This window comes from Phacochoerus africanus, chromosome 6 (assembly GCF_016906955.1).
Source record: "Phacochoerus africanus isolate WHEZ1 chromosome 6, ROS_Pafr_v1, whole genome shotgun sequence".
In the NCBI taxonomy this organism is placed as follows: domain Eukaryota; kingdom Metazoa; phylum Chordata; class Mammalia; order Artiodactyla; family Suidae; genus Phacochoerus; species Phacochoerus africanus.
The window spans coordinates 105,265,758-105,554,115 of NC_062549.1; the positions used below are offsets into that span (position 1 = coordinate 105,265,758).

General features: G+C 47.1%; 2 protein-coding genes and 1 pseudogene across 3 annotated transcripts; 1 reads left to right on the forward strand and 2 right to left on the reverse strand.

The window, feature by feature from the left end:
* The first annotated feature begins 54,144 nt into the window (after window positions 1-54,144).
* CASQ2 (calsequestrin 2) lies at window positions 54,145-119,885 on the forward strand. The gene is made up of 11 exons (XM_047784927.1): window positions 54,145-54,625; window positions 77,343-77,427; window positions 80,501-80,601; window positions 82,074-82,185; window positions 88,506-88,579; window positions 95,406-95,536; window positions 96,939-96,984; window positions 104,048-104,102; window positions 114,447-114,547; window positions 116,759-116,833; window positions 118,501-119,885. The coding sequence occupies exons 1-11, from the start codon at window positions 54,392-54,394 to the stop codon at window positions 118,714-118,716; spliced, it is 1,230 nt and encodes a 409-aa protein (XP_047640883.1). The 5' UTR covers window positions 54,145-54,391; the 3' UTR covers window positions 118,717-119,885.
* Window positions 119,886-127,426: 7,541 nt separating this feature from the next.
* Window positions 127,427-185,123, reverse strand: VANGL1 (VANGL planar cell polarity protein 1). Of its 2 annotated transcripts, none has more exons than XM_047784928.1 (8): window positions 185,003-185,123; window positions 174,906-175,109; window positions 165,727-165,859; window positions 160,276-160,883; window positions 141,338-141,471; window positions 139,768-139,900; window positions 138,627-138,861; window positions 127,427-134,680 (listed from the first exon to the last, which is right to left on the reverse strand). In XM_047784928.1, the coding sequence occupies exons 2-8, from the start codon at window positions 174,974-174,976 to the stop codon at window positions 134,420-134,422; spliced, it is 1,575 nt and encodes a 524-aa protein (XP_047640884.1). In that variant the 5' UTR covers window positions 174,977-175,109; window positions 185,003-185,123; the 3' UTR covers window positions 127,427-134,419. The 2 variants fall into 2 exon arrangements, with proteins under 2 accessions (XP_047640884.1, XP_047640885.1); XM_047784929.1 differs by lacking the exon at window positions 185,003-185,123 and adding an exon at window positions 177,163-177,699.
* Window positions 185,124-193,361: 8,238 nt separating this feature from the next.
* On the reverse strand, window positions 193,362-194,191 carry LOC125128931 (40S ribosomal protein SA-like; annotated as a pseudogene).
* Between the last annotated feature and the right edge of the window lie 94,167 nt (window positions 194,192-288,358).

Below are 288,358 nucleotides of genomic sequence, written 5' to 3' on the forward strand. Positions count from 1 at the left end.
AACTTTGTATTTATAGTGTGCATAGGAAATTGTATGAGAGAAGCTTAAAATAATCCATTAGTAATTCATTTATGTCTTCATGATCTGTGGTCTCTACCAACTGTACTCATCTGCATATGACTCATATTAACTACAAAAAGTCAGGGAGTTCCCATCATGGCTCAGTGGCTAACGAATCTGACTCGGAACCAAGAGGTGGCAGGTTCGATCCCTGGCCTTGCTCAGTGGGTTAAGGATCCGGCGTTGCCGTGAGCTTGTGGTGCAGGTTGAAGACGCGGCTCGGATCCCGAGTTGCTGTGGCTCTGGTGTAGGCAGGCGGCTACAGCTCCGATTCGACCCCTAGCCTGGGAACCTCCATATGCTGCGGGAGCGGCCCTAGAAAAGGCAAAAAGACAAAAAGTAATAATAACTACAAAAAGTCAGACAGGAATAGCCCTTGCCCTTTAAGACAGAAAACATCATAAGTGAGTAAATAGTAATCCACAGAATAAACCATAAACACACACATCTAAAGTCATGTACAGGTCTGAAAACCCCACTCCACTCTTTGTGGGAGGCCTGGCCTATGCCTTTTCTTTTTTCATCTTGTTTTTTTCACACTGTGCTGAGTGCTCCGAAGCCTGGCTCTCCTACTAACTCGCTGTGGCCCTGAACAGATTAATTTTGTGCCTCAGTTTTCTCACCTGTCAAATGGGGGTATGTGTGGTCGTAGTACCTACCCTGTAGCATCATTAAGAGGATGAACTGAGTTAATTCAAGTAAAACACCTAGAATATACCCAGGGCACTTTAGATCTCTTAATGTATTGGCCCTCATGGAAGGTAATTTTTTCAAAACTTAAATAGTCACATTATTTTTGAAGTAATTAAGAGAGAAGTTGTTGAAATTTCCTGTTCAATTCTGCTAAATATTTCTGAGTAAGAGGGGACATTTCTCATCTCCTTGGTGATCCTTCCAGAAAGACAGCAAGAAAAGGAAGAGCTCACAACGGCATTTGTAGCAACAGGAATGGACCTAGAGCTTATCATACTGAGTCAGATAGCGAAAGACAAATGCCATATGATATCACTTATATGTGGAGTCTAAAAAAGTGAGACAAATGAACTTATTTCCCCCACAGAAACAGACTTGCAGACATAGAAAACCAACTTATGGTTACTGAAGGTGAAAGGGTGGAAGGGAAGGATAAATTAGGAGTTGGGGATTAACATATACACACTACTATAGATAAAACAGATAAAACGTCACGGCTTTGTAGAGCACAGGGGTACATAGTCAATATCTTATAATAACCTAGAATGGAAAAGAATCTGAAAAAGATAGACATATATAGGCTGTAGACCTGAAACTCACACAACATTGTAAATCAACCATAACTTCAATTTAAAAAAAAAGAAGAGGGAAGCCTTGGCGAGCTTCTTGAATCAGAGAGAGAGAGTGATAGGATCTGATGGATGCAGAAGATGGGCGGCCTCCCCAGGATCACCTGAGGGCAGGATGGGAGAAGTGGGAGGAAAAGGACACTGGGATCTGAAGCCTGAAAGGGGCAGACTGACCAAGTCAGGAGAGGAAGGAAAATCCTCCAGAGCCGACTCTGCAGAGCAGTGGGAGAGCTGGGGGCTCGTCCCTGCGTGAGGGAGGGGAGCTGCTCCGGAGGGGAGGTCGGAGGAAGGCAGGAGGTTGCTTCAGTTCAGATGTGAGCCAATTAGGGCTTGGTGAGTAATAATCAATCAGCATGAACTTCTGAGCAACACATTTAAAAAAAAAAAAAAAAAAACCCTCTCATGAACAAGTTAAGAACATCTACCAAAGCTAAGGGACTGTATGCGCGATTCTAATGGAATCGACATTTCATTAACAGTCTTACCCAAGCTCCCCATTACCCTTTGGGCGACCTGAAACAAGTCCCAAACATCACACCATTTCACCCACAAGTACAGCAGTAAGTATCTCTAAACTAAAAGTTAAAGGACTCTTTTCCTTTTTTTTTTTTTTTTTTGGTCATTTTAGGACCACACCAGAGGCAATATGGAGGTTCCAGGCTGGGGGTCAAATCAGAGCTGCAGCTTCCAGCCTACACCACAGCTCACAGCAACGCCAGCTCCTTCACCCACTGAGCAAGGCCAGGGATCGAACATGCATCCTCCTGGAGGCTAGTCAGATTCATTTCGCCAAGCCACTACGGGAACTCCCAGGACTCTTTTCTTCTTCATGTAAATACCATTATTACAGTGAAACAAATTCACAGTATTTCCTGAACATATATCATCAGGGAGCATCTACATGTTGAGGAGAATTTCGCAGCTGGCCTAAGCCACGTTTCCTGATTATCTTTTTCCTCCAGCCAGTGGGCTTGTCTTCCTCGTAGACTTCCTCCTCTTTTAAAAATTCACTCTGGTCCTCCTTAACACTGGCACTTTCTCTTGCTGGACGTGAGGGCCCCTCTCGCTCCCCTCCCCCTGCCCCACCCTGGATGGCTGTGCCTGAGGACTGGCTGTTTAGCACAGAAGATGTTACATGCTCAAGGCCGCCACGCAGGCTGTGCTGGGGTGGCTGGCCGTTGGCAGCTGCCTAACTCCAGCCCAGGGTGACAGAGAACGGGTCACCAGAACACAACAGAGTGGACAGACGGCCAGAACCAACTTGGGCAGACTTTAAAAAAGTAAAAGCATCCGAGGTTGCAGTGACTGTGGTGTAGGCGGCAGCTGTACCTCCTATTGGACCCCGAGCGTGGGAACCTACATATGCTGCAGGTGCAGCCCTAAAAAAAGCGGAAAAAAAAAAGTAAAATCAAGTGTTCAGATGGATTCTCTTCGCTGTTGGTCAGGAACTGGGGTGAGGGGCTGACATGGAGCAGAAAGCATTCTGGATACTCAGATTTGAGGATCTGCCAGACCCCTATCTTTATCTCCCACCCCCCGGGCAGCAGCACCTATGAAGGCCTGAGGACCATTAACGACAGTAGCAAGCGCCCCTAGCACGGACCTTTCTTTTCAGGTCACAAATCTGTCACATATGCTACCTCTGTGAGTCCCTCAGGCGGGGCACCAGGATACAACCAACACTCTGAGGGGTTCAGTGACTCACCCAGTTTCACACGCTCTCAGCGGCAGAACCACCTAGAAGCCTTTGACACCAAGCCCGTGCTCCTTCTACACACACAAAGTTCACAGGGCCTGCGCTAGCGTGCAATTAGTAGCCTGAAGACTAAGAACAATATCAGGAAAAACAACTGCAAACACTTAGCACTTAGCCTGCACCAGGCACTTCCCATTAACTCACTTAATCCTCCAACAATTCAGTGATTTAGGAGCTCTTATTATTCCTAAATCACAGACGAAGACACCAAGACACAGAGAAGTCAGGTGACGTGGCCAAGGTCACGCTGCCAGTAAGGATTTGAATGGGAAATAAAGCTTTAGGGCAGGAACACTCAAAAGCTTATATTCTGAAAAAAGGAAAAGAGGAGAAAAAAATTACAAAGGTTTCTTTTCTGTGGAAAAGCATTACAGCAATTGAAATGATCATTACTCTCTTTTAAGCAGCGTGGGACCTGGAATAGACCTTGGCCTGGCCTCTGAGACTTGTCTCCTGTTGAGAGACCTCACCAGGAAGAGGTGACAGAGACATCCATGCAGGACGTGGTCTGAGTTTGGCTGAAGAGGGCTGGGGGCTGAAGGGGCCTGTCTCCTTGCTCTGTGTCAACCTTAGGACGAGCCAGAATGAGTCACTCTGGCAGGGGGACCTGACAACATTTAGGCTTCTGAAAATGTTCAGTAAGATCTAGCGGTTAGTGCCCTTGCATAATTCTAAATACATGCAAAGAGAAACCAGCGTTCTTACTTGGGAGGCTATGTGTGGGTACGAAAAAGGCGCACAAAGAAAAGCCCATGGAGGAATGGACCCTCCGGCCAGGGGCCTAGGGCTGTCACACACACTCCTGCACACCTCACTGCTTTGTCGCCCTGTTTCTGGACCTTGCCGTCAGTAGGCAAAAGCCAGCCGCTGTCTTTTACCGTCGCAGGGTGTGCGTGGGAGGGGCTATTCTTTGCTACAACAGCTCAGGATTAATTTTTGTAATCTCTGAAACCCTAGTGGAAGTTTGGGGTGATTTTTAGTAGTTGGAGCTTCAAGACGGTTTTGATGTTCCTGGTTTGTGGGCAGAACGCAGCCAGTGGCCGCCGAGCCGCCGGCCGCTCCCCGGTGCCGTCCTATTTGCATGTGGACCCGGATGTGTCTTTGGCTGCTTGTACGGTTTGGGATGAGACCCTCGCGTCCCAGGGGAGGGGGGCAGGTGTTGCTCCAGTCGAGCGAATGGAACCAAATTACAGGCCCGTCTGTCACCTCCTCTGGGAGAAGGTGGAGGGAGGGAGGGGACGGGGGGCGGGGAGGGGGAGGCGGGGGAGGGGAGAGGCCACTCGCCCGCCTCCTGAGGAGCCCGGCCTGCGCGAACCCGAAAGGCTGTGGAGCGGGGTGGCATGGCCACCCTGGGGACGAGGCGCGCGCCCGTGCCCCCGAGCTCTTCACTGACCCACCGCGCCCCGTGGCCACTTAGGCCGCGTCTACGCGGCGCCCGCCAGGAGTCACAGTGGAATTGGTTTTCACTAAATTGACGGATATGTTTTCAGACTGCGCTGACTTGGGGCTGGGTTTCTATTCCACCAAATCTCCTGAAAACAGAAACAGCCAACAGATCTATTCCCTTGCTTTTTGGTCTAGCGTGCGCACATACACACACACATACACAATTTAAGCCACACCAATTTGCACGTGTAGACACAGATGTACCACGTGATTGTCGCCTAGGGTGGGCACAGCTACAGCACCTCTGCAGGGGTTTGTCCTTCAGAGAGGTGGGGGTGGGGTGGGGTGGGGTGGGGTGAGGGAGGGAGAATGCGGCTCCACGAACGTTTCTGGAAGTTCCTCTGAGGCCACCAGATATAAGCAGAGACAACACGACCGCTTTGCTGTCTAGGGCAGCCTCTAGAGATGAGATGAGCCTTCTCCTGAGGGCTGCGGTGGGGCAGAGTGAGGCTCTTCTGTGCTACCTGAGAAAAACACAAACCTAATGTGGGATAAGGTGGGTCTTTGGTGAAACCCCGCGGACGGGAATCATAAATTGCGTCAATTGCTCTCTCTTGTAAATAGAGCCGTCCTACCAAGTGTGTAAGAGAGACTGCGGGCGCGAGGGCGGGGTTGCGGGGGATCTCAAACCGGAGAGAGCGGTTCTAAGAAGAAGCACGTCCTTGTCACATTCTCCAGACTGTGTGGCGAACACAGCGTTTCACACATCTGACTCTTTCTTCTCCCTGCCTCTGGGGCAGGAAGGTTAAAGCAATTGTCATATCCCACTAACGCTTTCAGGAAGAAAAGAACTGCAGCAGAGAGTGCGGGTGTGCTGCAGGCCCAGGAAGAGACACAGTCCTTCCTCTTTTCATCAACAATAAAGTGATTGACAGAGACACTTCCCCGTGTGAGCAGAGCAAAGAATTGCTCGCAGATAATGGGGCGGCGCTCAGATTGTGGCTGGTAAGGCTCTGTCCATCCGATGTCAAGGGCTGACTGCAAAGTGAAAAATTAATTCCACTCTCCAGCTGTTGTGGCTGCGGGGTGCCAAAATATCCAGATGTTTGGAAACATCTGGCTATGTGACAGCATGTCTCTACCATATATCCAGATGCTTGGTATTGTGTAGACAAAGCCCGCACCTTGACGTGGAAAAGAAAAACAGTCAATTGGGAAAATGGAAGCCAAGAGTTTGTGAAGAGGTCAGTAAAAAGGGGGACTGAATGAGGATGGGGTAAGAAAAGGAGAATTTTTTTTTTTTGGTCCCACCTACGGCACGTGGAAGTTCCCAGACTAGGGACTGAACTTGCACCACAGCAGTGACAATGCTGGGTCCTTAACCCGCTAAGCCACCAGGGAACTCCAAAAAGGAGAAATTAAAGGGAAAAACGTGAAAAGAGGTAAAAAAGAAAAGCCTCTAAGTGTTCAAAAAGAGAACAACTTTTTGTTTTCTGATTAGCCCACACCCTGGCCTCACTCTTCCCTGGCTTCCTGAGGAGCATTTCTGCTTGTCCATGGCTTTCTGAGGGAAAAGGGACCAAAGAGTGGCCTAGAAGGCACCCACGAGGAGACTAAAGAAGGAGCCTGCCCCGCGACATTAGGCTTACCAAGGCAGGTGGCTGTGTGTCTGCAAAAGGGTGAGACTACCAAGTGAAAAAGTGCGGACTGTATTGGGAGGAGTGGTTACCACACACAGGAATGAAAAGGCAAAATTCCAGTCAAGGATGCCCCCGTCAAGCAAAGCATTGAAAGGTCCGGATTAGTCAACTCTGTTTCCAGTTATCAGTCAGGATGATGAGCTTGCTATGGACAGAACCAGTGATGGTGTAACAGAAGGAAAGGGTAATTGGCTGGGGGGAAGGCTGTGCGGTTGGGTGACAGATTTAGAGGAGGGGACTTGATGTGATTGAGGTGATGGTGGGAGTAAGTGTTAGGCTTTCAGAATAGCTCACAAAGCTTCTGTAATTCCCAAGCTGTCTGTTATCTATGAAATGCAAATCAGGAGGGGAGTGACATCATGTCGGATTATGGCCACAGGGAGTAATTATTTAGACATTAAAGGCTACGGAAGGGAGTGGTTGACAATATTAATGATGTCCAGATGGACAGAGTGTGATGCTAAAATTATTTTCTAGTACAAAGAACAGGGGAATTTTTATCAGGTTTTCTCTTCTGTTGGCCAGTCGGTATCTCTTGGAGGTTTGCCCCTCAAAGAGATGGTGACAGTAAGAGATGGCCTCTGGAATTAAAGCACAATGGGCTTTGCAGAAGGGGCCACAGTCTCCAGCTCCTTGGAGGAAAGGCACAATCAATATGCAGAACGTTCACATAATAATTATGATGATAAAAAGAGGACATGATCTCAAGATGGTATATGTAACAAACTGCTGATGGGAAACTCTTCTCTCCCAACACGGAACCCACCCCATCCTGCCTTTCTTACCCAAATACTGGGTGCTGAAGCAACTTGTGGTCTTCACAGCCCTGCTCCTCCCCCTGCAATGCAAACCCTAATCCAGACTCCTTGGCCTTTAGTATGGCATAAGCACAGGCAATGGTATTCTCATCCTCTGACAAACATGAGGGGCAAGCAGCCTGGCCAAGGCCCCAATGTGAACCCAAAAAAAAGGAGGAAGCCACATCCTGGGGTCCAAATCGGGAAAGATTCACAGGCTTCAAATTGGGAAATTCAAACTGGGAAAGATTCACAGCTCAAGGAAAAACCAGTTTCGAGAAGAACATTAAGAGACAAAGGGAGTTCCTGTCGTGGTGCAGTGGTTAACGAATCTGACTAGGAACCATGAGGTTGCGGGCTCGATCCCTGCCCTTGCTCAGTGGGTTAACGATCTGGCGTTGCTGTGAGCTGTGGTGTAGGTTACAGACGTGGCTCAGATCCCGCGTTGCTGTGGCTCTGGCATAGGCCGTGGCTACAGCTCCGATTCAACCCCTAGCCTGGGAACCTCCATATGCTGCGGGAGTGGCCCAAGAAATAGAAAAAAAGACAAAAAAAAAAGAGGCAAAGTAGGCTGATCTGAATGGTGGATCAGACAGTGCTGCCTGGAATTCTCTCTTCCCAGAGCAGGAAGTGAGATTAAGTGGGAATCCACTAGGGTTCCAAAGCTGCTGCTCACCTTTCGGACCCTTGTCAGAATGCGTGGTGCAGCCAGAAGAAGCCAAAATATGTCTCCAGTATCTGTGGAGTTCCTGTGTAAAATTAGAGGGATCCAGGGCACAGGTGATGCTTCAGCTTCTTGCATATGAAAGTCATTAAATGGGTTAAGAGGAGGATTCAGAAAGTGACCAGGTAACTGTGCAAAGATGGTTTCAAAGATCCCCCTCACCTTTGCCCTCCTGAGGGTGGGGCTTATAAGACCAAAATGCAAGGCTCTTGGCAAGAGTCCACTGATATTGAGTGATTTCCCCAAGTGAGGAGCCTCCGAAATGCTCCCATAACCCCTTCTACCAGTCTCTATCAGAGCACCAGTTGCTGCACTGCACTGGCCGAGTTATTTCTCTGACCCCTCCCCTAGGTTATGACTTCCTTGAAGGCAGGACCCTACCTCGTTGGCCACTGCATCATCAGCACCTGGGATGTGCCAGGTATATGACAAGCCCTCAATTAATATTTACGTAATCAACTAGAGGGATTGGAAGAACATCATGGCAAACTGTTCAAGAGGGTCTAACATGGAAACCTGACAGAGAAGAAGATGAATGTTTATGAAATCATTAAATCCACTATTTTGGAGGACATCACAAATTTGTTATTATGGAGGACATGCAAAGAACAACAGCGGTGGAGAAGGTACCTAGTTAATTGTTAAGAGAAAAAAGCTGGGAAGAGGATTAGGCACGAAATGTGTCATCCACAGGCCAGTTCAATACAGTTATTTGAATTCAATTCAACCAATATTTGCTGAGTACTTATATGCCATCATGGCTCATGTAGTATGAGTAACTGTAAAAGGAACATATGGTTTTAAGATAAGAAGATAAGTATTTTGCAGAAAGTGCTTAAGACTTTGGTGTTTGGGAATCCATGGCTGGAAAGTGCCAGGAGTTCAGATGGAAAGCTGTAAGGCATTATGGATTAGATCAAGGTTTGGCAATACTCATGATGTGAAAATTATATGAAATTCAAATCTCAGTGTACAGTACATGAATACAGTTTTTTAGAACACAACCACAGTCATTTGTTTACTTGGTTATGGCTGCCCTTGAGCTACTGTGGCAGGATCAGGTAGTTTCAACGGAGACTTCATGGCTCATAACATCTAAAATAATTACTATCTGGCTTCTTACTGAAAGTCTGCAGATTGTTGGTTCAGAGTAAGAGCTCTAAAAACAAAAATGCTTGGTTTTGAATCCCAGTGCCACCACTACTTACTAGCCATGAGACTTTGGGTAAGTTAATTTCTCTGTACCTTGGTTTCACCATCTATAAAATGGGTATAATAATACCTTCTTCGAGGACCTTTTGAAGAAGTAAAGTGTTTTAGAATGTAGTTAGAATACATAAAGAGTTCTCAAAACTCAGCAAGGTAACAAACAATGCAATTAGAAACCAGGCAAAATAGGAGTTCCCGTCATGGCGCAGTGGTTAACGAATCCGACTGGGAGCCATGAGGTTGCGGGTTCGATCCTTGCCCTTGCTCAGTGGGTTAACGATCCGGCATTGCCGTGAGCTGTGGTGTAGGTTGCAGACGCGGCTCGGATCCTGCGTTGCTGTGGCTCTGGCGTAGGCTGGCAGCTACAGCTCCGATTCGACCCGTAGTCTGGGAACCTCCATATGCCGTGGGAGCGGCCCAAGAAATGGCAAAAAGAGAAAAACAAAAACAAAACAAAAAAAGAAGAAACCAGGCAAAATATTTTAAACAGCTGCTTCACTGAAAAAGAGATGTGAATGGTGCATAGCACATGTGGAAATGCTCCATATCATTAGTTATTAGGGATATCAGCATTAAATCCATGATGAGATGTCAATGAAACTATCAGAACAACTTAAAAAACCAAAAAACTTAGAATACCAAGTGCTGGCAAGTATGCTGAACAACTGGAACACTTATACATTGCTAGTGGGAATGTAAAATGGTACAGTCACTTAGGAAAGCAATTTGGCGGTCTCTTGTAGAGTTAAACATATACTTACCAAACAACAAGCAATTCCACTCCTAGGTATTCACCTAAATGAAATAAAAGCATATATTCACACAAAGACATATACATGAATGTTTACAGCTGTTATATTCATAATATCCCTAAAGTGAAAATGTCCCCAATGTCCATCAACCGATGAGTGAATAAACAAATTACAGTGCATCCATGCAATGGAACACTATGCAGCAGTTAAAAGGAATGAACCATTGATACACAGGTTAACATGACTGATTCTCAAGAGCTTTATGCTAAGAAGTCAGATACAATTGGCTACATACTGTATTAGTCCATACATATGACATTTTAGAAAAGGCAAAAGTCATAGGAATAGAAATCAGGCCTCTGGTATAGGATGAGTATGAGAAATGACAACAAAGTATGAGGATAATTTGGGGGATGGTGGAAATATTCTATATCCTGCTTGTGGTAATTATATGACTATATGTTTGCAAAAACTCAATAAACCATAAATCTACAAAGTTTAAATATGGCTAGCATTAATAAGTCTACAAATAACAAATGCTGGAGAGGTTGTGGAGAAAAGGGAACCCTCCTTCACTGTTGGTGGGAATGTAAACTGGTATAACCACTATGGAAAACAGTATGGAGGTACCTCAGAAGACCAAATATAGAACTACCATATGATCCAGCAATCCCACTCCTGGGCATATATCCAGACAAAACTTTCATTGAAAAAGATACATACACCCCTATGTCCATTGCAGCACAAGTCACAATAGCCAAGACATGGAAACAACCTAAATGTCCGTCAAAAAATAAATGGATTAAGAAGATGTGGTATACGGAGTTCTTGTTGTGGCTCAGCAGGTTGGGAGTCCGACTAGTGTCCATGACAGGTTCAATCCCTGGCCTTGCTCAGTGGGTTGAGGATCTGGTGCTGCTCTGAGCTGTGGTATGGGTCACAGACATGGCTCGGATTCCATGTTGCTGTGGCTGTGGTAGGCTGGCAGCTGCAGCTCTGATTCGACTACTGGTCCAGGAACATCCATATGCCACAGGTGCTGCCATAAAGAAAAAAAGATGTGGTACATATACACAATGGAATACTACTCAGCCATAAAAAAGAACAAAATAATGCCATTGCAGCAACATGGATGGAACTTGATCTTCTCATACTAAGTGAACTTAGAAAGGCAAATACCACAAGATATCACCTATATCTGGAATCTAACACATGGCACAAATGAACCTATCTACAGAAAATAAACTCATGGACATGGAGAACAGACTTGCGGTTGCCAAGCGGGGGCGGGGGTGGGGGGGTGGGATGGACTTGGAGTTTGGGGTTAAGTAGATACAAACTATTGCATTTGAAGTGGATAGGCAATGAGATCCTGCTGTATAGCACAGGGAACTATATCTCATCACTAGTGATGGAACATGATAGAGGATAATGTGAGAAAAAATATGTATATGTATATATATATACACACATATGTATAACTGGTCACTTTGCTGTACAGCAGAAATTGACAGAACATTGTAGATCAACTATAATACTTTTTAAAATTTAAAAATAATAAAAAATAGAAGTTTAAACACATTTTGATGAATATATTTCCATGCAATAAATAAATAAATAAAGTTACTTGAGGAGTTCCTACTCTGGCACAATGGGTCAAGCATGTGACTGCGGCAGCTCAGGTCACTGCGGAAGTGCAGGTTTGATCCATAGCCCAGTGTGATGGGTTAAAAGATCCAGTGTTGCCACACTTGCAGTATAGGTCGCAGCTGTGGCTCAGATTTAATCCCTGGCCCAGGAACTTCCATATGCCTTTGGTGCGGCCATAAAAAAGAATAATAAAATAAAATAAAATGTATATAGATAGATATCCTATCTTTCAATTTCTTAAATGGTGGTATATTGTATGTACTTCTTTTTATATTGTGTTTTCATCTAATATCCTGGAAATCACTCCATAAGAACACGTAGAAATAGTCATATTTCTTTAAAAATATTTTTAAAGCTATAACTAAAAGATAGTAATAAACTGCCAACGTCTAAAGTGTAAGCTTTGATCGATTCTGACATATGTATACGCCTCAGCGAAGACAACAAACACATCTACTACTCCCAGAAGTTTCCTTGTGCCTTTCCGTAATTCATTCCTCCATCCACCCTCGTTCCCAGCCAATTTCCGATCTGCAGTCACTATAGATTTGATTTCATTTTCTAGAGTTTTATGCAAATGAAATCATATCACCTGTATTCCCATTTCACTGGCTCCTTTCACTGTACACAGTAATTTTAAGATTCATCCATGTTGTTGCATGTATCAGTAGTTTGTTCCTTTTTATTGCTGAGTAGTGTTCCATTAACTGGATATACCACGTTGTTTACTCATTTGCCTACTTGTGGATGTTCAGATTCTCTTCAGTTTGGGGCTATTACACATAAGGCTGCTATGAACATTCACTCACCAGTGTTTGTGTAAACATATTTTGTGGGTTTCTCCAAAAGTTAAACACACATACATACATTACAACCCAGACATTTCACTCCTAGGTATTCCCTCTTGTGTAGCTACACAATACTGTTGTGTAAAGATACCATTTCCCTACTGATGGACATTAAGGTTGTTTTCAGTCTTTTACTATTACAAATAGCACTGCAATATACAATCTTGAGCATATATCTTTGGTTTTTTGTTTTTTTTAGGGTCACACCGGTGGCACATGGAAGCTCCCAGGCTGGGGGTCGAATTGGGGCTGCAGGTGCCTGTCTACACCGCAGCCACAGCAATGCGGGATCCCAGCCACACCTTCAACCTACACCACAGCTTGCAGCAAGGCCAGATCCTTACCCCACTGACCGAGGCCAGGGATCGAACCCGAAACCTCGTGGATACTAGTTGGGTTCTTAACCACTGAGCCACAAGGCGAACTCCCTGTCTTTGGTGTTTTTGCCAGTGTATAGGACAAGGTATACGATGCGAATAGTAACCATAGGAAATCTGATGTGGCTTTATTAATACCAGACAAAGTAGAATTTAAGATAAGAAGTATTACTAGAGATAAAGAAGGATACTTCATGTGATAAGGTCAACTTGCCAAGAAGACAATCCTAAATGTACATGTACCCAATAAGAGAATTTCTCCTTCATCATACACTAAATTTACATATGCAGATGGATTTTATAAGATCTTTTTCTCTTGCTCTGTCTCTTCATGGACAAATACCATCCTGTTTTCATTATGGTTTATGAAGCTTTGCGATGTGCTTTTAATACCTGGTAGATCTATGCCCTCAGCCCCGGGCCCACTGTTCCTTTTCTCAGTTTTTCTAGCTACTCTTGCCTGTTTGTTTTTTTTTTTTTTCCCCGAATGGATTTTATAATCAACACCCATAGCCCAGAAAAAAAGATCTGATAGTATTCTTTATTGTATTACATTAAATGTATAAATTAATATAGGAAGAGAGGACCTTTGTTATGTTAAATCTTCTATTCAAAAGCGTTATTTTTTCACTGATTTGGGTCTATTTGGGTTATTGATTTTTTAACTTATAGAATAAGGTTATAGACAAATTATAGCAGCCTTAATAATAGTTATGAAACAAATGTTACCAATCTTGGAAATGCAAAAGGAAAAGCACAGCTGATTGTCGTTGTGGGAGAGAGGGAGGGTGAAAAGAGACGTAGGGCTTTTACTGTCCTTAACTTACAAAGTAAGAAATCAGTGTAGACAAAACAAGAAAGAGGAGTTCACATATTTTTGTTGAAGTTGGAGAAATTTAAAAAATAGTTATGTTACTATGCTGAGGGAATGAAGAAGGGTGGAGAAGGGTGGAGAAGGTGTGTAAAGTACCGCCCCCCCTTAACAGGAGTTAACAAGGAGGGTCTAACTGTGATAATCTGATGATTCAGAGGTGTGGCAGGAACCAGCACCACAATTCAAAACAATTACCATTAAAAGTGGTTGCCTCTGTTAAATGTCCACAGACAGATGACTGGATTAAGATGTGGTATTTACACACAATGAAATACTACTCAGCCATAAAAAAGAATGACATAATGCCATTTGCAGCAACATGGATGGAACTAGAGACTCTCATACTGAGTGAAGTAAGTCAGAAAGAGAAAGACAAATACCACATGATATCATTTATATCTGGAAGCTAATATATGGCACAAAGGAATCTTTCCACAGAAAAGAAAATCATGAACATGGAGAAGAGACTTGTGGTTGCCAAGGGGGAAGGGGAGGGAGTGAGATGGACTGGGAACTTGGGGTTAATAGATACAGACTATTGCCTTTGGAATGGACAAGCGATGAGATCCTGCTGTATAGAACTGGGAACTATATCTAGTCACTTATGATGGAGCATGATAATGTGAGAAAAAGGAATGCATATGTGTATGTGTGACTGGGTCACCTTGCTGTATAGTAGAAAATTGACAGAACACTGTAAACCAGCTATAATGGAAAAAATAAAAATCATTATTAAAAAAAAAATGGGTGGTTGCCTCTGGAGAGCAGACTTGGGCGGAGGGGGAAAGAAAGGCTTGTGGCATTCCATTATAAACCCTTTTTCTGGACTACTTAATTTCTCATCTCTTTGCTTAGGCAAATTTTTAAAACTCATTTTAATGTATTACAAATTAAAAGATAGCTTTATATTGCTCAAGTGTAAGAAAAATATTTTCATTTATGAACATTTTCCAAAGTAGAAAAAAGTAGTTGTGTCAATAGTAATTAGATTTCTTCCTGGACATTAGGAGACAACAGCCAATTAAAGGTCAGCCTCCCATTTCTGGTATAATAGCTGTGGGGGAGTCAGACCCTGGGAAGACAGGTATTTAATGGACAGTTATGGAAAGTGGGACACCCTTAAAGATTGGAGCCCTGTTCTCCAGCTTGGGTCACTACCACTTACATCGCTTGCCTTTCATCAGATGGACAGCTATGGACCCAACCTCAATTTTTGAGGTTTTCCTCTCGAACAGCAGAGATGGGAAGTCACTCACCAATTCCTGGGCGATAATCCCCAACTCTAGGGGGCGTCCTTGAGGACCAGGGAAGGAGAAACAAGGACCAGATGATGGCTATCTTTCCTACCTGATCCCTGTGCCCGGAGAGGGACTCCTTTTCTTTTTACTAAGTTCCAGGAGTTAATTGATTTGATTCCTCATGCATACCAGGGGAAAGTAAGTAGGCTATAAATTACCAAAGTGAGTTTGCTGAGTTCAGTCTACAATCACAGGCAGTAATTTGGGACAGTAAATGATAGAGTAAAAGATGAGGCTCCCTCAGCTTTGAAAAGCCCTGGGTTCAATCACACGACCAGCCCCTCTATCCTTCCATACCCCGGTGGCCAGGCTTCTCTCCTCTCCCAGCTGCTCCCCTCTGGCTAAGAGGTGCTCTTGTATGCCTTTTATTTTTACCCTTTAGGCTGTCCCTTTATTCATTTAGATAAAAATACGTGGACTGGTGGGGAGAGTGGGAGCCAGGGAACACAAGACAGAATATGCGGCGCTCTCTGTCTCCCATCTTATATCATTGCCCCCGTTTCCTTCCTTAGTCACATCCCAAGTTTTGTTTATACATATATATATACACACATATATATATACATATATACATACATATACATACATATATACATATATATACACACATATATATATATATTTTTTTTAATAGCTGCTTCTGAAGCACATGAAGTTTTCCCAGGTTGAATCCTAGTTGGCCTATACAACAGCCACAGCAACACTGGATCCGACCTGCCACAGCTCATGGCAATGCTGGATCCTTAACCCCCTGAGCAGGGGCAGGGATCGGACCTGCCTCATGGATAGTAGGTTCATTACTGCTGAGCCACAACTGGAACGCCTCCAAGTTTTAAATATACCACGAGAAGTAGAATTATTAGTAGACTGAATTCTCAAGTCTGCTGTCCACCATATCATTTTCCTGTGCTGAGCCTACCGGGCAAAGGGAATTATAATCTGAAGAGTCTTTGGTGATCATGGAATAAAAGCTGGAGAGCACGGCAGGACAGCCCTCTTTCATGAACAGAGAAAACTCGGCAGTGACAAGCACCCTCGAAGTCCCCAACCTCTTACCTCTGGGCCTCATGGAGCATCTCAGGTGTTAGCCTTCCAGGTAAGCTGTCCACCACGGGCTAATTAAATAAAACGGAATGATAATTCGCTATGGAGGTTGTTCAAAGCCAAAGTTACATAGTGGTGCATTTTGCATCTCTACCCCAGCCGTGATGGGAAGTGTAGCGGGATGAGCCCAAGAACAGTGACGTCCCACATCCTTTGTTCCTGAATCCTGTGTGATGGGAAACACCCCGTCTTATGCGACTTTCCTGATATTCAGCACTGGGGGGTACCACATCTGGTGCCAGGAAAATAACTTGTGTTTGTAAATATTAGCCTGGAATAAGGAAGCTGACTATCTGGGCACAGAGACACTTATCAAGGACAAAGTGACCTAAGGTGACTCAGACATGGGCAGGAATGAATAAGAAGAGGAGAAAAAGAATCAACAAGAGAAAGGGAGGGAAAGGGCCTGCAGGGATGCAGGAAAAGCAGGGAAATTGCATGTCTGAGAAGGAATTGTGACGGAACGTGAGTGGCCCCAAGGCCCACCCCCTCTTGTCTGAGTTCCCTCTCATCTCGGGGGCACGGCTACGAGGGTCTCCTCTCACTAACCCTCTCCTTGGCCTGACTTGGAACAATGCAGAGTCCGAGCCTGTGCTCAGTTCATTATTGGGGGGTGGGGGAGCGCAGTTATAAACTACCTCCATTTTCTCCTGTCTCTGGGGCAGCTTGGCCCCTGAGGCTGTGGAGACAGTTCGTCTTCAATCGGTCTCCACTCAGATCAAGTCCACCTCCTCTCGGAAGAGCAGGCATCTTCCCTGGACCACTGACTCCCAGACCTGGAGCCTGGAAGCCCGGCTTGGTTGCCCCGACTCTGATAAGCTTTCCTGCCTGTTGCCCTCACATACCTTCTCCAATTCAACCCCAACCATCTTTCTTTCTTGCAGCCCTGCTTTGCAGCCTGGGTCTGCCCCATCCACACATTTTCTCTTGCTGGTTGCCTGCATCCCTGGTATTCAACAATCCAAACATTCGTTGGCACTTTGGGTTTATTCTCTAGTTGAAAGAAGTCTGATAACAGAATTACCTAATACAAACACCGGGCAAAAGGGTGTAGAGTAGAAATATAAATTAAACCCTATGGGAGCCCAAGAGAGAAGGCGATTAATTACAATTAAGTGACTCAGGAAATGCTTCATGGAAATTGTATTTGCACCTGGCCCTCAGTGGGCAGGTTTCAACAGGCCTAATGGAAAACGCATTCCAAGGGGGAGCAATGGTGCAAGACAAGGCCCAAGCTGAAAAAGTTCAGAGTCAGTAGATTTCTGATCATTGAGGGTTTGAATGCTGTGCTCAGGAATTTGAACTTCATTCTGGAAACTGGGGGGGGACCAAGTGAAGGCTTCTAAGCAGAGGAACGGCCACATCAGATGTGACAATAGGGGCCACTTAGGGAATGAGTCCTTACTGTGATCCAGGCACCACAGGCAACCATTCAGCCTTCATCACGACCCCTGAGGATGGTGAAGTTGCACAGTAGTTTGAGGATGGACCAGAGGCAGAACGGTGTGGGGAGAGAGCACAGGAGAGGACATGATTTCAGTGGTGTGGGATTCAGGGATAAGGGCCTGGAGTCTGTTAGCAACAACATGAGAACTGGGGTTTGAATCCTGAGAGGTAGCATCAGAGGACCTGGTGGCCAGCTGGTTCCTGGAATCAAGGTAGGTAAGTGACTAGGAGATGTAGAAAAAAAGCCTCCAACTGAATGATGCCAGCAGACTCCACGCTTGGGGCTTAGCTCCCCCCGTCCCACACTCAGATCCCAATCTCAGGAGGATGGGGCAATTTGCCATCCACTGACTGTAAGACAGGAGATCAGGAGAGTTACAGCCATAAGGGTTTTTGCAGCTGTCCAGTTGGAAGACCAGATAGGATGCAAGAGACAAATCGATTAGGAGTAAGGCAAGCCCTTCTCTCCATGAAGCACTGACTATGTGGCAGGCCCTGTGCCAGGCACTTCATAGATCTAAGGACCTTTAATGTTAACGATAACCCTGCGGTGGCCCCTGATTTACTATAAGAGATTCAGAGAGGTCAGGTAACTGGCCTGAGCTCACATAGCTACTAAGGTGCCAAATTGAGACACACACCCAGTGCCTCTGCTTCCAACTGGTGCATGAAACTGCCCAGGGGAAGAGAGATTTCTTACAAAGCAGGCAAGACAAGTCTGGCTCAAGGGGGGCTCATTCTCGCATCTATTCATACATGTATTAACTTATTCATGTATTCAAACACCAAGCAATTACTGAACACCTACCACCTATGTGGTAGGCACTGGGCTAGGTATTGAAGATAGATTAATAAGACATCTTTTCTGCCTTCAGCAGGAACAGTCCAGGCGCAGAGGCAGACAGGTGTATGGGTATGAATCGCGCAGAGGAGGGCAGCTAACCCGGCTTGTGGGGGAAGGGGAAATTGGAAGAGACTTTCCAAGGGGGTAACTGGGCTCCATCCAGAAGCAGTAGAGGGTGGCTAGGCTGAAGTAGGGAGGTGAGAGGAAATCCAGGAAGATTAGATGGGATCCGTGGTCCAGGCAGCAGGGCCGGTGCCAATGCTCAGGTCAGACGAGAAACAACCAGCTTTGTAAGGAGAACCAAAGGCAAGCCCGAGAGGCAGAGGAGGCAGGAGCCAGGAGGAGGGGCAAGAGGACGTTCTGGTCAGAGTCACAGAGCTTGAATGTCACCCTGCAGGCCAGGGGGACCCCCAGAAGGGCAGACGGACATTCAATAAAGCTCACTTAGGCTACAGTGGGGAAAAGTCAGGGGGCCAGGAGACTGGGGAGAAGGCTGCTGCCATGGTGCAGGGGAGGGAGGGCAGACATGCAGAGAAGGGAGATCTGAGAAATGTTTAAGGGTAAAGGGGGCGACACCCGATGAATGATGCTGGGTGAGAACAAAGGGCCGAGCCCCCAAGGATGATGCATGGCCTCAGCTTCATCCTCCAGCAAGTTCCCACGCTTAGCAGCTCTCCACAGGTAGTCTGGATGCGGATCCATCTTTATGCCCTAGGCATTGAAGATAGATTAGATGGCCTGAGGAGATGCTTGTGGCTTCCAAGCATCTGGGGGTGCCGAGTCTCTATGAGCAAGGCTTCCATCCCACAGCCCCTGACCTTGAAGGGCGTGTCCCTCTCCACGCAGGAAACGGGCAACTCAGAAAGCCTGCGTTTCTCAGGCCCTGAGCATTTCCAAGAAAAGCCTAACTTCGGGAATGGCCTTTGGCCAGCCCCTGGGAGATGAGCGCTGGGCCCCTGGAATGGTCTGCCTAATAAATGTGTTTTTCATAGGCCTGAGGCTTTGGGCCATGGGTTATCAGTTTGACCAGAGAGTTTATGCCAACGGTGTGATTTGGGGTAACACGTGTTTTGCTCTGGGGGCTGGAGTCTGGGCAGCTGAGGTCAGCCACACAGCACAGCATGACTGCATGACAGATCCCCCCATAAAAACCCTGGACACCAAGGCTTGGGGGAGCCTCCTGGTTGGCAATACTTGGTATGTGTTCTTACACTCTGCCACAGGGAGAATTAAGCATATCGCCATCACTCTGCAGGGAGGGGACACCTGGAAGTTGGCACCTGCTTCTCCTGGACTTTGCCCCACCTGCTTTTTCCCTTTGCTGATTTTCATCTGTATCCTTTTGCGGTAATAAACTCTAACCATGAATATAAAAGCTTTCCTGAGTCCTGTGAATTCCTCAAATGAATCATTGAGCCTGAGGGGGGATCTTGGGGGACCTCTGACCCTCCATCCTGAGGTGACAGCAGATGGGACAGCTGGGAAAGCCCCAACATGGACTTTCATCCCCGAGGAGGCATCGTGAGAGCCGGACCCTGTGCAAATGTCCAAAGTGGAACACGGCGTGTGCTGCACTGAACAGGTGGGCAGAGGCTGTTTTCCAGTTTATCCCAAGTTCAAGGTCATCAGCTGTTCTTCCAGTGGCCTCCATGGTCCTGCTTTGATTCTGACCTCTGTCTTCCAACAGATCACATTACCTTTCCTTTGCAGCTTTTTCAAAAAGCCTCATGTCCTCCTGCTACCCTTCCAGTTCGTTGCTTTTGGCAGATAGTTGTGTCAAAATTGAACCCACAACTGTAGGCAATTTCCAGATACTGTAAAACATTATTTACCCTGAACAACAGATGCGAGCGTCTACCATATGCCCTAGAAACACAATACATTGCTGGGCTGTAAATGTATAGGTTATTCAGATAACATGCTGAAACACAACAGGGAAATGAAACTTCTCAGCAATGGGTAGGAGCTACAGCCAGGAAATCTGAGGTTTGATTTTGTATGAATACAAGCTTTTATTCATAGAACGTGTAAGTGATGCCTACCGCCTCATCACATTTATATGGAAAAGGAATTAGATTAACAAGTATTTCTGCTCAATTTGCGCTCCAAGCCGATTCCTACTGTCAACTCTAAGCCTCAGCACTAGAAACGTTTTACATTTCAGTTAAACTAATAAATTGTAAGAACATATCCTTGCACATCTTTGTAAAGCAGCTCCGAGGTCCTGCCAGGCCCTGTCTCACCCACGTTAGTTCTATGTTCATTATCTCCCACTTTGCTACATTGGGGCCCTCAGTTCTGCACTTGGATTAGTGGAAAGCAAGACAGAGGTTTTTTTTTTTAATCTTTTTGCCTTTTCTAGGGCAACTCCCATGGCACATGGAGGTTCCCAGGCTAGGGGTCCAATCGGAGCTGTAGCCACTGGCCTATGCCAGAGCAACAGCAACACGAGATCTGAGCAGCAGCTGAGACCTCCACCACAGCTCACGGCAACGCCAGACCCACTGAGCTAGGGCAGGGGTCAAACCTGCAACCTCATGGTTCCTAGTCAGATTCATTAACCACTGAGCCATAAGGGGAACTCCAAGATAGAGGTTCTTTATCTGTTTACAACTTTGTATGAGGCATGGTTCAAAGCAAGAAACAAGAATCTGTTTTAGGGTTGTTTTGTTTGTTTGTTTGTTTGTTTTTGTCTTTTTAGGGCCACACCCACGGCATACGGAGGTTCCCAGGCTAGGGGGTCAAATCACAGCTGTAGCCGCAGGCCTGTACCACAACCACAGCGAAGTCAGATCCAAGCTGCATCAGAGACCTACACCACAGCTCATGGCAAGGCTGGATCCTTAACCCACTGAGCAAAGCCAAGGATCAAACCTGCATCCTCATGGATGCCAGTCAGAAGAGTCTAGTATTTTAGGCAGAAAGGAACTTAATACAGGAAATGAGGTGGGACAAAGGAAGAGTGGATTCTGCGCTAGGCTGCAGAAAACCAGCACTGGGACCAGTGAGCTCAAGTCCAAGCTGCTGCGCTGCTAATTAAGGGTCCATGCCCTCTGCCATCTCCATCACAACTACCTTGGGCCCCAGGAAACTAGAGACTGACATTGCTGCAGGCATGCCTCTGTCCTTGACCTCATTAGCCAATGGAGCAAGACTTAAATTCTGCTCACGCATATTAAGTCACAGAACCTAAGGTCGCATGCAAGACCCTAGTTGCAAGGAAAGCTTGGGAAATGAAATACTGAACTGTCCAGCACCTGCAGGACAGAAAGCATATTAGGAGGGGAGGCTGGAGGTTAAGTCAGGCAATTAGCCACATCTATTGCAGGCCATTGAGGTCTGTTCAAGTCTAACATCCCACATGTGACCAGGATCCCGGAGCAGGAAAAGACAACCATCTCCAGAGAAGAACGGAGAAGAGGGAAGCGCGTCTTCTGCTACCACCTCCTCTCCCACTGCCACCTCCTTGGGAAGAAGTGATTTCCAGATCATGACCTGGAGTACAAAGTTGCCCAAAGACATTTGAACCCGAGTTCTGACCGAAGTTATGCCCTAGTCATTTGGAGGCTTTAGCAGGAAGGGTATATATCTTTTAAAAGATATATTCAAAAGTTGCAAGCGATTTATGTCTTGTAAGAGGTAGAGGTACTGTTCTTTTACTCTGGGAAAACTCTTGGACTAGAAATTTAGATATGTAAATAAAAAGTAGAGCCCATAATTGTGAAGTGGGGTGCTTTGAGATACCACAGCTGAAAGAGGGAAATATAAGCTATTGGACAAATTTTTCTCAGTTTTAGGCAAAGTTGCATCTCTGCAGACCCTGATTATTTAGGGAAAAATAAATATTTTCTAAACAGAGATTTCAACCCTGCTGTTACTCATTCATGTGAGCCTGTGGTTGCACACATGTGTGCACACGCATGTGTTCTCGGCCAATGAGTTGCATCAGAAACAGAGGCTGTTTTCCCGAGAGTCTGTTGTTCAACTCTGGGCAAAACTTTGAGGCGCGGCTGCACAGATCCAGACAGAGATGAGGAAAGCTTCCGCCCCCCGCCATCGCCGCCACTTTTCCATAAAATTCAGCCCAGCTTTAGCACTTTAAGGACTGGTGGTGAGGAGGAGCATCTTGGATGGATCTTGTCTTCCAGGGGAGGGTGGCAGGACATCACCCAAGTATCAATATTGCCACTCCTTGAAGCTTCATGATTAGCAGACATCAGTCAGATGGGGAGTAATAGAGGGGAAAAAATGACGGGTCCGAATAGTGGTTTGTGAACCCGAGATGGGCACCTCTTCCAGGACCATCCGAAACAGGGGGGTGGGGAAAGGAAGGACTTGAAGAGGTGCAGCAAGTGGGTCCCGGGAGCAAGTGGGTGTGGGGGGCAGGGGGGCAAAAATAAAAACTCCCACTGGTTGTTAGCGATATAATTTTATTTATGTCCATGGACTGAGAAAGCTGGTGATCTAGACTGTTTCTAGTTCTAAGAGGTGACAGGCACGAAACATGAAGGATGGGCACTCACACGTGGCTTTTACCAACATGGACCTCTTCAGAGAGTGAGGCTGAGCTTGTCAGCCTCCAGGTCGTCGTGGCTGGTCTGTCTCGCTGGGCGCTCAAGAACTTGAGGCCAAGTTTTGCTCTTTCGGATGTTCTCTTTCCATTTTACTCTCATCCCAAACTCCCTTCCTCAAACATAAATATATATACATCCTTCCCAACCTTGCTTCTATTCTATGGTCTTTAGAAAATTATTTTGAAGATTGAGGATGAGTCGGTAAAGCATTAGCACTGGGCTTATGGTGGTGGTGATGATGATGATGAGAAGAAGGAAGATGATTTAAAGAGATCGCAGCACCCCCAAGAAAAGCCATAAGGGCATGGGACAACTTTACTGAAACATCTTCCTATTTGCAGCCCTGCCCACATAACTTGCAGCTCTGTGGACGAGCTCCAAAAAGACTTTCAATCCAGCCCCTACCTCTAAAGAGTGGACACTGCCTCTAAAACTGAAACTGGAAGGGATCCTGGAAATGACCCTTTATTTTACAGGACTTGAGAGTTTCAGTAACTGTCCAACTCCATCATTTGGTTTTTCTACCACCTTCACCACACTGTTTAAGGAAACACACTGATGGCAGGGATGCCATTTTCTGTCTTCAAATTCAGCAAAGGTTACAACCTCCTTACCTTTTCTATCAAGCATTAATCTCTCAATTTGGAATGCAGTGGCCCCCAAAAGTGCCCTGGTTAATTGGACCTTGGTGGGGGGAACCTTCTTTAACTCTGAAATAGGGAGTGTGGGGAGTATTCAGAAAAAACAAATATTTTAACCAGAGAGATTTTCACTTTCATTGGTTTTTCTATATAGTTCTGTCCTATCTTACCTAAAACAATATAAGGTGTGAAAAGCAAAGCTTAAAACACACACACACACACAAACTTGGAATATGGTACTTGGGGTGGGGATATGGTACTTGGGACCTCTGATTTTTATTTTATTCACTTATTTATTTATTTATTTATCTGTCTTTTTAGGGATGCATCCGTGGCACATGGAAGTTCCTAGACTAGGGGTTGAATCAGAGCTGTAGCTGATTCACTGCTCATGGCAACACCGGATCTTTTAACCCACTGAGTGAGTCCAGGGATCGAACCTGCATTCTCATGGATACTAGTCAGGTTCATTACCACTGAGCCACAACAGGAACTCCTGGAACCTCTGACTTTGAAGAATATTATAGAACTGTTCCTTGGGTAACTCTGAAGGGAGAGTCCCAGGAATGTGGAGTGAGTTTTAGGAATTAAGGTCGACGACATTAAACTGAAGCTTCTCAGAGTTTGTGAAACTGAATGTGACCATAATTGGTGAAGGGTAACAGATTGTTTAAAGGTAGAGTTTTTTGACCCCAGCACTATTGTCATTTTGAACCAGCTAATTCTTTGTGGCGGGGGCTGTCCTGTGCACTGCAGAATGGTTAGTGGTATCCCTGGCCAGCAGTCGTAAGACACAAGCAGCAACTCCACAGTCTTGATCACCAAAAATGTCTCCAGACATTGATAAATGTCTCCCGGGGGACAAAATCATCCCCAGTCGGAAGCCAGTGTTTTAAGAATAGGCTTGTGTATGTATCCACGTGTAAAAGCACATTAGCGGAGGAATAGGGGACAGAATGAGGTTGTCAGCCTTTGGAACCTGGAAATTAGAAATTCCCTTTTAATCTGACCCATTTCTTTTAAGGAGTGGCTTCAGGACCTCAGCAAACACCTCCTTTGAGCATTTCTTCTCCATTCCAAAATACCACATAGCACCACTTAAGGATTATTACTGGGGGGGCGGGGAAGTACTGCATATAGTCAAAGTCTCTGGATTTAGTAACCTATGTAGAGGAAATATAGGGGTTAAAGGAACATGGTAAATGACACCAAGAGGATGCAATCAGACAAATTCAGAATAAGGGAAATTCTATAGAGAAAATAACCTAGTTTCTTCCACAAATAATTGGAATAAATAGCAAAAAAAAAAAAAAATGTTGGAGGAGCTGTTAGAGATTAAAAGAGATTTAAGACATTAAGATGCAAACAAACCAAATCTAATTTGTAAATATGACTTAGATCTTGATTCAAACAAACCAACTATAAAAAGACATGCTGGGGGCAATTACCTGAAATTAAACATGAACAAGATACTATATGATATTAATAAATTATTATTAACTTTGTTGAGAATAATAATGGCCTCGTGGTTATGTTAGTCTTAGAAGAGTCCTTATGTTAGAGATAGACAGGAAAAGCTCACGGATTAAACGATATGATATTTGAGACAGCTAAAAGAATTACTTGTACAATTAAAAAATAAATGGAAAGAAAAAGAAAATGTCTAGGGATCAGATCTTTCTAATTCACCAAGAACATTCAAGAGAGATCTCATTTAATCTAAAGTGCTGAGTAGAAGTTTTGACTAAAGAAACCAGATTCCAACGATATGGAAAATTGCAGAGGAAACCTTCTGGAAGGGAAGCAGAGAACCAGGCAGGATATGTTCTAAGACCTTGCTACTCAAAGAATATTCCGTTATCCAGCAACACTGGCATCTTGTGGGTTATTATAAATGCAGAATCTCTGGCCTACCTCAGACCCACTGAATCAGAAACTGCTTTTTAACAAGATCCTGAGGTGATTCACATGCATGTTAAAGCTTGAGACTCACTGCTCTAAACACATGCTCATCTTTTAATAAAGTTGCTTCATTATCCACCTCCTAGTGGAAGGCTCCTAGTGACCAAATCTAAGATTTCACGTGGGATCCCCCGAGAGCAAAGATTTGTGTATTAATCTGTTGCAACACCTACACTGGTTCCCTTACTAATAGCTGATCCACCATCTATTCCTGGCCCCCAGCCACACAACATCCTCCCTGCCATGCTTCCTAATTGGTAATCTGCCACCCATGACCTTGACCAGATGGTGTACTGCCTTGGGACCCCTGGCCTCATCAGCTGATTCCACACTCAGGCAGAGCCACATTAAAAAGGGAGGCTAGTGCCCGGAGCATCCATAGAGATGGATAGGCCCCCAAAGATTGTGGCATGCAATTAAAGGGAAAGAACTCTATTAAGTATTTTTATGAGAGGCCAAGGCCCTGTACAGATAAGGGTCACCAGCCCTGCTATTAATCTAGTCTTGCTCTGTCCTCCAAATAGAAAATACTTTACATATGAAGAGATATGAGGAGGGCACAGGGGCAGCTGTGGAGTGCTTCAAATCCATTCAGATAAGTGGACTCTCTTCTACTCTGTCTGTTCCCAAGATGGGAAGAAAGGTTTGTCTCCATTAGCGTTAGCTCTCCTTTTGGAGGGAACCAACTTGGGAGCAGCAGCATCTATGTCTTCTTTGTGATTAACTTTTGTTCATGCACATGGCTGTTTAATGAATACTGATTCTGGCGATTGCTTTGATTAACAGCGCCTGAGGAATGTCACACTTAATATCTGAGTTGAGATGAGGTATGTGGCATCCTTTCCGTTCTCCAGGAACCGGCAGCCACCTCACAGCCTCTTTTATGAAGGGTCTCTAAAGAAATCCTTTCCATGTTTCTGAAGGTTTGCCATCGGGGTCACCCCACATCTTCAAGTCCGACTCTTTTAGTTTTGCTTCAGTGGCTCCAACTGAGGTCAAGAAGACAAGGCTGAATGGTGGGACTGTGTGGGGTAGTGGTTTAGGATGTGGGCTCTGGAGCCACACTGCTTGGGTTTTGCTATTTACCAGCTGTGTAACATTGTGATGACGTACCCCCTCTGTGCCTCAGTTACCTACATGTAAAGTGGGGATGATGAGGACTTCTACCTTCCAGGATTAGATGTAATATATGTAAAGTACTCAGAACAGTGCCTAGAACAGAATAAGTATTCACCTGTGTTATGGATTTTTACCTACACAAATACTATTTTCCAAAACCAATTCTCTGACACCAACTGGGTATCCTAAAATTCAATTCAATTCTAATACTAACCACTCAGTGTAAGCACTGACCCCACAAATTAAGGACAAGGAACTTGCGTCAGATCCCACAAGATAAGGAGCAAGGCCCTCAAGACTGCCCTTACTTCCGATGACAGTTGCAAGGGGCCCGTTGCCAGGATACCTGTACGTCTTTCTGACTTGGATACAAATTAGGGGGTTTCCTTGACCCTCCTTCGAATTTGATCATTCACTAGAATGACTAAAGGCTACAAAACTCAGGAACTACCTAATGCAAGAGACGCATAGGGCAAGAAGCTCTTGGGGGCAAGCCACAGAGATTGCTTGCCTTCTCTGGTGTCACACTCCCAGCACATCAATCTCTTCACCAACCAGGAAGCTCTCCTGATTGTTGGGTTTCGTTACAGGGGTATGCTTGAAGAAATTATGGGCCACCTGTTTGAACTCAATCTCTTCCCCTTCTTTCCCAAAGATCAGGGGTGGGGTTGGAAGTTCCAACCCTCTCATTATAATCACAGGACCAGTCTCTGCCTTTAAACTATTTAAGGTCCCATCAACAGTCACCTCAGCAGCGTAAACCCAGGTATGGTCAAAAGGGGCTCTTATGCTAAGAAAAGATATTATTATCACTCAGGAAATTCCAAGAAGTTTTGGATCTCTGTGCCAGGAACCAGGGATAAAGACTAGCTATATTCTTTATTATATCACGCTCAGCAAATATTCTGAGCACTTTTGTTGCACCAGATACTACGTTAGGCATTGGAGAATAATTCAGATATACACAATAATTCATTGAATCACAAGCCAGAAAGACAATGCCATATCCAGACCACGAATCAGGACCACTGCCTTTGCTTCTCCATCATGACCATCCACATAGAACCATATCTCAGGGGTTTTGAGAATCACCCTTTTGAGCTTCAGGGCACCTGAGAACTTACTGGACCAACTCTACCCCCTTTTGGATGAAGAAACCAAGAGTTAGTTGGCCAGAGGTTATATTCAGTCAGTGACACATCATGACTGAAATCTAGCTATTTCCATTAACCATAAGCCTCAGGATCAGAGACATGGGCGCCTGCTTCAAATGCAAGAGGTAGCTATTTACTGTCCTTTGAATTAAGGGCTTAGTCATCTCCCTCACTTGTGATGATGGCCCTCGGAGTTGGCATGGAAGATGAACAGACCTTCAGGGCTAGGGAGAGCTGCTGGTCTAAGGAACGGACTATCAGAGCATGCACCCTTCTCCCTTCCTCTCCTCCTAAGTCAATCAGCTTCCTACCACCACCTTCCACCCCTGCAGGGAAGGTCCTAATACTCTGGGAAGTCCATTCTATTCAATACTTGGGGAAGGGGACACCCACTATGTACAAAGCATCTACTAGCTGCTGCGTACACAGGGCTGAGTAAGACTTGGTCTTATATGACATCTATATTCATAACTTGAATGCAGGAAAAAGTGTGGGAAATGTGGTACCAAAGGCATAATAAACTATCAAAATACAAAAGAACAAGGTTAATTAAGGTGAGGAGTCCCAATGTAACACTGCTTTCACAAGGTACTGGCACCTCTGCTTGCCTAAAGGCCAATAAGGAAAGATTAAGAAGCTAAAATACATTGAGTGCCTGCCATGATTGACAAATACCTTATTTTATTTACCTTCATTCTCCTAAATTAGAGGTTTTCGAACAATTTAGATTATATAGATTCTATATCCAACAAAGAAACCACAGTGAGACAGCAGAAGGGATGCAGTCACAATATAATCAAATCCCATGCAGCTGGGTGGGTGACCCACAAACTGGAGACTAATCATACAGCAGAAGTTCTCCCACAGGAGTGAGAGTTCTGAGCCCCACTGTCAGGGCCTCCAGCCTGGAGATCTGGCATCAGGAGGAGGATCTTCCAGAGTGTTTGGCTTTGAAAGCCAACGGGGCTTGACTGCAGGAGCCCCATGGGACTGGGGGAAAGAGAGACTCCACTCTTGGAGGGCGCACACAAGGTTTCAGGTGTACTGGGACTCAGGGCAAAGCAGTGATTCCACTGGAGTCTGGAACAGACCTAACTGCTCATCTTGGAGGGTCTCCTGGGAACATGGGAGAGCAGCTATGCCTCTCTCAAGGTCAGAAAAGCCAGAGGCAGAAATACTGGGGAGTGTTCATCCACCTCGACTCTGGCTGGAGCAGACGTCCTGCGTGGGTCCTTGGCACAGCAGCCTGGCCCCACTCAGCGGCCTGTGGGTTGTTTAGCCTCAGAACAAACAACCCCTACGGCAAGAACATAGCCCTGCCTATCAGAAGACATGCTGCCTGAAGACTTCCTGAGCCTACAGCCAGCTCTTGACATGCCGTTTGACATGGCCCTGCCCACCAGAGGGCCAAGACTCCGCTCCACCCACCGGTGGGCAGGCACCAGCCTCTCCTACCAAGCAGGGTATGCAAGCCTCTAGACCAGCCTCACCCACCCAGGGGACAGACACCAGTAAAAAGAAAAATACAGTTTTATAGCCTGAGTAGCTGAGTCTGCAAACACTGGTCAGAACCTACCCTGGGGCCAGCTGGTCCCTGGTCCTTGGGTGACAAGAGGGGAGGGTACTGCTGGGATACATATGACATCTTCTCCAAGGTCAAGAGACTAACTAACCTCCCACATACATAAAAATACAAAAACTAGACAAAATGAGATGGCAGGGGAATATGTTCCAGGAAGGAACACAGAAAAGGAACAGGAAGGAAGGAACAAGATAAAATCCCAGAAGAACTAAGTGACATGGACACCCAAGAAAGAGTTCAGAGCAATAATCATAAAGATGATCCAAGAACTTAGGAAAGGTTACAAAACGTTTTTAGGAGTTCCCGTTGTGGCTCAGTGGAAACGAACCCGACTAGTATCCATGAGGGTGTGGGTTCGGTCCCTGGCCTAGCTCAGTGGGTTAAGGATCTGGCGTTGTCATGTTGTTACAAGCTGCAGTGTCACTCACAGATGTGGTTAGGATCCCATGTTGCTGTGGCTGTGGTGGAGGGCGGCAGCTACAGCTCCGACTCGAACCCTAACCTGGGAACTTCCATACACCGCATATTTCCTAAAAAGCCCCCCAAAAAGAAAGTTTCTAATTTGGATAACATACCTTAATTTATGAAACATTGTGAATAAACACATCTAGTTATGGACAAAAGTATGAACATGTACTGATATATCGCACAAAAGACATAAAACATGGTAAGATAATGAAGATGATAAATTTGGAAGGTTGTATTTCCATGGATGGCCATGATCTCTTTTCACAACATGACATGGACACTCCTGGACTGGAACCTGGGCAGAACTTTGCAACGGCCCAGATACACTGGGTCTTAAGAGGAGATACTGCTGCTCTCCCTGGCTCTTTTTCTCATGGGATGTGTGCCTCAGAGGCCCTGAGCCAGCACAGGAAAATCTACTGAATGGTTTGTAATAACTCATATGGGAAAAAAGAATGGATATATTTATATGTATAACTGATTCACTTTCCTCTACACCTGAAACTAATACAACATTGTAAGTCAATTATAGTCCAATAAAAATTTTAAAATATCAGTAATAAAATATTTTATAAAAAGAAAAAGAAGAGTAGTTGGCCCACATGGAGAGGAGCTGACAGTCAGCTCTCCTTGGTCAGTTGGGTCCATTAACTTCCTGACTCAGAAGATTCTGGTCCCAGCATTCAAGTGGACCCAGGGGACACCAGTGGAGCAGGAAAAAGCTATGCCTGCTGAGCTGTGCCCAAATTGCGAAAGAGTGAGCAAAATCAGTATTGCCGTCCTTCTAAGCCGCAAAGTTTAGGGATGATTTGTTCTGCTGTCATCATAACTGGGAAAATGAGAAGGATGAAGTAAAAAAATATTTCTAAAATTATTTTACTTTATCGATGGTATGAACCCATATTCTTTTAATATTATAATTTATATTAACTTTTTAGCGAGAGCAATGTATATGGAAAAAGCAAACAAACTTGGTTTAACATTTGGCAATGCAGTAATTCAAAATTGTGGTTCTATGCCCAGTTTATTTCCCCACTAGATTTTTTCTAATTGAAATATAATTAACATATAACATCATATTAGTTTCCAGCGTACAACGTAATGATTTGATATTTGTATGTATTGCAAAATGATCGCCACAATAAGTCTAGTCAACATCCATCACCATACACAGTTACCGTATTTTTTCTCCTGTGATGAGACATTTTAGGATCTATTCTCTTACTGGTTTTCAAGTATATAATACCAAATTACTAACCATAGGCACCACGCTACACATCATATCCCCAGGACTGACTTGTTTTATAACTGGAAGTGTGTACCTTTTGCCTCCCTTCTAGATTTTCATGGCAGACCTGGCCAAAAAGATACCTCATCTCATGAAAACACAATATACACCATAATCGTACCCTGTGGTTAATGATGATCATTTCTAACACGGGGGCTGACTTTGGGGCAGAGCTCATTACATTGTTTTTGATTCTATCCCATAATGAGGCTGACAGAGAATTCAAGAGTAGAGGAGTGATCCTGCCCTCCCCCTGTCTGCTTCTGGCTGCTGTTTTTATGCAAGAATCTCTTGATGCCACTCATTCATCTAGAGAGGAAGAGTTTGGTCACATCAGAAACAGACTCTAAGCACTACTGCTGCAGTCATCTGCTCACGTCTCCTCTGTTTACCACCTCCAGCATCTCCTCATTGCCCTTGGGTTAAATATCCAAGCCCCAAACGTGGCAGACCAGACGCTCCAATCCCTCACAGGCACCTGGGTGCCAGCCTTTCCAAATCACATGCAACCTCTGCTCAGTCTCTGCAAGGAATGATTATGGAATACACTGCCACGTAGGCATTTAAGCCAAACGCTCAGTTGACAGCAACTCTTTCAAAAGTATATGCACCTGTCAATGATGGCAGAGAGAAGGGGTTCAACTTACCTGTACAAGACAATGGCAAAAACTAACAAAACACTGGCAGAACAATGGCACGCATTTACACAAAACTATGGCAAAAATTAACAAAACATTCCTTAAAGGTCCCCAGAACTGTAGCATTGGAGGCTGGAGCAGGGGAGCTCCTGCCAGAAGTACCGCCGTATGCTAGTCTCTTGTGACTTAGTGTGGACAGTATAATGACAGTCACCCAACAATTAGCCTTGATCACCTTTCCTGTATATGCATGATCTTTAACAGCCTTATTATCTTTTAAGTATGATTCCTATCATCCCCCAGAGCAAGGCTTTTCATCTGGGGTACAACTTTTGTTCTCTGATCAGCATCCATGGCAAAATAGAATTCTGCTCCCCAAAAACTGCTTTCATAGCCAAGCCTTTCAGATCTCATCTATTCTGTAGAGTAGGTATATTTATATTCCTCTTTTCCTTTAGGGATAGAGGAGGGAGGTGGAGTAGGCAAATGCATTCAGCTCACTGGTTATTAATGTCGTGGATTACATTCTCTCTGGATTAAAAGGGGTGTGTTTTTTTATTCTGGGCCAACACTGACTGAGGTACCTGGGGAATAAAAACTCATTTTAAAATTAGCTCAAGTAAAAATAAATAATGAGGAAAGAAAATGCATTGTTTAAAAAAAAACCAAAAAAAAAACAACCCACGATGATGCGGGTGAAAGCCAGATAATACGGTTTTGATCAGTCACCGATCTGGAGTGTCTTTCCCCTGATGTGCCTTTTATTTACATGCATAATGGGATGCTGACTCCATGACAAAAAGGAACACCTGGGAGAAAATGTTGCTCTCAAGACGATCAAGATTTGTTAAACGTGTGCCCTACTAAACTTCAAGGCTCTCTTCCTAGGAAATCTCTCCTGCTTTCCGAGTCTGGGCCTCCTTAGAGTTTGGGGGCTGATTTGTCTTTCCTGCTGGTGGACCTTCCAGGGGGCGAGTCAGCCCTCCATGCCTTAGCATGTCGCAAGGATCTCTAATGGTGTTTCCTTATGAAGTGTCCTTGGACCTTTGCAATCTAGGAGAGTCTAAAGTGACATTTCTTAACACACGCTTTCTTTTTGTTTTCCACTTCCTTTCTCTTTTCCCTCCTTTGGAAAATATTTTGAAGACACGGTCTCCTGCCTTTCCCGAACATATAGTGACCTAAACATTTAGCTCCCGGGTGAGCTCTGGGAATCTCCTCCTCCCTTTCTTACTTGTCACAGGAATGTCATCTGAGTTCGCTCCAGAGGAGAAGATGGACTTCATTTTACATGCTTTCAAAAGAATAAGGCTGTCTGTAGGTGATGGCTATATGGCTATTGTGATGACTCATTTACTAAAACATAAGATTTGTGATACAGATAAAAGAAAATTAATTGTTTGATGGCAAATTCACTTTCCCCACTGTGGGAAGGGCATCTGATAGCTCAAGCCTGGAAGGAGGGGAGTAAGAGCCAGGGAGTCTTTCTGATGTATCAGAGCATCAGCTAACCTTAGAGAATAATCCCTTGTGGGTGTCCTGTTGGTGTCCTCGGAGCCCGTCAACCTCGATGCACTGTTCCAGGGCAAGTTCTTAGACCTTCGGAGAGATGCTTGCCAGGCTTCTGTTGACAAGCCATTGACTTGAGGGCCAGAGGACAATCTGTTTTCTGGTCCACCACTGGACATTTCAGTATTTTCATACACTCTCTTTCGGAAGAGTGGGAAGTGCCTTCTTTTACTCCTTTTATGATAATGTTAATTACTAGGACCTCAAATTGATGCAAAGTAAGTGAAAATTGTTCTTCTCCAGCTCCCTACACAGGTGGGTTACCAGCAGATTTCACTACAACCAGACTGCTTTTATCCCCCCTTACATATTTTCCATTTTTTAATCTAGACCTACAAATGCAGTCATTGAAAAAAAAAACTAACCTTTGGGCCTAATGTATTTTTTTAATAATGATTTTTTTAATGGAACTTACATTGGCCTGACTTCCTTTTGTCTGAATAAAAGCTCTAGCACAGTATAAAAGGGTTGCATGTGCTGAAATGTTGCCCAAGGATATGTGTTATTATTCCTCCCCCCTTGACCAGCAGGGTCTCAGTTCTCTTTCCCTTTCAGCCCTTTGTTTGAACAGATGGGATTGGGGAAGCGAGGGAAAGAAAGTCATTCTGTTCTCATTAACTCTCCCCATACACAAACACAACCTGGGCTTCTGGGACTCAGAAACGGGACAGCTCCCACTCCATCCCCATTGAGACCTGATGTACCGAGATACAAAGAAAGCCAGGCTCAGGGCCCACATCACCATTTCAATGAGACAGCTCACCAGTGAAATTAAATTTCTATATGTTATTATAAATACATTTGCCAAAAAAGTGTCCTATAATATACAACACCAGCCAATATTATGCATACAAAATACACCAATCTATATATGTATATATGCTCTACAGAATATATTGCTTTCAGAAATTCCCTTATCATGTATAAAGATATCTTGAGAATACAAATAATATATTTGTGATGAACGATAAAGATATTCTGTGAACCATAAAATTCTTTTTTGTCATATCTTCTTTCTATATAGTGAGTTGAAATATATCAAGATAGTTCTTACTGTTGAGGTTCTTATGATTTCTGCTCAGTTGTAATGCAAAAAATATTAAGGTTTCCAGTTTGGATGGTCTTGTTTGTTAAGGCACTCCTGGCCAAGAAAAATGTCACAAAAAATTTTAAAATATAGTCCAAATATTGAAGGCTCTTTCTTTGAGATCCTAATAAAAGTATAAGACTTAAAAAATACATATATCAATGTGTGTGTGTATATATATACACACACTATATATACATATGTATCCACGTATATACATTACTATATATATACACACATATGTGCATCTCTCTCTCTTTCTCTCTAAGAGAGAGAAATAAAGTGAAAGGTATTACAATGTGTGTGTGTATATATATACACACACTATATATACATATGTATCCACGTATATACATACTATATATATACACACATATGTGCATCTCTCTCTCTTTTTCTCTAAGAGAGAGAAATAAAGTGAAAGGTATTACAGATGAGGGTTTTGATGAGGGTTTTGCCCCCTGGTGAGCAAATTCTGAGAAGTGCCCTATCTTTTGTTCTGGATGTTGGACTAGGATGTAGTCTGGCCTATTTGTTAGATCATATTTGCTTTTAAATCTCCGTCCATCCTCATTACTATGATGAGGGTATTGAGGCAAAGATAAACAGAGCCTGAAAAGACGTCTTCTCATGGCCAGATGCTACCACCTGAGCTTTCGACTCCATGAGCTCCACGTCTCAGGAGGGCAAGGAAAGAAGAAAACTCTGTCCAGGAACAGATGTATTTCTATTTCATAGCACATTCATACACTCGGAACGCAGCCCCAGAGGAGTGAGAGGCTACTTTTATTCTTTTAGGACTTTTAAAAGTATGGAAAATGCAGAATAAAAATGAAATGGATGAAAGTATGAAAACCATAAAAATATAAGTGGGTGCAGGGGGTAGGCGGAAGGAGAGATGACTAGGCTGAGCCCAGGGTTTTTAGAGCAGTGAAACTATTCTGTATGATATCATAATGGTGGAGACATGTCATTATAGATTTAGCAAAACCCATAGAAAGTATATCACAAGAGTGAACCCTAATGTAAACTATGAACAGTGGGTGATAATAGGATTATAAGTTCATGGATTATAATAAATGTACATTTTTGGTGGGGGATGCTGATGGTAGGGGATACTGATGGTGGGGGCCATAGATGGTAGGGGAGGCTACACCTATGGGGGCAGAGGGTATGCGATAAATCTCAGACCTGCCACTCCCTTTTGCTACAACTTCAAACTGCTCTAAAAAAAAAAATCTATTTTTTAAAAAAGGAAAAAGTTTGTTTAAAAAAAAAAATGAACTGGGGAGTTCCCATTGTGGGTCAGCAGGTTAAGAACCTGACTAGTATCCATGAGGATGTAGGTTCAATCCCTGGCCTTGCTCCATGGGTTAAGGGTCCGGTGTGGCCACAAGTGGCAGCCTAGGTCACAGATGTAGCTCGGATCCCTCCTTGCTGTGGTCGGGCAGCTGCAGCTCTGATTTGACCCCTAGCCTGGGAACTTCCATATGCTGTGGGTGTAGCCCTAAAAAGCCAAAAACAAACAAACAAACAAACAGAGAGAGAAAGAAAAGAAGGAAAAGAAGTGGTTCTCTGTGTGGCATCTTTCTAGGACCCCCAAACAGGGGGTAATATTCGTGTCAAAAGGCAGAAGCATTTCTAGGTGGTGAGCAATCCTTTGTAGATCTATCAAATATTTCTCTGGGGTTTGTTATAAACACAAGTTAGTTTCTTTCTTTCTTTTTTTTTTTTTAATACCTGAAGAAATGGAAACACAAAATACCCTAAACTTCAGTTTGTGATCAAAAAGAGAAGCTGAGGGAAACTTTTACTCTTAATCGGCAACTGTTAACTCATGAACACAGGATGAAGAACCTGTTGAAACGTAAACATTTCATCAATTCTCCAGATCGCATCAAAATGTGCTGATTTTTAATATCTTGTTAGGAAAAAGAGGGACTCTGTTGTATCCCATCATTGTTTCCTGCTGTACAGAAAAAAAAAAAACAACAACAGATTTGGGCTTTAACTAGAAAATCTTGGGATATCTTTCACCATTTTTATTTTCAAAATCGGTTCAGGGTGAGTAGGCTGAGGACAGAGGGAGATGACTATAAATTAGCCAAACAACTGCAGGAAAAAAAGGCCAGTGATAAAAGGAGCCAATCCCAAGGGGGGGTGTCTAGCAGGGCACTGCAGGGGTCAGCACTGGCTTTAGTCCTATTTAATATTTTTATTACCAACCTGAAGGGGGAGGGGAGACTGCATGAAAATGAAACCTGCAGATGGCGACTCATTACGGAGGATTTGCAGACCCCAGGAAGAGCAGGGATGAAATTCAGAGGTTCATTTGGAAAGGTGGTTAGAAAAGGACAAAGAAGACTGGAAAGCAGTAAAATGATGAATCCGAGGGCAGGAACCCCAGTGCAGGAGGTGAAAGGCAGCTCCGGCTGCAGGAATTCTGAGAGTCCTGGCCAGAGTCGTTAACCCAGACGACCCCTGCTTGTTGGGGAACATGTCCATCATTTTAGGAGTTTGGGATCTATGAGATTGTCTTCAGACTGCTGAATTTAGTCAGAAGACGACAAGGGGAATTTAAGTTAGGATGGCTGCCTAATTGCAGGTGCTCCTGCTGAGGGGTGATTTAAGGCATATGGATGATTGAGAAGACATGCACGCAGTCAAGTTCACGGGCCCAGGCAGCCCATCATCATCCACTGATCAGATCTCCCCTTTGCTCTGAATCCTCTGTGGCTCCCCGTTGCCTGGAGGAAACTGACATTCGTTGGCCTGGCCTTCTGGCTATCACCCAGATAGTGTATAGGTTACCACACAATCCCGGAAGTCAGATCGATCAGCTTCAAACCGCATGACTCACCAAATGCCCATTGTTCTAGGCACTTTCAACTGCCAAATGGGGGTGGTAATAATACCTGCCCGGCAGTGTTGTTCTGAGGATTAAATGTGGTAAACATACATTAAGTGCATACACCATGCTGGCATGCCATACGTGCTCGGTGATGCCAGCCCCAACGTCCTATTTGACAGTTATTCTCAATCCAGCCCCAATCCCACTTTATAAAAGGAAGATTGATACATATACACAATGGAATAGTAGTCTGCCATAAAAAAGAATGAAATAATGCCATTTGCAGAAACACGGATGGATCTAAAATTATCCTACTAAGTGAAGTAATTCAGAAAGAGAAGGACAAATACCATATGTTATCACTTACATGCGGAATCTAAAATATGATACAAACGAACTTATCTCCAAAACCAAAACAGGCTCACAGACACAGAGAACAGACTTGTGGTTGCCAAAGGGGAAGAATGAGAGTAGGGGAGGAAAGGATTGGGAGTTTGGGATTAGCAGAGGCAAATTATTACATATAGGACAGAAAAACAACAAGGGGCTACTGTAGAGCGCAGGGAACTACATTCACCGTCTGTGACAAATCATGATGGAAAAGAATACAGGAAAGAATATATATTATATATCGTATGTATATAACTGAATCACTGCTGTACAGCAGAATTAACACATTATAAATCAGCTGTAGGTCAATAAAACTATTTTCGAAAAAACAATCTCCCTTGGTTTATCTATGACACATGTTTTAGCTACAAGAAATCGACATATCCAGGAGAAACATTTGATCTGTCGATAAAGGCGATGTTTTCTTATAGAAGCGCGATGACTGGCTCCATGTTTGAAAAGGTGCTGATATGGTGACTGCCTGCCTCACAGTGAACTAGCTTATTACATAACCTCCTTCCCCTCTGATCTCGGCCCAACTTCCAGCCTTATTTTCACCCTCTCCTTCCCCAGGCTCCTCCCAGCATGTCTTCCAGGCACATGTGCTTGCTTGCCTTTCTCCACTCACCAAGGACAGGTTACTACCCACGCTGTTTCCCCACCTCACACACCTCCGGTTTCCAGGCCTCTCTGGGTGAGAGTGTCCCCTCTGTTCTGCCATCACTTCGTCATCTGGGAAAAAAAAAAAGAAAAAAAAAAGAAAAAACAAACTCAGTCTCTTTAAAGCCCAATCAAGATGGCACGTCTTCAGTGACGCCTTCCCAGGTCACTCTCTGAGAGAGTTCCGTTCTCTGAGAATAGGACTCTCTCCTCCTGGGTTCCCACGATCATAACTCCCCACACAGCGTATCTGTCCGCATCTCCGTTGGGAGAAATCCGGAGATGAGAACCATGTTTTTTAACACCTTCACCTCCTCACACAGAGGTTCTCAATAATTGTTTGTGAGAATTGCAGTCACGCTTGTTACGCGAGTGGAAGTTGTTCTTGTGAGAGAAAGTAGGACACACACACAGGCACACACACGCCGTGAAATCCCAGGATTGCCTGGGAAAGGGGCAGCGCCTAGGTCTGCAGAAAGGGGAGCTCGGTTTACCCACTAGCACCCCCTGCTGGAGAGAGACAGTGAGCGCAAGTAGCTTTGGAAGGAACAGTGGAACCTGGAGCCCTTTGCCCCAGCTCCCACCCCGCAGAAGTGTTGGAAGTGAGACTCCAAAACACAATTTCACAGTTGGAGCCGCCTCGGCCCTCCAGCGCGGCCGCGGCACGTCTGTCCTGGGACAGGCACACAGACTGTGTAATCAGGCTCAGCTGGTAATCAGGGAGCTGCCAAACAGACGCGATACGAAATTACCTCTCTGTCCCAGACAAAGTGGCCTTCTGGATGAGGGTTAAAACCAGCGAGGGTGGAAAAAACAAAGGAAGGAAAAACAGCAGCTGCTCCCAAACACCTGGCCAGTGGATGGCTCCCAATCCGTCCCTATTCGCCCGCAGACCCTCTAAAGCCAGGGCTGCTTAACGAGGATCAGGCATTTCAGACCCAGGGTATTTGGTGCCAAAGTCATCATTAGAGGAGGAAAACAATGAATGCCCATGGTGACAACAAAAGGGGCAGAACCAATTTCCTATCAACAGCTCCAACACTAGCCAGGGTTGGCCAAGTAAACTCAGGTGGGACCATGTGCCTCAGTTTCCCTCTTTATTAATGGAGAGACACCTGCCCTCACCTCCAAAATACAGATGATGAGACCTTTTTGTGAGAGAAGATCCCATTTCTGTTCTTGCACGTGTGACCTTGAGGGGCCAGAAGGGACCTTGCAAGTACAGTCAGAACCAAATGAGCTCATGAGCTATGGGATTTAGAGAGAGGAAAGAAAGTCCAGGAAATCAAATAATTACCCAAGAAAGGGGCACTTCTGACAGCTGGTAGCACCAAGACCCTCTTCTAGTCAACTGATATTTACTAAGGCTCCGTGTGCCAGGTACATGCTGGGCACAAGGTATGCAAAGCCAACCAACCAGAAACATACCCATGGCTTCATGAAGCTTACAGTCAGGGGGTAGGGCTGGGGTGGCAAATAGACATTGAACAGATCAAGAGTGAAACTGCACTGCGCAGTGCTGTGAAGAAGCAAAGAGTTAGGGGAGTGGCCAGTGGGGGACGTGACCTGTCGGCGAAGGCCACTGAGAAAGTGGCCACTGAGCTGAGAGCTGAGGGACATATGGCCTTAACTCCCTGGGGAGGGGGAAGGATGAGCATTCCTGCGGGGGGCCGGGGGGCAACGCAGGCAAGAAAGTCTTCTGCAGGTGCAGGTACTCGGGTCTCACTATTCACTGCAGCAGTTATTGTCTGGGTCAGTCGTTACATGAGACAGGTCCACAGAATCCCAAGGCTGTGAGGCAAGGCTGCCTTCCACCAAGGAATGGGGTGATGAAGCAGGGGTTCTTCCCAAGTAGGATGATAAACTTCTCCCTCTGAAGGCAGGTCCTGTGTCTGCCTCAGTGTCTGGCTAACAGGAACAAGGTCCGGATGTCCGGCTGCAACCGCTCTTAGGTAGCAGACGGTAAGATGGGCAGGTCTTCCTCCAAGGGAGGGATGTCAGCAGAGCCTGTGACATTTCATCTTCTGTATCAGTCTTGTCATGATGATGCTGAAAAACAAGTCAGCCCACCACACCCCCATTTATGCTCATGCTCATGGCCTGCAGTTTCTTTGCAGTTTGGCCAATCTAGAATGGGCTGCCTGGGAATTTCTGCTGTGGGTCGGCTAGGCAGGACTCCTGGCTTCAGGTGGGGTTCAGGGCTGTTCCATGTGTCATCCTGGGGTGCAGGCTGAAGATGCAGTGCTACCCAAGGCATGTCCTTCTCGTGGCTGATCACTGGACGCCAAAGTCAGCCATGCAAGCGCATTTAAGGCCCCTGTTCATATGGCATCTGTTAACATTCCAGTGGCGAGAGAAAGTCACAGGGCCAAGGTCAGTATCAGTGGGACAGGATGTATGTTCCATCCACAGCGAGAGGGGCTAGGGAATGAATATTGGCTGAACAATAATCCAAATTATTACCCCATCCTTAAGACCAGTGTTTGGTTATTTTAGGATTAGAAAGCGGTGCTCTGGAAACTCAATATTTGTATTATCTGCTATTATTTCTTTTTTGTTCTCCCTTAGTATTTAGTTAAATTCTTTTTGAAAATGTCAGATTGTCTCAGCTGTGCTGTGAGGAACCAAGGGAAACAATTTTGTCCACCCTTGAGCCTGAGTTTAAACGGAAGCGGATGTGCTCTGGGATGACAATCCCAAGTGGGAGGTGAAACTCGGGGAGCGGTTTCCAGGAATCCTTCTTCGTAGCCCCCTCCTCAGCCTTCCCCTCTGGGCACTCCTCGGAGGGTTCTGTGGTTTGATTTTATAAGAAAACAGATCCTTGCTGCGTGCATGATGCGTCCAATTCCAGGATGCTGCGTACCGAGTGCATCCATCCTGGACCAAGATGCTTCCGGCAGACTTGCCATCAGCAAAGCGAGCCTCCTTTATCGCTGGGCATTCTGATCCCTAAGGCTGAGCTCCACACACCAGGACGCAGGCATATCTTCATGCTCAGCCAGGCAGGCAAAGTTTACCAGTGCTTCCCGGGACCTATTTCTGTGGTTGGAAGAGTGGAGGAGACTCTGTGGTAGACAGAAACCACTGGAGCCATGCGTCTGGGTCCAATGGAAGGCTGTTCTGAAAAGGAGGGGGAAAGAAGAAGGGAAAGAAAGAGCAGGTGTCCATTGTACCTGACATTCACAGCTCTGCTCGGGCTGGGTCCAATGTATGCTCATGGCATTACTGCTCACGAAGACTGCACACAACCTTCACTCTGGCCAGACTGTCCCTTGGAACAACCTAGCGAAGAGGAGGGAGTTTGAAATAAGCAGGTATGGACGGCCTGGCCTAATAGTTGTGTCATCTCAGGAAAGTCACTGAGCTTCTCTGAGTTTAAGGATGCTCATCTGTAATACTGTAGTAAGCGATCATAGTAACTGAATGTGTAGGAATTTGTTGGAGCAACAGAGGTGGAGGAGATATTTGTGGCCATGGGGCCCTCCCTCAAGCTGTACAACCTCACCAGTTTGGAAGCTGGTTTTAGTTATGAGTCAGAGGGAGGATTAGCCGTCCCTTCGCTTTTGAAAGGAGTGGCTGAGGAATGTTTCTGGATGTCACAAACCCAGACCACCCATTGGCATATTCACGCTATTCCTGGAACACTGCAGAGCTGATGTCGGCGAGGGCGTCACCCCTGCGGTGAGAGCATCACCCCTGCGGTGAGAGCCCCCACATCTTGGGGTGTCAGTGCACACAGCTCCAGAAGGATCTGCCCCTGCCCCGCATGTGTCTGTGTCTCCTTAGGGCTGGGAACTCTCCCACAGGACAAAATCCCAAGGCAGCTCAAGCACCTCCGCTCCATCAGGCTGGTCACATGCTGAGGATGGACGATCAGGTGTTGCTGACAGTGGGTGGCAACCATCATAGGATTCAGCAAACAGCATAGGCAGAAAGACTAATCGGAGGGCCATTTTTAAAGCATAACCCCAGGAAAAGTAAAAGAACCATGTAGGCTGTGAGGACGCATCTTGGAACAGCTAAGGACAGAGTGTCCTTCCCAATCTAAACCTGTCCTATAGCCCGTGAGGCAAAGAGACAGAGCTGTAAAGAGCCACAAGCTCTACAGCTAGGACCAGAGACGCAGGCGAAGCCAGCGCTCCTGCACCAACAGGAGTGAGTGTGTCACATCCTCTTCAGGTCCTGTGCTCAGGGTTAAGATCACTGCCACTCAAGTCACAAAGACCAAAACGCTGGGTAAACAAACTCCACAGAGGAGACTCTCAACCAGCCCATCACAAGCTGTGTCAGTTTCCACCTCAACGCTAGTGGCATTTGAGGGTCAGGCAATTCCTTGCTGTGGCGAGCTCTCTTGTATATTGAACGTTTCTTGCGTCACTGGCTTCTATTCACTGGGTACCAGTAACATCCCCAAACCCCTCCCCCGGAGGAGTGACAACTGTGAATATTTTCTGGCATTGTCCATGTCTAGTGGGTTTTCAGATCATCTTCGGCGGAGAATCCCTAGTCTGGCTTAAGCCTCAGAAGAACTGCTAGCACTTGCCATAATACATCCTGAGACAAGAGCTTGGTATGAAGCACAGGGAGCTCTTATGTTGGTTTACTTACAGCTGTGAAGCCAAAAGCCATTATTTATATAAAAATTTGCCCCAAGCCCTTCACAGAGGCATGCAGTGTAATGGTTAATTACACATACTCTGGAGCAAGAATCTGAGCTGCTCAGATCCCAGCTTCACTGCTTATTGTTGGGTGACATTGGGCAAGGGACTTTCATTTCTTTGTGCCTCTTACGGTTTTTTTTATCTGTAAACTGTAAATGGGGACAACCACACAGGGTATCTGAGAAGATACATATTTGCCATTTCACGGAAAGTGCTCACACAATGCCTGGTGTATCGTGAGCCCTGGAGACGATCTTCTCAGCTGGGAGGCTGTGACACTGTCCCAAGAATTCCGACATAATGGCAGTAAGACTTCTTCTTCAACTTTTTTTTTAATAAGTACCTAAAATACTAATTTAAAATCTTACCACTTAACATAAAGCTATTTGGGAGCTTCCAACTAAATATTGGTACACACGCCCCTTCGTGGAGCCAGAGAGGCCAGCTCCTGACACACTCAGAGCATCCCTCAGCTGCCACTGGCTATTGCAGAGCTTTCAGTTACCTTTATTCTTAGGCATCATGTTTTCCAATTTGTGCTTAAAGCACACTTTGTTCCAAGACCAGAAATACAAGGGAATCGGTGTTGAAACACATTAAGAGGAAGCATATACCAGAGAAAACAGTAATTCAAAAAGATACATGTTCGGGCGCGTTGGTATAGTGGTTAGCATAGCTGCCTTCCAAAAGATAAATGTTCATAGCAGCAGTTAGTCACAATAGTCAAGACGTGGAAGCAACCTAAATGTCCATCCATAGAGGAATGGATAAAGAAAATGTGATACACAAACACACACACACACACACACACACACACAAATGGAACACTATTCGGCCATAAAAAAGAATGAAATAATGTCATTTGCAGCAATGTGGATGGACCTAGAGGTTATCATATGGAGTGAAGTAATCAGAGAGAAAGACAGATATCATCTGGTATAACTTATACATGGAATCTAAAAAAGTGATACAAATGAACTTTACCAAACCGAAACAGACTCGCAGATTTCAAAAACAAACTTTGGGGTGCCAAAGGGGGTCGGGGTGGGGAGGGATGGCGGGGGAGTTTGGGACTGGTCCATGCACACTACTGTACATGGAATGGATGCTCAAGAGGAACCTGCTGTACAGCTCAGAAAAACCTACTCCATGTTCTGTGATAACCTACATGGGAAAAGAATCTGAAAAGAAGGGATAGGAGTTCCCTATGGCGCAGCAGAAATGAATCCAACTAGGAACCACGAAGTTGCGGGTAGGATTAATGGGTTAAGGGCCTTGCTCACTGGGTTAAGGATCCGGTGTTGCCATGAGCTGTGGTGTAGGTTGCAGATGAGGCTCAGATCCCGAGTTGCTGTGGCTCTAGTGTAGGCTGGCAGCTACAGCTCCGATTCGACCCCTAGCCTGGGAACCTCCATATGCCACCGGTGTGGCACTAAAAGGACAAAAGACAAAAAAAAAGAATGGATAAATGTATATGTATAACAAAATCACTTTGCTGTGCAGCAGAAATTAATACAACATTGTAAATCAACTACACTTCAATAAAATTTTAAAAATGAAAGAAGAGGAAATATAAATATTAATTTTATGAATGTATCTGGAGGTGATATTCATAACCCCCCAAGTATAATTTCTCTGATCCTGATCCTAATTTACATAAAAAGATAAAGCCAAAATTTCTATAAAGTTGGAGTCCAAAAAATACTAACGTCATTTTTATTTATTAGGAATAAAAAGACCGTTCATGCTATGCTATATTATTGTCCCAAATACTTTTTTTATTAACGATTCTTATTTTTTTCCATTATAGCAGGCTTACAGTGTTCTGTCAATTTTCTACTATACAGCAAGGGGACCCGGTCACACATACACATATACATTCTTTTTTCTCACATTATCATGCTCGTAAATGGCCTGCTGCCCATCCAGGTGGACACTGTGATTGCTTCCCCACATTCCTCTGCCTTTTGACAATGATCTGGGTGCCATCTGGGTATCTCACCCCTTCCTGGCAGCCGAAGGCTTTGGGAACACTGACCCCACTAGAATCTCAGTGACTCACTGTAAGTGAATCCCCTGGACTCTAGTTTTTGGAGGTGGACACATGACCTAACTTTAGCTGAGGAGTCTAGAGAAGACAGGTGCTGGTGGTTTCCAGGGAAAAAATACCCATGATTTTTCTGGAAGTAGTAGAAAAAGCCTGGAGTCCAAGAGTTGTCTGCAGTCATCCATCAACAACCAGGCACATCCAATAATATGACGAGGATTTAAGGCAAGAGAAGGCAAAGCAGAGAGATGGAAATGGAAACAGAAAAGATGCTGATAACACTGTCCGGCAGATGAATCATACTAACCCTACAGCCTTCCCTGCCTCCAATAATACAAACTATGTAATACAATGCATTGGATTTTTGCTACTTGCATTCTATTATAATCTCACTGCTATACCTTTAGCTTTTATAATTATTTAGAAATAAACGAAAAACTTATAAAAACTAAATTCGTTGAGATAAGTGCAATCTTCATGACCCACATCATATCATAAAGGGAGTTCTTGTCTATTTTTGCTTGTACATCCAGAGCTAAATTTCAATTTTCTAGGACTTCCAGAAAAAAATGGGGTAACAGGGACCAAATTACTCCCCCATCTGAAACAACCAAAAAATCCAGGAAAACATTTGAACGAACAGTTTTTAAGAGACTGTCCATTTGGCAGTGAAGGAGCATGATCCCGGAGAGAGAGGGAACAAGTAAGTTAAGCCCCACGATTGCGCCAGCACACTGCCTGGACGGGGCCTCTGGGTAGTAGCACAGAAAGGGATAATCGAGACAGAATCCCTGTGTTGAGGAAGAGCAGAGGGTCTGAGGAGACCAAAGAGCTAAAGTTCACAGGCTACAGAAGCAGAGATGAGAGCTGCACAGAGAGATAGAGGCCCCTGATGAGTGCATGTGTGTGGGAAAACTACATGAGACTGGGCAAAAGAAGGGTCCAAAAGGATGAAACTAGCTAGAACAGTATCCTCTGCTTATACGGAGCCATTAAGAGGTCTTGTTTCTATCAGCTGGACTGAAAAAAACCTCAAATTCATGGGATATTGGGTAGACTGCTCAGAAGAGGCTTGTCTCAGCAATGGGGAATAACTAGTCTTAGGCTATCACTGCTCTGGTCCTACCTAAGAAAAAATCTGAAAATTAAGACCAGAACAGATTAAACTGTCTCCAAAAATTAACTTCATCATAGAACAAAGTTCAAGAACATTCATAAAAAATTTAAAAATAAAGCATCCAGTGAGGTATTAATTCAGAAGATCTGGCATCCAATCAAATATTATCAGGCATTCAAAGAAGCAAGGCAATAGGACCCATAATGATGAGAATTATGATAACAATCAAAGCTGGCCCAGAACCAACAGAGATGTTAGAATTAGCAAAAAGGACAGTGAGATAGTTATTGTAATTATAGTCCACATCTTCAAAAAATTTAATTCAAGGAAGATATAAAAAGATCAGTGAGACTTAAAGAGGTGAGAACTATGATGGTTGAGATGAAAAATACACTGGCTGGGATTAACAAAGGATTGTATGTTGAAGAAGAAAAGACTAGTGAACCTGAAGATGTAGCAATAAACACTATCCAAAATGAAACACAAAGAGGAAAAAAGAATTTTAGAAAATGAAAAAGAGATCCGTGAGCCAAGAGGCAACCCTAAGCGACTGATTATATGTAGCTGGAGTTCTTAAGAGGGAGAGGAGACAGAAAAAAAACATTTAAAGAAATAATGACCAAGCATTGAACACATTTAGTGAAAACTATAAATCCATAGTTCCAAGGAACACAACAACCCCCAAGCACAAGAAACATGAAGAAAACCAATCCACTAAACCAAGGCACATCAGAATCAAACTGCTAACATCTATGGATAGAAAGAAAATCCTAAAAACAGCCCCAGGGAAAAAGAAAACTTACGTCCAATGGAACAAAGATAAGGATGACCGCAATTGCTTGTAAGGAACAACAGCAGAACGACTTTAAGATAATGAAAGAAAAAACTGTGAGCCTAGAACTCTTATCTAGTGAAAATATCTTTCCAAAATGAAAACATTTTTAGACGAACAAAAGCTAAAGGAATCATCATCAACATACCTGTACCATCAGATTTGTTAAAGCAAGTCCTTTGGGTGGAAGGAAAATACAAGATAATAGTTGGGGGCATCACAAGGCATTACAGACCCAGACAATTCACGAACAAAGGTGCAAAAACTTTAAACAAAATTCTAATTAATTTAATCCAAAGTGTATGAAAAGGATAATATATTATGATCAAATGGGGCTAATCCTAGAGATCCAAAGTTGAATTACTTTCAAAAATCAGTTCATCAATCAATTGGTAATTCACCAAATCAACAGAATGAAAGAAGAAAAAAAAAGAAAATTGACTTTCTCAATTGAGTGGGAAAGTAATCTCAATAGAAGCAGAAAAAGTATTTGCAACACCCCTCCTCAAAAGTAAATTCAATACCCATTTCTGATAAACATTCTCAGCCAACTTGGAAAAGAAAGAGAAATTTCCTTGACCTATTAAAGGGCATCCATAAAAATTCTACAGCAATCATACGTGGTAGCAAGAGCCTGAGTCCTTCTCTCTTAAGATCAGACAAGGCCAGGGTGCCCATTCTCCCCACACCCATCAGCATCATGCTGGAGGCCCTAGTCCGTGCAGGAAGGCAAGTGAAAGAAACAAAAAGCATCCACATTTCGAAGGAAGAAATAGAACACTCCTTGTTTGCAGATGACATGGCTATTTATGTAGAAAATCCAATGGAATCTCCAAAAATCTTTCAGAACTACTGAGTTTAGCAAGTTTACAGGATGCAAGATCAATACATAAAAATCAGTTGTTTCTCTATATGCTATCAACAAATGAAAACCAAAACTTTAAAAATCTGTCAATTTAATACCACAGAGAATATCAAACGGTTCCAGATAAATCTGACAAAAGATATTATGAAATCCACAGAAAACTTCTGAAAGAAATCAAAGAAGACCTAAATCACACAGAGATAGACCTTGTTCATGGTTCAGAAAGCTCGATGGTGTAAAGATGCCGGGTCTTCCCAAACTGGTTTATGCATTCAACACGATCAAAATCTCAACACTTTTTTTTTTTTTTTAATTTGATGACCTGATCCTGGAATCCACATGTGAATGATTAGGACCTGGACGTCTCTGGGGAGTGGAGGGGCCATTATTCTGTCACACTCTCCGTTTGGACGCTCTGACATAACCTCTATATCCAGGTAGGTTTGGTTTTTGCCTTCGTTTTTCTGTTCTTTTGTGGCTTCCCCTGAGAAGTCTATATTTTCCTTCCAGTTCCAGGGCACATAAGCCTTAAGTTTCCCTTTATCTGCTCTCCTGTATGTTTTCTTCCGAACGAAATTTCTCATTTTCTTTCTTATTTTTTTCTAATTGTTTCTCTTTGTCTCTCTTGTCCAAAGAGCTGCCTTTCTTTTTATTTTCTTGTCATCTAGATTTTCTGTAGTCTCAGTTTTTCTCTTTTTGTTTTTCCCTAAAGGAGACAGAGGAGGGTCCCCCTCCTTATGCAGAGTAGCCTGGGGTCCTGACAAACCAGACAGACCAGGGTCCAAATCCAGCCCCCGCTACTTACCAAGTGTGTTAATTTGGTAAAGCACTTGATCTCAAATCTCGGTTTCCTCATCTGTGAAATGGAAGGAATAATACTCCGCTTGATAGAACTTTAAATGAGATGATGTGTAAAATGTAATGAGCCCAGTGACTGGCTCATAGCAGACACCGAAACATTAGTTCCCTTCTTGCTTCTCCCCCTTTACACACAGAAAGCACACTGAGCACACTCAGTGCAGGACCAAAACCCCTCAGAATCTACTCCCAAATAAGCAGTTCCACATTGTGGACAGCCATCTATTGTTCAGAAGCAATTCCTGGCTTGTCCAAGTGACTTCATGAGCCCCCTGGGACAGACATCTAGCTGTAGTTGCAAGTGGTAAAGAAATCAGAAAGAAAGCCCACCTTCTGGATTCAAACTCCAGCCCTGCCAGTACTAGCCCCATGGACCTGAGCAAGTTACCCTCTCTATGCCTTGGCTTACCCATCTGGAAATACTAAAACTATCAACCTCATAGGGTTGCCAAGAAGAATAATTTAAATGTGTAAAGTATGTAAAGCCTGATACAAAATAAGGGCTGCAAATTTATTTAACAAATATTCAATGAGAACGACCATAGGCGAGGCTGGCTTTAAGGAACACTTTGAACAGATGTTGTCCCAGCTCCTACAAGGCTCAGTCTAGCTGGGGATAAAAGAATCCCAGTGGGAGTGATATTTCCAAGGAGAAGTATGGTATGTAAGGAGATCGAATGTCAGCCCCTGGTCTACACCTCAAGAGTCTCCTCGAGGAAATGACAATTCATTAAAACTTGGACGTTTGTACAGCTTAGCTCTTTTTTTTTAACCCAGCATTGATCTTTTTCTGCTTGGTTCTATCTAGGAGCTTTCTGGTGCTGAGAAGCCAGAAGGCCGTCTGAAATTCAGAGTCAAGAGGAAAAGGAGGGCGTTGGGGTTGCTAGACTGTTCTGATTTGACCACAGCAAGCCTGAGGCCATGGAGCACAGGGCTGGAAGTGGACACAGGCATTTCTGGGATTTTCTCTACTGGGACCAGCAGGTTGACTCCCCAGGCCAATGGCCTGTTGGAATACAAGGGAGAAAGAGACTCCAAGAAAGAAAGATGCCATACTCGGCTTTGTCCACTGGGTGGAGTATTTTAGCCAAAGAAGGGGACTTTGGAGGCAGTGAAGTCCTAGATCTCTGCCCGGGAGGTGAGGCAAGTTTGGACTTGTCCAGAGTTACGCCCATCAAACTAACTGTCAACAAGTTTCCTTCACAGGTAACTAACTGCCAACAAATTTCCTCAAACCTGTGGGTGTGCCAAGGTCTGTCCTGGGAAAAGAAAATATATTCTATGAGCAGAACAAATTCTAGAATTTTAGAGCCAGAAAGAGGCCACAGGAGACCAGAGAGTCTGACCCTCTTCTCCACAAATTAGAACTGTCAGGGTGGAAAGGTGGTTAGACTTGACCATGGTATCAGCCCAGCCCAGGACCCAGGTCTCCTGACTTCCGGGTCACAGCTCTCTCTGAGCCGCCTCTGAGTCCTTCAGATAGGTTCCCTGCCCGTGGACCTTCCCATGTAGGTGTGAGTCCATCTGTCTTATGAACAGACAGAAAAAGTCTGAGAGAGAAAACATGCTTTCAGGGAGGACCGAAGAGTGGGTGCAACGCCCCCTAGTGGTGGGATCTCGGTAGGTCTCAGCTCTGAGGCGCCCCCCTCTTCTCCCTGCCACTGACTTTCCTCCTTATCTTGCTCTTGGCCGTACTCCCACCCTCCCTGCTGCCCCCAGGCTCCCTCCTGGAAGATGTTTTCCACCACCCTGGCCCAAGAGGGCCACCTCCTACCCACTGTCCTTCCCTTGTCCTTCTCAATCGCTTTTCAGAGCACACATAAAATACCCTCCTATTTTACATGGCTACACAAACGCACACACACACACACAGAGTACATAAATTTTGTTTGACTGATTATTGTTTGGCTCCCCTCTTGGATGTGAATCCGGTGAATTCAGGTGCACATGTATCCTTCCCCTAGTACCCAGAAAAGTGTCTGGTACATAGAAGAAGCCTCAGAAAAATTTATTTAATTAACAACTAAATGAAAGATCATGGCTTCAAACCCCGATTCATGCATAAAATGAGTTATTATGAAGATCCAATTAAATAATATCTGCAAAATCATCCTGCCACCTGTCAAGGGTAAATAAATGAAAGGGGTGAGATTAGAGAAAGGGATTCTCGGGAGTGGCCAAAGAGTGAGGGACTGAACGTTGTTAGCAAAAATAAGGGGCCTATGTCACATATTGTGACAATAATTAGCATTCCTTTGTATTGATTTGTTTACTTTGTTTTATTCTTTCTTGTTTAAAAACAGAGACAAAATTCACAGACATAGAAAACAAATTTATGGTTACCGAAGAGACCAGGGGAAGAGGGATAAATCAGGAATGTGGAAGCAAACTACACGCACTACTACATAGAAAATAGATCACCAACAAGAACCTACTGTACAGCACAGGGAACCATACTCAATATCTTGTAATAACCTATAATGGAAGAGAATGTAAAAAAAGAATATATATATATTTTTATATATGTATCTATAACTGGATCACTTTACTGTACACCCGAAACTAACACATTATAAAGCAACTACATTTCAATAAAAACAAAAAAATTTAGGAGTTCCCGTTGTGGGTCAGTGGTTAACGAACCTGACTAGGAACCATGAGGTTGTGGGTTCAATCCCTGCCCTTGCCCAGTGGGTTGAGGATTCGGCATTGCCGTGAGCTGTGGTGTAGGTCACAGATGCGGCTTGGATGCCACATTGCTGTGGCTGTGGCGTAGACCGGCGGCTACAGCTCTGATTAGACCCCTAGCCTGGGAACCTCCATATGCTGCGGAGGCGGCCCTAGAAAAGGCAAAAAGACAAAAAATAAATAAATAAATAAATAAAAATTTTAAAAAATTTAAAAATAAAAATGAAGACCAAAAAAAATACCTGCTAAGGACACAAAGATACACACACACTTCAGCACAATTCCATAATCTAGGTGTGTGTAGGTGACACCCTGACTTGGGAAGCTGCTAAAACCGGCATGAGAAGCTGACTGACTGGATGCCAAGTTGACTTAGAAATAGCAGAAGAGGAGTTCCAGTGTGGCTCAGCAGTTAACAAACCCAAATAGCACCCATGAAGACTCGGTTTTGATCCCTGGCCTCGCTCAGTGGGTTAAGGACCCAGCATTGCCATGAGCTATGGTGTAGGTCGAAGATGCGGCTACCGAATTACTGTGGCTGTGGTACAGGCCAGCTGCAGCTGCAGCTCCGATTTGATCCCTAGCTCGGGAATTTCCATATGCCATGGGTGTGGCACTAAAAAGAAAAGAAAAGAAAAAAAAAAGGCAAGCAAGAAAGAAAAATCAGAAGAATCCCTTGTTTACAAAACAAATACATTACAGTTGGTGAGCAAGACGTAAGCAAAGGAAAAACAAAAACAATAAATTGCAGCCAGAAAAAAAATGGCTGGGACATAAAAAGTAGATGAGGCAAACCTAACCAAGAGCGGGGCACACATTTAGGCCCCCACCTCTGGGTGTGGGTGGACAGTGGGAAATCTGATCACCCCAACATGTGTCAGTGGCCGTGCTGTCCTCAGGGCTGGGCTTTGAGGCCCCCAATAGAGCCGGGACTTAGGGACAGGAACTTTCTACACTGGGGCTTTTTTTCCCATTCATACACAGCTGGTCATAAGCCAAATCTGATGGCTAGACTGATTTTTTTTTTTTAATTATCCCTTTGCCCTGGTATTTTTCATCCGTTGCAAGTCACTGGGAAATTCAAAGACGCAGATTTTAAACATCTCCAAATTTTTTTTTTTTTGGTAACATTAAAAAAAAGCATATATTATGCAAAGTGGAGCAAATTCTAAATAAAGATAATCCAATGAGATTGGGACAACTGGGAACAGTTTTAAGAAGCTGACCTGGAAAAGCCAAGACATCCATTGTTACACTTGGAGATCTTTTTCCCCCTAAATGTTCTAAAGAAAGCAGAGACCTCATCTCCAGTGTCGGCCAATGACTCAAAAAGCCAACCACATCTTAGAAGGGCTATTCTTGGCTCCATCTTTAAAAGCCTGGAGAATTTACCATCAGAAAGAAGTGAATGCTGCCATAGGTTTCAATGAGAGGGTCCCCCAGGTCCTGGCTTCCTGGACACGAATGTACCCTGAAGATAGTGCCCATCAGCTTGACTCTCAGCATCAGGCCCTCTGGCTGTAGAGGGGATTGGTCTCACTCACGTGGGCCACCGAACGTCTTTTTTTCCTTCTGTCCCCTGCCAAGTTTGTGCAGGACAGTATCCTTGCTATTTCCAAAGCTAATTTTCTAACCAAAGAAAGACAAAATCTTGGCCCGAATCATGACAGCCATCGACTGCTCTAAAGAGTGGAAAGACTGTTTAACCAGAACAGGTGGGACCACTTAAGAACAAAACAGGGCATCTGTGGGGGTACTGCCCCATCCGAGTGAAAGCAGCCAGGAGCACAGGGCAGTTAGTAACATGATCTCTGATGAGGTGCTGAACCCCCCATGCAATGAACCCTAGTCACATGTGCCCTGATTGTCTGCTGGATTCAAGAAGAAAATGCATAGAAAAGAGTTTGCAAACCCTCACTATTAGAAACTGACAAGTAAGTATAATAACCCCTGTTCCACCATCTCCAAGAAGAATGAAGTAACCATAATAGTGGCCGCGTTTGGTAACTGCTTTGCACCACACTTTTCCATCTCTATGTTCCAAACCTCACAATATAGTTGTAATTATCCCCATTTTACACGGATGGGGGGACCTGAGAATCAAAGAGAGGGGGTGACGCTCCAATGTCCATTCAGCTGCTACGAGGCAGAGCTTAGATTTGAACTCAGATCTGTCCAACTTCTGGACGCTCTACAGCAGTCTGTCTCTAATGAAGAGGAAAAGGGGTAAAAATGGTACATTGGGTGCTAATGTTAAGACAAGACAGATGCAGGGGTAAGAGCGCAAAACCGAAGGGGGTTTCTGAGCAAGACTGCTGACTTTTCATTTAATTTTAAGCTGGGCACAGGATCTGGTGTCAGCGGTGTTCAGTTGTGGGCAGGGGTGGAAGGAGAGGAATGGTGACCCCAGGTGGGCTGGGGCCTCTGGAGCTCTTCCCATGGAGAAAGAGTGTCCCTGTAGCCCTCGCCCAGTGACGGCACAGCAGCCAGCCAGGGAAAGGCAGGGGCAGAATGTCAAGTCCACCTGGGGGTCTGTCTGGTCCCCATGTCAGCAGTGAGGGGTAGGGGATGAGCAGCCTGCCAGGCCTGGACAGGCTGAGATAGCTCCCTGTGGTAATGCACTGATTCAGTAGCATCTGAGTGGCCCCTGTACACCCAAGCCTCTGCACAGCTTCCTGGTCCCTCAGTCCCATCTCTCCCTCCCCTCCCTTTCCCCTCCTCCCTCTGAGTTCATTTCTCTCCTCTGACCTTCCCGGCCTCCTCGTTTTATGGGCACCCTGCCTGCCTCCTGCCTCCTCCCTCTCCATCAGCCTGACAAACTCTATCAGCGAATCCCTCAGCGGTGCCATATCTAACTTTTTTATTCATTGCCTGATTTATTTTTAGCCTGAAACAACTGCATCCTAAAAATGGAGTTCCTGATGAGCCCTGGGGCTGGGCAGAGCTATGCGAGGTATCTGGGGCTTGGCGGTCCAGCCTGGCTCTTGCTCCGCACGCATGTGTGAGAGCCTGCGCTCGCTCCTCCCGAGCCCGCGATTACACTTCTCCACCGGAGGAGGTGACCGGGGCGGGGTTCTCCGACCCAGGCAGGGCCGAGGAGAGAGACCGCAGTGGCTTCTCTGCTCCCAAGGGCTCTCAGGTCCTCTCTCCTGCACGCAGTGTTTCGGGGGAAGAAGAACAACACTTTGCCCAGATGAAGAGAACGCACCTGCTTGTGCTGGGGGTCTACCTGCTGTCCTCCTGCGGGGCGGAGGAGGGGCTGAAATTCCCCACCTATGACGGCAAGGACCGCGTGGTCAGTCTGACCGAGAAGAACTTCAAGCAGGTTTTGAAGAAATACGACTTGCTCTGCCTCTACTACCACGAGCCCGTGACTTCGGATAAAGTCTCGCAGAAGCAGTTCCAGCTGAAAGAAATTGTGCTGGAGGTGAGTTGCGGGGGCGGGGGGGGGGGGGCGCGGAGCACGGGGTCCACGTGGGCAGGAGGCGGCAAGTGGTTGGGACGCGGGGCGCCGAGGATCTCTCCTGAAGTCTTGCCCCCCTTTCGGTCGCATGCACATCTGAAGATCTTGTTGCAAAGCGGCGATGTGTGAAAACCAGGGGTGGGTTCAGACTCTTGGCTGAATGGGCCGCGCGATGCACAATCTGCAAAGATGTGACGTCTGTCCTCAGAGGGTCCTCTGGATTTCTCAAGGGCAAGAGTGCCAGCTACTCCTTTTCTCAGAGAATGGTAAAGCTTTAGTTTAAAAGCCCGCCTGAGATGACATTCGGGGTCATGCTTGGGGTTTGTTCTGCCGTGCTAAGTCCTTACTCTTTGCGCCTGTAAGACTTCCCACGCTCCTGGGGAAGCAGGAGGCATTTGACCTTGCCTCTCTCACGGGTCAGATGAGGAATATCAGGAAGCCATGCTCCTCTCCTGTGACTCAGTTTCGGTCAATGTCACACAGGGTAGATGTGGGAAGATTTGAGCTATACCTTCACTAACAGGGATTTTTTTTTTTTTTTTTTTCTAAGAAAGTTCTTGGTGTGAGCTCAGGGAAGATGCTGCAGCCAGTTCTTATTCTGTCTGCATGGCATGGCCTGGCTATAAACCTGGCACTGTGGCTTGTTCTCTAATCCTGTGTGAGTGCCCCAGGGACTCCTCCTGTGGCTCCTCCTGGACAGTTTCAGATCGCTTACACTCAGGAGCACCTGTCAGTGCCAAGAATTCTAGTAGGCACCAAGATCCCTTATCGTTCCCATGCCCAGCTCAGCCCAGGCACAAATCTATGAGAAGGACTGTTGGAGAATTACAGCAATTTATTAACCAGCACAGCCAGAAAGCTCAGCTTAATCAAATGCCCCTTTTCTTTCTTTCTTTTTTTCCAGTTTTATGGAGAAATAAGCAACATAATGTTACAATCAAATATTTTGATGAACAGAATTACCATATAAAACCCATGGGGATTTTAATTCTCAAAAAATTGACTGTAACAAAATCCAGGAATGCCATCGCAAACCCGTCAAAATGTTCTTGATAATGTGAGAAGCATCGAAGGTGCTCCCTGGTGGGCTAGAGGTTAAGGATTTGGCATTGTCACTGCTGTGGCTTGGGTTCGGGAACTTCTGCATGCCAAAAAATAAAAAATAAAAAGCACTGCAGAATCCTGTGTCTCCTGATCGTCATACACACACCTCTTTTCAGAGGATTTATATACAGCAGGGTGGGCATTACAGAGAGCTCTGCTCTGATGGACAAAAAACTTAGTATTTTTTAAAATCTCTCCACTGCCATCATCTTTTTCCTCAGGCTCCATCCTGGGGCCTGGATGTGGAAGCTCAGTTCCCTCTGGGGGTTATAAGCGAAGAGGAAGCAGAGACAGTTACTAGGCCTTTGTACTATATATACGGGAAAATTGCAGGCTGGAAAAACCAGGACATGCAGCACAGCTGCTGTTCTGCCCATGAAACCCTCAATCACGTTATCAACTCCATTGCAAACTGCCCTGCCCAATTATAGACCTTTTTATGAAAAGTTAATCAAAGGCATAAGGTTCTACCATGTATGCTCATCAGTGTCCACTTAGCCTAGAACTCAAAGAGAATGCCAGTGCAAGCACTGACCCCCATTTCTGGTTCGCTGTCAAATACACACACACACACACACACACACACACACACAACTCCCCAAGAATCTATCTCCCTCAAAGAGAATTCTTATTCCCAATCAAAATCCTGAGAAGGGGCTCTGCCCTGGGCTCACCATCGCTCCAGGCACCTTTGATCCCAGAGCGCCCAGCAGAGACTGACGAGGTGGAAGTTCAGCACAGGTGACAGTCTGATGCCCGCTAGGCTGCTCAGTCACTGGAGGAAAGAGATCACAGAACTTGGAGTCAGGAGATCGGGCTTTATGTTCTGGCTTTGCCTCTTCCAGATACACGACAGAGGGCAAGTTCCTTAATTTCGCTGAAGCTCCTTTTAAGTCTGGAAAAAATAATAACTATCATACAGGCTTATGAGATGATTAAATAATAATAGTTACCATTTATTGAATGCTTGCTGTGTGCAGAGATTGTTCTAAGTGCTTTGCATGTGGTAGCTGGTTTGATCCTTACAGTATCTCTCTGAATTAGGTACAGTTACTCTATCCATTTTATAGAAGGGGACACTGAGGCACAGGGAGGCCAAGGTCACTTGACTAGTGCAGGTGAAAGCAGCCTTGGCCCCTACACGGCGTTACTGCTCGCATCGAATGAGACAAGGTACAAGGAGCTGCTGATACCCTGTTCAAGAGGGTTTCCAGAATCTTCCTTAAATAGAGCACTCAGCCTGTGGGCCTGGCCTGGTGATGCAGCTGTACCACCCACAAGGCTGAGAAGCACAGACCCTGGGCCACTGCTCCTGCAAACATCCCAACCCTGGCCATTGGGTTCCCTCCATGAGGGTGGGGGTGGGGGGCTTTGCGGAGATACCGGTCAGCAGCAGGCTGTTCCACAGAATCCAGAACAAAAATGGTTCCGGGAATCCCGTGAATGATGGGAGGGTGGATGAGAGCCTCTACATTTTGTTCCTGGTCAAAAAAACCGCTATTGTCTTAATTCTCTGGTCTCAAACCTACACTAAGAAAAATATTCTGCCAGTTACAGGGTTGTGTCTGTTTGGTATAGAAGGAGGGGAGGAGGCAGTGCCCAGTGGATGTCTAGGAGGCAGTGAAAACTCAGCCCTGGGCAGACAGCACAGTAGAGCTGGGCTCCTGTCGTCTGAATAGTTTAGGAAGGTGATTTGGGTTCGATCTTTGGCCACGCTCAGCAGGTTAAGGATCTGGTGTTGCCGTGAGCTGTGGTGTAGGTCACAGATGAGGCTTGGATCCTATGTTGCTGTGGCTGTGGCATAGGCCAGCAGCTGTAGCTCCCATTCGACCCCTAACCTGGGAACCCCCATATGCCTCAGGTGCAGCCCTAAAAAGCAAAAAAAAAAAAAAAAAAGTTTAGGAAGGTGGCTTCCCCTGCTTTTAGCCACACCTCACCATGACCGAGTATACACAGATCAGCACAGAAGTGAAACAAAAGTTTCACAGGACAACATATATTATTTGGGGAATGCTTGGGGGAAAAAATTCTTTCGTCTTCCATTTTGTTGTTCTTTTCTATTGTATTCTGTTGTAGTTCATTTTACACATGCTGATTAAATTAATCTCCCTCTCCAATGATGAACTGCCACGCCCAGGTTGAAAAACCTTGAGCATTTTTAGGGGCTAGATGATTAGGAATTAGAAATTCATAACTCGTCACATAAAGGCCATCCCAGTCTGATAAAAATCCATCCATCAGTCACACAGCTGTCACTCCACAGTGGGCCTTGGGGTGCCTGCTGTAGATACGGGGAACATGAGGCGCTCGGGTGGCTCACGGTCTAAGGTGGAAATTACAATGAAATCCAAATGAAAAGCCACCACGCGATGGGGTCACTGTGACAGTAGGGCAACGAGAGGTCCTCTGGGAGTGCAGAGGACAGAGGGAGCTCCCGCTCTCTGGGAAGGATGCAGAAGGGGCGATGAGGAAGAACTGGTTTGTGAAAGTGAGTAGAATTTACTAGGCACACAAGCCCCGGCAGGGGCTGGAACCCCAAGAGCTAAGATTCTGACAGCTCTGAGAACTCTTTTCCCACCCCGCTAGCTTCTTCTAAACTTTGGCCACAAGGGCCTTATTCCTTTGGGTAAAGATTTTATCCCTCCCTAGTCCAACCCCTCTGGCGGAGGTCATCTGTTAAGATGCGGCCAATCATTTATACCTCCATCAGGTCGAGCTTGTGTTCTATGTGAGAGTAGGTTTGATAAGGGGAAGAGGAGAAAGAGGAGAATGTGAAGCCACTAGAAGCTTAGGCAGAAATATCCCCAAATATGTCACCGGGATGCATCAGACTCAAACTTTGCTTTCTGTTTTGGCTGAGGGGGCCCCGGGGTTGGCGCATTGTACAGAGTTCTATACAGATGCTTTGTAAATGCTTGTTGAATGAATGCATAAAATGTTAGAGCTCAAAAGAGCCTTGAGAACCCACTAGATTGTTCTGATCCCCTCATGTCACTGATGTGGCCTTATAGGGATGTGATTCACACAACTGGTAATCCTGATTCTTGGTTGAGCCCTTCATCCGCAAAACAGCACACACTCATTTAGAAACATTAGACTATGTGGAAAAAAGGAAAAGTAGTCAATAAGAACTACCACCCATACATATACACAATGGAATACTACTCAGCCAGAAAAAAGAAGGAAATAATGCCATTTGCAGCAACATAGATGCAAGCTGATTAGCCATACAGCTGTTACTTCCTCTCATACTAAGTGAAGTAACTCAGAAAGAGAAAGACAAATACCACATGGTATCACTTATATGTGGAATCTAAAATATGGCACAAATGAGCCTACCTACAAAACAGAAACAGACTCACAGACACAGAGAACAGACTTGTGGTTGCTAAGGGGTAGGGGGGACTGGGAATTTGGGGTTAGTAGATATAAGCTATTACATTTAGAATGGATGGGCATTGCGGTCCTACTGCACAGCACAGGGAACTACATCCAATCTCTTGGGATAGACCATGATGGGAAATACTATGAGAAAAAGAATGTATATAGAGGTATGACTGGGTCACTTTGCTGTACAGCAGAACTTGGCTCATTGTAAATCAACTATAATTTTAAAAAATTTAAAAAAAGAACTGCCACTCCAAAATAAATACATTTTTTTCCAGTATTTTTTTCTATTCGTAAATACACATTTTCCAGTTAGGTTTGTACCATTTTTACAGTTTTGTTTCCCGCTTTTTCCATTTAAGAATATTGTGAGGCTTCCTATGTCACTAAAAAGTTTTATATTCTTGACTCACATAATGTTAATGCTGGTATAGTATTCCACTGTATGATCACACATATTTTAAAAATAATTTCTCTATTTTTGGATACTGACACAATTCCAGGGTTTAACATTTTTTGTCTATTTATAGTTGTATTGTTGTTTAAGTGAACATTCTTTGATTTCCAGCTAGATTGAATTTTTTTCATAAAATTATTTAGGATTTCCCCACGGCACAGTGGGTTAAGAACCTGACAGCAGCCGCTTGGTTTGCTGTGGAGATGTGGGTTCGATCCCTGACCTGTGCTGTAGGTCACAGCTGCAGCTTGGATTCAATCCCTGGCCCGGGAACTTCTGTGTGCCTTGGTTAAGGCCATACAATTATTTTCCATTTACATTTTTCTCATTTTCCTATGACTTTTCCTCATTTTTTTCTATTGAAGTGTCAACTGAGATTATAAGGGGAGTTGCAACTTTATGTGCTGTTTCCTCCAGCTTCAGCCAAATCACCAAAGTGAGTCATACCCCAGGGGTCAAGTCCTATTAGCCCCACAGGACTCAGACACAAGAGGAGGATCTGAGCAATGAATCAGATTCCTCCTGGCTCCTTTGTGCCTGCCTCCACCTTCCTCCTGAAATGGCAGTGCAAGCACTGCACCCACCGTGTTCTATAAATATTGCCAGAGAAAGCCCTCCAACATCACCAATCCCTCTGGGGTTGAAATGGTGTGCTCTAACACGGGCTTCCGAATCAGAGAGACTTGGGTTCCATTCCCAAAGAGGTCTCTGCATTCAGGTGACGTGGAGATGACAGTGCTGGTAGGAGAATTCCGTGAGGCGGCACAGCCAGACCTCAGCTTCCAGCACACAGAAGGTATTGGACAAATGCTGGATCCTTTTAGCCCGCACCCCCTTTCAGTGGAGATTTTGGGTACGGCCCAGTCGAACCCCGCCCTTTTAGAGACTGAGGACCCCAGGGCCACTTTCAGAGACCTTAGGACCGGTGATGGGATACCCTGTTGCTTATTCACAGCCAGCTGCGCCCAGAGAGGTGGAGTGGCTTTTCCTGACCGCAGACCCGCTCCCTCTGATGGCCAGGGCTTCGCGGAGCCTGAGTCTGATACATTCAACCACCTCATCCACACCGGTGTTTTTTGTTTTGTTTTGTTTTGTTTTGTGGTCTTTTTAGGGCTGCACCCGCAGCATATGGAGGTTCCCAGGCTAGGGGTCAAATCAGAGCTGTAGCTGCCGGCCTACACCAGAGCCACAGCAACGCTGGATCCGAGCCACGTCTATGACCTGCACCACAGCTTGTGGCAACGCCAGATCCTTAACCCACTGAACGAGGCCAGGGATCGAACCTGCAACCTCATGGTTCCTAGTCGGATTTGTTAACCACTGAGCCACAATGGGAACTCCCACACCAGTTCTTAAATGAGGCCCCTTCCATGTTTTCACTCATGCTGCAGCCTCCCGCCCGTTGAGAAATTCCTCCGTTTCCTTCAGCCTCCTTCGAACTCACTCTTTCTCTCCTTGGAGACATACGTTGGCGTTCTCCTCCCTAAACTGGAAGCCTCCTGAGGGCAACTAAATTCAAAGCAAATTTGGTAAGAGGGGGAGTGAAAAAAAAAGATGGAATCAAGTTAATACGGACAAAGACAAAAAACCAAATGGTTTAGAAGTCAAAAACACAAATGATGATGTGGCAGAGGATGCCCTGGTGTCAGAAGGAACCTGCGCTGGCTGTGCAGATGGCATCCACACCGTGAGTTTCTGCGCTCGCTGGACTTGGTGTCATCGTCCCCCCGAACACCTAGGCCAGGGGTGGGGAACCATCTACTTCCTCGTCTTCCCCTCCCACCTCTGCACAGGTCTTATCCCCGAGTCCAAAGCCCATCTCCTTTCCTTGGCACCACTGCCCCTCCAGGAAAGCAACATTCCAACTGAGGAAGGAGGAAGGAAAAGATCAAGTTTTCCCTGGCAAGCTTCGTGCTTGAATTTCATGACCCCGTAAGCAGCTCTGGAAGGAAAGGAGAAAGGGGGCGTGTGGGCCCCTCAGAGTTGGAACCTCCCAGCTCTCGGGATCACATTCACCTCCAGCTGAGGCCGCGCACTGTGTGTGCGTCCTGTGGGAGCGATAAACACACAACCTGTGAACAATGGACACGGACTAGATGAGGAGACCCTATGGGGGAGTGTCTCAGGCAAGTTAGTGAATGTTTTAGAACAGGAAAATACTTATTGTGAATCCCTAAAAAGAAATAGTCATTCATCAAATATCCATTGCTCTTAGCAGACACTCTGTAAACCTAGCATGAATGAATGAATGAATGGATGAGTCACTGAATGGATGCTGGATACGCAGTGCTTTCCATGCTATGAACAGTAAAAATCGGCTCATTTGTTTAGGATGGACTAGTCCCTGGGACTGGCGGGCAACCTTGGGTCCTGGCACAGAACTAGCCACGTCATCCTGGGAGTGGCCCTCCAGGTTGACCAGCTGTTCCTATAGTTTCTCGGGACGCCCAGGGTGCTTCACAGTGTCCCCTCTGTGGGACCTTTTGCTTTTCCTGCTTGAAGAGGTCCCATTTAGCTCACCACAAGAAAGCTGCTGCCGCCCCACACACGACCTGCCCAGAGGTTCTCTCCCAAGCCTGCTTGGATATTAAATGGCAAGATTACTACCTAAAAACTATTGGAAATGGTCTGTCTGCTGGCAGGAAGAGTCATTATTATAGCCCAGTTTTCCAGTGCTGGGGAGCTGGTTATTTCTCAATAACTTTTAGATGATACCAAAAAAAAAAAGTTCTGGAGTTCCCGTCATGGCTCAGTGATGAACGAATCCAACTAGGAGCCATGAGGTTGCGGGTTCAATCCCTGGCCTCGCTCAGTGGGTTAAGGATCCAGCGTTGCTGTGAGCTGTGGTGTACATTGCAGACACGGCTCGGATCTGGTGTTCCTGTGGCTGTGATGTAGGCTGGCAGCTACAGCTCTGATTAGACGCCTAGCCTGGGGACCTCCATATGCCATGGGTGAGGCCCTAAAAGGGGGAAAAAAATTTTTTTTAGATGGTGATTGCAGCACATGTTGCCCATTAGACCCGAGAGGGGAGGAAGGGGCTGCGTCCATCATCTGTGGCAGAACCAGAATCCCAGTCCTCCATTGAGGCCTCTGGGTTCTGCTGCCACTGCTCTGTCTGCCAAGGCCTCCGACAGATGGAGTGCCCTTCCCTACTCAGGTCTCAGTCTCCTAATCGATCTGTGTGTGTCAGTGAGACTATCTTTGGTGGGGTGACTGCAGCCTCTTCAGACCCTGCCATGTGCCCAGTGTCACTGACATGACTCTTGTGCTCGGCCAGCCTCGTGTATCCTGCGTCAGATGAGGTCGCAGAGCTTGGGGAAAGCAGACCGCTGCAGGTCAGGGGAACGGAACTTCCCTCCTTCTACTCACTATCTGATCCCGGGCGAGTCACAAATATGCATGCCTTTCACTCACCTCAAAAAATCAACTGTGTGCTTTCTACCTCCGTGAAGTAAGTGAATTAAAGGAAAGCAGGTGAATACAAGTTTGTAAGAATAGCAGCTCTCCAAGTGTCAGGTGTTATGACTTTATGATGTTGGTGACTATTTAGGAAATTAATCTGTGTAGAAAGCAGAGTGCCTGCAATACAGCTGGTGCTTATCGAATGCTCATTCCCTTCACCTGTTCACTGGATAGGCGGCCCACATTCTTGGCCAGTTGCGGTAGTTCTCAACCTTGGCTGCACGTGGGAGTCACCTGAGGCATTTTAAGAAAATACCTATCCTGAGTCTTATCCCCCTAGACACTGATGTAATTGGTCATGGGAGGGGGGAGCAGGATACGGGACGATATGCGAGTGCTACAGCTTTTAAAAACCCCCTGGGTGATTCTGATGTGCAGCCACGTTTGTGGACCCCTCGAGGCCTGATGCTCAAAATGTGGACCCCAGACCACTTCAGCGGCACTGGTATCACCTGGGTGCGTGTTCTGTTTAAACAGGATCATGAGGTCATTCAGAGGCAAGTTAAGGTCTGCAAAGCACTGTGCTGGTCTCTTGGGTTGGAGACATTTTCCAGGTGACCAGAATCAGGTGCACCTGCTTGACCTTTGGCTTGTTGACCCTCCTGAATGACAACTGACCCGTTCCCCATGCCTCGGAGTTGGGGAACTGCTGGGATGTGAAGTTGGTTTGGGTGCTGCAGATTCAGGTCTGCTCTGGGACTCAGCAGGGCCTCCCAGCCTTCTCCCTGGGGCCCTCACTCAACAGTGATTGATACTTGGGACCTCCTAAGAAGGGGAGGAAGCTTGAGAGGCTTCCAGTGGAATTCCAGGGCCAAATCAGAAGGTGCCTTTGTAAGGAATCTTAGGTAAGGGTCCAGGATTTATTCAGAAAGAGAGGAAAAGAATCTGTTTGGCCACCATGTCACACTGCCCTTTTCTTCACAAGAGATGACACATCTGAGAACCCTGGGGGTATAGGAATATGGGACACTAAGATACTAGCATATTTAACTGGAAATCATGGGAAAGCTCCTAGAGCAGACTGGTAAGTATTTTAGAATGTGGAACTAAGTCTTCTGAACACCCAAGGAGACAATCTTTCATTTATTTGCCGCATGTTCATGCACTGACTTAGAAAATGCAGCTGACATGGTCCCTGTTAACTAAGGAGTCATTCTTCTGGTGTCGATGATAAGAACTCACTTCCTTTAGGTCTGCGCCACCTTATGAAAGACGTGATCTCCCTGACCAGCTAGCTGTACAAGTCACACCATGAGCATCCCCTTATTCCTTCCACTTTACTCTCTTTTCCTCCCCAGCACATGGTTGGCATATTGCATACTGTCCGACACTGCTCAGCCCCTTGTGTGTAAACCCCTCGGAGGCAAAGACTTTGTTCCCTTCGTTGCCGTCCCCCAGTATCTAGGTCAGTGTCTGACTCACAGTGGGCTCTCAGCAGTGTTTGTTGAATGAATGCTAAATCAATAGAAGAGGGAGGAGGAATAGGGAAAGAGCACTTACTATGAACTTACCATGAAACATGTCCAGTGTGGGTACTTTACATATGTCATTCTGTTGAGTCCTTACAACATAGTCTTACATTATGCACAAAGAAATGTTTCCATAGAGTTGAGTAGAAATTGCCCAAAGTCACAAAGCTATCAAGTGCAGAGCATGAAGCAGGATTTGAACGCACATCTGTTTGGATCCAAACATCGGGTTCCTTCCATTATACCAAGGAACAGCTGAGCCGCTTTGCTTCCTGCTTGTAAGTTTATTAAAGGACAAGGGCCTCTGGTGTGAATTCTGGATTTTCACCCACACTTGAGCAATGTTTAACTTCACAGCTGGACTAAGTGTTAAACCAAGAGACCAGTGTGAGTAAAGGGACTAATGCTTAGCACATACGTGGAGTTTAGTAAGTGTTTGTTGGGTGGATGGATGTCGAGAAAAGAAAAGGGCAAGGAATTATAGATACATTGTCTATATTGGAAATGTGTTTCTCCTTGATATCTTGTTTAAATTAAATCAATTTTTCAATAAGAACTGATGGGAAGTGTGAAAAAGTAAACTGAATCTGTCAGATTCAGGGAACTATTTGTTATCCTTCCTTAATCCTGCTGGAATATGAATAAAAAAGATTGTTTTAAACATGGGACTCTCAGTCCAAAATACATACCCAGCATGGGCATAAAACTCCAGGCCTGGTAAGGCTGACACTGCCTTCAAACCCATTTAGCACTGGCACATGTCCCAGTGGTTGCATTTCCAAACCCCAAGAGAAGGCGGCAAAATGAAGCTTCTGGAGTCAAGTGAATCTACAGATGGGATGATGTGGGAACACTGGGCAGAGAATAGCAACACACACAGGATTCAGGTATTTCTTCCAACTGCTCACTGCCCAAAGATGGCATTCTCCAGACCTGCACCTGCCACTCTCTGGCAACCCAGATGAGGTCAGGCTTATTTTGGTTTGGCTTTGAGAATAAGTCCCCATGTAGAGCCAACTGCTCTCAGAAGATGGACACTCAGGCTCACTCTTAAATCATACTTCTCCTTGGAGCCCGTGTGCCACTGAACTATTTGATGCATGTTTGCTGGCACTTCTCAGTAATAAAACAAGAGACTGGGGTGAGATGGTGAAAAGACAGATGCTATAGTAAGAGCATGGATGGAGCCGATTATAGTTCAAGTCTTTCTTCCATATTAACAGGGAAACAGATTTTACAAAATGGCAAGTAAACTGTTGACTCAGAAGTTTTTCGATCATCAGAAACATCTCTTCTCCCTACTCCCACCCTACTCCCACCCCCAAAAGCCCTCAAAAATACTTGAGCCCAAATAGGACATGTAGTCTTTGTATTCCCAAGTTAGACCTCCTCCAAAAGTTAATTTTAATTTTGTCTTTTGTCTTTTCTTGAGGGCCACACCCGCGGCATATGGAGGTTCTCAGGCTAGGGGTCGAATCAGAGCTGTAGCTGCCAGCCTATGCCAGAGCCACAGCAATGCCAGATCTGAGCTGTGTGTGCGACCTACACCACAGCTCATGGCAACGCTGGATCCTTAGTCCACTGAGTGAGGCCAGGGATCAAACCGGCAACCTCATGGTTCCTAGTCAGATTTGTTTCTGCTGCACCATGATGGGAACTCCCAAAAGTTAATTTTTAAATAGAGATAGGAGAGAGCACGAAAGCCACTATGCTAAAACTATGGTAAGGACTATTGCAGTGTACAGCAGTAAAATAAAAATAAATCTGTTCAGAATCACAAGATTTTTCTTTAGAAGCAGCGGCCCTACTCTCTGGCAGTCTGAGCTTCACTGGTTGGACTAGAGTATTTCCATATAATTATCAGCTCAGCCTTAGCATCTAAAATCACTTATTCCAAAGAATCTTGAAAAGAATACACACACACACACAAACACACACGCATAACTAAATCAGTGTGCTGCACACCTAAACTAACACATTGTGAATCAACTATACTTCAGTTTAAAAAAAAATACATAAAAATAGGACTTGTTTCAAAAAGAAAAAAAAAAAAAGGACCAGTTCCATCAAAAAAGTCTCCACAAAGTACTGCGTCTGTACAACGAAGCCTCTGAGGTCCTTTCTTCCATTGACTGGATGTGGTTTTATCCAGATAAGCTATTTTTGTTTGGACAGACACGCAGGAAAAGGGCCAGCGTGCCATCTTGCAGTGCGATGGGCTGGGCAGACCAGAGCCACTTCTCAGTGCCCAGGGAGCCTGTTCCAGGAGCGCCCGCCTGCTGCCCGGCACCCCAAGCCAGGCAGGCCTCTCCTCGCCATCTGTTGTGTGCGGGGGCAGGGAGATGGGCCAGCAGGCACCCCCTCCCATGCTCACCTGCCTCCCTTACACAGCCCCAGCTCAGCACCCCAAGCCATTGCTTAGCCTGACCCCACACACGGCTTCCTTATGAAGAAACTGACAGCATTTCCCGAACCCAAAGGGACAAGTGAACACAAGCCACAAACAGCAGCGCACACGATGGCCCGGCCACCTGGGAAGCGCACACTTAGGCGTGAGACGCCTGGGGCTGAGTCCTCGCACTGGCCAGACCGCAGGCAGGCAGGCGGCTGAGCTCCTCAAGGCCGAGCCCCTTCCTTTGCAGAAAAAACCGCAATCCCCTCGTCCCAAGGTTCCTCTAAAGAGAACAGAGGGAAAAAAAAAAAAAAAAAGAACAGAGGGCTGGGTGTAAAGCGAGTGACCCAGGTCTGGGGCTCAGGAATGGACCGGTTTTGAATTTATCGTGTATGTGAAGGCACGTCGAAAACGCCAGCTCTCAGACTAGTTCTCTGCGGTATTTGTTGTCATTAGCAGATGTTATCAGAAGAAATACTTGTCAGACATTTTGTAAAGTTCAGCCAAGGTTTCTCTTCTGCCTTTTAATGTGTGCTGTGGGAGAGAGAGGCAGAGCCCTGACTGCCGCATTGCACATTTTGAAAGAATCTCCATCAGCTGCAGCCCTTCCTTCTTCCCTCTGCTTGTTTTTTTTTTTTTTTTTTTAAATGAGGTGCACCAACCTATGGAACAGTTAGTTAGAATAGATGATCTCAGAGTTCTCTGTGGTTCAGGAGGTTAAGGATCTGGCATAGTCACTGCTGTGGCTTGGGTCCCAGCTGCAGCTCAGGTTCAATCCCTGGCCCAGGAAATTCTACATGCTGCAGGTACAGACAAAAAAAAAAAAAAAAAAAAAAAAGAAAGAAAGAAAAAGAAATGGGATGGTCTCAGAGTTCCCTTGCAGTCCAGCAGGTTAAGGATGTGGCATGTCTCTGCTGTGGCACAGGTTCGATCCCTGGCCTGGGAACTTCCACATGTTGTAGGTGCAGCCAAAGAAAGAAAGAAAAGAAGAGAGGGAGGGAGGGAAGAAGGCAAGAAGGAAGGGAGGGAGGGATGAGCTCTCACTGGCTGCAGGAGTGTGGTAGGTACTTTGTGGGACGCTTTCCAGGGCCTGGGAGGGGGCTGTCAGAGGGCATCAGCATTTGGGCTGCCAGACTGCATTTTCACAAGCTCTTGGAGACAGAACGCTGCTGAGAAAAACTGGAAAAGTCATGGTCTAGTTCCAGGTCACTCAAATCCATTTTTTCAAAAATCCCATTGAGGAGTCCCGGTCATGGCTTAGTGGTAACGAGCTCAACTAGTATCCATGAGGATAGAATTCGGGTTCGATCCCTGGCCTCACTCAGTGGGTTAAGGATCCGGCATTGTCATGAGCTAAATGTGGGTCCTAAATGCGGGCTGGGATCCCATGTCACTGTGGTGTAGCCCGGCAGCTGCAGCCCTGATCTGACCCCTAGCCTGGAAACTTCCTTATGGTGTGGGCTCTAAAAAAAGACCAAAAAACAAAAACAAAAAAACCCCACCCCCCCAAAACAAATAACAACAACAACAACATTGAAACAATGTTTTTAGTATGAAAAAAACAGAAAACCTTGGCTTCCAGGAAAAGCCTCCCTCATTCAGTCATTGGGACATCAAAAAATGCTGCCCAGGGAGCCTGTGCTTGTATGTGTGAGATGGTTCTGGAGTGGATGGTTCCAGTGTGTGGGCCTGAGACCAGCAGCGTGAGCATCTCCTGAGATGGTGTCAGATATGCAGGTTCTTGGGTCCCATCCTAGGCCTGCTGAATTAGGAATACTGGGCTGGACCCAGCAACCTGCATTTGTACAAGGCTTCCCTCCAGGTAATGCTGACTCAGGCTCGGGTTCAAGAACCATCAGCTTAGTGTAACAGGGTTCCCCTGCAGTGAATATACAAATATTCATAAGCACATGTATATGTGTTTCTCCGCAGGAATTAGATCTCATTTTTTTTTTCAGATTAGAAAATTGAGATCAGAGAAGTGTGACCTGCCCAGAGTCTCATAGCTGCAGCAGAGCCAGGATTTGGACCAGGTCCCTCCGAGGCCCAGGTGAAGGGAGTGGGATGTAATGGACGAGAGCTTAGGCGCTGGAGCCAGAGTGTCAGGGTTGGAGTCCCAGCTGTGTGGCTCTGGGCAAGTTGGTTAACCTCTCTGTGCCTCTATTTCCTCATCTCAAAACTCCTATTTTACATGGGTTGTGTGGAGATTCAATAGGATAATTCATGGAAGGTGTTGGAGCAGTATCTTAAATCTAGTAAATACCCAATAGAGGCTATTTTTGTTATACTGTCTCTTAAAGTGGCCAAATGGAAAGAGCACACAGCGTTGACCTCCGAGTCTCCTCCTTGGCTTTGGCCAAGGTGATGGCCCCAAAGTGCCAATAAAAACAATCAACCCTTTCCCTCAAGGGTTTTTCAGAGGCCACCTAATCCAGCCCCTGGAGGCCCCAGTGTTCACTTGAATCTCATAAAATAGCTGTTCCATTCCATTCCCTTGCCTGTCTCCTGTGTGGACACATCATGTGCCAAGCCCCCAGCTATACATAGCCCAGGCCTCATCTGAGGGCGGCGGAAAGTGACAGGAGATTACCGGAGATGAACGTCAGCTCTTCGGTTCCAGGGGAGGACACACACAGTGGTTGAGCTGTTTGACATGTGGCCAAATGGTGTCAGGGACAGTGGGTGAAAAGAGCCATTTGGCTCCTGGCTTCTGTGGAGAAGGCAGGATTGCAGCCAGGGTATTTTTAATGACCGGCCCAAGGGACATTCACTTGGAGCAATGATCCGTGACATTCCCCCCCCCCGGCTCCTCAGCCCTTGATTTTTTTCGGATTCTTGACCCTGCAAAAGTCACCCCCTCTCGGCTCTTGGTAAGTAAGCCCTCCCTTTCTGCCATCCGCACCTGCCCCCGACCCTGAAGCAACTTAGTCTTTCTCCTCCATGAAGACCATTCTTGAGAAGTGGTACAAACGCAGCCTTCTTGTCCCTCCAGATTAGGGCTGACAAGTCCTACAGAGGGACGGGACTTGGAGACCATACACAGACACATAGTGCATCTCGTGTGCGCTGTCCTCCGAGGCCCGGGGACTGTCATGCAGCCCAGGGAACATGCTCCCAACACTGCTGTTAGTCTCCCCCTCCTTTCACGGCAAACTTCCTGACCAAGTGACCCACACCTGCTCTAGCATGTCCCTGCTGCCCCACTCATTGGCCTCACTCTTGGGGCTTTGGCTTCTGTCCCAGCTCCTCTCTGAAGGTCACTCATGACTTACCATCTTGAAAGGAGAGACCTCACAGTGGTCCCACCTCCATGACTCCCTGAAATATTTGATCCGACCACCTGCTCATTCTCAAGCTTCTCCCTTCTCATGACTTTGGAATCATGACAGTATATTCCCCTCCAGTCCTCTCTGCCTCCAGGCAGCCTCCTTTTCGGGCCTCCTGGAGCAGCCCATCCCTGACCCTAGGGTTTTCTCGTACACTCTCCTCACGCCCTCACCTTGCACAGTGCCTTGGGGACCACTTCCCCAAGCTCTAGGTTGGCACCTCTGGCTCTTGGCTGCATTTCCATTGCCATGAACTCTCTGCATCTAAATCCAAGCTGAGGCGCTCGCTCCTGGTTCTGGCTTGCCCTCCTGACACCTCTGTTCCCAGGCTGGGGAGCCCAGAAGCATCTTGCCTCCTCCTGTCCTTAGCCCTTCCCCCACCCCATGGCTCTCCAAAGTCATGACATTGTTTGAAGGTCTGACTGTTTCTCAACCTATGATGTCACCTCATAAGTTCCTTCATCTACTGCCTTAGCTGAAGACCAGTGACCTCCCACTCACACTGCGGCATCAGCCTCCCAACTGGTCACCTTCTTTTCCACTTTCCTTTCTATCTGTCTGGCCTACCCCTCAGATCAGCTCTCCCCAAACTCAGATTAGCCATATTGTTTTCCTACTCAAATGTCTCCCAACTGGAACTGCCAGCTTGAATGTTCAAAGTCCTTCACACTCTTTTTCTTTACTTTTTTTCTTTTTTCTTTTTTTTTTTTTGTATGGTCACACACACGGCGTATGAAAGTTCCTAGGCCAGGGGTTGAATCTGAGTTGCAGCTGTGACCTACACCAGAGCTGTGGCAATGCTGGATCCTTAATCCACTGCACTGAGCCAAAGACTGAAGCAGTGCCTCAGCAGTGCCTCAGGCCAATGCAGTCAGATCTTTAACCCACCTCAGCATGGCGGGAACTCCTCACACTCATTTTCTGACATGCCTTAAACACACTACTCCTTTCAGCTCCTCTAAAGAGGCCTCTGTTCCCGAATGGCAAACCCTTCTCTTACATTCATTCATCCTGCACCTATTTATGCCATTTTTTCTTCCTGGGATGCCCTTGCTGCTGTCCTCTGTCCCTCCAAACACTGCTCCTCTTTCAAGGTCTAGCTGGCCTCCCCTAACTTTTTTTTTGAGCTGTCTTCTGCTTAGATGCTATAGTCAGTGCTCAAGATGGTATGTAGAGAAAAACAGACAGGGACGTGGAACTTACAGGCCCTCACATGGGTAACTGATAGACAAATGGTCGTATACGTGGATGTGTACTTACAACCTGAGAAAGGCTTGTGACGGGAAAGCACAGGGCACTTTGGAACCTGTAGAAAGGGCACCCAGGGCAGACGGGGAGTCAGGAAATGCCTGACCTTTATGTGTAACCTCAACCTCAAGGGTAGACAGGAGTTGGCACTGAATGGAGGGAAGGATCTTCTAGAAAGAGGGAAGGGCCTGCACAGAAGCAGAGCATGCTGAGTGTCTTTGTGTGCATAGAACAGGCGTCCCTGCAGGCAACTGCAGCCCTGTCTCTGCCTAGGCTTTGGGAGCACAGCTGAATGAGGAGATGCTGTGTAAAGACCTCCTGATGCGGGAAAGAGCTTGCTGTTTGGAGGAACTAAAGAGAGTGTGTTAAGAGGCAGAGTGGCCCAAGATGAGGCTGGAGAGGCAGATGGGCCAAACCGTGCAGGACCTGGTTGGCTGGGTTAGCGATCTGGGATTTCATCCTGCGTGCATGCAAGTTAAATCACACTCCTTACTAGAGCCTGCTGATAAGCTCTGTACGATCTGACCTTCTGCCCACGAGCTTTCTCTCTGTCTCTACAGCCCTTCTGTCCGAGTCCTTTAGCACCTACCATGCATTTTTCATTAGCTTCCTCCTTAATGAAATCACAAGGTCCTTGGCTCTGGAATGTGTCTTACATACTTTTGCTTAGCCTGGAACCTTGATTACAGTAGGCCTTCAATTAACAGTTATTGTCTTTTTCCATCCCAGTATATTCGGCTTTCGTATCTTTGAATTGCCACAAGGCTCAGAACCCTATCCAGCTATCATAATAGTAAGAAGAAAATATAGCATTTATTAGCACTTATTGGATGTCAAGAACTTTACCTGCATTATCTCATTTAATCTTCATCAAAATTGTCTTATGAGTAGATATTGACATCGTGCATATTTTACAGCAGAGCCATAGCTCTTAGACCAAGTCAGGAACCCAGGTTTCTGATGTCAGTCCATACACTCTTGACCACTAGCACATACTATCCTTGGATCATTAATTCACTTGAAGATGAGATCTGCTTGGACCCCCTCATTACAGAGGTAACAATGATACGATAAATGCCTAGATAATACAGTATTAAAAAAGAGAAAGAGCATACTATAAACACCCACTTTTTTTACTATTGAGTTATGCATATTATTTAATATAATTTTTTAGATAAAATCATTTTTGTACTCAACAAAATCAGTAATGGTCCGAGCATATCCTAATGTTTCTGGAAAGAATAAACGAATCCCTAGGGGCTCCACATAACTGCTGATAAGAGACAACCCTCTACTCTAGGATTGAAAAGAGGCAAGACCCTCCGAGAAGTAACCAACCAACCATCCAAACAAACAAAACCAGCAGGGGAAAGATTATAAGTCAATAAGAGAAAATTGGAGGCTAATCTGAAAAGAGTATTCTAGATTTCCGGGAACTTGAGAGATATATTGACTCTGCTTTCCTCCTCCTCATATTTGTAATTTTTAATTACTGTCATTTATGACAATTGCCTCTTCCCCCTTTGGCTCAAAAGTCTCTTAAACTAATGAAGTACTTGGGTCAGTCCATCCATTTACCCAAAGTATGCTGAGTATCTCCAAGGAACTATAGGAGATAAAAAAGAAGCATGAAATGGGCTTTTTCTCCTTAGGGAAGAAAGATGTATAATACAGAACTCTAATGATTGCAAAATAGGTGCCAGAGCACTGTGTCCCTCTAATAGGCTACTGGAATTCACAGAAAGGATGCAGGAGTGAAAGATGAGTCTGGAGTTGGGCTTTGCAGCCAAGGCCAGGCTGGCAGCAACCTGAGAGAGCTCAGTGAGACAGGGGTGTAGGAGAGCAGAGAAAGGAAAATGTGAGCTGGGAATCTAGGACCAGAGCAAAGATGCAGATCAGGTCAAGTGGGAGAGGCAAACAATGTCTGGTCCACCCCATCAGCCCAGCAGGGGCTCCCAGTCCTGGGGGGAACTGGTCATGCTAGGAGTCAGCCCAGAAGGCCCCAGTCTTTCACCACAGCCTTTCCTCCTGAACCCAGTCTCACTGCTCTCTCTTGGGTGGCTGCCAACCCTGGTCACCCTTGGCTGAGGCCCAAGAAGGGTGCTTGCTAGGGCTGATGGAAGTGATGACACAGCTCAAGTGGGCAGGCTTTGGGCCTAATCAGGGTGGGAGGCGTGAGTGACAAGACTCTGCAGGGATTGTGCCTAAGAGTGCCAAGGAGGAGGTGGGCAGGTCTCAGCTAGCCCGGGTTCCTGGCCCATCTGTGACAGCCAGCTCTGTCTATCCATTGTACCCAGGACAGTCGTTGACTATGCCGAGTTAAACAGAAAAAGAGAACTGAGTTTGTCTGAGAGACCACCTTCTACTCATCTATCTTCCAATGTCACACAGAAATAATCAATAAGGGAACGAGAAGGTCATGCTTTACAAGCCTAGGAAAGGCACACATTTGCATCTACCTAAAAACCAATAAAATATGATGGCGTTATGTCTAGGAGAGGTCCGAGTTTAAATTCTGTTTAATTCTCAGAGTTAATCTCTAGCATTCTTACTATTTTTAATATTTCTCTCCTACACATAAGGTGGAGGGGCCAACAGGGCTGAGCATGGGCCCATGGGTCACAGTTGGAAGCATTATGCCACTTTGTTTTTGGATGAACTGGCAACCATTTGTAGCAGTGCTTTCCAGAGCAGGGTACAGGATCTGCTGTGTCAGAATCATGGGGTGTGGTAGTGTGGTTTATGAAAATGTACATTCCTGAGCTCCACCGCTGTCCTCTCCTCTACATTCTGATGCTGAGGCCCAGAAGTGGAAGCCCCACTTTGACTAGTGTACAGGTGATTCTTATTAGAGGCTCATGCTCTAGGAGTAGGGAAACGTATTAATATCACAAAGCCATCAGATCGCATCACCCTTAATTTTGAACGATAGAAAGGGGGCGTTCAAGTTAACATTTTGATTGCACTAAATAGGACAGAGTGGCTTACACTGAAAACCAGGAAATTCATTCAAAAATAACCTTGCCTAATAAACTGAATGCAAGAGACTAGAGCCGAGTGACCGTGCAGAAAGACAGGTCTGTCTAAGCATTACAGGAACGCTCAAGATGAGTCATAACAAAAACATTGGTGATGATATCTTTTGTCCTCAGCCTTCCCTAGTGTCAGCCAAAATCCAAGAAAGAAGAGAAGAGTGCCAGAGGGGTGGGGGGTGGGGGCATTGGTTATCTGCCCCTCCACCCCCAGTCACTAGAGGCATTCCACGGAGTGGCTCTCTGTGCTTCTGCCCAATATCCTTCACCTTAGAGGCTTAGGAACCAGAGAGGAAGAAAGAGATAAGGGAGCACTGAGAAGGCCAAGGAGGGAAGAATGAATAAGCAAAGAAAACCCTCAGAGAAGTTACAGCAGGAGTGAAAAATCCAAGAGAGGAGCCACAGCTGCTGGGAAACTTGAAGGAAGATATAGGAATGAAGAAAGACATGAGAGAAGAAACCATAGAAGAGAAGGTAGAGGGATTTATAGCACAAGTTGTAGAGCCAAATAAGTCCAGGGTCAAACCACCAAGAAAACAAAAGAACCCTAAAGGTATATGCACCAAAGAATATAACTGCAAAATGTGTGACGCAAAACCCAATAGAATGAAAGGAGAAAAAAGAATTAAAGGAAAAATAAGCAAATTCCTATCAGCAAGGTTACAAGACACAAGATAAACATATAAAAATGAATTATAGATTTATATACTGACCATAAATACATGGACACCAGAATTAAAAATATGATAGTATTTATAATTATTCAAAAAATTTAGATACTTAGGTATAACTCTAACAAAACGGGCACAAGACTTGTATGCAAAAACCACACAATGCCGATGAAAGAAATCAAAGATTTAAATATTTGAAGAGACATATCATGTTCATGAACTGGAAGAAAACATAGTAAATATGTCAATTATCCCCAAGTTAATAAGTAGATGTAAGGATCCAATGCAATGTCTATCAAATTCCTTCTAAGATTGTTTTGTAACTAAAGACAAGATTATTCTCAAGTTTAGATGGAAATAAAAGGAACTACAATCGCTAAAGCAATTTCAAAAAAGAAGAATTGCAAAGGAAGAGGTAGTCTACTCACCTTCAGGATAGAGCTACTGTCATCAAGACTAGGTGGTACTGATTGAAGGATAGAAAGGAGAAAGCAGAAATTGACCCATATAATTATGTCAACTGATCTTTGGCAAAGGTGAAAAAGCAGGAGAGAGGCCCTTTCAACAAATGCTGGTCTATCTGGACACCCATTAGCTAAAACACAAACACATAAACACACATACACAACCCTCAAGGTAGATCATGGACTTGAAGATCATGATGGTAAAATTAAGACCATAAAACTTTTACAAAAAAAAAAATTTCAGGATACAGGGTTAGGCAAAGAGTTCTTAGACTTAACACTAAAAGCACAATTCATAAGTGGAAAAACTAACAAATATAACTTGTTTCAAAATTTAAAAATTTGGGAGTTCTCAGCATGGTGCAGCAGGTTAAAAATCTGACTGCAGTAGCTCAGGTCACTGTTGAGGCACAGGTTTGATCCCTGGCCCAGTGCAGTGGGGTAAAGGATATGGCATTCCTGCATGTGTGGCATCAGTGCAGATTCAATCCCTGGCCCCAGGACCTTCCATATGCCACGGGTGTGGCCATTTTTTAAAATACTTTAACTTTTGTTCTATGAAAGACCCTATTAGAAGGATAAAAAGATAAGCTACAGAGTGGGAGCAAATATTTGTAAATCACATACCCAACAAAGGACTAATATTTAAAGAGCTCTCAAAATTCAACTATCAAAAAATTTAGAAAATAGACAAAAGACAATGAACAGGCATTTCATGGAAGAGAACATACAGATGGCAAATTAGTACATGAAAACATGTTCAACGTCATGAGCCATTAGGGAAGTTTCGTACAACTGCAGTTAACCTACAATTACATTTTTTGTTATCTCTCTGGTAGCTTCTCCTCGCTATTTCTTATTTTAATAGGTGGTAAGAATTAGATCCCAGTCAACTGAGGATCTCCCTACTTCCTCACATCTAAGTTTCAGGAAGCTTAACACCTTGACAGTCTTGAGCTTAGTGTCATCATCTTTGCTGGTGTCCAACCAGGGGAGTCTTCGGCCATCTGTCCACCGGAGGCTCCATCCTCTTCACCTTTGGAGTATGGTTCCACTTCAGGTTCTCTGCTAGTTCTTCCTCTCAGGTGCAAGCAGGAAAACCTTAGAGGCCATCTCAGATCTTTTTTACCAGATTCACTCAATGGGCATTCTTCCTCTCAAGCCCATGGGGTGAAGGGACTTGAGGGCTATGCTTGGTATTGAGGACCCAGGTCTTCTTTATCCTAAGGTCCCTCTGCCTACCTGGCATCTCTTGTGTTCCCACTGCACCCCAGGTTCATTTGGTGGCAGGAGATGGGCTTCAGGCTCCTTTTTGGGTTTCTACGGGTTTGAGTACTCTGCTTTTTGATTCTCCTCTTTCCCAAGTCAAATTTTATTTACCCTGAGGGCAGAGAAGGGTATGTGACAATGGATATAGTCTTCTGAAGCTCACGTCTAAGGTCTGGTCCTCACATTTCCTCTCCTTGGTTCTCAGAATTCTGCTGAAGCATCCTTCTCTTGGGAGCAAAAGCACAGAATCCCTACATTGCTACTTGACTTGGTCACAGAGTAACAGGAAGTATGGAGGAAAATCTTCTTGTCAACATATCAAAATAATATTCCCTGGCATTTTCTACCATCTTTCTGCCCTTGACTCACTTACCCTCCCACTTGTCTTTCCCTTCAGCTTGTGGCCCAGGTCCTGGAACATAAAGACATAGGCTTTGTGATGGTGGATGCCAAGAAAGAAGCCAAGCTTGCCAAGAAACTGGGTAAGAATGACTTTTTGAGATATATCATAAAGAAACAAATGTGTCTTGCAAAAAAAAAGGGGGGATCACTTTTTCTCATCTGCTGACTGGACTATTTTTCAATAAATATAAAATGATCCAGCAATACCTTTGTCTTGGGTTGGAGAAGAGTTTCACAAAAGTAAATATGGTCCTGAATGGAATGATTTCGCATTAATCACCTACTCGATCTTTGTATCAGTATGAGGAAAAAGGTTTCTTTCTGGAGAATTGGACACCAAAGATTCGAACCTTTATTTCCAGCTCGTAGAGAAGGTTAAAAGGCCGACTTCCTGGAGTTCTCGTCGTGGCTCAGTGGTTAATGAATCCAACTAGGAACCAGGAGGTTGCGGGTTCGATCCCATGGGGATCTCTCTGAGGAAGAGCAAGTCCCTTCCTTCACCTATTACGTCCTGACCTCTTGGCTGAAGTAGCCAACAAAAGATATCATTAAGGGTAGTGACTCTGGAGTCCCAGTGGTTTCTAAATTAAGGCCAAATCCCAGCTGGGCATCGTCGCCAAGGATGAAAGGAAGGATATAGATGAGGTATGGTTAAGCGATTACACAGTGCACAGTGTAATCTCTCATTCAATACGTCATGCTTAAGTGCCAGTGTCCTCTAAGATTCTTACACCTCTAATCCCAAGGAGGGAGATGCAGGTAACTCCTCTGGTTTACAGACACCCCCACACATGTACTACCCATTTCCCTCTCTCCGCATGACCAGTGAAGAACGGCTATTCAGAGCGAAGGAGGTTATAAAACAGGACCTTTGAAAAAAGGTTAATTGGATTTGGAGTAGTAAACACAGGACAAAAAAGATTAGTGGTGATTCAATAAATACCTTTAGGTACATGAAAGTTCATTATCGTAGGGGCTTTCAAACACCTGTTTTCTATTTTATTTTCAAGACTAGCTTTAAAAAAAAAACAAGACTGATATTGTCAGAGACAGTATTTAGGCTAGATACAAGGAAGAACTCATGACTATAAATAATAATGACTGATTAAGAATGTCTGCGGTCTCTCCTTCCCTGGAGACAAATTAAGAATTTTTTTTTGCCTTGAACAGGGGGGCAGTGTGTGCTCAGCTCTTTCCCTAATCAATAGCAAGTTAACTAGTTCGATTCAGCAGCCTCTTCATTCCCTAGTCTGCTCCTTTCCCAATGTTTCAGTGCAAAGTTGAATTTGATCACATTTTCAGTAAGTTTAGTTAGAGGGAAATAGGAGTGTTCTAGCAATCTAAATATTCAGGGAGGACAAGCTGGGCAGGCATTCCTAAGACTGCAACGGTGGATATTCTCCCAGTGGAGGCTCTGATGGGGCTTTAAATGTCTAAATGAACTTTTATCTGACTTCAGCCAGAGGCAGTGGGGCAGGTTCCTTCTGACTATTCGGTCCTTGGAGTTCACAGGACATTTGTATTTTGTGAACCTGCTCCTTGATCTCCGTGTCCATTTTCACTCACCTGAGTTTGGTTTCCTAACTGGTTTCACTCAGAGCCAAATTCAAGGGCAGGGCACTGGCGGATGTACCCTGGCAGCCTTTGTGATGGATCACTGTCGGCTTCAGGGATGCCTGGCACGTTGCTCCTGTAGGTTTATAAATGGTGCTCCATGGTGTGCCAGGGGTTCTTCACATGTGCCCTGGGACACCACAGGCAGTGGGCCAGCCTCCCTTTCCCTAGAGGTTCTGCAGAAGAGTTCATTTGCAGGAAGCATCCTTTAGCTAATAGAGAGTTTGAAAACAATTAATCTAAGGTATTAAGGATGCCATGCACTTGGACTAAATGCCAGCCTCAGCTATTTAGCATTCCTGGGGGGAAATGCAGTTCGCTGGCAAGCATTTGCGAAAGGACACAGCATTATGCCACGAGCGATGGAGGGTAGAAAAGAAGAGGCAGAACCTGCCCGGGGAGCACTCTCAGCACACTGGGAAAAGAAGAGGTGCAGAATTCAGCTACAATAGAAAAGAAAGCTGATCCTTCTGACTGCAGACATTTCTGGGATGCCCAACGTGTCCCGGCTCTGTGCACAACGCTGGGAAACCAAGAGGACAAGGGCCCTACCTCTAGAGAGGGCTCACCGTTATACTGAGTACCTGTTCGGGGGGCCCAGGGGAGACCCAAAATGGCCAGAGAGATTAGAGTGGCCTTCTTTGGAAAGGTGGGTTGTAAGCTGAGACCCAAAAGAGTTGACCAAGATGGGCGGGAGGGTGGAGGTCCCTTCAGGCCCAGGGAGAACTTCTGTGCCCAGAACCACGCGCTGTGACTTTTCCTTTATGTCCCTTTTCACATAAGCTCTTGGGCAAAAAGCCAAGGGAGCTGCACAGGGACGAGGAGAGCGGTTCTTGAGGGAGCACAGGTCTGTCCAAGGGAGAATGTAAAGGGTGGGGCTGGCACTAGGTTGTGGAGGGGCTTGAATGCCAGGTTAAGGAGCCAGGTGGGCAGTGGGCATGCAACCTTTTGGTAAGGAGAATGGGGTCAGCAACATTTTTGGAAAGTTGAAGCAGTAGTGGAGTAGAGAATAGATTTTTCAACTAAAGTCCAGGTGGAATCATTGGATCTTTTTTTTTTTTTGGGGGGGGGGGGGGGTCTCTTCATCTTTTTAGGGCCGCACCATGGCATATGGAGGTTCCCAGGCTAGGGGTCTAATTGGAGCTGTTGCCACTGGTCTAGACCACAGCCACAGCAACAGCAACACAGGATCCGAGCCACATCTGCGACCTACACCACAGCTCACAGCAACGCCAGATCCTCAACCCACTGAGTAAGGCCAGGGATTGAAAATGCAAACTAATGGTTCCTAGTCCGATGTGTTAACCACTGAGCCATGATGGGAACTCCAGAATCATTGGTTCTTAACATTTCAATTTGAGTTTCCACCCTGGGAGCCCTTCAGCGGTGTGGTTTCAAGGGAACTGATTATAGGGTTAATGCTAATTCCACTGATCCTGACCTTATGTCACCCAGGGACCCTGAGCCAGAACTTGGCCAACAAGATGGCTCTTCTTACATCAGGATGACTTTATTTGGGGAACTCTTTGTTTCTTTTAGGTTTTAATGAAGAAGGAAGCCTGTATATCCTTAAGGGCGATCGTACAATTGAGTTTGATGGCGAATTTGCAGCCGATGTCTTGGTGGAGTTTCTCCTGGATGTAAGCATTTATGCACAGTAGCCCTGCGTGGAGCTGTCTGGGTGCAAATACAGGGCGGGGAGTAAAACTGCAAAGAACAGAGAAGCTGGATTACCTGCCTTGGTCTAAGAAAGATTTCTCAAGCATCACGAAAAACTAAAGAGTGCCTATGTCACAGTGATATTTACATCTACTGGGGAGCTGACCCTTAGACCAACTGTTGTTTTATTAGGGACCAGAGGGTTACAGATCAGGAGATGTTAATTCTCTTAGCAATTATAAACACATACCCCGTGGGTCCCAGGCTTCTGGAGAAGCGTGTAGGAAAGAGAAGCGGATAATCACCCAGAGATGGAGGAGGGAGAAGAGTAAAAATCTGCTGACTCACCCTCAGGTGGAACCTTCAAGAGGCAGGGTTCATGAGCCCCCCAATATCTCACTCCCTCTCAGCCATGGACATGCAAAACCTTTGGGTGCATGAGCTCAGGCCAACAGAGGAACAAACACTACGAAAATATTCTTTCCATAGATAAGCTTACACTCTGAAAAAGATCTGTGAAGTCAAGTTCTTTTGAACACAGATGCCTGTACAGATAACATCAACACTGATGATTCCTTATGGACCAGCTAGTACACAGTGGCCTGCTGCCTTTTCCTCTGCTGCCTCAAAAATCCAGAGAGAGTCAGGAGTAAGTTGAAGGTCACCTCCCACCAAAAAGTGCTCATAGATTCTGCTTGGCCCTCTCACGGACCCACACCTGCAAGTCCTAAAAAAGGTGAAAAAGACAACAGAACAAGTCTGAGCTCACATGGCCCTGCCCTGAATCTATCAGTTTAGATTGGGGGGGGGGGCCTTTGGTTGAAATAACAGAAACCAGACCTTCAATTCAACTATCTAAAACAATAAGCAACGTGATTCCATTTGTGCGGGTCCATCACGTTGCTTACTATTCAGGGCAGTGAGGGCAGATTTTAGACTCGATAAGATCAGGACTCTCGCTCCATTCTTCCCTATAAATCACACACAATGCTTTTTTGGGTGTGTTGGCTTTATCCTCAAGCTGACTGTTCTCAAGTTGGTTGTAAGATAGCCCGAAGCAGGAGCTGATCCATCACACTTCCTCATTCATAGCCAGTGAGGGGGGGGAAATCTGGCCTCCCATTTCTCTCTTATAAGGAAAGCAGAACTTTCCCCAGGGCTTCAGCTGATCTACCCTGAAGAGTCATTGGCCAGAATTAGGTTGCATGCCCTTCCTGGATCAACAACCAGCAAGAGTTGCCCCAAGACCAGTTGGCCCACCCTTGAGTTTAGGTCAGTTCCTCGGAAGGTACTGCTGCTGCGCTCACTGGGGAAGGTAGGATGGATCCTTAGGCACCAGCACCAAGTCCACAACTTCCCTCCAAAGCACCTGCACACGTGCCTGATTTCCCCACTGGGGGGGGGGGAGTTCTCTTATGTGAACATCTTCTGTGTTGTGTCTGTGACCTTCCAGCTCATTGAAGACCCAGTGGAGATCATCAATAGCAAACTGGAAGTCCAAGCTTTTGAGCGCATCGAGGACCACATCAAACTCATAGGCTTTTTCAAGAGTGAGGACTCAGAATGTAAGTTGGTTGTCAACCCCTGCCTCTCAATCTAAAGGCGACTTTTTCAACAAGGTGTGTTAGATTATCCAGAAAGAGGATGAGCCATCAGCACATCCTGTGCTGGGTAGAACAGAGGGAGAACCTTCCTTGCACCCTGTGCAATAGGACACGTGCAGAAATAATGCCAAACAGGCAGGGGAGCTAAAAGAACATGAAGAACATAACATGTTCTCTGGCTTTGAAGTGGAGCATGTTTGACAGAGGAAGTAAAAGCCCTGCCCCCACTGTTTCCACCTGCCCACCAACCTGTGGGATTCTCTCCCCAGATGGGGCAGAGAGGGGGCTGTCTCTCTGACATTGGCAGCTCCTGTGGTCAGCAACTGGAGAGCTTCTGAGTCACTTGGATGGCATTAGAGGAAAATTTGGGTAGGGATGGGCTTGGCAGCTGCAGCATAATATGAAAATTGCTGGCCAATGCCCCCTGACCACCAAGGCTGCCTGCAAGCGCCCAGCCACACCCTGGGGTGCATTCCCTTTGAAAGTTTTGTGGCCAGGGTTTGGGTGGGCAGAGGAACATGTCGGAGCATCGCCACAACCCACACGGTGTAGTGAGTCAGGAAGAGAAGGAACCAGGAAGGCCAGCTACTTGAGAACAATTTTTAAACTGCGTTAGCAGCGTGGGCCCTACGGTTAAGCCTTCCACTGGTGTCTCAGCCTTGGAGGGAGAGGAAGTGTTAGAGGGGGTGGGCATAACTGTGAAAGACAATCTGGTACCATTAGTATGTGGAGGCAGGTGCAAATAAGGGCCGCTCCTGATATTTCTGGAAACTCCAAAATATTTTGAAATTATTTGTGAAGCTGCTTCCGTACCCTGCCTGCCAACTGGCATCCTTCGTCATCTCATCGACAACCCACCTCTTTTCTCTCTCCCATGACCCGACTTCACTGTCTTCTCCTTTGCAACATAAAAGCCTCTGTTCACCCTCCCGAAGGGTGTGTTGGAGGAAGCCAGGGCGTTTCAACCCAGTTCTTCTGCAGGTGACTTTATTTCAGTTTTCACCTCTCTATATAGGTGCTGGCTACACTGGCGAGCTTCTGTCAGGCCCGTTCTACTTTCTCTTCTTCATTCCATCACCTTCTGTTTCTCTTTATCCTTGTCTTCCCCTCTCCCTCCACTCAACTGTTTCCATCCATTTCCATGCTTCCTCCATTCAGCTCAAGGTAGCAGATAAGGAGGGAGCCAAGGCCAAGACTGGGATAAAAACTGGGATCTTCCAGTTTCTACTTTCCCCAACCCTAAACAAGTAACACTAACAGCTGCATTTAACTAACAAATAGCCTATGCCGGGGCCCATGCTAGGCACTTTCTGTAGGCACCTTAATGTCATTTTCACAACTCGCCTGTACTGTAGTTACCAGTATTATCAACATTTTAATGATGAGGAAGATAGTTTAACACCCCATGTCACACAGGTAGGAAGTAAAGGAAGAGGCAAGACTTACATTCCAGAAATCTGACTTGAGAACATATACACTTAACCATTGGGCTGTACTTTCAAAACTTTACGATTTTGTTGGGTCATGGCACACCCAAAATATGACCAGGTTTGTACAGCACATAGGGATAAACTGGAAGAGATTTATTTAGGCTTAGCAACAAAACAAAAAAAACAAAACAAAACAAAAACACATTTTTAAACTTTCTTAAACAATAATAATAATAGACAAAATAATAGGAAAGATATCAAATACTACATTGCATAAAACTTGCAAGTAAAATACTTTTAGATGTTTGGATGAGCATCTTGTGATGGCTTCTAAGAATATGGCTTTTGATACTTGAAATAACAACACACAGTTCCTGATCAAGGTTTTAAATGATCTCTTCAAACTCTTGATAGCCAACCTTGACCAGATATTTTGCTGGCATATGTGGATAGTGGCAAATGACAGGACAACATTCATTGCTTTTTGTTTGATTGTTGAACCATCTTTTCTTGCCATTGAACAGAATGTAGGTTATCTAATCTCTAAATTGTCATTCAAGGATGTGAGCATTCTTTCTGTCTAACAAATACCACTTTTCAATGAAAAATGCAATGTTAATATTTCTCATAATTTGATTAGATTTCAAATCCAATTGAGCTTTTTCATACCATATATTTCAAAATAATAATGAAGCATTTTGTTGGGAATATATGATTATTGCTCTACTGGTCTTTGTGTGTGGGGGCCGCACCCTCGGCATATGGAGGTTCCAAGGCTTGGGGTTGAATCAGAACTATGGCTGCTGGCCTACGCCACAGCCACAGCAACACCAGATGTGAGTCCCATCTGCGATCTACACTGCAGCTCACAGCAATGCTGGATGCTTTAACCCACTGAGCAAGGCCAGGGATTGAACCCGCCTCATGGATACTAGTCGGGTTCCTTAACCACTGAACCACAATGGGAACTCCTCTATCTACTTCTTTAAATGTTTCATTGCCAGAAACTTATTTTGGTTCTCCTTGCAGAACAAAGAATGTCACTTCAAACATTTCAGAGTTTCTTTCTAACTGGCACTGTTAACTAATGTCTAAAGACTCATCAATCTATGTGACTGTTTTGATATGATTATCTTCTGTTTTGGGGTTAAAAAAACAAAAAGGAACAAAGACCCCTCCCAAAAAAAGGAAGAATAAGAAAAACACCTATTTTTGTTCTGCACATGTCTAAGCTTTAAAATAGTTAAACCTTTTTTCCCTTGAGATGGAAATTTTGGGTTAAGGACTCAGCATGATTTGCAGTGTGGTACAATTTCTTATTTTGATGCTTCCACACAAACATAACATTTAGGCCGAGGAAAAGAAAAATCGTCAGTGGAGAGATCTAATCATATTATAATTAGTGACAAATTAGTGACATGCCTAATTAGTGACATGTTTTTGGACTATTTTATCTGGCAAATATGATGACTTCCCAGCAAGTCCATAATTATGGGAAAATAAAATAATTTTAGGAATAAAGTTTAAACAAAAAGAATTTAGAAAATTATAAGCTTTTATGGCTTCAGAAATTAGCTTTTTAAATAAATAATGTTACCTGCATTTTAAGACTAGGATAAATATCAAAAGTTAAGCATAGAGTAAGCATTTAAATGTTAAATTTTATTTAATTTGATATAGCAATTATGCAAAATTGATAAAATATAACTTTTGTAAGATCAAAATTATTTTGAAACGTTGGCTTTCTGAAGCCATAATGCCCACAGTCCCCTTTAGGGAATTAATTAATTAAATGATATCCAATTATTATTTTTGAAAGAAATATTTTTTAATTTATGAAAACAAACAATAACACATTATAAAAATCCATCAAGGGTCAGACTGGATAATTGTTAATACTTACAGGCACTAGGAAAAAAAAAAAGAAAGAAGTAGAAAGAAAGGAGAGTAGAGAGAAAAGAAGCAAAGAAGGATGGGATAAATTGAATAATTCAAAAAATTAAGAAAATCGGTTTGTGCTCTTTAGGAATACCTAGTACCAGATTTTACTAATAATACTGATTCTGATGATTGTTTAACATAATAAACGAATAGCAATCATACATTCCATTGATGTTAGTAGAAGACTAGGAAAATTAGACCAAGTTTAAATCAAAAGAAAAATTCAACATGTCCCACAAACCAAAAACATCACTGAGACAAACAAACTTGGACTAAAGTAACAATTACACCAAGAAGATTCAGTGGGAAAATCAGAAGAGCAGTCTGGCAAAGCTCTCTCTAGCTATGATGCTTGCTAAATCTCAGGCAGAAAATAATTGTTACCGAAATGAAAAGTTTAGAGAGGGAGCCATTGCTTTAAAATAGAACACTAACTACCATAAGATTTTGAATGGTTGTAGAAAAGATCTAGAAAGATTTATCACCATAAAAAATTTATGTCTCTCAAGTCCCCTGTGACACACTTGTGGCCATCACACACAGTCTGAAAGCATGTGATATTCTACTAGGCATCCTTGTTTCTATGTCGTTTCTTGCCTTTCAAAAGAGGCCAAGGTCAGTGAGGGGGGAAGCTAGGATTTGGTAAGGCGCCCAGGGAAGCAGTTGTTGAGAATCCTGTATTTCTGGTGTAGTTTGAGGGTGGCTGGTCAGGGCAATTTAATGGCACAGAAGACACTGGCTTTGCAAATGATCCCAAGCTTTTCTATATTGCAAGAGCAATGGAGAGACAGTGGAGAAATTGGAAGGATTTGAAACATAGGTAGACTGGAATGGTCTTGGGAGAGAAGGATGCTGAAGAGTTTGCGTACCAAATTAGAAAGGACCTAGAAGAACTGGGAGGTTACATCTCCCAGGGAGGTTGGGCATGAAGGTCCATCTCCAGCTTGAGCATGCAGTTATGGATGCCAGTATTGAGAGAGCATGATAAGAACTTCGTGGAGGAATTCAGTTGATGGTTAAGAATGTTAAGCTGGAGAAAATGTAGAGCTAAAGGGTCAGTATTCAGTAAACCCAGAGGAAAGGGGAAGAAAGACAAGGCAATGCTAAGACACATCTGCAGTCAGCCAGAGGTTGAAGGCTGGATGTTCAGGAGTCCACTCCAGAAGGGGAAAGAGGCATCAAGGTAACTGCAGAGTCAGACTGAGAAGAGCCAGGAGGGAGATGGTCAGCATCAAAACAGGACATGAGGGCAGGAAAAACCTAGGGATCACATGAGCTCAAACAGAGCAGAAGACTAGACGAGATTTCCTTGAAGACAGCTGCTGTTTGGGTGAGGCTAAAGGCTCAACCATAGTTTGAAGCACCAATCTGGGAATTACCTTGCTCTACTCGTCTTCATCTTAAAAAGGATGGAGACTGGCTCCTCAAGTGAAGAAGGGATCTCTCCGGACACAAGTCAAGGCCATTCTTCCTATCAGGATAGGGGTTCATGGAGGTGGGGAGAGGTTCATCAGGAACAAGAGGTGAAGGAAGGCGGTGGGGACCAAGGATTCTGATGGAATCCACTGCTGCTTAGACAGATGTAAAACAATTTAGATATGGGTGTAACCACCCACTTTCTACACTTTCCCACTTTTTCTCTATTCATTCTCGAAAGCTCCCACTCACCTTCTTCCCCTCCCCCAATCCTCTATCCCAACTCTCAAGTTTTATGATATGTACTCTGATGACCCAACTACTTTTATGAGAAGTGAGTGTCTGTAAATGTGTATCAGTTTGTACAGCTCTTCTTGTAAAATTGTCAGCCCCTGTCTCATCTGGGCTTACTGCCCTTTCCTCTATTCCAGCAACTATCACATTTCATTGTCGTTCTTTAAGGGTCCATAACCCTCCTTGGCTGTGAGCCTTTGAGATTAGCGCCCTCGTCTTACTCATCCTGGTGTCTCCTGAGCCAGCATTATTTGTGAATTGTTTTTGATTGAATATTAGAGAAGTCTGCCTGCTTCTGGGATTATAGCTACAGCTTATGCCTCTGGTGATTAAGGGATATGAAATTCTACGGAATGGAAAAAAGTTAATCTTGTTAAGAATGAATCATAGGATCACTGACTCTCAGGATTACAGACTTTATGCAAAACCATCACCACCACCACCATTCCCATCGCCATCACCGTCTCATATCAGACTGAAATATGAATGTCTTTCCCAAGTAGCAACTGTCTAGGTGGAGTGAGGCACAATCTGGCCACATGCATGTGGCTCATGCTTATCTTGACAAGTTTAAATTCAAGTTTAGGGCCAGAGTGAAGCATGGGCTCGGTTAATTTTAAGTCATCTTCACAGAACATTGTAAATCAACTATAATAAAAAAATTTTTTTAATTTTAAGTCATCCTCTCAAGGAATCAGAATGAAAACAAGAAAATTTTAAAAAGAGGGAAAGAAAAACCTGGATTTACCCCAAAATGTACTCCTGCTGAGAAGTTTAAAATTCTTCTGCAGTGTCACTTTTTGATTGAGTTGCTTTGCAAACCAAGTGGGCTTCTTCTTACTTAACACTCATTTATATGGTGAGCTGTATTCTCTTTAGAGGGCACACGTATAACTAGCAGTGGGTCTGAATGGAAAAACTTCTTTTGTTTTTTCTCTCCCTGGTCCTCTCTCAGTTTCCTTCGTTTTCGCCTTTCTGTCACCCAATTTCCTAAAACACATAAAAGTGTGATAAAGAGTTCTCCTCTTGGGTGACTGGATGCCAGTCAATCCAAATTCCTTGGCATTTCAACAGTAGCAAATAATACCAACTATCCAATCAGAATTAATTGGCTTCCCACTTTACATTATTTTAAAAGAGAGACTTCCGGTACAGTATGCATCTTGAAAATGTTTCTCTCTTTCATCTTTTTCCTCTTAGATTACAAGGCTTTTGAAGAGGCAGCTGAACACTTCCAGCCTTACATCAAATTTTTTGCTACCTTTGACAAAGGGGTAAGTACCTAAGAAACCCTAATGTGAGCATAAGAATGAAAGTTGGACTTTCCACCACTTTTCTTTTCCCAACATTAAGCATCCTTCATCCATTGACACTTTCTCCAGAAGCATTAGAAATATGGCAGTAAATTATCACTGAATAAGAGATGAACACACGATGATAAATTCCGAGGATGTAGGGTATTTCTGAAAATATCCAATAAAGAGAGATGAACCTCTCTTTTTCACCTTCAACACTAAGAATGGGAAGTGTGTGAGCCCAGAGTGTGCAGGGACACTGGACACAGCTTCCTTTTTGTTTAGGGCCATCCTCTCCCTTCCTGGAGTTGCCTCCTTCCCCTTTTCTGGGTTTAGGGTTGGGGATGGAGTGGGGAGGAGCACTGACCATCCAAAGCCCTGGTGCTTCAGAAAGCTACCTACATCCTCAGGAGATGTCGCTGGTGTGCTTGTTTACAATTGAATGGATCTATATTTTCTGGATGTGACAACTGCTTTTATAAGCCAAAGAGCAATAGAGGTAGAGGGACCTTGACTCACTGGGTGAGGTTGGGTCTACTGTGGTCTAGCTACCCTCACTGTGGCTCCAGTTACTACTAAAATGGCTATGTATTGAATGTTTTCTGTGTGTTGGGCACAGTTTGATATATTGCATCTATATTATTTTTTTTTTCTTGGTCTTTTGTCTTTTTAGGGCTGTACTCTTAGCATATGGAGGTTCCCAAGCTAGGGGTCTAATCAAGCTATAGTTGCCAGTCTATATCACAGTCACAGCAATGCTGGATCCAAGCCGCATCTGCGACCTACACCACAGCTCATGGCGATGCCAGATGCTTAACCCACCGAGCAAGGCCAGGGATCGAACTCGCAACCTCATGGTTCCTAGTCGGATTCGTTTCCGCTGCGCCGCGACGGGAACTCCTATACTATTTCTAATCCTTTAAACAACTCTGAAAAGTAAAAAACAAAATAATAACAACAAAACAAACAGACAAACCCTCTTTCCCAGAGAGAGAGAGAAAAAAAAAAAGAGTTAGAAAAGTTAAGGAGTATGCAAGGTCTCCAGAGAATTAATAGTAGGGTAGTGCTGAGGTCACAGTTTAGGACAATCTGTACCCCAAACCCACACCATTACGTAGAAGACTCTGGACCTGGCCTTGAGATTCAGGGGGCACACCTACATATCCGCACTCACACTCCCATCCACACAACACACACATAACGCACACACAGCACCCACACCCATCTAACACATACAGTACACAACCACGTAACATAAACACAACATACACCTCCTCAGTCACCCTCACATCTGCACATATATAAACACTCCCAGTACACACATTCAAACTCACTTCCACAGCACTCCCTCACATATAACTAAAAGCCCTAAATCATAGTATTGCACTAGAGCACATAAACCTAGGACAAACTAGGTCCTGATCAAATTCAAGTGGTAAAATTTAAAAGTGAAAAATGTAAAAGTTACTCCCCCTATGGCATAAAGCAGCGGATGAGCAGTGCCCCTGGGCTTTGATACCGTGGGGAGTTCAAGTTCTCTGTGAAGAACAAGAGGAAGCCTGCAGGTGCTGAAGCAAGGAAGGAGTATAATGAAAAGAGACTGCATGAAATAGATACACATAACCACTGCCATGGCTGTGGCCCCAGTCTACAAGCCTATAATCCAGAAGAGAGCTTTCTAATCTCTGTAATATAATCTAAACTTGAAGAGAGTTGACCCTAAATTGGTTGGGTTAGAGTTGGGAGAGAGCTTGAGCAAGAATATCAAAAAGAGTAATAACCATCATTTATGAAGTACTTCTGACGTGCTGGGCTTTGTGCTAAGAGCTTTACATAGGTTTTCTCGTTAATCCTCTCAACACCCCTGTAAAAGAGGGATTAGAATCCTCAATCTACAGAGGATGAAACCAAGGTACCAAGAGATGGAGTGATTTGTTCACGGTCATTCAGTGAGTGCGTAGGTCAGCCAGACTTCAAGGTCAATGCCCTGTATGACTGTGCTCCAGAGGAAGAAGCAGTACATGTCAAATGCTTAGCTGACCTCTGGCACATAGTGACCACTCAGTAAACGTTAGCAAGCATGGCTGTCAAGAAGAGGCAGTCATCTAAGCCCAGGAGGCTAGGGGTTGGGAGGGGATATTAGTAGGGGAGGGGAGGTCCAGAGAAGCCTAAAGTAAATCCATCGCTGATGTGTGGTTATGATGGGCCAGGAGTAAGTAAGGTGACTCCTGGGTAAGAATTCATCCGAGGGAAGAGAGAGCCAGGCATGTGTGGCCAAGCAGGAAAGCCTGTGTTCTTAGAAGAGTGGTTCAACGCTGAGGTCAGGGGAGGGACTGTTTTCAGAGGTGCCTCCCAGTCCAACCATATGGCTTTACATCTGTGGCCCAGGAAGAAGACGAGGCTATAATTAAAAACTCAGAAGGCTCTTCGCTAAAAACTCTGTGAGATACTGAGTCATCAGTGCCTCCATTCATGTGGACTTGTGGGATTTCATAACATTTACAAAGAGAAAGACACCCTCTCTCCCCCTCGACATTGAACACAGTTGCACTAAGCAGATTTGATGATGCATTTGGGACTTGAGAACTTGCACTCATCAGTTGGGGAGCGGGGGAAAATGGTGGGGTCCAGAAGGCATGGCTGCGTCCAGTCCAAGCCTCAGCGGCAGCCAGCAGGGGGTGCTGGAGCAAGGAGAGGTGGGTGGAAGGACCTGTTTGGGAGACACATGCTGGGGAACCCGGAGGGACCTGGGAAAAGGGAGGTGCTTTGTGGAGGTTGAAGTCAGGAGAGGCAAGGGCCCAGGAAGCACAGTACAGTCCTAATCATGGAAAAACAACTGGCTGGTGTCGAAATGGCAGGAGGACCTGGCCACTGTTGAGACAAAGGAGAGGAAGACGAGAGAAAACACAACAATAACTGAAGATTGGGCGTCTCTGCTTCAAGACAGCAACGACTGTACAGCTATGAAAACATTAGGAAATCTTGGAAGAAGAATCTCCTGAGGAACATAAGAGGGGGAGATGAGTCCTCATTTCTACAAGTTGAGAAGACCTTCCACTGGGTGGAGTTTTCATTTATTCATTCATTCGCTCACTTAGCACATATGTATTGAGTGCCTTTTTTGTGCCAAGCACTCTTCCAGATGCCAGGGATGCAACACTGGAGCAGAAAAGATGCCTCTCCTTGTGGAATTGAGAGTTTACGCTATGGGGCTGGGGAAGAAGATGGGAAGACAGAAAGTAAACAAACCAGTAAATACCTTATATTAAATAGATGAGTTGGAGAACTGTAAAGAGAATGAAATATCCAGGCTGCTGATGTAGATTTGGGAGTTTAGTAGTTTCTAACCACTGTCCATGTTTGTAGGCCCTGAAGTGCTTTATTTATTTTTTTTAAATTTTATTTTATTTTTTTCTTTTTAGGGCCCCACCCATGGCACATGGAGGTTCCCAGGCTAGGGGTCGAATCAGAGCTACCGCTGCCAGCCTACGCCACAACACAGCAACACAGGATCTGAGCTGCGTCTGCCACCTGCACCACAGCTCATGGAAACGCCCAATCCTTAACCCACTGAGCAAGGCCAGGGATCAAACCCACAAGCTCATGGTTCCTAGCCAGATTCGCTTCTGCTGCACCACAAGGGGAACTCCCCAACGTGCTTTTAAAAGCATGGATTCTTGGGCCTCACACCTGGAAATTTGGGTTTTTTAGGGTTGTGACCAGGCCCTAAAATGTGCATTTTCTAAAAGCTCCCTGGGAGAGTTTACCTGGCACGAAGGTTTGGGACTAACATCTATGGATCTTGATCCTGTGCGAGGGCCCAACCCCTCTGAAACAAGTGGAACAAGAGGGAGTCAGAGGGCCAAGGACGGTGTCCACTCTATGGCACTTTACAGCCTGAAAAACTTCAGTTCCAATTATCCCATGCCACCTCCCACTGCCCTATTCTTTTCCTGAAGTGAACTGTGAGAAGCAAAATCATTTTCTGAACCACACTAGACCAAAAGAAGCTGTGATTCTCTAAACAAAGTTGGTGGAGAAGACATTGAGAAGACCTAAATTCATTGCTTTGGTTTCATCTGCAACAACTGAAATGGCTTAAGAACTTGTAGAAGAAATATCTGTCAGCAAAATTCATACACATGCAAATGTCAGAAAAGTGGCCATTGTACTCTGTAATTTTGTCTTTGACAAACCAAACTCAAATGCCACTAATTTTTTTCTTTCTGTCTTTTGTTTTTGGTCTTTTATTGCTATTTCTTGGGCCGCTCCCGCGGCATATGGAGGTTCCCAGGCTAGGGTTCGAATCGGAGCTGTAGCCACCAGCCTACACCACAGTCACAGCAACACCAGATCCAAGGCGTGTCTGCAACCTACACCACAGCTCATGGCAATGCCGGATCCTTAACCCACTGAGAAAGGCCAGGGATCAAACCCACAACCTCATGCTTCCCAGTCAGATTCATTTCTGCTGTGCCATGACAGGAACTCCTAAGTTTTTTTTAAGCACAAACGAATTCATTATATAGACAACATCAGCTATTAATTAAAATCCATTCTAATTTCATTGTAGCCTCCATGAAGCAGGTCTGGGTCCCTTGGATCCAGAAGGCCCCACTAAATACTTACTGAATAAATGAATGAATCAGTGCCTCAGTCAGTCAAATCTCTTTCTGTCTTTACCACCCAAGACACGATTAAAAGAATGGGAAAAAAAAAGGACTCTCTGAGATTCAAGGTGAGGAAACTACAGTGGGGATATGGATACAGTGAGCAGGCCTCTGGAAATGTTTGCTCCGGTCTCCAAGGCTTCATCTTAGGAACAGCATAATCCCACTTTACATTCTTGGTCTTAACGTTAGAGACACACACACACGCACACATGCACACTCACACACACGGGTGTATCTACCCTGCCTACCTCAGGGGAGGTTCTGCTGAGCTCCTTTCCACCTTCAGAAGCCTTCATTCTAGCACACAGTGCCGGGGATGAGCTGGTGTTACAGGAGAAACAAGGAAACCTCCACTGTGACATGCGCAGGGCCAAGGTCACATTTAAAGGACATAAATTCCCTCTTGTCCAGTGTCCAGGAGACGGTAATTTTCAAATGAAAGAAGAATTGGAGTGGAGGCAAACTGGTAGTTTAGAACGCTTCACTGGACAAATTGCAGACTCACATTGTGCCTCGGGTTCATCATTTGTGAAAATCAGCATAATAATAGTTCTGACCTCATACAATCAAAGTGGGGTTTCGGAAAGTAATCAACTTAAAACACTCTGCCACAGCGCCTGGCACCTAGTAAGCACGCCATGTGCCTGCTATTATTAGTTTTTGTTCATCCGGTCCCTTCCCACTTCTTAAAAGTACAGTTTCCTGGCACCTACAATAAGCAGTTCATGAACTCAGAAAACCAGAATCCAATGTCATTTTCCAGCCCATCCTATCATGGGCCCAGCTTTGCGATGAAGTGTGTATAAACCCAAATAGTGGTTGTATGGTTGCTGTTTCCTCCACTTCCCCAACCACACTGTCCAGCCCATCATCCACACCCCATCCCACCCCTCGGAAGCGGGGAAAAGGCAAGGAAAGACCGCACACCTTCTTGTCTCTGAAAACAAAATCAACATGACCATAAAAATCTCTTTGACTGACTGTGGCTCCTAACACAGCCTGTTTTCTTTAGCTCTGGGTAGGATTCTGATATTTCTTTCCCTTAGGTATCGTTTGGAATAGAGGGACCTGGAATTAATAGCAACTGATGACTAAAGCCATAGGGATACCAACTGTTTGCTCCAAATGGACCTCCTTGTGTTGCAGCTTATGTAACACCCAGCTCCTCCCTCTCCCCAGTTAGTCACGGCGCTGCCTGGGGCCTCTGCACCGTGGGTTACCACCACAGGGCGTCAGCTCTTAGGCAATTCCTCTTTAGTTTCAAGGGAACCACTATTCATCCCTGTGCTTTCTCGGACCACAGCTCTGAACCAGAAAAGAATGGCATTTGGTTTTCTACAGAGCATTGCACATTCCAGGCCTCTCAAATCATTTCACAAAAGGAGATGTGAGTTCAGCAGCTCTGCAGGCGAACACAGCAACCATTCTGCTCTGACCGGACCATGCGGCCACGTTGATCAAGAGAGCAGATGGCTTTGGGGCTGTGGGCTGGCTCCCCATGCTTTTTATCTCGTACAGGGTGAGCCACTCATCCTAGCTGGTTGGGTACTATCCTGGTGTTAGCACTGGACCCTGGGAAACCTTTCCACCCTGGACAAACCAGGATGGTGGGTCACCTTCTAACTGGTAACCAACCAGGCAGTTCCCATAGCCTGAGAAACTATCAAACAAGCCCAGGACTCAGGGACAGCCCTGGGGCCAAGGCTTCAACTGAAATAGCAATTAGAGTTTATGAGCTGATGGAGGACAGATTAATGGGCTGGCCTCTGATTCCATCAATTGCCTGTTCTCTCAAAATTGGTTCAATTAGACCCATACATCCCAGGACACTGAACATGATCCATTGACATTCGCTTCCTCCTCCAGCCCCTGGCAAATACCATAAAGTGGTTGTGAGTGTGGAATTAAATTTCCCACCTTCCTTTTTGACGGCTCTCTGCCCCGATCGGACCTCATTTGCCAGATAGGTTTTTTTTTCTTATCTGTCCTTTGATCACAAAAGGAGATGGGTCTGGCCAGGCCTTGGGTGACACGTTCCTATCATTTCAACACACAGACTCGTAGCCGGACAACCCACTGCTACTCTAGGCCAGTGTTCAAGGCAACAACTGTCTTGTTTCTAACTGTTACAGGTTGCAAAGAAATTGTCCTTGAAGATGAACGAGGTTGACTTCTACGAGCCGTTTATGGAAGAGCCCATTGTCATCCCTGACAAACCTTACACGGAAGAGGAGATTGTGGAGTTTGTGAAGGAGCATCAAAGGTGCCTCAGATGGCGTGCAGGGGAGGTGGGAGCCGGGGCGGGGAGCGGGGGGGTGACAAGACCCTGGGGGCTGGAGAAGCCTTTCAGTCCTGCCATCTCAGATGCCTGAGGGCGACAACCAGGAGTGAGCATCCCAGCAGAACCGAACTCACTGTGGCTCTGCTGGTCACTGGTCCGTGGCGGGCATTTTCTGACTATGGATCTACACTTGCCAGCAAGCTCAGCCCACTTTGTCGCAGGGAGGAAGGCACCGCACACAGCAAGGTGTCGGTACGGTGATAGCCATGCTAGTGATTTAGTGACAGCCTCCTAAAGTAGGTGCTTCTGGAAGCTACTTTCCCTAATCTTCAACAGTAGGCGGTAATTATTATCCTAACTGTACAGATCAAGGAACTGGGCGCGGGGTAGTCAGGTCACTTATCCCAGGATGCACAGGTTATGCACAGAACTTCTGGGAGAGGAATATTTGATCCCACTAGCTCTAGCATAGATCAGCATCCTCTTTCTGTAAAGGGCCAGATAATAAATAGTTCAAGTTTTGAAGGCCAGATGGTGTCTGTTGCAGATATTCAATTCTGCCCTGGAGTGTGCAAGCCATCATAGGCCATACGTAAACAAATGGGTTTATATATGGGTTTACAAATAGACGTTTATTTCTAAAAATAGGAGCCCTGGGCTGGATGTGGCCCATCAGCTGTAGTTAGCCGACCCCAGCTCTTGAAGGAGGGACTATCCTGGAACAGGGAGCACAGGGGTGGGTTCACCGCCCCCACCCACCCACCCACCCCCCGCCCCTCCCCAAGCTCCCATTTGCTCATTGAACCTGAAACTCCATCTTTCCATCACCTGGTCGGCCTTGGTCCCTACACAGAAGCAGCACTTGGAGGAAATTTCGACATGTCTAACACTATTTGCCAACCTTCAAAAAGAAATGAAACCACGAGCAAAATAGAGATCCGACCTGTTCCTTCAAATGTCCCTAAAGGGCTTTGGATGGGTGACCCTGGTGACAAAGCAACGGTAGTTCTGGGCTGTTTTCTGTCCTGGGTCTCTTCAGCCTGGGTTCTCAGGAGAGGCACCTGTCCGTGAGGAGGGAAATGGCTTCTTGGCCTGGGCGTGGCCTGACCCTGTGCCCTCTGACCCCTTATCTGTAACTGACTTCATAATCCTTGGATCAAAGGGGTCTCGGGAAAGGCTGTGAGCTTTGGGCCCAGCTGTGCACGCGACATCACAGGGCTGAGCTGCTCGGTCTCATTAGGGGAGAAACAAGCACGTAGGGCCCTTTACACTCTTGAAAGTGAAGCAACATCTCGCCTTACATTTCACTGCGCTGAGGCTTTGCTGTCAGCAGCGGTCATCCCTACTCAAGGAAGCTCATCTTTTTGTTTGTTTGTCTTTTCAGACCCACTCTACGTCGCCTGCGCCCAGAAGATATGTTTGAAACATGGGTAAGAAAGTGGCAAACTCTTTCTGCCTTGTACCTTCCCCAAGAGGCATACACTCTGAGTTCCAAAACCCACATCGTCTTATTTGCCTGCGGTAGATGTCGGCGTGGTAGCAGCCCACTTCTCGTGGGCGGGGCCGTGGGCAAAATTACTGTCTCTCTGGGTTCATTTCCTACAGTGACTGCTGGCTTTCATTCCCTGGCTGCCAGTGATCCAAGGTCACACAGCGCAAGGCACTCAGACCATGAGTTTCATACAGACTTGGGCTCAAGTCCAGAATCTGGCACTTAGTAGTTGCATCAAGTCACGTGGTCTTTCTGCACCTTAACTTCTCTAAAATCAGGATTTTGGGGAGTTCCTATCATGGCACAGCGGAAACGAATCCGACTAGGAACCATGAGGTTGCAGGCTTGATCCCTGGCCTCGCTCAGTGGGTTAAGGATCCGGCATTGCCGTGAGCTGTGGTGTAGGTTTCAGACATGGCTCGGATCTGGCATTGCTGTGGCTCTGGCATAGGCTGGCGGCTACAGCTTCAATTAGACCCCTAGCCTGGGAACCTCCATGTGGCATGGGTGCGGCCTTAAAAAGACAAAAAAAATAAAAAAATAAATTAAAATAAAATCAGGCTTTTTGTAAGGACAGACGGTGTGAGGAACCCAGAACGTGGCAGGTATTCAATTATAGCATGGTAGCTGTTTTTCTAACGATCAGCTCAAGACACTAGAAAACACTGAGTCAGATTTTCTGCTAGGTCTGTGTCATAGACAACAGGTAAGGCTGTCAAATTGTATTATAAAAAGGGTCTTGGAAATACACCTCCAACTCCACCCCGGCTTTACACGAAATTCTGTAAACATGAACAACTAACGTCTGGGGAGCATTTTTCAAAGTATGTCCTGCACCCCTTTACTTGGCTCCCTCAGCAGTTCTAGAAAGTGATATAAAACAAATAGTAGTTTAGCTTCACGGGGTAACTGACAATCATACAGATGAAAGTAGTCACTCAAGGATATATAGTGAATAAGCCCTAGATCTTAGGACTTGAATTTAGACCATCTGGAGCCCGATCTCACATTTTCTTCCTTTCCTCGCGTGGGCCACATCCTCATAAGGCAACATTTTGGCAGAGGGTGGGAGAAGGAGGAGGGGATTAACGTGGAAGTATGTATTTACAAATTCTCTAGTGCAGCGTCTCAAGTGACAGAGGAGCAGAACTTGGGGTAACTTGACACTTTCTGTTTTACTGGCATGTAGCTTCTTTGGCCATTCGAAGGTAGAACAAACATTTCACACCGAACACAAATAATCCAGTCTAGAACAGTGCATTATTTAAGATCAGCACAGCCCAACAGAAATATATTTCCCCAACATTTAAACCTTTCAAAAATTTAATCTTTAGGAGGTCTTGTCAGTACACTTAAAAATAACAAAAGGAGCATAACAGTGCTTTTAAAATAATATTCCTTTTTAAAGTATTTTCATGTCAATAAAATAATTTCAGACCTATTGGAAACAGTATAATGAATTCCATGAATGTCTTTACCCAGATTCCCCAAATGTTAACATTTTACCACCTTTGCTTTATCGTGTGCTCTTGATAGAGACGCAGGTTTTTGTTTTTCGGGTTTTTTTTCTGAACTGTTCAAGAGTATGTGACAGACCCAACTCCCCTTTGCTACTAAATATTTCAGAAGTTTTCTGAAAGCAAGAACCTTCTCCTACATAATCACGGTCCCCTCAACAAAATCAGGAAATTAACACTAATACAAGTCTCCTCTCTCATCTACGGACTTCATTCAAATTGACCAGTTGTCACTAATGTCCTTTATGGCAAGAGAAAACATTTATCTTTGTTCTGGCCCAGGATCCAACCCTGGATCGAATGCTTGTGTTGGGGTGTTATGTTTCTTTAGTTGTCTTTAATCTGGAATAGGTTGTTGGTCTTTCTTTGTCTTTCGTGACGCAAGGTACCAATTTACAGTGAGAATGATAGTTACTGCTCTGCGCTGCTCTGCCTTTATCTTTACTTCTTTTTATTTTGTTCATGCCTCGAGAGAAGTCTCAATTATCTAGTCTCCCAGAAGGGGGAGACTGCAAAATTGTAGAAGCCTTCTCTCCAGCCTTTCATCACTGACACAGCAGTATCACACCCCAAATCACCACCATAGTGAGGGATGTCCTGCCCCCCCACCTCTCTCGCTCTCTCTCTCTCTCTCTCTTTTTTAATGGCTGTACTCACGACATATAGAAGTTCCCAGGCCAGGCACTGAAACCAAGCCACAGCTGCAACCTACGCCACAGCCGCAGCAAGTCTAGATCCTTTAACCCACTGTGCTGAGCCAGGGATTGCACTAGCGCTTCCACTGCTACCTGAGCCACTGCAGTCGGATTCTTAACCCACTGTGCCACAGCAGGAACTCCCTGCCCCTCCTTTTGATCAGACGCCCCTAGACTCCCACACAGCCCTGCAGAAATGCTTCCTCTGCCATATCGGAAGCAGATGTTCAGAAAGAACGTTCGCTGTTTGGCTTCACTGGAACCTATTCTCTGATTTCTTTTCACGTAATAACTAGGCTACAGCTTTTGCTGTACCATAAAATGACAGTGATGGCTAATATTTTCCACGTTATTATATAGTCAAGTGTTTGCTGATTGGGAAAGGGGTATGTATTGAACTTAACTGGGTAGAGAAAAGGGCAGCCAGGCTGGCTTACTCCTTTTCAGCACCCCATCATGGAATGCCCACATGAATTCCCCAGAAGCCCCAGTCAGACCCAGCCAGCCCCTCATCCAAATCTCCAACAAGGGAGGGAGGGCAGGACAGGCCACCCGGGATCATCTTCACATGCTGAAAAAGGAAAAGCAGAAGCCAGCCTGCCAGGAGGCTCTCTGGGGAGCCGCTGCCTAGCCCCACCCCAACCCCAGAGCCCACCCCCAGAGCAGCCTCTCCATGGGCTACTTGGCCACAGCAACTTAAACCACACATGATGGGGGAAAAAGTGACCAGTTCAGGAACTTAAAATCTCCCTCTTCAACACCCGCGTCCTTAGACATTGCAAGATATTTAAATAAAATAGGAAAACGAGGTGGAACTAAAGCAACGCCTGACCTTCTTCCCTCCCCAAGTGTACAGGTTTTTAAAGCAGCAAATCATGGAAAACATATAACTTGTTATTCCTGAAAAAATATTTGCTGTGTGTGAATCAAATGGCTATATATTTATTATTTATGTAGAATATTAATATTCAAAAAAGGATGGGGTGGGGCAGGGTGGTCCAGACCCAGTGGTGACCAGTCCTTCGGCTTCAAGACTCCGCCTTCCCACCTCCTCTTCATCCTAGCAGAGTCCTCAGCAAAAGCCCATGGAAATGGGAGTCAGGAATTCTTTCTAAAAGAACCTTCCCTTGGTTGCAATAGGAAAGTGCTTCCTAGAGGAGGCCAGAGATCTCCAGGTGAGACCCGACATCCCTCCATTGTCCCTTCATTAGGGAGTCTGACAGTTTTAACCACTTTTTTCCTCCCACTTTGCATCTCTTCATTCAACACGAGAGCAAACATTCAATAGAGACTGGAAGGAAACAGTAAAATATGAACAATGGTAATATATCTGATTGGTGGGCAACTGCTTTCATTTCTCCTTGGTATCTGCATTTTCTTCAAGCGGTAGTAAGATTTTTATCACTATACCACCACCCCCCCTTTTTTTTAAGTCAATAGACATTGAGAAGAACCTATGAAGAAGAATCTATTCCACTCCAACAAGCAAGGAGGTTATAAAAATAAACATTGCTGTCCTGTCCTCAGGAACTCAGGGTGGAGTAGATAAAACAGTCCCCACAATAAGGCACCAGCCCCGCATGCTGGCTGCTGTGACAGAGGGCACACAAACAGCTAGGGAATCTAGAGGAAGGTAGTCACCAAAGTAACTCCCATATGTCCCCTTCTTTGCAGGATCTGGTGCTCAGACACTTCGTATAAAAGCCCCTTCTTGGCCTCTTTCAACTGAAGTCATTTTCACCGTTTTCTGGGAAGTCTGCAGAGGGGGTGATAAACCTATGAAGCCCGTTCTGCTCTTGTGATGTCTGGGAGGAAAACGTTTCATCTACCCTCTTAGGTTCATTTCTCAGGGCCTCCAAATTGAACTGACAAAAGACAGATTCGCAAGAGAAAAAAACAGATTTAACTAGCTATCTAGTCATAAGCCTTCACAACGAAATGTGACTCGGGGAGAGGCTTATATACCATCTTAACGGGGAAATGGAGAAGGGGGCAGCAGAGCACTTCTGGGAGAACAAATGGCTTTTGGGGGAAGATAAATGGGCCCTTAGGAAAAACGGATGGCAGATATGATAGTTTTGTGATAATGTCTGTCTGAGAAAAGATCAGAGTTATGACAATTGAGTTCTTTGGGAAAACTCTGCTTTTAGGCAGATCAAGGATTTCAGGAATTCAAATGCCTTCAGCCAAAATAGTTTTTATGACGCAGTGTCTTAGGCTGGACCCCTACAGTGAAAAAGAAGGGACATGGGTTTTGGAGCCAGACAGAACTGGCTTGAATCCCAGTTATGTCACTGTACCATCTCTGTGGCTTTAGGTAGGTCACTCGATTTTTTTTTTTTTTTGTCTTTTTAGGGCCACAGCCATAGCATATGGAGGTTCCCAGGCTAGGGGTCAATTCAGATCTGCAGCTCCTGTCCTACACCACAGCCACAGCCACGCCAGATCCAAGCGGCATCTGAGACCTATACCACAGCTCACAGCAACGCCAGATCCTTAACTCACTGAGCAAGGCCAGGGTTTGAACCTGTGTGCTCATGGATACTAGTTGGGTTCATTAACCTCTGAGCCACGATGGGAACTCCAAGGAACTCAATTCTTTAAGCATTAAATACAAATAAGACTTTGATTTGAGATTTTAGAAGTGATGTATTTACAAAGTCCTGATATATAGGGTGGCAAATGGCAGATATAATTGTCACCATTTTAATCATCATCATTATTTTAAGCCATAATCCCTTCCCTCAGAGAGCTTGTGATCTAGTTAAGGAGAGATTGTGCAATTAAAAAGGTTATTCCCAAGGCAATGTAATCTAATGATAAAGTGGCTGATCTGGGCAGAGAATGCCCAGGGGTGTTCTCAGGCCCGTGGGTGGTCAGCTCACTTCTTTCTCCCCCTCACCCCCACCCCCGTATGCTGGATTCTCACTGAGTAACCCTGATTTTCCAGCATGCCCATGGATTCTTGCTCTGTGAGTTTCTTACTGAAAATACCTGGCACTGAGCAGCACCTGCCTCTTTGCAGGTGTGCAATACAGGTTTGTGTGCTGACCCACAGAGAGAGAGGCTCTTTCTCTGGGTTACGTATGGCTTTCCATCCAGGGACCATCTCAGGCTGGGAGAGTGACAGCCACATTAGAAACAGCCTCTGAGCAAACGCATATGGATTCTTAATTCTAAAACCAATTTCCAAATGCCTTCTAGAAGGACACACAGAAATGAAGCCTGCTTCCCAGAGTTAATACTGCTCACTTTCAAGTGATGGCAGGAGACAGAGACACTGGGCAGCCTAATGAGAACTGATCAGGATAGTCTGTATGGCGATAATAGCAAATGTTAAACAGTGAAACCTCAGACTCCCCTTCTGGTTGCTGTCAGATTTGTGTAATAAACCTGCACTCACACGCGTTCGCATGCACACACACACACACACACACGTCTGTAAAATTCAATTCCTCAGAGAATCTGACCAAGGGCAGTGCCCACTCTCTTGTTTTTAATAATATTTTCCATTTAATCTCGCTTAGAATATTTGGTGGTTTTTGTCCATTCCGAACTCAAAGGGGGAAAAATTAGCATTTAGATAGGATTGCACCAGCATTAAAATCAATTGCAATGGAAACGGAGATTGTGGGAGGGTTGAGAAGGCCTGGAGTTTTTATCCCATAGGGTGATTCGGCTATGACATTCAGGGCACCCAGTGAAGCCCTCTGCCGGTGTCAGTGATAATCACATCCACTGAGATTTATCCCCGGTGGCTCCTTCTCACACATCTCCCTCTCCAGGCCTCCTGAGGATCACCTTTCTCCCAAGAGGAGTCCCTCCAAGCTCTCACTTCTCCTTACGCAGAAATAATCAATGCAGAGGAGACATAAGGCACCTATTTGGTCCTTTCTGTGCAGGACATAGAAACCTCCAATGCCGCTCGCTCGCTCATGGATTCAAAACACTCTGTCTAGATTCCTTTTCTCATCCCAACCTCCACAACCACCGTGAGTGCGCATGACTCACTTTTACCGTCGCACCCTCAACCTCCCCTAACTCCAAATTCCAGACTCTTCCGCTAGCTGCCCACTCTCATGACCTGTCCTGCGTGGGCAAGCTTTGGTTCCAGAGCAGGAAGGAAGCCCAAGGAAACAACCTGGATATCAGAGTCGGCAAGGCGCCCCCTACTGACCACGCAGGTTCTGCTTCTTCCCGAAGAGTTGTCTTAACAGAGAAGCATTATGCTTCTCTGATTCTTTTGTAAACAAACAGACCCACCTCCTAACGTGCCTCATAGGGTCCGGTCGGCTGCCTGTTTGGGGGGACAGTTTCAGGATCTGTCAGCAGCATTCGGAAGTTTTCATAAGATGGTATAGCGCTGATTATATTTCTGGCAGTGAATCCTTGAAGCACTGTCTGACATGCGCAATCACGGAGCTGTGTTCAGATCTCTTGTTGCGCTCAGAGCTCCTGATGAACCAGACTCATATTCTTCCTCATTTTGCCTTTTACTGCTGCTCTCCTGGACCCGCCAGATCACCGGCGTGAGGCCCCTTTAGTGCTAGTATCTGTGTGTACGGGTGTTTTCCTGTCTTGCAAACCCATTGCTCAAAGTCCACACATTGCTCCGGCGGCCCATCAGTCTTCCCTTCCCGAATGTGTGTCCTGCTCGGCTCTCCTGTGCCCCTGCGTCCACCGCCCTCCACCGCCTCGCATTTCCATTCCAGCCTCTGAGTCCGTCCCTCACTCACTCCTTGCTATCTCTCCACCGAGGAGAGTAACCTCTGATTCTCTTCTCCCCCAGGAAGATGATTTGAACGGGATCCACATTGTGGCCTTTGCAGAGAGGAGTGACCCAGGTAGGAACCTTAAGCCAGAACTGGCCTCTCACCTTTATCAGCCCTCACCCATTCTCCTCTCACTTCCGGTCTTCTGCAACCTCAGGGTATCGAGCGCCCCCTGGTGGTTGGATGTTAGGTGCGCCTCCACTTTGTGCACAAAGCTATGAGAATGTGCACCTCATTTGATTTGGCTGCCCAACTAGAAAGACCCGCCAAGTACTGAGGAGGATGATAAAGTATCCTGGGTTTACTCGTGTGTGTGTGTGTGTGTGTGTGTGTGTGTGTGTGTGTGTAAGCTTCTGTTCACATTTAAAATTCATTTACCGATTTTGTGATCTGGTGTATATGAACCCCAAAGCTACCTTAAAATAACAGTAAGGTACACTTTGGTCTGCAAAATATTGTCTGGGCTTAGGAAATGGCTTAAAAAATATTCCCCCAAATAATGACAACTGGGCGAAACAAGCAGCTTATTTCCAAAATGAAAAATGACCCTATAAATGGATGTGTGACTTTGTTTTATTGTGAAACTTGGACAAGATTTTCCTGGCTTCCCTCCTTTTAACACCAGTGGAGGCTGACATGCAGGAAAAATTAATTTTGCAGATGGTAAAATACGGGGTCCCTTCAGCAGTGCTCTGTGAATAAAGGGCCCCAAAGAAAGTATAAGTGGAGATTCCAAAGTATATTTTGGAAGACCTGGGACAGCCTAGAATGCAACCAGAGAAGGCAGGGAACTTCCTTTAGGACGGCTAAGCAGCCAGGCTTCGGGCTATGAGGTGACCGGGCAGGGGTTCCCAACCAGAGAGTGCAGGGAACACAAGGACAAAGCCCCCTGCAGGTGGCTGACACAGGACCTTCAGACACCTGTCAGTTCACAGGGCTCTGAGGCAAGTTTAGAAACCACTGCTCCAGGTAAGATACAATTGTATGGTATTTGCCTGGGACCTCAGCATTATACATTCATAGGGACCAATGAGGACACAGAGGGTCAGAGAAGTTAAACAGATGGCCCAAGAGGGCACGATGAGCTAGTGGGGGGCCATGAAGGGGAGGTAGACTGTCGCCTTCATCAGTACCTACCTGGTTCTTGCAAATGCCTTGATACATAGCAGGTGCCCAATAAATAATTGCCTGACGACAGAGGATTCGATAGGCAGATGACTAACCAAGACCCAGCTCAACTCTACTCTCTGGTCAGACCGTGAAGCGTTTTATGTTTGTCTGTTTGTTTTGGGTTTGGCAACACGCTCTCCGCCTCTGTAGTTTCTTACAAACCGAAACCCAAATGTTTCTATCGTGCAATTTTAAAAATGGAGAAATAACCTACATACATAAGATTCCTTTTTAAGTGTGCAATTCAGCGGTTTTAGTATAGTCACAAAGTTGTGCAAACATCACCACTGCCTAATTCCAGAGCATTTTCATCACCTCAAAAGGAAATCCCACACTTCTTAGCAGCCACTCCTACTCCCCCGTCCCCCGCAACCACCTAATGGACTTTCTGTCTCTATGGAGTTGACTCTTCTGGATTTCATACAAATGGAATCAAGTAGCATGCGGCCGTTTGTGCCTGACATCTTTCACTCAGCATTTTTTCAACAGTCACCTGTATGTGGACACATATCAGTAATTCATTCATTCTTAAGGCCAAATAATAGTCCATTGCATCAAAAGCCAATGTATGCTTCAGATTATCTGAAAGCTTCCTTCCCCCTTTTCTATTAAATTTTTGGATTGTCCACTGACGTCGCAGTTTTCCCATCATTGACTTGCAGATTTGGAAAAATTCTTCAAGAAAATCTAGCCTGTGTCCAAAAAAAATATCAGTATGTTTCCAGCTTTTTCCCACAGATTCTGGCCACCCCTCTGCCGCTGGAGAAGAAAATAGCAAAGGAAGCCAGCTGCCAAAGGTTTATAAGCTATAATCAAACAGAATTGGGTCCCTAGTGTGTGAACAGAGATGAAATTGCCATCAGCAGCAGCCTGCTGGCCAGACTCCAAGGGGCTTCCTTCCCCACCTCACCTGCCCCCTCCCAGGACTGTGGGGAGGCCTGTCTGGCTCTCCGGAACAATGGAACAAAGAGGCCTCCGAGAAGTTGCAGGAACCTGTTTGACTGAGATTGCTGCTGCTGTAATGAATCAAGCTCCTGAAACTACTTCCTCCTCCTCCCTATGCAAACATCCCTGGGCCCGAAGCTTTGTCTTGCCCCACATGAGCCCAAGCTGGGGCTTGTTACTAGGAAGCTGGAAGAAATGCACTGGGGGTGGGGCGGGGGGGGGGAACTCATAGCATCTTTCCTCTGAGAAGTGGGGCGCCAGCCCGCTTGGGGCTGGGCAAGGGAAAGGCTTTTCGGTGAAAGTCCCTGACTCTGCAGCTCGTCCGTCATTACCTGCAGGTGACTGATGTATAACCCGGGGCACTGGGGCCTGGCCGCAGGACTAGGAATTTCATTCCTACCCAGGCCGTCATTCTTTGCTCTTGCTAACAAGCTGCATGTGGCCCAGTGCCCCAACCAAACCCCTATCCCCTCACCAAAGAAATCAGGTCATACATCCAGGAAAAGAATACAGCTCTCTTTAAAGAGCTAACAGTCTAGAGGAACTGTGCTGTGAGCTTTCTGGCGATGGTTCTGTGTGGTCCCCAAAGCTCCCCTGTGACATATGTGTGATACTTATCATACCAGCTTCAGACGGAAAACGTGAGTCTTAAGGGTTCAATGACCTGCCCAAATCACTTGCCGATCCAAGCCAAGATTCAGGCTTTCTTGACCTCTGAATTCCTTATGATTCTAGTGATGCCGATGGTCACTTAGGGTATGCTCGTGGTACCTGACAACCCCATGTGGGAGGTGCTAGTTTTATCCCCATTTTACCCCGGGTGAAGCTGAAGCCCAGAGAAGCTGACTTGCTGGGACGCAGTGGAGCTGGCATTAAGTTGAGGGCTGTCTGGCTCCCCAGCCACACCCTGAACCACAAGGTCCGGCTGCAGACCTGTCTGCCTGATGCTCAGAGTTATTACCCCTGAGGACGCCAGAGGGATCATTTAGCCTGCCTGTCTTCCTTTCTGCTGTCCTTTACCACTCAGTGCACCTCTGACATTTGAAAGACCCAAAGTTCAATGGCCTGCTTGAGATCACATGGTTAGAGCCACCGTGGACACAAGGGCTTGGATTTCTCACTGGCTCCTCTGTGCCCTGTCCACTAAGACCACCCCTGTCCCCCTCCCCAGGGTGCCCCAGTCAGCTGCAGGCTCTGAGAGTGCATGCACAAGGCTGCTGCCATGAATGGGGCGGAGGGAGCAGAGAGAGCTGGAGACAAGGAAAGCCAGGGGGCAAAGAGAAGCCACCTGCAAGCTTGGGCGCCCAATCAAGGAAGAAAAGTCAAACTTCCTTTGCCGTGCCCAGATTGGGAACCTATGATTATAGAGCAGAAGCAATAACAAAGGTCTATCCTGGTGACCCGGGTGTCCCAAGGACTCTCCCAGCGGATCCGACATTCCCAGCCGAGAGCTCGTGTTCAGGGATGGCAGGCAGTGTCAGCTCTCTGCCTCTGAGCATAATCGCGTCGTCTCTTCTGCGGTGAGCTCTCATCCCCGCTGCCCCTGCAGGCAGGCCTGGCTGGGAAGGACATTTCTGGCTCTCTGGTCTTGCCCGGTGCCCGGCTTCCTCTTCCGCAGCCTGCGCTCCGCTCTTGCTCTCAGAACCGCACTGGCGTTGCCATGTGACAGGTGTGAAAATGAACGCGTCTCCCCCGCCGCCCCCAGACGTGTCTGCATCAGGCTGACGTCTTCTTTATAACACTCGATGAACGGGTCACCAGGCGGCGTTTCTACATGAGCGCATGCTGGATGGATATCCTCCCAGGCACTGGTGATATTAGCATGAACGAGCTGGAAACGCATGGCCGCGCTGCTGTCTGCCCCGCGTATGGAACACAGCCAATGAGGGGCCCCAGTGAACCTCTCCAAGCCCTTGTTCCTACCGAGTTTCCACTGCCTTGAGTTCTTGCAAAATGTGTTGGGGCCCAGTTATCTCCAACAGGAACGCTGTCTGTTTAACGGAGCTTCCAAATTTCAATTTGACGCATGCAATGTAACCTTGGGTTCTTGTTAAGTGCTAAACCCAAGCACGTAAACATCAATTTAATCTTGATATTTTATCTTCACGGCAGCCCTGTGGTTGTATGTAATAAGTGCTGTCTTTATCATCCTGTCTTCCCCGATGTGCAGATGAAGAGACGAAGCTATAGTCAAATAATATCCCAGGTCAGGTGGTTAATCAGTGGTGGGACTCGAACCCAGGCAGTCCAGTCCCAAGCTCGGGCTCTGCAACCACCACCTACACTCCTCTCCATCACAGAAGCGTACCATTTGACTTTTCCAGCAATTCTGGGCCCTGAGAGCTGGGAAGAGCAGAGAAGGAGGGCTGTGGTCTGCAGGGGCAGGGGGACCTGATGTCTCAGGTGCCATCTTGGGACTCAGGTGCCCACACAATGTCCCCTTTTCTTAGCGGATTTCTCACTCAAACGTGCCAGGGAAGGGCTCAACCATGTCTGTCCTCTCGAGACTCCCAGGGGGCCTGGGTTCAAATGGCATGCCGCCAATTTCTGAGACGCCCAAGGGTACTGAGTGGGTCTTTCTGAGAGGGGACCTCTCAGGTGACAGCCCTCCACCCCTTTGTGTCCCAGTACCCGGCCCTGGCTTTTGGGCACTCAGCATCCTCCTGCCCAATGACAAAATGAATCCCTCCCATTAATGAAGGGTGTGGCAAAGAACACTTCAAATGAATAAAATGTCGATGGCATGGGAAAGAAAGAAGACAAAGAAAATCTTTGCATTCTCTTTCTGCAAGTGCGTCACGTGATAACAATAATATCAATATTACCAGCAAGGCCCCCAAGGTAATGGAGGCGGAGCTGTTTTCTCCACTTTCAGGTGAGGGAGATAGAAGCCCAGAGAGGTTAAGTGACCTGTGCAGGGTCTTCCAACTCCAAACACAGCCTCCAAGCTGGGTGATGCCTGTTTACCTGTGTCACCTGCCACAGAAGCAACAGCAGCAGGACCGGACCGAACAGCTGGGCTCCCCCAGCTCAGGCCTGTCCCTGGAGCAAGAGCCTGGGTCCCGTAACTGCACGTGGTGTGGAAGCAGAGAGGGTCCCCCGGTGCCTCTAAGGAACAAGCACTGCCAGCCCTGAGGAGGGGTCAGGAGGACACAGCGGGTAGAGGCAGAACAGCACGCTGTGGGCCTGTTACTCTGGGGCCACTGCTGGATCAGGCACCCACGTGCCTCTGCCAGACAGGCCCTGGCTCCCGACATGGTTGCGACTGGGCTGAAGCTGGCCCCCCAGGGCTGGTGCAGCCTCACTCCCAGCAAGCCCCCCCCCAACCCCCGCTCCCCGCCTGGGAAGGAGGAAAACAGAGGCACCAGCTTCCCCTCCCATGAGGATGTGATTCCCAGAGGCCTCTGGCTCACCGTGGGAAACCTGGGCCAGCCTGAGCCCTGGGCGGGGGGGGGGTCGTGGGATCTCAGGGTCCAAGGCCGTGTGGCAGTGAAAGAGTCACAGCTCTCACGGCGCCAGGGCCCTCTTCTTTATTTGGGTCCATCTCAAGGAGACTCCTGGCCACACTTAGGGAAGTCACTGGCTGTGGGGGTGCGGCTCAGCTGCAGGTTAGAAGGCAGGAAGGCCCCCCAGCCCCCATTCTCCCACCTGTCTCCCAGTGCCCCTAGCCCTGCTTCTCTTGCATCGAAGTTTTACACCACCGGGTGCTCAGATATCAAGCACAAACTTGAGCAAGAAGATGCAGCGGCTCGTTAGGCATGTGGAGACCTCAGTGGGAAAATGGGTTGTGGAAATGGCCCTCTCATGCAGACCAAAGACCGGAGTTTGAATCCTGGCTCTGCCCCTGGCTGGCATGTGATCCTGGGCCAGTCACAGGCTCTCCCTTGTGTCTCAATTCTGTCCTCTTTAAAGTGGAGATAAGGACTCTTGCTCACCTCCACCAGGACTGGATATGAAGAGGAAATGCAAAAGGACTCTGGCTGGCAGCCAGTGAAGGTTCAAGAAATACTCCTAAAATAAAGGTTGGGCGACACGATTGCAGAGTTCCTGCATGTAAAGAATGATGTCCTGTGGACATAAAGGAAGAAGCTGGGAGATGAACTTCTTGAGAAAAAAAAGCAGATTTCAGCAGGCTGCAAGAAAAGGACTCTTGGCTGTTTGGGTTATTGACTCTGTAGTGGGTCTTTAGGGAGGTCGGAGGGTCTCAGCTCCGAAAAAGAGCAAAGACAGACAAAAGTTCTGGGTGGGGTCATACACCTGCCTGGCTCTGTGGGGGAGATGCTTGGGCGTCCCTCCTGGCATTGAGAATGGCTGCTTCTCCACCTAATAACCAGAGAGAATAGTGCTCTGGTTTCAGTGGTGAATAACTGCTAGCCTACACATTTCCAAATAATATGTCCTTGTGTTCCTTTATCTACCTTTCTCTTTTAGATGATAGGCTATCCTTTCTGAGAGATACATGGCCGCAATCTTAAAAGGCCTCTAAGCTCAGTACACCACTTGTAAAGGAAATATTCATTAATTTCAAAGTCACTCATTCCTTCATGTAACTGCAGTTGTGGACTAGCCTTGTGCTTAACATTGAATTCCAAATGTGAAATATGGCTTCCTATGCCTGTCTTCCTGGCCAAAAGGAGAGGGTCCACGGTGGACGTGTCCCTTTTCCAGGCCACCTGTTTTACAAAGAAACAGAAGCTGTCCTTAAGAGGAAACTGAACTTGTAACTTAAAATTGTAATGACTGAATCCCTGGGAGGCCGGTGTAGCTGCCTTAACTCCGCTTTCCCCGATGAATGAGAAATGAGAATCCATTCCAACAGGTGTACATTCAAGGCTGGGGGATACTAGCAGGGGGCATGTATGGGGCTTGTGGGCCTTGAGTCAGGAATATCCAAATTAGCTGAACGACTTTAAAACAAAGTATTAAACCTTGCTTTAACCCGTGTACTGAGGCGAGGTTTTCATAGTCATACCGGCTGACACAGCTGCCCCTGCAGGCTTCAGTCACCAAATCAACCACAGGGGCCTGAAGGAATCACTCCACGACACACCATCTCATACTGTGAGCCTGTCTCCCCTGCCCCTTGGGGCCAAGACTGTATATAATCCACATCACTGCTCTTAATACACATGCCTTGAATGGATGGCTACATGGCCAGGTTCCTTCTGTCCAGGCAGAAGAATGTCAGATCATTTCAGAAGAAGAATGGCTAGACCTTACTATATGCCAGGTATCTTCTAAATGCCATAGAGACACTAATTCATTTAACTCACAACCGTTCTGCAAAATAGTGCTATTCTGATTAGGATCGTCCCCGTTTTACAGGTGAGAAACCAAGACATTCAATAACTTGCCCTAAGTCACACTCTAAATGGCAGAACGAGGCTTGGATCATTTGCCCCAAGTGTCCATGTGGTAAAGCATCATGCCGACCGGCCTCCCTGAAAAAACGGGCCTGTTTTGTTCTTGAACATGTCTAAGGATGCAGAAGGATTACACGCATCATAGAATCCGTCATCCTGCAAGTCAAAAAGGCATCCTTGTATCTGGATGAAACTTCTCTGGCTTTAAGGCCGACTCGCTTATGAATTTATTCTGTGTATGTTTTTTGAGCTTTCCTTGCTCCTTCACAGCAACACCGTCATCACAAATATATTCCATATTCTTTGTCTTAGGGCTGCACCCGCAGCATATGGCAGTCTGCAGGCTAGGGGTTGAATTGGAGCTGTGCTCCGCCACGGCCACAGCAGTGCAGGATCTGAGCCATGTCTGCGACCTTCATCACAGCTCGTGGCAACACTGGATCCTGTAACCCACAGAGTGAGGCCGGGTATCGAATCTGCATCCTCATGGATGCTAGTCAGATTCGTTCCCCTGAGCCATGACAGGAACTCCTACATTCCTTCTCCTAAATCCCAATACAAGGGCTTTTCCATCAGAAACCTACAGCGCCATCCGGTGTGTTCAATTTCCGTTCAGATCTGATTCCCTGACAACCCTGGGCCTTGACAGTTTCTGCCTTCCCTTTATGTGAGTTAGTCTTTTGTGCTTCGAGTTTACTTTCTGCTTGAAGTTGGGTCTCTGTGGTTGCACTTCATCCTCTTTATGAATTTCCAACTTGTCAAATGTGACTCTCGTCTTCCAGAATACCAGCCACGTTGTCACCCGTGTTTATTACCATCTGTTTCTTCTGCTAGACGTAGTCACTGAAGATGTTTAGGAGAAATGCCCCCTGCAGTCTGTGTGGTATGATACATAAATCCACAGAGAACCCAGGTGGCACCAGAGCCCCTGGCCTGTGACACAGCAACACACCCAAAGAAGGAAGAGTCACATGATGTCCAGGTAGCAGCAGGCAGTGGCACTATGGAGGGACTTGACCCTCTCAGCCACACCTACAGGCTGCAGGAGTAACGCCCCCAACTCCAACTCTGCCCTGCCCCCCACAGTGATAATGAACTCTAAAGCACATGACCCCATCCATCTAGAGGGTCTGTCAGACCATCTCACGTGTCATCTAAGTCAGAGCATAGATGGAGAAATCACCCAGGCCACCCAGATCTCTGCATGATGGGACTGCAATCCATAAAGACCCCCTTCTCTCCTAGAGATGGCTCTGCCTTCCAGCTAACAAGACCTGAAGGGACCCAGTGTGAATCTTTAGTATAAGTTCACCATTCTTAAAGAGACTACACCAACTCAAAGCAGAGCTCCGAAGAAAGGTGCAGATTTTGCCTGCACCTGTATGTACGAGAGGAGGAACTACAGAGATGAACCTTTAGCAAGAGGCCCCAGAGGCTAGTGTGCCTGGCGAGGGGAGAGGCGTGTTCAACAGAGGCCACAGAGAGGGGCTCAAATTGTCTGGAATGCCCAGCAAAAGAAGGAAACGTTTCCAGAAAAAGAGCAGCTGCCATACGGAATTCCTAAGCTGTTGCTCGTATAAAAGGCATACATTTCAGGCCACAAATTCATCTATGCAAGAGATACAACTTTAGTGTCTAGAACCAAAGCTGAATTTTACCCACTGGATGGTGGACACTGGGTCTGACAATGAGTGGTCGTCCCCTCCCCCACCCACCATCCCCTGGGCTCCAGTGTCTTGCTGGTTCCCAGGTCCAGTGGGCGAGGAATACATCTGGTCAGAGTTATCATCGCCGTCACCTGTCATTCTCTCTGGCCTCTAGCTTTATTCCAAGAAGGTCCCCTTCATCCTCCACGCAGAGAAATCCATGGGGGCTCCTTGCAGTCTTCTGAGCCCTAGGGCTCCTGCACCAGAGGGTTCGTCCAAAGAATCCAAGGTCTTTCCATGTTTCCTGAGTTTTACTCTGAAATAAAGCATGAGTCCCCTAGGCTCTGGGATTCCCTGAACCCATGGAGCTTCTGCGTGTGGACAGTGGGCTTGCTTCCATGCACACGTGTACATATATGTGCACACAAACACATACACGCAGGCACAGAGCTTATCCCCAGGGACTTGCCAGAATCTAAATTTTTGGTTTCTTGTTGGGAGTGGGGCAGGGTTGCTGAGGGTTAAGATTATGCTTTTCTCTTACTAAACAGTCTTCTAAAATTCTTGTTTTTGACCAAGTGTATCTTCCCAGTTCTTCAAGGCTGAGGCTTTCTGTGCTTGTGAAGCTGTGAGCATGTCTTACGAGCCTTATGAGGCTTGTCTCTGCTTTTCTTATGAATCATCCCTCCCCTGGGGCCAGGGAACGCTGCTGAGGGCACAGGGCATGGGCAGAGCACATAGGGAACTGGTGAGGGAGGGAGGGAACCCCATTTACTGTCTCAAAGCTATGAACCCAAATGTCGATCAGAAGCTCACTTAGTTTGAAGGTTTTAAGAACTCCCGGTTGTAGACAACTAAGGGTCCCCCTTAAATGTTCTTGGTCCTTAAAGTGAATGTTGTGGGGGACTCTGAGGGATAGCCAATTATTAGATTGAGGAGACTGCACAGATCGCTGAGAACCAGACAGGAGTTTCTCTGTTCGGGGGTTGTGCTTTCTAACTCAAGGCTGGTCAGTTTTCATCTGCAGATGAGCAAATGGAACTTTGCTTTGCGTTCCAGCCAGACACTTCCCTGTGCACTGTCAATTTCTTTATTCAAAATAGCTATGGCTTCCTTTGAATAAGCTGCTTTGTGGCTGAAGTTCTCCTCTGACTCATTTAATAGAATACTCTTACCATTGAGGGTAGGCGCCAAATGGCCCAAGAACACGTGTGGAAAAACCACACTCTGCTGTCCACGCTCGAAGCCGTGTGTGCTCAGGGCTTACTCAGCCTTCTTGGATCCCGCTTCAGATGGCTACGAGTTCCTGGAGATCCTGAAGCAGGTCGCCAGGGACAACACAGACAACCCGGACCTGAGCATCGTGTGGATCGACCCCGATGACTTTCCTCTGGTGAGTGGCTCGGCCTGGGGCCCGGGCTCGGCCACCCTCACAGTCTCACGTTCGTGTTGAGGGTGAGACCGGGATGCATGAAGGACGATGTGAAGCCAGAAGGGCACTTGCAGAAACCCAGTGGCTGCCCCCAACAAGGGTGAGAGACCTTAGCCCCCGGGGCCGCGTTGAACTTGGGGCCTGGCGCTGACATGGACATGGTCAGATGTCCTGGTCTCCCTCCCTGGAGACCAGAAGGCCTTCTGTGGGGCCCACTCAAGGGAGCTGAGTGCGTTCTTCTGCCAGCAGCGCCCTCGCTGCCCCTCATGCCACCCCTTGCTATAACCTCTTTCATTTTCTGTGCGGGGACCATGGCTCTGAGGCAGCTGGAGTTACTAAGTGATAAATATTCAGAGGGGACCGTTTCCCACAGAGTTAACAACCCCTGGGAGGACAGAGATCCTGCCTGGTTTTTGTCTTTTCGTTTGTGTGTTGGTTTGCTTGCTTGCTTTTAAGGCCACACCTGCAGCATAGGGAAGTTCCCAGGTGAGGGGCTAAATTGGAGCTCCAGCTGCCGGCCTACACCACAGCCACAGCAACACCAGATCCAAGCCGCACCTGCGACCCACACCACAGCTCATGGCAATGCCGGATCCTTAACCCACTGAGCGAGGCCAGGGATGGAACCCACGTCTTCATGGATACAAGTCGGATTTGTTTTCCCTGCACCACGATGGGAACTCCGATCCTGCCTGTCTTGTGCATTGTGTTCTCCCAGGTCCCAGCATAATTTCTAGCACATGTTGAATGTGAAAGGATCTTAGAGCCCAAACTCTTGCTGCATCAGTGAACAATGGCCAAGAAGCCTTAATTATGCTTAGTTTTAAAGAGAATAAACAGAATTTGCTTAATCCACAAACCCAGTGGTAACAACAGTGAATTTAGCTAGCATCCTCTACTAGACGCCCGGAACTGTGGTCAATTCTTTACACGCATTATCTCATCTAATCCTCCCAACAGCTGTGAAGTTCAGACGATGGTACTCCCTGTCTTACAGGTGAAATGACAGCTGGAGAGGTTACAGCTATAAGTGGTAGATGTGAGCTTCCAACCCCGGTCTGTGTGAAACCCAAGCTTGGGCTACTAGTCAACAGACTTTAGGTTGCGCCAACTGCTGACCATCAGTACAAGTTTAGTCGTCATTAGGAAGTAAACGAGAACTCTATCTTCTCCCAGGAATTATCATTTGTTGCATAGGTCACAACTGATCAAATTATGATTAAGTAGACCAAAAAAAAAAAAAAGAGAGAGAGAGGTTTAAATGATCTCAAGGGTCCTGGAACCCAATCCTAGATAGGGGATGAGTGACTCCAAGGCAGAGATTCCACGTCACCTGAGGCCAATGTCATAATTCTAGGTACCATAACATAACAAAGTCATGGCCTTATAAGCCCCTATATGTTATAGCTTTGTTTGTTTAGCTGCTGCCTGGTTCTATTTCTCATGTACCTGGGCTGCTATGTTATGCAGGCTGCAGATGGACTGCATTTCTCCTGACTCTTCTGTTTGCCTTAGTTTTTGCAAAGAGAAATCTTCAGACTATGCTGATGTCCAGGTTCCTGACTATCCCCCGTCCCCAGCAGGCCATATGTTCCTCTGGGAGACTGTCCACCACCGAACATCTCCATTTCCTTGACCCCATGGCCCTCAGCCCTTTAGTGCTGCCCCAGTCAGAGATGAGTCCACACGGAACCCAAGCCCGGCTGTTAGAAGCAGCCCTCTTCTTACTTGGGTGCCCAGGTAGGGCACACCCCTGCCTTCTGAGACATCTCCCAGGCAAGAGTGGCTCAAGGTAAGGGATTTTTTTAAGATATTGGAAGAGAGGTGGAGGGCGATGGCTCTTTCACCACCCATAAACTATAAAAAGAGCCACAAGTAGTTTGGGAATCAGCTTTGCACCATCTCGGTAATATTCTTCCTTCCAGCTGTAGAAGCTTTTATCTTCCATACTATTATGATGTACGTTATGACATCTTTTTTGCATGTTTATTTAAAGTGCTGAGTGCTGGGACTGAGTCTTCAATTTTCTCAGTGCCCACAGCTGTTTGGAGCCCTTTAACCCATGGTGACCTAATTACTGTGATGGGACGGCAGGTGGGTCCAGCCACAAGACGTGGCTTTACTAGCGACTGCCTTCTGCCTGCTGTCTAATTTTACTTTTTGTTGCTACAGCTTGTTGCCTACTGGGAAAAGACTTTCAAGATTGACCTTTTCAAGCCACAGATTGGGGTGGTGAACGTGACAGATGTGAGTATATCTCAGGAAAGCGTGCTCGGGTACCCTCTGCCTGCCCTGTTTTCTGCCATGCAGCCCAGATGGCGAGATCAGGCATAGGAGTCCAGCCCCTGTTGCGGTGAGAGGACCTTGCCCTTTCCAAGGTCAGGAGACTTGCCAGTGGGCCCCAGCCTCATCTCTGAGCCTGTGGTTCCGTGGTTCTCTTCCATAGGCACGTTTCCTTGCTTCTGGGTCAGCCCGTCCCGGTTCACTGACTGTTTGGAGCTTTCCACACAAGTAAACGCTCCTGTGTTTTCTCCCAAAGCAAGGTCTCTACACAAGGGAACCCACACCAGGAGTTGTCACTTCGGGTGATGGGGCCACTGTGGCCCAGAAGCCCAAGGACGCAATCACCATTGTGTGTGTGTTCATATATATAAGAAACTTCTGGTAGAATAGGCATGAAACTACCACTAATGGTTCCTTCAGGGAATGGGATGAGGGGTGAGGTCAGGGCAGCCAGAAATATTTTTGCTTTTCACCTTATATCCTACTATTCTATTTTTTTTTGTTTTGTTTTGTTTTGTCTTTATGGCCATACCAGCAGCATATGGAAGTTCTCTGGCCAGGGATTGAACTCGAGCTGCAGATGTGAGCTATGTTGCAGCCACGGCAACGCCAGATCCTTTAACCCACTGCACTGGGTGGGGGATCAAAGCTGTACCTCCTCAGCGACCCAAGCTGGAGCTGCTACAGACGGATCCTTTTTTTTTTTTTTTTCTTTTTAGGGATGCACTCACAGCATATAGAGGTTCCCAGGCTAGGGGTTGAAATGGAGCTGTAGCTACTGGCCTACACCACAGCCATAGCAATGCCAGATCTGAGCCACATCTGCGACCTACACCACAGCTCACAGCAACTCTGGATCCTTTAACCCTCTGAGCAAGGCTGGGAATCGAACCTGCATCCTCATGGATGCTAGTCAGATTTGCTTCCACTGAGCCACGACAGGAACTCCTGCAGTCGGATTCTTAACCCACTGTGCCACAGAGGGAACTTCTGTTTTTATTTTTATTTTATTTTTTTGGTCTTTTTGCCTTTTCTAGGGCCACTCCTGCGGCACATGGAGGTTCCCAGGCTAGGGGTCCAACCGGAGCCACAGCTGCCGGCCTGCACCACAGCCACAGCAATGCCAGATCCGAGCCACGTCTGCAACCTACACCACAGCTCACAGCAACGCTGGATCCTTAACCCACTGAGCAAGGCCAGGGATCAAACCCGCGACCTCATGGTTCCTACTTGGATTAGTTAACCCCTGAGCCACGATGGGAACTCCCTGTTCTGTTTTTAAATGTTTTAACTTAAGCAAAAATTTAAATTAATTATTATTATTATTAATTTAAAAAGTGGTTTAGAAAATAAATAAATGTAGACTGCCCCAGGTGACTGAATACCTACCAACTGGATAGAAGGACATTGCTAACTAGCCATATATACAAACAATGGAATACACATTTCCTTTTACACCGCGTGATCGGGATACTACGCACACCATTCTGCAACGAGGGGCTCCCATTCGACAGCGTGTACACATTCCTGCTAAGTGTCCGTGACCTGGCCCCACTCAGCCCCGACGCCTGGAGCCCTCTGGTCTGGCTACTCCGTCCTGCACTCACTCGCTCTCCTGCCTCTCGCCGCAGGCTGACAGCGTCTGGATGGACATCCCAGATGACGACGACCTGCCCACAGCTGAAGAGCTGGAAGACTGGGTTGAGGATGTGCTCTCGGGGAAGATCAACACTGAGGACGATGACGAGGACGAGGAAGAAGAGGACGATGACGACGACGACGACGACGACGATGACAATAATTCTGATGAAGAGGATAATGGTGACAGTGATGACGATGATGAATAGTCCCAACGCCAGACGATGGTCGCGAAGACAAAACCACAGCTACCCACTACCATGCAGACAACACAAGGCAGCAGCATCCGGCCGGCTCCTTTCCCTTTTCCAACAGCCCTTTTCCCACGCCCTTCTCATCAGGAGATGTGCAACTCAGCAAACGCCTTTCTAAATCCAGCAATCCCGCTCGGCAAGGATGGTGGGAACTTATTCCCATGTTGACTGTCTAGCCTGTTATGAAAAAGCTCCTGTTCTTGGCCAGACCATCCACCGCTATGGCAGTGCCGGCATCTGGCAGTCCGGGGAAGAGCAGTCTCCTAGCACCTTGACTCTCATTTTCTTGTTGTCTTTGACTATGACAGTAGCAGAAAGGACAGCTTGCTAACTCACAGGCATGGTGTGTGAGTTGCAAATCAGAGCCCGGGGAAGCCGCAGTCCACTTAGCCCCCATGCCTAGAACATCCGTTGGGGTCCCTTCTCAAGCCAAGAGGACCCCTCTTAGGGAAGGCTCAGGCTTGGAAATAAGTTTGTAATTAGCCTCTTTCTCTTGGTTCTATTAAGTGTATTAAGTGCAGGTCAGATTATTATGAACTCAGATCCAAGCCTTTGATGGCTACTGAGAGGTCTTGAAAAACCTGCATGCTGCGGTCACCATTATTTCTAGCATATGAGGATGCTGGAACGGGAGGTTGATTTGCTCTGTGAACTTCCCTCTAGGTGACCAGCTTCCATAGGGGTCGAGGGAGCTGGAAGAATGAAAGGTTTTTAATGATTTCTGTTGGGTCGAGGTCTCTGATTGGGTCAGCTGGCATCCTAGCCTGAGCTGGGACCTGGGTACCCCTCCCCTGCTGCTGCTAGTCAGCCTTCCCATTCAGAGCCAGTGTTGTTGGTTCATCCGGAGGGCAATTAACTGCTCCCACAGTTGCGCAGGACAACAATAATTAGAGTTCCTAATGATGCCCCGAGGCACTGACAAAACCCCAAGTGCCTTCCTAACTATCTCAAAGTTATATTGTGCTCAGTAGTTTAGTGTTAAGTGTGCATTATCGTGTTCTAATTTATTTTCTCAATCTTCTAACACATGTGTAAGACACTGCAAATTCTTTGAAAACCAGGCAATCCTTTTGTGGAAGAGTAGCTAACTAACTGTCATTAAAGTTATATTTTGAAAATACTGAGATTATCGAGAACATCCTCTCTCTCTCTTTTTTTTTTTTTTTTTTTGCGTTTTAGGGCCACATCTGCAGGATACGAAAGTTCCCAGGCTAGGGGTTGAATCTGCTGCCACAGCCAAGTCAGATCCAAGCCGCATCTGTGACCTACACCACAGCTCACAGCGACACCAGATCCTTAACCCACTGGGTAGGGCCAGGGTTCGAACCTGCGTCCTCATGGATACTAGTCAGATTCGTTTCTGCTGAGCCACCACGGGAACTCCTTGAATATCCGCGCTTGCTATTTGATTCCACCTCTCTATTCCCTCTTAGTTTTCCTTTCTGGCCCCTCTTCCTCCGCCCACTCTTTGCAGGCTGGTCCTCTTCCACAGCATCCTCTGCTCTAACTTTCCTCCAAGGCAGTGTCATCCAGGCCTGTCAGCTAATGACTTCCAAGTCTGGGTCTCTAACCTTGACCTCTCTCCTTAGTTTTACTTATGTTTTATTTATTTATTTATTCACTTATTGCTTTCTAGGACCACACCCGTGCCACATGGAGGTTCCCAGGCTAGGCGTCGAATCGGAGCTACAGCTGCCGGGATCTGAGCAATATTTGCAACGTACCTCACAGCTCATGGCAACGCCAGATCCTTCACCCACTGATGGAGGTCAGGGATCGAACCTGCATATTCATGGATCCGAGTCAGGTTCTTTAACCGCTGAGCCACGAAGGGAATGCCTCTCGCCTTAGTTTTAGACTCACTTAACTGATTCTGGACGACTTGGCTTGGACGTTTCACAGGTGCTTCAAACGCCATCACAAAACCCCAACTCATGACCTTCTCCCCCAAGCTTCTCCCCCATGGAGTCCCAGTGGGATGAGTACCGTCACCATCTATCCAGCTGCCTGTAACGCACATGTGTAACGCTTAAGTGTAACACATTTAAACTGTAACACATATTTACACATAGGCTCCTTGGAGACAAGGAATTTATTTACCTTTGTATCCCCAACACCCGGCCCTCTGCTCAGTGAGAAGTACATTCCATTTATGATCAGCACCGCTGGATAGCAGTGCTTCCAAGGCCTCCTTGTTTTTATCTCTGTCTCACAAAATCAGGCAGACACTTCCTAACCCGGGCTCGGTTGCCATCCAGACAGGCCCAGCCACATCGCAAATAAGCTTTCGGGGAGGTGAATTTTCAAGGTGGTCTTTGAAGCTCATCTTTCCAACAGCCAAGGAACGTGCTCTGTCGTGAAAGTGGTCTATGCCCCCACCCAGGAAAATTCTCTGGGTCTCAGAGGCCTGAGTAATATGATTTAAGTGTATTTATTTTCTTAATTGAAATAGAGTTGATTTACAATGTTGTGTTCATTTCTGCTGTACAGAATTACAGAATATTACATGGCATATCCTTTTCCATGATGGTTTAATCGTGGAATATTGAATGTAGTTCCCTGGGCTCTCCGGTAGGACCTTGCTGTTTATCTACATGCGTTGAAATCGTGCTGTGGTGCTCCGAGGTGAGAAGCACTGAGAGTGAAGCGAGTACTATCTGTAAGTAGTAGTGCTATTTAGTTACTGGTCTCAAACTTGTTCAGCTGATATTCATTGAGTGTTTGGTACATGCCGGGAGCACTATACTAGCTGCTTTACATGTATTTTCTCGTTTAATACTAACAAAGGTCATACGAAATGGGTTTTGTTATTCTCCCCATTTTACGGATGAGGAAACTAAGTGACACACAGAGACCCCAAGTAATTTTCCCAGGGTCACACAAATACTTTGAAGGAATATAAAGGTAACCCTTTCTTTCTTTTCTTTTTTTTTTTTTCTTTTTAGGGCCACACCTGCCGCATATGGAAGTTCCCAGACTAGGGATCGAATTGGCGCTGCGGCTGCCGGCCTAGGCCACAGTCACACGGGGTCCTTAACCCACTAAGCAAGGCCAGGGATGGAACCTACATCCTCATGGGTACTAGTGGGCTTCCTGACCTGCTGAGCTCCAAACCTAACCCATCCTTACACTTAAATTAAACTAGATTGAATTACTTAAATTAAGTAATCAAAGGATTCTATTTCTTTTCCTCAGATGGTTTCCCAAGATGCACTCAAGAGAATTTCTCACAATCCTTCTTACTGCTTAAGCCAAGGTGCCTTTTCTCCTTACATCCTGGAGGCCAATACTTGATTACATGGTATTAGAAATGTCAGCTAATTAGAACTGTGAGATCTGGCCATCCTCTTAGGAAACAAAAAAAAATTCATTGTCTCATCAAAAATGCACACCCATTTAAATGTATTTCTTTAGAATATCTCATAAGTTGAAATGGACCTGTCTTTGCTGTAATAAGGTTGTGTACTGTCCAGGCCCCAGTTTGTATCACCCAGGAGGTCCATCCTGTTAAATGTCACCAGGCCTGCGACATTATCAAAAAGCTATTGATCAACAATCCCTGAAACACCCAGACACACACATCCCTTGGGTGCTGGTGAGTGCTGTGCTCTGTCCTTGAGCTTTTCCCTCTCACCAGGGCTCCTCAACCTCCTCGGTGAACACCAGAGTCATGTCCAAGCCTACTGCAGACAACAGACACCTGTCACCAGCCCAGAGCTACCGATATACCATCATACCATCGCCAGAGCAGGGGTCTGACCATCTGCATTTTAACAAGAGTCCTTGGGGACGGATGCGAGTCAGCACTAACCACTACGCTTCCCCACCCACTGGTCCTCTCATCCAATCCACAGCTTCCAACACCATCTGTCTCCAGCCAAATCTGTCCAGAGTTTCAAGCCCTTGCTCCAGCCTGAACAGCTTCATCTAGACATCCCACAGGCAACTCAGACCAACACAGTTTGGGGGCTTTAAGGAGGTACCCTTAAAAAGTAGCTCTCTTTTCGTGAGCTCTGAACCAACCGAGAAATGAGGTCCAAAAGTCAGCAGTCGAATACAGCACCCTGATGAAAGAAAAGCAGTCATTTGGGGATGAGCTTAGGAAAATGGGCTTCCCAATTTTCTGCCTCCAAGCGCAGGTCACCAAGGGAATCAGATGTGCAGAGAGGACCCTTGCCCTCCATGATCAAGGATGGAGAGGCAGGAGGAAAGGACTGGGCCCCCCACACTACCTTCACCCTAAGAAACACGGACAAACTGAAACTGACAGCACGAACGGCCCGAACCTAGACAGAACACAGATTGGGCCTTGAACCCACGTGCCGGGACTCGAACCCAGCCTAAAGCCAGATTGAGACTTAAACCCACGGTTTTAAATTAGAATCACTCACCCAGTGCCTGGACTCACTGAGGATCAGGTTCTTCGTGTCTCTCGTAGAAGGAATTCAGCGAGAAGCAAAGTGATAGGCAAGAAATAGATTTACTGAGACAGAACACCTGCGAGAGGGCCAAGCAGGCAGGCGCAGAAGATCTGCCCCAAGGAGCTGCTGAGCCACAGTTTCAGCATCCAAGGGGAGTGGGGGTTGGAAAGTCCCACCTCTTCCTTTCTGGGAGTAGTAGCTCCTCCTTGGTATCCGGTAAGGTCTGTATTCAAATCAGCGGAAGGGTGGTCCTCAAACTTGGTCTGAATCTGAACGCAGGCCTCATCCCATCCCCCACCCAATGACGCAGGGCAATTCTCGCACCTCCACTCGTCAAGCGAGGCTGCCCTGTTCTGATGGTGTTCTTGAACTTACAGTGGCCTCCCGGCATCCCCCAGGTTTCCCTCTTTGTCTAGGATTCCCCCATCGGGACTTCTACAACCACCTGTGCCTACTCCGTCCCTATCAAAGTGGCTGCCGCCCAGGAACCAGGTACCTCACTCCATCCTGGGACAAGAATGAGAGCTGGGCAAAGGGTCAGCGGCATCTTGGGAAAGTCCTTCACAGAAGCAGAGGAGCGGGGAAGAGGCATCCCCTCTGACAATGTCACAGCCAGAAACCTTAGAGCCATTTTCTCATCTCCCACTGGCACATCCAACAGGGAACAAGCCCTGTCCTCTTCACCCGCTCTTTCTGTTTAAGTGAGGCTTTAACAGCCTCTCCGCTGGGTGACCACAGGTTCTGACTGCCCTTCCATCCTGCACGCTGCAATCAAGGGATCTTTGGAAAATGAAAAATGGGTCACACCTCACATACACACTTAAAAGTCTTCAATAGCTCGCTATTCCCAACAGGTGTTTTATATCTATACAAAGATTAGAAGGCCAAAGAGCAGGCCAAAGAAAGGTTTCTGACAGCCATATGTGGAGTCTAGGTTCTGGAGTATGAGGTGGGGAGGAAAAATGAAGCGGTTCTTGTAAAACTAAAAGTCCTTAAGGAATCTCTCCTCTGCAAGAGGAAATCAAAGTCTAAGTAGCTGCTGATGCTGGTGATGTCTGGACTCAGAGGTGAGAATGGGGTCATTCCTGTTGCGCACGTGGAGCGCCATCTTGGAATGGTGGCGTCCAAATGCCTGAGACGGGGGGATTATAGCAGAAGTTGATCAGTACTATGCCAGTGAGCGAGGGGGTCAGGGCCAGTGTCGTCAGGGGGTAAAACCCAGTTTCTTCTGCAGGACACTGGAGGTCTATGTGAACCGCCTCTCGTCTACATTACCATTCTCATCTCTCATGATGCCCTCCAACTATCTGCCCCTCTAGCCTCAGAACCCGAAGCTGGCTTAAGTTGCCTGGCTGCTTAATGCCTCCATGCCTTGCCTCCTGCTGTTCCGTCTACTGGAATGCCTGTCCTTCCCCCTCTGTGCCTGCCTGGCAAACTCCCACAGAGAAATACTCTCTGACTTTGTCCAGTCACACCTCAGGCAAGTCGGCCACCTCCTCTGGTGAGTCCTCACTGCACTCCCTGGAGTTCTCGTATAGAACTGGCGACTTACACTACTTTTAGGTGTATGTCTTCCTTCCCCTATTAGGCGGAAAGCAACTTCAGGGAAAAGACTGGCTGATCCTGTTCTGTCCTCGATGCTTCAGTTCTGATTGGTCCTTAATAAATCTTGATTAAATAGTCTCTGAGCCCGATGCAAAGCTAATTGAACAACTATTCATACCATTAAGAATGTGCTGGTGATTATCAAAAGTCAATCTTATCCCAAGAAGTTTGGGGCAGCATCCTGTCGTCTGTTCAGATTTGCTTAGGAGAGGCAAGTGCTGAAGAAATAGGAACACAGCATCTCCTTGGCTCAGAGGGAAGGTTTCCAATGCGGGATGTTCTCTTCCCTCAAGTGAGCAAAGTTCCCCAGGAACAGAGCCACCGTGATGGGGAGCAAAGCAGCGTCGAGGTGATAGTTGAAGTCCCAGGCCCCATTCTCTGGAAATGGAATGACCATGGTCAATGTGCTATCAATGCATTTATTTTATTTTTTATTTTAAAAAGTTGGGGGGGGGGGTTAACAGATGCAAACTATTGCCTTTGAATGGATAAGCAATGAGATCCTGCTGTATAGCACTGGGAACTGTATCTAGTCACGATGGAGCATGTACAAAAGAATGTATATATGTATGTGTGACTGGGTCACCTTTCTGTACAGAAGAAAATTGACAGAACACTGTAAACCAACTACAATGGAAAAAATAAAAATCATTAAAAAAAAAAATTTCGGCGGTGCCTGTGGCATGTGGAACTGCCAGGACCAGGAATCGAAACCATGCCATAGCAATAACTAGAGCCACAGTAGTGACAACACTGGATCCTTAAACTGCTGAGCCACCAGGGAACTCCTGGATGCATTTATTTTCATGCGCCTCAAATGTTTGAAAGGTGAAATATAATCTCGTTCACATTAATCTGGCATTTTATCAATCTGAACTCTTTAGAGCAGTGATGACTAGAACTCTCAATAACCCTAGAACCCTAGAACAAAATGCCAATGATGCCCCCTAAAATAATCATAGATGATTCGGTTACACCCAGTAGTTTTAGCATTGAATGGGCTGCCATGTTCTCATTCATTCATTTACTCATACAAATGTTCACTCATACAATGGACCCCTAAGAAAAATGTAATTGTAATGTATACATGTAAGGATAACCTGACCCCCTTGCTGTACAGTGGGAAAAAAATAATAATAAATAATTTAAAAAAAAAAAACAATGGACCCCTAAAGCTGGTGACCACATGCGGATCGCAAAAGGCAAAATTGCCTCCGTAAGATGAGAGAGCAGAGCAAGGAGCTAAAAAGGGAAAAAAGCCTTTTTTTCCTTTTAAAGCCCCTGTGCCAGTTTTACCAATGCATCATCATTCTGAGGTTTTATGAAGCATGTTCAACTGTAAATTCAGAGAACATACCCAGAAGGCAAATACGGTTTTGATTTTCCACGTCAGTGCTGGCCTGTATAAATGGAAGATGCTGGGTGACACCGACAGGGAATTACCAAGTCTCTCTTGAGCAGGGGTGCTGCCCATCCCCCACTACTACTGGTGGGCTTTGTCTCTGGCACTGGGCAAGCAGGCAGTGGCTGTAGCTGGTGCCATCCTGAATCCCTCACTCCATGTGCATAATCTCATAGCTTATCATCTCACAGTCTCAAAACTATTCCAAAATCCTATAGCTGTATGAAGAAGGGAAGAGTCTTCAGTTTATGTCTGCGTATATTTTTACTCTTTTCTCTGGCAGGGTTTGCTCGTGCAGGTGTAAACTGGGCCCACCTTGGCAGACGACCCAGAGAACCTGAGTTTATCAATACTCTAGACAATGAGTATCTTCAAATCAATTACTGTCTCTGATCCTTGTCCATGCAACGGGTAAGCATTTGATTGCATACTATCAGCACACAGTAGAGAATGGCTGAGTATAGAAAGCAAGCCCCACTATTTCTTTGGCAGACAATCAAGGTTCCTTTAAACAGATCCATCAAAAATCAACTAATAATTTGAACTGAATTACCAAGCCATTCACAAAAACAACCCAACATTCACCTGCCCCACAAATCCTGGGTCGGACACTTTTCTCTCTCCTGACTTGACTCAAAGATCTTTTTTCACTTGCTCATTTACTCAAAAGGCCTGTTTCACTTCCAAAATTTAGAGCCTAAGAATTTAATCTTCAGTAATCTATTCATTTAAAACATTCTCTTGACCATAAAATGGATCGCAATCTATAGTCTTTCTTACAATGGCAATTCCACTTTCCTATTCAATCTATCATTAAAATTACCTCAGTTCTCACCCCCCCTTCTTTAAGGAATAAAAGCCCATTTGGGGTGGGGGGCGGGGGCTTTTCTCCCCTCTCCCAGCTGTCCTGGGAGCTATTTGCCTTCCTGGAGTAAAGACTTTGCTTGCTTGCAAAAAAAAGAAAAAGAAAAAAAACCCTCAATTTTCAGAGAAAGAGGTTTGTGGGGTTTTGGGGGGGCGGGGGGTTGGGGGATGCCCAAGTTCCTGGGTTTCTGGGCTAGGGATCCATTCTGAGCCACAGCAGTGACAACACCAGGTCTTTAACCACTAGGCCACCAGGGAACTCCCTTGACATGTTATGTTTAAGAGGGCATCAAAATTATGCAAGGGTGAAAATGTTCCCTAAAAAGGAAAAGTTTTTAAGTTGAAGTAATCACATGCAAAAAGTAACAAAATGTAATGTGGGGTTTCAGTTTATTTTCCAAGTTTTACAGTATAAAAAATGTAACAGGTAAAGTGTTTTACAGTTAACTGGAATGGGGGACCCAAAAGCAAACAAACAAACAAAAAAAACAAAATAACTCCGACGCCAGGTACACTATGCCCCTTATAGCCTCTAACCTTGTTACTGATGTTACAGTGAGCATAGGCTACAGGGCATACGCCCTGTGAATGTAGGTAAATATTACGGGCAGATGGTTGCTGGTAGCGTAGTTCATTCATTCATGTTTGAAATGTCTCCAAAGAGCCCACCACCCAGGTCATGAGAGAAATCACTCTCAGATTTTGTCATACATACCTAGTGATTGTGAGTTTTGCTAAACAGCAAAATTGCCCCTCCTAGTTACGAAGTGCAGTATTAACTAATAAGAGGAAACACAAGACACCCCTGGCCACATCTTTGCACAAACAGCTACGGCTCCGTCGGAGAGAGACAGATGGTTTCATCGCTGAGCTTGCTGGGTTGATACTGGATTCTAAATCCAAAAGTGTAAACATGTAAGGGGAACTCAACACAAAATCGATTGTCAAATAAACTTCCCTGGAGTCAGACCCGGCCCGGGCCTCTCTGGTCTTCTCTGTAGCATCTCAACGTCTCGGTGGAGGAAGCGGTCATCACAGCAGGAGATAATTCACTGCCCCAGGGAGCCACTACCCACCCCGGCCCTCATCCCGCTGCTGTCCTGCACTCTACGCAATAGTTGTTGTAAACAACGGCTTTGAAATCAAATTTTGTTAATCATGTCATAATTCAGGAGTCCCAGAGGAGTTGGCTGTCTAGTGAAAGCCTATTGTGAATCTATTATAAAAATAAGAAAGTATCAGCAGAGTTTGGATTTTCTTATTAATTTTTTAGAAGGAAGATCAGTACAAAGTGAATTTTCCATTATTTCTATACTGAGGGGCACTGGCACATGAAAAGCAACTGCCACCCCTCTCCACCTGGCCTCTGACTTGAGGATGATGGGTTAACTGTCTAAATTCCTTACAAGGTGAACTGATCCGACTTGACACCTGCGGATCAGACGCCCAGGTGCTCTGACTAAATTCCCTGAGCAACAGTCTCTGGCCCTCAGAGATGAAGCTTTCCCAGGGCCAGGGCGTTGGGGGGTGGTTAAAAAATCAGAATGAAAGCTCATGTTCACAGGGAGAGCTCAGATAAATACAGGCAAATACAAAACGAGATACTGTACATTCACTTGTATCCAAATATTGTCTCAGTGCCAAGAGAAGTGCCAAAGACACTCAAGAGAAAAGCCTGGGGGTTGGTCACGTTTGCCCCCAAGGCTCACGATAAGAGTGTTTTTATCCCACTAAAACAAGGACAAAGCACGGATGTTTTCAAGCTGAGGGACGTTATCAGTTGTAGATTCCTGGCGCCATACTTTTCACTGCGCTGCTTCAGGTGTCAGAAATCCGCGTTGTGTTGGGGAGACTCTCCGACAACCCACTGAAGAGATTTATGTTACAGGTGAAACAAAACAAACTGGGTTATCGAAGCAGAAATGGGACAGGCCTGGGAAAAGGGACACAGAGTCCTAGAATCTAATTTCACGCAGTAGTTTTACACTTCCTAGCTACCCTCTGAACACGTGTCTTACTCATTCCTAGTAAGTAGCAGTGCTGAGAGGTGTGTCACCAGCCCTTTCTGGTTCCCCACTAAAAGCAAACAGCAAGAGAGAAGACGGTAATTGAGCAAACTGAACCAAAACCCAAAGACACTGGAAGAGACGAAAACAATGTTTTCAGAGTCCTGTTTTACATCTGCTGATGAAACCTCTTGGAGGGCAAATGGGGGGGGGGGACATAGTGGGATGCAGAGTGCCTGCTGAGAACAGCCAAGTCAAAGACAGAGGCCAGTCCCAAACCTCCCGAGACTGGGCTGGCAGGCAGTCTGTCTCCCATCCCAACAGGGAGAAGCTGCTGGGGCAACATGTTGACAAAGCCTCAGAAAGAGGCCACCTCAGGTCAGGAGGTGGCTAAGTCTCAGCCCCTGCACATCCCACACCCCTGCCCCCTGCGCCACCAAGGTGCACACCTGCTCAAGCCTGCAGGGCGGGACAGGCAAAAGCAAAGGGTGGCTGCCAGAAACTATAGCACCAGTCCTACAGCGTGCAACACTAGCAGGGGAAGGGCGCCTCTCATGTGCTTTCCAATGAAAATCCAGAGAAATCTGCCAGCCCGGTGGAGCAGCTTTCCCCGTCACAGCTCCCGTGCAAACTGACAAAGAACAGAAGCATTCCACTGCCAATGAACCCCAACCCTGGGTTCTGAATTCAAGGTTAAGTGTCCTCAGATCTTTCCTCCACATCCCCAAATGCCAAATTATTTAGGTAACACCTCAAGGTTCAGTGAGCCAGGGACTGGAATCAAACATGACATTTGAAAGTTCATTTACTCGCCCTGAGAGTTTAGGCGAGACCCTCCCTCTTTGATCACCCATTTCTCTCACCTGTAAAAGTGAAATAGCCCCCACCGTAAAGGAATGCACATTCCAGAACAGCACCTAACTTAAAAGACCTGATAAATACGTCTTACTACCCTTCTCTCTCGTCTTTGATCAAAATCTGTCTTGGCAAAAATGTGATCCCAAATCGGATATTCTGGGCATCCATTTGGTTAAAGCTCAATATGATGGTTTCAATGTAGCGGCTATAGCCTCTCATTCACTGCCGCACTGAATACCATTCAAAAACTGTGCTGTGGGCTTAAGAACGACTCATGTTTGATTTATAAAGGATTACGACAAAGTTAATGGTAGGAAATTCACAGCAGTGATTTATTTTGTGTAAAACAAAATCCATAAAGCATACACACTACCCCGAAGTACTTAACACTAACGCTTTAGAACCGCAGGGTCTCTGTTGGACTAGTCAAATATTATGGCACCACTTCTGGGCTACTTTTTAGTAATCAATCTTTTTAAAAATGAAGCTCAATTTTTAGGTTCTATTGAGAAATCTACAGTAAGGCTTCCAGGGTCGTGAAATTGCAAGAGTCCTCCTCAGGGAGCTTGACGTTTCTTTCTTTGTTTCTTGCTATTTTCAGGTCATAGGGTCCTGGGGCAAGAAAGAGCCTAATGGACTTGCCTGCAGGACAGCAGACTCTCCAGAAGACATCGCTGTGCTAAAGCCATTTACTTTTGGGGGGAAGCCAGTGTAACCGAGGGAAAGGAGTAAAGGAAGGGAGAAGTAGCTGGCTTTAGAGTAATCCCCCAGAAGATGGGTGCAGTTAGGAAATCTCTCCAACACAGAGCATATGCAGAAACACATGAGCTCACATCCACTCATCCATACAAACACGTCCACAAGTAATTTTCTGAAATACACACCCATCTGCTTCAGATAACACAGATGTTCGGATGTCTAACATAAACATGCTGTCCTTCTGCTAATTACACTCAGAGAAACACTCACACACACAGAAACACATACCCCCAAACAAATATGCGTCCCTGGGTGGGAGCCTTACATGGCAAAGGCCACTTGGAGGAGAGTAAACCAAGGACCCGGCTTGGTGGTGACTTCACGAGTGGCTGCAATACACACCCTCCTGGGGGAGGGGGAGGGGAGTAAGGAGGGTCATCAGCTGTCAGCCCCAAGGCTCGTGGCTTCCCACAGAGCCGCAGGCTCATCTAAACCCATCAAGACAAAGCGACCAGGAGACACAAGAATGAGTGTCCCCACTACCACCGGCTATGCTAAGAAGAGGGGAGCAGCTCATCCCCACCCAACACGCACCCCACACCCGCAGAGCCACAATCTCCCCACCGCAGACCCCCCCCCCCACACACACACAGCCCTCGGCTCCCAGGGCCCATCTACTGTACAGAATGTGTCCTGTGTGTAGATTTGAAAAGGACAGAGAGGGAGAAATGGAGATGATGACGGTTGGGCAAAAAAACTGGTCCAACATTTTCTCTAGGGATCACTTTGCAAAACTGAGCAAAAGTATTATGTGTTTCCATTTAACGTAATGAAAACAATGGATGCACCACAAATCCCTTCCAGCTCTACGAACGCAGACGTCAATGTTCCGTTTGTGGACGACGAAAAACTGTCATCTTTGAAAGTGACAGAAATTATTCCCCGGATAAAACGTCACCAGGGAAGAGCGTGATCTCAGACACACACTCCTCATGACGGTTTTTCTACTTCTTACTGGTTAACATTCACATTTTAATAACTTAGATGGAAAGTTATAGGAAATCTATAAACACTTAAGGCAAACAAGATCTTGTCCCCTCTAACAGGAACTTACTAATCCTATGAGCCCGGGGCACAGTTTACCCCTTTTAAAAGGAATAGCCTGTGGGCTGTTACAGTTTCAAGAACTGAAATAGAAACACACTGTGTTCAGCTGTGTGAGGCAGCTCTTCTGAAACCTTAATTTTTTTAAAATGCCATTTACATTGTTCCCACTGCAACAGTAACTCAAGCTGTAAAGGGTTTGCAAGTGCAAAGTCTTGATACAAAGATCCTGCATTTTATTATGTTAATCTTTCCAAAAGGACTCAATACAAAGTCAGTGTAAAAAAAAAAAATCGATATTCAATTTAACACGGAAACAATAATTTCACAAAGTCTGACATTCTCCTATGCAAAGACTGGGAGAAAGAGAAAGGGGTAGAGAGGAACTAAATTCTTTAATTTAAACCTTTCTTCACCCTGCTGGCAAGGCAGGCACCAAAGCCACGAATCCAACGTAACCCTTTCTGGACTGTTGTTTTGTTTTGTTTTTTTGGCCGTGCCCACGGCATGTAGAAGTGCCCAGGCCAGGGATCAAAGCTGCCTCACAGGAGTGACCTGAGCCGCAGCTGTGACAACACCGGATCCTTAACTGCCAGCCCACCAGGGAACTCCCTGGACTGGTATTTTAAGACAGGGTTGGAAGCACAGTATTTTAGAATGCTGATGCATTTGGTGTCATCGTGAATCATATATATATATTTATATATATATATATACACACACACGTATGGCATTTCTGCTGGGTTTCTGACACAGCAGCCTCTGCTATATTTAGTCTGAGACAGTATAACCTTTATACCCAGCCAAAGTCTCATACACATTCACCGTCCCTTGCCCAATCTCCCAAAATATATTCCTGAGAAAGACATCATCATAAGGAATGTCCAGCTTGAAGGGACCTAAAGGCAAAACTAAGAAGAACAAAAAGCACCATGGTGACATGGTGCTTGTTTTTCATAAATGGAAACCGTGCAGAGTCCCTCTTGGCGCTACGCCACACCAACTGGTGTCCCCTTCCTTCTTTTCCAACACATCTTTGACCCGAAGGCTGGTGATTCAAGGAACACGCTTTACTTTTTCAGGTACAGGTGTGACAAATATCCAAAGCCCATTCTGGTTTAAAACAATACTAACAAACACTGCACCGCTTGTGGAATGCATCGCCATGCGAACACACACACAAAGCCCGTCAGACTGTGTCATCCTTTGCTAAAGCAAGGTGACGGGTTACCCTCAACACCTGGGAAAAGCGAGAGCGCATATTTTGCAAAGATTTGTTGTGGACACAGGAAGGCGGACGGAGGCAGCGAAGGTGGCTGCAGGGCTCTGCCCCGCGGCGCTTCCACCCGCACCCCGGCCCGCTGCTCCCCGAGGCCCGGGAAAGGCCCACTAAAACCAGCTGCATCTAAGGAACAGACCGCACAGGTGTCCTTCTGGACCGTGAGACTGGCTCTCCACTCTCTTTTCCCCGAATGCTGCAGCTTGCCCATGCCCTCTCCTCACTTTACCGCCATCTACAAGGAATGAAGCACCAGGGCCTCAAGAAGCCCCTTCTTGCTGGTAAGGGGCGGAGGCGAGGAGCGCACAGTGACGGTGGTCTGAGGCCTGGGACTGGATGCAGCAGTTGTCACTGCAGTGGGGGATGCCTGGTCTCCCTGGGCGGGCAACCTGTTCTGGAGCTTTGTAAGAACGCGTCGCCTGGGAAACAGAGGCTCCGAGCTGATCGCGCCAGTCCCAGAGTCACAGCATGGGTCTTCCCCTGGTGGGTGCGGAGCAGCAGGAGGAGGACTGGGAGGGGACAGGCCCCTGCCGCAGCCTGAAAGGGACATCCTAGCTGGCATGCTCCCCATGGGATCTATTTGCTGGCCACTCCACCCTTCCCTACGCAAGCAAACAATCCGTGGGGCAGACTTAGGCTGTGCCTGGAGACGGCGGGCACACATGAAGAGCCTGGTCCCGGGTGGCTCTGATGGCTGTGCTCCCCGGCCGGGCCTGCCAGCCAGGTGGGGTGTGGGGTGCGTGTTGGGGGGGCAGGACGGAGTGGGGACGGGTGGGCCACCCCAGTGTTAGGAAAGGGCCGCTGGCTCAATCCGGTAGGGAAGCAGGTCAGAAACGGAGCAAGCAGGTTCTCTTTGGGGAGAAAAAAAAAAAAATCCTTAAGTCTGTAAACTGACAGTGCACGTCCGTTGTGTTCTTTCTCTGCAGAACCTGAGGTGACAGAGAACAAAGATGAAGGCAGGCGTTTTGTGAACAGCCCGTGGCTCCTGCGGTGCAGATGTGTCCTGTCTGGTTCCCTGAAACAGGACAGAGGTGCGTCCCCTTGACGCCCACGAGTGGGACGGCCAGAAGCAAGGGGCAGGGCCAGGTGCTGGACAAAAGGCAAGGATGCGTTGTAAGGCGAGGTTCCCAAGAACCTCCAGCTCCGCTTTGGTTTGCAGCTGTCACAGAAACGCCGGGGAACGGCTCCTCGAGACACCCCATCCACAAGCCAGCTGTCTGCAGTCACTGTCTTCCAGGATGGACGTCTTCGGCTTCCTTCCAAATAAAGTGCAGAGGGTCAAAGGACCCTGGTCTCTCATCTGCCCGTTCAATCAGCAATGAAGAAGAATAAAAACAAAGACGTCCCTCTGGTACACATATATCTCTCTATATATATTCTTTTTTTTTCGTTTTTTAATAAAGCCACAAATATAGAACTGTTAAACTGACGTCTCGGACTGCAGGCGAAGGACAAATTTGTGAGATTTGGGGTCTATGAACTCTTCCGAGAGCACGATGAATGGGATTTTCTTCACAGTGACTACGAGGCTGAAGTCCAAGCATTTGAGGACGAAAACGAGTCCATCCCGCAGCCCGTTGGTCACGGCCTCGTCGCTGACGAGCCGCCACTGCGTGGAGAGCCAGCGTTCCCGGTCATACTGCAGCGTGGGGCCGGCGCTGAGGTACCGCTCCAGGAAGGCCTGCAAGGACAGCAGAGGGGCTGTGAGGGAGCAGGCACCGGCTCTGGGTGCTGCTGTCGCAATGCCGCCTGCTCTCACGCCTGGGGGACAATGCTCTCCCGGCCACACTAGGACAGCCTAGCCTATGACACCCAATTCCACCTGCCCTGCACAACTGTATCCTTGCCGGGGGGACAACGCCTCAACCTTCCCCCTCTCCGACCAGATGGTGTGGAAGGCGGGAAGCACAGGGGCGGCTGGTGCCCACATCTGCCCCGAAGCAGTGGCTGACACACCAGCCCGGTGCAAGAGCCTGGGCCAAACAGCACAGGCCATGGCTTGTACTTGTTGGTAGGTCGGCTTCCTCCCACACCGAGCGCTCCTCAGGGCAAGTGCCAGGCCCGGAGAAGCGCTCTGGAAATGCGAGCCGAGGAAACGCAGGGATACCCTGGTTCGCACAAGCACACGTGCTCTGCGCTTACTGCTGTGTGCCTTTGGCCGGGCCCCGCAGCCTCTCTGTGGGTGGGGCTGATGACAGGACTAACGCACAGGCTGCTGCCAGGATGACCTGGTGACTCTGTCTCAGGGGGCAAGATAAGGACAACCAACGAGAGCGATGGTTCTGCTACGTTGGACGGCGTGGGCACGCGGCCAGGCCAGGGGATGAACGGGCCCCACGTCCACCTCCCGCCCCCAGGCTCCTGGCTCCAGCAGCAGCGCTTCGCTCTGCGGGTTCCCCACCGTCCATCCCCCTTCCCATGGCGCGGTTCCTCCTGCCGATTGTCACCCTTCAGCACGTCCCTCCTGGCCCTTTAAATCTTCCCAAACCACTCCCTCAAGCTCGAGAACAGCTGAACACGTCATCCTTTAAGTGCCTCTCATCATGGGCACGACTCCCGTGTGACACTTTACTTTCCGAACAATTGCTGCCGACTTGCTGGTCTGAGCCCCGCACTGAACTATCCTCTCTGGGTGGGCAGGTATCTTTTAAAATCCGGATTTCCCAGGTGCCTGGCATATACTGGGGGCTTGATGGCATGGGGGTGACATGGATAAGCGCATCCATTTAGCGGCGAGAAAGAAGAAGAAGAAACGGTGAACGGGGATCCAGGAAGAAAAGACTGGGATGGATCCCTCTGGTCCTAGACACAGGTCCCGGACGGTTTCCAAGTGGGATCCTCCTCCATCCAACCTCACTGCTGCCTGGCACATTACTGCTGGTCTGTAAGCATATGTCCTAAGGCAGAAAGGACGACTGTGCCTCCACAACACACACGCAGACACAGATAGCTCTTGTGAATCACAAGAAAAAGAAAGAGCTCAACAGGTAGAGAAATAAAAGGAAGAGAATAATTTCTAAAAGAATAAGCAGAAATTTAAGATATGCAAAGATGTTCTATTACATGTTAAATATGAATTTGAATAATGAAAAATATATTGCCTTCCTCTTAGATGGGCAATGATTAAAAAGAATAACACTCAATGATGTTCAAGTGTGCGTGCGTGCGTGCGTGCGTGTGTGTGTGTGTGTGTGTGTGTGTTGGCCGGGGGGGGGGGGGGGGGGGGTGATAAACAGTCTTATATCCTAGAGGCCAAGTGTGAAAGAGTGACACCACTTAGCAGGACAATTTGGCAGGATCTGTGCCTTTGATCCAGCTGTTCCTCTACCAGAAATACATCCTTCTGAAATAATTGCCTACATACACAAAAACACATGTAAAAAAGGGATTTACTGCAACTCTGTTTAGGCCAGGGGTTGGCAAACTTTTCTCTAAACGTAAATATTTTTGGCTTTGCAAGGCACGCACTGTCACAACGACTCAAGGTCTGTCCTGGTAGAGAGACAGCAGCTGTCGACAATCTGTAAATAAAGGGTGTAGCTGTGTTCCAGGAAAGCTCGATTAGCAAAAAGAGCCAAGCCCTCGTCAGACTAAAGAACGATCTTACTCCAGAAGTGCATCAGTAGGCAGTCTGTTAAACAAACCCCGGTATTCAGTGGGCTAAGATGCAGCTATTGGAGAGAAAGAGTTAGAGCTGTGTGAAGGCCTGACATGGACAGACAGCCAAGAGCAGCTTTAAGTGAAAAAACCTAGTATCCACACTTTATCTATATAGTTTGAGATCCCATTTCTGTTTTTTGGTTTTTGTTTTTTTCCTATTTCTGCTTTGAAAACACACACCCACCCTGAAAGAATACACACCCAGTCTTTATATCAGTAAGAACTGTCTGGATTAGGGGAATCAAAACTTCACTTTGTACCTTATACTTTTCTTTCTTGCTTTTTTTTTTGCTTTTTTTGCTTTTGAGGGCCACACCCGTGGCATATGGAAGTTCCCAGGCTAGGGGTCAAATCGGAGCTACAGCTGCAGGCCTACACCACAGCCACAGCAATGCCGGATCCGAGCCACATCTGCAACCTACACCACAGCTCACTGCAACGCCGGATCCTTAACCCACTGAGTGAGGCCAGGGATCAAACCCTCATCCTCATGGATACTAGTCAGGTTCGTTAACTGCTGAGCCACGAAGGGAACTCCCATTATACTTTTCTTTAATGTTAAGATTTTCATGCAAATATTATTTTTTATTCAGAAAAGTATACTCTTTTTCAGTGAAAAAGAAAGCCCTCAGGAAACCTTTTTAAAAACCTTGAAAAAAAGGAAAACAACCACTTCCATTCTGTGTGGCACGAGCTATCACTCTGTACACACAGACTTACTGGGCTCACTTGCAACCACAGCGTTCACACTTATTTGTATTCTGCATTTTGTAACTTATTATTATAGCAACAAAGAGTCTTCTGTGCTTTAATAAGTAATGTACCAGAATTTATAAGCTACTGTTCTATTTTTAAGTTATTTCCAGTTTTGAGTGAATACAGACTATTTTGCAAAAACTCACCTGCACGTATATTCATATATATGAGCTGACTGTGCTGAATACTTTTTCCAGGAGAGGGGCTAGTAAGTCAAGGAATATGAAAACCCATGTTGTTTTCCTAAGTGTCATTACTGGTTAGCGACAATGTCATCAGCAGTTGTGTACATTCAGGGCAGTGTCTGAACACAGGTCCTTATACCAACAGTAACACTACCTACCAAGTGCACATGTGTATGAAATGTCAAGGTCATTTACGCTCTACCATGTGACTGACCTGTCATGCTGCCATTTTTACTATAATTCCCACACAACAATCCTACCCACAATGATAGGTAGATACTATCATTATCCTCATTTTATAAAAGAGGAAACAAGTGTAAACTTAAGGCTAAGTCACAAAGCAATTCGGTGGTGGAGCCTGGAGGTGAACCCACTTCTATCTGAAGAGCGGTCATTTGCTGAACCCTTACTCTGTGCTGCCTCCTTGGCCACATCCGTCTAGTAGATGCATGGCTGTTTGCAACATCCCCCGCGGTGTGCTCACGTCATAATCCAAAAGACCATTTAGTAAAACTAAACCCACAACAGCCCCAAAATGCCCAAGTGATGGCCTTGTTTCTACCGCTGATAATCAAAGCTATTTCTTTGGTCCTTCCACTAGGACAGATGCAGTTTTAAGCCCTGCACAAGAACGGACTCTTAGTTATCACAGCAACCCAATGAAGTAGACACTAGTATTATCCCCAATTTACAGGTTAGGAAACCGAGGCACAGAGCCATTAAGCTCCTGGCCCAAGGTTTCCCACTGGCAGAAAGGAACAGAAAGCCAGGTTAGAATGAGTCAACCAGAAACGAGAAACCAGAGTACCCTGAGCTGCCACCTGGACCATCTCTAAGTGAAAGTCTTTCCTCTGCTTGAATCCAGAGGCCTCCAAAGGCAACTTAAAAAAGCAACTGTGCCAAAACCGCACCAAATAAGTGAGAATCCCTCATTCTTATTCACTGGCGCTTGAGAGAAGCCTCTGATGTTCGCATTCCTGACTACCCCCTGAAGTGGGACTCCCCGAGCTCGGTGACCAGCCGCACCTTGGGGGTCATGCTGTTGGTGATGCAGAAGGCCAGGTGCTGCAGGATGCTCTCCATGCTGTGGTAGTGCTGCTGCCGGGTGGTGCGCAGGTACTTCTGCAGAGCCCGGGCCATGGAGGGGAAGATGGCCTGCGCGGCCTCCCTGGGGTCCATCACCTCCCCCGGGGCTTTCTGCTGCTCCTCGGCCTGGAGACGCTGGATGTGGATGAAGGCCTCCTCCACCGCGACCACCAGCCTGGAGGGGCCGAAACACAGGCATCGGGGCCGTGGGGCGGGGCCCGAGGACAGAGGCAGACAGAACCCGGGATGACGTCTGCCCGCCTGCTGTGCCCCAGCCCGCCACCAGCGCACCCACGGCTCCCCGTCCTCAGCTGCCACTCCAGATGGCGGGGGTCGGGGGGGTGGGGGCGGGGAGGCAGGAACGGAGAGGAGGGCAAAGGCAAATGCACTGCGGGGAATGGGGGCTTCAGGGGAGGAAGAAGGAGCCCTGGAACGAGGAGGGGACCACTCTCAATTCTGTCACTAATTTGGGAGACTCACTTCGTCCTTTTCATCTGTACAATGAAGGGTTAGAGGAAAAGAGTTTTGGGGTCCCTCAAACTCTGGCTGCATAAGGCTCTGCGTGCACTGAGGGGTGGCCGCTGGTGCGGAAGCAGCCTGACAAAGACCTGGAGCTGTATCTCCCCCAGCCGGCCGCCCACACCAGCAGCCCCTGGGAAGGAGGAAGGCAGGGGCCCAGCACACAGGATGAAAACCGTCTTTGTCCACTTTGGCTAATGTGCTCAGATCCTGGAAACCAGCAAGGGCCTGGGGATATAAGACGGGCTCGCTCAGAGTGTGGGCTCAGGGCCAGCAGCTTCATCATCAGTGGGGAATTTCTAAGAAATGCAAATTCTTGGGTGGGCCCCACTCTAGACCCACTGAAAAATAAGTAACCTCTGTGGGTGGGGCCGGAACCTGACCTGAAATCTGTGTTTTAACAAGCCCTCCGGGTGATGCTTTTGCATGCTAACGTTTGGGAACCACTGGAGCAAGATTCCCTCTGAAGGCCCAAGCAGTTGTGCTCATCAAGTGAAATTTCATTTGATGGTTTAGAAAGAGTCTTGGAGGGGATGCTGGTGTGGGGGGTGGGGCCGCATACCTCGCTCTCCGCTTCTTCACCCGCCGTTCGTGTTCCGCCTCCTCATAATACAACTCGTTGTGACTCGAGTCCCTGCGCCGAGCAGCTGCTGCGATCATGGCCCGGGACTGACCAGTGGCATTGTTACTGGGGCCTTTGGGGGAAAAGACAGGGAGGAAGGACAGTTTTAAAGCCTTGGGGCTGTGAAACAGAGCAGAAAAGCAGTCTCCTGACTATCAGTAACCGACCACCCATCCCCTGTGAAACACATACACAATCCCCAAAGCTACCCTCCAGATGGGGGAACAGGACCCCTGCTCTGCACTCAAAATGCTCCCAAAAGGAAGGAAATCTCCCGAAACCCCGATCTGATGAGTGCAAATGGAAAAAGAACTCCGAAGGAGAGGAAGAATGCTTGATGGTTAAAGTCTTGGCCAAAAATACCAGGCAGGGTGTACTGAAGATGTTACTTACCGTCTGTGACATAAAGTTCCAGTCTGGCCACAAGGGCAGCCCCCACATGGCCTTTCAGCAACCAGAGAGGGAGAGGGTTGGGGAGGACAGGACAGGAACGAGAGAGTCAAGGCCCCCGGAGACACTGACCACACACTAGAACATGGGCCACGCTGGACTGTCACGGTGGACACGACACTTACAGAAAATAGAGATGCCTGGGGTCTTGCAATACGTCGTGTTTATCACACTGAGCTAGAACTCCTGGTCTCATTCCCCTGACCGTGGGCCACTGCAACTTTTCGGAAGGAGGAGGCAGGGGGCATTGTTTTCTTATGTATCCTCTACTTTGAAATGACCTGGCTTACTAGTGGGCTTCCTAGTCTTCAGATCACAGGCAAAACAGATCAGCCCTTCAGGATTCCCAAGAGAAGGCACATCTCATAGAGTCAAAAACAAACAAACCGAAAAAACGGGGAGGACAGTGTCACCAAAACTGACGCTGCCTATATGTCACTTGACTTGCTAACAACATGATCCTCTTTGAGGCTTTGCAAAGCCCTTGCCCTGACCCAGGGTGCCCAGGAAGAAATGCCACCATGTCCAGTTTCTTGCACTGAACCATCGGATAGCCTGAAACACGTTTCTGACGTCCCCCAGCCTGGCCCCTGGCCTCCTGCCATCCACTCGAATGGAGCTCGCAACCAGGACTGGAAAACGCCTGGAAGAATCTCCCCAGATGCCTGCACTGTGAATTCATCTTAATGGTTTGGGGCAGCTGAGTCTTTGGGCAATTTATCCACATTTTGAAAAGTAGTCTTTTCCTATGAGCTTTCAATGGAAGAGGTTCACAGCAGGCAGCGGGAAACCCATGACTATTGTTTCATATAGTTTCCATAAAATCCCTAAATGAATGAACCGCCTACATATGTAGACTGTAAATCTGCATTTCTCTAAAAATGTTTGCCAGCAAAAAAAAAAAAAGGAAAGAAAAAGAAAAGAAAAATCATCCTGAAATGAGACCATACCATAAAGGCAAACACTGAGGAGACAGAACCAAATGGAAAACATAGTTTAATCTAAGTAGTTGCCCAGCAGCTCCCGGTACCCACCCCAGATACCACTTCAAGGCACGTACCATCTACGTTGTAGACCTTCAGCCCGGCCATGTGCTTGGCTGCTCGGAATTTGGAGGCTGTTAGGAGGTTGGGGTTATAGATGGTGAAATCTTTATAGTAGTTTTCCAGAACCACCAACGCGGCTCGCTGGATACTGAGAAAAGACAGCAAAGTTTTTTCCATGAATAAGCAGATCCTATGTGAAAACAATCCTTCTTTGGAGTCGGGCAAGAGAGCCAAACACCAAGGATAACCTCACCCAGGAGGCGCCTGGGTTTCACCACACCTGTTGCCTCCAGGATGAGAATTTAAAGATGAAACTGAGTCCCCCTGTCCAGTGGCTTCTGTGCCCTCTCCCAGGCTATGTCATTAGCTGAATCCCGTTTAGCCAACAGGCGATAAGTGTCTAATTTAGATCTATTTCGGCTACACAGCACTTTCCTCCTTCTCCCAATTTACAGATGAGCAAACTGAGGACTCAAAAAGGTCAAGAGGAGTTCCCGTCGTGGCGCAGTGGTTAACGAATCCGACTAGGAACCATGAGGTTGCGGGTTCGGTCCCTGCCCTTGCTCAATGGGTTAACGATCCGGCGTTGCCGTGAGCTGTGGTGTAGGTCGCAGACGCGGCTCGGATCCCGCGTTGCTGTGGCTCTGGCGTAGGCCGGTGGCTACAGCTCCGATTCAATCCCTAGCCTGGGAACCTCCATATGCCATGGGAATGGCCCAAGAAATAGCAACAACAACAACAAAAGACCAAAAAAAAAAAAAAAAAGGTCAAGAGACGTAGCAGACAGCCACAGAGCCACTGAGTAAAGGAACAGAGTGTAGATTTAAGCTTCCCAGGTCCCACTGCAGTGTTTCTACCTGCACCTTGTTGTCCCTGGAGGAAGGAACATTGGGTTTTCAGTTTTCTACAGATCAAAAGGACACCCACCCTGGACAGGGTGCACTTGAAAGAGGCCGGCTGCAGACTCGAGGTAATCCTGATTCCGCCTCTTCATCCCATCCAGCCCAGGCCAGCAGGAGCTCCTCCTCCAGAGGAAGCAAGACCCTCTTCCCTGAGCCCCCTGTGGCCTCAGCTGAGACCTCAACTTTTTCTTGGTCTACAAGGCCTCCTGCTGCAGGGGCTGTGGCCTCCAGGCCTCCACAGGGGTCTATGGAGGGGACTCTTCCTGTTCCAGTGACCCACACTCTCCAACCTGCCCCTGCTCGGCCCCTCCGAGAGCAGTGGAGCGGCGAAGAGAGAGCAGGGTGGGTGAGGGGGGCCCACACTCAGTCGCAAAAGAACATGTTCTTGGTCACAGAAGCAGCACACTCACCATTGCACAGTGACCTGTAATAACACAGCCAGGGTTTTGACATACCTCCTCTCACTGGACCCTTACAATCACCCAAGGGAAGAAAATCGAGGCTCAAAAAAAATCTATGATCTGAGGAGTTCCCTGGTGGAGCAGTGGGTTAAGGATCTGGTGCTGTCACTGCCACGGCTTGGGTCACTGTGTGGCACAGGTTTGATCCCTGACCAAAGAACTTTCACATGCCGCAGGCGCGGCCAAGAAAGAAGAAGAAAAACAACAACAACAACAACAACACCTATAACCTGCATGCAGGATGCATCTACCAAACAGCGGAGCTGGAACTCCAACCTGGATTTCAAACCTCCCACTTGTGCTCCTTCTCCCAGATGTGTGGCCGCTGGAGGACAATGTACAGGAGTACTGACCTCGCCAGGTCTCTAAGATGTTCACTAACCACAAGCGTGCGAAACTCCACAGAATTTGTATCTTGCCCTTTATACCTTTTCTTCCTGGTTCCCTGCTAAGTAGATGAGCCTATAACGTACAATAGCCGGGGCACCAGGATAGAGCTGCCTTCAATTCCTGGATAACCACGCTGCCCTCTACAACTCTCTGAATGGCTTGGGGATCTTCACGCTAAGACAAGGCAGGCCCTAACCATTAACTTGACACTCTGTCAAAGCACTTCTCAGCTCCCCCTGGGGCTGTGACCCCAGAGTTTAACAGGGAGTCCAAAAACAATCTAGAAGTCAATCAGCTAACCTCCTTGGGAGCAGAGTCACGGCAATGCTTTCCTACGTATATCTGCCCACGGTGCCGTGATCGATAGTCTGCATTCACTTAGGACTTTGTATCAATCCAGATAGGCACACTCACGCGGAGCTGGAGAAATGTGGCAAGACCAGCCTTGCATAATACAAGTATAAGATTCCTAAGAGCAAATCCACACTCGAAAGCCCTAGTCATTCAGTTACTCAGTCACCCACTCATCTCGCTCATATTTAAGTTGCTACATCAGCCAAGCCTTGGAGGCAAAGACAGGATGGGAGGAGCTTCTCCTCACCAGGCCCGTGTGGAACAGCAGCTCTGTGACCAGGAGCTGGAACACACATGGGCCGAGGACACATAGAGGAGGGCTTGGAACCACCCAGGATTCAGGCGGGTGCAAGAGCAGCTTCCGGAGGAAGCGAAGTGGCCCCCTGAGCTGAGGTTTGTGTGCCGTAGGTCTTTGTGCAGGAGTGCCCTCCGCTTCCACCGACGGCCCTGCAGGGCAGATCCCCAGCTCAGCACGGCCCAGCCTCCTCTCTGCCCCTCTGTCTGGGGCACGCTCCCATGGGCAGGCAGGGCACTGGATTTCAATCCAAATCTCGATTTTTTTTTTTTAAGCTCCCACATGCATCCTGTGGGTCTCGCACTTGTTCAGCTTCAGTATAAATAGAGAAAATGGGCTTTGAGGCACCCGAGTGAGGAGCTCTGTTCAGGCTAAGGGATCGCTGCTCTAGTGCAGCCGTCTGATGTCGAGTCCAACCCCAAGTCTAAGGTCTTTTTCATTTCTGTCCTGGCTCTTAATTCATGCTCTGGATTGGTTGAGTTCATGAGGTAACTTCAACGTAAAAGAAATCTCTGACTGGAGTTCCCACTGTGGTACAGCAAGTTAAGGATCTGGTATTGCTGCAGCTGTGGTGTACTTGCAGGTGCGGCTTGATTTTGACCCCTGGCCTGGGAACTTTCATATGCCATGGGTATAGCCAAAAAAACCAAACCAAACAAAACAAAAATCCCTAATATATCATTTGACACCTACTGAGGGGACACTCCGCAGGGCACCCTAGCATTGGCCTACGACATGGCCCCCCAATGCCAGGATGCAGGAGCACCCCGGTCCTCAGCCAATGGCAGGGTTTGGAAGCCTCCCTGCTTCTACTCCTTGGCATCTTGCAAATATGGCATCTTGCAGGGCCAGAGCAGGGCTGACTTCTTTCAGGAGGCCTTCTCCAACCCTCCGGTCCCCACTGACAGGTCAGAGGAGCCAGGTGTGCTGGGCTCACACCCCAACAAACCCGTGGACGTCCCCCCGCAACGGGCACATCTGCGGTGGCTTCCCCACAGTGTGCAGGTCTCGGTGGCCCAGGCTGCTCATTTAACAAACCCTAGAATTGCCACAGGGTGAGGATCAGGTCTGAGCATACATTTCATAAAGCCCTGGAGGTTCAGAGGCAAAGGGGCCTCAGAGATGAAGAAATGCAAACCCATCGGTTCGTCCCAGCCTCCAGGCCAGCCTGTCTCTGGGAAGGAGGGAGGCCAGAAAGCCCAAGTTGGTGAGAAACTTGCCACCTGTCCCATCATCGTCACAGTCAGCGGCCAAAGGCTAAACAAGCCTCATGCAGAAGCACTGGATTTCAGGGAGGCGAGGCCTGGTGTCCAGACCGTGGACAGGGCTCCACCCAAATCCCACGGCAGGGGGCACCTGCCCCACTCTGGGCAAGGACTGCATCCCAGTGCACCCCCCCAGGTCACTACCCAGGGAAGGACCCCTTTTCACAGATGACACATCTTCGTGGAAAACAGCACCTGGAGGCAGGCACAGCTCCCAACAGAGAATCCCTTGAGACCCACATACAACAACGCCAGCAGAGGAATCCCAGATGCGCCCGGGCAAGGACAACGTGGACGATGGATTAGCCAGGATCAGATTCAGAAGAAGCTGCTGTCACTCCCAGTGGGAAAGTAACCCCTCAGCTCTATGGATCTCACGCACCAGACAGAGCAGTGACGTCTGAGGGAATTCAAAGCCACAGTCCAATCTGAACCCCACCCCACCCCCGACCATGTTGCCTCATGGGCCTATTTTCTGTTCAGGACAAGGAGGGTGGAATGTGAAATGCTGCAGCTCATCAGCCACAAACCATCTTCCAGTGGCGGTGACACCTGCCAGTCAACTGCCAGAAGGGCCGCCCTGGTGCTACATTTCTTAAACACAATTGGGGAGAAGCAGCTCTGAACACGGTTTAAATTTTAGTGCCTAAAACGTGGAAAGACTTGTTTTTGAAAGATAAGATTCTGTGCAGCAAGACCAAACTACACCTTGGCAGCCTTGCCACGCTCCCTGGCTGTAGGGGGAGGATGCGTGCTGCAAAACATGCTGACTTGGGGTCCAGACAGCGTGACCCCGGCTCCCCCATTTATGCTCTGACCTTGAACAAATTAACTCATTTCTCCAAACCCCAGACTATTACAGAAAACCCCACTGTACTACGGTTAAGTGAGCTCCAAAACACTCACATATAAAAACATATCAGTCAAAGGTTGGGAGTTCCCATCCTGGTGCAGCGGAAATGAAGCCGACTAGTATCCATGAGGATGAAGGTTTGATCCCTGGCCTCACTCAGTGGGTTTAGAACTGGCGTTGCCATGAGCTGTGGTGTAGGTTACAGATGCGGCTCAGATCCTGCGTTGCTATGGCTGTGGCGTAGGCCAACGGCTACAGCTCCGATTGGACCCCTAGCCTGGGAACCTCCGTATGCCGCAGGTATGGCCCTAAAAGGACCAAAAAAAAAATTAGCCAAAGGTTAAGAAGTGATGTTGGCAAGCCTGGTGCAGGCACTAGTCAGAACTTCTAGGGACAAACTGCACGATCCAGACATGCAGGCTCGGCCTTAGGTCTGGAGTCACCTCTGGTCATCTCATGGGCTTAAATATCAGTGGGTCAATGACCTTCTGAGACTTCAAAGTGAGCTGGCATTTAGGCCAGGAAAAATACTGGAGATCAGGTGTCTGTCCTCTACTTTCCCATTTCTCGAGGAGGGCTGCCTGCCTGGTTCAAGTTTGTTTTAAAGATTAAATGAGACAATATATTTTAACGTGCTTGGTCCAAAGCAAATGGCTCATGAATGGTAGCACCGTGAGCTGACATGTCCGCGTGTGCTGGGGAGGCCAGTCTGTCCCCGGTGTGCTCCTGTACAGCCCCAGCTACCAATGGCCACCACGAGGGACACGGTATCGCTTTCCTTGGGGACTTAGGTCATAAAGTTACGCTACTCTCTGATTTTATGCAGTATTTGCTGACAAGTCTCAGTCTCTCGAAAAATCAAACCTAGTGAAGGGAGTGCGGGTAGGATTCTTGGTACAAAAAGTGGAAAAAGCACCACCTTAGAGTCCGAAGGCCTGGCTGCCAGCTCTGATCCTGCTACTCTGTAAACTGTGTGAGTTGTTTCCCCTTTCTTGGCCTGTTTCTTGGCTGGTGATGGAGAGAAAATACCAACTACTGCATTTGGTTGTTGAGAAGAGCAGATGAAATACTGCCAGTGAAAGCATTTATAAACTACAAAGGATTACACAAATATGAAATATTATCATGTGACTAATGAGCAGGAGTATTTTGCAGCATGGAATGAGGTTGGTTGGTGGCTGAAATAGTCACACAGACATAAAAGCATGACCCAATCTCCACTTATGTTAAATCACAAAATGTTAGAAATGACATCTTTAGTGTTCACCGAAGCAGAGACTCAAGAATTGAAGAAATCGGGAGTTCCCGTCGTGGCGCAGTGGTTAACGAATCCGACTAGGAACCATGAGGTTGCGGGTTCCATCCCTGCCCTTGCTCAGTGGGTTAAGGATCCGGCGTTGCCGTGAGCTGTGGTGTAGGTTGCAGACGCGGCTCGGATCCTGCGTTGCTGTGGCTCTGGCGTAGGCCGGTGGCTACAGCTCCGATTCGACCCCTAGCCTGGGAACCTCCATATGCCGAGGGAGCGGCCCAAGAAATAGCAAAAAAAAAAGACAAAAAAAAAAAGAAGAATTGAAGAAACCGGAGCCCATCTGGTCCAAACTCCCAATCCAAGCACCAATTCTTTAAAACACACCAGACCGCATTCAGCCTCTGCTTGAAAAGAAGATGCACTCTCACTCACTCTGTACCGAAATGACTTTAAGTTCCACCTATCGGTCCATCCACTGCCTCCTGCCGCACCCAAGCGCCTCTTCCTAGCGAACACCCATCAAAGGCTTGAAGAAATCAATTGTGGACAGAAACCTCCCACCTTTTGACCTTCCTATTTTGCAGATAAGGGCCCTGAGGCCTAAAAAGCATGTGCACACACACTCACACCCCACTCACACCCATACAGAGCTGTCTATTTCCTATTCACTCACTTTCCCTTGGATTGGACTGTGGCTTCTGTGATTAAACTAGCACATGCTATTAAAACCAGAAGCAGTAAGGCTTTAGCGCTCACTCAGAGGCCTGCACACTCCGCAGCCTTAACCTCTCCCAGAGCAGGCTGGGACAGGGCCAGCTGGGGCCTCCTCCTCAGGTTTTAGCCAATTCTTTTCAAATGCTAACTGCTCCCTTTAGCTCTGTCAAGAAACACAGCTTTCCCTGTGCCTGAAAAATGAGAAAGCATTTCTTACCTGCGAATGCCCCATGCCCCACGTAAAGGCTAGCTGTCTTTATTCTTGAAGGTCTAGGTGTGCAATGACCTGAAAGCCCTGGAGAGATAGCATTCTGGTCACATAGTCACATCTGCAAAGGCCCCCCTACCATCCAACTCAGGATGCTGACACCCACAACTCCATCCACAGGCCTGTAGGAACAACGAGCACCTGCTAAGTCCCAGGGGCCCCGATGGATGTCAAGGAGACAGACCTCGAGGGGCTCATACTCCCGTCGGTGGTGACAGCCACTTGAATGGGGAAGTACAGTCCCATGGGGGCTGACACCCTGCCTGGGGGTGGAGGAGGGAGTTTCCAATAGAGATCCACAGAGGAGGCAAAGCTGAGTTTTTGAGTTAAGTCCCCTTTGTTTTGTTTTTTGTTTTTCGGTTTGTTTTTTATTTCAGGGCCACACCCGCAGCATATGGAAGTTCCTAGGCTAGGGAGTTGAATCAGAGCTACAGCTGCCAGCCTACGCCAACGCCACAGCCAAGCAACGCCAGATCCGAGATGCGTCTGAGACCTACCCCACAGCTCACGGCAATGCCAGATCCTTAACCCACTGGGCAAGGCCAGGAATCGAACCCTTGTTCTCATGGATACTAGTCCGGTTTGTTAACCGCCGAGCCGTGATGGGCACTCCTCTAGCTTTGAGAACTTTAAATGTTAATTTGACATTCTGTCAAAATCAACATCAATTTTATTTAAATCCTTAAAACCAGAAAAAAAAATTACTTAATAAGATAAGGTCATGCTGGTGCCTACAGGAGAGGAAGAGAGGATATGCAGAGAAGGCCATGTGGTGACATGGCCCAGGAGCCCAGGAGCACCAAGGATGCTGGCAGCCGCCGGGAGCCAGGAGGAGCACGGCGGGGGGATCTTGCCTCACACAGAGGGAGCACGGCCCTGCCGACACCTAGACTTCTAACCTCCACAGCTCAGAGGAGAAACTGTTTCAGGCCACTCAGCTTGTGGTCCTCTGCTGACAGCCACAGGAAACAAATACACTTGCATCCAGGGAAAGAAGGATGGAGGCTGGGTGAGGTTAATGAAAGGCAAGGGGAGAGGGAGCGGAGCGGATGAAGGAGGGAGGCGGGGAAGAGAGGATGAGCCGGGGGTGGAGACCCAGAGGATGCGGGCAGTAAAGGAGCCTGGGTCCCAGGGCCACCCCGTCTGCTGCCTTTTAAGGCGTGCCTTCTCTAGCTGCACTTGAGGCTGGAACTGGGGTCTTTGAGCAAAGTCTCAAAAGCAGGATCCCAAATCAACGCTGATTCTGCTTTCTGGGAAAATCCCAGCCTGGGAGAGAGGACAATGCCTTTGGTTCATGGACGGCTCCTTCTGCCCAGGACACCCAACAAGGGCAACAACATCTTCCTGGATGTGTGGGCTTCACTGCGCCCTGGATTGCAGATAAACTGACTTCAGTCTGACAAGGAGTCAGGAGCATCCGCAGTGACACCCGTGTGAGTCCCAGAGACGAAGATGTGATGGGCCCCTGAACGTTGCCACTGCTTCCTCTGCTGGGAACAGACACATAAGTGTTTATATCTCGTGCCCTCCTGCCCTTTAATTAAAATGTTTATCTTACAGCTGCAAATGGGGCGGCAGCTTACACAAGTCCCACACAGATAAAAGGCAAAGATCACTTTGGAACCTGAGGACAGGGAGCGGCCAAAACTGGGATCAGCTTGTGTTTACTGACAGGTCCGGGTTAGGATGCCAGAAGATCTGGGAGAGAGGCAGGATTATCTGGAACCCTGTCATGACAGAGCAGGGGGGAGACACACATTGATGCTTGAGATCTCGAGACATGAGGCAGACGGCCTGTCCTGGGAGGGGACACAGATCAGCATCCTGTCCTGCCGGTGAGGCCCTCGGAGGCCCTTCTCCAGGCCACACAGATTCCCTGGTGATCCCAGCCTGCTGAGGTCAGCTTCAGTGACCAAGTTCTTTGCATCAAGATTCACAAGCTGGAGAGTTCCCATTTTGGCACAGTGGAAATGAATCCAACTAGGAACCATGAGGTTGTGGGTTCGATCCCTGGCCTCGCTCAGGGGGTTGAGGATCTGGCATTGCTGTGGCTGTGGTGTGGGCCGGCAGCTGTAGCTCTGATTGGACCCCTAGCCTGGGAACCTCCATGTGCCGCAGGTGTGGCCCTAAAAAAGGAAAAAAAAAAAAAAGACTGACAACCTGGCAGGTGTCCCTGGCCGAGGCTTTGCAGGGGGGCCTCACTGAAAGACAGCAACCTGAGACCAGAAGCTGGGATGCTATTCCCACAGGGAAAGCAGTGGGATCACCATGTGGTCTCGGGACCATGCTGTCAGCGCTGGGAGTCTGTGAGCACAGAAGTGGCCAACGGCTACAGGCAACGACCTGGTCCTCCTGGTGGCAGGAGCTAAACAAGAAGCTCAGGAGTATCATGCTTCTAGGCTGTAACATCAACATCCATCCACTGGATGGGTCTGAGCGCAATGACAGCACTGACGCGCAGCCCCCTCCCAGGGGCTGATCCAGGCCCTGCCAGCTGTCCCACAGCAGATGCTCCGAGACCTCTCACACTGGGGGGACCTAGGAGGCGGGCTTCATTTCAAGTGACAGGTCTGGCTAGTGCCACATCTGCCGGAGAGCTCGTAGCCCACTTCCAGGCCTGGGCACAGGCCCCACACACTGTCACCTTGCCACAGGGTCCAAGCTGGGCTGACCTGCTCTGCCGGTGACGGGAATTCAGGCTTCCAAGCTTTAAATGACGGGTCCCCACCACACCAGATAAACATCAAAGGCAATCGCCTACTCAGGGCGCCTGCAGAAGCAGATTTAGATCGAGGCCAAGAGCAGCTCCAGACCCACCAGGCTGCTCTCAAAGAGCCTCGCAGCCCTGGCCATGGGTACCTCCGGCCCTGGGAACAACCGCAGGCGCCCACAGGAAAGGTCTAGAGGCCAAGGGCCACTGGCCTGGCCGAGAGATCTCCGCTCACAGAGACAAACCTGGCCAATACGGAGCCAGACAGGGAATGGGGGTCCTGTCCACTTGCCCTCCTGAGCGTTCGCGCCCCAGACATGGCAGCACATCACGCCCACCCATCTGCCGGGGGGATTGCAGAACACCGGGCTGGCGGTGGGGCAAGTCCGAGGGGAAAGAGACCACACGCTCCAGCAATGGGGAGCCACCGCCAGCTGCCTGGGGCCTGAGGGGACTCCGTGGAAACCAGGGTCACGTCCGGGGCTCCGTCCCTTGCTCTCGGCCCCGGAGCGAGGTTTGTGGGCAGACGCCGGGCGAGGGCAGTCTTCCCAGCTGCGGCGGCTGCCACCGGCAGCTGTGCAAACACAGGGCGCAGTGTCCAGCACCTCACACTCTCATTACAGCCACTTTTCACCGGCACCGAGGGGCCAAACCACAAACGGCAGCTCTGAGCCCGCCTTCGACGGCCTCCCACAGCAGAGCTGAGCCTGAGCGAAAACTGCACACGCTCTGCTTTAGCGCGGTTTCATCGCATGTTTTTTGTAGGAAGTGGGTGTGGGGGTCGGCAGATAGCTTTACTGAAAAGCAGTTACCAGAGGAAGACAGCACATTTCTAAAAATGCGACTGCAGGTAAAATCAGGATCGAAAACCTCTGGGGATCATTTAAAAACGCTCCCCGACTTGAGAGGCCATGGGGACAGTTGGAACGGGTCGTGAATGTGGGAGGGAGGGGCCCCAGGCCAGCGAGACAGCCAAGCCTGATCAGCGGTGTAATCGCTGGCTGTGATATCATTTGCCAAGAACCAGACATCCACATGCAGCGGGAGTAGCCCTCACCTCCCCAGGAGATTCTCCCTTTCTCTCCGCTAATTTGAAAACCAAAGGGCCATCGAGAAAAACAAAGCCCCTGCTCAAGCTGGGAGGATGCAGGCGTGAGCTGCAGAGAGGACACTAAGAGCTCTGTTTCCCCGGGGTCAAGCTATGCTCATTGATCCCTGGGCGCCTGGGTCTTTGGGGTCAGAGGTCACCAGTCTGTGTAAAGTTCCTGTCTCAGTCAGCAATGTCAGAGACGGAATGGCTTCAACAACAGAAACGTCTTTTCCTACAGTTCTGGAGCCTAGAAGTCCAAGATCAAGGTCTGGCCGACTGAGTTTCTGCTGAGGATGCTCTTCCTGGCTTGCAGACGGCCGCCTTCTCAGGGTGTCCTCATGCCGTCTTTCCTTGGCTGCGGGCACCAGGAGACAGAGCACACAGACAAGCTCTCTGCTGATGCTTCTCATTAGGACACGAATTTTAGCAGATCTACGACCTGGCTTAACCTTAATTACTTCTGGAGTTCCCGTCGTGGCGCAGCAGAAACGAATCCGACTAGGAACCATGAGGTTGCAGGTTCGATCGCTGGCCTCGCTCAGTGGGTTAAGGATCTGGCGTTGCCATGAGCTGTGGTGTAGGTCACAGATGAGGCTCGGATCTGGCATTGCTGTGGCTCTGGCGTCGGCCGGCGGCTGTACCTCCGATTACACCCCTAGCCTGGGAACCTCCATATGCCAAGGGTGAGGCCCTTTAAAAACGAACAAACAAAAACCCTTAATTACTTCTTTAGAGGTCCCATCACCACATAGAGCCACACTGGGGTTTAGAGCTTCGACTTACGAATCTGGGGGTACATAATTCAGTCCATAACATTCCACGTCTGGTTCCCCCGAATTCATGTCCTTCTTTCATGCAAAACATATTCATTTCACCCTGACAGCCCGGCCCCAAAAGTCTTAACTGGGGTTCCAGCATCAACTCGAAGCCGTAAGTCCAAAGTCTTATCTAAATATGACCTAAATCAGATGTGGGTGAGACTTGAGGCAAAATGCCTCTCCAGCTGTGAACCTGTGAACCTGGACAAGCCATGTGCTTCCAAGACACCACGGTGGATCAGGCACGGGACTGATATTCCCATTCCAGAAGGGGGAAACTGGAAAGAAGGAAGGGGTACCGGGTCCCAAGCAAGCCCCAAACCTAGCAAGGTCAATTCCGCCAGCTCTTAACACCTATGAATAATCCTCTCTGGTTCCTCATTTTGCCCTTGGAGTCTACCAGGGTGGCAGCATCACCCTCTAAGTCTCTCTGGGGTCACCCTGGCATGGAGCTCTCTGCAGCGGCCACCTGGTCCACTGAAACCAAGCCAGGGGACCATCCTCTGAATCCAATGAGGAAGCAGCCTTGACCCTGGGCTGTGGTAGGAGTGATGAGCTCTCATCCAATTCCAAGTCATTCTTCCCTTTTCTTGAAGCTTAATGCATGTTCACAGCATTCCCTTTCCACCCCCCTTTCTGTTTTTCTATAGTTCCAGCTCACAGTGCTTGTACTAGTACAACCCCATTTTTATTCCTGGCTTCTGCTGAGAGGGCTGACTCAATCCCCGGTTCTCACCCACACTAGTTTCCTTATCCAATGGCTCTCAGCCACCTCCGAGGTGTCTGCTTTACTACAGGCTTCATCATTTTCTGCAATATGGATAGGCTGAAAATTTTCCAAATCTTCAAGTTCTGATAACCTTTCACTTAACAATTCCGTCTTCAATTCGTCTCTTTCCTCTCCCATTTTACTGTAAGTAATAAGGAGGGACCAAGCTGCACCTTCAATACTTTGCTTAGAAATCTCAACTAAATATCCAACTTCATTGCTTCTAAGTTCTACCTTCTCCAAAACACTAGAACGTGAACATAATCCAGCCAAGCTCTTTGCCATTTTATCAGAAAGATCACCTTTTCTCCATTGTCCAGTAATGTGTTCCTTGTTTCCTCATTTCCAGATAGGATTTTTTTGTTTTGTTTTGTTTTTGTATTTTCTAGGGCCGCACCCTCGGCTTATGGAGGTTCCCAGGCTAGGGGTCCAATAGGAGCTGTAGCTGCCGGCCTACGCCGGAGCCACAGCAACGTGGGATCCGAGCCGCGTCTGCGACCTACACCACAGCTCACGGCAATGCTGGATCCTTAACCCTCTAAGTGAGGCCAGGGATCGAACCTGCAACCTCATGGTTCCCAGTCGGATTCGTTAACCACTGAGCCACAACGGAAACTCCTCCAGATAGGAATTTTGAGGGGAACACATTCAGTCTGAAGTGTTCCTTTTCATTCCCACTGTTTGGAAAAGCAATCAAGAATCATTTCTTCCAAAGCGTGCGTGGTTCTGTGATTAGGACCAGATCTTTGATGAAAAGGTCCACGGTCAATGGCAATTTGTAAGACACTCTGAGTCTCAGCGAATAAAGCACTAAGGGAAACAACCTGCTGGCTGGATCAGGAACAGCGGAGCTTCAGCCATATGAGTATCTTACAGGCTCGGTCACTGGACACAAACAAGTTTCCCAGAGGACCGAGACGAGAGCTGGATCCGCTTTTGCGGGTTCGTGTCTCTCTCCTTACTGATAACTATTGGCTATCCATCTCCATGCATGTGCCTTAAAGCAGCTCTTTCCCTGACTTGAAATATGATACTTCTGGGTTGTTGGGGGACTCATAGTCAATAATTAATTTTTTTAGAGCTATAAAATATGCAGGCTCAGAGAAAGAGAGCCTGAGGTTGTTGTGGGACCCTGCCACGCCCTGGACCCCAAAGAACCGACCGTTCCAATAGGTCCCACTTTGCAAGGGCCTCGCTCCTTAAGCCTGGGCGGGGCTCTGACTCTCTCTAAGGAGAGAGGGCAGTGCAGGTAGAACTGAGCAAGTTCAGGCGAAGCCTTCAAAGGCCCCAGAGCTTCTGTGTTCTTAGGAGGCCTGATGGATCTCTAGCTACGCTCATGAGGAAGGAACTGCCCCAGAGAGGAGCCCCTCTGGGAAGGAGAGACCCTCCAGATACCCAGGATAAGAAAGGAGCTGAAGCCCTGCTTCTGTACCACGAGACTGCAATCACACAGGGACCACTGGCCGGACCAGCCAAACAAGTGCCCAGCTGAGCCCAGCCCACAGAACAGTGAGAAATAATAATAGACTAAGGCTGCCCGAACTATTAAGTTTGGGGGTGGTTTTAACAACAATAGATCGAAGAGGTCTCCTTTGGGACATGTGACAAACAGCAAGTTAAAAAAGTCTGACTAGGAGTTCCCATCATGGTGCAGCGGAAAGAATCTGACTAGGAACCATGAGGTTGTGAGTTCAATCCCTGGCCTCGCCTGGTGGGTTAAGGATCCGGCATTGCTGTGAGCTGTGGTGTAGGTCACAGATACGGTTTGGATCTGGCATTGCTGTGGCTGTGGTGTAGGCTGGGAGCTTGCAGCTCCGATTTGTCCCCTAGTCTGGGAACCTCCATATGCTGTGGACATGGCCCGAAAAAGCAAAAAAAAAAAAAAAAAAAACCAACAAAAGTTTGACCAGACAAAGGCTCTCACCTACTTCCTAGCGTGGTCCCTAAGGCACAGGCTTTGTTTGCCGACCAGCCAAATAAAAGAACGGATGGGGCTCAGGAACGATGCAGAGCGGGAGCCAGCATCTTGACAAGGCTCTCCACTGCCTCCCTTCCAGCCCCGCGGCTGTGAGTTAAGTGAAACAGAAGAACGTGTACAAAAATAGGTAGCACCCAGCCTGGCACAGGGCAAGCACTCCAAAAACGCTTACAAGTTCGCTCATGTTCCTAAAGCAGTGACGGGAACATGAACAGGTCTGTTCAGAGGCATCGCAGTGAAATGATGAGGAGGATTCTGGAACCTACTTAGGCTCCTAGCCTGGCTGCCGCAATGACAAACTCTGCGGCCACAGACAACCTACTGAGCGCCTCCAAGCTTCAGTTTCCTCACTTGAAAATGAGGATAATGGGGTCTCCCTCACAGGATCTCTGTGCAGATGAAATGCTTTCTATGTGAGGAGCTTAGAAGGTGCCTGGCACATGGTAAGAACAGTGATGTCACCGTTAACTGTTATGGCTTTCACTGTCATTGCTTTGCTCTGCATCTCAAACTCCATCAGCCAAGGTCAGTCAAGTACACTGGCTGCTATGCTGCACTAGTCACAGGATTCACCTTCAGCACGGAGGAATCATCAACGAGGAGCACTAAATGTCATTTTAAGTCTCTTTTCTCTTTTCCTCTGGGTTTCTCCCCCGACACAGTCAGATCAAAACCTGGTCCTTGGAGTTCCCATTGTGGCGCAGCGGAAATGAATCCGACGAGAAACCATGAGGTTGCAGGTTCGATCCCTGGCCTCACTCAGTGGGTTAAGGATCCGGTGTAGGTTGCAGACCCGGCTCGGAGCTGGTGTTGCTCTGGCTGTGGTGTAGGCCGGCAGCTCTAGCTCAGATTTGACCCCTAGCCTGAGACCCTCCCTATGCCACAGGAGTGGCCCTACAAAGCAAAAAAAAAAAAAAAAAAAAAAAAAAAAAAAGGCAAAAAACCAAAAAATAACCTGATCCTTGGTGAAATTCTGGAAAAGTTAGCAACTCCCTACAAGAATGTGGCTGAGAAAAGCGACATGTGAGGTGTGTGTGGAGAATTAGCTGAGTCTGTGACCTACACCACAGCTCAGGGGGAACGCCGGATCTTTAACCCACTAAGCGAGGCCAGGGATCGAACCCACGTCCTCATGGATACTAGTCAGGTTTGTTAACCACTGAGCCATGATGGGAACTCCAGGGAGTATTTTTTTAAATTTTACTTTGTTTTTTTGTCTTTTTAGGGCTGAACCTGCAATATATGGAAGTTCCCAGGCTAGGGGTCGAATCGGAGCTGCAGCTGCCGGCCTAAACCACAGCCACAGCAACTCGGGATCTGAGCGGCGTCTGTGACCTACACCACAGCTCACGGCAACGCCAGATGCTTAAGCTGCTGAGCAAAGCCAGGGATCAAACCCGCATCCTCATGGATACCAGTTGGGTTCATTACCACTGAGCTAGAAGGGGATTCCAAAAGACAGGGAGTATCTTCATCTACTTTGGGATCTCACTTTACACAACAGAAGCCTTTTACATTTCTGAAAGCTTTCCCATAAGCCCAAACCCCATTCCTGCCCGCAAGCAAGGCCCTGCAAGTACCTCTTCTGAGGCCTAAAGGAGAAGCACATTTTCTTTAAGAAACTGAAGAATAGGCATTCTTCTGACTATTCTCAAAAATAGCTCAGCTGACTCAATAAAGTCGTCTTTGAAAACAAAACCACAAAAGAACTCACCCTTGCTCTGCACCTCAGCCCGACGGGAGGCTGCTCCAGGGAGGGCCTTGCAGAAAGGGGGTTGGTGGGGGGTTAGGGGTGGACCGGCCTGATTCCGGCTGGGTCTGGGGATGACCTGCCCTTGTCTGTTCTGATGACTGCTTCCCTCCTGTCCATTTCTACACTTCACAAAAGGCCTTGGAAGTTCTATTTCTGGCCCAGTGACTCTTGCAGCCACCGCTGGGTTTGGACCAGATTTAGCCCAAGGCTCAGCGGGCGACAGGCTCATGCAGGCCAGCAGGGACAGGCAGGTGCCCTGCGCCCGGCCTCGCAGCCTGGTGGTCCCTCAGGGGCCAGCCCCGCCTGAAGGCTCTGGGAAGAAAGAGGCCGCTCCTTCTCTGGCTGTCTTTCCTACCCCACTGCCTGGGTCTCCACATGAGGGACAAGGGAGGCCTTCCTGACGGCAGGAGAGGAGGAAAACAATGAGAAGGAGCTGGAAGGAAGATACAGGGCCACCCCTGGCCGCCTTCGGTCTCCCTGGGGCGCTGGGACAAGCGGCTTTAGGATTAGCGAGCGAGGACTGGACAGCTGTTGGTGACAGTGAGGACAACCACGGGGGGTCTGCAGTGGGTCCCGGGCCCCACAGTGCAATCAGCCCTGCCCCTCCGGCCCAGGCCCACCCCTGGCCAGCGTAGCCATGTGGGGGAACCCGGGCCACCCACAACTTCTGCGGGCACCCTGTCCTAGGGCTGTTCTGTGTCCCCTCCTCACCCCACCATGATCCACAGGCAGAGCAAACAGCGTCAAGGGAGGAGGGAATGAGGGCCCTGGAGGAGGCCTGCCCACTGCCTGGACGACCGCGAGCAAGGAGCCGCCCTTCCCCTTCCCACCTCCATGGGCGGGATCCACACCAGCCAGGGCTGAGCCGTGACCCAAAACCACCGCAGGCCTCACTGCGGGCCAGTGTCTCAGCTGCTAACCCTGACGCAGTCCCAAATGTCGCTCAGCTCCGTGAGCAGAGCCCGACCTCTCTCCACCCTCCTGAGCTTTAGCAAAACCTGTCCAGTCCTCAGATGGACGGGTGGCTGGGCTTTACTGCCTGAAATCCCCCATCATCCCCCGTTCCCATCACCCATTCCGAGGCCTGTGCTGGCACCTGCCTGCTGCACAGCATCGCATGTCTCTCCAAGGAATTCCAGACTAGAGCTTTGGAGGCAGCCTTCCTGAGTCTCTGGAGCCCCAGGCCTGGGCTCTGCACGTGGCAGATGTTTACTACAAGTCTGCTGGTCACTCTCCAAAGCCAAAGAGGGGAAAGAAAGCTGTCTGAGATGAAGACGTAGCAGTCACTTAACTTGCCTTCAGAGCCCCAGGGGCACCGCCTAAGGACTCACTCACTACCCTGGATCTGCTGTGTAGAGCATGTCAGTCAGACACTGATTCCCTCCAAGGACTGGTCAAGGTGACAGGCGCCTTGAACGCTAAACCACCCAGTTCTCGGGTGGCAGGAGCTGAACCAGACGAATGAGAGACGATTTGTGCCAACACCAAAATGGTTTGGTAGTACAATTCGCTCCAAACCAGAGTTGGGGCACCTCTTGGGGCCGAGCCAAAACGATGACAAAGCCCACTGTTCTGATCCCCACCAAGGTGCCCTCGGCATCTTGGCTGCTTCGCAGCATCACAGCAGTAACAGCTACAATGAACAAAGTGCTTACAATACGTGAAGCGGGCTACACACATCAACATACAGAGCCGGGGGAGGCAGGGCAGCCCTACGAGGGGACGACAGCAGACACCCCAGGCTACTCTTTCACCTGGGAACCCTCTGTGTGCTGCCTGCATGCCATGCTCAAGGCCAGGCGCTAAAGAGGAGTAAGGCACAGCATCTGTCCTCAGGGAGCCCAGAGTTTGTGGATAAAAACAAAAACAGGCCGGTAACACAAAGTAAGGGATGCTCTAAAGGCAGCGTTCACTCAGGCCTGGCTTGGTGGTGTCTGGTGACTCCTAAACAAGGCTAGCCGTGTGCTTTTGCATAAATTACATTTCTACATAAATTCCCTAAACCCCATTTCCTCTTCTGTAATGTAGGGATTAAGTGTACCTACATCAAAGAGTTCTGTGAAGCCTATCTTGGGGTAAATAAAAACGAAACAAAATAAAATAAAATAAATAATCATGATCACTCTTTTAGTTAACCACTAAAAGATAACCATTAAAAGAATTACATTTTAGGAGTTCCCATCGTGGCGCAGCAGAATCTGACTAGGATCCATGAGGACGCAGGTTCCATCCCTGGCCTCGCTCAGTGAGTTAAGGATCCGGCATTGCCATGAGCTGGGGTGTAGGTCACAGATGTGGCTCAGGTCTGGTGTTGCCGTGGCTGTGGTGTAGGCCGGCGGCTACAGCTCCAATTCGACCCCTAGCCTGGGAACGTCCATATGCTGTGGGAGCTGCCCTAAAAAAACAAACAACAACAAGAAAAATAAAAAGAATTACGTTTTATGCAGACATTTGAAAAATGACATCTTAATGTTCTTCTAACTTTTTCTCATGCATATATTTTCAAAAGATTCAGTTCTGACAAATCTGGAGTCTCTAACCCGCACTTGATCCTCTACTGGAGGGTCACTGGGGTGACCACATAATTTACTGCCCAAACCAGGAAACCTCTGAGAGTGGGAGAAAAGGCAATGATTAAACACTCCACTGGGACAACAAGGTAAACCAGATGTACCATCAGGAACAAAATGGAACTGCTGCTCACTCTGGCGATCCTTCCCAGGCCGATGTCGGGGCAAGGTCAGCAGCCATCACTAAGGCTTCTCTCCTCCGTCACTTTTAAGAGCTGCCAACAGCTTTGCAAACAGGACCAATAAAACTCCAAACTGGATGGGAGCTAGTACTTGTGCCACCCGTCCAGAAGTCAGGATAGTCTATGTGCATGAATATCCCCACCACACACACACACACACACATGCACGCACGCACTCGCACACGCACATACCCACAGAGCCTCCCAAAACCTGAAACAAAGAGTCAGACCCTGGTCACCGTCATCCTCATCAGCCCTCACTTGCCGAAGACCAGCTGTGGTCAAGAAAGGCCATCGCTGGTCCCTTCCGCCCCCGGGAGATCCCCCTCACCTCAGGTGTCCCAAGCTGTAGAAGCGGGACTCGCCGTCGGTGGAGCGGACCACCTGCAGCGTGAACATGGGCTGTAGCTGCCTGAGCTCCAGCAGGACGATGGCCAGGTAGTGGATGAAGAGGAGGGCGTCCACGAGGGAGACGGCGTATTGCACGATGCCCTGGTAATTCCGGTCCCGAGAGTCCAAGATGCGGACCCCGTAGAAAAGCCAATAGGAGACGACGAAAAGAAAGATGAGGACCAAGAGAAGGGCACGGAACACGAAGACCCGCGGCACGTCGGCTCTCTGCTTGCGGAAAAACAGCGCCCAGGTGCCGATGAGCAGAATGAGGAGCTTGAAGGCCACGGAAATGAAGAGTCCCTCGCAGATGGTGCCGCAAGGCTCCAGCTCGTCCCGCCACAGGATGGGGGGCAGCAGGATGAAGGCGATGGGGGTGAGGAAGACCAGGAGTCCGAGCACCGCGGCCACCGTGAGGCCCAGGTAGCGCCTGCAGTCCAGCCCCACGCTGTCCTCCATGTCCTTGCTGATGCGGGCGATGTCCTCCTGCGAGATGCTGTGCTCCGATGTGCCCGTGATGGCCGTGGTGGTCTCGCCCCAGTTGTCATCCTGGTGGGGAGAGAACAGTGAGGACAGAGAGCCAGGGGGAGGCACGGGGGACAGGGAGGGCACACCTCCTCCAGCACCCACACGCATGGGCTTCCTTTGCAATGGAGGCTTAACAATTTCAACAGAGGAATTTTTTTTTGGTTGCACTAGCGGCCTGTAGAAGTTCCCAGGCCAGGGATCAAACCCGCACCACTGCAGCAACCAGAGCCGCTACGGTGATAATGCTGGATCCTTAGCCCACTGAGCCACAAGGGAACTCCCAGGACTTCTTTAACACTTTTCACTGGAATTGTTCCCAATGGACCCTATGTTTACCTTTTCAAATAGAGAAAACATAATGCATCTGGTCTGTGTGTTGGGGTGATTCGTCACCACAACAGGGATTACCACCCGCTGTGTTGGAAGCCCTGAGCGGCTCTGGGACAGACAAGCCGGCTGTTAGACCAGCATATTGAAGGTTACCTGCATTTTCTTCTCAATTCCTGGCTGGGTTATAGAGGCTTACAAAGTCCAATGGCTGGAGCAGGGAGCTCTGCTATGCCCTCCAGGAGCTCAGAGGAGAGAAGATCTTGCAAAGGAGGGACCTCATATTGCTACAGACACATCAAAGCCCACCCGTCACTGGTACCCACACTTCTGAAACCTCCGTGAGGTTCACACAACCCATTTAATAAACACACGCATCAAGAACTCTGTGACATCATCTCTTATTGAACAAGCCAAGCAGATTAAAGCATCTCTGGCCAGGACAGCTCAAAAATTCCTCCCCAAACACACGTTCTCATGACAAACTAAACACCAAGCGCATGAAAATACAGAGATTACTAGAATGTGTGTCTTTTGCTTGCTTGCTTTCATTTTCCCGCTGTCTCTTGCTTTTTAAAGTCTGAGGTCGTTTGGAGTAATTGTCTCTTCGTTTAACGTGATCCAGTAATTAGGGTTTGCAAGGATTTTGCTCTTTCACTGGCAACTATGACTCTACGCCAAAGCAACAGCACAGCAAGAAGGCAATGAAAAGCCACGTACGGTCCAAAGAGGTTTTGCTTCAGAGATTCGTGTATATGATTTAACTTGGAAAAAAACAGACATAGCGGTAAGTTGGGTGAAATTAATATGGAAGATATCAACTTAGAAAAATCTAGCCTAAGTTAAGAACTGAGTCAGCCAGATAAGATCTCACAGCCACACGAAAACCTCAAATCTAGTCACAATCAAACAATATGATTCACAGGAGTTCAGCAGAAACAAATCAGACTAGCATCCATGAGGACGTAGGTTCGATCCCTGGCCTTGCCCAGGGGGTTAAGGATCCAGCGTTGCTGTGAACTGTGGTGTAGGTAAACGTGGCTCGGATCCTGTGTTACTGTGCCTGTGGTGTAGTCCGGCAGCTGCAGCTCCGATTCGACCCCTGGCCTGGGAACCTCCATATGCCACGGGTGCAGCGGCCCTAGAAAGACAAAATATATATATATATATATATGAGATTCATGAAATGCATGGGCTCTAGCAAGAAACAGTGACGGTGATGACAGCCAAGGTCTTGACCTTCAACTCGGAAAGTTACAAGTATCACGTACTCGGAGAGAAACTACTGTTTAAGACAACAGCCACGTGCAACCACGACTCTCGACTCTCAAACGCTGCTGGCGGAAGTCTAAATGGTACAGTTCCATACAAATGTAAATGTGCACTCAACGGTAAGGCCTAGCAATTCCGCCCCCGGGTTTTTACCCCAAGTAAATGAAAACACATGTCTACAAAAAGGTCCATACAAGGACGTTCTCAACACCTTTATTTTCGCAAGAGCCAAAAACCAATGCAACTCAAAGGCCTGTGCCCATCAGGAGACTGGACAACAAATGGTGGTATATGCAGACACTGACCACCACCCAGCAAAAACAAAAAAGCATGAAGTGCCCAAACACACGGAAACATGGGTAAATCTCGAAGTTATTATGCTGAGTGGAAAAAAGTCCAAAGCAAAAGACTATGATTCCATTATATTAAAGTCCCAAACGGGCAAAACGAATCTACAGCAGGAGAAATCAAAACAGGGCTTGCTCTGGAGGGATGGAGGGCCGGGACTGACTGGGAAAAGCGTAAGAGAACTTCCTCGAATGAGAGAACTACATATATCTTGACAGGAGTGTGGGTTGTATGGGTTTCTCCAGCTGCTACAACTTTTCAAACCGCACATGTAAGATCTGCTCATGTCTCTGTGTAAATTTACCTCAGTTTTGAAAAAAAGAAAAAAAAACCACAAGCATGGAGAGAAACAGCCACACATCCAAAGCTGGATAGCTTGCTTCAACACAAGGTGAGTTTTTACAGACCATGCAAAGTAACTCCTTGTGTAGCACTTTTAGTCAGGTCAAATGCTGGATTCCAGCTTTTGCCTTGGGTCTAATATCCAGTTGATGATCAGTACTGAAATAATGACCCTAGCATTGCGGTCATTTTCTTGCCTCAGCTGACTTAGCTACTTACCCTCTTTCCCGCCAAAGCATTGCTAACTAAATCTCCTGTCCATTTTAAGAAAGTGTGCACATCGGTGCCTAAAAAATGAAGACACCCAAGGGTCTTCCTGAGCTTGAGGTTCTTAGAAGAGAAAGGGTCTCAGTTCTTTGAACCCAGTCCCCTAGACTTTCAGTGAAGACAGCAAGGCCCACAAAAGTTGGGACTGTCCAAAGTCATACGGCTGCTGAGAGGTGCAGCCTCCAGAGGTCCACTTCAATGCTTTTCCCTGACCTCCTTTTCTGGACGGTTGCACCAGAACTTCCTAATGGAGCCTCCCAGATGGAGAGAGGATGCACAGAAGAAATGCCTTCACAGTGGGCCACCCGCGCCTCTGAATTCACATCCAGAAGGAAACTGACTCCTGTAGCACTTAAGGGAGGGCAGGGGTGGTCCAATTTCAGGATTGGCCCCATTCATGCCATCATCCAACCATTCCTCTCAGCCTCTGGCCCTGCATCCCTACGACCGCCCCAGAGGCAAGGCAGTGCAATAATAAGGACTGAAGACATTTACTTATTTATTTATTTACTTTTGTGGTATTCTTGTCCAGATTGGGGTTTTTTTTAATTGATTTTTTAATTAATTAATGTATTTATTTATTTTGTCTTTTGTCTTTTTAGGGCCGCATCCGTGGCATATGGAGGTTCCCAGGCTAGGGGTCTAACCAGAGCTGGAGCTGCCGGCCTACGCCTCAGCCATAGCAATGCCAGATCCGAGCCTCGTCTGCGGCCTACACCACAGCTTATGGCAACACCAGATCCTCAGCCCACTGAGCCAGGCTGGGGATCAAACCCACAACCTCATGGTTCCTAGTCAGTTTCGTTTCCACCGCGCACAGTCGGGAACTCCTAATTTTTTCATTACAGTTGATTTACAGTGTTCTGTCGATTTCTATTGTACAGCGAAGTGACCCAGTCATACATACATACATATATATGTATATTCTTTTTCTCACATGATCCTCCATCATGTTCCATCACAAGTGACAAGATAGAGTTCCCAGTGCTACAGAGCAGGCTCTCATTGCTTACCCACTCCAAATGCAATAGTTGACATCTCCTAACCCCAGACTCCCAGTCCATCTTCCTCCCTCCCTCCGCTCAAGTCTATTCTCCAAGTCCATGAGTTTCTTTTCTGTGGAAAGGCTCAACTGTGCCATATATTAGATTCCAGATATAAGTGATATCATATGGTATCTGGCTTTCTCTTTCTGACTTATCACTGAACAAACCCCCCTTCAACCACGGCTGCAGCTTTGGATTCCAAGAGCCTCCTGTGTGCTCTGAAGAATTCCAATTTCGGTCCATCTCTCTGCTTATAAAGGCCTATCTGTCTGTACCTGTAGGTACACACAGATATATGCTTACCTCTATCTTTACAGCTGTGTGGGTACATATCAGTTTATTGGGGGCCAAGACAGGACATGCATAGACTTCAAGAGCTGTGGAGGGTGTGCAAACACATTTCTGAGTGTAGCTCAGATGTTTGGCTTAAATCGAATGGACTGCAAGACAGTTGGGGCCCAGAGAGCATACACACAAAGTTTTTAAAAAAAAATTAATGAAGAGTCTATATTTTAAAATTTGAGTGATTTCACATAAAATCCTCATCTCCAGCTTTTTAAAAATACCTCAAGACAGAGTAGCATGGAATACCTGTATTCCTGTGCAGTGAGAAGCGTTTGGAGCTGAGCAGTTGCTGTTCCCTTGGCAGAGGAAATGCATTCTCCAGGTACGAGGGGCTCCATCACTCCACGCCACAGCCCTACCCTGACGTGCCATATGGATGGGTATTTATCCCCAAGCTACCCTGATGTGTTTTGCCACTTCTGTGCAGCCCAAGGTCTATTGTATTCACCTTTGTTTTCCTACCAGGCATCTGAGTGTGCAGCCCCTGTTTGATCCCATGCCTAGGAGTGAGGCTCCGCCTGGGCTGTCCCAACCTCTCTGCAATTCTCCCCAACATGACTCAGGGTGAGCGAGTTTCCTTCTCTCTTACACTGCTCTGCTTTGGAATGTGTCTCTAGAGCCTGCAGCCTGCAACCTTCCCTTCCCTGCCCTGTCGTCAGCCTTGCTGGCTTCTTTTCAACACCATTCAAAGCAGGCCCACCAATCACACTTCAGACGAGTCCCTGGGCCAGCCAATGGTAGGCCAGGCTGTCCTTAGACCCACCAGAAACCACAGGACATAGATAAACTAATTAACATGCTGGAAAAATAAAGATAAAAACCCAAGAGAACCTATCGCAACAAGACTTGGGAAAACATTTACAGAAAAGAGGCTTGATCAAGTGGCAGTGTACTTACAGACTGCCTTTGATCCCTACCTGAGCGTCCTCTGTCCGAGTAGAATCATTTGCCAACAGGGGCTCTCCGGTGGGAGCTTGAATGGTGACTGATTTTTCTGACCCTCTGCCATCCTTACTCCGGGGTGATCTGTGCCTCTCTCTATTTCTTTCCCTGGGGGGAAAAAAAATCAGCTAGCACATTTACGCCATATTAATTCTTATTAAATCATGTTATAAATTTCTTTCTTTTTTTTTTCCTGGCTGTACCCATGGCACATCAAAGTTCTTGGGCCAGGGATCGAATCCAAGCCACAGCCGCGACCTACGGCACGGCTGTGGCAACGCCAGATCCTTAATCTGCAGCACTGGTCCGGGTATTGAACCTGTGCCACCACAAAGACAATGCCTTAACCTGCTACGCCACAGCAGGAACTCCCATAAATTTCATTTTGAATTAAAGAAATTCTACATATACATACACATGGTGCCAGCATCCACTCATCACCAGCCCCACTGCAAAGAATAAGCAGATCTTACTCCCTAGTTACTGTTTTCTTTGTGCCACTCCAAGACCCAAAACAAAGACTGTCACTGCTCTTCTGTCAACAGTGCCCATCTTTTTTCAAAGCCTCACCTCGTGAATTTTAGAATTTCTGTCAGGGAAGGCACATTTCACTGTAAAATTATGGACTTGATTTGATTATAACTTGCCTAAACTTATCTCCTAGGACTGTTTTTATTGGGACAACACAGCAGAATACTTAAGCTTTGGTCTGTCTGAAAAAATCTGGGCCACACTGTCATCCTACCCCATCGGACAAGAAGAAAAGAAAGGGAATTCTAAACCAATACAGAAAATCATTTACTTCTCATTCCTACAAATCCACAATTAAAAGTCCTTCCCATAGGTTCTACCTGAATTCAAAGACACCCACAGAAACAGATAAAAGCCAGGATACCAAGAGGTGCATAGTGCGTGCGTGCGTGCGTGCGTGTGTGTGTGTGTTTTCAGGCCTCCTGAGGAAAGCAAGCTGCTTCCAGGGTGATCTTCCAGGGTGACTATGAAAGTACCCAGACATTACAAAAGGCATCAATCAGTGCGCAAAGCCCAGGGGTCATCATCTGGGCATTACCCACCTATGAGACCGGCGCCCCGCACACCCACCCGAGACCAGTCAACCCAGGAGCCCCACCAAAGCCCTTCAGTGGCCAAGAATAAGTTTCCTCAGCCTGTGTCACACAGGCCATCCTGACATCAATCCTCCTTCCTGCCCCCACCTGCCCTCCTCCCCAAGGTCTCCCAGGCAGGACAGAAGCACTGCACACGCAGACTAGAGACAAATGGTCAGATGTCAGTCCTGCCTCTACTTGGTACGTGCGCCTGCACAAGCTACTCAATCTGCCAACGAGAGAATGTCGCTTGCCAGGGGCTGGGAAAGGATTCAGTCACTAGGCACCGTAGCTGCTGACCTTCAACACACCGTGAGAGGAGCTCAGGACAGAGATCGGGAGGGAGGCACTCTATGCTCTGAGAAAACTGGCAGAACAGGCCTTCGGAAAACCAGGTCTCTTCATAAGAGTTTATGAACCCAATTGCTTGCATCTTCTCAGACCCAGAAAAGCACTAAAATCATTAACAGAGACATCCGCTTATCGTGACCAGCAGCAACCTCCTGGTGACCAGCAGCGACCTCCTGCCAAGATGCATGCTAGACAGCCTGCACCCCTTCGCCAGGTTCTATATTCCATTTGGAGCAGCTCCTCAGGGCTGTCTGAGAGGCTGTCTCCCAGGCTCTGGTCCTCAGGGAGCCCCAAATCAAAGTGAACTCACGGCTCTCACAGGGCACATTTGATTGCAGTGGACAAGCCTTGGAAAACCTCAGTTTGCTCATCCATGAAATGGGGATAATGATCACACCACCGAGATACAAGGATGGGAAATAACACACAGCAGCTGATGTCATTTCTGTCACCATTCGAGCACTGCAAAGAAGAGTGACTTGGCTTGGTGTGTTCCTTGGAGAAAGAGAAGAAAAAGGAGCTTTCCACACACGGGGTCAAATCCCCTCCCCCTACACAGCAGCCCTCCTATTCACCCTACTGCTTAGCCAACAAAACCACACCAGGCTTCCTGTGGTCGAACTTCCGCCTTATGGATACCTCCCTAGAATAAGCACTGGAAAATTCCTTCAAAGGGCAGGGAGGTGTTATCTGTCCCAGAGGTGCTTTCAGTGACAGCATCTCTAAGCCCTAGAGCAGAATTTATCACCACGATCTCTTGCTAACATAGAGTCCAGAAGGAGATGTGCTCTGGTCAACTCTGGGGTTTTACTTTAACTGGGCAACTAGGGGAACAGCTGAGATGTGTCTACCCAGAGATGTGTCTATCACATGCCATCACTCCACTCCCAACCCCAATTGACAGGGTAGCCTACCTACTAGGTGCTCCCGACCCCAACTGACAGGGCAGCCTACTAAGTGCTCCCGACCCCAATTGACAGGGCAGCCTACTAAGTCCTATCCAATCCTAACAATCACCCTACGAGGTATTATTGTCCCATTTTACAGATGATAAAACTGAGGCTCAGAGAGGTTAAGCAACTCCTCGAAGTCATGGTAAGTGGCAGAACAGGATGTGAACCCACTGCCTCGATTCGTATGGGTCATGTTGCACTGATCTGAAGAGCAACTGGAAGCTGCTGTGGCATAAGGATCCCTAATGCTCATTCTCACAGCCTGAACGCGATGAACGACCAGGGCTGTGGCATCTGCCTTTGAAGCTACACTTAGCAGTCAGGACTGGACCGTGACCTTGGACAGCCCAAAGCAGTGTGCCCAACACTCCGGGCTGCCAAAGACAACCACTTCGAAAGGACTCGCTGTGAGAAACAATAAGCAATTGGGGTGAGAGGTCCCACGTGCCCGGTCAGTCTTAGATGAGCTGTTTAGACTAAGTCTGGAATCGCTGCTCCCCAGGGCCCCACCTCGGCCAGGCCAGACCGAGGCGCCTCCTCTTCTCACTCTGCCTCCACTTTCCCCGACGGCTCGCGCATCCATCACCATCCTGCTATCGGCCAAGTCACGTGCTCCCCAAACCCATCTGTGTATTCACTCGTCTCGCGGGTCAAATCCTGTGACAGCACAAATTCCACTGGAAATCAAAATGCTTTCAGCGAGTGCCAGTTCCCGGAGCCTGAACACTCCCAGGGCCGAAAGCGGGTGGGGAACCAACCCAGGGCGGAAACCACCCCTCAGGGGCCAGCCACCACTCGGAGCTGACACAGCCTGGCTCTTAAAGGGCCCAAGAGCCCCCAGAGGAGAAGCGATCGCTACTATTCCCCTGGTAACATCGGAGGAAAGCAGATAAGAGCCTGACCTGATAACCCCTGGAAGGTTTCTCATCCTTCAAGCCCGAAACCCTAAACCAGTGCTGCTCAAACCTGAATGCGCAGACAAGCCACCCGGGGTGTGGATTAAGTGCAGATTTGCCGGCCCCACCCCCAAAGAAATTGTCTGGAAGGGACAATTTTCCCCCAGCAACCCGGTGATCAGGACGCAGGGGGTCCAGGAAATGCCGTGCAAGGCTCCCCCACCCAAATGCTCCTAGAGGGAGCCAGGGAGGTTGTCGGAGTCACTGCTTGGAAATCAGCCAGTTTGTGAAATGCCCGGTATTCAGCAGGGGCTCAATAATGGGCGCTGTGGATGGAACGCTCAGCTATACAATGTTGCAAGGTATAGGGTGGCTTCCCGACTAAATCAGCATTAAGTGGATGAGGCTAGGAGCAGACTCAGGACAGTGAGCATCGGGCCCAAAGCCCGGAGCCTTCCACATGCTGTCAAGAGAGGGGCCCATGGAAAGCTCATCCTATCAGCTCAACGTGGGCTGCACGACGTCATGCTGGTCCTTGTCAAGGGAGCAAGACCTGTCGTACAGCTTTTATAAAGATGACTGGGCAGGAATTACTGCTCCGGGAAAGTGTCTGAGCCAGGACTACATAGAGCAGTCCAATAAAAAGACTGCCTTCCAGTGCTTTCCAGCAAGCAGAGCTATGAGTCCAGGACGGCTGCTTCGCGGCATCGGTACCCAAACGTTCATCCCCATGGCTCCAACTGCTGGGATGTGGAGGACGTGTCAAGATTCCTGTGGGAGAGGGCCCCCCAGGGAGGAAGCCCAGCAGCTCGCAGTGTTGAAAAGAAATGGGAGACCAAGGAGGAGGCTACCAAAGCCCCGAGAGGGTTTTTCAAACACACGCACACTTGTTTTTCCAACTCCACCTGAGGGGTCCGGATCACCTGGGCATCTTTGCTGGGCAGGTGTGTCAGCCACAGGAATCCTGTATCTTTATCTCTGAGCCTGTCTCCATGTCTCATCTGTCCACATGCGTGAGATAAGTGTGCAGGGGGGGGGGCAAGCAATACCACACTGGAGGCCCGGGCACGTGTCTGTATCTGCATGTGTGTGCGTATGGAGACGCATGTATTTAGGGGATTCTAGAGCTGAGCCCTGGGGGGCTGCTGAAAAGCCCCCCTCACTCTGGCCAGAATCCCTGCCAATTTCCAGACTGTTCCCACTTAGAGTCGCATTTCCTGGGAAGATAATTTCACCCTCCTGCTGTTTGCCTATTTCTATTTGGGGAAAGCTGGCCCCACCGGTTACTCCGCCCTTCCCTTCTCTACCACCACCCACTACCTGTCCTTTCTCTCTGCTGGGGCCTGGCTGGCTGCTTCCTCCAGGCACTGACTTGGGTGGGAGGGCTGGGCTCAGTGCAAACTGGCTCTGAAGTGGCCTGGGAACAAAGGCGCCGATCCCTCTACTGCTCAGGCAGCCTCTTTTGGACAATGCACTTAGCACGCTAGTCACGTGGCTTAGGCTCCAGTCCTTCCCTCCCTCCCCGTTCCTGTGGCTGCTCTCCACCCTGCACAGCACCGCCCCCCGGGGTGGGGGGGGGAGCCTGCCTCCCAAAAAAGCAATAAATGCAGCCCAAAACCCAAGGGTACCTACTCACCCTGTAACTTCAGGCAAATAACGCTGTCTCTGTGTCCCAGGTTTTTTTGTTTTGCTTTGTTTTGTGTTTTAGGGCCACACCCATAGCATTTGGAGGTTCCCAGGCTAGGGGTTATATCAGAGCTATAAAGTTGCCAGCCTACACCACAGCCACAGCCATTCGGGATCTGAGCTGCATCTGCGACCTACACCATAGCTAATGGCAACACCAGGTCCTTAACCCACTAAGTGGGGCCAGGGATCAAACCCACATCCTCATGGATACTAGTTGGATTCATATCTGCTGTGCTACCATGGGAACTCCCTGTGTTCCAGTTTTTATCATCTGTTGCATGGGGGTCCCACTTTCTACCGTTCAAGGGGAGTTACCGAGCAAGGGTCCTAACAGGCACTCCAAACTGGTCGTGAACAGTACTCTCAGCTGCTCTACTGAATGTGGGCAATGAGTGCTCCAAGCCCAAAGGGTAGGCGAGGCCGGCTGGAGTCGGCACCATCTTCCCAGCAAGTTAACCGGATCCCCTCTGGAGACCGCAGGTATCACAAAACCAGACCGCTAACCTCTTTGTTAGAAAAGAGTCACCTGTCCGCTGCTTGGAAGCCAGCCAGTCCTCCAAAGATGATCTTGGTGTCATCAGACATATCAAGTTTGCTGTGCTTCGTTATTCCTTTCTGAAAGTTCCACTAAAATTACAAAGAGCAAGCTCCCTCTCCTTCCCGACTCAGCCATTCGAATTCCCCACAAAGCCCTGAGCAGAGTCGCTTTCACAGGGACACTCCCGGGGGATGCAGTACCCTCTGCAGAGTCCAGGGCACACCTGGGAGTGCCACTATTTTTTTTTTTTTTTCTTTTTTGGCCACTCCGAGGCATATGGAGTTCCCAGGCCAGGGATCAGATTTGAGCTGTGACCCACGCTGCAGCTGCAGCAATGCCGGATCCTTTAACCCACTGTGCCGGGCCAGAAATTGAACCTGCGTCCTGGCACTGCAAAGACCCTGCTGATCCCATTGTGTCACAGCAGGAACTCCTAGGAGAGCTACTTTTACTGCTCAATACTCTCTATGCCCCACCAAAGGACTCCTAGCAGCTACTATCTACAGATTACGACCTCTGCCCCACAGTCACTGTGCCCTGAGGGCCATCTGTCCGGGAAGCCACCTCTGTGACTGTTGTTTTTTTTCTAGGGACACCATGGAATGCACCCCCCTAAATCTCGAATGGTCATCTAGCACCCAAAGCTTTTCTGAGTAGGCATTCACCCCGGATTAAATGATTCAAGTCTCGGCTTATATTACTATTAGCCAAGTACTTCCCACGGGGGTTCGAGAAGGCCCTCAGAGTTCTGCATGCTGTTTTAAATGAAAGTTAGTCTCTTAGAGTTACCACAAGGGCACTGCGGTATCCATTTCTGGGGGCCCCAAGGGGCCCGAGGAAGCAGCAGAGCAGCAATGACAGTCAGGATATGAGGCAGATAAAAGAGCCCTCGGACGGTTCCTCCTCCAAATACTGCAAGGCACCCCCTGTACTCACCTCCCAGCCCCAAGAGAACCCTGAATCCCCACTCCCTTCACTGCCGTGTGGGACAAGGGAGCTTGGCTCACTGACAAGGGAATTGTTTTTCTTCAGTTAAGTTCAAAGATTGGATATTTCAAAACAGCTGTTTCTGGTATTTTCGAACGAATCTGATATGTTTACCCACTGATTGAAATTGGTGATTAAATTTTTCTCACCAAGCGTTCCTGCCTTTCTCAGGATCTGGGCCATTTGAGACCTCACTTGGCAGCTCTCCTTCTGTCTCCCATGCTGGCTAGAAAGGCTTGGAGTTTGGGCTCCAGCACAAACTCATTTACCTCTTTTTTCCCCAAATGGTTGATTATAAGATTATAAGAGCAGCACGTGAAACGGAGAAAATAATGAAAGTTAAAAAAAACACACCTAGGAGTTCCTGTCGTGGCGCAGTGGTTAACGAATCCGACTAGGAACCACGAGGTTGAGGGTTCGATCCCTGGCCTTGCTCAGTGGGTTGAGGATCTGGCGTTGCCATGAGCTGTGGTGTAGGTTGCAGACACGGCTCGGATCCTGTGTTGCTGTGGCTCTGGCGTATGCTGGTGACTACAACTCCGATTGGACCCCTAGCCTGGGAACCTCCATATGCCGTGGGAGCGGCCCTGGAAAAGGCGCAAAGACAAAAAATCAAAAAAATAAATAAATAAATAAATAAAAATAAAAATAAAATAAATAAAAAATAAAAAAACACACCTATAATCCCAACAATTCTATACCTAGAGACAAGCGTGGTCCATACGTTACCATTCATCATATCCTAAGAATACGGAATTGTTATAATGCATGAAGTTTGGCATCTTGTTTTAACATGGCCTCATCTATATTTTCTCATGTCAGTAGATCATCTTTGAAAATCTTTTTCTTTTTTTGTCCTTTTCTCCTTTTAGGGCTGCATCCATGGCATATGGAGGGTCCCAGGCTAGGGGTTGAACCGGAGCTACAGCTGCGGGCCTATACCACAGCCACAGCAACACTAGATCCAAGCCACGTCTTCGACCTACACCACGGCTCATGGCAACGCCGGATCCTTAATCCACTGAGCAAGGCCAGGGATCGAACCCAAAACCTTGTGGTTCCTAGTCGGATTTGTTTCCCCTGCGCCACGATGGGAACGCCCATCTTTGAAAATCTTTCACACTCTTTTCTTGCATTCCTATTTTGAGTCACAGAATATCCACGTGTAAAAGGTTGAACAAGTACAGAGAAATGAAGTATAAGTGAAAGTTCCCATCAGCCACCTTCCTGTGCAGGACCCTTCCCTGTAGATGACCCTCCCGGCAGCTTGGACACTCCTTCCAGACCCCTCTCTGTGTGAGCACATCCACACAGGCTTGCCCACCAATAAGTCGACCAGCTATCCACATCGGACTGCTGTTTTAGAAAACAAACTCCTGCCCTGCACTTAGCTGCTTGTATAGGGAACTGCTCGGTCAGGAAACACCACGACAATCACCACTCCCAGCCCAGCCCTCGTAGGGCTGTGACCACTGGGGTCCTTTGGGCGGTGGTCCAGAGGGGCCTTTCCATGTGGTGCTGAAATGCCACGGCCATTAATAGCATGAATAGAGCCACGGGTCGGTGACCTCCTATGTGCCATATGAAATGCTGCAGGCGCACAATCTCGCGTAATCCTCTCGACAGCCCTGCGAGGGGGGTGCCGCTCTACCCACTTTACAGATGAGGGGTCCAAGTAAGAGGCAGCACTGCAGTTTTGCCACGTGGCTCTTCACTGGCTCATTTCCTCGTTTCTCTCCTCAGGCTCTGCAGGTCGGCAAGACGGGGGTGGGGGGGGCGATGAACTCCAGTGCAGACCTGCTCATTCTGCCCGGAGGAGGGGCCACTGGGCCCCCATCACCCAGGTCTCAGAGTTTCCAAATCCCAGGCCTGCTGACTTGGAAGACTTGTCAGAGAGAAAGAAGGCTCCAGGCCAATCCTGCCACCTCAGCTGCCACTTCGGCTGCCACCTTGGCCTATAAGCCTCACCCAGCGAAGGCAAAAAGGACAGTGAGTCAGCAGCTTTGAGTGAGAAGCAACAAATTAATGCTTTTTAAAAAACTTTCATGGAGTGCCCGTCGTGGCTCAGTGGTTAACGAATGCAACTAGGAACCATGAGGTGGCAGCTTCGATCCCTGGCCTCGTTCAGTGGGTTAAGGACCCGGCGTTGCCATGAGCTGTGGCTCAGATCCCGCGTTGCTGTGGTTCTGGTGTAGGCCACAGCTCCAATTCGACCCCTAGCCTGGGAACCTCCATGTGCCAAGGAAGCGGCCCTAGAAATGGCAAAAAGACAAAAAGAAACAAAAACAAAAACCTTTCATTTCCATTCTTGGTAAAGCTTTGGGAGAACTGTCATTTAGGAGAAGTACTTAGGAATGAAAACCACTTCCACTGAAGGGAGAAATTTTAATTTAAAATCAATTGTGAGAAATTAAGGTCATCTACTGTAATGGGGGCTATAAAATGTAAATGGAGGGTGTAGTTCCTCCCAGCGCATGTTAAATGCTCTTTAAGCTCAGCTTCTCACGTACCCATGGCCTGAACCTCCAGCGTCAACAGCCCTACAGCGGGACTGGCTCAAAGTGAGTCTAGGAAGCCTGACCAACCTGCACGTTTCCCCCCAAGGAAAGGCAGAACAAGCAACAGCTTACATACCCTTGTCTGTGAGATTTTTTGGAATGACTTGAATAGTAAGAATATCCAGAATACGTGGATTCGGTATCCATAGCAATGGAGAGCTTGCTCGTGCAGAAGGAGCAGGTACCGTTTCTCCTTAGAGGTAGAGAATTTCACCTACTGGACTCCTAAAACCTCAAAGCGCCTGGGAATCAAGGAGCCACTCTTCGACAGGAACAAATTCTGGGAAAAGGGGGGGAAAAAAAAGATATCAACCTTCAAAGCCAAGCTCAAGGGGCTGGAAGATAGACGACAGCAGCAAACTCCTCTCTGGGGTCTCTACTGCGGAACAGGTGAGCGAGGGTGAGACTCCCTAACTGCTCCACTCCTGCAGCAACAAGCTTGCCCAGCGGGCTGGGAGGGGACAGGTGGGGGCCAGGCGAGCCAAACCCCACAGCAGCAGCGGGAAACCGGAAGTGGGAGAGACCTGGCCCTGGGCCGTTTCCGGACACAGCCTGGCCTGCCTGGCATCCCAGCCCTAGACACAGTGCCCAGCCCCCACGGCCCGCCGGTGTGCTGATTACAAAACAATACCCAGGGAAGCAGCAGCTTTTAAGGGATTTATTCATAGTTTCCAAAAGCCAGTGCGGCCGAGTGGGGGGGGGGGGTTCTCAATCTCTTTCATCCAAAAATCCAAACTCTTGAGAATTTACTTTAGGGAACTAATTTCTTTTCCTTTCTTTTTTTTGGGGGGAGGGGGGGCTGCACCCAAGGCAAATGGAGGTTCCCAGGCTAGGGGTCGAATGGGAGCTTTAGCTGCCGGTCACAGCCGAAGCCACAGTCACACCAGATCCAAGCCATGTCTGCGACCTACACCATAGCTCACAGCAATGCCAGATCCTTAACCCACTGAGCGAGGCCAGGAATCGAACCCACATCCTCATGGATACCTGTCGGATCCGTTTCCCGCTGCGTCACAACGGGAACTCCACTAATTTCTTTTTTTAAAGAACTACTATTATCAACATGCTGTCTATAACAGTGAAAAGCTAGAAACAATCTCAATGCCCCCCCAACAGAAGAATAAGTGAGGAAAATATGATTCAGCCACCCAGAAAGATATTATAGAGCTGTTTAAAGTAATTGTGAAGAATGTTAGTCTGTATGATTGAATGATACATTGAAATAGCCGGCTACAGCGTGGGAGATAGACGCTGAAGTCTACACTGCAGTTACAATCACATCGAATCACTTATGCGAGGACGAGGCTAAGGACATCAGAAAATGAAAGCAGGGGATTTATTGGTTGCAGGCTCCTGGGTCTTTTCCCACATTTTTCATTAGCTCTTGCTATGCAATAAAAAATAAATTGGAAACATTTCCAAGTACATTCCTGAGGCCCCCCCATGCTAAACCTTTACTTCTAGAAAAAGGAATTCTGTCTCCCCTTGCGCCCGTCAGCCCAGCGCTGGTCTCTGCCCCAGAGGGCTCCTCCTTCCCGAGTCCCAGGAAGCTGACACTGCAAACAGAGCCAGTGAGAGGAGTGTGAAGGGGAAAAAAAAAACAAAAAAAAACAAAGAAACTGCAAGGGCCATACTTCTAGCCCTGCTGGGAGGCGGCCAGGGCTCCTCAGCAAAGACCTGCCCGTTTGGAGGGAACCTTCTGGAACCACCATGGGCCAATATGGCCCCAGCCTCAATACCACCTGGGCTGCGTCTGCCCTTGTCATTCAGTCACCCAGGCAAGGCTTCCTCCTGCGATGTCCTGAGGCACCATTGCTTTTCTGCTCTCCTGTGTGAGCCCAAGGCCAGCAGTAGGGAGACCTGGGGTCCAGGCAGGGCCCCTCACCGTCTAGTACACACAGGGAGAAGCCACCTCCCTTCTTACGCCTCGGTTTCCTTATTTGTGCAATGGGGATAAATCCACCAGCCAGCCACCCCACAGGGTTGATCTGAAGCCATAGGCTGATACAGACCAGGGGCCTGGTTCCGATCCCAGGCTTTACTCCCTTCCTAGCTGTGTGATCTGAGTGGAATTATTAAACCTCTCTGAACCTGCATCACAGATAACAGGGCTGCTGTGAGAAGCAAGCTACAGCGGTGACTGATCCGAGCACCCGCTCCCGAGCACCGGAGAAGGGGCAAGTTGTGGTTGTCAGGACCCGACCCCAACCCAGAGGCTCTCCCTCTCTCAGGCAGAGAAAGGCTCCGAAAGCAGCAGGGCAGCACGGCGCCACATTCACCTGTGGCCAGAGAACGCCGGGCCCGCACCCCAGTCCAGCCCAGGACTTACTAACCAGCTGTGTCCCCCTCGGGGCCTCAGGTCTCCTCATCTATAGACTGGAAATAAGGCAGCCTGTTTCGTGGGGTGACTGTAGAGTCGACGTGGGGGGAAAAGAAACACTGTGGGCATTTTAAAAAGACGTTAGTTTTGCTCTTGGACCTACCCCCACTTTTCTAGAAGACTTCAAGAACCGGCTCATCTGTTTTTCTCCCCACTCTGCCTCTCAGCCTGTTCACGTGCAACTTCGGGGAGCTTTCAGCACCTAAGACTCTTGCTGGCCTTCTGCTCGCGCTGTGCTGCTTGTCATCTGCTTCATACCTGGCAGACAACCACCTCGGGAGGTGAGCCCAGGTCTCCAGGCCTGGCCTGAACGAGCCCCTTTCCCTGAAGGTCTTTCACCCAGCTCTCTGCTGACCCGCGGGTTCCCACACCGGCTGCCTGACCCAGAAGCCTGACTGGCCCCTTCCACCTCGGGAACTGGGCGTCCACGACATTGGCACTTTTGGTCTGCCCTCCGACCCCCCCGACCTCTTGATTTTTCCTTTCAATCCAGGCTTCTAGCTATTTCTGGCGAAATGCTGCTGGGGTGTCTCAGAGGCAGGCGGCCCTGCCCCGCAATCTGGGCTGAACCAATGAGCTGAACCCGCGCAGGCTTCCTGGCTGGGACTCCGGGGGGCCTGATGCTGGTCTGTGCTCACCTCCCTGCCCCGCCCCCCTCCTGTAAGGCCACTGAAAGGACCTTTTCCTGGGGTGGTTGTAAGCATTAAAGGCCATTTCCAAAATAAATTCCTTCCTAAAAGCAAGCGGCTGGCCCGTGACAACCCAAGTGTCATTCCCCTTCCCCTTTCGCAAGAGGTCATCCTCCTTCGTCTTCATTAAAACCTCCAGCCGGCCATGAAGGCAACTCCAGGCATGTCCCTCAGAGGAAATCACGGGCTCCCGAGTCCTCTTTGGGGAAAGGCTTTACCATGCCATCAGCTGCCCTTGTCTGGGTTTCCTCACTCTTCCTGCTCAGACACACAAAGGGGTGGCCTATGTAGGCTGCCAGGCCCTCCTTCCGTCACCCCAATCCTCCATCCTTGACAGTCCCCTGAAGCTGCTCTAAGTTGGCCAGATGCTGCTCTGAGCCCCATCCAGGGGTCCCATCCTTGGCCTCCTTCCCCCTCAGACTTCTCATCCCCTGCGTTTATTCCACCACCTCCACGTTTAATGAGCAGCTCTGAGAGGCCTGCAAGGCAGGGCCAGGGGCACAGCAGGGACAGCAACACACAGCACACAGCGGCCCACAGAGGTCGCTGCTGCCCTCGTCCTCCCATCTGCCAAGTGGTGCTCTTTATGCTACTCCTCCCACACGCCTTCCCTCTCCCTCAACTTATCCCTTAAGACTCAAAACCTGCCCTTTTTCTCTTTTTTTTGCATTTTAGGGCTGCACTGGAGCCATACGTAAGTTTCCAAGATAGGCGCTGAATTGGAGATGCAGCTGCCAGCCCAGACCACAGCCACAGCAACTCGGGATCTGCTGCAATGGTGACCTACACCACAGCTCACGGCCACGCCGGCTCCTTAACCCGATGAGCGAGGCTAGGGATCGAACCTGCATCCTTGTGGATACTAGTTGGGGTCATAACCTGCTGAGCCACAATGGGAACTCCAAAATCTGCCCATTCTTCTCCATCTATGGGGTGACTGTGGGAAAAGCCACTTGGAGACATGGGCTCTTGGTCCCCTCCCCGAAGGACACACTGGACATAAGAGGTAACCAACAAACACTGAAAAAATGAAGCCCCGATGCGCCTTTCCTACTCAGAGGCCTCTGGTCCCACTTGGGATCATCATCACCCCTGCGATGCTGTCCTTTTCAATTTCCTCCATCGGGGCCACACACGCATCCCACCGACCCTGTAGAGTCAGTCCTGCACCATTTTCACAGCTCCCTCTCCTCTTTACCCCATACGTTCTACTGTCACAAAGTGTCCCCCGTCCCCTGGAATCCACCCCTCACTCTCCCAGTTCCCAGCCACCCCCTGCTTCCTCCAGGCTCCGTGGACACAGGGCTAAACTCTCACAAAGCCTGCAGCTTTCCGCACAGAATCCAGTCTCTACAGAGCACGGGCTCCTCCTTCTCATCATGCTGTTTCTATCGGAGCTCTCAATTCTCATCCAAGATCTGAGTGAGGATGGAGCAGCAGCAACTGGAGGCACAGTGACAAAATGCAGGGCGACCTCATTGCAGAAGCCAGTGTAAGAGCTTCCATATAGTTAACAGAAACACACACACACACACATTCTGAAGCTTATCACAGCAGTAATATATTTACAAGTTGTTCCCTTGTATGCACAAGGAATTAGCAGAACTCAGATAAGGTCAGAGGATGTCTTATCAGGAAGATAATAAAGTAATGAAAAGGAATCAGGTTCCCCGGGTAGTAAACTCCTCCTGCGGCTGCACTGGCCTGAATTGGATAGTCCCATAAAGGTGTAAATATAGGTCCTGGAATCTGGAAGTGTCCCTCTATCACACTGACCCCTGACCTGACCCAGACTGGCCTGGCTCTGGCGGGAGGGGGGGGGGAAGTGGGGGGGAGTGACCTTTCTCTTTCTCTTTTTTTTTTTTTTTGCTTTTTAGGGCCACACCCACAGCATATGGAGTTTCCCAGGCTAGGGGTCAAATCGGAGCTATAGCCACCAACCTACACCACAGCCACAGCAATGCGGGATCCGAGCCACATCCGTGACCTATACCACAGCTCGTGGCAATGCCAGATCCTTAACCCACTGAGCAAGGCCTCGAACCTGCAACCTCATGGATACATTTCATCTTCATTTCCGCTGAGCCACGACAGGAACTCCCTGGAGTGACCTTTCAAGTCAAGAAGTGGGGGTCACTCCCCCACTTTTTAAAAACCCGTCTGTGGTGTTCCCCTGAGCTCTGAATAACACGCAAATCCTTCACCTGTTCCGCCAGGCCTGCCCACCTCTCAGCTCCTTTCCTTCTCCAGCCCCTGGTCCTCTAAGGCGCAAGGCTCCCCGCAGCCTCAGGGTACCTGCTGCTGACTCTTCACCCGGCCCATTTCTGCCCAATTCCTACTCGTCCCTCTCCACTTACACACGGCTTCTTTCCAGAGGCCTTTCCTGATCCTTTGGTCTCAAGTGGCCTCTGCTCGGCTCCCTGGCCCCTGCCTGGCTCCCTGCGCTTCTCAATATCCCAGTTTCCACTTACATCTGGGTCTGTGTGGTTACTGACTGACTGACTGACTCCCATCTAGACAGAAAGCTCAAGGACAGGGGCCTCTCCTTGCTGTCCCTCCAGCTCCTAGGGCATAACAGGCCCTCAGGAAGTGTGTGCTGAATGAAGGGAGGGTTTCGGCGGCAGAGCTCAGGACACGGGGGCCATAGAGTCACGTGGAAGAACACTTAGCGATTGTCTATTTTTATTTCTTTTTAAATTTTTTTGCCTTTGAGGGCCACACCTGCAGCATATGGAGGTTCCCAGGCTAGGGGTCAAATCAGAGCTGTAGCTGCAGGCCCACACCACAGCCACAGCAATGCCAGATCCGAGCCATGTCTGAGACCTACATCACAGCTCATGGCAACACTGGATCCTTAACCTACTGAGCGACGCCAGGGATTGAACCTGCATCCTCATGGATACGAGTCAGATTTGTTTCCGCTGAGCCATGACGGGAACTCCCCAGGAGGGACAAGGTTGAGACAGGTTCACAGGGCACTTGTGCACCTTCAATCTGGAATTCCTCCACAAAAACGTCAAGAGAATTTCCTTTGCTGCCCTTTATTAGAAGCAAAGCAGGGATCAGTGGCCTTGAAAAGACTCTTCCCCTAAAGTCCACTTCGCTCACATAAAACATACCTGACTCCCACCTAAAAGGAAAACAGTGTTCAGAAAATCATGAGGGAAATAATATGTTATGGTAATGACAGTGGTAAACATAAGCTGACCTTCTCGGAAGAGGAAATTATAAAAACATCAACAGCTCTGCCTACAGCTATTAAGCAATTAAGTGAACTCTGGTTTGGACAGTAGAAAGAGGTAGCAAGATACCTTGCGAGGGATACAGAGACATTCTGAGTTTAAAGAGCCACTCCCCTCCACAGCTGCATCTCCAAAGGAAAGAAGTTTCCAGTGCAATTTTATTTACAAATATTGTATATGTAACTTTGAATATTTGATTTTTATCATACGCGTGATTCTCAAGGGTTTGTTCCATGTAGTATTTTTATTGTTTTGAAGCTAACATTTTTCTCCAGGGACCCATTTTTAATTACATGGCCCTCAAGGAGAAACCAACCATTTAATTTTGTTTAGAGTCAACTTATCTTCAGAGAAGCAATGAACACAGGTTCTGAAGTCAGACTGTCACTCTTCAAATTCTGGCTCTGCCACTTATCAGCTGTGTGACCTACGATCAAATTACTTCACCTTTCTGTGCCTGTTTCCCTAACAACAGAATTATATTTTACTTACCCTACAGGCTCACAGTGGGTTAAATGAGAGCATTCACAACCCTTCAGACTAGTGCCTAGCAAAGGATAAGGACTCACGACGGGTAGGCACTGTCATGACTCAATAAAGTCGAATCCCTGCAGACAGAAGACCACCTTTGCAAGGCACAGGACTTGGGTATCATTTTCATTGCCCTCATGCACATTTTTTTTGGTCTGTGCGCATCAACTTTTAAAGAATACCATTAGCCACCGCTATCTGGTTTATTGATTTCCAGGCTGTTTCTGGCAGGCCTTCTTTTACGGCTCCCAGGTTGGACGTGAACATCAGAGAAAACTGTGTGTGTTTTATGGGGTTTATGTGGAGGGCAGGGAGAAGCAGTCTTGCTGAACTTGTAGTCTATGGACCATATACATTATCCAGGTCACTGACGGGGGGGATCAGAGGCATTGTGGCATTTGCAGCAAACCATTCTTCCATTACAACAGGGCTCTTATAAATGAGTGCTTCTGGGTCACTATTCGCAAAGTAAGACAATGGCAACCTCACTTTACTGTCTTGCCAATGATTTCAACTCACCTTCTCAGCATAACGACTCTTGGCTCCAGTTATTAATTATCTCTGAAGCACCCCCGGCAGCTAGGTATAGATTTCTAAAGCACTGCTAATGGTTAATGTGTCTGGAGTTCTTACGAGGTATACCCGTTTTCAAGCGACCCCCGTGTCCCCTGCCAGAATTTTAAGCTTCAGAAAAACAGATTTCACAAGGACTACCTCCTCTGCAAATCCCCTGGTGCCGGGTCCAATGACTGCTGTCTGATAAGTGGGATTTGAAAGGACACTGATGGAGACAGACCCCAGCAGAACACCCATGTACCTTTTCATCGAGCTTCAGGTGAGACAAATGCCACAACTAGACACGTGGTCCAGCCCCGCATCCACCTAATCCTGTCAGGTCCACCTTCTGGCAAACGGCATGGAGCACGATGCAAAAATCTCAGGCCTATACGCCGCTGGTCCCCTAACCAGCTAGTTGGCTTTACAGAGAGAGAAGGGCGATGATTATCTTCAGGCTCAGTTAATAAGTGCTTCCTATGTGTTAGGAAATGTTTAAAGTCATTTGCCTGTAATATCCCACTTAATCTTCAGAACAAGCCTCATAAGGGAGAAAAGGCATTAATTTCATGTTACGGTTAAAAAAAACAAAACAAAAAAAAACCATGGTCACACACCTGGGAAGTGCTGGAGCCAGGCTTTGAACTGAGTCTAATTCACAACCTGTGCTCTGAACTATGGAAAATATAGAGCGATGTAGCAATTACCAGAATTGTTTATTTACAGAGAGGAGGGCAGGCAACAATCATAAACTGCCCCAAACCACATATCACCCACAGTGAATTCTGCAATTTCCACGCCTACTCACAGGTTCAATGTCCCAAACATTGTGGGGAGTCCAGGAGAAAAGAAAGGAATCTGAAATAGTTCTGGTTCCTAAGGAGCTCACAGCCCAAAAGGGGAAACTGCCTATTAAAATACAACTGAGAAGCGCCCATGCCACCCAAATTCTGCTGAGGTGTGGGGTAACAAACGGGGCCTGTGTTTGGGTGTGTTGGGGGATGGAGGGGAGGATGCCCTCCTCACTCAACACATGTTTATTCTCCAGGGGACCAGGCTGCCATGGCATTACTGCTTGGTCCAGAAACTCTCCTTCATGGTTTCATTCTTTTGCTCAAATACTCAGGACAATAAAAATGTACTGCCTGGCAAGCAGTCCTTGCAAAGACACCCTTCTCAAAATTCTCCCCTTTTACTTACAAATTAAGTTGCAACCAAGTCACACCGCCAACACAGTAACAGTGAAACTTTCACAGGAGCTGTCTCACAAATTGTATGGGGAGACACCAAAGCCTGGGAATGCTATATGCTCCTAGATAGGTGAAGAGTGTTATTTCTTTGAACTGTAGAATAAACAGCTTCCTCCCACAAATCAAAGCCCCAACTATATCACATTGATTTAATTCAACTCTAAAAACTCTAATTAGTGGTTACATAAAATGACTAATTACATCGCCCTGGATTCAGACAGTTTCTGCCATCTCACTTAAAGAGCCTAAGAGCTGTGTAATCAAACAACCCACCCACTTGCAAGGAGAATGCTAATTAGCATTGTTGATTGGTGACACAAAAGTTATAGTATTTTTCCAGCAACCCTGTAAAACTTAAAAACACATCAGTGAAAATGCCAGATTCTTTCAGCTTGCTAGCTTTTGGAATAAGCGTCTAAAAATACCTGCGTTTCCAACCACAGCCCCCCAAAAGGGGTTTAACAAAATGCATGTGCCAGCCACACAATCATCATAATAAAGAGCTCTAACATCTCTTAAGAAGCAGCTAAAGGAGCTCCCAACCCCTTCGAGGGGTGGGCATTATACCTGGGTTGAAGATGTGAAAATCGAGCCACAGATTTCTCGGCTCCAACTCTCACCAGCTCATCTCCCGGCAGCCAGGCCGCGGCTCCGCCCCGCTCCTGCCTCCACCACCAACGCGTTTAAATTTTAATAAAGCTTCACACTTCTCTGGGTGCGCTAGCTTGGGGCGGTTCAAAGACTGCAGGAGGAAATGAGATCCTGCTCCCGGCGAAGGCTGCCCCGGTGCGGTGAGATTGCCTCCAACCGGGACTTCTCGGGCAGAGACTTGCCGGGCGCCTTCTGCTCCACCCCGGCGTTTTTTGAAAGTAAACTACCTGCCTGTTGCGCTCTCCGAAGTGCAACCGGACTCGCCTCCCCCCGGCCTCCAGGGCCGGCTCGATTCTCTAAGCGAGGTGGGAACAGAGGCCAGCACTGTGCCGGTTTCTGGCCCGGGGCCGGGCGGTTCCTGGGTCTACAGCCCCGCGGCAAAGTGGGAACCACGGAGCGTGCCCGGCTCCCGGGGAACGCAGAGCCGCCCGGCCCCCACCCTGCACGGCCGACCCCGCCGCCCCGGTGCCTCCAGAAACCCTCGACCACTCCCTGCCCGGCGGGACGCGCACCCGAAGTGCAGCCAGCGGAGAAGGGGGCGTCCGAGGCGTGGGGAGGGAATGCCGGGACTGAGGAAGTGGGGTGTGCGGGGAGCGCGGAGCCGGGACAGGAGGGGCACACCTCGCGGGGAGGAGAGAGGAGTGGCGTCCCGGGAAGCACGGCTCCGGGTGCGGTTCCTGGGAGGGGAGGCGGCTCCCGGCCAGAGGCGGGAGGAGGGCGGTGAACTAGGGTCTGAGTCCGGGGTGGGGCTGCGGGAGGAGGGCGCAGGAGCTCGCGGGGTCCGGGATCCGGGATCCGGATGAGGGCGTCTCCCCGCCGGAGGTCCGCACCCTGCCCTCGCCGCCCAGTAGCGCCCGGCCCCCGGCGGGACTCACCTCCGCACCGGCCGTGCAGGCTCCGCGGCCCGCGGTCTCGGCTCGCAGCGGCCCCGGCTCTGCGGCCTGCGCTGGGCTCCTGTAGAGGCAGAGCCCCGCCGCCGCCGCCGCTGCACTGCTGCTTTCCGCTTCCTGTCCCGGCGCCGCCCCGCAGCCCCAGCCCAGCCCTGCGAGCCCGGCGTGGCCGCGAGCCAAGAGCAGCGAGCGCGGCCGGCCCCGCCGCGGGCCCAGCCCACCTGCAGCCGAGGGCGGGGCCTGGCCGGCGACTCCCCACCCCCAAGACGCACTGCGCCCCTAAACACACACACACGCACACACGCAGTCACTCACACATCACAAACACAGCGATCCACTCCCCCAACCCAGCACTCCAACATACTTGTACCCTCGAGTTCACACACGCATGCACACACACACAGAATCATGCACAAAATTCAAGCCCATTTGCCCTCACTGGAACCCAAACGCACATATTTGTACAGCCCAGGGTCTAACCACACCCCCCAACACACACATACACATATACACACTCAAATACACATATTCCAAAGACTGGCCCACAAATATCCAGACATACCCACACCTCAACCGGCTTAAACTCACGTGCAGCCCAGGATATGACCCCATAAATAACTATACACACCCCAGACCCCCTATAGGTCCCCCGCATCCAAGCCTCTCCCTCCTCCTCCCTTGAATTGAGAAGTCACAGGCCCCCACCTGGGTCTCCTAGAAATTACTAGAAGAGCACACCTCTGAAGGCAGACAGCCCCAGGTTTCAATCCTGATTCAACTGGGTCTGCTTCTGAGTCTCTGCTTCCGAGTCTCTGCTTCCCTGTCTGAGAAGCGGAGAGGATGATAAAACCAGCCTTGCAGCATTGTAGTGAGGATTATGGAAAGTGGCTGGTGCCCAGCAGACACCAAACAATTGCCAACTATTTAGATGAGTATTTGCACTCTACTTACTTAGTGGACTTGTGTGGGTGGATTGGGTTAGGGATCTGTGTGGAGAGTCTGGAATCTGGCTGGGACCCAAAGCAGCCTTGCATGGGCAGAGCTCTGCAGTAGAGGTGGGGTATGATAAAGGGCTGTGAGCATTTGGGGGGGGGGGGGGAAATACACCCATGCTGAACCAGCTGAAGCTATGGAACTTTGGCCCCCACAACCCTCACCATCCTCCGAGTCCCCATTCTCTCTTCCATATGTAGTCTTCTTCTTGAGGACATCATGTGTTCAATGAAGGTGACATCGCAGAGCCCCATCCTGCCATCAGACTCACTACTAACTCCTGGCCACGTAAGGCATCTGCCCTTCCCCCTCACCAGCCTCTTACCTGGTTCCTGAGAGCAACCGGCTTCCTAAGGATAAAGCCAGTCGTCTGTCTGCCCAAATCGGTGCTCAGGTGCCGAAACGTAGAGCTTTAGAAAAACATCTTGTTCATCTTTAAAATGTCTTCAAAGTTCCAACTGGTCAGGGATTTCCAGTTCTGGTTATGATACCCTGAAGAGCCCCCGTGTGTTCTACCGTCCCTGGGTGGATTTTCACGAAAAGTCATTTTAATTCACTTTCGTTTATTATGTCCGGCTACCTTGGCATGGAGGGCTTTGGTGGGAAAGAGGGGTAGCGCAAAATAAACCCTTTTTTAAGATAATACATTTCACTTTTAAATGACAGCTATCGTTTGTTTTTATCCGACAATCTCAAGTATTTGAGTTTAAAAGATGAGTCGGAAGATGTCTCAGGAACTGAATGATGTTGTGTATAATCTGGCTTCCACTGTATGTCACAAAGTGGGTGAGCTTTATCCTAGGGTTCGGTTGGCAGACTTGTTCAGCTCTTGCCTAAACCCGAGTTCTCCAGCTTAAGCCTTAAGTAATGGGATAATATTGGAGACTCCCTCTGTCACTCCTTGGTCTTATCCATTTGTTCCAAACTCAGTTGGAAATGGGGGACAATGTAGTGACTGGGTGTTCTCATGATGGCAGCATGACCGTAGTCTCAAAAATTCATGCATGTGTTTCTCCCTTCCTGCCCATTCTCACAGCTTTCCCAAACCCTGAAATACTACCCGCCAAAGGTCTTCCTGTCAACCAAGATCTCTTATGCAAATACTTCTCTGGTTCTCCCAACCAGAAAAAAATTCTCTTTATTTGTAGTCTATGGATTTTTGTTTTATTCTCCCTTTATTTGTGTTCTATGGATTTTTATGTTTACCTTCTACCTTGTATCGGTTATCATATCTCACTCTTCAGTAATATGTAAATGCTGTGTCTGGAGTTCCTGTGGTCGCTCAGTGGTTAATGAACCCAACTAGCATCTGTGAGGATGCGGGTTCGATCCCTGGCCTTGCTCAGTGGGTTAAAGATCTGGCGTTGCTATGAGCTATGGTGTAAGTCGAAAAAACGGCTTGGATCCCAGGTTGCTATGGCTATGGTGCAGGCCAGCAGTTACAGCTCCAATTTGACCCCTTGCCTGGGAACCTACATATGATGTGGGTGGGGCCCTAAAAAGACAAAAGATTTAAAAAAAAATGCTATGTCTTTGTCTCTTTTCTATCACACACTATGCATGTATTTATCTCTTGTATCACAGGTCCTTTCACAGAGTAGTTGCTTTGAAAAATTCTTAGCAAACGAATGAATTACCATAAAACACCACTTGCCTTTGGGTAATTAATAATCTATTCAGGGAACAATCTAACTGAAAAATTAGGGTATGTTGCACATAAAGATAGTTAACAACAAAAGAGAATGTATAAAATGCTAAAGGCACTATCTGCACATTTTTTTAAGAAGTCATTTATCCATTCTCAAGGACTCTCAACAATCCTGAGAAACAGGAGTTAAGTGAGAAAGCCCTCTGATCACCAAAGTAGTTTGCATACATTCATGCTTTAAAAGTGATAAACTTTGGGAGTTCCCGAGGTGGCTCAGTGGTTAACAAACCTGACTAGCATCCATGAGGATGCGGGTTCGATCCCTGGCCTGGCTCAGTGGGTTAAGGATCTGGCATTGCCGTGAGCTGTGGACTAGTTCGCAGACGTGGCTCAGATCCTGTGTTGCTGTGGCTGTGGCGTAGGCCAGTGGCTACGGCTCTGATTTGAACCCCTAGCCTGGGAACCTCCATATGCTCCGGGTGTGGCCCTAAAAAGATAGCAAGACAAAAAATAAAAAAAAAATTAGAAAAATAAATAAAAGAGATAAACTTTATGAGTAAGAGAAACTCTCATGCCCTTAGATACTATTTACACATAGTTTACAAACATTTTAATAAATTTCATCACCTGATTCCTATGCCCACTGTAGATTAGAATCTCATTAAAAGCCAGCAACAGATGACCTCCAGAGACCCCAGGGACTGCAAAAGGGGGTCCGTGAGAAGATGATAGGTTAATTCCAAAACTTATGCCCTTTCCTTTTTCCAGTTACTCCTCCTGGTACACTACCTCATCGCTGAGTACTCATGACCCTGAGCTACAGAGGTCAAATGGATATTCCGTAGACAGTACTCTATTTACGAAGACAGAGACGATATTGAAAAAAAAAAAATAGATTTCCATCCAAAATGTTTGAAATGTTAAAAAGTGTTGATTATTGGAGTTCTCTGGTAGCCTAGTAGTTAAGGACTCAGCATTGCCACTTCTGTGGCTCCGGTTTGATCCCTGGCCCAGGAACTTCCACAAGCGATGCTCATGGCCCAAAAAAAAAAGATATCAATTATTTAAAAGTCCATTTTCTGTAAAATCTGTATATGTGTAACATCTGTGAATAGGTTAGTAAGGCCCAGTGACAAGGTGCTAAAAGTGCGTTTTTAGTGCCCACAGGGAGAGTCGTGCAGGCCTGGTGGTCAACTTGTCTTTGAGGACAAGAAAAGAAGGGAAAGAGGAAAGAAAGAGGAATGGGCATAGGTCAAGGACAGTGGCTAGGACAGCGACTGGCTTGTCTCAAGCACTTAATAACTATGAGTTGAATAAATGGGTAAATAATCGCTGTGTTTGGAGTCCCGGCAGGGGTGTAGCAGGAGCTTTGTCTGAGGTGTAGTCAGGGGAGTGGGCAGAGCAGTGAAACTCAAGAGAGAGACGCAGGCCAAGACAGAGAGGATTCAAAAGCGAGCAGCTGGGATCAAAAGACAGAGAATTTTGAATCCAACACTAGTGTTTGACCTGTTTGAAACAGGCGAGCAACATGATAAAGTATTCATCCGTCCATCCATTCATTCAAAAACAGACTTAGCACCTACTAGAGCCAGGCAATGTGTGCGCCACCAGGAATATAAACATAGATAACGTCACACTGATCTGAGATGCAACAATATAAGCAACAGCGTTTATTGAGCACTTGCTCTGTGCCAGCCACTATTCTAGGCTCTGGGGATACTTCGAGACAGACAAAAACTTCTGCTCTCGGGAAATGTATCTTCTAGTGAGGGGAGATGGACAAACGAGTGGCATTTGCAGGGTGTTAGACGGTTTAAGGAGCGCTCAGGAGAGAACAAAGCAGGGCGGGAGACGGGGGCGGGGGTGAGGTGTGAGCCTCTTAGTCCTGGAGGAGCTGGGCTGTGCAGAGGCGGCTGCTGCTGCAACACCTGGCAGAGGAAGGGGGGAGTCTGGGACTGAGAGCCGAGCAGCACAGAGCAAAGGGCCAGTGCAGCCTGCAGAAGCGGTGGCTTCACCCGGCCATGACCCTGAGAGCAGAACTGGAAGGATGAGTATTTGACAGATCAAGAGGGAGGCAGCATTCTGGAACAGGCACAGAAGTGTGACCGAGTGAGTCCAGGAAGCAGTGTTTGATGGCCAATGTGCAGCGCTGATGTGCCTTCAGTGCAGAGTGGGGGTGGGGTGGCCCTGGAGGCCGTGCCGAGCTGCAGGTCTGGAGGGGTGAGGCCCCCCAAATGCTGGCTGGCGTCCTGGTGTCGGGAGGACGGGAAGGAAGCATTGGAGCAGCAGGGCTCTCAGGAACCTGCCTGGGCCCTGGAGAGTGCAAGAGAGGAAGCAGGGCTGGGTTGAGTGGGAGGGTGGTGGGCAGGACCTGGAAAAGAGGGGCAGAGGCTGAAGATCAGAGGGCTTTCTCGGGTGGCCTTGGAAGTGTGGTTTTATCTGGCAGGCAGTAGGGAACCCCCTGAAGGCTTTTAGGGAGAGGAATAAGAGGGGCCGACTTTCCGGTTTGGAGAGTAGCTTCAGAAGGAAAGAGGGAAGGTAGGGGGACCCCAGAGGCGAGACAGAAGGAGCCTGAAGCGATGAATGAGCCTGAGTTACTGCAGCCTTTGTCGGCAAACTGCAATCACAAGTGGGGAACCGGGAGGAAGAGGATGTTTAAGGAGAAACTGAGTCAGTTGCAGGCATGCTCCGTGTGAGTGCCTCTGGGAGGTGCAGGGGCCAACAGTACCAGGTCACCCTTCCTGAGCACGTGTTATGTGCCGGCATAGGGCTGAGTATTTTTATAAATCTTATTCATCCTTCGCTGCAACCCTGTCTTAGGTATTATGTCATCTACATTTTCCTGAGAAGGGAACTCAGGCATAGAAAGGTTAAATAAGTGGCGGGAGATGACATACTTGCTGACAGGTGGGACCAGACTTGGACCCCCAGATTGGCTGATCAGACTCCCCACCTTTCATCCACTGGCTATACTGCTGCTCAGCAGGGTGGGTGTAGAACGCAGGAGGAGATAGGCTACTGACAGTGAGTATAGATTTCAAAGATTACATGTGGTTGGCAATGCAGTGGAGGAAAGAACACGAGGTGGGTAGAGAAAGCAGACCATGTGAGGAGGAGAGATATGATAGGGACATGCGGAGGTGACAGGCGTCATTGTTTTGTTCCAACATGGGTAACCCTTAAGCTTGTTTACAGACCAGGGACAAGAAATCTTAAATTTCAAAACCGAAGAAGGGCAGGGTAACTTGGGGGACAGGTGACAGGACTAGCCTTGACAGGCAGAGACAGAGGTGTGCCGACAGGTGAGCATGAGAGGTCAAGGACATCTCAGTATAGCTCTGACAGAGCCTAGGAGACCAGGGCATGGAGCCAGGTCAGAGGAAGGAAGTGTATCTGGTGGCTTCTCAGGGGCCCTTTGAGCCTCTGATTGCCTCTGGCATGAAATCAGAGAAAATGCACATTCCTCATTCTTTTGCAAACAGTTTGAATGGATGCACAGACTATGAAGGCCCGAGGGCCCCCAGACATAGTTCTCTCTGCAGTCTCTTCTGTGTCTAAGAATTATCTTTGATAAGCTAAGTTTGAAGTGAGAGTGAAATGTCCACATAGAAACTAGGAGAAGCAGAGGAAATGATGGGGTTTTCCATTAAATAGTTTCCTTGGGCTGCAGAGTACAGTCTGTGGACAAGAAAGCAAAGCTGCTGGGCCCAGGTGGATGCCAAGCAAGCAGCTATGACCCACGGACCAAGTGCCCTAACTCCCCAGTGGGGCCAGGCCCTGGCATCCGGGGATGCTCTGCAGGACAGGGTGGGCAGGCCCGCTCCCAGGCCCAGCGGCTCTCATGACCTGGGGGGCTGGGAGACAGTTCAATGTCAGGTAGAGCTCGGATCCCAGAAGCGGGATGTTGCCTAGGCTTCAGTCAACCCCGGCACTCAGCAGCCCTGTTATCAGTGAGAAGGAGAGGAGCCTGGGGCAGAGACCCTGGTGAAGACACCTGTCAGTGCGCTTGGCCTTGGGGTATCTAGGTGTCCCCAGGGCAGTTTCACTTGCTGGGAAGTGCAAAGGATCACACTCAGGGCCAGTCAGGGGCAGGGGTGGACCAGCCACTCATACCTTCTGGGGCCTGAAGTTTCTTCTTTAATGTTGTTTTTAATCTGAGGAGTCATCGTCAGTAATTCATTACCTATTTATGAGAAACACTTGAGTAACACCCTGAAGACTGCGTTAAGCTAATTACTTGGACTAACACCAGATGGCATTATTTCCTGGGGGTGAACAAGCCTCTGGCACTGCCAGCCCGGGCTCAGACTGCTGGCTGTGGCGCAGACACAGGCATGGAAGAAAGACCCCGGCTTCAGGCCCACAGCCTGATTGCTCTCCCTGAGTCATCAGCCGTCTTCGTGGGTGCTGCTGAAGGGAAGGGCCAAGTCCAGGCAGAGAAGGACAATGCCATGAATCCTTCTTAGTGATCAGGGTTTGAGTTAATCATACCTTTGCCATTTTCTGCATTTCTCATGCTTTGTCATTTGGGGGCCCTGCTGCCCCTGGAGAGACTGCCCCCTCAGGGCTTGCTAATTCCTAGAGAGAGTAAAGCCTCACACAGATGCCCTTCACATGCAAACCGGCCCATCCAGAGCCCGTACGCCCTCCTCTTCCTCCGTCTGGCTCTCACACTCTGGGCTACCATCCATCTGCCCTAATCACCCCAGGGTCAGGTACTCAACAAGTAGAGACAGCCTGTACACCCCAGAACCTGCTGGAATTATTCAAACTGGCCATCCTAAGCCTGCTTATCCTACCTCACTTACTCTTTCTCACAAGATACAACAAGAAAGCCTCTTGTGCCTGTCTTCCTCCCACTCTGCCCACCTCCAGACCAACCCTGGTGCTTCTCCGTGTAGCCCTGCATGGTGTAGCATACCCCCTCCTCTTTTTCTTATTTGTCTTTTTGCCTTTTCTAGGGCCACTCCCACGGCATGTGGAGGTTCCCAGGCTAGGGGTCCAATCGGAGCTGTAGCCGCCGGCCTACACCCCAGCTCATGGGGACACCAGATCCTTAACCCACTGAGCAAGGCCAGGGATCGAACCCACAACTTCATGGTTCCTAGTCGGATTCATTAACCACTGAGCCACGACGGGAACTCCGCACCCCCTCCTCTTGAAACTGTCTTTTCAAAGGCAATGGTCTCCTGCTTTGTTGGCCTTATCACATCTGAATATTAAGGAAACCTACATTTTAAAACAGAGTTTCTATTGAAACTGTGCTCATTTGTGAACCATAAAAATGACCTGGCAGAGAGAAGGAATTCATGTTTATTGCACATTCTATTATGCAGCAGGCATTGTTATAGTCATTTTTAATCTATTACTTAATGGTATTTTCCTGGTAACTCTCTAATGTAGATATTTTACAAAAACTCAAATAGTTTAAGTTCCATTTCCAAGGTCACAGAGGCTAAACCCAGACCTTCTGATTCCCAGCCAGACTTTCCTACTGCACTGGTCATAGATCCCAAGACAGTTCTTCTTACTCTTCCTTTATCCTCTCTTCCCTTCTCTGATTAATGACCACCACCCATCCCATCCTCTACCATTTTCTTTCTTCTATCCTTCCCTTTACTTATTTAATTATCTATCTATCTTTCCGAAACTGTTTATTTGCCATCAACCTATTTCAACTTTGAGAGGTTGTGGAAGAACAGCTTAAGACCACTTGGTGGTTGCTCTTACCCATGTAGGGGTCTGAGCTGTGGGCTGCAGACCAGTCCTCAGTGGTGGGCTGAGCCCTCTGATCGTCAGTGGGGAACTGCTGGACGCGCACAGAGGGCGCCCGCACGTCTTCGGATCAGTCTGTGACTTCAGGTTGAGTGGCAGTGAACTCGGGAGCTGGAGTGGTCCATACAGCCTGAAATCTCTCCTTAGTCACAGCCATCTCAGCGGCCGCTTGCTCATCCTTGTCAATCTCTTCGGGATCCCTGTAGAAGCAGGGACCCGGCAGGATCTCCTGTGGTTGTTCATGGGAGATGGTGAAGAACTTCCTGGGATGGGCTCCCTTGTTGCAGCATTGGGTGGCAATGTCCACATAACACAGCGGAGAGTCTGTGTTATGGGGAGGGCTGGTAGGCAGATTAACATAAGATGCTTCTGTGGGAGGCTGGTGCTCAGCCCTGAGATCAGGAACCACCAGAAGTCTTGGCTCCCCGAGGCTGCCTACAACTGGGTAGCGAGGCTTCCGGGAGTGAAGTGCCCACAGCAGGAGTGGCTCCAGTGGCAGCAGCAAAGTGCAGCACAGCTCACTGAGAGTATTCACGGAGGATAAGACATCAGCTGGGAAATGAATGGCAACAATGGCACGAATGGCCAGCAGAAGCTTCCGCCAAGTTCTCTCCAGATTTATGATGTATATGCTATCACTTTACCTTTTGTAGGGGTTCTATTTGGAAGTCAAAGCTGGTGCCATCTAAGTGGGTTCCTGCCTTAAGGAATCTGAGGACATCCTTCTTGATTTGCATAACATCAAGGGCTCTGAACATTGTAAAATCTCCCTTTAAGTGACAATGGGAACACAGAACAACCTTACATTTCTCTTTAAACCAAAACATTCTTGGCAATGTTATCTGTGTGTCTATTTTATCTGGGGGGAAATCTGAAAGACAAATCATCAATTCTAGGATATAATAAAATCTCTTCTTTAATTAAAAAAACTTCAAGGTCTGAATTTGTAAGTATTTTACATTCTAAGTTCAATAATAAAATTTCAGATATGCAGTTCCTGATGTGGCATAATGGGATCAGTGGAGTCCTGGGAGGGCTGGGATGCAGGTTCGATCTCCAGCCTGGCGCAGTGGGTTAAGGATCCGGCGTTGCCATAGCAATGTGGGATCCGAGCCACGTCTGTGACCTACATTACAGCTCATGGCAATGCGGATCCTTAACCCACTGAGCGAGGCCAGGGATCGAATGTGCATCCTCATGGATCCTAGTTGGGTTTGTTAACTGCTGAGCCATGAAGGGAACTCCCGTGAACTTAGTTTTAAATGCTTGTTTAGAACACCAGGACCAAAGCAGAGTAAGCAAGTCTGGATTTTTCCTCCCATGTGAAATAACTATAAATTCAGACAAAACTTATGAAACAGTATGATTCAAGAAATTGCATATCAGGTAACAGGGGACAGCGATGCCTGAGATGCAGGAGACCACAGGGCACCCCTACAACTGGCCCGACTTGCTGCCTAAAAAGAGTTTCCAGGCTGTGGTACAGGCAGAAGGAACCAAGCAGAGCCTGGTGGGTTCCCTGCATTGAAGAGGCAGAGTAACCAAGATGAGACAGCTGCAGATAACGAGAACTCTAGAAAAATACAGAGGCGCCCCTCAAGTATTCACCTGAGTACTATTCACTGCACCTGTGTGAGGAAAGCCTCCCCTGAATGGATAATTGAGAACAATACCTAGACTCACACAGAAAAGTAAATAGTACCCGTTATGACCAGCCAGGCTGGCAAACCTCATAATCCATGAGGCATTAGGTAGCGCAGTCAGACTGATCTTGCCTCAGTAATGGGGCAAAAAAGCCCTAGATTGAATGCTGCTTGGGTTGTGCCAAACAAAGCTTAAACCAAGACCTGAGAGGCTCAAACTGTTTCCAGGTACTTTGTCATCCAAACAAAAGTCAAGAATATTTAGGAGGCATTCCCGTCATGGCTCAGTGGTTAACAAACCTGACTAGTAACCATGAGGTTGCGGGTTTGACCCCCGGCCTCACCCAGTGGGTTAAGGATCCGGCGTTGCCATGAGCTATGGTGTAGGTCGAAGATGCAGCTCAGATCCCTCATTGCTATGGCTGTGGCGTGGGCTGGCACTAAGGCTCCGATTCACCCCTAGCCTGGGAACCTCCATACGCCACAGGTGCGGCCCTAAAGAGACAAAAGACCAAAAAAAAAGAAAAGAATACTTCTGAAATACCCAAATATGCAGCACCCAGCAAAGTACAATAACTGGGATCCTACAGAAATTACCAAACATAAAGAAGCAGAAGAATATGACTCTAAGGAAGAGGAAAATCAATCAGTTGAAACCACCAGAACTGATATGGATGATAGCATTAGTAAAACAAACTAAAAAACCCCTTTAAAACAATAATTCGAAAAGCTAGGGGGGGGGGAAATTAAACACAAAAAGCAAAGAACTGAAAGGTAGAAAACAAATCCAAGATGAGCTTCTAGACATGAAAACTATGGTGTCTGAAATAAAAAATATATCAGGCAAGATTAACAAAAGATTAGACATTGCAGGGAAAAAGATTAGTGAACTCGAAAAGATAGTGATAGAAACTAAGTTCATTAATCACTTCGTATGCAATATCTGATCTGCTGTTAATCCAGTCCACTGTACGTTTTCATTTCAGACACATGATTTGTTTCTTTGATATTGCCCACATTTCTACTTAGATTTTTGAAACTATGAAATGCAGTTATAATAACTTTTTTTTTTTGTCTTTTTGCCATTTCTTGGGCCGCTCCCGCGGCATAAGGAGGTTCCCAGGCTAGGGGTCTAATCGGAGCTGTAGCTGTTGGCCTGCACCAGAGCCACAGCAACGCAGGATCCGAGCCGCGTCTGCGACCTACACCACAGCTCACGGCAACGCCGGATCGTTAACCCACTGAGCAAGGGCAGGGACCGAACCCGCAACCTCATGGTTCCTAGTCGGATTCGTTAACCACTGCGCCACGACGGGAACTCCATAATAACTATTTTAATGTCCTTGTCAGCTAAATTTAACATCTGTATCAATTCTTTGTTGTTTTCAAGTGCTTGATTGATTTCCCCCCTCATCATGGATCATATTTTTCTGCTTCTTTGAATGCTTAGTAATCTATTTTTTTCCTTTTCGGCCAGTCTAAGGCATATGGAGTTCCTTGGTCAGGGATCAGATCTGAGCCGAGCTGTAGTTTCAACGTAAGCCACAGCTGGGGCAACACCGGATCCTTAACCCACTGCGCCAGGCTGGAGATCGAACCTGCATCCCAGCCCTCCCAAGACTCCACTGATCCCATTATGCCACATCAGGAACTGAATGCCTAGTTATTTATTTATTGGAAGCTAGACATTGTGAATTTTTTGGTTGCGTGTTAGATAGGTTTGTATTCCTATAAATAATCCTGAGCTTTACTCTGGGATAAAATTACTCGGAAGTTGTTTGGTCCTTTTAGGTCCTCCTTTTAAGATAAGTTATGTGGGACCAGAGTCCTGTTTACTCTGGGGATAATTGCTTCGCAGCTGAGGAAGGCTTTTCTGAGTGCTCCACCCAATGCCCCAGGGCTTATGCGGTGGGAACAGGCACTCTTCCCAGTCAGTGTGAGGCCAGGTACCTTTCCCTCCGATTGTTAAGGGTGATACTTTCTTCCGTCTCTGTACTAATACACTCAGCAGTTCTCCGTAGAAATCACCAAAGCGACTCTCTCTCTGTTGGCCTCTGAGTTTCTCTCTCGGTACAGTGCTCTCCTTTCTGGCACACTCCACTGCAATTCTAGCTACCTTAGCAGCTCTGGACTCGGAACAATGCCTTCTTATCTCTCTGAGTCTTCTGGGCTTTTCCAGATTCACCTTTCCTGAACCCCAGCCAGAATCTCTCCCAAGGGAGTCAGCCTGGGCAGTCAGGGTCTCACCTTGATTTGTTCCCCATCTCGCAGGGCTCACTGGCCTCCATTGCCTAACGTGAAGGGTCTTGAAAACCACTATTTTGTGTATTGCGTCCAGTGTTAAAATTTTAGGCAGGAGGGTAAACACAGTCACTGTTTTTCCATCTTAATTAGAAGTAGGACTCCTGGACCGTTTGCCTGCACTTTGGTTACTGATGGGGTAGGCTCTCTATCTGCCACATTCCTAGCAGTTTTTCTGTTTGTTTTGTTTGTTCTTTTCTGTTTTTATTTGTATTGATTATTTCTTTGTGATTTCATTTTATATCCTACACTAATTCATTCATTACTTTAAAAAAAAAAAGATTATTTTTAGAACAGTTGTAGGTCCGCAGAAAATAAAGAGGAAGGTACAGAGAGGTCCATTATCTCCACGTGCGGACACCATGCCTGCATAGCCTTCCCTGTTATCCGCATCCCCCAGCAGGAGGGCACATTCGTTTCAAATGATGACCTATTGACCCACTGACACATCAGAATTAGCTGAAGGCCATGGCTTACCTTAGGGCTCATTCTAGGCGTTATATATTTCATGGGTTTGGACAAGTGTGAAATGACATTTATCTATCATTACAATATCATGCAGAGTATTTTCACTGTCCCAGAAATGCTCAGTGTTTGAGCGTTCTGTTCCTCCTCCTCCCTAACCATTTGCATCCATTGATCTTCTTACTGTCTTTAAGGTTTTACCTTTTCCAGAATGTCATATGCTTGGAATCCTGCAGATGTAAACTTCTCAGATTCTTTCACTTAGTAATGTACATTTATGGTTCCTCCAGGAAGTGCCCAGGCTAGTGGCTGAATTGGAGCGACGGCAGCTGGCCTACGCCACAGTCACAACATCTTGGGATCCGAGCCAAGTCTGCGACCCATACCACAGCTCACAGCAACGCTGGATCCTCGATCTGCTGAGCATGGCCAGGGATCAAACCTGCATCCTAATAGACACTATGTCAGGTTTTTAACCTGCTGAGCCACAATGGAAACTCCAGAACTTTTTAATTTTTAACGAAGTCCAGCTTATCAGTTCTTCCTTTCATGAAATGTCTTTGCTGTTGTCTAAATTACCCATATCCAAGATCATCTAGATTTTCTATGTTATCTTCTAGGAACTTATAGTTTTGTGTTTTGCAGTTAGGTCTTTAATACATTGGAGTTATTTTTTGTGAAGGGTGTAAGTTCTATATCCAGATTCATCTTTTTGTATGTTGCTATCCAGTTGTTTCTGTACCACTTGTTAAAAGAGATTGTCTTCGCTCCAAGGTATTGCCTTTGATCCTTTGTCATAGATCAGTTGACTCCATTCACACAAGCCTACTTCAGGGCTCTCCATTCTATTCTGTTCATCTCCCCTTTCTTGACATCTGTATAGAATTCTGGACCTAAGATGTTTCTTGCTGTCCCTAGGGGTAGAGGATTTTTACATCTACTCTTCTTCCAGCAGAGATAGATGTTTGCCTATTTCTTGGGGGAGAGTTTCCTACCTTCTCCTAAGTTGGGTTTTCCTCCTCCTCTTCTCCCAGAAGCCATGCATCTAACAGGTTCCCTCTCCCTCCTTTAACGGCTTACAGATCTTGCTCCCCAGGAGAAAAGGGTCCAGGGAGGCAATCGGGGCTTTGGGTTTGTCCCTCTCAGCCATCATTACCTGCTTCCATCTGTGTCAGAGCAGACTCTTGGCAGTCTCCTGCCTGCCCCCAGCCTTTCTTGCAAGCAACCCATACAGGCTCATGAAGAAGAGCCTACAAGCGAAGTGAGCTCTCCTGGTGTCTGGGGCCCCACTCTTCCAAACTGCCATGCTGACCCATCCTTGACCTCCAAGAATTTGTTAAACTTTAATTTACTTTTGACTTGTTTGTTTGACAGTCTCATCGTTCTCTCTGGCTCTGCTAAAGGAGAGACACTGTGTGTGACCCACCTTGCCTCCGAGGGCCTTGCTCCTCCTGGAATTTGGTTTACTTAGTTGCCTTGTGAACTCAGATCTCTCATGGGCTCAGCAGAAGTTATGGTTGTATAGCGTATCCAGGACAGGAATAACACACTTGCCAGCTTTCTTCATCCCAAGAGAAAGCCTCATTATCTTAGCATCGAATTCACTCTTTTTCTCAACGGCCAGAAGAGGTGACTCGCCCATTTCGCACAGAGGACCCTGAGCTCTTGGAGGGGTTCTGCTCCTCAATTGGAGGGTGATGACGCTGGGACGCCCCGGCTTCCAGAAATGTGCGAGGTCTTCATTGGGATGGGGGTGGGCAGGGGGAGACAGCAGAAAGCCTAGGGGTGTCCCGGAAGTGAGAGAGCATGGGGAATAGAGGCTGCCCAGGGGGTGGGGGTCCAGATATTCACTCCTCGGTGGGAGGTAGGAACCCAGCTATCAACCAAGAACAAAAAGCCTGGCAGGCTGACTTTCTGAAACATCACCCGGGGCAGTGGGGGGTGGGGAGGGGGGAGGACAGTGAACTGTGAACAACCATGGTCACGGTCACCTTCGCAATCACGCAGTACCTGGCCTCACCCTGCACCCTCCACCGCCTGCCCCACAGACCTTCGCAGCTGTGCTCTCCAGGCTCAGCATTCACGACTGCTCCGTGCCCGCCCGCCCACGATGCAGGATGCAGGATGCAGCCGCACTAGCCCACTAGCTTCTCAAACACACATCTCCCTTTCCTGACTTATCTACTTCTTAACAGGTGTTCCCCCAACCTATCGTGCCCCACCTGACTCCCACAAGGCACCCTCGGTTCTGTCCTCCAAAAGCTCAGGAGAGGGGACAACAGCTCGGAGTATGTGTGTCCCCTAGGGGTGGAGAGAACACCTGTACACATTGTGAATGTGAAATGAAAGAAAGGCTCTAAGTGCGAATGGCAGAAGGAGGGCACCCCAGCAAAGGGGTGGGAAGGCTCAGGGGGCACTCACAGGGGAAGAGGCAAACATGGGATCGCTCATTTTATCACAATTCCAGAGCAGCCCAGGATTGGTTAAGGATTTGGTGAGATGCGAGTGTCTAGCTGCAGGTGAGACAGAATTAGCACCACAGTAACAATGATTGCCCATGTTGGGGATGCTCTTCCAGGCTGGCTGCAAGGAAAGGGACCTGGAAAGCCTCCCCTCCCTGCAGATGGACGCACAGACAGGGAGAGACACCTATGTGAATGGCTTGAGGGGCTGGAAGAGGTCTAATGCCAGAGTGGATGAAATCCCATCATAAGGGATTCAGTACTTTTAAAATGCAAGCCTTGGAGTTCCCGCTGTGGCACAACGGGTTAAGGATTTGGCACAGGTTTGACCCCCCAACCCAGCACAGAGTCAGTGTTACTGAAGCTGTGGTGTAGGTTGCAGCCGAGGCTCAGATTTGATCCCTGGCCTGGGAACTTCCATATGCTGTGCATGCAGAAAAAAAAAAAAAAAAAAAAAAGTGCAAATCTTTCTAAGAAAGGGGATGTGTTTTATTCCTTCGGTTTGGTTTTATGTGAGCAGCATGGGCTTTGAATCCATTAGAACTGAGTTCAAATCCTGACTCTACCAATTACCAGCAATAAGCACTGCGAACCTTTTAATTTTTAACCCTCTGAGCATCCCTTTCCTTGTCAGGAAAATGAGGATACTGACACCTGTCTTACAGGTGTGCGAGGATGAAGTGAGATGGTGAACACAAAACCCCTCATACAGCTTCTGCCACAAGAGTCATCCATCCAGTCACCAAATATTTACGGAGCAGCTACTCAGTGCCAAGTGGCACTCTACATGCTGGGGACTCAGCAGCGGACAGAGCAATTTCCCCACCGTCCTGGAGCTCGTACTCTAGAGTAGGATGATAAAAAGGCAAATAAGCAGGTACCTGTAAGACACGTCCAATAGCTAAGTGCTCCGGGGAACAACAGAGCAAGGGGATGGGGGGGTGGGGGGGCATCATTACAATTTTATGTAGGGCGGTCAAAGGCCTCTTCCTTGAGGTCATATTTGAGCAGGGCCTGAAGCAGGTGAGGGCGTGAGTGCCAAGGTTGGGGGTAGAGGGTTGGTAGAGGAGGGACAAGTGAACAAAGGTCTGGCGCCCATGACAGGTGGGGCACGTGGGATGGAGGACAAGGCGGCCAGGTGGCTGGAGCAAAGTAAGGACAGCAGGGAGCAGCGAAGGGAGAGGAAGGGGTGCTGAGGCTGTATCAGGTCTGCAGGACCCCTGGGCCATGGCTTTTACCTCGAGATGGGAGCTGGGGAGGGGCGCAAGAGAGAGTGGTGAAGGCCCCTGTTCACGCTGAGTGCTGTGAGGCGTGCAGACTGCAGAGAGTGACAGGTGTAGATGCAGGGAGCCTGGTTCACGAGGCTGATGCGACATAAGCAAATGCTGTCTAGGGCCTTGGTCTAACTGTGTGGGCGATGAGAAGAGGTGGATCTCAGATAGAAAATGGAGCTGCCAGGATGTGCTAATGATGCATGGAACGTGGCATGACAGAAAGAGAGCGAGGGGACCCCGTGTTGTCTGACCTGAGCAACTGGAAGGACAGACGTACAGTTATTGAGATGGAGAAGTTGAGGGGAAAGGGTTTGGATAAGTTTGGTTGGACACCAGGAAGAGCTGTCAGAAGACAGACAGACACATGAGTCTGGTGTGCAGAGGCGAGGTGAAGGCTGGAGGCAGCAGCGGACAGAGGGAGGTAGGACAGGGTTTGGGGCTCATCCTGTCTTTTCCCATGTAGGAGTGTCTGTAGGCAGGTGTAGAGAAGCTCTGGAAGGAGGGCAGGGCTCTGACAGCTCACACTCAGGCTCCACCCCTTCCTAGAAAGTGTTTTTGCAAGTGATTCTCTGCTTTGAGCTCACATGTTTGTCCATGGAGGACTTGGACTAGATAATCCTAAGGTGTGACAGACACAACATGGCTCTGCAGGTGTCTCACGGAGATTTAGACACGCTTAGGAAAAGAGGTGACACAGGAGTTCCCATTGTGGCTCAGTGGTAATGAACCCGACTAGTACCCATGAGGATGATGGGTTTGATCCCTTGCCCCACTCAGTGGGTTAAAGGATCTGGCGTTGCTGTGAGCAGTGGTGTAGGTTGCATGTTGCTTGGATCCCGTGTTGCTGTGGCTGTGGCGTAGGCCAGCAGCTACGGGTCTCATTCAACCCCTAGCCTGGGAACTTCCATATGCCCTAAAAAAAAAAGCAAAGAAAAGAAAGGAAAGAGAGGCAACACAGCAAACCATTCATAACCTGTGTGGATTCACCTATCAGCTACTACCAGGAAGCAGGGGAAAAATCCTGAGGGTTACAACCTACAGGGGCAGGTGCTCAGGGTGAGGTGAGGGCCCCCCAGGAGGGACGTGCTCCTTGGAGCCTGGCCGACCCAGCGGCTGAGCCGCCTGTTCCTTTTGCAGCTCAAACCCCAAAGCTCCATTTTCCCAAGAGAACTGCCTGCCTTTCTGAAGGGGGCTGCTTCCCCCTCTGAAAGCGCATCATGCCGCAGCTGCACCATTCAGTCCGGGCTTCTGGTCCGATGACTTGCTGAAGGAAGTAGTTCTTTGGCCTGAACCCCGCGTCTGTGATTGGTGGCCCCTCAGAGAATGTCCTAATGAGGCGGAAACTTCACTCAGCCAAGAGAGAAATGAAAGCATGTCATTAGCATTTCAAGTTGTCAAATGGGGCGGCAGCGGGGGGCGGGGCGGGGGGGGGGGGCGCTTGGGGAATAAATTATCATGAAATGAAAAACAAAAGCAGCGAAGTCAAATTAAGCAAGAAGAGAAGCCAAGCCATGGACTCAGACAGAACAAGCTGGAATTTAAGTAAAAATAGTTGAGAATTATACCCAACAAGTGGCTCTGTGCTGGGGTCATGTTGGTCAGAGGTGATGCCCACAATCAGGGGTCCAGGGAGTCGTAGCTCCGGGCCATTCACAGCAGGGAACTGGATGCCACCTCCAAGGTCCAAGGAAGGCAGAGACAAGAAAGATTGAGGGCATGGCGCCCAGACTCTGGTGGGCAGAAGAAGAATCACCTTTCACCTTTCCGTGTCTTAACACCTCAGATGATTCTGCTTCACGTGATCCTGGGCCACCCTTGAGGAAACCCTGCCATGGGACAGGAAGGTCCCAGCCAAGGAAGCTGGGGACTCGGGGAGGGTTTCAGTGTTTGGGCGGAGGGTTTTGTTGACCATGGAGACAGAAGCCTAGCCCTGGACAGACCAGCAAGGCAGCAGCAGGATCAGGCTGCTAATTGAGGCTGTGCAGGCTCACCCCTGGGGGCCAAGTATTGGGTCCATGTAAAGGACACATATCCTGGCCCCTAGTTTCTCCATCTCCTGCCTTAACGACAGAAGTCACGGCAGGGGAAGTGTGTCTGTGACTCTACTTGGGATGAGCAGGGAGAGGACAAGAGGATGCTTGGCAAACTATATGATACATCAAGACAATTTATGAGGGACGCCTATATGTATTTGCATTTCAACCATGGCTACCTTTGAAATGAAAGGGCTTTCCCCTCCAAACATTCACACACAAGAATGTTACACTGGTACTCCTCCTGGCCCAAGTATAGAAGGATTTGTATGTATGTATGTATGTATGTATTTTTAGGGTTGCAGGTGTGGCATATGGAGGTTCCCAGGCTAGGGGCTGAACTGGAACTACAGCTGCCAGCCTATACCACAGCCACAGCAACGCCAGATTCGAGCCGCATCTGCGAACTATACCACAGTTCATGGCAACGCCAGATCCTTAACCCACTGAGCAAGGCCAGGGATCGAACCCCCATCCTCATGGATACTAGTCAGGTTCATTTCCACTGAGCCACAATGGAAACTCCCGGACGACTTGTTTTTATTTTTATTTTTTTACTTTTTTTGCTTTTTAGGGTTGCACCTGCAGCATATGAAAGTTCCCAGGCTAGGGGCTGAATCAGAGCTGGAGCCCCATGCCTACACCATATCCACAGCAACTCGGGATCTGAGCTGTCTCTGCAACCTACACCATAGCTCACGGCAATACCGGATCCCCAACCCACTCAGTGAGTCCAGGGATCAAACCTGCATCTTCATGGATACTAGTCAAATTTGTTTCTGCTGAGCCACGATGGAGCTCCTGGAAGGACTTGTTTTTAAACCAAGAGTCAAATTTTCAGGGAAGAAAGCCTGTCATAGAAGCTTGTTGAAGTAAATATGCGGAGCATTCTTGGGGTGGGGGCGGGGTGGCTGGCATGGCATTTCCCTCCCCTCCAGTGTGGAGCAGAAGCTAGCTCTCCACAGACCTGTCAGCCTGTGGCCCCATTAGCTGGAACGACCACCCCATCCACGTAGGCTCATCGCCTCCACCTGTGTCAACACAGTTCTCTAGAAAAAGTGGTACAGACAGGTAAGCAAGTGGTACAGAAGGAGGGTGCAGATGCATCTGAAACAAAGCAGTACAACTAGTCAACTTCTCCACCTGCAGTTTGAATGGAATCAGTCAGCTGAGATTGTAATTTTATTTCCTGTGGTTGAAGTAGCAATTTATAACTCTAAACAGGTAGGAACTAAGTAGAGAGATAATGAAACACTGTATATAGAACTTTTCAGTGGGCTATATTGTATGGGATTAGTAACAGATCTGGAAGTCATTCTACTGCTTTATATAAGCTTTGTCTGCTTTTCTGTCTTTATGATGTTGGAAATGGTTAAGAGAATCTGACACACTGCAATTTACAAGATTGATTTATTAGTTTACAAAATTGCTGAGAATAATTTTGCTCTTGTTAAGTCTGTCACGATAGGGCTTTCAATTACTTGGAAGAACCCAATATATTGAGTTTGTGATCATACTTTCAAAATGTCAAAGGAAATGTGATCAATTAAAAATAAATGAAGTAAATGTTTAAGAAGGGTTTACTCTGTTATAGTTGTTACTTGACATTGATCAAAGAGGCAGTAACGATAGGTTTTGTGATTCTTTTTAACTGCTAGATTTGTAAATAGAACAAAACAATTTGTGGGTTGAGATTGAAGATTGAAGGTAAACTAGGCATTCAAAATATTTTGGGCAAACCTTACCATGAACTGTAATTAGTATTTTCAAGGTATAAAAGTCTCCTTGCTCCATATGAAGAAAAGAAAAAAAAAATGATAGCCACATTCTTATCAGCACCCTGCAGGTCTTGCCCAACTTTGATTGTTATTGCTCTTATTAATTTCTGCCAGCTTTATGATGATATTTCATTATTGCTTTAATTTACATGTCTATGACTACAGAGAGGTTGAACATCTTTTCATCTTGAATTGGACGTTTAGGGTGCTCTCAGAATTTCTGCTGAAGCCTCAAAGCTAAAAACAGTAACTGATGCTATTGGTAGGAATAGAAATTGGTGCAGTCACTATGGAAAACAGTATGGAGTTTCCGCCAAAAATTAAAGATAGCACCACCACATGATCTAGCAATTCCACTTTTGAGAATGTATTCAGAGGAAATGAAAACACTAACTCAAAAAGATATATGAACCCTCATGTTCATTGCAGCGTTATTTACAATTGCCAAGATGTAGAGACAGCCTAAATGCCCATCAATGGATGCACGGATAAAGAAAATATATATATTTTACATATAAATATGTTTTATGTATATTCGTATATATTATTATGTTATTTATCCATAAGAGAGAATGAAATCTTGTCATTTGCAACACCATGGATCGAACCTGAGGGCAAGATGCTGAGTGAAATGAGTTAAAGATGAATACTGTATAATCTCACTTACATGTGGCACTCTCCCCACTCCCAACAAAAAACCCCAAAGCTCATAGATACACAGAACAGACTGACGGTTGCCAGAGCCAGGGGGTGGGGAGCAAAATCAGTGAAGAAAGTCGAAGGGTCTCAACTTCCAGTTATAAAATAGGTTAAGTCCAGGGCTCTGAGGTGCAGCACGGCCACCCTCGTCAACAGTACTGTTTGCATATTTGACAGTTGCTAAGATGAGTGAATCTTAAAGTTCTTACCATAAGAAAAAAATCTGTAACTATGTATGGCAAAGGCCTAAGGACCAACACTGTGCTCACTCCTGGGCACTGTCCCAGAAAAACGCGGCTGGCTCCAAAGCCAAGGCCGATCCTGGGGGCACCGCAGCTGGAGGTTTCGGTTAAGTGCATTCCTTGCAACTAAATGGCAAATTCTTTCTTTCTTTCTTTCTTTCTTTCTTTCTTTCTTTCTTTCTTTCTTTCTTTCTTTCTTTCTTTCTTTCTTTCTTTCTCTCTCTCTCTCTCTCTCTCTCTCTCTCTCTCTCTCTCTCTCTCTCTCTCCTTCTTTCTTTCTCTCTCTTTCTTTCTTTTTTAGGGCCGCACCCGCAGCATATGGATGTTCCCAGGCTGGGGGTCGAATTGGAGTTGCAGCTACCAGCCTACACCACAGACACAACATCACCAGATCTGAGCTGCATCTTCGACCTACACCACAGCTCATGGGAATGCCAGAGTCTTAACCCACTGAGCAAGGCCAGGGATCAAACCTGCCTCCTCAGGGATGCTAGTCAGATTTGTTAACTGCTGAACCACGACAGACAGGAACTCTGGCCATTCCTTTTTTTTTTAGGGCTACACCCGTGGCATATGGAAGTTCCCAGGCTAGAGGTCTAATCAGAGCTGTAGCTGCTGGCCTATGCCACAGCAATGCTGGATCGTTAGTTAACCCACTGAGTGAGGCTGGGGATCGAACTGGCAAACTCACAGTTCCTAGTTGGATTTGTTTCCCTTGCGCCACGATGAGAACACCTGCAAATCCTTTTTTGAAGGGAGATCCAAACAGCACCTCTCCATGGATGCCATACCAACAAGTGGGATTAAATTACATTTAAACTGCCTCTATGCTCAGGGCAGACAATTCTGTATTTTACAGGGCTCCACAGAGGGTCCCCCACAAAATCAAGCTCTGTTGCCTATAGTAGTAAGCAGCCGAATGGTGCACCCTTGGCTTGATTTTCCTGCCTTCCCTTTACTTCTTCTCTAGTCCCTCATGCTGTTCCTGAAGCCCTGGTCTCAGACCCTGCTCATGTAGAAACCAGGCTGAGGCCGGCTTACAGCGTTTCTTAATTCAACAGCGCCCTCTTCTGTTGCTGCAATGGAGTTCCGTTTCCTTGACGAACTGGGGGGGGGGGGGGGGGGTGCCTGTGTGTGTGTGTGTGTGTGTGTGTGTGTGTGTGTGTGTGTGTGTGTGTGTGTGTGTGCTTCTGATTTTGTGATGCTCTCCGTTTCTGAGGATACAAATTCAGACGTTTCTTCCTTTTTCCCTTCACTGTCAAGCCTCTAAGGGATGCCTCTCCCTTTCACATTACCGCTCTCTGCCCTCGGGTCCTTAAATTTCATGTACTTTCTCTGCTGTTGTCATGCCGTTACTGTTCTTTTTAAACTTTATAAGGCATTATTACTGTACTACATAGGCAATATTACTTAGATTTACTCACATCTTCACAGTCTTATTTTCTCATTATTGTTTCTCATACATCAGATATTTCTTCTGGAGTAATTTTTCTTCTTTCTAAAGAATTCTCTAGAATTCTTGTTAGGGATGGTCTTTAGCGGTCAACTCCTTCAGGGTTTTTTTTGTTTGTTTTTCATTTTTTTTTTTTTTGGCTGTGCCCATAGCATGTGAAAGTTCCTGAGGCAGGGATTGAACCCAAGCCACAGCATTAACTGGAGCCACAGCAGTGACATCACTGAGTCCTTAACTACAAGGCCACCAGGGAACTCCCCTTCAGTTTTTGTTTGCCTAAAAATTAATTTCTTTTGTCTGTATATTTGAAAAATGTTTTTATTGTTACATAATTCTAGTTATTTTTTTCTTTCAATAAACTAAAATTATTATTCCACTCTAGTCTGTTGTTTGTTATTGTCTTTGAGTACTTATTTGTTTAACTGTCAATTTTTATAGCTAATTTCTCTTTTCTCTGCTTTGAAGAATTTTTTTCTTTGGTGTTCTATAGTCTTTATGTGGATTTATTTTTTTAATTTATTTTAATTTAATAAACATTTAGCCCTTTACTTGGTATTAGGCATTTCTAAGTATTTTGCAAACATGAACTCATTTAAATCTCAACCGTATGAAGCAGGTATTATTAAGTGTCTTTATCTATTAGGAGACTGAAGCCCAGAGGGGTTAGGTAACTTCCCCAAGGTTACACAGCTATTAAGTGGTGGAGCCATGATTTCAACCAACACAGTCTGAGGAATGTGGAAGAAGACCGAATAAAAGGTATTTCCAAGTTTTCCGGTTTGGTTTTGGAATATGGTGGTGCCTAAGAGAGTTTAAAGAAGGAAAAGATGTTGTGATATGCTTAATTTTATATATCAGCTCTGCTAGGTCAAGGATGCTCAGCTATTTGGTCAAACATTACTCCCAGTACCAAAATCTGTATTAGTTCTCCAGCGGAACAGAAGCAATGGGCGATACCTATGCATATACCTACATCTACGTTGATTTGTAGCTGTCTTTACACACGCACTGGTTTATTTATTATAAGGGATTGGTTCACGGGATTGTGGAGGCTGAGAAGGCCCACATCTGCTGTTGGCAGGCTGGAGACCCAGGGGAGCCGATGGTGCAGGTCCAGTCTGAAGGCCGGCAGGCTCAAGACCCAGGAAGAGCTGGTGTTTCCGTTTGAGTCCAAAGGGAGGAAGAAACTGATGTCCGAGCTCGAAGGCTGTCAGTCAGGAGGAAGTGAGCGATGGGCACGTGCCTGTGGGAGTCACTGGTCCTGCCATGGTCGCCAGCACCCAGAAGCAGATGGCTTGGTTCAGGGGCGGAATGCCTTTTGCAGACTCACTCACAGCATCAGCTAGGTGGTGGTACTTTGCAGGCCTGGGGTTTTCCAGAAAGCTGTCGACACTCTGAATCAGCACTCAGCCTGTGGTGCTTTTCCTCCCATAGCCCAGCATCACTGGTCCAGGAATCACTCCCTGGGAACGGGAGTGGCACCACTCACAGTTACCCCCGGTGACCCTTTAGCAAAATGTTTGCTTCCTGTTCCCATGACCTTATGCTCTGCTGGCCTATAGGTCTTTGTTCCAAAGGGAGGAATGCTTCCCTTTAAGTCACAGCAAGGAGTCCATTGGCCTGGGAGTTAAGGCCACTGCTCAGTCACTTTGAGTGCCTCATGACTCTGAATCAGCAGGTGGGGAAGGGAGTTTCAATGACCCAAGCCTGACTGTCCAGGAGAAATTGGGCTGCTGCTCCTTGATGGTGGTCGAGAGAAGGAGGTCAGGTCTATGGGGGATTCCTCAGGGAGTTTTTAAATAGTACCATGCCCGTGACCAAGATCAATGGAAAGTGACAGCCACCCAATCCAGGCAAGACTTACTAGTGGCCCAGACCCTTCAGGAATGAGTTTGTGTCACCCTGTTATAAAGGCAAAGGGAATGTGGGATGAGTGAGAAGAGGAAGAAGATCTATATTATATATTATAATACTATATATAACATTGCTATATATCATATACATGATATATAATATACATAGAATTATATACATAATATATACTATATATGGGATTATATACGCAATATATAATACGCTTCTTTGTTTGATCTCTGGGTTTGATCCCTGGTGCAGTAACTTCCCCATGCCATGGGCGTGGCCCCCCAAAAAGCGGGGGTTGGGGATGAGGTACAGAGATTCAGAGACAACGACGCTGAATCTGGGTGTCTATTTCTAGGATATTTATGAAGCCACCGGTGAAAAAATACAAGCCTGACACTCAGGAGATTATGCTGAAGATACAGATTTAGGCGCGGTCAGCACAGTTTTTAGAAGCGTGTCCGTGGACATGATTATCCACACAAAGCCGGACACCTAGAAGATACAGTCTTCACAAGAGCTGTTTTCCAAGTGTGGTCCAGAGCCTTGCCTCACAAACATGTGAGATGCCAGTTCGAAAAACATATTCCTGAATTCCTGCCAGACAAACTGAGTTAGAGCTTCAGGGTCTAGCACCCAGGAGTCCTCATTTTTAACAAGCATCCAGGCGATTTTCCTGCACACCTAAGTCAGAGTATATCTGTCCCGCTAGAGGGCCAACGGACCCACGCGATGAAAGGTGGCTCCTTAGCCACTAGATGGCACCAAGCCCACATGAAAGCTCCAGTTTTGCACGCCGTCCTTCAGCCAGGCTGGAAAAGGTCTGGTAGAGGGCTCCTCTGGATTCTTTAGAAGAAATTCTGTAAGAGGATTTCTGCCAGCCCTTCCTCATAGTGAAGGAAGGGAGAAGACTGAAATATTTACACTGACCTAGTCAGTCCCCCCAAGAAAGGTCAGCCCCAAAGAGCCTAAAGTGATCGGTCGGGAGCAGGCAGAATTCTCTGCGGGCTGACTTTCTTGAATCACACTTGTTCCAGGTCCAGGTCTGCGAAGTGCTGAGGGGGCGGTCTCCTCTCCTCAGACCCAGTAAGAGGCAGAGCTGTGGAGAGCCAGAGCCTGCCCCCTCCTATCTGGGTGTCCCTGTGCCCCCAGCACAGGCAAGTTTTAAGTTTCAGGGTCAGACACAGGTCCTGGGTGACCCCTCGAATCGGTGGCATCCTGTACCCATTTCCTCAGAAGCAATGCCTCCATTCACTTTTTGTACAAGAGCTGATTAAAGGGGGACCTTCTCGAGCAGACACATTTGCTCTCCTGCTCCCCTGGCCTCTCCACCCTCACACAGCTCACCAGCCTGTAGCAGAAGGAACAGGGAGCTGCCCTCCATGCCTCTGCCTTCACCCCAACCCTCGGTGTCTCTCACGGGAGTCACCTCCACTGCATCCCGCCTGCCCGCCCCTCCCTCCCAGGCTGTCTGTGTGCAGCTGTTTGATCTAAAGCAGCGCTGCCCAACAGTCTCAAGGCCTCCGCCTGGCATTAAGACCGTCTTCTTCTGAGCCCACTGGTATGAAAGACTGTTGGAGCAAGATTACGGGAAACCAGGCAAGGAAAGATGAGGGTTGCAGCAGTGCTGGCAAAAGGGGAGACAGAGCCATCAGCATTCTTGGGCTAAGGGTCAAGTGCAAGGGCAGTTATTGGAATCCAGCCGGAGAGCTGGAGCTGGCGGAGAGAGCCAGGGCCAGGGGCTGCCGGAGGGGGAGTAAACGCCCTTACCTCGCCCTCCTCGGGCCTCCACTGGCACCTCCTCAAATCTCTCCTTCTTGGATCTCTTGGTGGTTCCTTGGCCGAGCCCAGTGGGAAGCTAGAGGGCAGGGGGGCCTTTGATGCTGGTGTGAAGTTCTGCCTGAGGTGGGGAGCAGAGAGGAGAAGGCAGAAGGGTCCTGGAGGAACAAGAAGAGAATATCAGCATAGGCAGCTGCGACCAGAAAAGACACACTTTGGTGTTCAGCCCTTCACAATTTCATCCAGACCTAAGGGACAAGTGCCGCATTTTGAGAACCCCAGGCGCCTGTGCCCCGCCCTAAAACTTATTCCTCTTGACACTCTGGGCAGGTTCCTTAGGGCCTAACATGGAACAGCAGCAGTGCCCAGGTTTTGTGCAGCTTCCAGGTTTTGTGCAGCTTCCAGGTTTTGTGCAGATTCAGAGATTATGTGCGCCTGTCCCACGAGACTGGCCCGACCCAGGGGGAGCTGTGGGGACACGGGGCAAGGGTCTCTCCTTAGCCATGTCCTCGCTATGTGCCTGCAAATCCAGAAAGCTGACCAGGGACTTCTATCCCCATGGCCAGACCCAGTGGCTTGGAGCCAAACCAAACCAGCCCTCAACATGGTCAGCAGGTCCAAGGACAAGTTCGAGGGCTCTCCTGCTGCATTCTCTGGACCAAGGACAGCCTCAGGCACTGAGAGGCCACAATGAGAGGTCAGCTCCGGGCCTGGTCAAACCGGGCTGGGCCCATCCAGTTCCTTCAACCCATCTTTTCCACACAGTTCAGGGGCCCGAAGTCTTCTTTTCAGACACGGGGGAGCCTTGATGCCTCCGTGATCATGTGTGCGGTTGTCCGTCCACCCCCTTGCCCCAGCGCCCTCCCTTCCCCAATCCTCCTCTCATTCCCAGGGTCCTGGGGAGCATCGACAAGTCCAGGCACGGTAGGCAGTGCTCCTGGGGCCCAGGGCTGAGTGTGGGGATCTGCTCCTGCAATAAGGGGATGTGGCTGTGATCCCAGGTTGGAAGGAATAACCAGAGACGGGCCTGACTGGCTCTGAGCCTGGGTGGACCATTGCAGGAATGACTGGGGTCCTCTGGTCGCCCTCACATCCTTACAGGGAGGAAGCTATGTCCCCACAAGGCCCAGTACCAGCCCGCTTCCCTTCAGGGTCCACCCCCTCCCCGCTCGAACACAGGTCACAAGTGTCCCCCCTTCCCCTCCCTACTTCCCACACCGACCTGGTGACCTGGCGAGGACCACACAGGACAGCGAGGTGGGAGGCGGCAGGGCTGGGAGGGCCCGCGAGTCTCCCCTGCACAGGAAGCCCGAAATGTAACCCCCATGTTATCTCCAAATGTAGTCATCCATTTAGTGCTTTTTTGTTAAAAAAAAAAAAAAATCAATGAATAACGTATACATTGTCCTTTTCATGACCCCATTTTGGCATTTATCCATTTCTTAAAAATGTAACAGAAACTTCAAGAAATGGAAGTAGAAGGGACCTTTCTCTAGTCGTAGAAGGCCCTGCTCCAGAGGGTCACAGAGGCTCAGAAATGAAGCAGGTACGTGTACAGGTGAGTTCTAGCTCGCATCCCCCTCCCCTCTGAGGAGCCCCTTGAGTGAGGAGACACCCACCAAGTCGGCTCTGGTCCACCTGCGAAGCAGAGTGGGGGTGGGCTGCTGCCCCGCTTCCCCTCGCTCCCTCCAGGTGGGTGGCCAGTTCTTTCCTCCCAAGAGGGGCCGCGCCTCGCAGCCCAGCTTCTCTGGCCTCAGCAGCTGCTGCCAACACACACACACACACACAGAACTCTCAGGGGACACTGCAGAAAATTCCTGCGACACCAGCTCCCGGGCTGGGTGCCATCACGGGGGTCTCCAGAGCCTCGGAGTCCCAGAAACACACACCAGGCTAGCAAAAAATCACTGACTCTGGACCCTGACCTCCAGGGGGAGAAGCCTGGGCAGGCAGAAGTGGCCACCAAGGATTACAAATGTGTTAAGGGAGAGCTGTGAGGTCAGGCTGCTGATGAACTTGCTAACATGATAGACACTGGGAATCCTTGAGGGCAGCTGATGACAGCAACACAGGGCCAGCATTTACTCCTGGCCAGGAATTGGGCTGCATGTTTTAGAGACATTATCAGCCACCCAGAGTGTGGATACTGCTGCTCTGGCTCCAGAGATAAAGGAATGAAGGGGCGAGAGAGGTCCGGTAACTTACAAGCTCACACAGGAGTAAGGGAGGGAGGATTCCAGGAAAATCTGTCTCTCCAGCTTTTAACAGCAGGGCTTCACATCCCCACTCCTGGAAGGGAAGGAGCAGGGAGGGAGCCAAAGGAGGGTCTAGCAGTAGACCCCCCAAACAGGCTAAATCTGAGCTCCTTCCCCGATTTAAAAATCCAATCTCTCTTGAAATTTCAATCAGACGCCATCTCTTCATAGTCGCAAGTCTTCTCTCCTTTCTCCTTGCGTCCCTGCTGCAGCGGCAGTGGCTTGATACAGGATCTTAGTTCCTTGGCCAGGGATTGAACCTGGGCTGCAGCGGTGAAAGCGCCAAGTCCTAGTCACTAGGTCACGAGGGAACTCCCCTTCCTCCCTTCCCTCCTTTTATGTCCATTTGCTGTGCGATGCTCTGCTCTGGGACTGCCTGGGTGATGAAAATGGGCAAGTGCTTTGAGAATCCTAGAGGAAGAGTTCTTCTATCTGAAGGAGGAGCTGGGAAGGCTTCCCTGAGGAGGAGGAGGAGTTTTAGTTGGGTCTGGAAAGATGTTGGGTTTGGTGTGGGAATCCTTCTGATGGACAAGTGAAGGTAAGGATTTGGGGCGGAGGGAAGAGCATGGTAGAACACCAAACCCAAGAAACCCTGCACCAGACTCTGCCTGCAGTTTCCATAAACTTAAGGAAATCCCTCCCTCACCCCTGTGAGCAGAATGACCACTAGATCGTCTGTCAATCTGCACATCGATCACCTGCCATTCCTCCTGCCTGCTTTCCTGTTACTCTCTGATGCCTTTCTCACTTTACAGTCATTGGCCAGGACCACAGAATATATTTAAAAGTAGAGGCTTTAGCTTCCCTGACATAAATCATACCAATGTTTTCTTAGGTCAGTCTCCCAAGTTAATAGAAATAAAAACAAAAATAAACAAACAGGACTTGATCAAACTTGTAAGTTTTGCACAGTGAAGGAAACCGTAAACAAAATGGAAAGTCAATCTACAGAATGGGAGAAAACATTTGCAAATGAAGAGACCTACAAGGGCTTAATTTTCAAAATATGCAAACAACTCATGCAACTCAACAACAAAAAAATAGAGAATCCAACTGAAAAATAGGCAGAAGACCTAAATAGACATTTCTCCACAGAAATACAAACGGCCAATGAGCACATGGAAGAATGCTCAACATTGTTAATTATTAGAGAAATGCAAATCAAAGCCGTAATGAGGTAATACATCACGTGGGTCAGAATGGCCATCATTAAAAAGTCTACAAATAATAGCTGCTGGAGAGGATGTGGAGAAAAGGGAAGCCTCCTACACTGTTTGTGGGAACATAAGTTGGTACAGCCACAATAGAAAACAGTATGGAGGTTCCACAAAAAACTAAAAACAGAGTTGCCAGATGATCCAGCAATCCCACTCCTCCAATGGTCCACCCAGACTCAGAGCCAATCAGATGTGGTAAATATATACAATGGAATACTACTCAGCCATAAAAAAGAGCACAATAATGCTGTTTGTAGCAACATGGGAGGAACTAGAGATTCTCATACTAAGCGAAGAAGTCAGAAAGAGAAAGACAAACACCATATGATATCACTTATTTGTGGAATTTAAAATATGACAAAAATGAACCTATTTACAAACGGAAACAGATTCATGGACAAGGAAAAGGGACGTGTGGTTGCCAAGGGGGAGGGGTTTGGGAGAGGGATGGAGTGGGAGGTTGGGGTTGGCAGATGGAAGCTATTTACACATGAAGGGGATAAACAATAAGGTCCTACTGTAGAGCATGGAGAACTATATTAAATGCGCTCTGACAAACCATAATGGAAACGAACATAAAAAAATCATTTTTCCATGAAGCAGAAATCAGCACAACATTGTAAATCAACTTCCAAAAAAAGTAGAACTTTACATTTGTCAGTTGCCGGCTTTTTACAATGATTTCTTTTTCTTTTTTCTTTTTTTTTTTTCTTTTTGGCAAATGTTGGCCTTTGGTACTTTATCCTTGATTTCTGCTGGATTAAAGTCGTAGGAGCCAGGAGTGGGCCTGAGGTGTTTGGCGTGACAAGGTCTGCCCTGGATGAGAAAGAACAGACACCCCATCCTATTTCTTTAGCAAATGTGCAGAAGTGAATGAATTTTCAAACATTCTTCACTTAACACTCATGGTCCTCGTATGGTCGAAAATATAATAAATATTAAAGTAAAGCAAGATTTTCCAAATATATTAAATCTCATCCCAAACATATCACTAAGAACAATATTTTAAATTCTTCCCATCTCTTTTGACTACGAAGGTCCCTTTAAAGTGCCAAACCATTTAGTGGTGCCTCAGAAGACTATGTGAACTTTAAAAACATTCTGATGATGGAGAAAACATTATGATCAAAAGCTGTTATGAATTCAGTAACTCTTTTAAATGAATTTGCAATTAACGAGTCATCATGTTGTAGATGGGTCCAAAAAGAATCAGCCTCCTGGTTTAGTCTCTTGCCACAGTGACTCTGGATGGAGGAACCTACTCGGCTAATCACTAACTTGACACAGCAGCAGCTTGGGGAGTGCTTGCCCACGGGGGTTTGCCTTCTTGGAAACCTGCTGCCAGCAGGTACAGAAGCTGGTCTAGCTTCATGAGGGGAGAGAGAGGCCCAGCTGCCCAGCTGATGGCCAGCTGAACGCAGCCACATGAGTGACCCTAGGCAGAACTAGCAGAACCACCCAAGCAACTAACCAATAGAATCATAAAAAAAGACAGATTGTCGGGGTTTTTTTGGTCTTTTTTTTTTTTTTTTTTTTGCATCGCACCCGCAGCATATGGAAGTTCTCAGGCTTGGGGTGGAATCAGAGCTGTGTCTGCGACCTACACCATAGCTCACGGCAATGCCAGATCCTTAACCCGCTGAGCAAGGCCAGAGATCGAACCTGTGTCCTCATGGATACTAGTCGGGTTTGTCAACCCCTGAGCCACGACGGGAATCCCAGATCGTTGTTGTTCTAAGCCATTACGTTTAGGAGTAGTTTGTTATACAGCAATAGTTAATATAAATTCAATGGTATTTACATAATTTGAAATATATGAGGTGGCTCATTCATTCATTCATTTAATAAATATTTACCAGGGCCTAGTAGGTACACATTGTCCAGACTACCTTCAGGGCTGGCTCAGCAGAGGGTTTCCTGGATGCTTGATAATAACCCTGTGGCCCCAGAAAGTCTGAAATCACAAGTAAGGGAAGGAAGCCCCAGATCAGGATAGTATTCGATATAGAGTACTTTCAAAGTTAGAAAAAAAAATGAGAACGGCCTCCCCATCCCAGCCCAGATCTGTAATGCAAGCCGACTCTTTAATTGTGGTGGTTTCATCGCTGGTCTGAAAATAAAGACTGAGTTGTGGTTTTGTATCTGCCTGAGCTAATCATTTCTCTTTGCTCTACGCATGATTATTTGCTGTGCTATGAGTTCTCGTCAAACAGTTTGTCTTTAACAGCGACTAATCTTGTGTTAATGTAGACCTTTACACTTTATAAAGTGTACGCTATTCTACAAAGCACGTTCACGTTCATTATCTCATTAAACCTTGGAACAATCCAGGGAAGTGGTTTGCTCCAGGCCACTTGGAGCACACATGCATGTAGAGGGTCAGTGCAAATCTGTCACCACTGTTGGACAAATGGTTTTGAGCCCAGACCTTATGAGCGGCGGGGCATTTTCAGAAACTTGTATTAAAGATGACGCTCTCATAAATGACGTCTTCATAATGCAATTTGAAAGGCGATACCCTTTTATGCACAGTGTTAATGCTTTTGCAATGAGAATTTTAGGTCAATTTTTGTTTTGTTCTCTGGAACTTTTAATTAAGACAGAAAAACTTTAATATCTCACATCCTTCACAATATACACTAAAAGTTTGAATTTTTTTTTCTCTCTTTGAGGCCTCTGTTCCCCCAGGGATATTTTAGCAAGAAGAATGTGATTTGAAGGTTTCCAGATGTTTCTTTTCAGATGTGTCTCAGCATGCATCTATAAACCATCTGGTAGCAGCAACAGCTGGACCGGTTCCAAATGTAAATGTACAGTCAGGTAAAAGGGTATTAGTAGAAGAAATTGAACTGATTAGTCAATTAAGTTGGTGATATTGTTTAGCCAGCTGTTGAAATGAGCTCTCAGTAACCAAGACAGGCTTTCGAAATTCTGCAGTCAGTTTTCCTTTTTGCTTGAGGTGGGTATTCCTCATGCAGATATTCCAAACCTGGGGCTAGGTCAGAAATTCTTTGTGTTCAGTCTTCGGGTTACCTCTGCTTTATTGACGTGTTCTGAAGCATCCCTAGCATTGCTTTGACAAATCCTTGTGCATCCTGTGCTCTTTCCAGCCAGTGAGGAAGGATGGTGGCTGAAATGTGCTGGGGAGCAGCGGTGGAAACAGTTCGTGGGCTTACGGGGGTACTGGTAAATGTGTATTTTTGTCATTCAGCTTCTGACTCAGGAAACTGCATAAAGCATAAGCAAGTGCCAATATTCCCTAGTTCCTGGAATGAAAGTTAATATTCCCCAGCCACCTGACTCTGGCACCTTCAACAGGGCAGGATTATCTTGTGAATTCAGCTCTTTTGGGGGAGGAAGTTTTGAAAATTATGCCAGGGGCTGGGCTGAAATTTCCCTAGCTGTAAACTAAGTTTTACAGCTGCAAAGTAACAATAGGAGCAATAATGGGTAAAAAGTATGAAATTTAAAAACTTTCAGGGAGCATAGTCCATCTACATTTAAAAAATTACTTCCCAGTCTCAACTATAACCATTAGTCCTAAGTCTGTGCAATGCCAAACAACATGCCGAGTGATAGAAAGTCAAAAGCAGAGACTCAAAAATAATGAGGGGAGTTCCCTTCGAGGCTCAGCAGTTAATGAACCTGACTAGAATCCATGAGGATGTGGTTTGATCCCTGGTCTTGCTCAGTAGGTTAAGGATCTGGCATTGCCATGAGCTGTGGTGTAAGTCACAGACATGGCTCAGATCCTGCGTTGCTGTGGCTGTGGTGTAGGCCAATGGCTGTAGCTTCAATTTGACCCATAGCCTGGGAACGTCCATATGCCACAAGTGTGGCCCTAAAAAAAAAAAAAGAAAAGAAAGAAAAGAAAGAAAAGAAAAAAAAGAGGTAAATTTCTCTAGGTAATGCATATTTTGGGGCTCCCTTTTTGTATAGTTGTTAGAATGTTTACTAGGTTAAAAATACCCACTTGAAGGTAAAATGATGCCACCTCTGTGGAAAACAGTTTGGCAGTTCCTCAAAAAGTTAAACATAAAGTTACTATATGACCCAGCAATTCCATTCTTAGGTATAAACCCCAAAGAACTAAAAATATAAGTTTATGCAGAAATGTATACACAAACTTTCATGGCAGCGTTATTCATAGCAGCCAGAAAGTGGAAACAGGCTAAATGCCCATCAGCTGATAAATGGATAAGTAAAATGTGGTATATCCATACAATGAAATATTACTCAGCAATCAACAGGAATGAAGAACAGATATATGCTAGAACATAGCTGGACCCTGAAAACATTATGCTGAGTCAAAGAAGCTAAATAGAAAAGGACACATATTGATGATTCTGTTTCTATGAAATGTCCGGAATAGGCAAAGCCATAGAGATAGAAATTAGTGGTTGTCAGAGGCTGGGGTGGGGGAACGAGTAAGAGGCACATTTGAGGTGATGAAGTTGTTCCAGGCTTAGATAAAGGGGATGGTTGCACGGGGTAATGAGCACAATAAAAGCCACAATAAAGGCTGTATACTTTGACAGGATGAATTTCCTGTTATGAGAAATATACCTCAGTTTAAAAAATACTCCATTTTTAGGTTCATGTGTAGTTCTTTTTTAAAACCTCCCTCGACATCCCATAAAAATATATATTTTGGTTAAATCTAATGAAATAACACTATTTAATTCTGGATTTTGATTCATAGCCTCAGAATAATGTTTAGCTATAGGAAGCCAGATTTTTTTTTTTTCTTTTTGCTGGATTTTGCAGTTTTTCTAAGGATGCCCATCATCCCACGTCCCTGCACAGTTGCTGCGTAAAATCTGTCTGGTGCTGTGCAGCAAATCACTCCACAACTCAGCAGCTTCAAACAACAAGCTTTTTCTATCCCATGGCTTCTGGGAGTCAGGAATCAGGAAGCAGTTTAGCTGGATGGTTCTGCCTTGGATTTTCTCATGGGGTTTCTCATAGGGGTGGGAGCCCAGGGATCCCTGCACAGGGAATCAGGATATGCTTTTAGTGGCTGTTAGCAGTGGACTTCAGTGCCCCAACATGAGCCCCTTCATAGGGTTGCTCCTGATAGGACTTCCTCCCAGAATGATGAGAGAGAGAGAGAGAGAAATGCCAGTTGCTATGTCTTTTAAACCTGATCTCAGATGTGACACCCATCACTAATGCTGGGCTCTATCGTCCCACAGACCCTGAGGAAATAGCTGTGCTCAGACTGGACAAATCTAGTAATTGGAAACTCAGTGAAGTGACACCCAGGGGTTCAGCTCTTACTGTTGCTGCCCTGGGAACTTCCCTGGGGACATGCTGGAGGGCAAAGGGGGCTCTTAGACCCAGAATGAGGTCTCTCTGAATCTGCTCTGCCAGCTCCTCCATCCATGAGCATGAACAGGCCACTGTCCCATCTAGGCCTCTGCCACCTCATTTGTAAAAGAGCTAGTGTGGCTGGACCGGTGTCCTTCAATCTGGTCTCTCTGCTCCCCCAGGAATCCCAGGATGAGCTGCCAGGTGAAGCTTTGGTTTTATCAGGTGCCATGTAAGAGTTCACTTGGGAAAAAAATAAAAGTGTCATAAATGAACAAAGTGGCTTGAAAGCCACCGTACTCTGGGTTGCTCAAGTCCCCCTAAGCCTTCCCTTTGGAGCATCCTGACTTCAGAACCAGCAAAGGCTACACTCCAGGCTCGCCCTCAGTCAGGATGCAAGGAACGTGCAGCTCTCTTCCACCCGGGGATTGGCCAATCAGAGGGAAGCCGCCCTGGTAGGTATCAGATGCCACAGTGATTGTCATTCAATTGTTTGACTCCCTGGAAAGGGAGTCATCATAAAGGAAGGCTGGTGTAGGTAGTGTGGACATGGAGCCAACCCTGCATAGAAAGAGGAAGCTCAATCATAGGGGTGGGAGCCCAGACAGAGGCAGCAAAGGGAGGGTGGGGAGCGTGGGTTTGAGAGAGGGCTGTGCCAGGGGCCCTCTGCGCTCTGCTCTCCTCACTGTGATCACTTCACGGGGGGCCAGGATGAGCAAATGAAATCGTGGTTCACTTGGAAGGTGTATGAAAAGGGAGTGTCCTAGCTGAGGGTGGCCGTAATACAACAGGGGTGGTGGCAGCAGAGCGGACAGGATGGGAAAGTCCCTTGGACTGGTGGCCGCCTCCACGGACTCCCTCTCTACACGGGAATGCAGGCTCGGGTTTGAAGATCATCTCATTTTCCAGAAGAAGCCAGAAAACCAGGCTTTCCTGAGAAATGTTCTAGTTTTTAAAATTTCGTGCAGGTTGGAACTCCCGCTGTGGCACCACAGGACTGGCAGCATCTCTGGAGGATTTGATGCAGGTTCCATCCTGGCACAGTGGGTTAAAGGATCTGGCATTGCTGCAGCTCCGGCATAGGTCGCAACTGCAGCTCAGATCTGACCCCTGGCCCTGGAACTCCATATGCCGTGGGGTGGCCAAAAAGGAAAAATAAATAAATGAAATATTGTACAGGTCAAATAAAACTCATCCCTGGACCAGACTGATCCATTGGTTCAGTTTTTGACCCCTGAAATCCAAATGAGTGACACTTTTTAAATTAAAAACAATAGGAAGAGTAGGTTAAAATTTCCATTCTTCTGAGAATTTGCCTCCTAGGAGACATGTTATCCAACTATCAAGTCCTACTGTGTGCCAAGCACCGGGCACAGAGGGGATTCTAGAATATTCTCATCACCTCTCTGACCGCAGAGCCCCCTTTCTCCCTCGTTTCACCCATTAGGTTTCTTCTATATATGGGAAAGTGGGGACAATGGAAAAAGAAGGGAAGGCACACCCAGGCCTGGAAGAAAAGTTTGGCCCATGTCTCATTCCACAAGTAGAAGGTAAAACTGTGTCCCTAAAGTCACCATCTTTGCTCAACCTGCAACTAGCACAGAGCTCATTATGCATTTATTAAAAGACTCAGTAACAACAATGGCATATGTCAATGGATCAGCTGCTATGTACCTACCCAGTGGGGGCCTCACTGTATTATTATGCCTTTTTTTTTTTTTTTTGTCTTTTTGCTATTTCTTGAGCCGCTCCTGCAGCATATGGAGGTTCCCAGGCTAGGGGTCGAATCGGAGCTGTAGCCACCGGCCTACGCCAGAGCCACAGCAACGCAAGATCCGAGCCACGTCTGCAACCTACACCACAGCTCACGGCAACGCCGGATCGTTTTAACCCACTGAGCAAAGGCAGGGACCGTACCCGCAACCTCATCATTCCTAGTCGGATTCGTTAACCACTGCGCCACGACGGGAACTCCTATTATGCCTTTTATTCCTCATAACAGGACCTCTTTGTATAAGATGAGGACACCAAAGCCTAAAGAGATCAAGCAACTCACCCAAGTCCATAGAACTCTCAAATGATGGGGTTGGGATTTGAATCTGGATGTGGTGACTCCACAGCATATACTTAAACATTATACCAAATGAATGAGCAAGTGAATGAATGAGTGAATAAGTAAACAAGTGAGTGAAGCCCTCCTCTGTCACCCTCCAGCCCCACCCTGCCTCCTAGCTTCTGCACAATTTCTGAGACTTAAAGACCCAAGTGACATATTTGCCAATTTCCCAGAGGAATTTTGGGGTCATCGCTCCCCTCGGTGGCTCAGGGGGCTCCTCCCGTCATGGGCCTCCCAGGACATGTCAGTGTTAAACACGTGCTTGGTCCCTTCCTGTCCCACTGATGCATTTGGCATCATTTGCCTTTTAAATATGGCTAAGGAGAAAGATTCAAGAACGTGGCAGGTTAACTGTGTCAAGGGGATTATTATTTACCAGCGCACTAGTTTCTGTTATTTTTTTTCTGTACCCTGGTGTATAATCAGAGCTCATAAAAGTGCTACTGTGTGGGAGGTCTACATTTCCTCCCGATTAAGCGTCCCCAGATGTTCATAGATCCTGACACTTCGTGCCTCCCTGCCTGCTTTGGTTCACCTTTCCGCCTCACTCTTCCGCTTCGCTTCAGCCCAGGAGCGCAAGACATCCTGCCCTGCGGTGGGCTAATCAGTGTTGTTCCCCAGCCCTGCAACTCAACGTCTGCCTGCAAGTCTGTTTTTCTCTTGATGTGGTTGAGCGTCTACCAGATGCTTTGATTCAGAAATCTCTCCTTCGTTAGAACCTGGCTCCCGAGGGTGGATGGATTTCCTTGCTGCCTTTGGAAATCACCAAGAGCACTCCCCGGTGCAATCCCCAGAGTCCTGCGTGGTGCCTGCTGGCCTGCTGGCTAAAAGGGATCAGCAAGCATCTCTCCACACTGCGGTTAGCAAACTCGCTGTTGCAGGAGATGTCAGGAGGAATCCAGGAAACCCTCCAGGGAGGTCCAATAGACTACTTTTGCAGTTATCATACCCAAAGGATAAGAAGGGTAACTAGGATGGGGCCCCCTCTGCTTTCCCCCCAAATCTACCCAGAACAAGTTCCACGGGCTTAACGGCTCTGTCCTGAGGGCCTTGGCTTGTATTACTCAGAAAAATACACTGCAAGATCTTAGGATGACATAAGACTTGGAACCTGCAGAACTGGGGTCATGTTCTCACTCTGCCCTGTGCTAGTTCCGAGATCTAAAAACAATCACTGTAATTGGGGCTTTATTTTCCTCACCTATAAAATGGGAGTATTAAGGACAAAAGCTGCCTCACAAAATTATTGTGAGAATTACATAAATTAGCATGTGTGAATGTACTGGGGACAGAGTGGGTTTACACCAACCGTAAAATGAATTTCTTTAATGAAAGAATGAAGGTGCCCCTTCTTGCCACTGAGGTGAATGAAATACCATGCCCTCCAGGGAGGGGTCCTGCACCCCAAACCCGAGACCCCTTCTCTCAGCATAATGCTGGGTTCGGACCATTCCAGCCCTGGTTTCTTCTCTCTTCCTCACCATGCCGTCTGGTGTCACTTCTTTTTCTATTTTTAGGGCTGCACTTGCAGCCAATGGAAGTTCCCAGGTCAAATTGGAGCTGCAGCTGCCGGCCTACACAACAAGCACAGCAATGCAGGATTCAAGCCATGTCTGCAACCTACACTGCAGCTCGAGGCAACACAGGATCCTTAACCCACTGATTGAGGCCAGAGATCAAACCCACATCCTCATGGATACTAGTCGGGTTCTTAACCCACTGAGCCACAACGGGAATTCCTGGTGTCACTTCTTAACTCTATTCTTTTACTTAAACGTTTTTATTATAAAAATTTTTACACCTACAGAAGAGTGAAAAGAACAGAAAAATGAACAACCTACCAGCTAGTTAGCATTTTGCCAAATTATATATTTATATATATTACATATATGTTATATATGCATTTGTGCGTATACATATATGTGTGTGTTTGCTGAACTATTACAGACATAAGGACCCTTCATCCCGAAACATTTCATCAGTTATTTCCAGAAGAAATCGTTCTTTTACATAACCACATTAACATTATACGCTAACCAGATTAATGATTTCCTAATATCATCTAATACTTAGTTCATGCCAAATTTTCCCTAATCATTCCAAAATATATCTTATAACTTTTTTGGGAATAGAGATCCAATCAGAGATGCATTTTGTTGTTACATTCCTTAATTTTTTTTTTTTTGTCATTTTTGGGTCATAATGGGATCCATCCATGAGGATCGAACCCATGTCCTCATGGATACTAGTCGGGTTTGTAACCTGCTGAGCCGCGACAGGAAGTCCATGTTTCTTAAATTTTTAATAATATAAAACAGACTACTTCCCACTCATGTCCACTCCCAGCTTGCCACACACTCATGTTGTTTGGCATTGCACAGACTTAGGACTAGTGGTTATAGCTGAGACTGCTAGCTGTACCCTGACATCCATTCTTCCCTTCTTGGTAAGTGAACCCTTGATTTAAAGCTGCTACTTCATGGCCGAAAATAAAGGTGACAATTCTTAGCTTCCTAATCCAGGTTGTACATTCATTGACTAAATTCTGGTAAATAAGATGTAATCAGAAGTTTGGTATGTGACTTCCAAGAAATAGTCTCAAAGGGAGGAGACACGTCCTTTCTCCTCTTCTCCTCTTCTGCTGGCTGGAATGAAGATGTGATGGCTGAGCTCAAGCTGCCAGTTTGGATTAGGAGGTTTCTGTGTGCCAGGGAAGTCAGAGCAAGAAAGTAGAAGATGCCTGGCCCTTAACATGGGGGAACCGTAAACTAGTCATGGATTCGCTATCTTCAGGCTTTCAAAATGTGAGATAAGGGGAGTTCCCGTCTTGGCACAGCAGATACAAATCTGACTAGAAGCCATGAGGTTGTGGGTTCGATCTGTGGCCTTGCTCAGTGGGTTAAGGATCCAGCATAGCCATGAGCTGTGGTATAGGTTGCAGATGCGGCCTGGATCCTGAGGTGCTATGGCTGGTGGCTGTAGCCCTGATTTGATCCCTAGCCTGGGAACCTCCATATGCTGCAGGTGCGGCCCTAAAAAGCAAAAAAAAAAAAAAAAAAAAAAAAAAAGTTAAAATAAATTTTTATTTTCTTTAAACTAGTGATATTTGGAGTTCTTGGTAACATACAGCTGAACGTTATCATGAATAACCAAGTACTTAAGAGTGGTGATTAAAAGTACAGTCTTTGGAGACTAACAGACCTGAATTCAAATCCTTGAAAATTTTTTCTTTCTTACTTCCCCCATCCAATCAGAGTTAACACCTATAATTTTACCTCTTTACTCGCTCTCAATTTTTTCCCTCCCCCCACCCGTCATTGCCACCATGTCTTTCTCCTGGACTTCTAGAAGAGCTGACTATCCATTCATCCAACTCCACCCTTGCCCCTCTTCAATCTGTTCTCCACTGTAATTTTCTTAAACTTGAATCTGCATCCTGTCACTTTGCTTAAATTCATCAATGGCTTTCCATGGATTTTAGGATTAAAAACTAAAATCTCCCAATTCCTGGACTCGGTCCTGCTGCAGCCCACCACTAGCTTTGCACAGCCTCGTCCCGCAGATGAAAATCTCCTCCCTGTTCCGTACCCTAAATCCAGTTAACTCCTGAGACAAGCCTTCTCGGATCATCCTGACTCACGTGGCTTCCCCACTTGGCTCCGTGAGGATGGGCTCTGACTGCTGCCTGCTCACTGTTGTATCCAGCACAGGGTCTGGCAGATGGCAGGTGCCATCTTGTTCATCAGCCCCTGAGTCTGTGGTGTTGTTCTCACAGCCTGAAAGGGATAAGAGAGGTCAGAGAGTGATGTGGGGGGTACAGTCCTGCTCCTCCCTGGGACAGCTCTCTCCTCACTCACCCCAAGTCTTTGTGAAATCTGCCTCCTGCTCCCCCAACAGAGAAAACTGAAAAAATGAAACCTACTGACCCAGAGCTCATGACAGACTCAGTCACGTTCCCCAACCCAAGGGGTGGCCTGGGCCTTTGCGAAGGAGTCTACATCCACCTCCTGATTTGGGGTCAGCCCTAAAACGGAACTTGTGTTTGTACTGAAGGATTGTAATCCCCCAGGAATACTTTGTGAGACTTGAGAATGTGGGGTTGGTGGGGGTGGGTTGCACCCACGTGGAATATTTATAAGCCTTCAATTCATATGGACCACAATTTCCAAGTTATAACAAAAATCAATCTCTCAATTGTTGGTCACGGCACAATAGTAAAGAAAAACAGAAGAGGCCCGCTAGATTTCCAAACAAAGATCTTAGTCATTTTCCTGATCACACATGTTGAAATCTCCATTCCCTCATGACACTTGAAGCTGCTTCAGCCCATTGTGGGGCCAGGGATCGCTCCCTCTGGAGGCTTAGACAAATAGCCAAGCTCTTAGGTGAGGGCCATCTTCAGATCTGTTTCCCTTCCAGATGGTTTCCAACGACCTGGATGTCATCCCTCCCACCTCCAGGCCTGCAGCTGGAGTGACCATTCTTGCAGCCAATTTCACTTTGTCTCTTACGAGCCTCGCCCTTGGCAACTCTCCTAAGAAAAGTGAAACTTGATGATGGAATTTAAAGTCTTTAGAAATGGAAAATCAAGTTAGGAGACATGTAGTTAGTGCTGGATCACAAGAGTGAATGAATGAATGAATACGTTTGTCCTGTGAGCCAACAACTTTGCTAGTAAGGGTAAAAAAAAAAAACCCTTCCTTGCAGGGTTTTTCAAATTTGTTCCTCTGCACACCTATTGTGGCATCAGCTGGTAGGTTTGTTTACACTGCAAATTTCTGGGTCTTACCCCAGACCTTCTGGCTCAGAATCTTTGGGAGATTGATTTGGATTCAGCATGAAACTCCTCAGGGAGTTTCATGGGCTCACGAAGTTGGACTAGCAGTGTGCCACGGGCAGCGTGGCCTGGAGAATTCTGGACCAAAGACTGACAGGGAGTTCTGCCATCATGATTAATACCAAGTGGTTCCTTTTCTTGAATAGCGGTCTGGGGAAATATTAACAGATACTTTGGTTTGTGGGCTGAGCTAAGGCAAAGAAAAGCCTAGAAGAGCCAAAGGACTCACAAAAGCAAAGTGCATGAAATATGCTACGTAGCATTTGTGCAGTGAAAGGGCTCAGTGCCGCTGTTACCCATTTAGCAACGCCTTAAAGTGCTGCCTGGTTCCTGCTCATTTCACAGGGAACCCCAAGTTTTACTTCAAGCAGGCAGCCAGCAGAGTGGGGGGAAGAAGAGTTGCCCGTGGCTCTGGAGCAGTCTCTTCTCAAAAAAAGACAGGAGGGTTTCCTGAACAATTACTTTCCTGAGAATTCCAAGTGCCAGCTACAGAGACATCTAGACTCAGCAGAATATTGCTGTCAGCTGGGAGATCTGTCAGGAATAGTTCACGTGTGCAAATGAAGCCTGTGATGGTACACAGCTCGACTGCATTAAGGAGCGCTTGCTTCCAATGATTTACCTTCTCGAATCCATCACTGCTCCACAAGGGGACCATCTATGAAGAGTTCTTGGCACCTCCAAGGTGCTTCCTTGCTGACCAGCATCCTCGCCTTAATCAGAAGCTGTGGAGACACAAACTACAAGTTCTTACTTTCTTGACAGAAAAAAGCACTGATTCTTTAACTTTTGGGGAGCAGAATATTGTGGAGTTTCATAAAGGCAGGACATTCCTGCATAAGCCTCTCTCACCTGCTCTTGGCGCTGTCAATTCTTGTCATTCCCATCATGCCTTTCGGCCCTGCACTGCAGCCCTCCTCTTCCATCGGTGGATTTCTCACTTTAGGCAAAATTGGGAAATGAGCATTGTGGGCAGAGCTCCTCACCTCCTCTCCTGCTCCCACTTTCCTGCCGCTCCCCAGGGTGGAAGCTCTCATGCTCTCCGGCTGTTTTCTGCCTCCATCCCTAGTATGGGGCCTCCCCAGAGCCTGAAGCCCCGGGCCCATCCTGAGTGGCTCACAGCCTGTTACGCATCTACTGCTCTGCACCAGATTTCATAAAAATGGGATCTAAATATCGGTGATGGAGGCCCTCTTTACTTCCAGATTACCCGCTGCCTTGGCCATCCATCTACGTCTCAGTCACTCAAATACTCACAGCCAGCAGGTGAGCCTGGAAATGGGTCCAAGTTAAACCAGCCTTCCCCATTGCTAGGCATAGCCTCCCAATTCTCCCGTCGGCCTCTGGTGACAATGTCAAGTAGGGGATTTGATGCTTGGACCCTCTCCTCTATATTTTTCTCATCATGCTCCCCTCCTCCCAGCTCTTATGAAGTCCCTCTGATATTCTCTCCTGTCAAATGTATAGTGAGCTCTTGTCCCACCTGGCTTAGAATAGTCCTAGCTGATGTCTGTCACCCCGGTGTCTCTTCTGGGCAGCACCCCTTTTCACCCTTGGCAATGATAAATTAGACGGCTATCCTACTTATAAGAAAGGATCTAAGGATTAGTCATTTGACCTCAGTGTGAGTTTAAAATAGTTCTCATGGGCATTTGCACTTTAATCCTTCTCTTTATTTGTAAGTAGAAGCTAGCTTGAAAAAAAGTGGACATCAGTAAGGTAGGATAAGTAAGTATTTTTAGGTGCAAAGAAACAGGGGGTTCACTGTGACCTTAGAGGCTAGTGAAAAACAGAATAGGCCCATCACAGCGTTTATCACACTGATGTATCACACATCATTTGTTTTCTTGTCCCATGTAGCACTTGCGGGCAGGGACCATGCTTATTTCTCTCTCTGTATCTTTCTATATTTATACAATTGGCACATAATCGGCACTCATTAAATATTTGTGGAGCAAATGAATAAAACAATGATCAAAGGAATAGAATTGAGGGAGTGGAATGAGAGGATGACAAATGTGAATTACAGTCTCATCACCTTGAACTTAATCAAAGGCTTAATGGAGTGTTGCCGAGATGCAGCAGATCTTGGAGGTATGAAAGGGAGAGATGTGTTCATAAATGGCAACAATCCTTTCTATTCACCCAGGCCCTTAAAGACAAGATGCTTGAGTTGCCTGGTGGCTCAGTGGGTTAAGGACCCAGTCTTGTTCCTGCTGCGGCTTAGGGTACTGCTGTGGCACAGGTTTGATCCCTGGCAGGTTTGATCTATGGCCCAGGAACTTCCACATGCTGCAGGCATGGCCAAAAACAAAACAAAACAAAACAACAAAAAAACCCATGATGCGAACATTTCTTAACTTTATACATATATGGAAAATCATTTGAAATAGATAATGCTTTAAGGTGAATGTAAAAACACCTTGGTTTTTTTGTTTGTTTGGTTGTTTGTTTTTGAGTAAGAATCAAAATTCCAGACTCTTTACTGTCCCTATTTTATCGAATATCTTTTATTCAGAGTGCCCAAGAGAATACCTTCCAACCTTCTCCTGGGCACATTCCTTCTCCCCAGAATAACCATATGGTTTGGATAGGATCTCTCATTTCCACTATCAGCCATAGTGATTGTTTCAGAGGTCATTACCTCACCTGAGCCAGGCCATCCTTCCTTGGCCACAGCAGGTTATTCAGAGCTAGATGTGAACCAAGTCTAAGATGGGCTAATGAGAGCCCTTCACTGGGGTGACTTTGAGAGTCTCAGATCCATGGGGGTGGAGAGGCGAGTCCATGGACTGACCACACTTCCCACAGGGCAGAAGTTGCTATTCTCAGCGGGAGAGGTGGATGCCAACTTGAAGAGAAGCAGAGTCAGAGGTGGCTTGATGGGCATCCCTGGGCCTTTCCTACAGTAAATGAAACCTCTGTCTACCAGAAAGTATGAATAGGCTTCTATAATCTGAAGACACTTAATTCATTCAGCCTGGTGCTCCAGACTCAGCAATTTCAGGTGAGGTTAATGCTATTCCTGGTATAAGGAGATGATTTTCCTGCATTCGCACGTGTTATCATTGTCCTCATGCAGTCATTTGCATCCAGCTGCTAAAATGAGCAGCACTCCATGTAATTCAACTCCTTATGAAACCAAACACCAGTGACTTGCTTTCAAAATTCAGTTTTGTTTGTTTTGAAAAATACAGCTTTGTTTCTTGTGTCATTGCAACATTTTATTTTGATGGTTCAGAAATCCACTGAAAAACTTTCAAATGACTCGTCTGCATTAAAATATTTCCTAGACTATGTCAGTCAAATCTTGATCTGTTTTTTATATATCTTTTGTCCTCTAGGAACTTTTGCAGCTGGCTGCTTCAGCTTAGCTACTTTACCAAAAAAAAATTTTTTTTAATTTAAATTAAAACATACAGAAACCATTTGAACTGTTCGCCTCGTCTCATGGATTTCTTAGATCTATCTGGGCCATACATTTCTGTTTCATTTCAGCAAAAAACAACAGAAAGCAAGAAGTAGTGAAATAAATAATGCCAAGACACAAAGGACATAATTTTTTTATCTGCATACAAGGTTAATGTCTACTATCAATTATGGAAACTACCAAGAAAGTTAACTCAATCTTAGGCAGAATAGTGAAAGAATATTTTCTACAACAAGGAAGATGATTATAGTTCTCTGCTTTTCATTTATCAGCTCAGTGAATTATTATTGAGCTATTATTTATTTATTTTGGGCTGCACCTGTAGAACACGGAATTTCCTGGGCCAGGGATCAAATCCGAGCCTCAGCTGTGACTTATGCCACAGATGTGGCAACGTAGGATCCTTAACCCACTGCACCAGGCTGGGGATCTAATCTGTGCCACTACGGAGACAATGCTGGATCCTGAACCCACTGTGCCATAGCAGAAATCCCTCATTGCACATTATTAGGATGTGCCATTCAGGGTGCCATGTCTGAGGAGTGATATTCACAAACTGATGAAGTTTCAGTATCTAGGAAGTTATAGATCTAAAGTCTGTGATTTTATTAATTAAAGATTTTGGGGTTCCTACCATGGCTCATTGGTTAACGAACCTGACTAGCATCCATGAGGACATGGGTTTGATCCCTGGCCTCGCTCAGTGGGTTAAGGATCCAGTGTTGCTGAGAGCTGTGGTGTAGGCTGCAGACACGGCTTGGATTCTAAGTTGCTGTGACAGTGGTGTAGGCCGGCGACTACAGCTCCAGCCCTAGCCTGGGAACCTCCATGTGCCTCAGGTATGGCCCTAAAAAGACCAAAAAAAAAAAAATTTTTATTTTTTCTATTATGGTTGATTTACAATGTGCTGTCAATTGCTGCTGTACAGCAAAGTGACCCAGCCAAACGTACATGTATATATACACATTCTTTTCCTCACATTATCCTCCACCACGTTCCATCACAAGTGGCTAGATACAGTTCCCTGTGCTGTGTAGCAGGATGAAGTCCGTGATGTTTTGAGGAGTAGGTGAGGACACCGAGGATGAGCCTGGAAAGAAAATAAATTGTAGGAAAGTGAATCCTGTGGTCCTGTCAGACTGAAGAGAGTAACTACCTATCAAGGATCTGAGGGAGCGGATTCAGGTGGAGGGTGATGGTTCAGACTTGGAGAATCCCTTCCCCCAACCCTTCAGCTGTGGATGCACAGCCTCGGGAGGGGCAAGTAGACCCAGGGCTTGGATCCTAGCTCTGCCACATGTTATTTATGTAATCCTGGGTAAGTTTTTAACCTTGGAAAGTATCTATTTCTTCATATACTAAACTAGCAATAATAATATGAAGCCACTGTGGTTTTGCGAAAATTAAATAGGATAAGGCAAGTATCACTCAGTTATTTATTTTTAGTTTTTTAAAGTATGACTGATTTCCAGTGTTCTGTCAATTTCTGCTGTACAGCAAAGTGACACAGTCATGTCATATGTATATGCATTCTTTTTTTTTTAACCCCCAAGTTATATAACCTTTTGGGTCCTTCACACTTTCCTTTTGATCAACTATAGTTTTCAAAAGTTAAAAGCGGAAAAAAAAAAAAAGTTAAAAGCGGACTTCTCCTAGAGATGGAAAATGTACACACATCGAAGACTTACGTCAGTTATGGATGCGGGAAGCACCAGAATGGCAAACCCGTTTCCAAGGAGCGCAGCAGAGACAGAAACATTCGTAGTCCCTTAAAAAAAGACTGATGCATCAGATTGCTGCATTAGGGACAAAACGGGTTCATGATCTACGGGGCAACAAAACTGTAACCTTTGGGGAGTATCTTTTCTCTGGGTGGAAATAATTTTCATTTCTATGTGGGGGGGAGGAAAAACTCCTTTCCTCCACCCATCTTAGGCTCTCCAGCTGAGGCCCTGTAAATGAGACTGGCCAAAGATGGATTAACCAGAGAAAAACAAACAGAAGTTTATTAGCACATGGGACCTGCCTCCACATGGGAGGACCCAGAGATAAGTAACTGGAGTCATAAGCAAGTCATCAGAACCAGGGTTTATACATCAAGTTAGGGTAAAACAAGGAAAAGGGGTTTGGGGCTTCTGGGTAGTTGGGGGGGGTTGGTTAGAGGGGCAAGGAGGCAAGTAATGGGAAGGTAACCAAGAAAAGCATGGTAAGGAGGGGTCATTTTGTAAAGTCGTTTAATTCCTTTTCCTGGTCTGACAGGGAGATATTTTTACAAATTAAAAATTTCTTTGTATGTGCAAATTTCCCTAATGAAAGAAAAACTTGTGCCCTGTCGTTAGAATTTTTCTTGCCTCTGCTGGTGCTCAATGATCTCTAGCTCTAAAAAGAATCCACTTGTTGGAGAGGCATATTTGGGGGTGGCTTCTTCCCGCACCCCTTCTATCCCCAAGATGTTTGCATCGCGGTCAGATAAGAATCATCTTCAGCATGTTAACATCCACCCTTGCAGGGTTGTAAACCCTCCTAGTCAATAGTAAATCGTGAGTGAAACACTTACGTGCCTCCAGAGAATGAGCTAATCCTTGGGTGGAGCTGCTACGCGGTGCTGTGCTCGGGATGACACTCAGAGGACGTGCGGTCATCCTGTTGCCCATTTCCAAGCTGCTGATCTTTTTTTCTGCACTACTTTAATAGACAAACTCTCTCAAGCTCCATTCCACAAAAGTCCAATTCCATTCTCTATTGTTTGAGAATTCCTGGGGTCCTAGACTCTTCTGGTCACTTCCATTTCCTGCCTGTGATGGGTAGCTTTAAAGTGTCGACCTGGCTAGATTACGGCCCTTGGTTACTCAATCAAACATGAATCCAGGGGTTGCTACAAAGGTATTTTGTGGATATAGTTAACATCTACAATAAGTTGACTTTGTGACTTGATGTCCATAATATGAATGGGTCTGATCCTCAGTTTCAAGGCCTTCGAGTGCTGTTTGTGTCAGTGGGTTAAGAACCTGACTAGTATCCATGAGGATGCAGGTTTGATCCCTGGCCTTGCTCAGGGGGTTAAGGATCTGGCATTGCTGTGAGCTGTGGTGTAGGTCGCAGACGTGGCTCAGATCCTGTGTTGCTGTTGCTGTGGCTGTGGCGTAGGCTGGCAGCTGCAGCTCTGATTCAATCCCTAGCCTGGGAACTTCATATGCCGTGGGTGCTGCCTCCCCCCTCCAAAAAAAGAAAGCCTTAAGAGCTGAACTGAGGTCTCCCTGAGGGAGAAAGAAATCTGCCTCAAGAGGACAGCATCAGCTCCTGCCTGAAGGTTTCCAGCCTGTGGGTCTGTCCATAGATCTCGGGCTTGACAGCTCCCACAATCACAAAAGTCAATTTCTTGAAAATTTATTTAGATACATCATACATATGTATATTTCAATTTTTTGAAATTTATATGGATATTTATATTTAGCTACTGGCTCTGTTTCTCCTGCCAGCCCTCTTGCTTCCTGCAGCTGCCGTTCTCACTCTGTACCAGCTTGCTCAGTGCATGGATACCACCAAACTTCACTAATCGAAGCCTGGGTGTGTCACTAACCTTAACAGGGGCTTCGGTGATAATGGAGGAAAATACGACAGAGCAGGCAACTAGACTCCTGAATGTCATTTTTCTTAACAGTCATCTGTTGGCAGCACAGCAGGATTTCCCACCAATTAGCATTTCCTCAGTTCCAAACTGCTACTATGTTGAAAGCCATTCTTTCTTAAAATCTGTCTTCCTTAGCTCTCTTCTTGGATGCTGTTCCTCTAAACCTCGATCTTTTCCAGCTGCCAAAAGAAAACTCACAATGGTCACCATTCTATTCCACAAAGAATATAAATTCCATGGAGGCAGGAAGTTGGATCTTTCCTGTTCTATCCCAAGCACCCAAACCAATAACCTGTAGTAAGGCATTCCCTACTTGTCCAACGAAAGAATGAATTGAGCAAATTAAATAAGTGCAAATCATTCTTCTTCCAAAGATCCCCATTCTAGTTTAGCACCAAATGGGCAATTTTGCATAATTAAAGAATCCATTAATGATCTTTGCAGAGTAAAATGTTGAATATCTGGAGTTCCCACTTCAGTGCAGCAGGATCAGCAGTGTCTCTGTAGCACCAAGACGCAGGTTCTATCCCTGATCCGGCACAGTGGGTTAAAGGATCCAGCATTGTCACAGGTGTGGCATAGATCAACTGTGGCTTGGATCCGATCTCTGGCCCAGGGACTCATATGCTGCAGCACAGACAAAAAAGAAAAAAAAAAGTCCCCTATCTTTTGCTGAATAGTTGGCAGTAAGTAGGTAATGATTAGTTTTATGTATCAGTTGTCTAGGCTATAATCCCCAGTTATTCAAACACCAGTATAGGTGTTGCAAAGCTATTTTGTGGGCATGATTAAAGTCCACAATCAGTTGATTTTGTAAGGGAGATTACCCCAAAGCGATTCTGAGTGGGCATGACTCATCATTGGAAAGCTTAATAGCAGAACTGAGGTTTTTCTGAAGAAAAAAAATCTCTACCAGTGATAGCAGTTGTGCCCATGCCCAAGAGTTCCAACCTGCCCCTGACTGCAGGCTGCCCTCTGGATTTCAGACTTGCCTCACCAGCCCCCACAACGGTGTAAACCAGTTTCTCAAAACAAATCTCTTAGTATATATTGCATGCTGGTTTTATTTTTCTGATGAATGGTGAATGACATAAAATAGGGTGTAGGGTTCGTGGCCATGGTGATATTCTTTGAGAAATTTTGTTGCTGTTGCTGCTGTTGTTTTAGGGTCACACCCACGGCATATGGAAGTTCCCAGGCTAGGGGTCAAATCAGAACTGCAGCTGCCAGCCTACACCACAGCCGCAGCAACACCAGATCCGAGCCATGTCTGCGACCTACACCACAGCTCTCGGCAATGCCAGATCCTTAACCCACTGAGCAGGGCCAGGGATCGAACCCAAGTCCTCACGGGTACTAGTCGGGTTCATAACCCACTGAGCCACAACCGGAATGCCTGATTTTTTTCCTTTTTTATGTGTAAAGACCCTGGCATGGTACTTAACATTCAGTGAATATTAATTAAGTGGTAGCTATCATTACTATTTTAGAACTCAGAGAAAACAAGCTAAATCCAGGATTTATTTGGGTTTCATCAGACTTTGAAAGTCTAGGTATTCCTGCCAGAAAAGCTTCCCACACGTAATTGGCAAGTGGTTAACTCAGGGATAGTCCAGATCACTGCTATCATTCGTTTTCAATGTGAACACAAGCTTAATTTTGGCATTATTTTTTTCTCTGATAAAATATGTCTAGTTCATAGGATCCCAGAGGAGGTAACCCGTAAACCACAGATGTCTATCATCTATAACTACCCCCGTCTTTTAAATTCAGCCCCTCCACATTTGAGTATTTCCCACACTCTGAATTCTCCCTTCCTATGGAAGATTTTTTTCTTTCATCCTTAGCTTTCATAGCCTCCTTTGTGCTGGGGGACAGACATGTGACTTGGTCAGGATGTGTCTGGAGTGAGTCCATGAGGCTGGGCGTGGGTACTGACCTGGGCCTGGACAGTGAGTGTGGCGGCAGCTTCCTCTTCGCAAGCCTGTGGCCGTAGGAGTTGTTCCCGGAAATCTGGTCTAGAACCCAGCGCTCCAGCCTCCCAACAATTCTGTGAGATATCCAGTATCTTGTAAGAAATCCCTTGCCGTTCAAACTGACCAGAGGGGATTGACTGTGAGTAATTAAATGTCCTGAATGATACAGATGACGTGGGACATGGAAGAGGATATGTACAACTTTGCTGAATTAATTATATATTTAATACTCAAATTTATTTTAAATTATAAATATAAATTATGCCCCTCAGGAAAATTTTCTGAGTTCAGGTCATTATGAAGTGAAAAATAAGTCTCCATCATACTCCCACCCCCCTCACAGCCTCCAATCTGACTCCTAGGGGCAACAACCACTAACAATTCTTAGATTCATTCAGAAAATGTTGGTGTGTACACACACCCACACACACACACACACACACCCACACACACACCTACTTTTTCAAAACCCAAAAGGAACTTAATATACTATGGGAGTTCCTGTTGCGGCTCAGCAGGTTAAGAACCAGACACTGTCTCTATGAGGATGCGGGTTCAATCCCTGGCCTCACTCAGTGGGTTGAGGATCTGGTGTTGCAGCAAGCTGTGGTATAAGTCACGATGTGGTTTGTATCTGGTATTGCTGTGGCTGTGGCAGAGGCCTGTAGCTGTAGCTTCAATTAGACTCCATATGGAATTAGGAATTCCCATATACCAGAGGTATAGCCATAAAAAGAAAAAGAAAAACAAAAAAAGGAACTTCGTATACTCTTCAGTAACTTGCTTTTTTTACTTGATCTTACATGTCTTTATAAAATCAATACATATAGATCTACTTTTTTTTTGTCTTTTTGCCTTTTCTAGGGCCACTCCTGAGGCATATATAGGTTCCCAGGCTAGGGGTCTATCGGAGCTATAGCCGCCGGCCTACACCAGAGCCACAGCAACGTGGGATCCGAGCCGCATCTGCAACCTACACCACAGCTCCCAGCAACGCCGGATCGTTAACCCACTGAGCAAGGCCAGGGATGGAACCCGCAACCTCATGGTTCCTAGTCGGATTCGTTAACCACTGCGCCATGACGGGAACTCCGAGATCTACTTCATTATTTTAATGATTCTGTGGTAACCTAGTATGTGAATGTGTCTTTATTTACACAGGGCTATTGATGGGCATTTATGTTGTTATGAACTTCTTGCTCTTTCAATGCTGCTACGGCATCCATTGTAAGTTGGTATAATGATGTATCTATGTGCATACACTTTTGCACATTTATTCTACAGAATAAATTCCCCAAAGTGGAGTTGATACATCAAAGGATGCACACATTTTAAAAGTTGGTAGATATTGCCAAACTCCCCTTTGAAAGTATTACTGAAATATATTTTACACTCAGCAGTTTTCTCCCCAAGCATTAGTGAGCTTTAAACTGTAGCAGCTGGATTTTTGTTTGTTTGGTTGTTTTTAGAATTTTGTCTCTTAAACATTGCTTTCTGGGTTTATTTGCCTACTCAAACAAAGGAACAGAGGCAAGGAGATGAAAAAGAGATAGAATGAAAGGAGCGACAGACAGGCTGAGTGAAGACTATTTCCTACAAACAAGAAATGGGGGGCATGGGAACGATTTGTACCCTGGAGGGCCCCACAGGATACTGCTTGTCTTTTTTGTTTGTTTGTTTGTTTAGGGCCACACCCACGGCACATGGAGGTTCTCAGGTTAGGAGTCCAATCGGAGCTATAGCCACTGGCCTCCACCACAGCCACAGCAACACCAGATCCGAGCTGCATCTTCGACCTACACCACAGCTCACAGCAACGTCGGATCCTTAACCCACTGAGTGAGGCCAGGGGTCAAACCTGTGTCCTTAGGGATGCTAGTCAGATTTGTTTCCGTTGAGCCACGACAGGCACTCCCTCCTGCTCGCTTTTGATAGGGGTAGAGGGGGATGGTTACACAGGTAGTTGTGGACGTCCCAGTCGGGGACCAGAGATAGAGAATTCTGGGAGACCACTGTAAGTTAAGAGTTGCTCAAGAAAGCCATCAGAATATTGTGGAACAAAGCAGGCTTGCCTCACTATAAAACCATAAATAAAAGCCCAAGATATGCCTCAGGTGTTTAAGTGAAAGATAGAATGAGGCCAGCATTCAAATTCAGCAAGATAATGATCCCTAGGGCCAAGGAGAGGAATTTAAGGGAAAAATGACATTCCAAAGTAGGAGACCCTATTTATATGGGGACATGAGATGATTCAACATTTTTTAGCATATGTTATTACCACCCTTCTGCTGATTTGAACAAGCACCATGATAGTCCTAGTTTGACCTCATAGGGTCAAAGACTCTCTCATCCAGTACAAAGGAGGAGTTAATGATGCAAGCCTGACGTCTACTCGAAGAACGAGGAAGAAGACAGTCTTTTTCCCCCTTCCCACTTTCCTTCAATATAAAAATGTAGCCCAGGAGTTCCCGTCGTGGCGCAGTGGTTAACGAATCCGACTAGGAACCATGAGGTTGCGGGTTCCATCCCTGCCCTTGCTCAGTGAGTTACCGATCCGGCGTTGCCGTGAGCTGTGGTGTAGGTTGCAGACGTGGCTCGGATCCCGCGTTGCTGTGGCTCTGGCGTAGGCCGGTGGCTACAGCTCCGATTCGACCCCTAGCCTGGGAACCTCCATATGCCGTGGGAGCGGCCCAAGAAATAGCAACAACAACAACAAAAATGTAGCCCACCTAATCCCACAAGGGCCTGCCTGCTTGTGTCACTTACAAGTGTTTTACCCTAAAAAAAATCTATTTCTTGCCTATCACTTTGTCTCTCACTGAATTCCTTCTGTGCCGAGACACCAAGATCCTGAGCCTCACTAAGTCCAGACACCAGGTGAGTGATTCCAATTTTAAAAAAGTGGGTTTAGGAGTTCCCATTTGGCTCAACAGTAATGAACCTGACTAGTATCCATGAGGGCAAGGATTCAATCTCTTGCCTTGTTCAGTGAGTTAAGGATCTGGCGCTGCTGTGAGCTGTGGTGTTGGTTGCAGATGAGGCTCGTTGCTGTGGCTGTGGTGTAGGCCAGCAGCTGCAGCTCCAATCCAGCCCCGAGCCTGGGAACTTCCATATGCCATGGGTACAGCCCTAAAAAAGATTAAAAAAAAAAAAAAAGTGGGTTTGAGTCCCAATCTGGGTTTGGGCTGGATTCAAGTCAAAGGTGTTTTGGTTTCCGTTTCAGAGCTACCAACCTTCCCACATCACTCATATGTTCCATCTGGCAGCTAGGATGTAAAATTAACATTACAATGTTTCTCTGTCTCTGGTGTCTCCTGCTTTTTAGGAAGACTAACTTTCCTCATAGCATTTTCAAGGATTCTGGCTTCCTCGGGCATTGTCCCAATATGCTCAGCAGATTAATTCTTTTGTCTCTACATGTGGAATCATCTTAAAGCCTCTTCTGGAGGCTGTGACGATGTCTTCTCTGGCTCTCAATACCCAGAGAAGCAATTGATAGTAAAAGAAACTACTATGGCATAAGGATGAGTTTGAGCTGAAAATAATTGAGAAATGGATACAAGAAAAATGCTCTGCCCTTCCTCTCTTTGCCTAAAAGTGAGACATAAATATACAAAGATTCCCTTCTCCCCTCTCTTCCAGGAAGGACAAAAGTTAATCGCTAGGAACTACTTATCAGGCTGAAGAAGGCACTGGAGGAATCTGTATAACAAACTTTACTGATTAGACTTTATCTACCATTAGATCCCCATATATTTATCTATCCCCCTTGAAAGCCTAAAACCTCTTTCCTTTGTCCTTTCATTTTTTCTACGAATTTATTATTCTTTATTGAGGATACTTTACAAGCCTGAGTTCCAAGCTACCTCTTTGAGTTAGTTACTGGGCTCTGAATACTCCCATTTGTTACATGCATGATACAGATGCTCATAAACTTGTTTGTTTTTCTCTTGTTAATCTATCTTTTACACAGAGCTCCAGCCAAGACTTTAAGATGGGTAAAGGAAAACATTTTCCTCCCTACAACAGATAAACTTCTGGGTAGTCTTTCCAGAAAACAGAAATCATCCTCAAGAATATTTCCAAATTTCACATTTAACGTTTGGCACTTTTTCCACAGTTTTCTGGGACGGGAAGCCAGGTCTAATGTAGAGGATAGGGGGTGCTTTCTAATAATTTTTTCTGTCTCAAAGACTCTCACCCCTTCCTAACCGATAATTTTCAGAATGGAGAGAATTCTCTTGGACATGGAAGCAGGAATAAAGTAAGATCCAAGGAATCCTACTGTTCCTGTATTATCCATCAACATTGCACCATAAAGCCCAAAGGAGGGGGTTTATAGTTTTTTCTTTTGAGGTATACTTGAGGGTAGTTTCTGTATTCTGAAAAGACTACCTAAAATTTACGGTTTTTTTTTTTAAACAAATAATATTTTATTAGAATGACACATTCAGAGTTCTAGTTGTGGCTCAGCAGAAATGAATCTGACTAGTACCCATGAGGAAGCAGGTTTGATCCCTGGCCTTGCTCTGTAGGTTAAGGATCCAAATGTTGCCGTGAGCTGTGGTGTAGGTTGCAGACTCGGCTCAGATCTGGTGTTGCTGTGGCTGTGGTGTAGGCCGGTGGCTACAGCTCTGATTTGACCCCTAACCTGGGAACCTCCATATGCTGCGGTTCAGCCCTAAAAAGACAAAAGACGAAAGGAAAGAAAGAAAAAGAAAGGAAGGAAGGAAGGAAGGGAAATAAAGAAGAAATTACACATTCAAATCTCAGTTCTCACTTGTTTTTAAATTCAACTTATGAATCCTAATCACTTACTTATTCACTAAAAAGGAGTTGTCGGGCTCTGGTCCAGGCACTGAGGATACAACAGAAACAAAACAGATGAAACATCTTACTCTCAGAAGCTTACATTCCAATGGGAGGGGGGGATAAACAAAGTAAACAAGTAAATTACAAACTATGCTGGAAGGTGATAATTTCTACGAAAACAAACTGGGCGAATGGGATGAGAATGAATTTTAAAATACGGTGGCAAAGAAGGTTCTGCTGAGAAGATAAACACCTTCGAGTACTTTATTTTATTACTGTTTCCAACTTTATTGAGATGTAATTGACATACAATGTTGTGTACATTTAAGGCGTATGTTATGTTGATTTGATACACTTCTATACTGCAAAGTGATTACTACCATAGGTTAGCTGCACTTCTATCATGTCACATGATTACCATTTTTCTTCTTGTGGTGGGAACATTAAGATCCACTCTTGGCAATTTTCAAGTGTGCAGTACAGTAGCATTAACTACAGTCATCATGCTCTATATTAGGCCCCCCAAAATATTTCATCTAATACCTCTAAGGTAGCATCCTTTGACCAACATTGCCCCACTTCCTCCTCTTCTCTCTGCCCCTGGTAACTGCCATCCTACTCTGTTTCTGTGAGTTGAGGTTTTTTCAGATTCCACATAAAAGTGAGATCATTACAGTATTTGTTTTTCTCTGACTTATTTCACTTAGCATAATGCCCTCAAGATCCATCCATGTCATAACAAATGGTAGGATTTCCTTCTTTCTCATGGCTCATATTACATAGTGAAAAATTATATATAATATCTACCTATACATACTTAGATAAATATGTATCTATCCCCCCCCCCCCACATCTTGTTTATCCATTCATCCATTGATGGCCACTTGAGTCGTTTCTATCTCTTGGCTATTGCGAATAATGCTTCAGTGAACTTCAGAGTGCAGATATCTCTATGAGATCTTGTTTTCATTTCCTTTGTATATATGCCAAAAGTGAGAATACTGGATCATATGGTGGTTCTACTTTTAATTTTTTGAGAAATCTCAACATAGTACTGAAAGTCCTAGGTAGAACAATCAGGCAAGAAAAAGAAATAAAAAGTATCCAAGTTGGAAAGGAAGAAGTAAAATTGTCTTTGTTTGCAGATATGATTTTAGATATAGAAAATACTAAAGACTTACCCAGAGTTTCTCACCCTCCCTCAAACAGATTTCCCCCAGTTACTTTCTCACCCAGAGTTCCCTCACTCTCCCTCACCCAGACTTCTACCACCCTCCCTCAAGCATACTTTCTTCACCCAAAGTTCCTTCACCTTTAAAACACAAAAAGAAAAAAAAAAAAAGAAAACACTAAAGATGCCACCAAAAAAATTCTTAGATTTATTTCATCAATAAACTCAGTAATGTTGCAGATCAAAAAAAAAAAAAAATCAAACACTAGGAAAAATAAGTTGCATTTCTATACACCAGCAATAAAATATCCAAAAAAGAAATGTTTATATTCCATTCACAATTGCTCCAGAGACAATAAAATATTTAGGAATAAATTTAGCCAAGGAGGTGAAAGGATTGTACATTGAAAATTACAAGATGGTAATGAAAGAAATTGAAGAAGATACAAACAAATAGAAAGATATCCCATGTTAATGGGTCAGAAGAATTTATATTGTTAAAATGTCCATACTCTCAAAGCAGCCTATTAATTCAATATAATCCTTACCAAGATTCACATGTCTTTTACAGATATGGAAAAAACAACCCTAAAATTCATATGTAACCACAAAAGACCTCAAGTGGCCAAAGCAATCTTGAGAAAAAAGAACAAAGCTGGAGGAATCACACTTCCTTATTTCAAGCTATATTATAAAGCTGTATTAATCAAAACAATGTGGTCATGGCATAAAAACAGACACATAGGCCAATGGAACAGAATTGACTGTCCAGAAATAACCCTTGCATATGTGGTCAACTAATGTTTGACAAGGGAGACAAGAATGCTTAATGGAGAGAAGACAGCCTCTTCGATAAATAGTGCTGGGAAAATTGGATGTTCCTAGGTAAAAGAATGATCCAAGGTAAAACAAGTTTTGGTGAGAAGGTGGAGAAAAGAGAATACTCACTTGTTGGTGAGAATATAAACTGGCACAGCCACTATGGAAAACAGGATGGAGAGTTCTCATATACATTTATATATATTCATATAGGTATGTATGGATAGATATTATATATAAATTTTCACTATGTAATATGAGCCATGAGAAAGAAGGAAATCCTACCATTTGTTATGACATGGATGGATCTTGAGGGCATTATGCTAAGTGAAATAAGTCAGAGAAAAACAAATACTGTAATGATCTCACTTTTATGTGGAATCTGAAAAAACCTCAACTCACAGAAACAGAGTAGGATGGCAGTTACCAGGGGCAGAGAGAAGAGGAGGAAGTGGGGCAATGTTGGTCAAAGGATGCTACCTTAGAGGTATTAGATGAAATATTTTGGGGGCCCTAATATAGAGCATGATGACTGTAGTTAACGCTACTGCACACTTGAAAATTGCCAAGAGTGGATCTTAATGTTCCCACCACAAGAAGAAAAATGGTAATCATGTGACATGATAGAAGTGCAGCTAACCTATGGTAGTAATCACTTTGCAGTATAGAAGTGTATCAAATCAACATAACATACGCCTTAAATGTACACAACATTGTATGTCAATTACATCTCAATAAAGTTGGAAACAGTAATAAAATAAAGTACTCGAAGGTGTTTATCTTCTCAGCAGAACCTTCTTTGCCACCGTATTTTAAAAGTCACTAATGAATTCCTAGAAACACATAACCTGCCATGACTGAATCATGAAGGAAGAGAAAATCTGAACAGTTCAATAACGAGTAAGGAGATTTAATAAGTAATCAAAAACCTCCTAACAGAGAAAATCCCAGGATAAGATGGTTTCACTCGTAATTGCTACCAAACATTTAGAGATAAATTAACACCACTCCCTGTCAAACTCTTTCAAAAATTTAAGAGGAAGGCACACTCTCAAATTCATCTTATGAAGTCATCATTCCCCTGATACCAAAGCCAAATAAGGACACTGCAGGAGAAACGGACAGCACAAAATTTTGTTGACTATGTTGAATGGTAAAGCCAAAGCCATAAATAAAAATACAGCCTAAGGCAATTTTATATAAGACTTTGAGAAAACATTTTCTTACTGAGACATCATCAGACTCCAGACTCAAAAAAGATCTAGTATTGTAACATTATTACACACATATCCTGTATTCTTGCCTTAGAATTTTTCTCTTCCTTCTCATAACTCATCTTCAAATATTGTCATATTGGACAGTCAGCCATATTTGTAAAACAGACACTAGTAATAAATACTTAAAATGAGAAAACTGCAAAAAAGCACAAATATTTCACAATACAGTTCACTTGTAACTTACACAATCCATGGTTTTCCATGTTACAACAGTAGTAAAGCATCAGGGAGGTAACTGGGCACATAAAAATTCCTCCTTAGGAGTTCCCGTTGTGGCACAGTGGAAACGAATCTGACTAGTAACCATGAGGTTGTGAGTTCAATCCCTGGCCTCGCTCAGTGGGCCAAGGATCCAGCATTGCCGTGAGCTGTGGTGTAGGTCACAGACAAGGCTCGGATCCCATGTTGCTGTGGCTGTGGCGTAGGCCAGCAGCTGTAGCTCCAATACGACCCCTAGCCTGGTAACTTACTTATGCTGCACCTGTGGCCCTATTAAAAAAAAAAAAAAAAAAAAAAGGCAAAAAAAAAATTCCCCTAAAATGAAGATTCCTCTCTGATTTACTTTCATACCTTAGGGCTTACTTGGTCTGATAAAGCTGTGGCGGGAAAGGTGAGTGTTGGAAGGTAATTCGGAAGACACAGGCTGGGCTCAAAGGCCCATCATCCATTCCTCTGTGTGGCCAATCAGCAATCACATCCAGACCTGAGAATGAGATCAATCAAATGAGTGTGGTCTGACTGCACACTGCCCTATGGGGCTGAAAGACCTCTAACGAAATCACTAACTGGGGCGCTCAGCCGTAGTTAACCAATCACTGAGTACTAGCATCTGGATGTGTGGTCAGTTAAAAAAGAGGCAATTTGTTTTCCCCCAGTCAAGACACAGCCCGAAATCTGTAGAAACAATGCCTGGGTTCCATGGAACCCTTTTTGAGAAATTCTGCTTTGAGGGTTACTATGAACATTGAATGGGTCAGTAATACGTGCAAAGTTCTCAGAAGATCGTCCGGTGCAAAGCAGTAGCTACTGTTGCACTGAGAACAAAGGAACTTGCAATGGGGAAGAAGACTGGCATTAATGCCAAAAATTATTACATAGTGAGGTCACTGCCTTAAGGAATGCGTTAAGTTCTCTGGACACACTGAGAAGCAACGTCTAAGTTTGTTTCTGAGTTAAGAGATGGTTTTACTTAGTAGCTGGCATTTGTCTGACAGTCAAAGAATGATTAGGTGCTTTCTAGTCAGACATTAGAGGGAGAGAATGCTCTAGACAGAGAAATTGTGTGGGTGAGTAGGTTCATTACACATATAATGGATGATCACCAACAAGGGGAAAATCAGAAGAAAATGTATGTGTTGTGTTTCCATTTCATCTTCAATTGACGCAGGTAATCATTTCCACAGAAATTTTTGCCTTGATCGAAACTGTTAAAATTTAAAAGTGTATGTTGAGTTTAACTCCCTAATATGAGCTAGACCATTTGTAAAACCCCAATTTTACTTTACTAATGACCACAATCAGGGTAGAAAGGGGTACAGAATAACATTTGGTTTCAGGAAAAGACAAACAGGAACACAACTAGTTCATATTTCTAGTTTGTTCCCGTCCAGACTGAAACAGGCATTCAATAATTTGCTGGAAAACGCAGGAACATGTGTGTGTGGAAGTGATGCCTTTGTTTCAGGAAATTCATTATCATGTTACAGTGTTCCTATTGAGCTTTCAAAAATACTTTATATTGTACAAACTTGAGTCTATTTGAAGTGCAACTTGTTGGGATTTGAAAGCAAATCTAGCTCTTGAGAAGAATGAGAGAGATTTACAGAGGTGTGAAGAGAATGTTGAATGGGATCCAAAATCTCTTTATAAATGTATTTTAAAAATAATTCAGCATTATTTTTAAATCATGATTTCTGGAATGAGGAGTAGATGCAGGCTTGGGCCGAAATTGTCCTTCACTCTTTGAAGGGTTTGGGGGTTTTGTTTTGTTTTTTGGTTTTTTTGTTTTTGTTTTTTTCCATTTTAAGTACAAACTCTGCAGCTGCCTTGAGCTTCCGAGCTCTCTGGGTAGAGTTCTCGCTCTGGTTAGGGAACAATTAGAGTCGCAGTGGAATTCACACTAGATAAAGTGGGCCCAAGGGATGTGGGGGTTGCTCTCTTCCCCAGCCTGATGCCTGCAGTGGTGGTAGCCAAGGTCTTGCTGGCCAGGGCACCACGGGGGGCCCTCAGCAGAGGCCCAGGGACAGCGTGGCTGCGACAGTGCAGCAGCTTCCGGTGCCATCCAAAGGCGTCATCAACATGGAGCACGGGAGGCGGGCAAGAGATGTTTGGGAATGGTCATTATCTGTCTTCCCACAGATTAATCATTTTGTCCAAAGCCCTGAGGACCCCACTGTGAAAAACACCGCACCAGGGAGAGGAGAAAGAGGAAGAAAAAAGCAAAAGGGTGGGGTGGGAAAGGACATGGAGAAGAAGAGAAGGGATTCCAGGGAGAGAGGGGCTAGGGGAAAGGGCAAAAGAGGGACAGAGGAATTCTGCTGGGCAGAGGACCTTGCCTAGACCACCATTAGCGCGGAGCGTGCCTGCCCCTAGATGGCGCTGTGTGGTTAGCAAGTTCAGAAAGTAACCCCCTCGAAGCGCAGCAGAGTCCCAGCTTTCCCCTCCCTGCCTTACAGTATTTGGTGCTTGTTTGGTCAGTTTCCCCAGGCAGCCTCCAGATTAACTCCTAGATGCTGCCCTTTGTCCTCATCTCCCTTCCCTTCATTCTTCTTGCTTTTTCTCATCTACTATGTGCTATGCTGGGTGCTTTACCTGGATGCTCACCAGAAATTTGTGAGATCAGCAATATTATCTATTTTATAGATGAGAACACTGAGACTCAGGTAGATGAACTTAGAAGCCCAAGGTCTCTCCATCTGCAGGCTCAACAGCTGCTGGAGGCAAGGCTTGAATCTAGGTCTGTGGGGTTGCAAAGTCCGTGTGCTGGGGGGTAGGGAATGTCATGCCTGTCTCCCCACCACCATCTCTGACTCTGAGCGTGGTTGGTGTCCTTTTTACTACATATTAGCTAGGACCCAGCCTGTCGGCCATCTGGCCCCTTGGTCAATCAACGCTCATGCTGTGTACCGAGCCCTGTCCTGAGCCCACGGCAGTGAATGGCACAGGTGGCTTCCACAGGAGGGAGGTGGATGCTGTGAGGCATTACCGCCCCCAGGAGGAGCCCAACGTGAGTGCCTTGCTCATTAAGTGAATAACCAGAAACAGAGAGGAAATAAGGGAAGAAACAAAATAACCTAAATCATCATTGTCTCCTTCTGTTCTGACAATGAATATGTTTATTTTCCATTTAGTTCATTTAGTATGATAATTTCTAGGTCCCTCCTTGTTGAGTTACCCCTCTTTAGGCTCATGGAAGCAACAGGGTAAGGATCCAAGAAATAGACCCTATTCTCAAATAATTAGTTAGTAATTAGATTGCAAAGAATTTAAAATAAAAATCACCAGTCAGTTAGGTGGAAATAATAATCTTGGAAAAGAAAGCATAACTTTTTGATTCCATTTTATAATTTATTTTAAATTGAGACAGAGTGAAAAGAAAAAAAAAGGACAAATAAAGAGGAAACAGAAGCAGAGGAAGGACAAAAGAGGACAGAAAAGAAAATGGAACAAAAAGAGGTGATTAGAAGTTTCCGCTTAGAAACCTGTATCTTTCCTCTAGATCCTCTGGTCTCTACTTTTGTCTATTTCTTCTTTGCATCTCCATGTCATTTCCCTCTGCACGCATTTGAAAATGAATCGGAAAAGAAAATAGAATTCAAAGGTAATTTCCTCCTTACACCTTAATTGTTCGAATGTTAACTATGTGGCTATTTCAGTGCAATGAAAAGTGATCAGTCAATTATTAATTCAGTCAGTGAAATCAAATTAAGATATGTGTAGCCTAGACCAACTGCTTTTTAAAATTTTATAAGGCATTTGAATGAACCTTACGTAGCTGAGTAGGTACAGGAGAAAGGAAAAAGTGCTGTGATGTTGGCAGTGATGACAAGAAAACAGCTTTAAAAAAATGTCTCCCATGTGCCTGGTACTGTCCTAAACAACTGACAAGTTATAGGAGAGAATAAGTGGAAAGAATTGAGAAAAAAGCAAATATGAGATGATATATTATTAACTTGTTTCCCAGAATTCCCATCGCGGCGCAGCAGAAACTAATCCGCCTAGAAACCATGAGGTTGCAGGCTTCCATTCCTGGCCTTGCTCAGTGAGTTAAGGATCTGGCGCTGCCGTGAGCTGTGGTGTAGGTCACAGATGCGGCTCGGATCTGGTGTTGCTGTGGCTCTGGTGTAGGCCGTCGGCTACAGCTCCGATTCGACCCCTCGCCTGGGAACCTCCACATGCCGCGAGTACAGCCCAAAAAGACGAGGAAAACAAAACAAAACAAACAACAACAACAAAAAGTGTTTCCTTACCTAAAAGTTCTTCACTGTTCATCAGAACAAAAGGCAATCTTATCCTCCTTGAGAAACAAAAGAACCGCTTCTGTTACATCTGGTAAATTCATCTGTTGTTGGAGAAGGTACAGCCAAGTGTTCAGAGAAATAACCTTCTTTAGGTCCTTCTGTAAACTGTCTGGCTTTTATCAATGGTCTTGACTTCACAGAAAGGAACAGTGTGAGAGGCAGGCATCCAAGCCGGTTAGCTTCCAACTTTCAGGATATGGCTAGGCAAACATCCTTGAGTCAAGCAGCTGTGAACCATGAAAAGGAGGCCCCCAAAATCCATTTGGTTAGAGTGTTAAGATCAAGCAAGAAAACAGTTTAAGCGTCAGTGGTACTGCACCCTCAGTGAGATTTTATCTATGGAGTGAAAGATTAGGGAGACCGAATTTATAGTCATTCAGAGGAAGTATTTATAAACTTGGCAGAGCCTCATGTGAGAGCAGAACAAAGGCTGCCAAGGAGGTTCATAAATTGAGATGGATGGTCTGCAAGTACTTTCTGCAGATACTGCACACATACACTGGTACCTACACCGCCTGGCCTGAGCTCAGTGTTGAACAGCCTTGCCCGATGTTGTCTCCATTGTGGGCATGCGCTGGGGGTGGAGGCTTGAATCAGTATAAGAGTTAGAACTGGGATGGAGAAGAAAGGGTGTTCTGAGGATGAGGCTGTGTGGTGGGGAGGGATGGGAGGAAGAGGAAGATGGCAAGGAAAGGGGGTGGCAGTGAGGGCAGAAGACCCTTCATGAGGAGAAGAATAATCATGAGAGTAGGGCTGGGGGAGAGGATATGAGAGGCGGCCTATGATGTGGGGAGTGACACAGAAGAAAAAAAATAATAGCATAAAGGGAAAGGATTCACTAGGGGAAGCAATGGTCTTGATCGGCAAGGCACACGGGCCAAGTCTGACCTGCTGCCTGATATTGCAAATGAAGTTTTATTGGAACACAGTCCCCCTGAATTGTTTATGGTTGTTTGCATGTTGCAACAGCAAACGAGTACTTAGAACAGAGATCATATAACCTGCAAACCTTAAAATATCTACTATCTTGCCCTTTACAGAAAACATCTGCCCAGCCCTAGCCTTGACTATGGAGTCTGTACCTTTCTCCGCCACTCAGTGCCACTCAGATTCTCCACCACTCAGATCTCTGCCAGGATCTATTTCTATCAATGGCAAAGCCATTAAAGAGAGAAAGAAAGAAAGAAAGAAAGAAAGAAAGAAAGAAAGAAAGAAAGAAAGGGTAGGGGGCAATTGGACAATTCCCCAATGCACGGGGAAAATACCATGTGAAGATGCAAGCAGAGATGGGGTGATGCTGCCGAAACCAAGGGACACCAAAGATTGCCAGCCAAAAAGCACTGTGGTGAGAGGAGAGGCCTGGAACAGAGTCTTCCAGCCCTCAGAAGGAGCCCACCCAGCCTACACCTGGAGCTTGTACTTTCAGCCTCCAGGACTGTGAGACAATAGATTTCTGTGGTTTTGGCCAGTCAGTGTGCGGTACTCTGTTAAAGCAGTCCCAGCAAACTAATACACACATGTTCACAGTTTCTCAAGTAGGCTTTTTTTGATGGCAGTGACCATCTCTCTAGGGGCCACTTCTATTCCCAGGGGGACACTTACTTCACCCAGAGCTTATAAGAGTCTAAGGGCCTGTGCTTTCTTTCTCTCAAAAAACTCCAACTCAACAAGCAAGCCTTCCAGTACCTGACACTGTCAGCTCTGGGATTGCCTGTTTCGAACAGTTCTTCCTCCTTCGACAAAGGCTTCCGAATAGTTACAAGCTTCCTTTCTTTTTTTTCTTTATAAGGCCACACCTGCGTCACATGAAGTTCCCAGGCTAGGGGTCAAATAGGAGCTGCAGCTTCTGGCCTATGCCAGAGCCACAGCAACACCAGATCCGAGTCGCATCTGCGACCTACACCACAGCTCACGGCAACGCTGGATCCTTAACCCACTGAGAGAGCCCAGGGATCAAACCCGCATCCTCATGGATACACTGAACCACAGTGGGAGCTCCACAAGCTTCCTTTTTTAGATCCACACAGTAATAAGACAAATCAAAAATGCTTTGTCATCTTTCTAATTCAAACATCATTATGGTTTACTCATAAGCTGCAAAAGTCGTTAACCTGCTCTAAAGACGCCGTATCCGTTCGAGGTGTGGTCACCAACAGGAGTGTCCCAGACCCCTGAGAGGCCAGGATTACAGCCGCTGACCTACAAATCTGTATGTTCATCAAACTTTGTGTGTTGGCTCAGTTAAAAATGCTACATTTATAGGACCAACAGGTCACAATAAAATGTTTTATCTTCAAATATTAAAAATTAAACTAGTAGTTCACATGTGGGTCCTTGGAATTGCTTGACTGGTGACTCAGTGGATCTGATTCATCCAGTGATGGTTGCTTGGGTTGCTCCTGTCTTTGGGTTTCTGTGAATAACGCCGCTATGAACATGAGAGTACACATATCTATTCAAGTCCCTACTTCCAATTCTTTTTGTTTCTCCCCAGAAGTGGAAATGTGGAATCATCTGGCAATGCTGGGATTACCTGGGAAAATCAGATCTTTAATTTTTTTGTAGAACCACCATCCTGTTTTTATATTCCCAGCAGCAATGCACAATTTCTCCACATTCTTGCCAAGGCTTGTTCTTTTCTATTTTGGGATAATGGCTATCTTAACGGGTGAGAAGTGGAATTACACTATGGGGAGACAGGTCCATTATTTCCAGCATTTTTTTCAGATGAGAAAACAAAAGTGGAGTTCCTGTTGTGGCACAGCAGTAATGAACCCAATTAGGATCCAAGAGGAAAAGGGTCTGATCTCTGGCCTCACCTGGTGGGTTAAGGATCTGGCGTTGCTGTGGCTATGCTGTAGGCCAGCAGCTGCAGCTCTGATACAACCCCTGGCCTGGGAACTTCCATATGCAAACAAATAAACAAACAAGAGACCAAAAAAAAATTTTTTTTTTTAAAGTTTAGAAACTCTCTTACGGTCATCTGGCCAATACTTGGCACACGCAGCACTTTATTTTATTTTATTTTATTTATTTTTTTGCTTTTTAGGGCTACACCCTCGGCATTTGGAGGTTCCCAGGTTAGGGGCCTACACCACAGCCACAGCAACACCAGATTTGAGCCCCACCTACGACTTACACCACAGGTCATGGCAACCCTGGATCCTTAACCCATTGAGTGAGGCCAGGGATCGAACCTGCAACCTCATGGTTCCTAGTTGGATTCATTTCTGCTGCGCCATGACAGGAACTCCACATGCAGCATTTTAACCTGAGATCATCCTGCTCCAGCTCTGTGTTCCCAAGCCTGATCCCAAATAGCCGGGGAGCTAGATGAGAACCCAGGAGCTTGGGGAATGTAAATAAGGGTGTGAGTTGGGGGCTGTGAGTGGAGATGAGGCTGTACAAGCAAACCAAACAAGGGGCCAAACCGTAAAGACATTTGTGTTTTTTCCTGGACAAAAATTTCAGTTTTTATAAATGACTTGGAGACATAAAATGTATATGGTAGTCATATTAATCTAAGGATAAAGAAAAGGAAACATGAGATGAGCCCATTAAAGAAAAAAAAAAACCCAAATCTATGTTTCTCAGAAATGTAATCAGAATAGCTGTAGGTTAAGGCCTAATGTAAGGAATAACTTCTTTTTCCATCAAAGTACAACTGAAAATAACCAAAAATAATAAGATGTTGGCTTTGCATTTTTCCATTTGTACTAAGCAAGGATATTTTGGGGCATCTTATGGAAAATATAACCTCAAGGGTTAAGGGGGCAATCAGCAGGCATCTCAGCAAATTCCTATTGGGAATCGTGTCTTATACAAGGCAGAGCCCCCAGACCGTGGTCCTGGATGAGGGACCCAGAAGGAAGGAAAAACCCTGCTGTATACTTTGGGGTTCTGATTGCACGTGCCGTGGCCGTGGAGTAGAGGAAGAGAGGGGGATCTTTCTGTGGGAGGGGCTGGAGCCCATTAGTCAGAAGTCAGGGTAGGAGTTCCCGTCATGGTGCAGTGGTTAACGAATCCGACTAGGAACCATGAGGTTGCGGGTTCGGTCCCTGCCCTTGCTCAGTGGGTTAACGATCCAGCGTTGCCATGAGCTGTGGTGTAGGTCGCAGATGCGGCTCCAATCCTGCGTTGCTGTGGCTCTGGCGTAGGCTGGCAGCTACAGCTCCGATTCGACCCCCAGCCTGGTACCCTCCATACACCGCAGGAGCGGCCCAAGAAATGGCAAAAAGACCGAAAAAAAAAAAAAATAAGTAAGGGTAGTCTGGGGACCTTTGGCGCCTGTGGCTGGTGGATTGAGTAGGAAGCATTTGCTGCACTAGTCACGCTGCCAGCAACCAAAACCAGCGCAGTGGCCTAAGCTAATATCCCTCAGTAAGGTGGAAGAGTTTGGGTATAAATGGGGAGACAGGAACAGCAGCTGAAGTAAAGGCATAAGTACATGGTTATGCAAGGAGGAGGATCTAACACGACATGCTAGAAAAGAAACTTGGAGTAAGAGATGCTATCGCTTAGCTCAGTTATCTGAGATGCCTGAAAGGGTGAAGCCATGTATTATTGGGTCCAATCCTGTCTTTGGAACCTGCCAAGATCACATGGAAATCTGCAAACCTGAGTGGCCTCGCCCTGGAAGATATTTTAGTCATGTGACATGACGATGAAGTGGATTAACCGCTAATGAATGGATGGGACTCTCGTGGTGTGCCAGCGTTTTTTCCACGTTACATCTACCATGCTGTGCTAGGGCATAACACTGGCCTTTTGGGTAAAATTATTGTGCTGATGTTGATGCTCCAGTGTATTGGGAAACTGAGCAAAGCCTCCTACCCTTACCCTATGGTGGCTCCTCCAAATCTTAGGCATGTGAAAAGGACCATGGCCAAAGGCCATGTGTAACAGACTTAACTTTACCCAGAGAGAGGTCTCAGGTCTTCTTCCTTTGGCCTCAGAGCTTCTAGAGAGAGGAGAGGTTGTGACCTTAAAAGCATCTTAGAAACATATGGAGGATTGAAGAGGCACAGGGCATACTTTGTAAAGAAGGGGTACAAGACTTTGAGAGTCAAGTCTTGGGAAGAGAAGAGACTTAGGGAGAATTTCAATAGGGTCTTTAGCCCCCAAACTATGGAAGATGCTTCTTATTTGTCCTGAGATGAAAACCAAAGGAAATGAACTTGCTTTACTGCTTGAGGGGCTTTCTGGCCACTCAGAGAAAGTGCTTAGATGCCAGGGAGAGGCAGCTGAGGACAACTGGGTGTGGGGAGTGGGAGTGTGGGAAAGAAACCTCAGAGCACAGCATTGAATAATGACAATAATAGAACACCTATAACACACGCAGGCCCGCCTTGTGCTAAGCTATCTAACTGTTAGGGCCAGACCTGGGTCCTACACATCCAGGCATTTGTATGACTGAAGGAGGCACTCCCTGGGGGCTACGGGTCCCTGTGAGCCTCTGGAAAGAAGCCTTTCAACCTAGAGAAGCTTCCACATTGTCATATTGGAAGAAGGATGAATAAACATGATGAGGGATGAAGAAGGATAAACTCTCTCCAGGCTGCTAGAGCCAGGCCCTGCCTGGAGGGGACCCACACTCCTTGCAAAACCTTGAGTGCCTTGGGAATTTGGCTCAGGTCACTTCTAAGGCTCCAGGATAAGATCTGGGGTGAGCAGAGAGCTGAGATCTAGGACCAGAAAGCAGGTCCCTTATTAATCCCTGGGGGGACCAGGCCTTTGGTCCCAGGCTCACCAAAATTCATCCTTTCCTCCCCTAAAACCCATCCCTCCAACAGACCACTGAAAATTTATAGAATGCAATAGCCCCCTCTGCAGAGCAGTGCACAACACCCCCCCACCCCAACACACTCACTCCATGCAATTTCAGGGAGTTCATAGATTTTATGATTCTTATCCATGGACCCTACTCTATACCAAGAAAGCTGGCCAAGGATTTCAAAGTCTAAGGCCTCAGGAATGATGAAGATGTACCCTGAGTACCCTCTTCACCTGAAGAGCCAGGGCTCAAGGATGGCACAACCTGTTTTGAAAGGTGGAGAAGAGTTTGGAAAAGCCTGCTGGCAGTTCCTGGACTCCTTCTCCTGGTCCTCCAGTCTGTTGGGGACACCATCAAGGAAGGACTAACATGGGAAAGAGGGTAGAACAAGAGTGTGTGGAACAGTCTCTCTGGTCTCACCCCATGGCTCCGGCTCCGGCTCCAGCTCCAGCACAAGGCACTATTTGATTTTGTTTTCTTTTCAGGGCTGCACCCTAAAAAAAAGTGGCATATGGAAGTTCCCAGGCTAGGGGTCAAATAGGAGCTGCAGCTGCCAGCCTACACCACAGCCATAGCACTGTGGGATCTGAGGCATGTCTGCAACCTACACCACAGCTCAGGGCAATGCCAGATCCTTAACCACTGAGTGAGGCCAGGAATCGAAACTACATCCTCACAGATGCTATATTGGGTTCTTGCGGTTCTGCTGAGCCACAAGGGGAACTCTGATTTTAAAAAAAAATTATTTTATTATTTTTAAAAATATTTATTTACTTTTAATAATGATTTTTATTTTTCCATTACAACTGGTTTACAGTGTTCTGTCAGTTTTCTACTGTACAGCAAGGTGACCAAGTTACACATACATGTTTACATTCTTTTTTCTCACATTATCATGCTCGATCATAAGTGACTACATATAGTTCCCAGAGCTATACCGCAGGATCTCATTGCTTATTCATTCCAAAGACAATAGTTTGCATCTATCAACCCCAAATTCCCAGTCCGTCCCACTCCCCCTCCTCCCCCTTGGCAACCACAAGTCTGTTCTCCATGTCCATGATTTCCTTTTCTGTGGAAAGGTTCATTTGTGCCATATATTAGCTTCCAGATATAAGTGATATCATATGGTATTTGTCTTTCTCTTTCTGACTTATTCACTCAGTATGAGAGTCTCTAGTTACATCCCTGTTGCTGCAAATGGCATTATTTTGTTCTTTTTTATGGCTGAGTAGTATTCCATTGTATATATTCACCACATCTTCTTAATCCATTCATCTGTCAATGGACATTTAGGTTGTTTCCATGTCTTGGCTATTGTGAATAGTGCTGCAATGAACATGCAGGTGCATGTGTCTTTTTTAAGGTAAGTTTTGTCCATATATATGCCCAAGAGTGGGATTGCTGGGTCATATGGTAGTTCTATGTATAGTTTTCTAAGGTACCTCCATACTGTTTTCCATAATGGTTGTACCAATTTACATTCCCACCAACTGCAGGAGGGTTCCCTTTTCTCCATATCTTCTCCAGCATTTGTTGTTTGTGGCCTTATTAATTATGGCCATTCTGACTGGTGTGAGGTGTTAACTCATGGTAGTTTTGATTTGCATTTCTCTAATGCAATGATGTTGAGCATTTTTTTCATGTGCTTGTTGGCCATCTGTGTATCTTCTTTGGAGAAATGCCGATTCAGGTCTTTTGCCCATTTTTCAATAGGGTTGTTGGCTTTTTTGCTGTTGAGTTTTATAAGCTATTTGTATATTATAGAGATTAAGCCCTTGTCAGTTGCATCGTTCGAAACTATTTTCTCCCATTCTGTAAGTTGTCTTTTTGTTTTTTTTCTTAATGGTTTCCTTTGCTGTACAAAAGCTCGTCAGTTTGATTAGGTCCCATTGGTTTACTTTTGCTTTTATTTCTGTTGCTTTGGGAGACTGATCTGAGAAAACATTTGTAAGGTTGATAGCAGAGAATGTTTTGCATATGTTCTCTTCCAGGAGTTTGATGGTGTCTTGTCTTACACTTAAGTCTTTAAGCCATTTTGAGTTTATTTTTGTGCATGGTGTGAGGGTATGTTAAAAATTTTTATTTTATGTTGGAGTATAATCTATTTACAATGTTGTGTTAGTTTTAGATGTACAATAAGGTGATTCAGTTATACATATCCATATATCTATTCTTTTTCATATTCTTTTCCTATATTGGTTATTATAGAATGTTGAGTAGATTTCCCCATGCTATACTGTAGGTCCTTGTTAATTATTTATTTTAATATATAGTAATATGTATATGTTAATCCCAATTCCTAATTTATGCTCCTTCCCTTTCCCCTTTGGTAATAGTAAGTTTGTTTTTGAGGTCTGTGAATCTACTTCTGTTTTGTAAATAAATTCATTTGTATTTTTTTTAAGATTCCACATATAAATGATATGATATTTGCCTTCCTCTGACTTACTTCATTCAGTATGATAATCTCTAGGTCCATCCATGTGGCCACAAATGGCATTATTTCATTCTTTTTTATGGCTGAGTAATATTCCATTGTATATATGTGCTACATCTTTATCCGTTCCTCTTATGTGATGCTATTTGAATGCTGAACATAACCACACAGAAGCCCCTGTTCTTTGGCCTGCTACCTAATAAAGAGCTCAGGAGGTTCCTAAGACGTTCCTCTGTGGCCAGCACTTGTGGTAGACTAGAGTCCCAGGAACAATGGCACTTGGCCTCAGTCAGGTGTGCTCATTGGTCTGCTCCTAGGGTCTGGGCTTTGGCAGTGTAGGCATCCTCCATCCTCCGTTTGTAGAAGGTCCCTCCACATCCTCACTCTCCCATCAGGCCCTGAAAGAAACCTCTATGGACCAGAATGTAGCAGAGGAGGACTGGGAGTTGGTCCAAGAACCTTCTTTTTAGGAGGCCAGATCTCTTACTGCTCAATCCAGGAAAGTGCCTTCAGAGAAAAGATCTTTTTCTTTTGCTCCATGTTGTCCCTTCAGCCTATTCGGGGACTTTTCCATCACAAGAGTCCTCTCATTGTTGTCCAGAATGCAGCTCTGTTCAAAAGAACCTCTGAAATGATGGAAATGTCCTATATCTGCACTGCCCTAAGCAGCGGCTGCTGGCCATGTGACCACTTAACTCTTGAAAGGCGGCTTGTGCAGACTTTTGTTTAACTGTATTCCATTTAAATGTAGATGTAAACAGTCACCGGTGGGTAGTGGCTACTCTTCTGGACAGTATAGGAGGCAATGGTGCCCCAGCATATGGGAGCTGGAAAGGATACTGACTCCACGCCTTCGTTCCATGGTGAGGAAATAAAGCCAGGCAGGGCAGGGGCACATGGGGAATCAGAGGGGAATCAAGGCGGAGTCCCCATCCAGGCACATGTTCTGGACAGGGGCGCTGCTGAAGGCCCCTGCCCACTGGAACGCTGCTCTGGAGGAGCCCCAGAAAGCTGCCCCACGGAGCCTGCGGAAGAGCAGCTCCTCCACCTTTCTTGCCCCTCCCCCAGCCCAGCCAGAGGTTCTCCAGGATAGTTCAGCCACGCCTGACAAATTATCCCCAGACAGGTCACAGAAAAAGAGCAGTAAGCAGAATAATGCAAACAAGGCACGAACTGCCCCCCACCCCTTGGGTTTGGGTTGCTGTGGCAGGTGGAGCAGGTGCCTGCTGAGGCGACGCTGGGGAGCTGTCGGGTGGTTGTGGGCAGGGACACCAGGTGAGCAGAAGGAGAGGCGGAGCCTGTGTGATTTTGGCCAGGTGGTCAGGGAGTGCTGGTGCGTCAGGACCACGTGAGATTCATCTCCCTACTTGGAATTTCCACAGAGAAAGAGCCAGCCGCGAAGAAGCTTTCGTTCCAGGTCAGCTTCACGGGCCTGTTGTTTGGGTGTGATTCATTCTCGTTTGCCCTTTGGGCAACGGAGTCACCCAGAGGTGAAGTCACTTCCTGAACTCAGCAGGCTGAGCGGGGTGAGGGAGGGACTGGAGCCAGGGCTCCTGGTGCCCAGGCCGGAGCTGATCCCCCCCCCTTCCTCCCCGCTGCCCTGTGCCATGCCTCCCATGGCTGTGAGGCCACCTTGAGCCTAGTTTCCCCCAATGTGTGTGTGTGTGTCTTGTGGCTTTCCCGAATTCATAGGAAGGGGCCTGTGTACATGCCCCTTCAGTGTGCACGTGAAGGTGTGCACGTGTTACTTTGTGCAAGTGGAATTGCATGTTTGCCAAGTTCCGTGGGAAGGTGCAGGAGTTGTTCGCACAAGTCTGCCCGCCGGCCCCTCCCCAGTAGCTCTGGATCCCACTGGCCAGCCGTCCCCTCCCCTTCCCCTGGGGTAAAGGAAGAGGCACGCCCTCTCCACCCACTCCTCTGCCAGGACTGCCTTCTTCCTATTGCTGGATCCACATCCCTCCCTTAGCCTCCAGGCTCCCGTGCCCTCAGTGATCTCCTCCTCTTCCCAGCTCTCAATCTCTCTCTTCCCCCTGGCTCTTTCCTACAAGTGTGAGCTGCTCAGGCATCCACTGGCCTTTCAGAACGCGCACCCTTCCTTACTCGGTCGGCTTCTCCTGCATCTCTCTCCACCTCTGGCCTCCGGAGCTCCCTTGCCTGTTGAATGTCTCTGCAACTGCAACCTCCACTTCCCAACACTAATGTCTCCCCCTTAGCGGCTCATCTGCCTGCTCTCCCGACTCCTGTTTTACATAAAAGCGCTCCTCCCAAGACCACCCCTGCCAGCAGAGCCACCAGCTCGTGGCCTGGTCTCGATGCCTCCCTTTGTCTCACCAAACCGCAGACTCCTTTCCATTTTACCTCTGAGATTTCTCTGGACTCTGACCTTCCCTTCCATCCTCACTGCCACTGGCCACGTTACTCTGCTGACTCCTTGTCTCCTGTTCCTTGTCTCCCATTCATGCTGGTTTATTTCTAAACCCAGCAGCTTGGACAGATCACATCCCTGCTCAAAGCTGACAGTAGCTCCCCTGAGGCTTGCTGAGCTGCCCTTAAGCTCAGCCAGGAACTGAAAAGCATCTCCACTTTCAGCCCTGCGCTCCCTGTGTGCCCCTGCCACTCATCATAGGGTCGTGTTTGGTGTTTTCCCTATTCGACTGTAAGCTCTGTCAGGATGGGGACTCGGTCTTACACACTATGCTTATGGCTGTGCCCCCAGAGTCTAGCACTGTGCTTGGCACATAAGCACCCAGTATCTATTGAATCAATGAACAAGCAAATGAATGAAATGCATGCCTGAGTGAACGAATGAGTGAGTGAATCAAGGTGGCTGTCTCTGTGTGAGAAAAGCCATGAGCCTCACAGGGAGAGCCCCCAGGTTGCCGGCCCTACGCACAAAGATGAAAAGTCCTTCATGAGCACCCGCTTGGAGGAGCTCAGGTTCGCGTCATTGCCAGCTCTGCTACTTTGCGGTGCCAGCTACAGCAGCGGGGCAAGGTGTTCTCAACTCCTAGGCTCCAGGGGTGGGCTGGATCCCCCAGGTGTGATCCTCAGGGCTGGGGGCAAGCCCTAGCACAACGAAGGGAGTCAGACAACCTGCAGTTACCCTCCAGACTCTCACTGTGTCCTGGTTCAAGAAGCCTTTGACCTTGTCTGAACTCTACAAGTGAATGGTGGGTGCTGAATTCCACTCCACTTTCCAGGCAGCTGGAGGATCTCAAGGAATCCTAGTGACTCAGAATCTTTAGCAGAGGAACATGAGTTCAGGTCTGTCCAAGGGAGGCCAAGGCAAGGGGGCTGGGAGGCGGGCTGGGAGTGGGTGTGACTAGTGTGGCTGAGGACTTAGGTGCAGGAATGGGGTGGTCCTGGAGTTGGGTGCCTGGAGAATGCCTTTCATCAGTCAAGGACTGTGCTTCTTGAGCACCTATTCTGTGCCTATACCTCTGAAAATGCTGGAGGTGCCTGGTGGCGTAGCAGGTTAAGGTTCTGGGGTTGTCACTGCTGTGGCTAGGGATGTTGCTGTGGTGTGGGTTCAGTCCCTGGCCCGGGAACTTGCTCATGCCATGGGTGCAACCAAAAAAATTTAAATAAAGTACCTGTTAACACCTGAGTGAAGAGAAGTTTCTCGGCAGAAGGTATTCAACCCGCCTGACGCTGGGGATGGAGAAACACAAGTGCCTGGGCTGTGTTTGAGAACGGCCTGATCTGGGACTCAGGAGAGCTGGGATGTGGCCTTCTGGGTGGGCCAGGGGCTTCAGGAACTTGCTGTTTGCTCTCAGTGGGCATATCTAGAAAATGAGTGATATCTTTCTCCTTTCAGGACCAAGGGGGCAGAGGTAGAGTGGAAGTAGTTCAAACAGCAGCAGGAGAGAGTTCCTGTTGTGCCTCAGCAGGTTAAGAATCCAACTAGTATCCATGAGGATGCAGGTTTGGTCCCTGGCCTCACTCAGTGGGTTAAAGGATCCAGTACTGGTGCCAACTGCAGTGTAGGTCATAGACATGGCTCAGATCTTGTGTTGCTGTTGCTCTGGCTGTGGCAAAGACCAGCAGCTGTAGCTCTGATTTGACCCCTAGCCTGGGAACTTCCATATGCTGTGGGTACAGCCCTAAAAAGACCAAAATAAACAAACAAACAAACCAAAAAACCCCAAACAGCAGAAGGAGGGCTTCAAGCTGGGTGTGGGTCAGGACCACCCAAGCATGGCAGGCAGGGGCTGGGGAGTGGCCCAGAGGCCCTGGGTCTCACCACCAGCATGGAAGGAAAGCTGCCTTGCTGGGGTGGGTAGGGTCACCCAGAGGTTGGCTGGACCTGTGTCAAAAGTGACTCTTGGAGTTCCCGTCGTGGCGCAGTGGTTAATGAATCCGACTAGGAACCATGAGGTTGCGGGTTCGGTCCCTGCCCTTGCTCAGTGGGTTAATGATCCGGCGTTGCCGTGAGCTGTGGTGTAGGTTGCAGACATGGCTCGGATCCCACGTTGCTGTGGCTCTGGCGTAGGCCGGTGGCTACAGCTCCGATTGGACCCCTAGCCTGGGAACCTCCATATGCCGCGGGAGCGACCCAAGAAATAGCAACAACAACAACAACAATAAAGACAACAAAAAAGACAAAAAAAAAAGTGACTCTGAAGGTCTGGGGTAGGGTGCTGTCAATCCTTTCAGGCTGCTGTAACAAAGTCTGGGGGCTTAACAACAGAAACTTATTTCTCATCATTCATTTGTCTTGTTTTGTTTTTGGCAGCACCCATGGCATGTGGAAATTCTAGGGCCGGGGATTGAAACTTAGCCATAGCAGCAACAATGAAGGATTCTTAACCATACTGAGCCACCAGGGAACTCCAAGGAAAGCTTCCTGTTTTAAGACTTCCAAGGAAGTGGGAAACTCTGGGAGGCAAGAGGCCAAAGGACAGTCTCCTGCTGAACTGGCTCCACTCAGCACGGAGCCTGGCCGCATTCTCGCCTCCTCTTTACTCCCGATTTCCCAGACGGAGGCCATTTTCTAGAGGGAGATCCTGGCCCAGGGTGGAGGCAGGAAATGTAGAGGAGGCCTGTACTCCCCCAATGGCAGAGTCCCTAAAGCTACCCCCTTTATCACTCCCTCTGTTCCTACTCCCCCAACCTTAACCCTGGCATCTAAGACTCACTCTTGCTCCATGTGGCCTCCGAAAGAGGATTCACACGTCTCTGTGAGTCAACCACACCAGCATGCAATAAGCCTCAGCTAAGTGCTTGTTTGGTGTTCTCTTCATCACTGAAAGGCCACTCACCCATTCATCCAGTCCGTCATCGCGTGCTAAGCACCTGCTCCGAGGTGCACTGGGCTGGATGCTAGGGAAATGGATGGAGACGATTATTGCTGGCTTCAGGGAATGCTGGCAGCCTGGGACACAGACAAGGAAAGATGTAGTGACATCTCTGAGGAGGGGAAGGCTGCACCCTATGATGCTGGATGGAGGCGGCAATGCCATGTGGGGCCTATAGGTGGCAGCAGATGCCCACTGCAGCCAGCAGGGCCTCCTAGACACCTGGGGGCAGGTAGCCAGCCAGGTGCCAGGAGAGGCAGTGGACCCATGGAACTGGGTCGGAGAGGAACGGAGGCTACCCTCTCCAGAGTGCCCATGTACCTCTTCCTTACAAAGATGTGTTTGAGCCTAAGTCCCAGTTCCTCATCTTCTTGTCCAGACATTTTCCCATCACCTTCGGGAGGCAGATGTTAAGTGACCTGGGAAACTCACAGGGTACTGGGCTGCTGCTGGGTGGGTGCCAGACACTGTACACACCCCTACGTAGCCCTCATAACAACTCTGCAAACCAGCTGTCCTCACCTCCATTTTATATACATGGAAACTGAGGCTCCCAGGGATGTGGGTGACTCAGAAGGGATGGAGCAGGGATTCAAAGCAGCTGACTCTATTTCCATAAAAGCCCCCTGGGCTCTGCTGATGGGAAGGATGCTTTCAGATGCCTGGAGGAAGATGTTCCCAGTGCTGCGGGGGGAGGGGCCAGAGCCCCGCTCAGTTGAATTTTGCAGCAGGCTTTCTCCATCCAGATGGCAATTGCTTTCTTCTCAGCTTTGAGTCCATTACTTCTTCTCTTCTTTCCTTCCCCTTCTCCTGACTGTCCACCACTGTGTCTAAGAACATGGATGCTATTTTCACACCTATCCACGTGCTCCTATAATGGAAATGGCTTATTGCATTTATAGAGTGGTTTCTTGTTCACAGTATTTAAAAGGTAGGACCATATTTGATTCTCAGCCTTCCCATGAAGTGGGTAATTTCATTATTCCCATTTTACAGGTAGAGAAAAGGAGGGTCAGATTCTTACCTGAAAGAAGATTCACCTCCCATTATTTATTCCAAAGAGGCTTCTGTTCCGGAACTTTACTTTTAAGAATCCTCTTTCAGAAAATCACTTTCTTTTCTGTTCCTTTTCCCACGAAGGTTTTTAATCCTTCAAAGTCCAACAGGTGCTTCTCATCCAGGAAGCTTGTCCCCAGGCCCACAGTCCACAGTGGCCTTGCCTCTCCCTGGGCTCCTGCTCCTTTTTTTTTCCTGGGTGCTCGCAGCCAACCCCGCACAGCCTAATGCTTTGGGGGCAGTCAGCGTGGTGGAGGGAGGGCGCAGTGCCTGAATCCAGGTGCCTCCCCTCCCGACCTATGACCTATGTGATTCTGTGCAACTTACCCACCCTCTTCGGGCCTCTGCTGAGCCCTTCTATAAAAATGGGCTTGGGAGTTCCCTTCGTGGTTCAGAAGTTAAGGAACCTGACTAGGATCCATGAGGAGGTGGGTTTGATCCCTGGCCTCGATTGGTGGTTTGGGAATCTGGCATTGCTGTGAGCTGTGGTGTAGGTCGCAGATGTGGCCTGGATCCCACATTGCTATGGCTGTGGTGTAGGCCAGCAGCTGCAGCTCCAGTTCAACCCCTAGCCTGGGAACCTCCGTAGGCCACTGGTGTGGCCCTAAAAGGCTAAAAAAGAAAAAAAAGGGGGGGGGGACTTAATGGTAGTGCCTAGCTCAGAGGGTCTCTGTGTGGATTAAACGAGCTGCCCACAGGCCGAGAAATGTCCACTGCGTCCACGTAAGGCAATGAAAGTCCCTTGAGAACAGGGTCATGCCCTTGGATCGCCCCACATGCCTTGTGTGGTGCCCCGCACATCGCAGCTGGTAGAGTTGCCATCATTGTGTTTGAAAAGCCTGACGGCCCTCTGGTCCACCGGGTCGGGATCGCTGCCTTTCCCCTGGGGGTGGGGCTGCCCTAGGCCTGACCTTACCCTGTCCTTGTCCTGTCTTCCCAACCTCGTAGTTTCTCTCTGGGAACTTGGGGAAGGGGAAATAGGCTTTGGAAAAAACCCATCAGGTGCATGTCCAAACTCAGCCTCTGACTTACGGCCTGAGGACTGAGTTCAACCTCCCCGAGCCCGCAGTGTCCTGCTCTGTACGACGTTGGGCTGTTGGGGGCTGATTTGAGATGAGACATGAGAAGAAAGCCTGTGAAATCCTAGGCATTTTACAGGCTTAGCAACTACTCCTGTTATCCAAGCTCACCCGCCTCCCTTAGGTCCTCTGGTCCCAGCTGCACTTTCCAAATGGGAACCCTGTTCCTCCTCATCAGGGCCCTCTCCTAACCCTGCCCTCCCCTTCCAGAGCCCCAACGAACTGCTGGTTCCCACGGGACTTGGCACAGAATGAATATTTTCTCCCCCGCCCGTCCTTTCAGCTGCCTTCAGCCTTGCTTTTGCCTTTTTGCTGCCTTTTAAACCCGAACACGGATGACCGTCCGCCTTGCAGTGCTAATGACAGTGGAGTCCTTACCACATTCCCTGTGGCATGGTGAGGACGGCCCATGCACCATCTCAGTAGATCTCCAGAGCCACCCTCTGCAGTAGGTCCTGGCATTATTCCTGTTTTAAAAATGAGTAAACTGAGACTTGGGACATTACTTGACAAGAGGGAACTTGTCCATGGTTTCAGAGCTGATTAGTTCTGCTAGTGGAGCAGCATTTCAAGCAAGAAAATCCCCAAACCCAACTCTAGTAGCCTAGGTTGCTTCCCTGGTAGAACTCATTGTGCCCACACCCTTCTGGATACTTCAGCCGTGAGCCCCCTGAGGGCAATGGCATGTCTTAGTCACCTCCCAGTTCTGCTCTGTGCCTAGTGAGGGGTGCTTAATGGGAGCTCTGGATGGGAATCAAGCGGTAGGGTTTCTGGGCTTGACGATGTCTGTGTGACTCTTGGCAAGCTTCCTGACCTCTTTGAACGGGACCATCCCTGCTCAGCTAGCTGCTAGCATCCCTGCCCATCAGCTCCTAGCTGGTGGTGAGGACCTGAGGACATCACGTATCCAAAAGCCAGCAGTGTTAGGTGGGGGAGGGAGAGGGAGAGGGACCCTGGAGTCACTGTCTCTGGAGGCTGAGTGGAGACCAATGGCGTGGGAGCCCGGAGCACCAGCAGGAGGCCCCCGTGAGGCATCTTGCTCCCCAAGGTCCATGCCACTGCTCCCTCTGGGGGCTCTCTCTCTGGGATCCACTGAAGCCTGTAGCCACGGAGCCCTTCTCCTTCTGCATACTCCACACACACGGGGAGGTTGTGGTTCTGCTATGTGCTCATCTATTATCCTGGGGTAGATGGCAGGGTGGCCAGTCTTAAGTCTTTCCCTTGGCACCCAACTGCGTGGGGGAAGCTCAACTGGCAGGGAGCTAGAGGAAGCAGGGCTGTGGGAGAAGAATGCTGTGCCCAGTGGTGCCAGCTTCCCCACATCCCAGCCTGGCCCTGGGCTCCCCAGAAGGAGCAGAAGCTGATGAGGAAGAGCACTGCTCAGGGTCGAGGTCAGGGCTGAGAAGGACATAGAACCTAGATTTCCAACCCCCCAGGTCAGAGTCCGCCCCCCTCCAAAGCCCTTCTCTGCATTAACCTTGGCTGTGCCCCTGGCTGCCCTCTCCCAGGGTATCTCAGTTTTCCCATCTGGAAGATGTGTGAGGTGGGTCCTCCTGACTTACTCCCTGAGAGAGCCTGACCCAGGGGTCTGGCTGCTGCCTCCTCCCAAGCCTCTATTAGCAGCAGCTGTTTATGGGAAAGTGCACCATAGCTTGTTGGGAGAAGCACCTAATGGAATCTTCTGGAAACAGGCAGCTGGAAGAAGGGGCACTGTGCATCCTGGGTTTACCTAGTAATGGGGGGAGGGACTGGTGGCCCTCGGGGTTTGGGGAGGCTTCCGCAGACATGAGGAGGGGCAGCTGGTCTTCCTGCTTTTGTCTGCTTGGCCTTAACTCCCTTTGGGCTCCATGTCTGTGCGTTCTATTCTCTGTAGCTTTTCAACCAGTCCGGGTCAGCTCCCTAAACACACATCCTCTGCCTGCATCTCAGGATGGGCCCTAATTATTCAGCCTATGACGCCCTTACTTGGTTTCGCCCTGCTCATTCTTCCAGGGCCCACTTTCAATGTCACCAGCTCCTCCGTGAAGCAGGTCCTGACTCAGCCTGGAGTTGACTGCTTTCTGCTTGGGTCCCACAGCACAGGAATGATCCCTTCTTTGAAAGCGCCGACCTCAGTTGTTTATGTGCATGTGCGTCGGCCTCTCACCCGGCACAAAGTAGGGGATAGCACTCATTAAATGAGTGAACTGGTGAACTGTGGTGGGCGGTGCAAAGAGCCCTGGGCCAGTTGCAGGGGTCTGGATTCCAGTCCTGGCACTACCATGGACTTGCTGTGTGATGTTGGACCCAACCCTTCCCCTCTCTTGGCTCAGTTTCCACATAAGCACAATGAGGCAGATGACTAGGCAGCCTCTAAGGTGCCTTCCAGCTCAGGCCCCTAACATTCTCACTTCTGTGCCTTCAGGATGGGTCTTTCTGCTGGGGAAAGGGAAGAACACATGCAAAAGGCCTGTGGAGAGGAAGCAGGAGGAGAACAAGGGTCTGAGAGAGAGCAAGCATGGCTGAAACAGACTGTTGAGAGGGAATGGGAGGAGGGGGGAGAGAGAGGAGGTGGGGGATGACGAGAGCAGATGCTTGCTGAGAGCTTCCTGTGCGCCGGGCACCGTTGGAAGTGCTTACCATGTTCAATTCTCACAACAGCCCTGTGAAGTGGGTGCCTTTATTGGCTCATTTTATAGGTGAGGAGACTGGGGTACAGGAGGATTCAGGTCAGACTGATAGAAAGTAACGGAAAGTCAGGCTATAAATTTAGGCAATATGACCCAGAACTTGGTACATAGCTGACTTAAGTGTTGATCCATAAAAGTTGCTCAGCCCCACGTTAAGAATTTCTATGTTTGCCTTAGAACCAATTGATGGTTTATGCAGGGGATGATGTAATTAAACGTATTTTACAAAGATCACTCTGACTGCAATGGGTCTAGAATACTGTAGCATATACCTATTAACAAGCCATGGCATTTGAACTTGAGACTTACAACAGAAGCTTGGACTGGGGTAGGTGCCTGTGGTGGAGATGGAGAAGACTGGACTGCATTGAGAGAAATTTAGGAAATAAAATTCACAGGACTTTGCAATTATTTTGATATAGGAATGAGGGAGAGAGGTTTCTGGATGATGCCTGGTGATTGTGTGTGTGTGTGTGTGTGTGTCTGTGTCTGTGTGTGTGTGTGTTGCAATGGAAAAGAACCAAGATTCCAGAAGAGGAAGAAGTTTGGGGAGATCATGAGTTCAAGGTCTTGTTGAATGTGGGACTGGTAGTGAGACATCTCAGGGATGCCAAATGGCAGGTGGATATATGGATCTGGTGAAAGACGTATACATTGTTTGCAATTAGTAATTAATGTCATGGGTCTGAATGAAATTAGCCAGCAGAGCAAAGTCAAGGGCTCCAAGCTGTAATGGATAAGGAGCAAAAAAGAGTCTATACAGGAGACTCAAAGGGTGTGGCCAGAGAAAGCCAGTAGGTGTCCCTGAACCCACACAAGGAGTGATGAGTAAATGGTTGGTGTGGCTACAAAGTCAGGTATGACTCAGGGTAACAAGTGGACGTGCAGCCATGGGTGCTTTTTAGCAGGAGCTGTTCAGTGAATCAGAGGGGCAAGAGTCCAGACATGGGCCGAGCTATGATGGGAGGAGGGCGGGAGAGGAAGCAGCATCAAAAAGGCAGCTATTTTGAGAAGCTGAGCTGTAAAAAGGAGGAAAGGAGACAATAGCTGGAGGGGAATGAAGACCAAGAGAGACGCTTTCTCTCCCTTCCTTCCTTCCTTCACAGTGATAGGGGGTAGGGAGCTGAATATATTTAAAGGCATTGGAGCTCCCGTTGTGGCGCAGTGGTAACGAATCTGACTCGTATCCATGAGGACGCAGGTTCAATCCCTGGCGTCGCTCAGTAGGTTAAGGATCCAGCGTTGCCGTGAGCTGTGATGTAGGTCTCAGACATGGCTCGGATCTGGCATGGCTGTGGCTGTGGTGTGGGCCAGCAGCTGTAGCTCTGATTTGACCCCTAGCCTGGGAACCTCCATATGCCGCATGTGTGGCCCTTAAAAAAAAAAGCAAAAATAAATACAATAAAATAAAATAAAGGCATAGACAGGATTCAGTTGAAAGGAAGAGATAACCTACACAGTAAGATTCCTGAGATAAGTGATGAGCTTGGACCAGCAGCCCCTGCAATGGAAAACTGGAAAAGAAGGCAAGAAGTATGCCGCGTTGGTTGTTTATTGCTCTGTATTGGAAACTGAGGGACTTTGTGTGTGGTAGCTATTATCTTCTCTGACAAGTAGGAAGCAAAGACTTCTGTTGAGAGTTGGGGATGGGAAGGGGTTGGGAGGAGTGAGGAAAACAGAGATAGTGTGAAATAATTGTAGAAAGTGGAAAGGAGCTGACCAGGAAAACCAAGGGGATGAGATCATGGCTTTATAGGAAGCCAGCCGCCCTGTTTTCTGATGCCCCCTACCCCCACTAGAGTACTTGGCTGCTTGGGTACAAACGCAGAGAAAATGCAAGGCTGGATTCAGCCAAGGTCAAACCCTCACTGGGGTTTTGCCAAATGTGAGGATAAATGATGGAGGACAAAGGAATTTAGAGTCTTGGCAAAAAAAAAAAAAAAGTTATTGCATGATAGACTGTGGAACATAAGCCGGATGTGAAAGCGAAGTTAAGACTGGATGGGATGGATGAACTGGAAGAAAGCAGAGAGGACCATGGACAGGTGAAAAGAAAGAGCAGCTCGGTAGAAACAGTTGAGCCATAAAGTGGGAAGGTGGGGAGCTGGTCAAGAGTGGATGCTTGAGATAGTCTTTTCGAGGCAGAGCAGTAACAAATGACAACAAAATCCAGAGCAGGACTTGGGAGTGGATGGCTGAAGTGGAGTGAAGGTGAGGGCCATTGTCTGGAGGGTCTCAACGCAAAGAACTGAGGGGCCAGGGTGCTGGCTGGGTGAACACCTGTGCTATGGTGATCCATCCAGGATGATCACAGGAAGCCTGGGGTAGAGGAAGTCTGTAAGTCAGAAGCCAAGGTCTTTGATTAATGATGTGATGGGACAAGGAATCAGTAATGACAGGAGTGGGTGGGTGGAAAGGGTCCAAGGTAAGAAGGCATGAGCTGGAAAGGAGCAGGATCTTCTCCCCATGTCCCATCAGCCCTGGGATGTGAGGGAAGCGGATTGGTATCCCTATGACACAGGAGGAAACCAGGACCTCAGAGGTTAAGTAACGTGTCCAAATTTGAGGGGGTGGGTGCTCTGCCCCAGAACCTCACGGTGAGGGATCTGCTGGTGGACAGCCGGTCAGGAGTGTCAGGAGAGTGAGGCTGTCTCCTTTCCCACCAGCAAGCGTGACAAAACTGTGACAGGTCATGGCTAGTGGCAGGGACTGACTACCCATCCTTCTGCTCTCCCTCCTCCCCCCAAACCCTAGACTAGAGGGAGCAAGGAGCAGGGAGGGAGCAGGCCTGCAGGGGTGGTGGGGAGACGACAGCCTGGGGGATGCATCAGAACGTGAGTGACACCAGCACCCCAGCCACTGTTTATTGAGCACATATACAGTACAGTAAAGTTCTCTGAATAATGGTATTTCATCCTCTGGACAGCCCAATTATAGGGTTACTCTTAGCCCTACTGTTTAGATGAAAAAGCTGAAGCTTTGGAGAGATTAGAGAAGAAAGGACTGAGGGCTCCACCTTGGGACTCCAGGCCCCCTCCTGTGGCTTTAGGGACAGAGACAACTGGCAGAACCAATGGGATTCAGAAGAGAAGGGCATTGTTCTGGGGCTGAGGGATGCCAACCCCAGGAGGAACAGCTTTCCACAGTCCCACACCCAGCACAGGGCTGCAGAACTCATACCTACATTTTGTGTCAGGATTCAGGACTCATGATAAAGGCAACTTCTGGTTTGTTTTCCTAAGTTTCTCTTGTTTTATCTCCTGATTTCTTTTTTTTCTTTTTGTTGTACTTCCTCAGAGATCTCCTTAACTTGGTTTTCCAACACTTTTATTACTTTGAAACATTTTTGCTCCCATGTTTTTAACTTCAAAGACCTTTTCTGAGTCTCTGATGATTCCTATTTTTATTGCACCCACTACTTGTTTTATGGATGCAAAATTTCCTCTTATACCTCTGGAAGAGATTGATTACAGACAACTTTTTTAAACATTATCTCTGCATCCTGCATTGTCTCTTTGTGTGTGTGTCTGTTTGCTTTGGTCTCTTCCAAATTGCAGGCTTCCATCAAACTCCTGTGACCCCTCAGCTCTCTTCCCCAGTCATGGTCAAGAAGCAAAAGGATGGTCCGAGAAGCTCAGTGATGGGCAGGACTCCTAGACTGGTGGCACCAAGTAACCCCAAGAGCAGGCTCCAAGCTGGCTTTCCCTCGGGCACCCTCCAATGTCAGGATGTCAGGATCTGAAGGTCTTTTCTTTTCTTTCTTTTTTTTAGGGCCACACCTGCAGCATATGGAAGTCCCAGGCTAGGAGCTGAATTGGAGTTGCAGCTGCCGGCCTACGCCATACCTCACGGCAATGCCGAATCGCCGACCCACTGAGCGAGGTCAGGAATCGAACCCAAGTCCTCACGAATACCACTTGGGTTCATTACTGCTGAGCCATGACGGGAACTCCACAAGTCTGATGGAGTTTTTTGCTTTGTTTGTTTGTTTGTTTTGTCATTTTTTTCTCTTTAGGGCTGCACCCGTAGCACATGGAGGTTCCCAGGCTAGGGGTCCAATCGGAGCTGTAGCCGCCGGCCTACGCCAGAGCCACAGCAACGTGGGATCCGAGCCACATCTGTGACCTACACCACAGCTCATGGCAATGCCGGATCCTTAACCCAGTGAGCGAGACCAGTGATCACACCCACAGCCTCATGGATGCTGGTCGGGTTCGTTAACCATTGAGCCATGACGGGAACTCCTGACGGAGTTTTAATGTGAAAGGTGAAGATTGGAAGGAGGCACTAAAGGTGAGAAAGTGCACACCAGCTCTCCTCGGACTCCTGCCCCTTACCTCCCTGTGACTACACCTGGAGGAGAACTGCTCTGGGAGTTGGTGGCTTCACCTCTGTTGTCACCAGGACGGCATGGAGAGGTGTGAGAATAGAACAAGGTTGACCACCAGCCCTCTCAGGACAACACATTCAGGGTTGGCTCTGCTTAAAAGAGGACGGTCTGTAGTGTGTAGGAAGATTACGGTGTTGGAGTTTGAATGTGGGAGCCTGACTCTTGGCTCTGTAACTTTGCAGCTACGCTTCCTTAGACACACTGCTCAGCCTCGCTGAGTCTCAATTTTCTCTTCTGTACAATGGGCAGGATGTGCCCACCTCATAACAGCTGTTATAAGGGTGAAATGAGACAGCCCTGTGCTTGGCCGCTGTGGGCACTCGAAAATTGCCTATTAAAATATTAACAGCATGTGTATTTTTCAAGGAAAGTTTTTTTCCGGACATATGCCCATGAGTGGGATTGCTGGGTCATATGGTAGTTCTATGTATAGTTTTCTAAGGTACCTCCATACTGTTTTCCACAGTGGTTGTACCAATTTACATTCCCACCAACAGTGCAGGAGGAGGGTTCCCTTTTCTCCACACCCTCTCCTGCATTTGTTATTTGTAGACTTATTAATGATGGCCATTCTGACTGGTGTGAGGTGTTACCTCATGGTAGTTTTGATTTGCATTTCTCTAAAAATCAGTGATGTTCATTGCAGCACTCTTCACAATAGCCAAGACATGGAAACAACCTAAATGTCCATCAACAAATGATTGTATTAAGAAGATGTGGTACTCATACACAATGGAATACTACTCAGACATAAAAAAGAACAAAATAATGCCGTTTGCAGTAACATGGATGGAACTAGAGACTCTCATACTAAGTGAATAAGTCAGAAAGAGAAAGACAAATACCATATGATATTGCTTACATGTGGAATCTAACATACGGCACAAACGAACCTTTCCACAGAAAAGAAAATCATGGACATGGAGAACAGACTTGTGGTTGCCAAGGGGGAGGGGGAGGGAGTGGGATGGACTGGGAATTTGGGGTTGATAGATGCAAACTATTGTCTTTGGAATGAATAAGCAATGAGATCCTCCTGTGTAGCACTGGGAACTATGTCTAGTCACTTATGATGGAGCATGAGAATGTAAGAAAAAGGAATGTATATGTGTATGTGTAACTTGGTCACCTTGCTGTACAGTAGAAAACTGACAGAACACTGTAAACCAGCTATAATGGAAAAAATAAAAATCATAAAAAAATATTAAGAGTGACGCTAGAATCTCTCTCTGCATCCCAACCTCCTCCACTCCTCCTGCTCATATTTCCCTTCCTGGTGATGTAAGCCCAGCCCACTACTGTTGGAATGGAGTCACCAAGAGGGTGGTACCTGGGAAAAGCGCCTTCCCTTCAAGGAATGCCCAGGCCTTCCTGGTTCCTTGCATCGTGGGCAGAGAGATTCCAGGAAGAAGTGGGTTTGGGTTTGGGCATCTCTAGGTACCCAGCTCTCGAAGCCCAACCAGAGTGGATCTGGAGAGGGGGATGGCGTCCTCAAGGCAAGTAATGTTCATATTTGTCACAGCCTCCATGCTGCCCTGCACCCTCCACCCAATTGAAACAGCAGGTCAGAGTCAGGCTGGGAGCCACAAGAGGCAGAAAAACCCCTTTCATCCCAAGAAATGCCCATCCCTTCCCAGGGGTTTATAACTGCAAAGCCTGGAGTCTTGCAAGCTGCAGAGTCCCAGGCCAAGAAACATGAGACAGGGACCTGGTCCCTTCCGGCTGTCTGCTGAAGCAGGGCCTCCATGGAGCTAGATCCCAGAGGGCCCTCAGGCTGCAGCGGAAGCTGACGAGGCCTGAAATGTAGCTGGAAGAGCCCCCACCACATACAGGGTCCCACAGGGGCCTGTGCATGAACACACTCGTGCTTCCTCCAGTTTACCCTCGCACACACATAGACAGGCCTGCTTCTCCCACCAGAAAACACATTCCACTCCCCTGCCCCTGAAGCAGCAGGCACAGGCACGCACACACACCCCTCCTCTTTCTACCTAAACTATGAAGAAGAGGCAGAAAGGCTAAGAGCAGAATTCAGAAATACATTAGCCTCTTTCTTTACCCACGGTCCTCATCAGAGAATGGAGTGGTCCAGAGGCTAGGAGAATGGCTCACTTTGTAGAACAGGTGTTGAGATTGTGATTCTTTACCCAGAGCTACAGAGAGGCACCCCAGGCTGTCTGGGGATGAAGTGTCCTCTCCAAAATCAACAGGCTCACCCCTGTCATGATATGCTAGGACATACACTCATGGCAGAAGGGATAATTTGAGAGATCCTGAGAGCTGTTTCAAGGGTAGAGATGGAAGTGGAACAGGTCGTCACATCACCATACCATCCTATCTCATTGCCATGGCAACAAGGCTCTGCCTCCATCCCCTGGAGTCCTGGTTTCCATCAAGGGTAGAACACTGTGTCACTTCACTGTATGGTGGTAGACCCCCCAATCCCTCTGGGAAAGACCATCTCCATCCTAGATGGACCAAGCAGGATAGGGGTGGCCTGAGACTGTCAAGTAGGACTAGGTTTTCTCACGGGGTGGGGATGCGGATTTTCTGGGGTTTCCTTACTGATAAGCTTCACTCCTTCTTAGAGCAATTCTAACCAGCCCAGCCATGGGGCCTCTGGAAATCTTGATCTCCACCACAACTGACTCTGATTAAAAAGCCTGCCGTCTTAGAGAAGTGTCACAGTGCAGCATGGGAGCCAGGCTCTGGTGCCAGGAGCCCTGGGAGCCTGTATTAGGATTGCCACTCATTGACTGTGTGCTTTCAGTTGTTTATCTTCCTCTGCACTCAGGATTGTCACCTATAAAAGCAGGGATAACATACACAGGTCTGGTGGCCTGGGTGGTTATGAAGAAGTGACATTTGACGGTATCACACCCATCCTGGGCTCCAGTGAGGGAGGGTAGATGGCCCAGACCACCTCTGGTTTATTTTGCATGTGGAGGGAGCTTCAGGGCCTTGAGGCTGAGCACCCCAGCAGAGGGCCGGCTGGTATGAGTGTGTTTGCTGGGGGTGGCAGCCTTGGCTGGGAGCCCTGCTCTCCAGGCCCCTGGCACACTTTGGAGAAGAGTGTGACATGGTCCAGAGTCCATGAAAATCGACCCGGGGGCCCTTCCCACCCTCTCCCCTCCTGGAGCCTTTGATTATGATCTGAAGTTGGATTTCAACTGGCATAAACCCCTGGCATGAGAAATCTAAAGCCTTTCACCCATGTCTAAGCTGTTTTTATTTCTCTCATCTGACCTTCTCATTTGCTTTGGGTGCCTGGCCTTGTATAATTGTCTGAATGACTTGCTACAGGAACTTATTCCTCTTTGGGGAATTGGGAGCGAGAGGAATGGGGTAGGAAACACCTGTGCTGAGCCAGGCATGGGGGCTTGGTGCCGCAAAGGCAAAGGTGAGTAAGCCCACTCCCTGCCCTGCATGTCTCACTGCCCAGCTCACACCTGTCACCAAGTGACACGCGACTGACCTGGGAGGAGACATTTCTGGGGAGGTGGCAGGTGGCAGAATCTTGAAGGAAGGGATTCTGCCAGGTGGAGTGGGAAGGAAGGATCCCATAGGTGGGGATGAGGGGGATTGGCAAGGTGTGGGCAGTTTCCAGGGATTGGTGACCTGCCCAGGGTGACTCTTCAATCAGAGACGTTGAGAAGCAACTGGCAGAGCTGCTCAGTGTGGCTGAGGACCCGTAACACCAGAGTGACCTGTGGGGCCGGCTAGATGTGCAGATTCTAGATCACTCTAGAGGTCGAGAACTACGACCAAGGTTTAGTCCTGCTCCCAGCCGCACCTCCGTCTGGCCAGGAGCTGGGTGGCAGATTGGAGCGGTGGACCTGAGCAGCGCCCAGGGCTGCACAGAGCGGGGCTGGTGATCATTACACCTTCTTCAAACGGCACTAATAAAACTCAAGGTGTTATGTCCAGATGGCAAGGGATCAGGATAGGGCTCTGAGCCTCCTGCCTCAGCCTGCGGGGCCTGGCACAGTGAGGAACTGAAATCCTCTTGACCAGAAAGTTACCCAAGCGAGCTTGATTATCTCCAAGTCTGTGGCAAACAAGGGACCGACCAGTTATTTTCAGGCTCCTTCTTGGGAAATTTGACAAGTTAATCTAGAATACCCCCAGCTGTGCTGCCCACGAGCTTACACGTGGCTGTTTAAATAGAACATTTTCATCACCACAGAAAGTTCTGAATATTGCTGAGGAGAAAACAAAATTCTATTCTTACATGTGTTACTCAGAAATCTGACGAAGGGTTTCTTTTGTGTGCCGGACAAATGTCGACCTCGCGTGACAAAGCCCCAGGTCAGTGTCAGGTACCTGGACAGCCAGTCTACCTGGTCGGTCAGTTTGGTGGGGAAAAGAAATGAAACCGGTTAGTAAACACCGTCTGTTCCAGTGGTAACACTGCGAGCTTATGAAAAGCGTCCCTTTTCAGCTACGCAGTCATTCTCCAAACATTTGTGGGGTACCTGTTATGTCTCAGCACCCTGTCTAGACACTAGGGATGCAACAGTGACAGGACAGATGTGGTTCTGGTCCTCATGGAACTTGCAGACGTGCAGTCGAGCACAAGCATCACAGATGAAGCACTGGGCACGACCTGAATGGCTTCAAATTGCTCTCCTAGGATGTAGTCCCAACCAACTGCCTGGGTTGTTCCATCAAAAGATACAGCAAGACTCTAAAAATCATAAATCGTGTTTCACAGTCATCAGTGTATCACTCTGCCCCTAAAATGTTCCAAGCTTTCCCTACAGGGCTCTGAAATCCAGCTGGCAAGCCAGAGCCATCTGGTCGTGTTTAGAAGAATGGAGGTGAGAGAGGGGTCCTAGAGGCAGCTTGGGAGGCCCCCCGAGGGGGCTCCTGGGGGCAACAGGCATAAACAAATGCGAGTGGCTGGTGAAATGGTTTGGCTGCAGAGGTTAATGCACTGAGGTTCAAAGCTTTGAAGAGCGTCTGCGGGGCAGTAATAACAAACGACTTTCATTTAATTACGTACCACAGACTTTATAACTGACTGTTGAGGGAGACAGCGCTTCTGAGATCCAAGTCTGGCAAGAATTTGCCATAGGTGATTTTCTTCAGGTTATTTTGCAGGCTGACATTTTTGTGAGACTCAGGAAATAAACAAGCCCTTTGAAATCTAGAGAGAGAGAGAGAGAGAGACAGAGAGAGAGAGAGAGAGAGTGTGTGTGTGTGTGTGTGTGTGTGTGACTGCAATTTTCTAATTTTAAAATAGCATAGTTTGTGCTTGATCATAATGTGTGTTTCAAAGCACAGCTAAACGTCTTTTTTGAGTGCTGCTCATCTGCTCTCAGGGAAGTGTAGATAGAGGTATATTGTTAAGTGTTTTCCGAAAAATACAGGGGTCCTTTGGGGAGGAGGAGGAAGCTCTCTTAGTTTATATTTCAGGTATTTAAAGGAGCAACTGGTGGAGGATCCAGTTCTTTGGGCTGAGAATGGACCTACTGTTCCCCAAATCTCCAATCCCCTGATGAGCGTTTCTTGGGGACCTCCTATATGCTAGCGCCCATCCAGCTGCAGGAGCAATACCAAGGGGAATAAGGAAAACTTGCCTTGGTGCCCACATCTGGCAGACTCCCAGCAGAGACAGGCACAGGTCAGGACGAGTAGGTGGGAGATTTTTACCCTCATGGGGGGAATCTGGGAAGGCTTCCAGAAGGAGGGTCTTAGAGCTGAGACAATAGTCAGCTGGCTCATCACACCACAGAAAGGACCTCCTCAAAACCCACTAGCTTTTCCAGGCCTCCGGGCACCATCTTGCAAGTTGGAAATTGTTCCTAAACTTAACTTTGTTTTTTGTTTTCCAGCTTTAAGAATTGAGTGTGGAGGGGTAGGTGGAGTGTGACAACAAAACTCTAAAACATCATTTGTTCCTATGATAGACTTGAGAAGTCTTTCTTGGGGTGCAATTTTCATCAATAAACTATATGCTACTGGCCTGAGCTTGGGAAGCAGTTATGAAGTGGTTATGAGTGTCATTGAGTCAGAGAGACCTGGGCTTGCAAGTTGGCTCTGCTCCAGTGAGATCATGGGCAAGTTCTCGAACCACTTTGAGCCTCAGTTTACTCATCTAGAAAATGGCAGGCAGAATGCTTATCCTATGAAATCTGTCTATGGTTACAACTCAATGGGGGGCTTCAGGGAATTTCTCAGCATCCTGTCAGGAGTGTAGGAAGTGCTTGACCATTATGTCAGATGACCCCTTGACATCTAAGTTTATCCCATCTTAACTGGCCACCCTGTCCTATGGTCATTTACAATGTGGAAACAACTGTGAGAGGCAAAGTGTTTGGGGTGGGGGGTTGTTGGGTAAAAGGCTTTTACATGGAGCTAAGCCAAAGTCTAAAGAGAGCTACTTTGCAGGAGGAATATTCTGGCTTGTCCTCCAAGGCACCCTCTCTAGGTAGCCCCACTCCAAGTAATGGGGCTAGATTGATGGCCTTCCTCTCCACCCCCAAGTAGCCTGTGCTCATCTCAATTTAGCCCTTGTCACATGGTGTTGGAATAGCCTGTTTACAGGTTGGTCTCCATTACTTGAGGATGAGCTCCTTAAGGCCTATCTTGTTAATTCAGCAGCAAGCCCAGAGCCTGGGATGAAGTTGGTGCTCGACACCTTATGAACAGATGGATGGATCAATGGGGCTCCAACTTGAAGCAAAGTGATGGTCAAGCATCACTCCCTGGATTCTTTTTCAGTTTACTTGAGGAACAGATAGGAGGCAAACTAAATATGTTTACTCAGTATGGTATAAATTATAGTCCTAGAAGAGCTAGTAGCATTTCCTTAAGTGGGCAAACTTGTAAAACCCAGAGAATTGCAAGGTTGAGTGTTAGCTTTATTCTCTCCAGCTTATTTCCCTGATTTTCCAGATTCTATTTTTGGGTGATCAAGAGAAGTTCTCCAAGCTTGCAGAGACTGAGTCATCCTACCTAGCTGTCCTCAACTGTTAGACCTGGAGCAGAGAGGAGATGAGGATGTCTGGGAAAGGTTAGCTCAGGTTGAGTGTTGAACCAAGAAGCAGAAGGAGGAAAAACTTCCAGGGTCAGGGAAAGTCATTAATTGGATGAGTCTCCAAAGGAAGAAGTGCCTTCATGGCCCCATGTTTACATAAGCCCATGTCAACACTTTCTATTTCCCCCACTATGGTATGAACTCATCAATGGCTGGTCACTCACTGATTCACCCTGTGTTGTAACCAGTAACCATTATTCATTCATTCATTCATTCAACAAATATAGGGGAATTTCTGTGTGCAGTATAGAAGGATAAAAGCTACCATATATTAGGCCACATAAAGGTATATCTTACTTTAAAACTGACCTCAAGGAGTTTATGGTCTAATGATGCAGATCATGATGTGTACACATACTAGGCATAATGAAAGGATGAAAATTAAAGTTTAAAAAGAGTCAAAGGGTCATGGGAGCCCAAGAGAGTAAGATATCGCCACTGCAAGGTAGTCGAGAGGCTTCAGAAGTAAAGAGTTTCAGATTCTGGAATTCAGCGTTTACTAGCTGTACGACCTTAGTAAGGTACTAAGCCTCTGTGGGCCTTGGTTTCTCCACTTGTTGGATTTTTATGAGGGTTAATTGAGGAAATGTATGTAGAACCTTAGCACAGAGCCTGACCCACAGATGGCCAGTGGTTCTCAGCTCAACTCCTCAGGACAGTGACCTGCAGAGCTTTACAAATCATGGGTAGCTAGGTGCAGAAGTCAGAGCTACTTGGTTATAAACAGGAAGCTTGGCTAAAATTAACCAAGCAAGACTTTTATTGGGAAGATACAGAAGGCTCACAGAACTGACAGAAAGCAGAAGAGCCAGTCCTTGGAAAGGATGAAATGGGTGGTTCCGGGGGTTCTGTGTGGGCATAGCAAGCAGTTAACTTCAAAGGCAATGAATTTTCATTCCTCTTTCCTCTGTCCAGGACGTGGATCCTGGGAGAGCCCACATGACTGACTTGGTCCCATGCTCATCCCTTGGTCAGAACTGGGGCAACTTTCCTGAACAACCCCTCCAAGCAGTGTGTGGGGATGGGTATTGTTTCCCAGGAAAAAAAGAGGTGGTTTCAGCTGAATTAATCATGAATGTTGGGCAGATTAGAGACACCACTGTTCACAGCACAGGGCCCTCTCTTTACCTACATGGTGCGATTTTGTGGATGGAGAATGGACAAGTCTGCTTGTAAAAAGCTCCACAAATAATTCAGAGATGTACCAAAAGGTGAGATTCACTGAAAGCACTAGAAAAGGGAGGAGTCCCCTTAGTTCTTAAAGCAGGCATAGGAGGTAAGTACAAAGTTGAATAGCATACATCAGAACTTAAAGTCCTTTGTGATAATTGGCATAGCAGGATTATACTAAGTGTGACTCGGCCCTCTTGCCTTCTAGAAAATAAACAGTACTCTCATAGGGAGCTCCTGTTGTGGCTCAGCAGCTTAAGAACTTGGCTAGTATCCATGAGGATTCAGGTTTGATCCCTGGCTCCACTCAGTGGGTTGAGGATCCAGCATTGCTGTGGCTGTGGTGTAGGTCAGCAGCTGCAACTCCGATTCAACCCCAAGCTAGGGAACTTCCATATGCTTCTGGTGCAGCCCTAAAAATCAAAATTGAAACAAACAAAACAAAAAGCAATACTCCATAACTACAAAGACTAGGTGCAAGGTTTGGAGGGATCCTGGACCTTTCCTCCAGAGGACTATATTGGTCTACATGACACCAGCTGCACCAAGGTCAGCCCAAGGCTCCCCGTAAGTGGCTGGTCCAAGAAGAAAGGATGCAACCACTGACCTGGGAGAGGTGGCCATCCCTGCACTGGGGGTAATCTCCGTGCCCGTGGCTCCTAAGATGGCAAAGAGAAAACCTACAAGTCATTCCCAGGAACATTCCACTCTCTGTTTCCAAGGCTAGCCTCTCCCACGGGGGACTGGGGATCTGCCAGGTGACCTGTGGGAGTAACCCCACACTTCTGAACTTTTCTGTAGTGTTGGGGAGGACAGAGGGAGCAGCAGGCCTGGACATCTGCCAAGAGATATGGAATGCGCCTGGCCAGCTCTGGGAGGTTGCCCAGCCCTGCTGGATGTGAGCATCAGAGTCTTTGAAGGACCAAACATTGCTCTAGACATTTTGCTCCAGGCCCATTAATCCTGATGACAAGTTCCAAAATTGCAAAGGGTGATCCCTTTGCCAGATCACATGTATCCAGGGTCTGACATTAACAAACTGAGTTTGCCTTTTCTATGTATAATTGGCACCCAAATATAGCTCAAGGAAAAAAAAAAAAAAGAAAGAAAGAAAGAAAGAAAAGAAAGAGAGAGAGAGAGAGAGGATTTTTGGCTTCTTCACCAGTTTAAAAATGATACTACGACATTTATTGCTTCCACTATCCAAAAATGTCAGTTTGGAATAGACTTGCCTCTCTTTGCTGCCCCCTCCTCCCCACCGTCCCCCAAGTCTCCTCATATTGATCTAGTCAACACTGAGCTCTTGTGTCTGGAAGCCCCACTGTACCTTCTGTCCCTACTAGGAGAGACTCTGGACAAAGTTAGATCACAGGAGAAGGGCGCCTTTGGGCATTTCCAGCCTCTCTCTCCATGGTCTATAAAAGTTCAGGAAGTGCAGATGATCATTTTCAGAGATACTTACCTTTCCATTCGTATCTCTCATTGTCCAAAAGAAAGGGTTGATCTCCTATGAGAAATCATGAGGTTCCCTCTCAGGATCCCATTTCACTGAGGAAAGTTTTAGTTAAGTCTCTAATGTGAACTGGTAGTTGATAAAGTGACTTGATCATGGATGGTGTTTATCTTCCTTGGTATGAAGAACGGTGCTTAATACAAAGGAATAACCCTTCAGTGGTGGAGTTTCAGGCTGCATGGCTGGTGTGGAGGAATTACGTTGGCTGGGGAGGAGTATTAGAATATTGGTTTGGTTCCTGTAACAAAGGCCAAGATGGTAGCGACTTAGTCAAGCTAGAGATTTCTTTCTTTCCTACATAAAGTTTAAGCATGGGCAGCCAGGGCTTATGTGGTAGTCCAGAGCGTCAGGGACTAAGGATTTTTCTGTCTTATTGTTCTGCCATCCTCGAAATGCACTTCCACCCTATGGCTGGGGAAGCCTGTCCCAGCTCTAGCCACCGCATCTGGGCTGTCATTGCCGGCAGGACCAGGAGAGGGAAAAGAAGGGGCTGGCCTTTGCTTCGTGGTGGCCCTCACTGAAAGTTGCCTTTCCTCACATTCTATTTTCTAGAACCTTGTCAAAGGGCCACGCCTACTTGCAAGAAAGTCTGGGAAATAGATCCTTTGGTTGGGGATCTGTATGTCCAGGCAAACCTCTATCACCACAGAGGACACAAAGGACAGATACTGGGGTGACAACTTGCAGTGTCTGCCACAGGAGGCCTTCCTCTGCCTTTCAGTTCACACTCCTTGGGTGGCTGTTCACCTGACCAAGGGCCAGTGTTCTAACTTTATAGGGAGTTTATCATCTCACCTTCAAACATGTCTGGCTCTTCTGTGGGCAACAGCTATGAACGCTGTCGAACTGAGAGACGGGGTTGGCACCATGGGTGCTTTGTTACCCTCATTTCCCCCGCCTGCCGTGGCCACCAAGTCCATTGCTCCTGCTTCAGAATTATCTTCCACATGTGGCTCTTCCTCTCCCTCTGCACTACCATTGTCTCAGTTCAGGGTTTCATGTCCTCCCTTGTGTTATTAATTTATTCAGTAATGAATTATTGAGCACCTACTCTGTAGAAAGTGATAATGTAGGTGCTGGAGATAAAAAGGTGATCCTTGCCCTTCCATGGTTCATAGCGTAACAGGGAAAACCAAACAAAAACCAAACACTCCTGTAACTAGAGGACGATGCACAAATGGATGAAACCCGTATTTCTCCTCCAGGCCACCTACCCACCTAATTCTGATGTGGTCTCTTCACAGCTTCAAACTATTTTCCTAAAAAACAAAACCAAAACAAAACCCGATTGTGTAACTCTCCTCTGTTTAAAATAAAAAAATCAGCTCCCATCTGTCCCCCACTTCCCTTTATAGTTAATGTAGAGGTGATCCTTAAGAATTTAACAAAAAACATGCCATGAGTTGGAGTTTCCGCTGTGGTACAGCAGAAATGAATTTGACTAGTATCTATGAAGATGTGGGTTCAATCCCTGGCCTCACTCAGTGGGTTGGAGATCTGGCATTGCCGTGAGCTCTGGTGTAGGTCACAGATGAGGCTCGGATCCTGCATTGCTGTGACTGTGGTGTAGGCCGGCAGCTGTAGCTCCAACTCAACCCCTAGCCTGGGAACCTCCATATGCTGTGGGTACTGCCCTAAAAAGCAAAAAACAAAAAACATGGCATGAATGAGGACCAACCAGCAGATAAGGCTGTGCCAGAGGGGATCAGAGAACCAGCCCTGCAGGGAAGGATCCTCCTCCTCTGGTCCCCAATCCACCCCCACCCCACCCCCACCCCAACTCCCACCCCGGTCCCTGAAAGTCCCAAGTGCTCTCCACTGCTTCCTGTACTCCTAAAACTCTGCACTCTTCCATGACCCTCTATTTTGCCTGTGCTGTTCCTGTTTTTAGTCCCTTTGTGGTACATTTTCTCCCACTTTTCCTGCCTCCTATCTGCTCCTCCTCTTCCTGATGATATTTCTTGAATAATCTCTACCTTTCAGGCGCTATGCCTAACACTTTACATCATGTAAAAGCTTTTGGATTCTCAACTACATCATTCTTCCATATATTATTTTCATGTTGAAGATGAGGAGTCAAGGCCCAGAGAGGTTCAATAAATTGTCCTCATCACCCAGCTCCAATGTCATTTTCTCTGTGAAACCTTTCCAGACGTACCCAGGCAGAGATGGTTGCTGTTTGCTTTGTGGTCTTGTAATAATGTGTACCTATTTCTACATGTACTTTATTGTAAATCATTTGTTTGCACATCTCTCTTCCTTTCTTCCTCAGTAGCAGATGATAAAACCTCCAGGGCCTGGAGCAGCAGGTGCCGGTAATAAATCTCTGAACGTTGAAGAGATGAATACACTCTAAGTGCCTTCTTAACTGTTGTGGTTTCCTATTCCACCTTTTAATCGACAACTTCAATAATTTCCTAAAAATGTCTTTTTAAATTTTCAGTATTTCTTAAGCTGGGATAACTTTACCTGAAAAAGGAGGCGGCAGCCACCAAGGTAACATGAATTCAGGAACTCTGAGAAGTTGTTATTCCTTAAAAATAAAACTACCTACTGGCTACCTAGAACCTTGTTGATCAGCGTAACAACTCAGGCTTGATTTCATGCTTTAAATTTGGGGTCCAAATCTACCCTAAGAAATGAACACCATAAGCTGTGAGTATGCATGAAGGCTTTCTGTGGAAGAGGGCTGGTGGGGAAGCTTTGCCATAGGACTGGTGGGGCTGGGGAACCGAGCAGGACCTTATGGGTCAACAGACAACTGCCCCCAACTCCCATGTCCTCTGCCTTCCTCTTGTTTGTAGAAAAGCTTAAGCCCTTTTGAGTTCCAAAGAGTAAATTTAATCAGAGGAGTGAGACAATGCAGAAAGGAAAAGAGTCAAGCAAGACAAATAGTAATAGTTTAGCCATTGACAAAGTCAAGGACCTTTATTTCCTCCTCCAGGGCTAAGATAATATTCTTTTTTTTTTTTAATTTTATTTTTAGGGCTGTACTTAGGGCATATGGAAGGTCCCAGGCTAGGGGTAGAATTGGAGCTGTAGCTGAGTCTTTGACCTACACCACACCCCACAGCAAAGCTAGATCCTTAACCCACTGAGCAAGGCCAGGAATCGAACCCAAGTCCTCATGGATACTAGTAGGCTTCATTTCTGCTGTGCCAAAATGAGAACTCCCTCTTGTTTTTTTTTTTTTTGCCTTTTTTAGGGCTGCACCCATGGCATACGGAGGTTCACAGGCTAGGGGTTAAATCAGAGCTACAGCTCCCGGTCTACACCACAGCCATAGCAATGCAGGATCCAAGCTGTGTCTGCAACCTACACCACAGCTCACAGCAAAGCTGGATCCTTAATGCACTGAACGAGGCCAGGGATTGAACCCACAACCTCACGGTTCCTAGTTGGATTCATTTCCATTGCACCACAACAGGAACTCCCTGTTCATTTTTTGTTTTTGTTTTTGTTTTTTTGGTAATATTCTAAGCCATGTCCTTTGAGCTGTTTTGCAGATACTGAAACCCCCATCAGATGGAAGAAGTTAACTGTAGGTTGCCCATAAACATATAGACCCCAGATTGGTTGGAACCAGAAGGTTGATGATGCTGACCCCCAATTACCTCACCATCAACCAATCAGAAGAATGTCCAGTGGCTGATCACCACCCCCCCTTATAATTAAAAATCTTTTCCTGAAAGCCATCGAGGAGTTTGGGTCTTTTGAGCACTAGCCACCTGGACTCCTTGCTTGGCCCTGCAATAAACACTTTACTTCCCCTTCACCACAGCCTGACATCACTGGGGAATGTGCCCACTCTGGGGAAACGTGCAGAAGTGAGGAGGGTTGGGGTGAAGAGGGGGAACAGTGAGTTCACCAGATCGTCTCCCTCCTGCCTCCCACCCTTCCAGCCTCTGTCTTCATTAAGGTCTTTGGAGGAGGAAGAAAACAGTCGGCCACTGTCGACTTTCAGGTGACTGAAAATCTCACCATGGCTCTCTTCCAAACCTTGGCAGACTTGGTTTTTAAAATATTTTAAATGGAAAGCCAGCAAGAAGACAGTATGTTCCCGTAATAGGGTACACAGGAGATGATCTGAAGCTCCTTTGAGGTGATGCTGAAGGCCAGGCAGCAGAAGATCTCTGTCCCCTCAGTGCCTGGCACATAGTGGCATCCACCTTGGGTCCTTCTGACAAGCCATTCCCAAGGCTAATCAACAAGAAAATGGGAAATTATGTAGAACTGGTTATTATTATTATTATTATTTTGATCTTTTTCAGGGCTGCACCTGAGGCATATGGAGATTCCCAGGCTAGGGGTTGAATCGGAGCTCCAGCTGCCGGCCTACACCAGAGCCACAGCAACACAGGATCTGAGCTGCGTCTGTGACCTATACCACGGCTCATGGCAATACAGGATCCTTAACCCACTGAGCAGCGCTAGGGATTGAACCTGTGTCCTCGTGGATGCGTCAGATTTGCTTCCACTGAGTCATGACGGGAACTCCCTGATTCATTTTTTAATATAGTATCACACACTCACAGATATAGACACACACACACACCCCAGTATAATTGAAGTCACTATGAAACCATAGTTCTCTGTCCTCATATTTAATAGAAATTGCAAACTCTTTTTTCATTTTTCTAATCTCCATAATGATCGTTGTAAATGACTAACTATTCTCTCCAGAAGATGTTCCATAACTGAATTAGATGTTCTCTGATAGTTGAATATTTAGGTTATTGACTTTGAAAGAATAACAATCAGCTCTCTTTTAAAAATGTAACAAGACATTTCACTGCTAAACACTTCAGTTTGCATCTCTGCACAATAAAGACTTTTAAAGTATCTTTATCAGAATCTCCTAACAAAATTAGCACAATCCTTAATATTGTCTAATATCTGGTAAATATTCAAAGTTCCCAATAGTCTTCATATGTCTTTTTACCATTTATTTGCTCAAACTTAAAGCTAAACAAAGTTGATACCCTGCATTTTGTGGTTATACCTCTTGAGTCCCTTTTAACCTAGAATCCTGTCCCCTGTTCCCAGTCTTCTTCTATCCCAGGGACTCGTGGAGGAAACTGGGTCAGTTTTCAATCAGAACTTTCTACCTTCTGGGTTGCTTCCTGGAAATGTCTTTAAACATAGTCTTCTAATCTTGCCATTTAAATTAAAAGTTGGTTCTTAGTCACATCTTTGGTAAAACAAAAACAAACAAACAAAAAAACCAAAAAACTTCACAGGGGACCATATTTCACATTGCATCATCAGAAGGTACATAATATAAAGTTGTTCCACCAAAAGTGATGATAAGATTAATTGGTCAGTGAGTTTAAATGATGACATCTGATCGGTTCATTTTAAAGATGTATTTTTTGGAGTTCCATTATGACTCAGCGGTAACGAAACTGACTAGTATCCATGAGGAAGTGGGTTTGACCCCTGGCTACGCTCAGTGGGTTAAAGGATCCGTGAGCTGTGGTGTAAGTCACAGATGTGGCTCGGATCTTAGGCTGGCTGCTACAGCTCCGATTCGACCCCTAGCCTGGGAACTGCCACATGCTATAGGCGTGGCCCTAAAAATACAAAAAAAAAAAAAGTTGTATTTTTTTCCCTTTAGACCATCAAGTAATCAGTGGGGTAAGTTCTGGCATCCTACAACCTACAGATATCCAGTCCCTTCTTCAATCTTTGCCCCAGTGATTTTAGCATCCATGGCTGAAACTTACCTAAACTGAGTATCTCACTAGGAGTTGCAAAATGTCTATTTCTATTTTTATCACTTTCTCTATATTTATTCACTGGAATTCTATTGAGACTTTCTTTTTCCCCCCTCATTTATTAATGGGAATTCTTCCGTAAACAAGAGCCTCTCCTTATTAACTAGGGCTATTTAGTGATCCTGCGTTCCAGTTAATATTGATGTGTTTCAAACCTCCCAGACTGTGGCGTACAACAAAAATTTTATTATGTCTGTGGATTCTGTGGGTAAGGAATTCAGACAGAGCACAGTGGGGATGACATGTCTCTGTTCTGTGCTCAAATGGAAAGACCTGCAGGCTGGGATGACTCAGCAACTGGATGTTTGAAAGATCTGGAAACTCCTTCACTCCTAAGTTTTTCTTGGGAGAGAATGACTTGTATCCTGAGCTTAGCTGGGACTATTAACCAGAGTTCCTTCATATGGACTATCTGTGTGGCTTGGGCTTCCTCACAGCATGGTGGACTCAAGGAAATTGAGTTCTTTTACTTAGATGGTCAAGGCTCCAGAATGAATGTCCCAGCAGACATGGCAGAAACCCAATTTCCTTTTATGACATATCCTCAGAAATCACAAAGCTTCGCTTTCAACATAGTCTATTCGTCAAAGCAGTGTGAAGCCAGCCCGATTTAAGGGGAGGGGACACAGACCTCACGCCTTGATGGGAGGGTGGGATGGTCACATTGCAGAAGAGCACTTGGGATAGGAGATATTGTGGCCGTCAATGGAAAATACAATCTGTCACCACCTAAAATATAGTTCCTACAGGGGAGGAAAAGAAATTCTAAGTCTACACACCTAATTATCAAGACTTAGAGTAAGAAACCAGTGTAACAGCCATCTTGAATGGTGAAAAATTAAGATGTGTTTCTGAGAGGTGAGTGTGAGGCTTTCTCACACTGATAACACATTGATTTAAAAAAAGCAGTCACTGTGTCTCAATTTATTCTTTTGATACACAGATTGTCCCAAATTTAGCTCATGGGAGCCCCTTTTCAGCTGGCTTTTGTGTCCTTTAGATAGTATAGCATTAACCTTTGTTAGCTTTGTTGCTTTCTGACATGACAAGATGTGTCAAGCTTATACCATATGTTGTCTGCCCCACACCTAGCCATTTCTCCAGCTCTTTCCAACGGACAATGATATTTAGAAACAAAATCTGGACATTAAGGATATTCATTTATACAGGGCTGATGTTGCTTCCAGGGTCTGTGAGTGGACAAAGACAAGACAGAGCTTAAGATTCCTTTTAAAAAATGCAATATGTATAGGTGTATCTTTAGAAGTTTAAGTTTATACTAATATTTATAATTCAAATTTAAATAATATGGAATTTTATCTGATATTTTTGACTTTGTCTTTTCTCTTATACTATGAT

Coding starts and splice junctions, on each gene's coding strand:
- CASQ2 (XM_047784927.1), top strand. CDS start 54,392: ATGAAGAGAACGCACCTGCTTGTGCTGGGGGTCTACCTGCTGTCCTCC. Junction 82,186..88,505: donor CAAGAGTGAGGACTCAGAAT/GTAAGTTGGTTG, acceptor TTTTCCTCTTAG/ATTACAAGGCTTTTGAAGAG. Junction 104,103..114,446: donor TGCAGAGAGGAGTGACCCAG/GTAGGAACCTTA, acceptor ATCCCGCTTCAG/ATGGCTACGAGTTCCTGGAG.
- VANGL1 (XM_047784928.1), bottom strand. CDS start 174,976: ATGGATACCGAATCCACGTATTCTGGATATTCTTACTATTCAAGTCAT. Junction 139,901..141,337: donor GAAGGTCTACAACGTAGATG/GTACGTGCCTTG, acceptor TTTCCCCCAAAG/GCCCCAGTAACAATGCCACT. Junction 138,862..139,767: donor GTGAAGAAGCGGAGAGCGAG/GTATGCGGCCCC, acceptor CGGCCCCTCCAG/GCTGGTGGTCGCGGTGGAGG.